Here is a 243,793-nt window from a genome sequence, read left to right as displayed (position 1 = left end):
TTGGTAGAAGACCCTGTTCCAACCACAGACGTGCTAATGATAGAACTCGAGGAAAACCCACTAACCACAGCAAAAGAGGTAGCTGCACACACGCAGCAAGACCAAATCCTGAAACAAGTAGTGAACTGTGTTCTAAAGGGATGGCAAAATGATATTGTTAAACCTGAATTGTGTGATTTTAAGAACAAAAGGCTTGAATTGTCATATGTAAAAGGTTGTTTGCTGTGGGGGGATAGAGTGATCATCCCCAAACGCCTAAGGGAAAAGGTACTCAGAATGTTACACGTGGGCCATCCTGGGATTGTCAGGATGAAGAGCCTAGCAAGGGGGCATTTATGGTGGCCAGGGCTTGATGCTGATATTGAAAGTTGGGTTTCAAAGTGTGACCCGTGCCAAGAGTCTAGGCCCAATCCCCCCAAAACAACTCCGGCTGAGTGGGAACAGCCTGCTGGCCCTTGGTCTAGGATCCACATTGATTTTGCTGGCCCAGTGGGGTCTCAGTATTTCCTAATAGTGGTTGATGCTTTCTCCAAATGGTTGGAAATAATAGCAATGAACAACATAACCACAAGTGCCACTATCAAGGTATTGAGCAGACTGTTTGCATCCCATGGTTGCCCTGATCTATTGGTGTCTGACAATGGACCGCAACTAACAGCCAGGCAATTCGAATTATTCCTAGATGGCCTGGGGGTCAGACATGCCCTCATCTCGCCTTACTCGCCCTGGGCTAACGGGTTGGCAGAACGTTACGTAAGGGTGGCAAAAGAGGCATTGCACAGGTCAGGCCCTGGAGATGTGCAACAGAACTTGGACCAATTCTTATTAACCCAGCACATTACCCCTAACTCGCACACACATGTAAGCCCTGCAGAGTTATTGATGGGGAGAAAGTTGAGGTCACCACTAGACAGGTTAAACCCAAGGTTCTGTTTGAATAATAACCAAATGTGCATAAAACCAGAAAGAGAAATGTATTTGGGTCAAAATGTATATGTAAAATGCTTTGATGGAAATGTAAACTGGATGAAGGGAATTATTGTTAAGCAAAATGCACCCAAGACTTATATTGTTAAACTGGAGGATGGTCGTTTGTGGAAACGACACATAGACCACATTCGGAAACGAACTGAAAACCAATTACAACAACCCGCTGACTCGGACTCTCCCCCCTCAACAGACTTTTATACATTGCCCGAACTAAGAAACACGCAGAGAGACTTATCGGGCCAGGGGGAACCATCCAGCGACGCCGAGCCATCCTCGTCCTCCGAGGCCTTCGTTGGGCCCGCCAGGCCTAGTCCACCGCACCGGGAGAACAGCGGCGAGCCATCCTCCACAGTCAGTGGCGAAGGAGAAAATGGACTGCGCAGGTCAGCGCGAGAGTCTCGAAGGCCTCACCGATTGGACGACTTCGTCACGTGGCTTTCTTGATGGATGGGTCCAACTATGAGGGGAGGGGTGTTGTATCCTGAAATGGCTACCTTGTAACGCTGTAAATAGTTTGTTCCTCTTTTCCAGCGCTGTCTGAGCCCAAGCAGGAAGTCGCTCCTGATTGGCTCAGACGCGGCCGGCTCTCGCTTTGGCGGGAACCGCAAAAGTATAAAAGAAGCGGCTTCTCCCTGCAGAGCCAGTCGGTACTCGCTGAATCGTCACTTTACCTTGCTGAGCTGTCACTTATTCTCTGAGCTGAATAAAAGTACCGATTGCTCAAACCCTGTCTCTGGGTCTACTTCAGTATGTACAGCTGGTGAATACTTTCCTACATTATGGTGAACCATGTGTATCATTTGGTTTGGGTTAGAATGTGATAGAAACCTATCTACTGTGATTTGTAAATCATGATTATGGCTTACAATGTAGCTAGCTATGATTTGTTTAACTATCCACTATTAGTAAAACAATGGTTTACTGTGATGTAAGAACTCACAACTGGGCGTTCCTGTCTATCTGTCAGGCGTAAAGAATCAGGGCTATCAATTAAGTTGCAGTTCAGAATATTTATTGCTCAAGCCTAGATCACCATCATCAATCTTTTAATGACCCCATAATCCTTGCGGAGATTAGTCTGGGCAACTGAATGGAGCTGAGTGTTTACTGGCCAGTTGCCTTTCCTGTCGCCAATGCGGAGTTACATTCAGCAGATACAATATCAAGGTGCTCAGAGAGGGAAACATTGCTCAAGAATCTATTCAACTAAACTTCAACACTAAATTGCTACCAGAACATAAGTACATAAGAAGAGCCATGCTGAATCAGGCCAAAGCCCATCGAGTCCAGCATTCTGTGTCCCACAGTGGCCCACCAATTGTCCATGGGGATCTTGAGCAGAAAGAGAAGGCAACCCCCCCTTTCCTCTGACCCCCAACAAATGGTACTCAGGGGAATCCTGCCTGCCTCAACCAACATGGACATCCGTTTCAATAGCCACCGATACACTTGGCATCCATGAATGTGTCTAATCCTGCCTTGAAGCTATCCAGGCTGACAGCTGTCACAACTTCTTCTGGAAGTGAATTCCATAAACCAAGGACCCTCTAGGGGAAGAAATATTTCCCTTGATTTGTCCACACTTTCTTACCTATGAGCTTTAGGGAGTGGCCCCTTGTCCTAATATTGTGGGATAGAGAAAAGAGTTTTTCTCTATCCACCTTTTCTATCCCATGAATGATTTTATACACTTTGATCAAGTCACCCCTTCAACGCCATCTTTCAAGGCTGAAGAGACCAAGGCGTTGTAACCCGGTTTAATGGGAGAGGGGCTCCATTTCTTTGATACCAGATAAGGGTCAACGGATTTCAAGAGGGATTGGATTAGACTGTTTATGGGAATGTAAGGATTCTAGGCTGATGGCTCATTTAACTCCACCCCTGCCAAGCCCAGTTTTGCCTGCTCTTCTACACCATCTCCATTAAACACATTGCTAATATTGACCCTGTGCAAGTGGGGGTTGCTACTTACAGTCGCTACAATTGCACTACATGCGCAGCTTTGGATCACCAGTGTGCAAACATGCGCATCTCAGCGAGATTTTACTTCTGTGCATGTGCAGAAATCATGAGAGAAGACGCATGCGTGCACAAGATTTTGGCAATAATCTCTGAAATCTCACCTGTGCGTCCTCTCACAAGATGTTGCTTCCTTGCACATGCACAGATGCAAAATCTTGCTGGGGTGTGCAAGCATACCAGCAAGCCAAAGCTGCGCGCGCACCTCCCATTTTACTACCGCAGTGTGGCCTGTACTGTCTACCGGTAGGAACCTGATACTGGCCCTGTGCCCAAAAGTCGCCTATCCTATTTTGGTGGAATGTAATTGTAGCCTCCTGCAAGATTAGGGCTTCCAACCCACCCATCCAAAAGCAGTAACTGTTGCATTTTCTTCCCTTTCCATTTGCTTTCCGACTAATTATCCATCAAAGTGCCTCTAATGCAGCTGGAATGGTTATTACCAGCTTGGGTCTAATCTGTTAGTGACGGGGGAGTGGAATTCAGTAGCCGTTCTGTGGAGCGAACTGTTTTGCTTGGCTATCGCCATCAAGGGAAGGGATCTGGTTTCAACGTTTGGTAATCTCTTCCCCCGGCTAGGAAGAAACGGTCCTGGCATGTCCTCTGCTTAAAGCTTTGGGGAAGCAGATATACCCCTAGCTGTTTTATTTTATGTATGGTTTGTCTGGATTGTATGACTGCTTATTATAATGGGTTTTTATAACTGTTTTTAATATTAGATTTATATTTGTATTATTTGTTGCGAGCCACTCCGAGTCCTCGGAAAGGGGCAGCATACAACTCTAATAAATTATTATTTTTGTTATAATTAACAGAGACAGAAAATTGATGACCAAAGAAAACAGCCCACAAATGTGTCGTTTTCAGTATGAATACGTAAACTATGCTGACTGAAAGAAATTTGGCTGTATCTGAAAACTCTCTTATATAGACCGTGCAAGCAGGCTAAAGCACCAAATGGTATTCAGTGTAAGTTTATACAAGAGGGGGGGGGGGAATCCTTAGTAGATTTTTCTATTCATAGAATGACAGGGTTGGAAGGGATCCTAGAGGTCTTCTAGTCCAGCTCACTCATCAAACCGGAGTCCCTACACCATGGATGTCAAGCTCGATTTCATGGAGGACCGCATCAGAATTGTGTTTGACCTTGGATGGTGTGGGTGGGCGTGGCCAGGGTGGGCGTGGCCCACTCAACCTCACTCGTGTTGGGAGCACATTGTGGTCTCTTTCCATCCTGCTTCCTTTGTCTTTCCTCTTTCTCCTTTCTTGTCCCTTCTTGGATGCTCAAATGTAAAAGGGGAAACATTCATGCTTTTGTTTTGTTTCGCTTTTAGTTTGTTTTGCTAGCCCTCCAAGCTCCATTTTTGCTGGCAGAGGGCTGCAGGAGGCTTTCATGTGCAAAAACAGAGCCTGGGAGGGCTGCGTAGAGCCCTCCTGAGCTCAGTTTTTACCAGCAGAGGCACCGCGGGCGGATCCTTTGTTGTTTCCAGGGCAGCTCTGCAGGGCAGATTTAAGCACCCCATGGGCCGAATCTAGCCTGAGTCCCTTCAGTTTGACACTCCTGCGCTATACCTGTGATGGCAAACCTGTGGCACGCATGGCCAAAGTGGCACACAAACCATGTCACCTGGCACATGTAGCCTGGCCTGTTTGTCTTTCAGGTTTCTGGCGCACATGCACGTGCGATGATCAGCTGTCCTTCGCACGCACAGCAATGCCGAAAACCGGTGTCTGCCAGCCAGCGGATTGTCGGGTATGCATGCACGCCAGAACCCAAAAGTTCAGCTTTTCCAGAACACAATCCCTTTGCACACATGGCAGTGCCAAAAACTGGTCTTGCATGCATACTGGCCAGCTGTTTGTTGGGCACACATGTGTGCTAGAATCTGTAAGTTTGGCTTTTCCAGCACGTCTCCATTGAGCTCATGTGCAACATTTACATGCGACTTTTTCGGCACTCGATGCTGAGAAGTTTCGCCTTCACTGTCCTATACCGTTCTGAATAAATGACTGTTGCGAATCTTCTTGAAACCCTCCAGTGATTTTCGCTGAAGGGTGTAACGACATTCCAGTGCAGCTAATTCCTAGAGTGTTTAGACCAGTGATGGCGAGCCTTTTTTTCCTCAGGTGCCGAAAGACCGTGGGCGTGCACTATCGTGCATGTGCGAGTGCCCACACCCATAATTCAGTGCCTGGCTTCTCCTGCCCCCCAAAGGCCCTCTGGAGGCCAGAAAAGGCCTCTTTCCCAACTTCTAGTGGGCTCAGTAGGCTCATGTTTCACCCACCCAAGGCTCCAAAGGCTTCCCTGGAGCCAGTGGAGGGTAAAAATGCCCTGCCGCATCTCCCGGGAGGCTCTCCGGAAGCCAAAAGCATCCTCCCAGAGCCTTTGTGTGAGCTAAAAATCAGCTGGCCAGCACAGACCTGCACATTGGAGCTGAGTTAGGGCAACAACTCAAGTGCCAGCAGATATGGCTCCACGTGGCACCTGTGCCCTAGGTTCATCAACGCTGGTTTAGGCAAACCACAGTTTAATACTGCCCTCTGATGCTGGCTTATCTGAGAATAAATCCCATGGGAGAAAATGAAATTTACAGTATTTTGGAAGAAAAATGCCCAGAATTGGTCCAAACCAAGCTTTATTGATTGAACGAGCTTAAAAGTAACCCCCTGGGCTTGGAAGGTGTATTTTGTCATTTAGAACATTCTCAATTAATATAAAGAGAAGAAAAACGTTCCTCCTTTAACCTGCCAATTTCCAACTGTTAGGATTTTACATGAATTAACCGTCAAGAAATGCATGCCTCCGCAGACCTGAGTTTGAAGGGGGTGGGGTGCAATCCTGAAAGGAACTTTGCATGCCAAGGAGGTAGCAATCCCGAAGAAAATGCCAACATGCAACCTGAGCAGGGAGAAGGAAAAGCAGGCTACAGGTAGTCCTCCATTTACAACGTTTCATTTAATGACCGTTCCAGGTTACTGTGACAATGAAAAATGTGACTTGTGACCCTTTTGTAACTGACCTTCACAGTATCCCCATAACCACATGATCAAAATTCAGAGGCTTGGCAACAGAGGCTTGTGCCCCTGTTGCGACCTTCGAACCGACAAAGTCAATGTGGAAACCGGATTTGCTTAACAACTGGGTTACTCGCTTATCCAATCAATGATTCACTTTAACCACTGTGGCAAGAAAGCTCATAAAATAATCTAAAAACCCACTTAACAAATATCTCACTTAACAGATCTCTGCACAGGGGTGCCCTCTCATCTGGGAATCTTTGCTGTAGAGAGGGAGGTTTGGAGGGAGGGATGGAAGGAAGGTAGGAAGGAAGAAAGGAGGGAGGGAGGGAAGGAAGGAAGGATGGGAGGGAGGGAGAGAGGGAAGAAAGGAGGGAAGAAAGGAAGGAAGGAAGGAAAGAAGGAATATGGAAGGAAGGAAAGAAAGAAAGAAGGAATATGGAAGGAAGGATGGGAGGGAGAGAGGGAGGGAGGGAAGGAAGGAAAGAAGGAATATGGAAGGAAGGAAAGAAGGAATGTGGAAGGAAGGATGGGGGGGGAGGGAGGAAGGGAGGAAGGAGGGAGCAAAGGAAGGAAGGAAGGAATCCTTCCACTGTTGACCTCTCCCAATTCCTAAGAGGTCAGTAAGGGGCATGCATAAGTGCACTAGCGTGCCTACCGTCCCCTGTCCTAATGCTTTTCTCTTACTAGTATCATATATATAAACATTGTTATATGTTTTTATACTACCATTAAATACTTGACAAATAAAATAAAATAATATAAAATAAATAAATAAGGAACGAAGGAAGGAAGGAAGGAAGGAAGGAAGGAAGGAAGGAAGGAAGGAAGGAGGTGTGAAAGGGGAGGAAGGACAACCACTGTAAACTACATTTGGGGAGCTTACAAATATTCAAAACCCAAAGTCCCAAAGGTGCTTTTTTTCCCCAAAAGGCAATGGGGCTTTGTTTTTTTTTTCTTGAAGACCTTTTGCTTCTCAGCCGAGAAGCTTCTTGGTTCTGACCGAAGGGTGGAGGACACCAGGACTGATCTTCCTGCACAGATCTCCCTGGGAAAGGAAGGAAGAGACCCCACCTCCCTCCCTCCAAGCCTGGGCAAGTCTCACCTGTCCACCAACCTGGGCGAACCAAGCATAATCTCCCATAATCCCTACCCGGCACAGGCACATGGGAACAGAAACCTCAGCTGTTTCAGGTTCCTTCTCCCCACTGCCCACCACCCTCAGGCGCTTGCGGCCGCACAAATCCCAGCGGCTGATTAGGTCCCACAGAGTTGGCCTTCTCCGGGTCCCATAAACTAAGCAATGTCTTCTGACAGGCTCCAGGGGAAGAGCCTTCTCTGTGGTGGCCCCGGCCCTCTGGAATCAACTCTCCTTGGAGATTAGAACTGTCCCCACCCTCCTTGCCTTTGGTAAGTTGTTGAAAACTCAGTTGTGCCATCAGGCATGGGGAAATTGACACCTCCCCTAATTACTTGGTTTATGTATGGTTTGATTGGGTTGTGTGATTATTTTATTACAAGGGATTTTAAATTATGTTTTAAACATTGGATTTGTACATTGTTTATGACAGTTGTGAGCCGCCCAGAGTTTTTGGAGAGGGGCTGCATACAAATCTAATAAATTATTATTATTATTATTAATTATTATTCTAGCCCGGGAGCAGGGGCGATGGGTTCAGACCCTGGCGCGCCATCGCCCACCTCCTCAAATCCCCGGTTATTTCATCTCCTACAGCCTCCAGCGAGACCAATTTCTCCCAGCCCGAGGAAAGAGGAGGGGGCGAGAGTCCAGGAGTCCCCCTTGCCCGGCTGCACGTGCGCGCGGAAGGCTTGGTGTTTCTGGGGTGGGGGGGTCCGCTTTTCTTTGCGCCTCCTTTCTCCCCTCTACCCCGGTGCCCAGGAGCGCGCGCGCCCTTCGGGCTGGTCCAGGAGCCCCTCGAGCGCGGCGGGGAGGGAGGGGAGAGAGGCGGGAGGGTCACTCGCCCCTCCGGCCGTTGCTCGCCTTTGTTCTTGGCCCCTTCGCGGGCCTCCCGAGGGAGGGGCTTGGGCCGGGTTGTGGGGGGAGAGAGAAACGAGAGGCCAGGCTGGGCGCAACAGCAACAGCATCAGCCCGGAGCGCACCGCGCCACGCGAGGGATGCTGCTGCTGCTTCTGCTGCTGGCCGGCAAGATGGCGCAAGGCGACCCCGGCCCCTGGCTGAGGAGGGGGCTTTAGCGGGAGCCCTCCCCTCCCTCGCCCGGCTCTGCCCCGGCCCCGCCAGCCCCGCGCTCGCAGCCCTCGGACGGGCGCTTTGTCCGCAGCCTCGCCGGAGACGCCCCACCCAGCCCCGACGCCTCGCCTTTCGGCCTCCGGAGGTGCTGGGCCGGGAGTTCGGGTGGGGGGGGCCGTGAACACCGCTCGCCGCCCGGAGCCAATGGCTTCTTTTTGGCGGGCGCCGGCTTGCTCGCTCGCCTTCCTGCTGCTGGCGCTGGGAGCAGGTAAGCGCGCGCGGCTGCCCGCTCCGGGGCGGAGGTTGGGGAGGGCGAGGCGCGAGGGGGAGGCAAGTGGGGGTCCGGACCCCTCTTTTCATTCATCAGCTCAGTGAGCCTTTCTTTGAAGTTGCCTTCCTTCCTTTCTTCCTTCCTTCTTTCCTTTCTTTCGTTCGTTCGTTCGTTCGTTCTCTGTTTTTCTTTCTCTTTCTTTCTCTTTCTCTCATTCTTTAATTCTTTTTCTTTCTTTCTCTTTCATTTTCTCTCATTTTCATTCTCTTTCTTGCTCTCTTTCTTGCTCTTTTTCTTTCTCTCTCCTTCCTTCCTTCCCTCCCTCCATATCTTCCTTTCTTTCTCCTTCGTCTCTTCTTTCCTCCCTCCCTTCCTTCAGTTTTTCCTCTCTTACTCTCCCCTTTCACACCTTTCCTTGCTTTCTTTGCATCCTTCCTCTGTTCCTGTCCCTTCACTCTTTCCTTCCTTCCTTCCTTCCCTCTTTCCTTCCTTCCTTCCTTCCTTCCTTCCTTGGTAGCTCGCCCTCGCCTTTCTTCCCTTTCTTCCAGATCGCAGCACCCACTCAAGACACCCGCCCGACTGCTGGTGCCCTGCTTTTTCTCTCCCCTTGTCCTTTCCCGCTCCTCGCCGGTGGCTGCCGGGTGTGGGATCCCCCTCCCCTCTCCCCTCGCTAGAAAGCACATGGTTCTGTCAACAAGGCCTCTTCCAAGAAGGGAGAAGTGCCAAGGAGCCGGAAAGAAGCCACGCTCTGCCTGGGCGCTGCCGGGAGGCTCTTTCTTTCCCTCGCTGCTCCGCTTCTTTCTTTCTCCCGGACGAATCCACACAATCGGCTTAACCCAGTTCCTGAAATAGCCTATGGCAGTGTTTCCCAGCCTTGGCAACTTGAAGATATTTGGACTTCACTCCCAGAATTCCCCAGCCAGCGGGGAATTCTGGGAGTTGAAGTCCAAATATCTTCAAGTTGCCAAGGCTGGGAAACACTGGCCTATGGGACCGCCTCACTTGGCATAAAGCGGAAAAGCGGGAAATGATCGGGGGGGATGTGTGTGTAGTGGCTCGGCGACTTAAGCTAAGCTGCAAAAAACCCGCCACGCTTAACGTGGAGGGAAGTTTTGCCTGTCCTATTGAATAGGGCTGCTTGGTTTGGAGTGAAAGGTGCCGAGTCCTGGAGAGCCTTCCTGGGCAAGTCAGGACTGGGCAGTGCCAATTCTAACCCAGATGTTTCCTCGGAGGCAGCTGGCAAGCAGATGCACCAGGAGCAGCTTGGCCCTAGCAATGTAGCCGGAGATAGCCTGCCTTGGGACAAAGAAGACAGGTTGAGCTACTCAGTGGCTCCATGCTGCTGTTTCTCCTGGGGTTGTAAACCGCCCTGTAGTAATGGGTTGCCTTTGTGGATCCCTCCCATCCTCTTGTCCCAAAGGTGCTTTTCCCCAAAGCCAGCTGGATTTTCCTTTTCTTTTTTCTTGGAAAATGTTTTTCTTGACACCCAAAGAACTTGTTCAGAACTGAAGAAGAAGAATAGAATAGGATTGGAATAGACTAGAATAGAATGGAACAGAATGGAATAGATGGAAATAGAATAGAACAGAATAGAATAGAATTAGAATAGAATAAAACAGAACGGAATTGGAATAGAATAGAACAGAACAGAATAGATGGAATTATAATATAATTGATGGAAATAGAATAGAACAGAATAGAATAGAATTGGAATAGAGTAGAACAGAACAGAATAGAATAAAATGGAATAGAATTGGAATAGAATAGAACAGAATATAATTGGAATAGGATAGGATGAGATAGGATAGAACAGAATAAAATAGATGGAAATAGAATAAATGGAAATAGAATAGAACAGAATAGAATTGGAATAGAATAGAACACAATAGAATAGAACAGAATATAATTGGAATAGGATAGGATGAGATAGGATAGAACAGAATAAAATAGATGGAAATAGAATAAATGGAAATAGAATAGAACAGAATAGAATTGGAATAGAATAGAACACAATAGAATAGAACAGAATAGAATTGGAATAGGATAGGATAGAATAGAACAGAGCAGAACAGAATAGAATTCTTATTGACCAAGTGTGATTGGATACACAAGGAATTTGTCTTTGGTGCATATGCTCTCAGTGTACATAAAATAAAAGATACATTTGTCAAGAATCATGAGGTACAACACTTAATGATTGTCATAGGGTACAAATAAGCAACCAGGAAACAATCAATATTAATATAACTTGTAAGGATACAAGCAAAAAGTTACAATCATACAGTCAAAAGTGGGAGGAGATGGGTGAGAAGACTAATAGTAACAGTAATGCAGCCAGTGAATAGTTTAACAGTGTTGAGGGAATTATTTGTTTAGCAGAGTGATGGCATTTGGGGAAAAACTGTTCTTGTGTCTAGTTGTCTTGGTGTGCAGTGCTCTGTAGTGACATTTTGAGGGAAGGAGTTGAAACAGTTTGTGTCCAGGATCCAGGTCCTCAATGGAAGGCAGGCTGGCAGCAACTGTTTTCTCTGCAGTTCTGATCATCCTTTGAAACTTCTTGGATGAGAAGCGAAATATTTTCAAAGAAAGGCGGAAATCAAGAAAATTCAGTTACCTTTTTTGGCAAGGGGGAGGGGAAACTTAGTTTGGGTCAAGGGTGACATGGATGATTGAAAATATTCATAGACATTCTCCCATCCTCTTCTCTTCTTGGGACCTTCAGTAGCCCTGAGTACAATAAGAGCTCCCCTCCCCTCTCCTCTCTCTCTCTCTCTCTCTCCATCCCTCTCCCTCCCTCTCTCCTTCCCTCCCCCTCTCCTTCCTTCCTTCCCTCTCTCCCTCTCTCTCCTTCCCTCCCTCCCTCTCTCTCCCTTCCCCCCCTCTCTCTCCTTTCCTCTCTCTCTCCATCCCCCCTCTCTCTCCTTCCCTCCCTTCCTCTCACTCTCTCCTTCCTTCCCTCTCTCTCTCCCTCCCTCTCCCTCCCTCCCTCCCTCCCTCCCTCTCTCTTTCTCTTTTTCTCATGCTTTGCTCACTTGATGTTTATCATGAAGTACCAAAAATTTATCTAAATATTCTTGTAAATCCAGGAGATCCAACTCAACACTCTTGCCTTTTAAAACAAAGCAAAGAAACAGATCCACTGTGGGAAATCTCCGTGGGTTGGCTATAGAACTGGTTTCTTTAGGAGATGGGTGGAATCGGCTCTTCTCCAAAGGCCGATGAATTAGATTTTTCCAATTCATGCTTTAGATAAAAAAAAGGGTGATTAATGGCAGCCCCTCCTTGCTGTCCTTTGGGTAATGGTGAATTAATTAATCCAGAATAAAAGGACACAAGGAGGCGGAGGGGGGGTATGCACGCATGCGTGTAAGGAAACGGCTATTGGTTGTGATGGCCAAAGGGGGGAGGGCCATTCTCCCCTCCCCTCCCCACGAGAGAAGGCATCTGGGTGGCTTCTGTTGAAAACAGGATGGTTGAGAGCACAGATTGCATCTTGGTTTTTTGCAAGAGATCTTTATGGTTTAATGGTACAGAATTTGGGAAATAAATTGATGAAGAGACTACATCATGTAGAGTTTGGCGGAGAGAATTCGAATCAGATCTATATATATTTTAAAGGATATTTTTGGATGCATGGATGTTTAGATCTCAAATGGATTTTTAAAATCATTTATGCCCGGGAGTTTGTGAGCTGCATACTTCAGTGTGCTCAGAGGCACTCCTCTTTTCCACGTTAGTTAGTTAGTTAGTTAGTTAGTTAGTTAGTTAGTTAGTTAGTTAGTTAGTTAGTTAGTTAGTTGTTTGTGTTGAAAGGGACCTTGCAGGTCATCAAGTCCAGCCCCCTGCTCAAGCAGGAAACCCTCCACCTCCCAAGCCAGATGGCAGTCCAATCTCCTCTTGAATATGTCCAGAGTTGGGGCGTTCCCAACCTCCGCTGGCAGGCCATTCCATTGGTTGATTGCTCTGACTGTCAGGAAGTTCTTCCTTATGTCCAGGTTGAATCTCTTCTTGATCAGCTTCCACCTGCTCTTCCTCGTCTGGCCCACTGGTGCCCTGAAAAATAGTGTGACCCCCTCCTCTCTGTGGCAACCCCTCAAGTACCTGTAGACTGCTATCATGTCTCCCTTGGACCTTCTTCTCACTATACTATCCAGTTCCTGCGACCTCTCTTTGTATGTCTTGGTTTCTAGTCCCTTTATCATTTTGGTTGCTCTTTTCTGCACCTTCTCCAGAGTTTCAATGTCTCTTTTGAAGTGTGGTGATCAGAACTGGATACAATACTCCAGGTGTGGTCTGACCAGGGCATTATAGAGTGGTATTAATACTTCCCTGGTCTTGGAGTGTATCACCCTGTTGATGCAGCTTAAGGTTGTGTCGCTTTTTAAGCCGCCACCGCACATTGCTGGCCCATATTCAGTTGGTTATCCACCAAGACTCCGAGACTACTTTGGGGGTGTTCCTTTATAGTCCAGGTAGTCCTTGACTTACGACCATAATTAGGCCCAAAATTTATGTGGCTAAGCGAGACGAGTGAGTTTTGCCCCAACATACGACCTTTCTTTGCCAGAGTAGTTAAGCGAATCATGGCTGTTGTTAAGTGAGGAATATGGTTGTTAAGTGAGTCGGGTTTCCCCCTTGACTTTGCTTGTCAGAAGGTCACAAAAAGGAGATCATGATGTGACCCCACGTGACCGCCATAAATGTGAATCATATGCCAAGTACAGGTAGTGTTAGGTGAATCACTGCCGTTGTTAAATGAGCCACATGGTTGTTAAGTGAATCTGGCTTCCCCATTGACTTTGCTTGTTAGGGACACTGCAAACGTCATAAATGTGAATCGGTCGTCAAGCATCTGAATGTAAATCACATGACCATGGGGATACTGCAACAGTCATACGTATGAAAAATGGTCGTAAGTCAATATTTTCAATGCCATTGTAACTGTGAACAGTCATTAAATGAACTTTTGTATGTCAAAGGTTATCACCTATAAAGCCCTGCATGGCTTAGGGCAGTGATGGCGAACCTATGGCCCAGGTGCTACAAGTGGCACGCAGAGCCATATCTGCTGGCACACAAGCCATTGGCCTAGCTCAGCTCCAGTGCGCATTTGTGTGCTGGCCAGCTGATTTTTGGCTCACACAGAGGCTCTGAGAGGTCGTTTCTGGCCTCCAGAGGGCCTCCGGGGGCAGGGGAAGCTGTTTTTGCCCTCCCAGGCATTAAATTCTAAGGATTTCAAGAAGGGTGACATAGAAATAAAATAAAATCAATTAATCAGTCAGTCAGTAAATAAATAAATAAATAATAAACAAACAAACATTTATATGTGATAGTGCATGCTCACATTATTTCAGCACCCGAGGGAAAATAGGTTTGCCATCACTGGCTTAGGGCCAGACTATCTTCAGGACCGCCTTCTGACACATAGCCCCCAGCGACCGATAAGGGTCCAGAAGGTTGGCCTTCTCCGGATCCCATCAGCTAAACAATGTCACCTGGCGGGACCATGGGGGAAAGGCCTTCGCTGTGGTGGCTCTGGCTCCCTGGAACCAGCTCCCTCCGGAGATCCGTACCCTTCCCACCCTATTGGCCTTCTGCAAAGCTGTTAAGACTTGGCTCTTCCGGCAGGCCTGAGGCCGTTGATCAAATGTGATACTGTCCAAATCCAACCATGAGTGATATTGAAAGATATGTATGGTTTTTATTAGTGTTTTAATTAAGTATTTTAACTTGTTTGTAATGTTGGTTTTTGTTGGAAGCTGCCCAGAGTTCTTAGGGAGTTGGGTGGCATATAAGTTAAGAAAGAGAGAGAGAGAGAGAGGGAGAGAGAGGGAGAAAGAGAGAAAGAAAGAAAGAAAGAAAGAAAGAAAGACTACCTGGTATCTAAAAAGGTGCTGTCTTTTGGGAAACAGCTTTGATCACAGCCAAGGTGGTTAGTCTATGGTTCAGTCCTACAGAATCCACATAGTGGGTTTTATCCCATAAGTTTAGATTTTTAACTAGGGATTTATAAAATAGCATCTTGGGTGAACATAAATTTGGCTAAGGCAAAAAAAAAGACAAAATGCTGCAAATTATGCCTTCCTCAGCCGAAAAGAAAAGACTTAAATTCAGTTTAGGTCTTTGCCTTTGTCAGCGGTTAAGCCGGTGAGACATGTGAAAGTGGTAGAATCCTAAGTAGTTCCCTTAACATAATTGGGTGAAATGATGGCTTAAAGTCGGGAAAGTAGACATTGAAAAGCTGAAAAGTAGGAGATTACGACGTTTCCCCCCCCCCTTGATCCTTGAAAGTAATATGCTTTATATTGCAGTGCTGTGAATTATGGTATTCGCAACAAATGTCAGAGCCCCTTTTCCAACCCCGCCCACCGGAGACCCGACTCCCAACACACACACACACACACACACACACACACACACACACACACACACACGGAACAGAAGAGCATTAAACAGCCTTTTCCTGGGAAACACTGTACGAAAAACTGGGATGCTTTACAGCTGTTTATTATTATTATTATTATTGTTGTTGTTGTTGTTGTTGTTGTTACTATTGTTGTTGTTACTATTGTTGTTGTTACTGTTGTTGTTGTTGTTGTTGTTATTATTATTATTATTATTATTATTATTATTATTATTATTATTTAATCTGCCAATTGTTGCTGCTATCCAGCTTCTAAATATGTAACCAATAAAGGCTTATGGCAACAATGGAGCCCCCAGTTTTTTGTCCCTTCTGTGAATAACTAGGTTAAATGTAACCTGTTGCAGCCTAGAGGGACACCAGCTTTTACAGCGCAGTTATAAAGATTAACAGAGTTGGAAGGGACCTTCTGGGTCATCTAGTCCAATGATTTTCAACCTTTTTTGAGCCACGGCACATTTTTTACATTGACAAAATCCTGGGGCACACCACCAACCAAAATGACACAAAATGACACTCTAACTATAGATAACATTGTGATGCATTGTATATCACTCTCTGCGGGGGCCTCTTATAAAAAAGAAAAAGGTCAAATATCTATATACACCACCAGGATAGACATAACCAGCTGAGGCTTGAGGCTTCATCTAGTGGTGGCAGCATTTGCCTCCAGTCCTGACCAGGATTAGAAATCGGGACCATGGGGAGGAGTAGCAGCTTCAACTACTCGCCTCGGCCACACAATGACAAGAGTCTTCGGAGAGGGGCGGCATATACAAATCTAATAGATAGATAGATAGATAGATAGATAGATAGATAGATAGATAGATAGATAGATAGATACAGAGAGAGAGAGAGAGAGACAGACAGACAGACAGACAGACAGACCAAGCAGGGACCTTTCTGGGTGTGGATGAGAGGCGGCCTGCTATTGGTTCATCGCTAGGGGTCGGGATGAATCCTAGAAGGTGATTGGTCAGTGAGCGTTCCCTGTGCCTCTACTCTTCCTGTCGCTGATAGCTGGAGGGATTGTGAGGGGAATGTTTATGTTCGAATGGAGGCAGCTGGAGGCGGGCCGGATAAATGGCCTCCGCGGGCCATATCCAGCACACGGGCCATAGTTTGGAGACCCATGTTTAATTTCCCCATGGCACATCTGACCATGTCTCATGGCACACTAGTGTGCCGTGGCACACTGGTTGAAAAAACACTGATCTAGTCCAGCCCCCTGCCCAAGACCCTACACCAGGAATGGGCTACACTGCAGTGATGGGCTCCTACGAGTATGGGCAGGTATGCAGAACCGGTAGAAAAAAATTGAATTTTTTTCTTTTTTTCCCTTCTGGGCTCTGGGGATGTTTTTCCTATCGCAGTAAATGAGGTATGTGTATAATTTTAGAAGAGCTGTGTGTGCGCGCTTATGTGTACAGTTTATATAGTAGATAATGTATATTTTTTGTGTGGCTTTGTGTAATATGTATGTATACGTTTGGCATATATACATAGAATTAAATAGTATATTTTGGATGTTCATTAATAGTAAATAGAGAGAGAAATTGTGTCTCTTTGAAGCGAGGAGAGGTCAGGCACCCTAACCCTAACCCTGGACGTGAGTGATGTCAAGTTGGCCACCTTTAAGCCAGTCACTTGACCTTTAAGCCACCCCCAGTCACTTGACCATCAAGCCACTCCCATGAGTCAAGTCACATGACCTGCAAGTCCTACCCATGAAACAAGCCACGCCCACAGTGTGGTTGTAAGAATTTTTGCAGCCCTTCACTGCATTCAAGTAACAATGAGACACCATTCTCCATCAAGTACAGGTAATCCTCAACTTACAACTATTCATTTAGTGACAGTTCAGAGTTACAACAACCCTGAAAAATAAAACTTATGAGCATTTTTCACACTTACGACCTTTGCAGTATTCCCCACCATCACATGATCAAAATCCAGATGCCTTGGCAACTGAATCACACTTATGACCATTGCAGTATCCCAGGGCCATGTGATCTCCTTTTGCGACCTGCTGACAAGCAAAGTCGATGGGAAGCAACTTATCAACTGTGGAAAGATAGAGCATAAAATGGAACACAACTCACTTAACAGATGTCTCGCTTAACAACAGAAAATTCTAGACTCAGTGGCATTTGAGGACTACCCCTAATACCTTCTCCCCCTGTTCGTCTTTGTTATCCAACCAAGGGCACCCGAGGAATGGCAATCATATATCCAATAGGCAGACCTTAATTTTATAGACGTGATCTGGGGCAGTGGTCCCCAACTGGTGGTCCCTAGACCACTGGTGCTACTTGAGAGAATGTTGGTGGTCCGCAGAAAAATTATTTGCATTTTTAATATTTGTTAAGGAGTATGCAGAGTGAGCCCTGAGTTATCAAAGATACACATACGCAAAGGAAACATGGAATTCTAGCAGATATCCTGCAGATAGCCAGGAGATATGAATAATGGTTCAGTCATACAAACCTCATACATTAAAGCGTATAAAATAGCATTTATTTTAGCAAATATCATAGTCGAGTTAAACAGTCCAGTCATACATAGTCAAATCAGTCTATAAGTCTCAATACATTAACAATACTACAAGTCTTACTTGTACAGCTTACAAATACATAAACTGTCATTGAACACGTAGTTCTTACTACAGCAGTCACAATGAATCAGCACAAAATGAGCAGAAAAACACACGCTTCTGGCTCCCTCTTGTGGCAATTCCCAACACTAACTCTTAAAGCTATAGTGCTTCAATACATACAAGCATTCATTGTTAGCTTGTTTATATTATATTGCCAAATCCAACTTTTATGTACATAACACTAACAATATTGCACTAAATCAGGGCTCCTGCTTCTCAGTCAGATCCAATTTGAACTGAGCCAGATGTTTTGCCAACTCTTTCTCCTGCTGGCTGCTTAGCTCCAACAACTGCTTCCTGTTGGGGCCCCAAGGAGCCCGAGAGGGCAGGCGAGGTGTGGCTGCCAGGGGAGGTGCGAGTAGAGGCCAGTGAGGCACCCATCAACGTGAGTGACGTCGAGTTGGCCTCACCCACCCAGTCACATGACCACCTAGCCACAGCCACCCAGCCAGTCATTAAGCAGATCCTATTAGTGGCCCGTAGAATTTAAAAGTACGAATTGAGTTGTTCCTGAGGTTTGAAAGGTTGGAGGCCCTTGATCTGGCGTTAATAATAATAATAATAATTTATTAGATTTGTATGCCCCCCCTCTCCAAAGACTCAGAGCGGCTTGGAGAAGCAAATGACCACTTTGTAGCTAGAACGGATGTGAGCAGGGATGGGTTCCACATACCTTTCCTACAGCATTGGAAGTGTGCGTTACGATGGGGAAATGACCCTCTGCATATGCCCAGAAGAATTTTTGCATGTGCAGAGGGTTCTTTACTAGCGGCGGCAACTGGAGAACCAGTTTGGGGGCATGGCCAGTAGGCTATTACTGCCAGTTTGGTGAGTGGGGAGCCAATTTCCGCCAACCGGTTGGGACGAACCGATCTGAACCGCCAGCAACCCACCACTGGCACATGAAGTGGGTTTAAGTTGTCCAATCTTCTGATACAAGAGTTGTGTTGGCGAGCTGTTTTTTGTTAAGTTTTCGGGAAAACCGAAAACACCAGGTTCACAAGTAGAATTTATCTGCAATCACAGCAAACAGCTAAGAGAAAAAAATCAGCCAGGAAGATAGAAAGAAGAGACCGATTCAGAGAAGGCAGGGGAAAAGAAAAAAAATGCTGTGACCTTATTAAGTGGGCATCAGAGGCCTCCTGGGAAATAAATAATTAAAGGGGCCGGGTAGCTCATCTCAGCAAAATTAAATTCCTGAGGCTTGTACCTTTAGCCAACAAAGGTAGAAGGAACATTTAGGCAGGGTCCTGGTGAGGCATAAAGCACTGGTAATAATTAGGCAACTCCGATTGTTAGCACAGGCCTGTTACAATGTCAGGGGAGATAATAACATGCAATTAAGATGATTGAAATAATGCTGATTTCCTCCGCCCTCCGCACTTTCTCTCTCCCCCACCTTCTCTCTCCCTGACAAACTCTCAAAAGCCAAACCCTTCATAAATGTGAAGCACCAGATAGCTAGAACTGGTATAAGAAGGAAAGAAAGAAAGAAAGAAAGAAAGAAAGAAAGAAAGACTTAGATACCGCCTTCTACCACATAGCTCCCAGTGACCGGTAAGGGCCCACAGGGTTGGTCTTCTCCAGGTCCCGTCAGCTAAACAGTATTGGCTGATGGGCCCCCATGGGGAAGGGTCTTCTCTGTGGCTGCTCTGACTCTAGAACCAGCTACCTCCGGAGATCCGGCCTACCCCCACCCTACTGGCCTTACAGAAAGTGGTAAAGACCTGGCTTTTCTGGCAGGCCTGAGGTCGTTGATCTGATGATGGTAATCATCGAGATCCAGCCATAAATAGTATGCACAAGTTTCACTGTTTTATTTTAATTGTTTTAAAACTGTTTTTAGTAATATTTGGATGTTATATTTTTGGTTGTAAGCTGCCCAGAGTCCCTTGGGAGTTGGGCAGCATTAAAATCAATCAGATAGGTAGGTAGGTAGGTAGGGAGGGAGGGAGGGAGACAGACAGACAGACAGACAGACAGACAGACAGATAGAATTGGAAGGGACCTTGGAAGTCTTCTAGTTCAACCCCCTACTCAAGCAGGAGACCCTACACTAGGGGTGTCAAACTCAAGGCCCCAGGGCCAGATCTGGCTCATGGGGTGCTTAGATCTGGTCTGTGAGGCCACCTTGGAAACAGCCAACAACCAGCCCGCAGTGCCCGTGCCAATGAAAATGGAGGTTGGGAGCACCGCAGGCTTGGGGCACCACAGTGCCCCCTACAGGAGTGACCTTGGGCTGGCCACACCCACCCCAGCCCCCTGAGGTCAAACACAACCCTAATGCAGCCCTCCATAAAATTTGAGTTTGACACCCCTGCCTTATACCATTGCAGACAAAATGGCTGTCCAGTCTCTTAAAAGGCTCCAAGTGATGGAGCACCCAGCAACTTCTGAAGGCAAGCTGTTCCACTGGTTAATTGTTCTCCCTGTCAAGAGATTACTTTTAGCTACTTCTCCCTTTGATCAGTTTCCATCCAATCAGATGGGAGGTTGGTTGTCCAAGTGCTGATGAAAAAGAATTCCTTGGCTGCGTTCATTCCTTTGAATGGATGATTACTGAGGATATCAAATCCAGAGAGCAAATGTCTATGAAGATTTGTTTGTTTGTTTATGTATTATTAATAATAATAATAATAACAATAACAACAACAATAGTAATAGTAATAATAATAATAATATTGTAATAATAATAATAATAATAATAATAATAATAATAATAATAATAATTTATTAGATTTGTATGCCGCCCCTTTCCAAGGACTTGGAATATATATTTATTATATCTATTATATTTATTATATTTATTATATTTATTATATTTATTATATTTATTATATTTATTATATTTATTATATTTATTATATTTATTATATTTATTATATTTATTATATTTATTATATTTATTATATTTATTATATTTATTATATTTATTATATTTATAGGCTGCTGCCTTTCTCTTTGTGGATTCAGGGCGGCTCACAAGAATAAAAATAGATACAATGACAATAATAACATTAAAACATTAAACATACTAAAAACCCACAATAAAAACAGACCATCATTCCTCCTTCTTGCAAGTGGCTGGAGTGAAGCTTTTGCTCAAGGTCCCTGGCCTGCCGGCACAGATGTGTTTTTAACGCCTTTCAAAAAGCAAGGAGAGTGGGGCAGTGCTGATCTCCGGGGGGAGTTGGTTCCAGAGGGCCGGGGCCAAAACAGAGAAGGCTCTTCCCTGTGGACCTGCCATTTGGCATTGTTTGGCCGACGGGACTCGGAAGAGGCTGATTCTGTGCGACCCAACTGGTCGCTGGGGTGTGTGAGGCAGAAGACACTCCTGTAAATAATCTGGTCCAATGCCATGTAGGGCTTTATAGGTGATAACCAACACCTTGAATTGCATTCGGAGACCAGTCGGCAGCCAGTGAAGCTCACGGACTGCTGGATTAATGTGGGAGTATCTGAGCCCAACCAACACGGCCCTTGTGGCTGCCTGCTGGACTATTGCAGTCCCCAAACATTCTTCATTGGTAGCTCCAAGTTTTAAATGAATGGTTTAAAAATGGTTACCATATTTTTTGGAATATAAGATGCTCCTTAGTTCTGGGGGAGAAAAATAGGGTGGGAGGGGGATCTACCTACTAAGTGCTGTGTGTACTCCCTCGCAGCATGAGGAGCTTTCAGATTCGTAGGATGACTGGGATTTAGAGATCATAAATCTCCCTGCTCTACCGACAGTTAGCAATGTTAGTGTAGACCACGCAGCTAATGACCTAGAGATGAATTCCGGTGACACAAATGGGGGAGACCACAGAGGGAGGGACGCTCGCTTTCAAAGATGGTGAAAACGCAGGGAAGAAAGAGGGTGGAGATAGTAGAGAGTAATTAACCAGAATATCTCCGAGACTACCTTCTGCCGCACGAATCCCAGCGATCGATTAGGTCCCACAGAGTCGGCCTTCTCCGGGTTCCTTCGACAAAACAATGTCGTTTGGCGGGACCCAGGGGAAGAGCCTTCTCTTTGGCCGCCCCAGCCCTCTGGAATCAGCTCCCCCCAGAGTTTAGGACTGCCCCCACCCTCCTTGCTTTCCGCAAACTCTTGAAAACCCACCTATGTTGCCAGAAATGTTGTTCCATGTTATGTATGGTTCGCTGAATTGTGTGATTGTTTTTAATAAGGGTTTATTAATATGTTCTGGTTTTTAATATTGGATTTGTAAATTGTACTGTTGTTGGAAGCCGCTCCGAGTCCTTGGAGAGGGGCGACATACAAATCTAATAAATAAATAATTATGTCACATCCGGGTGTGAGACGGAAGAGATGCTAAAAAGTATGGCTGCATCCTGAAACTTGCTCTGAATAAGCATGATGTGTGATTTATTATCTGTTTCTTTATGACTCCTGGCTAGCCTTAATTAGCCATAAATTTTAGAATGACTTGTGGAATATTTTTCATGCTACTTCCAGGCTTATCTATTGCTGAGATAATAATGATAAGGAAAGAAAACTGCGTGCAGAAGTGAAACATAAGGAGAAATAAAGAGGATATGTTTTATAATTAGATTCATTGAGAGTTCCTTTATTCCAAGTATTATTCCACGCGAATCAGCGTGAAATCAGAACATCAAGTATTAATCTGGCTGGCGTCTTTAGTCTGATCAGCTTCAGCACATTATTTTATCCCCTGGTTAGAGCTGGAAAAAATCTTCATCCAGGCAGTAGCAATGAAAACAAGCCTGCAAAGACTTAGGGCTGTGGGGGAAAAAAACCTTATTTGGGGGAAGTAGCAATGACAAAATCCTGCAAGCCAGGAAGATCATTAGCATCTCATTAGGGCTGAAAAAACCCTTTTTTGGAGGAAGGAGCCATGAAAACAAGCCTGCAAAGACTTAGGGCTGGAAAAAAACTTATTTGAAGTAGCAATGAAAATAAGCCTGCAAGCCCAGAAGAGCCAGGAAGATCGTTAGCACCTCATTAGGGCTGGGGGAAAAAAGCTTCAAAAAAAGAGCTACATTCGGAGTGTAAGACGCACCCAAATTTTCAGCCTCTTTTAGGGAGAAAAAAGAGTTTTGCCCTAAAATTTGTCAGAGTATAAGATGCACTCTTTTAGGGTGCATCTTATACTCTGACAAATACGGTATATATTGAGTGCCACTTTTTTTTAAGGACAAGACTTTATTTTTGTTTTGGATTTTATCTTCTGTTCCAGCATCTGGTTTCAGGCAAGAGCTTTCTCCACCCTGACATAGTTCCAGCTTCGGAATTAAATGGTGTCATTTATATTTAAGTAGGGCCTCGCTTTTTAAATTATTCAAAGGTTTTAGCTTTCATTAATTCCTCTGTCTATATAGGCTGAGTTTTGTTTTTTGATGTTGAATGGGATTGCTTTCCTTTAAACTGATGTAATAAGCCATTTTATCCTGCTCGGTTCTTCCTTTCCTTGCTTAAAATACAGGCTGGATATCGTTTCACCCATTAAAAAAAAATATGTTGACATGATGTATGAAATTCAACCTGGCCTTCTGCGCGGAGCTTAAAAGGGCCAAGATTGGATCTGCTCTCATTTCTAATCTAAACAGCCAAGCAAAGAAGGAGATTGGTTTACTAGGGTGCAAGCAGCTCTTGAGGAGAAGGTCTCCACAGTTCAGCCAGTTCCGATTATTTACACATTCAGACTCCGGCAGCCTTGGCAGATTCTCCCAGCCCACCCAGGACTCTGTCTCTGCAGTGTGTTTCTGCAACCTGGGGCCATTCAGATGGATAGATGATAGATGGATGGATGGATGGACAGACAGACAGACAGGCAAGATAAATTAGATAGACAGATAGATAGGCAGATAGATAGATAGATAGATAGATAGATAGATAGATAGATAGATAGATAGGCAGATAGAATGACACAGACAGACAAGATAGAATAGATAGCTACTAGATAGATAGACAGAAGACGCAGACAGACAGATAGACAGAAAGACAACAGACAGACAGAATAGATAGACGATAGATAGATAGATAGATAGATAGATAGATAGATAGATAGATAGATGATAGACAAATTAGAATAGATCAAAATTCAGTGATTTGACAGGTGACTCACATTTATGATGGTTGCAGTGTTTCGAGCTCATTTGATTCCCTTCTTGTGATTTCTCAACAAAGTTAATGGGGAAGCCATCCTGTCTTAAAACCATGTTACCAACTTAACCAACGACAGTGATTGTGGAATGAAAGACTATAAAATAGGACAAATTTCCCTTAGCAAATGACTCACTTAGCAACATAAATGTTGGGCTCAATTGTGTCATAATCTGAGGACCCCTGGTACACCCTTGTGTAGGTTCCTTCAATTTCCAGAGTAGTTTGGAAAAGAACTCTCCTTCCTTTCTACTGGTTCATGTGAACCGGTGATGGAAATTTGGCCAAGGAAACCAAAACGGTAGCAAAGGCCAGCTTGCCATGCCCACGAACCGGTTCCCTGGTCACTGCTGCTTGACGGCGGCTGGCAAATTACCTGCCATGCACGTACAAAAGCTTCTGGGCATGCGCAGAGTGTCAGCACCTGGATGTGACACGCACGTACGAACCAGTAGGGATGGTAAGACAAGTCCATACCTGCCGTTTTCCCTCGGTTAAATCAGATGTGGGTGCCTCCTGATTCAGACTGGTTCGACTGAACTGGTAGCGACCTGCTGGTGACGTCACAATGATGTCACGGAACCGGTTTAGTCAGTGCCAATGAAGGGCTGCAATTTTTTTACTACCACACTGTGGGCATGGCTTATTTTGTGGGTGTGGCTTGCCGGCCATGTGACCAGGAGGGAGTGGCTTGACAATCATGTGACTGGGGGGGTGGCTTAAAGGCAGGGGTGGGCTACTGCTTGGATGGGGGAGAGTGGGGAATGCAGTGGTGTAGCAAAAATGGAGCTCCACCCCAGAGTACCCAATTTGCACTGAAAGATGTTGAAAGAAAATGCATAAGCCACGTCCACAGTGTGGTAGTAAAAATTTTGGTAGCCCATCACTGCTTAAAGATCATGTGACTGGCTTAAAAGTGGGCAACTTGACGTCACTCACATCAAGGGTTTGGGTTAGGGTGCCTGGCCTCTCCTTGCCTCCAAGAGATACAATTTCCCTCTCTATTTACTATTATTGAACATCCAAAATATACTATTTAATTCTAAGTATACTTGCCATATGTATACATACATATTACACACAGGCACAAAAAAAATATACATTATCTACTATATAAACTATATGTGTATGTACACATGCACTCACAACTCTTCTAAAATTATACACATTCAACCTCATTTAATGCAATAGGAAAAACACATTAAAAATAAATTAAAAAAAACAGCCAGAGCCCAGAAGGGAAAAAAAGAAAAAAGTTCAAATTTTTTCTCCTGGTTCTGTATACCTGACCGTACCTGTAGGAGTCCATCACTGGTCAGTGCTGGTCTGTGGGTGCTGCCATCTTATTATTTTTGGATTTTTTTTAAAAAAAAAACACATTTTCTTCTTCTTCTGAGCAAGCGCAGAAACTGAGTTTCCAGCACTGTGCCTGCGGTTGTCTTCTTGTTTTCGGCTTTTTTGGGCCAGCTTTTTGGCATGGGCATGCGCCCACGTAGAGCAGTCATGCAGCAGAGGAGGAAGTGAACCCAACCCTGGGTTAAACCCTTGCAAGTCAGAAAGCAAGCTGATTTATCTCTGACCTGGACATCTGCCACCAGCCCTGGCGCAAAAGTGCAGGGTCTCCAAGTCCTGATGCTCACCCTGAGCAACCTGAGCTTGTCAGCTAATTCTCTTAAGAAGCATTCAAGTGGGGCTATTTGCGGTGACCTCAATTGGCAGGGAGGGGGAGCTGGGTTGGATCTCCTCCAGATGGTGCCAAGATAAGAAAGACTGAGCCAAAGCCTTAAAAAAAAATACAAATTCAGCTTTCTTAAGATCCCAAGTCATATGACAGATAGGTCAGATAAGGGGAATCCCAATGTCTTTACAGTAGTAGTAAATAGTTTTCTTATGATAAAATCTCCTTCTGCACCATTTCTGGACTCTTTCTTTCTTTCTTTCTTTCTTTCTCTCTCTCTTCCTTCCTTCCTTTCTTTCCTATCTATCGGTATCTATCTATCTATCTATCTATCTATCTATCTATCTATCTATCTATCTATCTATCTATCTCTTGTCTATCAGTATCTCTCTCTTATCTATCGATACCTACCTACCTACCTACCTACTACCTATCTACTACCTACCTACCTACCTACCTACCTACCTATCTATCTCTCATCTTTCGGTATCTATCAACCTTTCTAATGCTGCAACCCCTTAATACAGTTCCTCATGTGGTGGTGACCCCCAACCATAAGTCTAGTACCAATTCTCCCAACAGAGCTTTAAGCTGATTGGCAGGAAGGTCAGAGGGACACCCCCATTCTAAACGCCTGATTGGTCAGATGGTAAAAATATGTCCCAAGTCGCCAGAACAGAAGTTTTAATTCCTAACACCATGGGAAATTTGTCATTTCCCAGGGTCTTAGGCGACCCCTCTGAAGTGGTCACTTGACCCCCAAATGCATCCCGACCCCCAGGTTGAGAACCACTGTTGGTTCACAAGGAAGATAATATGTGACCAAAAAAAAAGATCATTTAACAGTTGTCTTGCTAGCAACAAGAATTTTGGGCTCAATTGTGGTTGCAATTGGAGGGTTACCTGTACAGCAATTATCTTAACGAAGACCAGTTAGTGATGAGAAAACTTGCACATAACTGATTGGTGAAGAAATGTCCAAATATTTATGAAATGCTAAAAAGCTTCAAGCCTGGCTGAATGTTGAACTTGTTTCTGAATAAATGTGTGTAGACACGACATATCATCCTGTCAGCCTTGCGATGTGTTTTGATTTGAAAGGGATCATTTTTGCCAATCCGAAGATGTTTTTCCCCAGCGTCTTGAGCAATAAACAGCCAATAAGCGACTTATTAGGAAATGAGTGGCAATTCTCAATTAATCATTTCATTGAATTGTTTCTATTTGCTAGAAGAGGAAGTGGAGCCCATTCAATTTTATTTATTAATGTATTTATTTTTGGTGGTTCTGGTAGTTTGATCTGGAGCTGTTTTTCGGTTTTTTCAGGAGAATTTCAGGTCTTTTTTTTTCTTTTAAAAAGTCAAATAGGGAAATAATCCGTGTTTCTCATTCCAGCTTGTCTCTTTGTGATGTTTCAGGCGTATTCCTCTGGGTCTGAGTTGGCCCCTAATGCAAACATTCTTCTGACTTTCAAAAGTGGTTTTCCCATCCCACCGGAGGTGAGGTGGAAGGCCAAAGGTCTCCAAGGTTGCCTGCCCAGGAATGTTGTCTCTGACATTCCTCTTCCGATAATTTGGAGTGTCAAACAACCTGAATTGTTGAGATCTGGAATCCGATAAGGCAGAATAATTGAACCCAGGACATTCTCCTGATGGGTTGGTAGACCCTCTTTTTTTTCAAGAGGCAACTGGAGTTTCTTGAGGGGTTGTTGGGTTTTTTTGGAAGACATTTCACTTCTTCTCCAAGAAGCTTCTTCGGCTTCTAGATACAGATAGAGGTACCACTAGAGGTGGGGAGAAAAATAATTAAGGGGGGAAAATTCCTTGTAATTAAAACCATTCACTTAGGGAAGGATTTAGAGGGTGTAAGAGGAAGTAGGTAAGAAAGAGAGAGTGGGGAGTGAGAGTAGAAGGGGTGGTAGAGAAGGAGGAAGGAAAGAGAAGGAAGGAAAGAGTTAGAAGAGGCGGATAAGGGGGAAAAGGAGGAGGAGGAGATGGGAGGAGGAATAGGGAGAGAAGGTGTAAGAAGGTACTGGAGGTGGAATAGCCACCTGAGATAGGAAGAGGGCAGTGGAGAGAGGGAAGATCGAGATGGATTAAATAATAAAATTAAAATTGGAGTGCAACTTAGGTCATTGTACTATTGCTTTTTAAGTGATATTTGTATATTGATTTTTATTGAAAGTATATGTGATGTATTCTTTTTTTAAAAACTTATGGAAGCAGAAAACTTATGGAGCAGAAAAAGAAAAAAAAACATTTTTCAAAAGAAAAAAAGGTGGTCCCTATTTTTCTACTTGCATTTTTTAAATGCTTTTGAACTGCTCGGTTGGCAGAAGTTGCCAGATTGGATTAGTAGCGGGTCAATTTGGAGTGTAACCTGAGATGAGGCAGATGGAGAAACCGAGCAGGATAGCAGAGATTCTGAGTTGTAGGTCAAAAGTGAAGGCAAAACTTTTCCAAATTCAGTTTACCTTTCGCAGTCGAACTGAGAATAAACAAACGCCTGCTGCTTTTATTAAACCATTCATTAATAAGCATTTTGAAACATCGCCCTCCCCAAGCTATGGCCTTTCTTTCTTTTTTTTAAGAGTGAAAGCACTACAGGTAATTTATGTCATTAAATGAGATAGTGAAGTGAATCTTGACCCGTTTTTGCAAGCTTTCTTGCCGTGGTTGTTAAGTGAATCACTGGGGCAGTTAAATTAGTAACAGGGTTGTTTTCCTCCCATTGAATCTGTCTGTCTGTCTGTCTGTCTGTTTGTCTGTCTGTCTGTCTTCCACGCTTCTCTTCCAGACTTTTACTTTCAACTTTTCCTTGCCAATCTTCCCTTCTTTTTGCCTTTGTATTATTATTATTGTTGTTGTTGTTGTTGTTAACAATACAACACAGCAAATGAGATCAGTATGCTGCATTTTGTATTTCATCACCAGCTGGGTGCTTCCCAAGCACTTAGAACTACGTGATATAGTGGTGAATTATGTGTGCCGATCTCAGTAAAGCGGCCTTTTGCAATTGACAGATAGAGATTTGTCAATTCTGATGGTTTCAAATGTCCACTGAGATCCTTTGGCACTGCACCCAGCGTGCCAAGGAACACTGGGACCACTTTCACTGGCTTATGCCCAGGGACGGGCTATCATTCCCAGCCCTACCGGAACGGGCTGGGAGCGTGCGCACCCCCCTACATGCCCCTGTGCCCAGCGTGGCACATGAGGACAAGATTTCCAGAAATAGACTTAAAAAAAGGTAAATGGCCACTCGCTGCTGCCCGCTGCTGTTTGCCACCCGCACCTGTCATGGCGGCTCCCTGCCGCCTTTCGCCCTGCCCACCCGCCACGCCTCTCGCGGCAGCAGCTCTCTGCCTGGATCACCTCTGCAGGGGCCATGGCATAGGGAGCAGGTTGGGTGGCCTCAATTCTGGCCGCGTGGCCTGTTCTGTGCTCTCCCCCGCCACAGGCATCTCTCCTGTTCCCCCGTTCCGGCTAGTAGCCCACCCCTGCTTTTGCAAGAGTGATTGCAGCTCGATTTTTACCCAGAAATTGTTGTTGTTGTTGTTGTTGTTGTTGTTATTATTATTATTATTATCATTATTATTATTATTATTATTATTATATCATAAATTAATGCAATTGTTATAGCATATAAAAGGACATCTTCTCTTCTCTTTTATTCCAGATTTCGGCTTCTCCACTGAGCTGGCTTTCACCGTAGAGCCGAGCGACCAGATTGCTGTGCAGGACCAGCCGCTGGTCTTGGATTGCCAAGTGGAAGGGATCCAGCCCATTAGCATCACGTGGCGGAAGAACGGGATGCTGGTGGCAGAGGGCGAGGAGCCCTTGACGCTGGCCAATGGCTCCCTCTACTTCTCCCACTTCCGGAAGCAGAAGGAGGACGGCACTTCCGACGAAGGGGAATACGGCTGCGTGGCTCGTAATCGCTTCGGTTTGTTGGTCAGCAGGAAAGCCCGGATTCAGGCAGCAAGTAAGTGGTCCTTTCTTCTCAACAGTGGTACCTCTATCTAAGAACGTCTCTACTTACAAACTTTTCTAGATAAGAATCGGATGTTCAATATTTTTTTGCCTCCGTGGGGCCACTCTAGGAATCTCCTGGAAGGAAACAGGGCCAGAAAAGGTGAGGAGAAGCCTCCGTGGGGCCTCTCTAGGAATCTCCTGGGAGGAAAAAGGGCCTCCACCCTCCCTGTAATTTCCCCAATCGCACACATTATTTGCTTTTACATTGTTTCCTATGGAGAAAATTGCTTTTTCTTACAAACTTTTCTGCTTAAGAACCTGATCATGGAACAAATTAAGTTCGTAAGTAGAGGTACCACTGTAACACTGGGGAACAATTTGTAACACAATTTCTGCTGAGTTTGGTTTTTGAGCTTTTTTAAATAGTTAATTAGACATGCTGGTTTCAAAACTGTAGTTAGTTTTCTTCTACCACCTCAGTTTTTTTCTCTACATCTTATATATACTGCTCAAAAAATAAAAGGAACACTCAAATAACACATCCTAGATCAGAATGAATGAACTATTCTCATTGAATACTTTGTTCTGTACAAAGTTGAATGTGTCCAACAGCATGTGAAATAGATTGTCAATCAGTGTTGCTTCCTAAGTGGACAGTTGGATTTCACAGAAGTTTGATTTACTTGGACTTATACTGTGTCGTTTATTGTGTTCCCTTTATTTTTTTGAGCAGTGTATATAATATAGTTAATTAGGCAACATGAGCATCAAATTGCATTTTTTACATAGCCATCTTTCTAACTTCCCGGAAAATCTTGGTAAGGTCAATGATGAGCAGGATGAGCAATTCCACCAAGATTGAAGGTCCTGGAGGCACGGGATCAAGGTAGATGGGATGTACATATTTATTTATTTATTCATTCATTCGTTCATTCATTCAGTTATTTATTTAATTTTTATGCCGCCCTTCTCCTTAGACTCAGGGCAGCTTACAACATGTTAGCAATAGCACTTTTTAACAGAGCTAGGCTATTGCCCCCACATATGATGGCTGACTATTGTTGGAGCATCAAACGAGAAGTTCCACAGATTAAACACTCCAGAAAAAGCTATAAGCATTTTTTTTACTTTAATATGTATAATTACCATTTGATAAAAAAAGAACCATTTCTATGAACACAATTTAACTTGCAGTAACTATTATAGCCTTTGTATTATTCTTTGTAAACAGTGTATCTGGTAACTTTTTACTTTATACACACAATTTGTATGCCTTTTGAGGGTATCATGTAGCTTGAAAAGTTGACATGATAGACAAAAACAGTGGTTATTTTTGGATCCAGAGGCCAAAAGTTTTTTTGAAAACAAGTCACAGATTAGTGGCAACAAAATTGCTGTTCTGTGGAGATTCTCAGTCATCCAGGTATTCATAGTTGTCCCAAAGAGGCTTTTTTTCAAGAGTCAACTGGACTTTCTGGGTTTTTTTTTTCCTTTGAAGATGTTTCACTTCTCATCCGAGAAGCTTCTTCATCTCTGACTGGATGATTGTGGGGAATGGAAGGATTTATATTCCTTGCAGACAGCTGGTTGTTTGCATCCTTTTAGAGAGTCGTTGAGGCTACTTGGAGGTTTATCTATGTCCTCAGGGTCTCCTGAATGGTGCTTCTGGTTCCTGTACTCAGCAATTTTTCTGGAAATACATTAATGTTCCCATATCATAAGAACCTAAGAACCCAAGAAGAGTCCTGCTGAATCAGGCCAAAGCCTATCGAGTCCAGCATTCTGTGTCACACAGTGGCCCACCAATTGTCCATGGGGATCTTGAGTAGAAAGAGAAGGCAAGACCCTCCCTTTCTCTCGACCCCCAACAAATGGTACTCAAGGGAATCCTGCCTGCCTCAACCAACATAGAGGCGGCAAATGGACATCCGTTTCAATAACCACCGATACACTTGGCATCCATGAATCTGTCCAATCCTACCTTGAAGATATCCAGGCTGACAGCTGTCATGACCTCTTCTGGAAGTGGATTCCATAAACGAGGGACCCGCTGGGTGAAGAAATATTTCCCTTGATTTGTCCTCGCTTTCTTTCCTATGAGCTTTAGGGAGGACCTCCTCGTCCTAGTATTGTGTGATAGAGAAAATATTTTTTCTCTATCCACCTTTTCTATCCCATGCATGATTTTATACACTTCAATCAAGTCACCCCTTCAACGCCATCTTTCAAGGCTGAAGAGACAAACCTGGTTTCATAAGGGAGGGGCTCCATTTCCTTGATCAAGGGTGTTCATCCCATGTTGTATAGCTAAATGTTTGTAGAGACCCCCAGTCATCCAGGTCATGAAGAGTTGGCATGGCGCAGTGGTTAGAGTCCAGCACTGCAGGCTATTTCAGCTATCTGCCAGCTGTAGTTCAGCAGTTCAAATCTCACCACCGGCTCAGAGTTGAAGTCAGAGTTGAAGAAGTTTCATGGATGAGAAGGGAAACTTCTTCAGAAAGTCCAGTTACCTCTTGAAAAAGCACTTTTGGGACAACCAGAGGATTTGTGGATATATTCTGATGTCCACTTCTGACTGACAAGGTTTCCAGACCATATACTATTCTAGACAAGTGGCTGTCCAATCCCTTCTTAAATTAAAAGCCTCCAGTGATGCAAAACGTTCTCCTGGTTAATTGTTCTCATTGTTAGGAAATTTATACTTAATTCCAGATTGCTTTTCTCCTTGATTAATTTCCATCCATTGCTTCTTGTCCTGCCTTCTGGTGCTTTGGAGAATAGATTTACTCCCTCTTCTTTGTGCAACCCCTGAGATATCGGAATACTGTTATCATGTCTCCCCTAGTCCTTCTTTTCATCAAACTAAACATCTGTTTCCTGCAACTGTTGCTTATAGCAGTGTTTCCCAACCTTTTTTGAGCCGCGGCACATTATTCATATTTTCAAAATCCTGGGGAACATTGAACGGGGGGTGGGGTGGGGCGGCTAAAGAAAAGTTTGGACAAAAAAAAATCTCTCCCTCCCTTTCGCTCTATTTCTCCCTCCCTCATTCTCTTCCTTCTCTCTCTCCATCCCTCTTTCTTTCTTCCTCTTTTTTGCTCTCTCTCCCTCCTTCCCTCCCTCTATGTCTTTCTCTCTCCCTTGCTCTCTCTCTGTCTCTCTTGCTATCTCTTTCTTGCTTTTTTCTCTCTTTCTTGCTCTCTCTCTCTCTTTCACTGCCTCTTGCTATATGTCTCTTTCTTTCTCTTTGCCTCTCTTGCTATCTCTCTTTCTTTCTCTCTCTGTCTCTCTTGCTATGTCTCTCGCCCCTGGCTGCTCGCCGCTGCCTTCGCCGAAAGCGCTTTTGTCCCGGGCTGTCAGCCAGAGGGCTGCAGGAGAGGCGGCGAAGGCGATCTCTCTCGTTCTCCGGAGGCTGGAGAAAGTGATTTTCAATGTCGGGGGCGCGGGCCGGCGTGCGCTCTCCCCATCCCCCTGCCGGCTTACTTTGAATGGGGCAGGGGGATGGGGAGAGCGCACGCTGGCCCGCGCCCCCGACATTGAAAATCACTTTCTCCAGCCTCCGGAGAATGAGAGAGATCGCCTTTGCCGCCTCTCCTGCAGCCCCCTCGCTGAGAGCCCGGGACAAAAGCGCTTTCGGCGAAGGCAGCGGCGAGCAGCCAGTGGCGCGAGGGGCCTAGTGGCGCGGGGGGGCGGCCGCGGCTTCACCCTTGGAAAAGGGTGTGCGGGGGGGGTGTTTTGGGGTGCGCTGGCGCAGGCGTGTGCGGCCCGGCACCCTCTTGCTCCCACCGCCCTCCCTCCGGGCCCCAAAGGACATTGGTTGCCGCCCCCGCCAGGGAAGCTCCAGCTGGGCAGGGCGCTGCTGGTGCCTCCGCCCTGGAGCTCTTGCCATCGCCATCCCCCAGCTACTACTTGGTGCCGTTGCTGATGGCGCCCTCGTCCTCTTGCTGCCGGTGCGAAGAATGAAGCTCTCCTTTTTCCCCGCCTTCCTTCTTTGGGGCAGGAGAGCGCCAGCAATAGCGGCATCGGAAAGTAGCCGCACCGGCAGTGCCCCGCCCAGCTGGAGCTGCCCTAGGAGTTTGGCGGCACACCTGACCATGTCTCGCGGCACACTAGTGTGCCGCGGCACACGGGTTGGGAAACGCTGGCTTATAGGCTTCATCCTCCAGTCCCCTAATCCTCTTCTCTTCTTCTCTTCTCTTCTCTTCTCTTCTCTCCCCTTCTCTCATCTTCTCCTCTCTCCTCTCCTCTATTCTATTCTATCCTCTCCCCCTCCCCTCTTCTTTTCCCTCCCATCCCCTCCCCTTCTTTTGAGTCCAGAGTCCCATGATCATTTTTATATCTGAGTCATGTCTTCTTGCAACCTGAAGGACATGCAGGAAAATGAACATTTGTGGGACTCGGTTTTCCTTTTAAATCCATCAACCGGCAAGAGCGTACCCTGATTCTGTACTGTAAAAACATCTCAGCTTCGATCAGGATAGCAAAGCTAGTGTCTGATCTTTGTGAGAGCAAAGGGATTTGGAGAGATGTGTGAACAAGGCCTCTGGCAATCCCAGAACTGGTGTTAGCGTTCAAAGAAGCTTAGCAGTTGAAGATAAATGCTGCAATTTCTCAGGTACCTTCTCATGCATGATAAAATAGGCACAAAGGAAGGGAAATTAGAAAAACCAGAAATGTAACTAGGTCATAGGCTCTGGAGAGCATATGTATAACTCTGAATTTATATATGTATAAATAGGCATGCTTCGCTAACATTTCTTTTAATCCATTACCACTCTTACTTCTTTGGAAAGCTTAGAACAACTGAATTAGCTATCAGTCAACTTCCAATCTCAACTAGCATTGTGAGTCCATTATAATGCCTGTTCTCTGTCTTTTCTGCATGAATTTTTTAACCTGCATCAAATGTGCCTCTTAATACACAATATTCTTTAAAATATCCATTTATAATGCTGACTGGGATTGAGGATGGGGTTGGAACATGGAGAGGAGTATAAAACCAGTGGCCAACATTATAGCGAGGTGGAAATTGGCTTGCAAGTTGGGGGTCAGACCCACAGTTATTCAATTTTGACAGCCACTGAATGGCTTCTCTCACCCACCCATCCCCTACTCCAGTAATGGTAAACCTATGGCACGGGTGCCACAGGTGGCCCGCAGAGCCATATCTGCTGGCACACAAGCTGTTGCCCTACCTCAGCTCCAACGTGCATGTGTGTGCCAGCCAGCTGATTTTTGGCTCACACAGAGGTTCTGGGAGGGCGTTTTTGGCTTCCAGGGAGCCTCCGGGAGGAGATGGGACACAGCATTTTTACCCTCCTCTGGCTCCAGGCAAGCCGTTGGAGTCTGGTGAGGGTAAAACACGAGCCTACTAGGCCCACCAGAAGTTGGAAAACAGGCCATTTCCAGCCTCCAGAAGGTCTCTGGAGGGTGGGGGAAACTATTTTCGCCCTCCACAGGTATTGAATTAAGGGTGTGGGCACTCGCACATGTACAATAGCACGCGCCCATGCTCTTTCTGCACCTGAGGAAAAAAAGGTTTGCCATCACTGCCCTACTCCATTGTTGGACACATGCACCAAGGAAGGCGAGGAGCTAATATTTCAGACCCAGTGAAATTGCAAAGAAACTTTCGTGCGGACAATCTGCTTTTGCACAAGGTAGTCAATCGGCTCCTTTGCAGGGTTGAAACATCCTGTGCTGAAGGCTGTTGCTAAGTGCGCCATGGCGCACTGCGCACCTTAGGAGGAACGTTGATGTGGTACTTCGTTTGTTTGCAATATTGGTAGGGGTGTCCTGCAGGGGTGGGTTTCACTTACCTTTTCTACTGGCTCGCATCACGTAACTGACCCTCTGTGCATGCGCAGAAGCCTATGCACATGCACAGAAGGTTGTTTGCTGGCTGCGGTGACTGGAGCATTGGTTCAGGGGCATGGACAGCTGGGCTTTGCTGCTGGTTTGGGGTGCGGGTGGGAGTTTCCGCCACCAGCAGACCCAAATGACAAAAATAGGAGGAAGGAGGCAGCATTAGAATAATAGCAGCTATACCTGGTACCTGGTAGCAGCATTGGGTTCCTACCTGGACGGTGGCGGACGGTGTTCTGGTAGTGAAAATGGAGCTGCATGGCCGGCTCCGGGTAACCAGCAGGTGTGCCCGAGCAAGATTTTGCTTCTGTGCAAGCAGAGAAAGCAAAACGTTGCAAGAGGACGCATGGGAGATTTCGGCCATTTTCGGCAATGTTTTGCTTCAATTTTTTTGCATGCGCGGAAGCAAAGAAAAAGCTGAAATCTCATGAGTGCATGCGTCCCCTTATGAGATTATGTTCCCTGCACATGAGCAGAAGCAAAATCTCACCTGGGCATGCGTGCACCTGCCAGAAATGTGGCGCAGAGCGCGTACCATACAGGTAACGGCAGGAGCCGGCAATCCTTCACTGCCTGGTAGAATATATTAAATAGATAAATATAGATAAAGGAAAGGATATAAGTTTAAGAGATAGCTCCGACATTGGAATGGAGTTAGGGTTCTTGGATTGCTAGTCTGCTAAACATGAAATGGATTGTTTATTTTATTTTATTTATTTATTTGTCAAACAAATATAGTATTATAGTACATATTAACATAACATAACATAAGTGGAACGTAGTAATAGAAAGTATAATAAGACAGTAGGACAGGGACATTAGGCAGAAAAGTACACTTATGCACGCCCCTTACAGACCTCTTAGAAAAGGGGAGAGGTCAATTGTAGATAAGGTAAGGTTGAAGATTTTGGAGTTGGGGAAGCAACAACAGAGTCAGGTAATGAGTTCCAGGTGGTGACCACTCTATTGCTGAAATCGTATTTTCTGCAGTCAAGTTTGGAGCGATTTACATTCAGTTTGTATCTATTACGTGCTCTTTGTTGCTGCTGTTAAAGGTGAAGTAGTCACAGGGAGTACATTATGATGTATGATTTTATGAACCGTAGTTGTAAATTTTCTAGATGCAGTATTTGAAGCCTGGAGGAGTAGGGTAATTTGTTACGTGAGGAGGAGTGAAGGACTCTTCTTGTGAAGTATTTCTGGACTCCTTCAATTTTATTAATGTCTGATATGCAGTGTGGATTCCATACAGGTGAACTATATTCTAGAATAGGTCTGACAAATGTTTTGTAAGCTCTGGTTAATAAATCAGTGTTTCTAGAGAAGAAGCTACGAAAATTAGGTTTACAATTCTTAATGCTTTTTTGGCAATGCTGTTACAGTGGGCTCTAGCACTTAGGTAATTGGAAATGAGTCCTACAAGGTCTTTGACTGAGTGAGGGTCCTCTGTGAGTTCAGTTTTACCAAGTATGTATTTAATATTCGGATTCTTTTTACCAATGTGTAGGACAGAGCATTTGTTGGTAGAGATTTGAAGTTGCCAGTTGTTAGACCATTTAACTACATTTATTTATTTATTTATATTTATTTATTAGATTTGTATGCCGCCCCTCTCCATAGACTCGGGACGGCTCACAACAGTAATAGAACAATTCATAACAAATCTAATAATTGAAAAACATTTAAAAACCCCATTATTAAGCAGATATACATACAAACATACCATACATAAATTGTATAGGCCCGGGGGAGATATCTCAGTTCCCCCATGCCTGGCGGCAAAGGTGGGGTTTAAGGAGTTTATGGAAGGCAAGGTGGGTGGGGGCAGTTCTAATCTCCAGGGGGAGCTGGTTCCAGAGAGTCGGTGCCGCCACAGAGAAGGCTCTTCCCCTGGGACCCGCCAAACGACATTGTTTAGTCGATGGGATTGTGTTGAGATGTACTCAGGGACGAATAAGAGGGAGAAAGAGGAAGTAGAAAGGAAGAGGAGAGGGAGAAGAAGAAAGTAGGAAAGTGGTAGAGAGCGGGGAAGAAGGGAGAGAGAGGAGAGGGAGTAGAGGGAAGGGAGTAGTATGAAATAGAGAAGGAAACCAGACTGCAGATGAAAGCATGAAAGGAGCAAACTGGGGATATATGTTTATGGTATCTTGGATAGAAATATGTCATTGTGGATGTTTTAATAATATGGTTTGTGTAATTAGTGAAAAAATAAAAAAATTGGGGGGGGGGTTGGATTTCTGCCATGGAAATGTGAGAACCAGGTTGAATCGGCAACAACCCACCACTGGGGTCCCAGCAGGAAAAATGAGTATTATATATATAAACACGGAACAAACACTATGACCAATTGTCTCATTATTATTATTTAGCATTTGGTGAGAATGTGTCAGAAGAAAAGTAAATATATATATACAGCCCGTGTAATTATAATACACTCTGCTGAACACTTTATTCCCACAACACTGTCTTAGGCCTAAGAAATTTACCCAAGTAGTAGGCTATTATCATCTTTCTCATCTCTCATTTTTTCTCACATTGTCATATTTCCTACTATCTTCTCCTATTGTTATCTTATGATTTATTATGTTGCTTATGATTAATGATTGTAACTATGATTTATGACCTAACACTTTGTTGCTATATGAGAGTAGACTGAGTGCTTATGCACCAAAGACATATTCTTTCTGTGTTCAGTCACACATGGCCAATAAAAAATTCTATTCTATTCTGTTCTATTCTATTCCTTAATCCACTCCACTCCTTGTTCTGTTTTGTTCTGTTCTGTTCTGTCCTATCGCGTCCCAAACAAAATCCAGCCCAACGCAATCCAACCCAACCCAACCCAAACTGAACTAAACTGTGAACAACCCCAGTGTCAAGTCCAAAGGATCAGGACCATAGGTTAAGTTGCAGTTAAGAAGATTTATTGCTCAAACCTACATACATGAGAATCTAGACAACAAAGGTTCAATACTAAATTGGCACCAGATAAGAGTCAATGGAATTCAAGCGGGGTTGGACATAGGATACTTGTGGGAATGTAATGATTCTAGGCTGATGGCTCACTTAACTCCGCCCTTCCAGCTCTGCTTGTTCTTCTCCTACTACAGGGATGGTAGCAATCTCACCATCCTAGCATTCTATCTCCCCCCCCCCCTCTCTCTCTCTCTCTCTGTCTCTCTCTCTGGAGAACTTCATCAAAATTGCTTCTTTTTGGAAATCAGTTCCCAAGGCAAGTTCTCTTTCGCCCGGGCCCAATGAAAGTTGCCAGATAATGTTTTCGCAGGGCGCTCGGATGCCCGTTAGCAGGCGGGGGACAGGTTCCCTTTCTCTCCGTGGCCTGTTTGTCAAAGAGAGGCAAGTGCTTGAAACTTAATTTTTTAACAGTTGGGTTGCTGTTGCCTGGGGAGGCGGAGGGGAGGGAGGGGGTCAGCATCTCTTGCTAAATAGCCCCGATTAAGCCTGAACCTGGGCTCTTCCCTTCAGTTCCTCCCCTCCCCCCCCGCCTCCTCTGTCTTGGCAGAAGCAGATGGCCTCTTGAATGCAGCTCGGAGACGGCTGAGTTTCCCCTGTTCCTTTGTTCCCCCCCATTCTTTGGGGCTGAATAGAGAGAGCCCTGCCAGAGGAGAGGCAGAATTCTGGTCGCTGAGCCCCAGCCTGGGAGACGGACAACGCAAAGGACACGGAGGCTCTCGAGAGGATTGAGAAAGAGGGGCCTTGTGGCTCCACAGGGCTTCCACATCCTTTAAGAGGAGAAGGGGGAAAATTCCCCAGAACACAACACACACACACACACACACACACTCCAGTAGTACATCCTTTCATTCAGTTGTCCCGCTCCACTCCCACTCTCCACCTCTCTGCCCTTCCTTTTCATTTTCTCCTGCTTAGAAAAGGTGTGAAGGCCGAGAGGGTCCCTCCACTTGCTCTTTCCCATGGCATTGATGGCTTCTGCAGCTCAGAGGAGGGGGTGGCAGCATGGGGTGGGGTGGGGAGGAAGGACACAGGAAGGGTGCAATGTAAACCAGATGTAGGTGTAGTTTTCTCTCCCGTCCTTCTGCTTCTCCCATCACGGGGATAGTTGTGGTCTAAAAGAGTGGTGGGTGGGTGTAATATAAAGTAGTAAGTCAAATGTAGAATTGTGGTAGTAAGTTTTAATATTTCTATAACGTTATGGATGTTTTAGTATTTCAAAGTAGTTTGGGAAATTATATTTGAAGAGTCTGTATTTACATTCAGGTTGTTTGTAATCGGTATTTGGTCATATTTTATTGTTATTGTTTGTTTTCAATTAGAGCGTGGGAAGGCGGGCAGAATTTCTTATTTTTTGACAAAATTGTTAATTTTTTTTTTTGTTAACCATTGGTACCATTTCTCCCATACCTTGTAGAAACCTGATTCCTTTTGTTTTGAATTTCCATTGTAATTTTGGACAGCTCAGCACATTCCATAATTTTTATGATGATATTTAATATAGTTGGAATTTTTTCTTGTTTCCACAACTGGGCGTATGTAATTCTGGCTACTGTTAGAATTTGAATAATAAGGTATCTATCTTTTTGTGGGATTTTTTGTCTAAAGATACCTAAGAGGAATAGTTCTGGGTATTTTACCCAGGTTCTTAGAAATAGGTCACATCAGGGCTGTCGTGATTGTTTAAAACATCTGGAGGAATCCATTTTGTGAGGCCCGACCATGTGCGAGCGGTCATGAGCATCCCTAGATATTCGCATGCTTCCCCAGCAATCCGCGGACTGCACTGGTTGCTGATTGGTTTCCAGACAAAATTCAAAGTGTTGATTATGACCTATAAAGCCCTATATGGCATCTGGCCAGATTACTTGCGGGACCACCTCCTGCTGCATGAGTCCCAGTGACGGTGAGGTCCCACAGAATTGGCCAGATCCCGTCAACTAGACAATATCACTTGGCGAGGGGCCTAGGGGAAGAGCCTTCTCTGTGGTGGCCCCTGCCCTCTGGAATCCGCTCCCCCCGGATATTCACATTGCCCCCACCCTCCTCGCCTTCTGCAAGAGTCTCAAGACTCATTTATGCCACCAGGCGTGCAGCCATTAGACCCTAGCCCCCCTGGCCAAACGAATGTAGTGTATGCTTGTTGTGTTAATGGCAATAACTGATTTAATACTGGGGGACGGGTTAGATTAACTGTTTTAAATTAATTGGATTATGATGTTGCATTGTTTTTCATATGTTGTAAGCCTCCCCAAATCCTCAGAGATGGGCAGCATCTAAATCCAATTAAATAAATAAATAAATAAATAAATAAATAAATAATAAATAAATGAAGACCACTGAGAAAACGTGTTTATGGCCCTGCAGAGCCTGAACTGGGAATTTCTGTTATCTTTTCCTCTGGACCCAGAAGCATCTTTGGAAGAGGGAGGAATATTTTATTCTGCTGTGCTTTGAGACGCTAAAAGGTACATGGCAAATTTGAGAGGGCAACCGTCAATCTTCCAACGGCACATCATTTCTCCCAAATCTGGCTTTCCGCCAGCGACAATAAATCCCTTGGTGTTGAAATAACAGACAAAGCACACTTTCTGATGCTCCCTGGCATAATTACCAGAGGCTCTTTTCTCTTGCAAATGCCACCCCACTTTCCAAAGTCAATCTCCCCCCTCGCCCCAACATAATAATTGTGGGGGGGGGGACAGATAAGTTGCCTGTCTTTCTTTACAGGAAACCCCCCCCTTATGAGTGACATTTTGACAAGCTGATGGGGATGGCAGGTACTTTCCTGAAAATGTAAAATCCTTCATTTGAATCCCATTTAGGCTTTTCAGTGGGCCCTAAATAGAGGGACCCCCCTTTTAAGGGTGACTTTTAAAACAGGACTTACACCCCTCCAAACTTCCCAGGCGAGGGGCTGTCGCAGAATAATTCTCATCCTCCCTCCCAATTCCCAGGACTCCTCCCTGCCTCTGGGAACCCTGGACGCTCCATTGAAAAGCTGCCGTTTTCTGACTGTTGTGTCTATAAAAGGCAGTTGACGAAATTCCTTCTTATCCTGAAAGCTTTTTTTTTCTTTTAAAGGAGGGGGGGAGGGAAAGTCACCTGAAGTGCATGCCTCCTTCTTTATATTTATTGAGTATTTACATATAAAAACAGAAATTGTAAGATAACAAAAAGAAAAAGAGGGAGAAAAAACACCATACAAAAACATAGAGAGATACAATATGCATGTTACTTTTGTATCAGAACTGAAGCATTTAACGATTGACATAAACGCCAGCTATCCTGCTGGTCCTTGTTCCTTGCAGCCTGTTTATATTGTTCTATTTCGTTTTCAATTTTTCTAATAATAATAATAATAATAATAATAATAATAATAATAATAATAATAATAATAAAACATTAGATTTGTATGCCGCCCCTCTCCGTAGACTCAGAGCGGCTCAGAACAAAATAATAATGTAAACAAATGTAAACAAATCTAATATTTAAAAAAAATTAAAAACCCAATATTAAAAGCATGCAGCACAATCATTCCATACATAAACTATATATACCTGGGGGTATCTTAGTTCCCCCATGTCTGGCGGCATAGGTGGGTCTTTATTAATTTACAAAAGGCAAGGAGGGTGGGGGCGGTTCTAATCTCTGGGGGGAGTTGATTCCAAAGGGCCGGGGCCACCACAGAGAAGGCTCTCACCCTGGGGCCCGCCAACCGACATTGTTTAGTCAACGGGACCCGGAGAAGGCCAACTCTGTGGGACCTAATTGGTCGCTGGGATTCATGTGGCAGAAGACAGTTCCGGAGGTATTCTTGTCCGATGCCATGTAGGGCTTTATAGGTCATAACCAACACTTTGAATTGTGACCAGAAACTGATCAGCAGCCAATGCAAGCCGTGGAGTGCTGGAGAGACGTGGGCAAATCTAGGTAGCCCTACGATGGCTCTCGCGGCTGCATTCTGCACATGATGACATACATTTCATAATTGACATGGTTTACATTTCTTTATGTTACTCTTTCTGGATTGTATTGTTTCTTATAACTGTGAATCGGTGTCTCAGTAAATCAGCAAATCAATAGATAGGTTTAGCGTGCCTCTTTCATTTGGGTCTGAAAGTTAACGCTGCCTTTCCAAAATAAAACTTAGGGTTGTGTAAAAGGGCTGCTGGAATGCAATCCCAGAAAAATGGAGAAAGTTATGGCGCAGGGGAAGAGGAAGAGGAGAGAGGAGTTAGCAGAAAGAAGAAATAGAGAGGAGGGAAAAAAGAGAAGAGGGGAGAAGAGAGTAGGTAGGCAGGTTATTTTTCTACAGTTCTGCAAGTATTGAAAGACTGCTATCATATTACCCCTAATTCTGAGAATTAAAATCCACAAATTCTAGGAAATGAAGTCTCCACACAACTTTAACTTTCTGGGGTTGAGGAATACTGCTGTGGATGCTTCCTACTACTTCCACGGGAATTGAGTAACAAAACATCTCATATTAACCAACCTGGGTCCAGTTGCCATGATTTAACCCAGTGTTTCTCAAATAGTGGGACGGGTCCAGTAATGGGCTCCTGGCCCCCACTGGGAGGGATGCAGTGGGAGTAGTAGGTTTATGCACTATTTTTGAATTCATAGTTTTTGTTTATTGTCCTTCCTTCTCTAGTACGTTAGTATGATCCTTAATTACAGTATTTTTAAAATAGGAAATAATTAAAGCTTTAATCATTTTAATCATTATCTAGAACTGAACTTTTATAGCTACTAAAGAAAATTGCGCTACTTGCCTAATCTGTTATCATACTGAACCTTGTGGGTTCAGTACAAAACCTTCAAATGTTCTTGTGCTCCTCAATAAATCATGCTGTCTATCATTTGTCCTTTTTGTGGCTATTCAAATAATGTGACTTAATCAACTGGAAAAGAGTCCAAGCACCTCTTTGAAAACTTATCTTGGTCGGTAAGCCACTCCCACCCAGTCACATGACCTTTGTCATCCTTGGTCACATGATTCCCAAGCCACTCCCACCTAGTCACATGGCTGACAAGCCACTCGTACCCGGTCACATGACCATCAAGCCACACCCACAAAATAAGCCATGCCCACAGTGTGGCAGTAAAAGTTTTGGCAGCCTATAACTGGGCATGTCCCCTGGTGGGGCACAGAGCGATGCCAGGGGTGTTTGCGCGTGACCCCAGGGAACATACGTGGTCCCTCTCGATCGATTCCCCCAGACGGGGAGTGTTTTCCCAGTTGCATGCTGCTCCGAGCCTGCAAGATAAGGCAGCCAGGCAGGGCGGGGCGGCTGCTTGGGTTCTTGTTGTTCTCAGCAGGCACCATGGTATCCATAAATGGCGTGGTGAATCTGCTGCTGGACAGGAAGCGGCATCCTCTGCAGCTGGGTGAAATAATAATAATAATAATAATAATTATTATTATTATTATTATTATTATTATTATTATTATTATTATTATTTTATTAGATTTGTATGCCACCCCTCTCCAAGGACTCAGGGCGGTTCACAACAATAATAAAATACAATAAACATTGGTACAAATCTAATATTAGTAAAACTGAAGTTAAAATCCCTTAATATTAAAAACCAATCAATACAGTGTTCCCTCGCTTTCCGCGGGAGATGCGTTCCAAGACCACCCGCGAAAGTCGAATTTCCGCGAAGTAGAGATGCGGAAGTAAATACACTATTTTGTGTCTATGATCAGTATCACAAACCTTCCCTTAACACTTTAAACCCCTAAATTGCAATTTTCCATTCCCTTAGCAGCCATTTAGATTATTACTCACCATGTTTATTTATTAAAGTTTATTTAAAAAAAATTATTAAAAGCAGACGGAAGTTTGGAAACATGACATCATCAGGTGGGAAAAACCGTGGTATAGGGGAAAAACCCGCAAAGTATTTTTTAATTAATATTTTTGAAAAACCGTGGTATAGACTTTTTGCGAAGTTTGAACCCGCAAAAATTGAGGGAACACTGTATTACACAATCGAAGGGCCCGCTAAAGCCTCCTTCCACACCATTCTCTGTGAGTGCCCGGCAGAGGCAGCGTTTATGGGCCAGGCTGGCCACCCCAAAACATCGTCTTGTTTAAGCTGTCCTGGCTCCATATCAAAAAATTAAAATTCCATTGGGGCCCAGATCGGAGGGTTGGGGTGCGGGCAAAATGTTTACTTCTTCCTAACAGAAAATAATTGAGAAGCACTAGGTTAATCCAACAACGGTATTCTCAAAGCTTCCAGCTTTGATTTTAGTTTCCTTCTTTAGGTGGCCAAGGTTGTGTGAACTCAGCTCTCCCGAGTTGGTTTATGATTGATAGTGAGTAGTAGGTGTCCTGGGGGAAATAGAGGGTGATTCACTCCCCGACAAGTGTGTTGTGTGAACCTAGGCACTGTGTCCGCCTACCCTTCTTGACAATTATCCTTATTTCACCCACCTTCACATATGGCTTCACACATCTCCTTTTGTGCTTTAAACTCCTCTCCTCCTCTTCTTGCAAAGATCTCCTCAACCATGATGAAAACCAGCCAACCATCTCTAAAAAGAGCATCTCCTCTTCACCCCCACCACAAATCCCCTTCTCCTCCCCCCCAAAAAACTGGTACCCCCAGAAACCTGCTGAAGAGGAGAACTCTTTCGGTTTTATAATGTAGATCAGCCTCATTCACACACACACCCTTTTAAAACCCAAGGCTGGGAAAAGGAAAGCAGCAGATTCACAAAGCTTTGGAGAGCTTTTTGGACAAGAGGGGGATTTGCAATTTTAAACCAGGAAAGGCTCAAGAGGAACATCCCCGTAATTTTAGGAATGAGGAAAGGAGGGGTGGGTGGGGAAGGGTCCTTTCCTCCCAAATGAGCCGCTTTTGGGGGTTGGGGGTTGGCCAAGGGGGGGTCCGGATGTTTCAGACCACCCTGCCCTGTGCAAATAAATGAGCTGGTTCATAAATGGTCCATAATTACAAGGCTGCCTTTTAAGGATTCCTCTCGAGAGTTTCTGAGTAATGGGGTCACGCAAGGTCAGCCGAGAGCACCAGAGAATAAATCTGAAAGCACTAAGTCTCCCCCTCCTCTTTTAGAGCTTGGGCATAAAAGGTTTATTTGTAAAAGGGCAGCTTGGGAACTGCACCTTGGCCACCACTCCACCCTCTGACACGCAACTCAAGAGAACAAATAGCCAGAGAGATCGGCCGTGCGGATTCTCGAAATGGTCATTCTGCAGATGAAAACACGGCACAGGGAATCCTCACCTTAATGACTACAAGGAGCCCAAAGTTTCAGTGGCAAAGTGAGGCATTTGAGAAGGGAATCTTCTGCCCCCGGTTTAAGGACTTGTGTTAGTGTGATTTAGCACTTGGACCAGTGGTTCCCAGTCTTTTTTTGCCCATGCCCCACCTAGGCATCTCTCAAATCCTTCCCCCCCCCCCCCCTGGTGACATATTATCAGAGCTTGCATTTGTGGAAACTAGCCTGTTTGTGCCCAAGCAGGAAACCAGTCCAGCCAGCCCACCAACCCAACCAGCCAGCCACCCACAGACCGGTAGAAATGGAGTTGAAGTCTTCAATGAAACACAGCAGCAGTAGGAAGTTGTGGAAAAATATATTTACTTCTTTATATTACTACTACTATTACTACTACTACTACTACTGTCTATACTATACATACAACAAACTAGTATCTTACTAGTACCTTGCTACAACTATCTTAGTTCAATAACTCACAGGAACCAACTTTTACAGCATTACAACTTCTTCAAAGCATACTTCCACGAACAGCAACAGCACACAACTAACAGCGAACAGACAGAGAGAAAGAGCAGGGAGCTCTTGCCTAGTTAAATACTTTTCACATAATTGCTAGGTTGCTGCATGCTCAACTGCCTCTGAATGACTTAGCATTCTTACCTGAGGCCTACTTTCTGCATTATGATATTACCTAGGGATTTTTAATTTCTGGCACATATAAGTCTTACTACTCAAAAGGTGAACTCCTATTCATGTGGAGGAAGCCTAAAAGGCCATTAACTTGATTTAAACAAGGTTCCAATTGCCCCTATTAAAAATCAAATTGCCCTTGTGTAGGGCATTAGCCCCATGTTGGAAACCAGGGATTTAGACTTATATAGTGCTCCCCAGTGCTTTACAGCCCTCTGTAAGCAGTTTACAGAGAGTAAGCATATTGCCCCCAATGATCTGGGTCCTCATTTTACTGACCTTAGAAGGATGGAAGGCTGAGTCAACCTTGAGCCTACTGAGATTCGATCTGCCAAACTGCTGGCAGATGGTGATCAGCAGAAGTAGCTTGCAGTACTCCGGTTCGGTGTTTGCGCCGAACACCACGAAAGCCACCGCCCGGCTGTCATCTGCTGAGAAGAGGAGGAGGAGCCGGGCACCGGTGGCGGCAGAGGAAGGCGAGCAATGGGGAGCTGTCAGCTGGTCAGGAGGCTGTGAGAGAGGCTCAAAAGGAGCTGGGGAATCCCATGAAGAGATTCTGGGGGTGGGGCTTTGACGTCATGTATACTGGCAGGTTGCTAAGGACGCCAAGGGATCACTTCCTGGATTCCATCCTCCCTCCATTATTCTAGTGCCGCCCCCGGAATCCAGGAAGTGATCACCTTGGCGTCCTTAGCAACCTGCCGATATATGTGACATCAAAGCTCCACCCCCGGAATCCCATCGTTTTTTATTTTAACGGATGTTTTATTTTTATTTATTTTTATTTTTACGAAAAAGGACACCACAGCAGCACCGCAAGCAAAGGGAAGTCCTTTCACATAAAAATATTTTTTTTTATTTTTACATGAAAGGACCTCCCTTTGCTTGCGGCGCCGCTGTGTCATCCTTTTTCATAAAAATAAAAATAAATAAAAATAAAACATCCGTAAAAATAAAAAACGATGGGATTCCAGGGGCGGAGCTTTGGCACCACGGACTGTTCGGGTTCGGGTTCAGGTTTGGCCGAACTTTGCGTAAAATTCATCCGAACTCGCCGAACCCGAACACCGTTGGGTTTGCCCATAAACACTATGGTGAATACCTCCTGAGTCTGGGGAGAGGGGCGGCATACAAATTTAATAAATTATTATTATTATTATTATTATTACTACTACTATTATTATTATTATTATTATTATTATTATTATTATTATTATTATTGGCTTGGCTTCTCAGAAGGGAATCGCATGACGCTGCAACAGTCATAAATACAAGTCTGTTCCCAAGCATGTGCATTTTGATCGGCGGGACTTTCGTGAAAAATAGGTCTCCCAGCACAGGGAGGGAATAGGGAAAGCCTTAGTGAGACCGTACCTAGAGTACTGCATCCAGTTTTCATCACCATACTATGATTAAGTTGTTGGAAACTTTTGCATCTCATTTGAAAACCAAAGACCCAGCGTATGGAGGAAGAATGGAGAGGCACACACTGGAAGATGCTTGAGGTTCAGTGTAAAGTTTCCACAGTCTGTGGTGATTTGGGGAACCATGTCATCTCCTGGTTCATTAAGTCCAGGGTCAACATAGCCATCTACCAGGAGATTTTGGAGCGCTCCATGCTTCCATCCGCATATGAGCTTTATGGGGATGGTGACTTCAATTTTCCAGCAGGACTTGCCACCTGCCCACACAGTCCAAAGCACCAAAACCTGCTTCAATGACTGGGATTACTGTCCTTGATTGGCTAGCAAACTCGCCTGACCTGAACCCCCTGGAGAATCTATGGGGCATTGCCAAGAGAAAGATGAGAGGTGTGACACGGAACAATGCAGAAGACTTGAAGGCCACTATTGAAGCATCCTGGTCTTCCATAACACCTCAGCAGCATCACAGGCTGATAGTGTCCATGCCACATCACAGTGAGGCAGTAATTGCTGCAAAAGGGCCCAAATGAAGTACTGCATACATATCCATGCTTATACTTTTCAGAAGTCCGATATTATTCTATGTACAATCCTATTTATATTGATTACATGTAATATTCTAATTTTCTGAGATGGGGTTTTCATAATCATCACAATTATGACAAATCATGGCTTGACCTGTCTTGCCTTGCATGTTGTGAGTATCTCCCAGATACTGTATTAAGTTTCACCTTTTAAGTTGCGTTACTAATATAAATGAATGTTGAAATGAACGTTAGAGTTGAAATGAACGTTAGAGTACAGTAAATGATTAATTTTTCGAGTTTCACCTGAATAGTGAAAAACAAAATGCTGTTGTTTGATGTAGCCAGATCTTGGAGATAAAGAAAACAAATAATGTAATTGACATATTGGGATTAAAACATAGTGGGGGGGGGATAAGCAGTGGCAATCTTGATTGCCATCAGAGGTCTTAGGACAAAGCCAAGAAGATTTACTGGACCTGACCCCCCACTCATTTTGCAAAAGCCAAGACTACAGGGAATTGCATAGCTATAACTGTGATTTCTCCATGGTTCTTAGATCCTTCAGCAAGACCTCAATCATAGCAGTCAACATCCAATTGATTAGACTATGATCTTTATTAGAACGAATAGATTAGTAATACATTAAACATCAGTCATTTTTCATCCTTCCACATTGCTGTGGGGAAGAGTAAAAAACTAGCTGTATTCCCCCCCCCCCGTTCCCAATAAAAAAACCCACCACTTCCCCAGATGATAATAATAATAATAATAATAATAATAATAATAATAATAATAACCACAACAACTACTACAATTACAACTACAATTACAACTACAGCTACTAAAACTAAAACTACAACAACAATAACAGATTGGAAGGGACCTTGGAGGTCTTCTAGTCCAACCCCCTGCTTAGGCAGGAAGCCTTACACCACTTCAGGCAAATGGTTATTCAACATCTTCTTAAAACCTCCAGTGTTGGAGCATTTACAACTTCTGGAGGCAAGCTGTCCCACTAATTAATTAATGGAGAGCTAGTTAGAAGTCCCCATGAATTTTAGAGTAGAGGGAGTCTTCAACTTACAACAGATTGATTAGTGACCCTTCAAAGCTATAGTACATTATGACCATTTTTCACTCTTGCGGCCGTTGTAACATCTCCTTGGTCATGTGATCAAAATTCAAACGCTTGGCAGTTGACTCGCAGTTATGACCGCTGCATAACTGATCCCCCTTTGCGACCTTCTGACAAGCAAAGTCAATGGGGAAGTCAGAGTTCCTTAAGAACCTTCTTACTAACTTAGCATCTGCCACAATTCCCTTAATAACTGCAGCAAGAAAGGTTGTAAAATGTGGCTAAGCTCATTTAACTGCTGTATTGCTTAGCAATGAAAATTTTGGGCTCCATTGCGGTCATAAGTTAAGGATCATCTGAGTGTTGATTTCATTTAACAAAGAGTTTGACGGCCATAATTCTTACTACCCTCTCCCTTTCCTCTCCACAAATCTTGCTAAAGAAAACTCTGCAAGAATCAACCTTGGAGAAGAGCTGTCTTTGGTATAGAGCAGGGCTATCAAACTCAAGACCCACAAGAGGCTTAGATCTGACCCACAGGGCTGTCCTGGAAACAGCAAAAGACTGGCTTGCAGTGTCTCTGCCAATGGAAATGGAGCTTGGGAGGGCTGCGTGCTCTCAAGCTTTATTTTCACTGGCAGAATCTTGCAGGAGGCTGTTACAGCCGAAACAGAGCTTGTGACCCATTTTCACTGGCAGAGGGTTGCAGGAGGCCTTTGTAGGAGGCCTTTGCAGCTAAAACGGAGCTTGTGAGCCCATTTTCGCTGGCAGAGGGTTGCAGGAGGCTGTTACAGCCGAAACAGAGCTTGTGAGCCTATTTTCGCTGGCAGAGCACTCAGGCTACCACGAGTGTCCCTGACATCGAGCTGGCCACACCTCCCTGGCCAAGCGCACCCCAGCCCCCCAGGTTCAAACACAATCCTGATGCGGCCCTCAATGAAATTGAGTCTAACACCCCCGGTTATCAGAGAGAGGCTGCAAAGCCTGATTAGAGATTGGGAAAGTTTCCTGTTTGGAGCCGAGAAGAAATCCCTGCTAAGCGAGGGAGGGGGCCAGAAGCAGGAATTTTCTATCTGATCTCTGAACCTCTGCAATGGATAAGTTTTGACTCTTGACCTCTGTCTGCTCCCTTCGGGCTGGAGAGAAAGAAAAGGCTGTCAGGATATAAAAAAGCGTCAGAGAAAGAGGAAAGGAGAGAGGGAAGGGTGGGAGAGAGGGAAGGTATTTCTGCATCCCTATACAGCTGCTTTAGCCCAGGGCTTCGTGTAACTCAGAGCAGATGTCCACTAAAGGAATGTAGCCCTCAATCAGAAAGGTACTTTATCCCACCCTGAACTAATCAGTCCCGAGTTAATTGACCATGGCCTCACTTGATATGGGTCCATTTCCTGGATCGGATAGATAGAAAATTCCCAATTCTATTCCAGGAACACCAACATGGGTGCATGGGGTAAATCGTAGCTGCAGCCATACTACATATATTAAAAGGGGCGGGGCTCCAATTGCAAAAAATGTAGTTAGCCATTGTTGATGTAAGCAAAACCTATGATTTGCCCAATTTTCATGCAGAGTTAAGAACATAAGGCCTGCCTTATAATAATAACAACAACAACAGAGTTGCAAGGGACCTTGGAGGTTTTCTAGTCCAACCCCCTACTTAGGCAGGAAACCATACACTACTTCAGACAAATAGTTATCCAACGTCTTCTTTAAAACTTCCCGTGTTGGAGCATTCACAACTTCTAGAGGGAAGCAGTTCCACTGGTTAATTATTCTAGCTGAGTGTTGGGATGGTACAGTGATTAGAGTGCAGCACTGCAGACTACTTCACCTAACTGCTAGCTGTAGTTCAGCAGTTCGAATCTCACCACCGGCTCAAGGTTGACGCAGCCTTCCATCCTTCCAAGGTGAAAAAAATGAGGGTCCAGATTGTTGGGGGGCAAGAGGCTGATTCTGTAAATCGCTTAGAGAGGGCTGTAAAAGCACTATGAAGCAATATATAAGTCTAAATGCTATTGCTATTGCTATATAGGGACTCTTGCTTGAGCAGGGGGGATTGGAATAAAAGACCTTCAAGGCCAATAAGAGCCCATGGGGTCGGCCTTCTCCGGATCCCGTCCACCAAACAATGTCAGCTGACGGGGCTGTGGGGAAGGGCCTTCTCTGTGATGGCTCTGACCCTTTGGAACCAACTGCCTCCAGAGATCTGTACTATCCCCACCTACCGGTCTTCGGGAAAGCCATTAAGACCTGGCTTTTCCGGCAGGCCTGGGATTAGAAATGATTGAATGCATGTAGGGCTTGCATTTACAGCATTTTTCAGAATATAAGACGCCTTGGAGTATAAGACGCACTTTAGTTTTTGGAGAAGAAAAGAATCTGCTTACCAGTTATTCATCTGGCTAGCTTCCATAGCCAGCACATTATTTTATCCCCTGGTTAGGGCTTTAAAAAAAACTTTACTCGGTGAGAGTAACAATGAAAGAATTTGCAAGCCAGTAAGAGCTGGGAACATCATTAGCACCTGGAAAGAAACATTCAGAACAAGTAGAGCAATGGAAAAAACCTTGCAAAGACTTAGGGCTTGGAAAACATTCTTCTTTGCAGAGAGTAACAATGAAGGAGCTTGCAAGTGGTAAGAGCTGGGAACATTGTTAGCACCTGATTATGGCTGGAAAGAAACTTATTCAGAGCAAGTTAGAGCAATGAAAAAACCTTGCAAAGACTTAGGGCTTTGAAAACATTCTTTGCAGAGAGAAACAATGAAAGAGCCTGCAAGATAACAGCTTGGAAGATCATTAGCAGCTAGTTAGGGCTAGAAAAAAGAGTATAAAACACACCCAAATTATCAGCCTCTTTTAGGGAGGAAAAAGGTGCATCTTCTACTCTGAAAAATATGATATACAGTAATCCCTCACTACTTCGCAGCTCATCTTTCGTGGATTCACTACTTCATGGTTTTTTTCAAAGGGGGCTTAAATTCATTAAATCCATTAAAAATTTTAAATCCACTAAAAATTCTAAAAATTCTTCTACAGTACTGTACTCTATTAAAGAAACTGGTAGGATATCACATGTAGTTCCAGCTGAGAAACATTATAGAATGACTGTTTAATGCGAAGAGTGGGTTTTAAAAGTCCAAATACTTGTTAAATACATTAAAATATATATTTCGTCTACTTCGTGGAAATTTGTTTTTCACGGGTGGTCTTGGAACACATCCCTCGCGAAAAACGAGGGATCCCTGTATGTATGTATTTATGTATGTATGTATGCATGTATGTATTCATTTATTTTGTCCAATACAAAATGAAGGTTGGAGAGAATGAACATGTAGCAATATATATCAAGGAAAGGATAGAAGAGAAGATATGAAAATAAAATACGTCAATGAAGAAAAGAGGAAAAGATATATGAATGGAAGAAAAGATATAAAATATATAGGAGAGACAATTGGACAGGGGATGGAAGGCACACTAGTATACTTATGTACGTCCCTTACTGACCTCTTAGGAATCTGGAGAGGTCAACCGTGGATAGTCTAAGGGAAAAATGTTGGGGGTTAGGGGTTGACACCACAGAGTCAAGTAATGAGTTCCACGCGACAACTCGATTGCTAAAATCATATTTTTTACAGTCAAGTATGGAGCGGTGAATATTAAGTTTGAATATGTTGTGTGCTCTTGTGTTGTTGTGGTTGAAGCTGAAGTAGTCATTGACGGGCAGGTCGTTGCAGCATATGAACTTGGTGAGCAATACTTAGGTCATGTTTAAGACGTCGTAGTTCTAAGCTTTCTAGACCCAGGATTGTAAGTCTAGCTTCATATGGTATTCAGTTTCAAGTGGAGGAGTGAAGGGCTCTTCTGGTGAAATATCTTTGGACATTTTCAAGGGTGTTGATGTCCGAGATGTGATATGGGTTCCAGAGAGATGAGCTGTATTCGAGGATGGGTCTGGCAAAAGTTTTGTAAGCTCTGGTGAGTAGTGTGAGATTGCCGGAGCAGAAGCTACGTAGGATCAGGTTAACAACTCTAGAAGCCTTTTTGGCGATATTGTTGCAGTGAGCTTTGGCACTTAGGTCATTTGATATTAGTATTCCAAGGTGTTTTACTGAGTGAGGGTTGTCTGTGAGATTTTGTTTATTCAGTTTGTATATGAGGTTCTGATTCTTTTTGCCAATGCTGATATAAGTCTAAATGACATTGCGATTGTGGTAGGAGAGAGTCGCGGACTTGAAAATAGGCACTTGAAGACAAGCTCGGCAAACCGGTAGCCGGAATGGAATTCTGTGAAACGAGAGCGCAAATCGCAGGCCAAAAAGAAGTCCCCTCCCTCCCTCTGCGTGCTTTCCAGGGCGCGCCACCCATGGCTGTTTTCACTTATCCTCTCTGGCTGGGCCTGTCTCTCCCCATCAGGGCTCGGCTTTCATCATGCAGCCACCCCCTCCCTCCCCCTCTCTTGCGTGCCCCCCCTCTCTTTAGAGGCCCTCGAAGCTAAAGGCTGATGGGCTGTGTGACAGGGGGCAGTGACCTCTGAGGAAAGTAGTCGAGCAGATGGCCACTCCCCCTCCCCCCAGGGCCCCCGGGGGGCACCAGACCCTGACCTCGGCCTTTGCAGAAAAGCAACTTTGCAGGAACCACCACCGCTCCAGTTTCATGAAAAGGCCACTGCCAGCCAGCGCAGGCTCCTTTCAAGCCGAGGGGGTGGGAATTTGTCACGGTGAATCTTCCAGGATGGGGGCTGGGGGGGGCACCAGGAACTTGGAAAAAAACAACCTTCTGGCTCTTGTACCCTGAGGAATTCAGGAGGCCCAGCCCAGGTCCATGGGCATGGCCAGTGTGCCAGATGTTAGTTTACTTGTTGTGGGGGGAAGCGGTCAGTGGATTTCCATAAATTTCCATAAATCAAGAACAGGCTTAAGAGCAACAGAATGACAGAGTTGGAAGGGGCTTGATTGATTGATTGATTGATTGTGTGATTGATTGATTGATTGATTGATTTATTGATTGAGTGGATTTGTATGCAACCCCTCTCTGAGGACTCGGGGCAGCTCACAACATATCAAAAAAGACAATATACAATGTATTGTACTATTGTTATGTTGTGAGCTGCCCCGAGTCTCCAGAGAGGGGCGGCATACAAATCTAATAAATAATAATAATAATAATTATTATTATTATTAGTAGTAGTAGTATTATTATTATTATTATCATCATCATTATCATTATCATTACCATTATCATTACCATTATCATTATTATTATATATCTAAATCCAATCAATGTAAATAACTATTCTAAAAACCCTGGAACATTAAAGTCATTCATTCACATTCGAACAGCAAGCATGCATCACACTCATGGGACAGAGGCTAGGGTCTAGTGACCCCAAGCCTGGCAGCATAGATGGGTTTTCAGGTTCTTAGAGAAAGCAAGAGGGGTGGGGGCAGGATGAATCTCTGGGGGGAGCTGATTCTAGAAGGTCGGTGCCCCCACAGAATAGGCTCTTCCCCTAGACCCCGCCAAGCGACATTGTCTAGTTCAGTGTTTCCCAACCTTGGCTACTTGAAGATATCTGAACTTCAACTCCCAGAATTCCTCAGCCAGCATTTGCCCTATAGCCATTCCTCAGACTACGTTTGCATATCACATTCTACTTAGCTGCTAACGTAAACATATTTTCTTGGTTCCCAGTCTACATTGAGCTAACTCCATGGGGTAATTCCCCTTGATCTGCAGACTTTAAAAAGCTCTGCATTTGTTATGGTTTGTGACATCTGCAGGCCTGGGTTTTTATCTGTTTGTTTGTTTTGCTAAGTTGCATAAAGAGTAATTAGAAAGGGGCAGATAGAATCCACACTTGCGGATTCTGTGATGGGGTTGGTGGGGAGATCAATTAAAATTTGAGACAATTTGAGTCATCAGGACTCTTAGTTATACAGTGGTACCTCTACTTAAGAACCTAATTCATTCTGTGACCAGGTTCTTAAGTAGAAAAGTTTGTCTCGGAGTCCTCGGAGAGGGGGGGCATACAAATCTATTATTATTATTATTATTATTATTATTATTATTATTATTATTATTATTATAAAGGTTTGTAAGTAGAAGCGTGCAAACCCATTAGGAAAGAAATAAAAGCTTGGAATTTGGGTGGGAGGAGGAGGAAGAAGAGGATGAGCACAGTCGTTGCCCAGAGCGAAGGGAGCATTTCTTTTCTCTGGGCACTGGCAGAGGTTTATTCCCTTTCCAAGCACCCAGAGAAAGGAAACTGCTTCGTTCGCTCTGGACTGCCAAAGCCTCCTTAAGCGCCACCGAAAAGCTCCTCTGGCAGCCCAGAAAAGCTTGAGATGACCAGGATTAAAGGGGGAATTGTAGGAAACTGGCTGGGCCTTCATGCCGCTCTCAAATTTCCTGGGAAAAATTTTCCAGGCTCCAGTTCCTAAGTAGGAAATGGTTCTTAAGAAGAGGCAAAAAAATCTTGAACACCCGGCTCCTATCTAGAAATGTTCGTATACAAACAATTTGTATGCCGCCCCTCTCCGAGGACTCGGGGCGGCTCACAGCATGTTCTTAAGTAGAGGTACCACTGTATATGGGGGGGGGGGTTGGAAGAAAGTGTATGCATATCTTTGTTATTAGCACAGGTTGCAACATAGCTTGTGCTTTGAAATACCCTCTTAGGAAGATCTTGCCTCAACGGATTGTGTATGAATAGGCATAGCCATCTGGTTTCTATTAAGGTGTAAAATGTACTCACTCAGCTTGTACTTCCTGAACCTAAAAGTGAGTGGAATGCAATTGTACTTCACGACCTGTAGTTTACAACTGTGGGAGAGAGCGAGAAAAAAAATGCATACTGTTGGTAGAGGCTTAGGCCCCAAATTTGTCTACTTTAGAAATGCATGCTAAAATGTATGCAAATTATATTGCAGACGGTTTCAACGAAGTGGCAAAGATGTGCCAAATGGATCAGTCAGACTTACGACAGGAAAAAATAACTGAAACTGAACTTGAAATAATTCACAGTTCCATATTTGTAACCGCTAAAATAAATTTAACAGAACATGGATCGGAGAACATATGCGAGAGTAGATAACACTTTGCAATTGATAGATATCGATATCAAACGATGTGGAGCATACAGCATCTGCTTTGCTTTCAATATTTTTGTTGAATACAGCGGTCCCTTGACTTTCACGGGTCCGACTTTCGCGGAAAGGCTATACCACGGGTTTTCAAAAAAATATTAATGGAAAAAATACTCCGCGGTTTTTTTGAACACCACGGGTTTTCCGGTGGCCGCCCGATGTACAGTACTGTGCGTTTTAACTCTCCTCCTCCCCCTGTACCCCAGCCATCCTGCTTCTTTAAATTAAAGCTCCACTTCCACCCCAGCCTCCTGATCCCTCCCCTTTAATTCTTGGAGTGTTTGTACACTCCACTTGAAGCTGAGCCTTACGGGTGGACAAGACCACCCTAACTCGCCCAAGGGGGGAGGAGCTGAGGGCATTGTTGGGTCAGGAGGGCCATGTGCTAATCACGGGGATGGCTTGTGGTGGGCCCGTCACAACCCTTTGGTAGCCTCAGTGTCACCTCAACCACCAAAGGGCGCGGCTGCCTCTTTTTCCGCCACCATCGCTTACTGCCGCCCACCGCCGCCAACTCTTCTTCCCCCACCTACCTAAGCCGTCACCCTTAGTGGTAGCGTCCGACCTCCCAGCTGACCAGCCTGGAATCCCGGCTTCAAGTCCTAGAGTGGATCCCTGTTGCCTTGAGCTTCCCCTGCCCTGACCCTGAGCACCGGTGCTGCCGCTGCCACCACCACCATGGGAGACGCAGGCAGTGAGTGCAGCAAAGCCCCCAGCTTGCCACCCTGTTGCCTCTGTGGGTTCTGGGGGTAAGTAAAACCAAAAATGGAGGAGAGAGTGGGAGGGAGGGAGGGAGGGAGGGAGGGAGGGAGGGAGGAAGGAAGGAAGGAAGGAAGGGAGCGTCTCTACTTTGCAGAAATTCGACTTTCGCGGGCAGTCTTGAAACATATCCCCCTCAAAAGTCAAGGGACCACTGTATACACAAAAAAGATGTAGAGATTTGCGGAAAAGTGCAGAGAAGAGCAAACTGAGATGATTGAAGGCTAAAATAGACGAAGAGCGGTTGCAGGAATTGGGTCTGGCTAGTCTAAAGAAAAGAAGGACATGGGGGATAACTTCCAAAGCACCAGAAGGCAGGACAAGAAACAATGGATGGAAACTAATCGAGGAGAGAACCCACCTGGATTTAAGGAGAAACTTCCTAGCAGTGAGAACAATTAAACAGTGGAACGGCTTGCCTTCAGAAATTGTAAGTGCTCCATCACTGGAGGTTTTTAAGAAAAGATTGGACATCCATTTGTCTGAAACAGTATAGAGTCTCCTGCTTAAACAGGGGGTTGGACAAGGTCTCTTCCAACTCTGTTATTCTGTATTTTTATTTATTTACTTATTTAATTGGATTTGTATGCCGCCCGTCTCCGAGGACTCGGGGCGGCTCACAGCATGTACAGAAAAACAAGAATAATAGCAATCCAATTAATGCGTTGAAAAAAATCTTTAAAATTCTAATTAAAAAGAAAAAAACATTAATATCATTCATTCAACAATCAAACTAAAGCATTCATTGGTCAGGGAGGGAGATCTAAGGAACCCCAGGCCTGGCGGCAAAGATGAGTTTTTAAACTCTTCCAGAAGGTGAGGAGAGTGGGGGCAGTGTGACTCTCCGGAGGGATCTGGTTCCAGAGGGCCGGGGCCCCCAGAGAGAAGGTTCTTCCCCTAGGTCCCGCCAGCCGACATTGTTTGGTCGATGGGGACCCTAAGGAGACCAACTCTGTGGGACCTCACAGGTCGCTGGGATTCGTGCAACAGAAGGCAGTCTCGAAGAGAGTCTGGTCCTATGCCATTTTGTTAACTTTACAGCCATCCTGGACCTTCCTTTGCCCTGAGTTTTTCCTTGCAAAATGGCCGAAGAGAGAGCCCCCACCCTGACATAAATACATCCTTTGATGCCCTTAATTATGCAACTCCCTGTTTCCTTCCTGGCCCATCAGTTGGTTAATAATGCCTCCTTATCAAGTCTGTTTATCGGTGTTAGTTATGCCCTATAAAATTCATGGTGAGCCTCTTGGGAAAAATCATTTAAATTGGAGATCAGAGGCGGGGGTGAAGATCCACGCGGTGTAGACATACCCCGGGTTTGTGACACTGCAGGATCTGTGTGTCAGCCAGCGGTTTAAAGAAAATTAAAGAAGAAAGGAAGGTTGCAATCAGATTTGTCTGATGGTAGTTTGACCGTTCTGAATTTGTTTTTTTCCTGGTACTACTGAGTCTTCTCCACTGATCAGTAGGCAAAGTAGAAAGTAGCCAAGAAAGGACAAAATGTGCTCATGATAAGCACGGTTGTTGTCTGCATATCATTAATGAACCTTTCTGCAATTTGGAGTACAGTAGAATGGAATAGAATAGAACAGAAAAGAACACATGAATAAAGAATAGAATAGATAAATAAAAATAGAGTAGAATAGATGAATAAAGATTAGAATAGAATAGAATAGATGAATAAAGAAAAGACTAGAGCAGAACACATGAATAAAAAATAGAATAGATAAATTAAAAAGAGTAGAATAGATGAATATAGAATAGAATAGATGAATAAAGAAAAGGCTAGAACAGAACACATGAATAAAGAATAGAATAGATAAATAAAAATAGAGTAGAATAGATGAATATAGAATAGAATAGAATAGATGAATAAAGAAAAGAATAGAACAGAACATACAAATAAAGAATAGAATAGATAAAGAAAATAGAATAGAATAGAATAGATATTTCCCCCTGATTTGGAAGGCTTTAGGAAGTCAGGCAGCCTGGTTTTCTCCAGCTATAGTGGCACTACAATTCCCAGTGTTCCCAGCTGAGAATGATAGCAATGGTGGACCCAACACAGCTGGAGCACAGCTGGTGGGGCTAATCCCTCCCCAACAGCTTTTCCTTTTGGCTGAAGAGCCTTGTAGATACGGCTCACTTTTCAAAGCAGCCACCACTTTTGCTACGAAAACTAAAATGCATTTTAAACGGCCGTGGGGGGTTGGAGAACCAGATCCTTGGCCACATGAGCTTAACAATCCCTCTGAGTATTGCTTCAAATACATATAATAAATCTGGGCTAATTCACAAGGAGTTTACAAGCCTCTTAGAGATTTTATGAGACAAAGGCATCTCTCCGGTGGGATTCTTTTTCCACTGAGGGTATTCAGAGGAGGCTTTTGAAGGAGCGGGCTTGGCAGAGCAAAGCGTCTCTTTCCCAGGGCTGAAAGTCACTGGTCCAAGGTCACCCAGCTGACTTGGTAGCTAAGGTGGGACGAGAACTCACAGTCACCCAGTTTCTCGCTCGAGGCCTTAATCACAGGATAGCAGAGTTAGAATGGGACCTTGGAGGTCTTCTAGTCCAACCCCCTGCTTAGGCAGGAAACCCTACACTACTTCAGACAGATGGTTATCCAACATCTTCTTAAAAACTTCCACGGTTGGAACATTCACAACTTCTGGAGGCAAGCTGTTCCACTGATCAACCGTTCTGACTGTCAGGAAATTTATCTTTAGTTCTAAGTTACTTCTCTCTTTGTTTAGTTTCCACCCATTGCTTCTTGTTCTACCCTCAGGTGCTTTGGAGAATAGGTTGACTCCCTCTTCTTTGTGGCAACCCCTAAGATATTGGAAGACTGCTATTATGTCTCCCCTGGTCCTTCTTTTCATTAAACTAGCTATGCCCAGTTCCTGCAACCATTCTTCATACATTTTAGCCTCTGTTCTGCCGGGCTCTTTGGTAGAAGCCTCCTGAAAATTCACGGGTACAAATTTCAGACACACACACATTTGAAAATTCAAAACAATGTCCTTTATCACAAAATTCAAAAGAAACAAAGCACCCTTTTTGTATTGCAAAGAGCACTCTTCTCCAAAAACAACCTTGTAGGCTGTACAAGTCCCTTAATCAGTCCTTAAGTACTTAGCTAGTAGCTGTGAAGAAACGTCACAGCCCTCCTTCTTCCCACAAAGTGAAACACACACACACTTTACTCTGCTTTGGTGTCAAAGGCGTGAAAAATTCACAAACAAAGTTCAGAAACAGCGAGGCATGATCCTGAAGAATTGCGATCAGATAATCTTCCACAATGGCCAAACAAGCACGCTGTTATTTATATCAGCAGCTCTAATTACTGGAGCCCCCCCCCCCCCAAACACAGGTGGCCTCTCTTATCTCCTGTAATATTTCCTCAATTGGTCTCTTCGATGCATAAGTCTGCGCCTGCGTGGGTCTAACACCTCCTCATCCGAATCGACCGAAGATAATGGTGATTGGCTTCCTTGGCTGTGTGCCAAGCCCCCCTCTTCCAAGTCACCCCCACCTTCTTCTTCGTCCGAGGAAACTGCACTCCCTGACTCTGCGGGCAACAAAACAAGCCTAGGACATGTTGACATTTCCCCTGCCTCCACCTCCACATTCCCTGGGGCAGGAGCTGGGCCAGAGCCAACCACAACAGCCTCCAGTCCCCTAATCACCTTTGCTGCTCTTCTCTGCACTTTTTCTAGAGTCTCAACATCCTTTTTGCATCGTGGTGACCAAAACTGAATGCAGTATGTGGCCTTATCAAGGTCTTATAAACTGGTATTCACACTACACGTGATCTTGATTCTCTCCCTCTGTTAATGCAGCCTAGAACTGGGTTGGCTTTTTTGGCAGCTGCTGCACACGGCTGGAACTCATGGTCCCCCAGTTTCCACCTTGAGGCGTTCATCACAGGGTTGGAATGGGACCTTGGAAGTCTTCTATATCAGGGGCCTCCAACCAGTCTAAATACCTGGCCGTGCACTGAACCAATAAATAAAAATAGTAAGGACTGCCACTTGTCAGAAATGATGTAGTGCTGTGACGGCAAAGCTATGGCACGTGTGCAGGGGTGGGCAGCAGGCAGGATGGGGTGGAACGCAGTTCCACCGGCAGACATGAAACTGTGTGCCCAGCTCCAGCTGATTATCCCCCCCCTCCCATCCTCTTCTTCAGAAACCGGCAGGGAGACCAGCACCGGCAGGGGTTGCAGGGGAGCTAGTTCCTCCTCCATCTTTCTCAACAGCTGATCTGCACCTGTTCGCCTAGGTACCCAGCCTGAGGCAGGGGGTGACCCAGGAAGGAGAGCGTGGGAAACGCTAAGCAAGTTGTCACCCCAGAGAGCGACACTGCTGAGGTTTTAAGTTGAGGACTTAACAGTTCACTTGAACGATGCTGATCGTTCAAGCCACCCCCATCTGGTCACATGGCCGGCAAGCCACTCCTACCCAGTCATATGACCATCAAGCCACACCCACAAAATTAAGCCACACCCACAGCATAGCAGTAAAATTTTTGGCTGCCCATTACTACACCTGCGCCACAAGTGGCACACGGAGCTGTATTGGTGAGCACATGTTGCCCATGTGCACGCTGGTCAGCTGATTTTTGAGCTTCCTGGAGCCACTGGGAATTGGGAAACAGCCTGTTTCCAGCCTGTGGAAGTATGGGGAAGGTTTTTGCTCTCCCCAAGCTCCAGAGTCTTTCTAGGAGCCTGGGAAGGGTGAAAATGGCCTTCCCTATCCCCACTCCAGAGGTCCTCTGGAAATGATGATGATGATGATGATGATGATGATGATGATGATGATGATAATAATAATAATAATAATAATAATAATAATAATAATAATAATAATAACAACAACAACAACTTATTAGATTTGTATGCCGCCCCTCTCCGGAGACTCGGGGCAGCTCACAACAATAATAATAACAATATGACAATGTAACAAATCTAATATTTTTTTAAAAAAGCATCTGAAAACCCATCATTTAAAAACCATACAACACAAGCATACCATACATAAAACTATATAAGCCTGGGGGAGATGTCTCAATTCCCTCATGCCTGGCGATACAGGTGGGTCTTAAGTAATTTGCAAAAGACAAGGAGGGTGGGGGCAGTTCTGATCTCTGTGCGGAGTTGATTCCAGAGGGCCGGGGCTGCCACAGAGAAGACTCTTCCCTGGGGCCCGCCAGACAACATTATTTAGTCGACGGGACCCAGAGAATGCCAACTCTGTGGGACCTTATTGGCCGCTGGGATTCACGCGGCAGAAGACGGTTCTGGAGGTATTCTGGTCTGATGCCATGTTGGGCTTTAAAGGTCATTACCAACACTTTGAATTGCGACCAGAAACTGATCGGCAGCCAATGCAAGCCATGGTGTTGGAGAGACATGGGTGAATCTAGGTAAGCCCACAATAGCTCTCGCGGCCACATTCTGCACGATCTGAAGTTTCTGAAGGTAGCCCCATGTAGAGAGCGTTGCAGTAGACCAGTGTTTCCCAACCGGTGTGCCGTGGTGCACTGGTGTGCCGCGAGACATGGTCAGGTGTGCCGTGAAGAAAGCAGCTCAGCTTCTGGTGTTGAAACTTTTTGCGAAGAACAAAAAGTTGTGAGAACGGAAGCTGAGCTTCCTTCTTTGCGCCTTCCAAGTTTTCCGGCAACTGCAGCGCTCCGCTCGGCTGGAGCTTCCCTGGCGGCAGCAGCAGGTGAGCTTTGGGGCCTGGTGGGAGGGTAGCGGCAGCGGAAGGGCGGCGCACAGCGGGAGGGTGATGGTGGCAGCAGCGGCAGCAGCAGTGGGTAGTAGCTGTGGGGCAGCGGCAGAGTGGTCAGCTGTGAGGCAGAGCTCCGGAACAGAGGCACCGACGGCGGCGGCTGGACATGCTAGAATTGCGTGGCTGGCACTTGCCTGCTGTCTGGGCCGGGCCAGAGGCTCCAGCCCCACGTCCATGCCCAGCGCAACGCCAGCATGTACGGCATCTAGCAACACGTCTAGCCGCCACCGTCGGTGCCTCCGTTCCAGAGCTCCGCCTCACAGCTGACGACCTTGCCGCTGCCCCATGGCTACTGCCCAATGCCGCTGCTGAGAGAAAGAGAGAGGGAGAGAGGGGGGAGAGAAAGAGATAGCAAGAGAGGGAGAGAGAGAAGGAGAGAGGGAGAGAGGGGGGAGAGAAAGAGAGAGAAAGAGGGAGAGAGAGAAAGAGAGAGGGAGAGAGGGGGGAGAGAAAGAGAGAGAAAGAGATAGCAGGAGAGGGAGAGAGAGAAAGAGAGAGAAAGAGATAGCAAGAGAGGGAGAGAGAGAAAAAGAGAGGGAGAGAGGGGGGAAGAGAAAGAGATAGCAAGAGAGGGAGAAAGAGAGAGGGGGGAGAGAAAGAGATAGCAAGAGATAACAAGAGAGGGAGAGAGGGGGAGAGAAAGAGATAGCAAAAGAGGGGGAGAGAGAAAGAGAGGGGGAGAGAAAGAGATAGCAAGAGAGGGAGAGAGAGAAAGAGAGAGGGAGAAAGAGGGGGAAGGAGGGTGAGGGAAAGACATAGAGGGAGGGAAGGAGGGAGAGAGAAGGAGGGCAAAAAAGAGAGGAAGGAAGTGAGAAACAAAGAGATGGAGAGGGAAGGGGAAAGAAAGAGAAAGAGAAAGTAAGGGAGAGAGAAAAAGAGGGAGAGAGAGAAATAGAGCGAAAGGGAGGAAGAGAGAGATTTTTTTTGTCCAAACTTTTTTTTAGCGCCCCCCCCCCCTCAATGTTCCCCAGGATTTTCTAAATGTGAATAATGTGCCGCGGCTCAAAAAAGGTTGGGAAACACTGCAGTAGACAGAGCCGGGGGGCGCAGCAGGTAGAGTGCTGTACTGCAGGCCATTGAAGCTGACTGTAGATCTGAAGGTCAGCAGTTCAAATCTCATCACCGGCTCAAGGTTGACTCAGCCTTCCATCCTTCCAAGGTGGGTAAAATGAGGACCCGGATTGTGGGGGAAATATGCTGGCTCTGTTAGAAAGTGCTATTGCTAACATGTTGTAAGCCACCCTGAGTGTAAGGAGAAGGGCGGCATAAAAATAGAATAAAATAAATAAATAAACCTCAAGGTGATGAGGGCATGAGCGACTGTGAGCAATGACTCCCTGTCCAAAAAGGGCCGCAACTGGTGCACCAGGTGAACCTGTGCAAACGCCCCCCTCGCCACAGCCGAAAGATGATGTTGCAGTGTTAGCTGTGGATCGAGAAGGATGTCCAAGTTGCGAACTCTCTCCGAGGGGAGCAATAATTCCCCCCCCCCGGGTAATGGATGGACAGATGGAATTGTCCTTGGGAGGCAAAACCCACAGCCACTCCGTCTTGTCCCATTTTTTTGCTCTCTCCAGGGCTCAGAGGTTTACTAGGATAGCCCTCCCCACCCCTCCCGGAGTCCCTGCAGAAGCCAGAAATGGCCTGTTTCCCTAAATCACGTGCTGGGAGCAGGGTGGGTGGGTCACATACGAATGCGTGTGGGGGTGCGCGCATAGAGTTGTGGCCATGGGTGCGCATGACTGCCCCCACTCCCCCTTTTGGCACGCAAACCAACAAAGGTTCACCATCATAGGTGTAGGGCTTCCTGCTTAGGCGGGAGTGATGGTGGTTGGACTAGATCAGAGGTCCCCAACCGCCGGTCCGCGGACCGGCACCGGGCCGTTGGGGGTTTTCAGCCGGTCCGCGGCACCAGGGCCCCCTCGGCCTTTCCGCACCACCAGCGGCGCTCCCCCCGCCAGCCAGCCAAGCCCCGCGCCCGCCGGAACCGGCTCCTCGCTCTCCCCCCGCCGCCCGCCGCGTTTGCAGGAGGTGGGGAGGGTCGGGCGGCCCGCCAAGGCCAGGAGGGACGCCGCGGCCCCCCCTTCCCTCTCTCCGCCCGCCGCTGCGCCTCCTTGACGCCGAGAGGAAATGCCGGCAAAGGCTTTTCTCAGCGGAGGTCTTCAATGTCGGGGGCGCACGGGCGGTTGCACGCGCTCCCTATCTCCCTGCTAGCCCACTCGGAGTATTCAAAATAAGAAAAACCTTTGCCAGCGAAGGCTTTTCTTATTTTGAATATTCCGAGTGGGCTAGCAGGGAGATAGGGAGCGCGTGCAACCGCCTGTGCGCCCCCGACATTGAATATCACCTTCGCCGGCCCCACCTCTCTTGCAAACCCCCTTGCTGAGAGCCCGGGGCGAAAGTGCTCTCGCAAAGGTGAGGCGGGCAGGGCGTGCGCACGTCACCGCTGAGAAGAACGGAGAACGAGAGTGAGTGATAGCAACAGACAGCAAGATAGAGAGAAAGTGAGAAAGAGAGAGTGAGAGAAAGGGGGGGAGAAAGAGATAGCAAGAGAGAGAACAAGAGAGAGAAAGAGCGTGAGAAAGAAAACAAGAAAGAGTGAGAGAGAGAGAAAGCAAAAGAGACAGAAAGAAAACAAGAGAGAGAAAGTGAGAAGAAGAGAGAGAAAGAGGGGGAGAGAGAGAGAAAGAGAGGGAGAGGGAGAAAGGGAGAGGGAGAGGGGGGAGAGATAGCAAGAGAGGGAGAGAGAGAAAGAGAGAGGGAAAGGGGGGAGAGATAGCAAGAGAGGGAGAGAGAGAAAGAGAGAGGGAAAGGGGAGAGAGGGGGGAGAGAAAGAGAGAGGGAGAGAGAGAGGAGATAAAGGAAGAGGAGAGAGAGAAAGGAAGAGAAAGAAAGAAAGAGGGATAGAAAGAGAGAGAGTGAGAAATGCTCAGTGAGCCTTTCTTTGAAGTTGCCTTTCTTTCTTTCTTTCTTTCTTTCTTTCTCTTTCTTGCTTTCTTTCTTGCTCTTTTTCTTTCTCTCTTTTACCTTCCCTTCCTCTATTTCTTCTTTTCTTTCTCCTTCCTACCTTCTTCCCTTACTCTCCCCTTTCATAAGTTTCCTTGCTTCCTTCCTCTGTTCCTGTCCCTTCCCCCCTTCTTTCTTTCTTTCCTTCCTTCCTTTCCTCCCTCCATTTCTTGCTTTCCTTTTCCTTCCTCCCTTCTTTCCTCCCTCATTCCCTTCTTTCACTCCTTCCTCTCTTACTCTCCCCTTTCACACCTTTCCTTGCTTCCTTTGCACCCTTCTTCTGTTCCTGTCCCTTCCCTCTTTCCTTCCTTCCTTCCCACCCTCCGTCCATTCATTCACCCATTCCTCTCTTGATCGCCCCTTTTACGGCGCCGCTGACAGCTAGCTCCCCCCCCCACCGGGCCATGGAAAACTGGTCTAGCTTAAAGCCGGTCCCTGGTGCAAAAAAGGTTGGGGACCTCTGGACTAGATGACCGACAAGCAGTGAGGGGCTACCAATTTTTTTGCTACCACTCTGTAGTAAATGATCTGCATTATCTTTCAACATCTTTCAGTGCAAATTGGGTGCTCTGGGTGGAGCTCCATTTTTGCTACCCCACTGCGTGCCCCCCCCGGTCCGGGCAGCAGCCCACCCCTGCCTACAAGGTCCCTTCCGGTTAAATTGTTAAACCTTAGAAACTTTAAGACTTGTGGACTTCAACTCCCAGAGTTTCTCAGCCAGCTTCACTATTTGAGGACCTCTGGGAGTTGAAGCCCACAAGTCTTAAGGTTGGAGACCCCTGTTCTAGATTCCACCTGGAAATAAGGAGAAATTTTCTGACGGTGGGAGCAATCAACTGATGGAACAGAAGTTGCCTTTGGAAGTTGTCGGAGCTTCATTGTGGAGACTTTCAGGAAGAGACTGGACTGTCGTCTGTCAGAAATGGTGTAGGGCAGGGGTCTCAAACTCAATTTACCCAGGGGCCGCTGGAGTGAGAGACTGGGTGAGGCTGGGCCCCATCAGGTTTTCCACAAAAAAAGCCCTTACAAAAACATTCCAATGTTATCAAATGACTTTATTTTTTCATCTTATTTTGTGTTAAAAAATAATTCATAAGAAAAATTCATAAGAAAAAAAAATCAATCAGTAATAAATAAATAAAATGATAATAATAATAATAATAATAATAATAATAATAATAATACTACAGCAGATATAGAAGACTGAAGGAACCACATGTAGTTGCTGACTAGAGAAATGTAATTATTATTATTCAGATTCTGTAATAATAATGACTGTATTAACATTTTCGGACATAGATTGCGAGCTGGGCAGTGTTGGTGATGTCTGGTCTCATCAAGAGCGGCTGACTATACACTGAAACATTTTGCTTTCTCACACAGTTGATCATAAATGTCACTTGACAGGTCAGAAATGCACTCTGCTATGGAGAGCAATACCCCCCACCTGTGCACACAACACTGAAAAGTGCCATTTATATCAAACTCAGGCCGCACTAACATTAAACTTTGATATTGAGGTGGGGGCTGCAAACTATTGTCCCAAGGGCCGCAGTTGGCCTGCGGGCCGCAAGTTTGAGACCCCTGGTGTAGGGTCTCCTGCTTGGGTGGAGGGGTTGGACTAGATAACCGACAAGGTCCCTTCCAATTCTGCTAATCTGTCAACCCCTTGCTCAAGCAGGAGACCTATAACATTTCAGACAAATAGCTGTTTGGTCTCTTCTAAAGCACCCACAACTTCTGGAGGTGGGCCTTCTACTGATCAATTGTTCTAACCGTCAAGAAATCAACTTTTTGCTAGTGGTTTCTTTGAAATATTTTTTAAAAAAAATTCTGTCCCTCCCTAAAGAGATATACAGAAGGCAGTAAAAATAAAACCTTGCATTCCTGGTAACAAAATATCCTAACAGAGCAATTTTCAGAATAAATAAATAAATTAAATTAAATTAAATAAACACTTGCCAAAGAGCCTTGAGAAAAAAACCAAGATAAATCCATTCTCAAGCATGCGACAATAAGAGAAATGGTTGTCCAATCTCTCCCTAAAAACCCCCAGTGATGGAGCACCCACAATTTCTGGAGGCAAGTTGTTCTAATTGTCAGGAAATTTCTCCTTCGTTCTAAGTTGCTTCTCTCCTTGGTTAGTTTCCACCCATTGCTTCTTCAGGTGCTTTGGAGAATAGCATGACTCCTTCTTCTTTGTGGAAACCCCTGAGATATTGGAAGACTGCTATCACGTCTCCCCTGGTCCTTCTTTTCATTAAACTAGACATACTCAATTCCTGCAATGGTCCCTCATATGTTTTAGCCTCTAGTCCTTTAATCATCTTTGTTGCTATTGCTGGCTGGGGAATTCTGGGAGTTGGAGTCCACAAGTCTTTAAAGTTGCCAAGTTTGGAGGTGCCTGCACTAGACCAAAATGGCTCCCATGGTTTTAAATTAAATTAGGATGCTACATGTCAGGGAACTGCAGCCCACTTAGCTTGGCAGTAAACTGTCTATCATCCATGGATTAGTCCTGGCTGAGATTTATTGGATTCTTGGTGTAGCTTGTTGTTCAGATCTCAGCTTCGGTTCTGTTTGCTGAAGATGTCAGCGATGGAGATGTGACAAGGCTCCATTTAGTCTTCTTTTAGCCATCATCAGCAAAGCGTGAAATTGCCCTGGAACCGCTAAATCGTTTCCCCAAACAACAGAACCTCTGTGTTGGCGAAACAGTAATTTGTGGGCTAATTAGGGAGTTAATTGTTCTAGATGTGAGTGAAATCAAGAATTACTTTGGACACAAGTGATATTTCTGGAGTGGGCAGTTGGAAGATTCAACAGACAGCACTGTCCTTTCCTTGAATTTGACGGGTATCTTGTTTTCTCTGTTCCAACGTCTGAACCAAAAGAAATTGGATTGACAGATGTGCCTAGAAAAGAACATGTGTTTGTAAATGCTGCATGCCAAAAGCAGGTTCGTCCTCTTTTTTTGTACTAAACAGCATATGCCAGGGAAAAAAAAGTTGTTTAAAATCTTGCATTAAAATACATACTTCACTAAAGGCTGCATTGAGAAAACGGGCATTAAAAATGTGTAATGAGGGATTTTATGTTGACAGCTGTATGCATTAGTGAAAATTGGATGCAGAATGAACACTCCCAAATATTAAAGTGTGGATTTTTAATCGTTTAAAACAATCTGTAAAAAAGTCCAACAGCCTGCTAAGTTTTCTGCTAAATTGCACCACATATTATATTCCACCCACTTTCTGAAAACCAAGTTCAAACATCTCTCTAATGGGTTTATGCAATATTTACAGATCTAGAAAGTGAAGCCACACAATATATACTGCTCAAAAAAAATAAAGGGAACACTCAAATAACACATCCTAGATTTGAATGAATGAAATATTCTCATTGAATATTTCATTTGCACAACTATTCAATTTGAACAACAGCATGTGAAATTGATTGTCAATCAGTGTTGCTCCCTAAGTGGACAGTTTGATTTACTTGAAGTTATATTCTGTTTTTTAAGTGTTCCCTTTATTTTTTTTGAGCAGTGTATCTTGATCTTTACTTTGGTTTTGCTCCTCTTCTTGAAGCAAAAGTTATTATTTTCCACACTTTAATATTTGGGAGTGTTCATTCTGCATATATATAACAATCTCACACAAAAAAAGTGAATTTTGCTGAGGATCAATAAACAGGATAAACAGATTTATTGGACTTATAGTCCCTCTCCGTGGACTCAGGGCGGCTCAGAACATTTCAATAAAAATATAATATATAAGATACTTCTAAATCCAATTAACAGAAATAATATATTTAAAATATTTTTTTAAAGCTAAACATTTAAAAGTCAAACATTCAAAAACGTACTACAACATCCTACACATTCACTGTATTTTCATACGAAAATGCACCCCACAGTCCTAGCACTTGGGAAGTGTTTGACTTGTGATATTGTAATACGTAACCCAGCATATCAATCTTGTTAGGTGTGTATTACTATTTTTTGTGAATAAAATAATAATAACAACAACAACAACAACAATAACAACAACATCAAATAAACCAACTGTTTTCAGTGTTGTGTGAATCTAGCTGCTTCGTTCACCCCATGAATCACTATATTGTCTGAATTCGGAACATAGGTCCACCTCGGATGATGCTTTGAATGTCTCCATTTTGTTTTCTCATTGACGAAGAGGGAAGAAATGTGTTTTATAATCCCAGCCCACAGCTAGAGAACTCCGTTGATTTAAGACAGATTTGCACTCCCATCATGTAAGGATTGACTCTCGGTGCCACTGAAAGCCTGGGAGAGGGGAGGTTGCAGCTTTGTTGACCTTCGCCTGGCTTCTCTGAAGAATGTTGCCAGGGGCCAACTGAAGGGTAGGTAGATGGGTGTCAAAAGGGCAATGGCTATGGTCAAGGCCAGGCTGGAGGCCAAGCAGAGGGGATCAGAACACCAGACACCAACAGAAGCATGAATTCCAGAGCGGCAAAAAAAGAGGAGTCATTTACGAGCAGAGGTGGAAATTCTGGGAGTTTCTGCCACATTTGATCAATTGGGTTGACTGCAAGAACTTAAGGAGAAAACTCTGGAGTGAGAAGAATTAACTGGTGTGACTTGCCTTCAGAAACTGTAGGTGCTCCATCACTGGAGGTTTTTAAGAAGAGATTGGGCATCCATTTGTCCAAAACAGTATAGACCAGTGGTGGTGAACCTATGGCACACGTGACCCATTGCCCTAACTCAGCTCCAACATGCATGTGAGTGCCGGCCAGCTGATTTTTGGCTCTCACAGGGGCACTGGGAAAGCGTTTTTGGCTTCCAGAGAGCCTCCAGAGGGATGGGGGAGGGCGTCTTTACCCTCCTGCAGCTCTAAAGAAGCCTTTGGAGCCTGGGGAGGGTGAAACAGGAGCCTACTGGGCCCACCGGAAGTTGGGAAACAGGCTATCTCCAGCCTCCAGAGGGCCTCCGGGGGGGGTGGGAAAGCTGTTTTCACCCTCCCCAGGCATTGAATTATGGGTGTGGGCACTCACACATACACCATAGTGCACACGTACGTTCTTTCAACACCCAAGGAAAAAAGGTTCGCCATCACTGGTATAGACTCTCCTGCTTAAACAGGGGGTTAATAATAATAATAACATCAGAGTTGGAAGGGACCTTGGAGGTCTTCTAGTCCAACCCCCTCTTTAGGCAAGAAGCCCTACCCTACTTCAGACAAATAGTTATCCAACGTTTTCTTAAAAACTTCCGGTGTTGGGGCATTCACAACTCCTAGAGGCAAGCTGTTCCAGTGATTAATTGTTCTTACTGTCAGGAAATTTCTCCTTAGTTCTAAGTTGCTTCTCTCCTTGTTTAGTTTCTACCCATTGCTTCTTGTTCTACCCTCAGGTGCTTTGCAGAATAGGTTGACTCTTTCTTCTTTGTGGCAACCCCTGAGATATTGGAACACTGCTATTATGTCCCCACCGGCCCTTCTTTTCATAAGAAGACATCCAAGGTCCCCTCCAACTGTGTTATTCTGTTATTCTTTTCACTTGAATGGTGGCCTGTCACCTTAGAACAGTGTTTTTCAACCAGTGTGCCGTGGCACACTAGTGTGCCGCGAGATATGGTCAGGTGTGCCGCGAAGAAGGAAGCTCAGGTTCCAGTCTCGCAACTTTTTGCTGAGAGAGAAAGAGAGAGTGAGAGAGAGAAAGAAAGCAAGAGAGAGAGAAAGAAAGAGAGAGAGAAAGCAAGAGAGAGAAAGAAAAGAGAAAGAGAAAGCAAGAGTGAGAGAGAAAGAAAGCAAGAAAGAGAGAGAAAGAAAGCAAGAGAGAGAGAGAAAAGGAGAGGAAGGGAGAGAGAGAAATGAGCAAAAAGGGGAGGAAAAAAGAGAAATGAGAAAATGATTGAGGCAGAGAATGAGAGGAAAGAGAGAGAAACAAAAGAGAGAGAGAGAAGTGACTCTTGATTTAAAGCATATGATAAAAAGCACCCAAAGAATAAGAGAGAGAAAACCCCCAGCCCTCACCTGTTTTTGGAAATGGTTCAAGAGTGTGTATATACATACATACACACACACACACACACACACACACACACACACACACAAGTGGGGGAGGAGGCAGGGATGGAAAAAGAGAGGAGAGTGTCTTAGAGTGTCATTTTGTGTCATTTTAGTTGGTGGTGTGCCCCAGGATTTTGTAAATGTAAAAAATGTGCCGCGGCTCAAAAAAGGTTGAAAATCACTGCCTTAGAACATCAACTGTAAGAGGAAAGGTCACCAGCCTGCAACTCTGTTGGCCAAGGATGGTTATCTGGCTATGCCAACATTTGCAGACGATAATATTTGTCAGTTGGTATGTATGTTTAAAGGGACTCAGTGGTGGCTCAGTGGTGAAAACGCTGAGCTTGTCGATCGGAAGGTTGGCAGTTCAGCGGTTCAAATCCCTAGTGCTGCCTAATGGAGTGAGCTCCCATTACTTGCCCCAGCTTCTGCCAACCTAGCAGTTCGAATGTCAGTAAAAAATGCAAGTAGAAAAATTAGGGACCACCTTTAGTGGGAAGGTAACAATGCTCCGTGCGCCTTCGGAGGTTAGCCATGCCGGCCACATGACCATGGAGAACGTCTTCGGACAACGCTTGCTCTTTGGCTTAGAAACGGAGATGAGCACCGCCCCCTAGAGTCAGGAAGGACTAGCACAGATATGCGAGGGGAATCTTTACCTTTTTATGTATATAGTGGAACCTCTACTTAAGAACTTAATTCGTTCCATGACCAGGTTCTTAAGTAGAAAAATTGTAAGAGGAAGGAATTTTTCCCAATAATGGGGAAACCACAGGGAGGGTGAGGGCCCTGTTTACTCCCAGGAGATTTCTAGAGAGGCCCCATGGAGGCTACTCCCCACCTTTTCTGGTCCTGTTTCCTCCCAAAAGATTCTTAGAGAGGCCCCACGGAGGCTTCTCCCCACTTTTTCCAGCCCTGTAGCCCTGTTTCCTCCCAGGAGATTCCTAGAGAGGCCCCACGGAGGCTTCTCCTGCCTTTTCCAGCTCTGTTTCCTCCCAGGAGATTCCTAGAGAGGCCTCAGTTACAGGTTCGGAGGCTCGGGTTTGTAAGTTGAATATGGTTCTTGAGAAGATGCAAAAATATCTTGAACACCCGGTTCTTATCTTGAAACGTTCGTAAGTAGAGGCGTTCTTAGGTAGAGGTACCACTGTATATTTAATTTTTCTCCATGTATGTTTTTTTCATTCATTTTATGATTAAACCCCCAGCTGCCCGCCCTCCGCCCCCAGTTATCAGCCAGTTCAGAAAGGAACACAAGCCCATCAATAATGAAAATGGATTCTCCCCGGCAGGGATTGGCTTTTTTATCCGAAGCTACTTCACCATGCTAGGATTAGGCTAAGCCTCAATATTGCCCAGAGCTTAGGTTATAGCTGGATTTGATTTCTCCTGTGGCATTGTGGTGCTGCAGGTGACTACAGGTAGTTCTTGACTTACAACTAGAGATGGGAAGGCCTGGGGAAAAAAGGTAAAATTGAATTTTTTTAAAAAATCACCAAAATCACCAAAATTTCACTCGAATGTGTGTCCTCATGCAAGATTTCACTTGCTGCGCATGCACAGAAGCCAAATTTTACGCCGACAGTCACGCGCCTGCCCACCAGACACGTGCATGCTCACAGCGGGCTCAGCACCGGTAGAGCCGAAGACAGCAGCCCTTCGCTGGTGTGGACACGAACTCGCACTATCGAGCATGTGAAACCTTTTGGCAGCCGAGCAAAAAAAGGTTCCCCATCCCTGCGTTGATGTTTAGCTTTCACCAAAGAGCTTTGCCGCCCTGGCTGAAGACCAGCCGGGGCTGAGTTCAAACGGCGGATTTTACAGGAGCCAGGAGAGTAGCAGAAACCTCCAAAGTGGAGGCTGAAACAGCCCAGCATGACTGAGCGATGAATTCCCGCGTCTTGGCGGCCCTGGGCTTGGCCTGCTGCCAACAGAAGCATAAGGCGGCGGGGAAGCTATTTTCAGTCAACAGGGCTTTCCCAGCACATAAATAGAATGGAGGGGGGGTGAGAGAGACCCCCCACGTGCGCAGTCATGTGACACCTTGCCATATATTCCGAGAGGGAGCTGACTCAACATGCTTTCCCCTCACTTCGCTCTGAAGCTTTGCCAGGAAATTGTAGAAACCGTTGTAGGTGCCGTAGGGGCAACTGAACGGTTAGGAAGCGTTTGGTGTACAAGGCAGCCCTTATTGAGCCCAAAACGATAAGTGTGAATGATTGGTTTTAAGAAATTGGGGGTTTAGAATGTATTTTAGACTTCTTACATGTTTTTCTATTTATTCTTGTTGTGAATCCTAAATCTAAGGAGAAGGGCAGCATAGGAATCTAATAAATAAAAGAAATAAAATTTCTTTTTTTGCTAAGCGAAATGATCCCCGAAATTGACACTTCCCCTAACTACTGTTCAATGTATGGTTTGATTGGGTTGTGTGATTATTTTATTAATAAGAGTTTTTAAATTGTGTTTTTAGATATTGGATTTGTACATTGTTTTATTGTTGTGAGCCGCCCCGAATTCTCGGAGACAGGCGGCATATAAATCTTATCTATCTATCTATCTTATCTATCTATCTATCTATCTATCTATCTATCTATCTATCTATCTATCTATCTATCTATTTATTTTGTCCAATACACAATGAGGGTTTTAGTGGGTATATATATATGTATACACATAGTAAAATACATGATGAAGGTTATAGAGGAGATACCCATAGTAAAATATATCTATGAAAGAATAGAAAAGAAGATATAATAATAGAACATATCAATGAAAGAATAGAAGAAGAGATATAGGAATAGAAGAAAGGTATAGGAGATATAGGAGAGCAATAGGACAGGGGACGGAAGGCACTCTAGTGCACTTGTACTCACCCCTTACTGACCTCTTAGGAATCTGGATAGGTCAACTGTGGATAATCTAAGGGTAAAGTGTTGGGGGTTTGGGGATGACTCTACGGAGTCCGGTAATGAGTTCCATGCTTCGACAACTCGGTTACTGAAGTCATATTTTTTACAATCAAGTTTGGAGCGGTTAATATTAAGTTTAAATCTGTTGTGAGCTCTTGTGTTGTTGTGGTTGAAGCTGAAGTAGTCGCCGACAGGCAGGACATTGCAGCATATGATCTTGTGGGCAATGCTTAGATCTTGTTTAAGGCGTCTTAGTTCTAGGCTTTCTAGGCCCAGGATTGAAAGTCTAGTCTCGTAGGGTATTCTATTTCAAGTGGAGGAGTGAAGGGCTCTTCTGGTGAAGTATCTTTGGACATTTTCAAGGGTGTTGATGTCTGAGATGCGATATGGGTTCCAAACGGATGAGCTTTATTCGAGGATTGGTCTGGCAAACATTTTGTAAGCTCTGGTAAGTAGTGTGAGATTGCCAGAGCAGAAGCTACGTAGGATTAGGTTTACAACTCTTGAAGCCTTCTTGGCTATGTTGTTGCAGTGGGCTTTGGCACTTAAATCTTTTGTTGTTAGTATACCGAGGTCTTTAACTGAGTGGGGATTATCTGTGATAATTGGATTATTCAGTTTGTATTATTATTATTATTATTATTATTGTTGTTGTTGTTGTTGTTGTGGTTGTTATTGTTATTGTTACTGTTATTGTTATGTCAATATAACACAGCAAATGAGATCACTATGCTGGATTTCGTATTTCATCACCAGTCGGACGCTTCCCAAGCACCTAGGACTCCGCGATGTAGCAGTGAATTATGTTTGCCGATCCCAGTAAAGCGGCCTTTTGCAATTGACAGATGGAGATTTAGTCAATTCCGATGGTTTTCAAATGTCGGCTGAGATCCTTTAGCACTGCGCCCAGCGTGCCAAGTGCCACTGGGACCACTTTCACTGGCTTATGCCAGAGTCGTTGCAGCTCGATTTTTAGATCTTCGTATTTCACTAATTTCTTTAGCTGCTTCTCCTCAATTCTGCTGTTTCCTGGGATTGCAATGTCGATGATCCATACTTTCTTTTTCTCCACAATCACAATGTCTGGTGTGTTATGCTTCAGAATTCGGTCAGTCTGAAGTCGAAACCCATACTTCATTGGGTTCCCCCAACACTAGTCACCACCTCTAATATAAACATAAACATGACAAGAAAAACAAATAAAAATTTTGCACATACCCACAAGATGTTTGCTTGTCAGAAGCCATAAAATGTGATCATAGGACATCAGGACACTGCCAAATATGAGTCAGTTGCAAAGCTTTGGGATGTAAATCACATAACCATGGGAATGCTACACTGGTCGTAAGTGTAAACAATGGTCAGAAATTGCTTTTTCAGTGCTGTTGCAAAGTTTGAAGGGTCACTATATAAAATGTTGTAAATCAGGGACCAAAGGGCCTGGATCATCCCTTAAGTTGCAGCACAGAATATTTATTGAAACCTACACACAAGAATCTAGTCACCTAAAGCTCAACGCTAAATCGGGGCCAGTTAAGAATTAGCACAAATCAGGAGGAGTCAAATTTGAACTTGCATTATTTGGGGAATTGACTTAATTGTGATAGGGTACAAATAAAAAATTAGGAAACAATCAATATTAATATGAATCATAAGACTACAAGCAACAAGTTACCGTCATAACTGGGAGGTGATGAGTGATAGGAACAATCACTCTCTTTCTTTCTTTCTTTCTTTCTTTCTTTCTTTCTTTCTTTCTTTCTTCCCTTCCCTTTCCTTCCCTCCCTCCCTCCCTCCCCCCCTTCTCTCTCTGAGCATCTGACCCTGGAGAGGGGTCGGTCATGTGGCCCATCCCATAATTGAGAGCATGCATCTCTTGGGATAGATAGCCAAACTAAGGCTTGGCCTTACCGGAGGCTGAACGGTCCAAAGATGGCATTTTTTGATTGTCAGGAAAGAAGGAGGTAATTATCTCTAGCAGAGCCGTTGGCTGCTCCTTTAATGAAAATGACACCTTGGCCGGGCATTCTATAAATCACAGCTTTCTCCTGGAAAGAGGCTTTCTGCAGTAATTAATGAAGCACTATAAAGACATTAAAAGCAGAGTGTGCATTGATAGACTGCCCTGCCATTCATCTACTGTGTCATCTTCGTCTTAGGTGGATACCTGCCCCAACAAAGGGGGAATTTCTTGTAGCTCAGAGCTGGCTATTCTCTCTTGAGAATGGTGTGCAGAGGTGGGCTGCTAAGGTGGAACGGTGATGTGTGCTCACCCCCGTGGCTCTGAGTGCTATCGGAGTCCAGCGTAATTCTGCTACCGGATCTGGGCAGGTAGTGAAATCGCACGCAGACACACAGGGGCGCCCATGGCCCAGTGCAGCAGTATTATTGCGCTGGACTCCACTAGCACTCAGAGCCACAGGGGTGAGGACACGTCACCATTCCACCTTAGCAGCACACCTCTGATGGTGTGTGTTTCTGGGTGTGAAGCAACACCAGAAAAATAACTGACAAGACATTCGACCATTTTAGTTGAGAGTATGCCGGCCAACCTACATTCCAAAGTTTTGGTTGCATCTATTGCATCCACACTATAAAAAAAGATGTTGAGACTCTAGAGCAGTGTTTCCCAACCTTGGCAACTTGAAGTTATTTGGACTTCAACTCCCAGAAGTCCACAGGCTGGGGAATTTTGGGAGTTGAAGTCCAAATATCTTCAAGTTGCCAAGGTTGGGAAACACTGCTCTAGAAAGAGTGCAGAGAAGAGCAAGCAGGATGGTTAAGAGGCTAAAACAGTGATGGCAAACCTTTTTTTCTTTTGGTGCCGAAAACGCTTGCACATTATTACCCTCTGAAGGCCTGAAACGGCCCTTTTCACAACTTCTGGTGAGTCAAGTAGACCTGGTTTTAAACCTCCATAGGCTTCCATGGAGCTCGGGGAGACAAAAACGCCCTCCCATGTCCTCCCAGAAGCCAAAAACGCCCTGCCAGAGCCTCCGTGTGAGCCGAAAATCAACTGGCTGGCATGCACATGCATGCTGGAGCTGAGCTAGGGCTCCGGGTGCCACCTATGGCATGCGTGCCATAGGTTCACCATCACTGTGCTAAAACATACGATGAACGGCTGCAGGAACTGGGCCTGGCTAGTCTAGTGAAGCAACCAATTAGGTCCCACAGAGTTGGCCTTCTCCGGGTCCCGTCGACTAAACCAGCGTTTCCCAACCAGTGTGCCGCGGCACACTAGTGTGCCGCGAGACATGGCCAGGTGTGCCGCCAAGCTCCAGCTGGGCGGGGCGCTCCCGCTCGTAGCTGTCCCCCGGCTCCTGCTCGATGCCGCGGTTTTCGGCTCTCTCCTGCTGGGCCCCAAAGAAGGAAGGCCTTCCTTCTTTGGGGCCCAGCAGGAGAGCGCCGAAAACCACGGCATCGAGCAGGAGCCGTTTGACAGCTGCGAGCGGGAGCCCCAGGACGGAAGTACCGGCAGCGCCCCGCCCAGCTGGAGCTTCTCTGGCGTCGACGGCAAGTGTCCTTTGTGGCCCGGCGGGAGGGCACTGGCGATGGGAGTGGGGGGGGCCGCAGCGGCCGCAGGCAGTCACGGGGAGATGGCGGCGGCGAGAGGGAGCGCTCTCTCTCTCTCTCTCTCTCTCAGCTGACTGCAAGCGGGAGCCCTGACGGTGGCGGTTGGACGTGCTGCTGGACGTCGTACATGCTGGCGCTGCGGGCCTGACATATATGGTGTCCAGCAGCACGTCCAGCTGCCGCCATCAGGGCTCCCGCTTGCAGTCAGCTGAGAGAGAGAGAGAAAGAAAGAGAGACATATAAGAGAGGCAGAGAGAGAGAGAAAGAGAGACATAGCAAGAGAGGCAGAGAAAGAGAGACAGAGCAAGAAAGAGAGGCAGAGAAAGAGAGAGAGAGAAAGAGAGAGAGAAAGAGAGACATAGCAAGAGAGGCAGAGAGAGAGAAAAAGAAAGAGAGACATAGCAAGAGAAAAAGAGAGACTTAGCAAGAGAGGCACAGAGAGAGAGAGAAAGAGAAAGAGAAAGAAAGAGAGACATAGCAAGAGAGACAGAGAGAGAGAAAGAGAGAGAAAGAAAGAGAGATAGCAAGAGAGGCAAAGAGAAAGAAAGAGACATATAGCAAGACAGTGAAAGAGAGAGAGAGAGCAAGAGAGAGAGAAAAAAGCAAGAAAGAGATAGCAAGAGAGACAGAGAGAGAGAGAGAGCAAGGGAGAGAGAAAGACATAGAGGAAGGGAAGGAGGGAGAGAGAAAGAGAGCAAAAAAGAGAGATAGAAAGAAAGAGGGATGGAGAGAGAGAAAGAAGGGAAGGAAGGAAAAGAGAGAAAGAGGGAGAAATAGAGCGAAAGGGAGGAAGAGAGAGGGGTTTTTTGTCCAAACTTTTCTTTAGCCCCCCCCCCGCCCCCCCCGCCCCCCCCCCTTTCAGTGTTCCCCAGGATTTTGAAAATATGAATAATGTGCCGCGGCTCAAAAAAGGTTGGGAAACACTGGACTAAACAATGCCATCTGGCAGGACCCAGGGGAAGAGCCTTCTCTGTGGCAGCCCTGGCCCTCTGGAATCAACTCCCCCTGGTGATTAGGGCTGCCCCCACCCTCCTTGCCTTTCAAAAGCTCCTGAAAGCCCACCTATGTCACCAGGCATGGGGAAACCGATATACCCTCTAGCTACTATGGCTTTTTATGTATGGTCTTTTAGGTTATGTGATTGTTTTTTTATAATAAGGGTTTTAAATTATTTTTTTAACATTAGATTTGTACATTGCGTATTGTTGTGAGCCACTCTGAGTCCTCGGAGAGGGGTGGAATACAAATCTAATAAATTATTATTATTATTATTATTATTATTAATTATTATTATTAAGAGAAGGATCAGGGGAGACATGATAACAGTCTTCCAATATTTGAAGGGCTGCCATGGGGGGGGGGGGTCAAGCTATTTTCCAAGGCCAGACAAGGAATGATGGATGGAAACTGATCAAGAGAGATTCAATCTAGGAATAAGAAGAATTTTTCTGGCAGTCAGAGCAATTAACCCATGGGACAGATGTTGCCTTCAGAGGCAGAGGTGGGCTGCCCACTTACCTCGCTACCTGGGCAGTCGTCAGTGGCCGGAGTGGGTGCATGTGCTAACAACACGTGCGCGCACACGCACCATGTGAGATTTCATCGATTTTTGGTGGTATTTTTGCTTCTGTCCAAGCAAAGAAGCAAAAAATGGCAAAAATTGATGAAATCTTGCAAGCACAAGTGAGATTTCAGCTATTTTGTTTCAGTGCATGCGCAGAAGCAAAAAAAAACCTGCGATTTTTGCTGGAAATCTGCCAGTTATGCCTGCGACCAACCAACGGTAGCCGGAACTGCACCCCCAGGTCCATTTCCACTATGCGGATGGTGTCGCCCCTCGTGGGGGGAGCTGCCCGTGACTGTTCAGAGGTTGTGGGAGATTCATCACTGGAGGCTTTCAAGAAGAGAGACTGGACCGCCCTCTGTCAGAAGTGGGGTAATTGTCTCGTGCTTGGGCAGGGTGGTTGGACTAGATGACCTGCAAGGTCCCTTCCAACTCCACTAATCTAATCTATTGGAAAATAAAGATTTAATTATTTATTTATTAGATTTGTATGCCGCCCCTCTCCGAAGACTCGGAGCAGCTCACAACTGGAATACAAAATGCAAATCCAATGATTAAAAAAGCAAAACAGTTAAAAACCCTTGATTAAAACATTCAACAAACCATACATAAAACAGAGCGGCCAAGGAGAATCAATTTCCCCATGCCTGGCGACAAAAGTGGGGTTTTAGAAGCTTTCAAAAGGCAAGGAGGGTGGGGGCAGTCCTAATCTCTGAGGGGAGTTGATTCCAGAGGGCCGGGGCCACCACAGAGAAGGCTCTTCCCCTGGGTCCTGCCAGACAGCATCGTTTAGTCAACAGGATCCGGAGAAGGCCAACTCCGTGGGACTTTATCGGCCACTGGGATTCGTGTGGCAGAAGGCGGTCCCGAAGGTATTCTCGTCCAATGCCATGTAGGGCTTTATAGGTCATAACCAACACTTTGAATTGTGACCGGAAGCTAATCGGCAACCAATGCAGACTGCGGATTGTTGGTGTGACATGGGCATATCTGGGGAAGCCCATGATTGCTCTCGCAGCTGCATTCTACACGATAGATTTATGAGATGGATAGATGCCTGTGAGATGTATAGATGCCATTTATGAGATGGATAGATGCCTGTGAATAGATCTTTTTTTAAAAAAAAAAATTAAATTAATTTTTAGTTTCAATACAAAACAAAGACACAAACAAAATTAAAATAGGAGCCAAAGCTGCTCTATTCTTCTCAAAAGTCTCAAAAAAGAAAGAAAAAGATAGTCTTACAGATCATGTTAAGAAAAAGAGAGAAAGGTTTAAAAAGAAAAAATATAAGCTGTATCTATAACTGCTCTTTACAAAATATTTACAATAATTTTATACCATCTGATATAGAATATACTGTTACATAATTATTCTTTTGTTCAGCCAATCATAGAACTTATACCAAGTTTTATAATATTCCAATTCTTCTTGTCCCTTTAACCGCCTTGTCAGCATATCCATTTCAGCGCAATCAGTAATCTTGTTAATTGTTTCTTCTTTTGGGGGGATTTTGGCATCCTGCCATCTTTGTGCGTAGGCTACCCTGGTTGCCATTAAGATATGTATTAATAAGTTTTGAATTTCTTTTTTATATTTTTGAGAAGGTATACCTAGTACGAAGAGTTCTGGAGTCTTTCCTACTTCCTCTTGTATTATTTCTTTTAGCTATTTCTCGATTAGGTTCCAATAATATTTAGCTTTGGGGCAGGTCCACCACTGATGATAATAAGTGCCTATCTCTTTTTTGCATTTCCAACAATTTGATTGAGAATTCCGATACATTTTAGAGAGTCTGTTAGGTCTATTAGACCTGTCTGAATAGATCTTTTTTAAAAACAGTTTTTATTTTAAAACAGTTTTTATTTTAAATGGATTTGAGAATCAAGGATGGGCTGATGGGGGTCATAATAAGACACCACTGGTGAAATCTTGCACTGCTTCTGAGGGTTTAAATTTTTTTACCATCTGTCTCATGTTTAAATCTTTGAAACCGAAGTCTGCCCAGGGGGACACGGTGGGCAGATTATCTTTCTATCCCCCATGTATATATAGTGAGGTTAAATGATTGCTGTCTTTTGTTAGGTAATTTTACATTTCATTTTTTTTTGTTGTTTCAATTTTCGACAATGTTCAAGGGCTGCAATACACAGTTTTCGTGCTGTGCGTTTGAGTGGATGGTAGCCCTTCCTGGGATCGTACACTCTGATTTTGTGGTTCTCTTTCATTAGTTGTGGTTTGTTACGTTGTAAATCTGAGTTATGCAAGGGCAATTGTAACCTAATCACAGTTGGTTGAAATTGGAGCAATCCTGTAAGGCTTACGAATATGCAAATCAATAAAGGATGCTAGATATATACCAGATTTTTTAGAGCATAAGACACACTTTAGTTTTTGGGGAGGAAAACAAGGGGGTGAAATCTGCCTACAGGGTTAGCGTCCTTAGTCTAGTCAGCTCCAGCACATTGTTTTATCTCCTTGTTTATGTTCTGCCGGTGTGTTTCAACTGCCCGTAATTACAGGGTAATTAGTCCAGGAAGACACACACCACACAATAAAAGGAAAACTCAAAAGTTTTTATAAACAGAAAAACAGAAACAGCTCCCTTTTTAAATGTCAAAGGGATTTTCTGGTACACACAAGGCACAGGTTAAATGCAATCCAATTGCTCACCCAATAACTGGGAAATTGAGTCCAATTATAAAGTCCAGAGAGTCCACACACAATCTTGAACAGCACAAAAACCACCATCTTGACGAAACAATGAATCAGATAAACTGCCATGAGGCTAAAACACCAAGCTGCACTTTTATCTGTAGCACTAATTACAGCAGCCCCACCCAACCACAGGTGGCCTCATTTTCTCTTGTAATAATCCTTCAGTTGTTGTCTCCTATGCATCACTCTACGCATGCGTGGATGTGTCATTAATTCTTGTTCAGAATCCAAGGATGATACAGATGATTGATCTCCTCCTGGGCTGTCTGCCAAATTCCCCTCTTCCTCGTCACTCACGCTTCCTTGGTCAGAGGAGGCTTCATCAGCAGATTCCATCGGGAGCAAAACAGGCCTGCGGCATGTGGATGTTTCCCCCACATCCACCTACACATTCCTTGGGGCAGGAGCTGGGCCAGAGCTAACCACAACAGTTTAGGGCTGGAAATTTTTTTTCTTCAGATGGAGTAGCAATAAAAATAAGCCTGCAAGCTGGGAAGATCCTTAGCACCTTGTTAGGGCTGGGAAAAAAATATTTCAAAAAAGCTACATTCAGATTATAAGACTGTCAAGGATTAGTTCAATCCTAGGTGATATTCCATTATGTTACCATATATGGCTCACTGCTCCTGAGATACCGGGTTGTGAGTCTCTGTGAAGCTGGACCTAGGAGTTCAGGTGAGCTTGTTGCTGATGTACCTGCCTCCCAGCTGCGTGTCAACAGCCCTGCCCGTGCTGCTCGAGGAGGTAGCCGGGCTGGCGGTGGAGTTCCCAAGATTCATTGTACTTGGGGACTTTCACACACCGCCGCTCGGTGGATCCTCTGAACTGGCACGGGAGTTCATGGCTTCCATGGCAACCATGGACCTGACTCAAGTAATTCAGGGTCCGACTCACAAAGGGAGGCACAAACCCGATATGGTATTCCTCTCGGAGCAGTTGAGCAATAACCTGAAATTAAGGGGGTTAGACATTTTATCCTTGTCATGGTCAGGCCATTTTCTGCTACAGCTTGAGTTCCAGGCTGCAATCCTTCCCTGCAGGGGGGGCAGGACAGATTAGGTGGTTCCGACCCAGACGTCTGATGGACCTGGAGGGCTTTCAGAGGGCGCTTGGGGGTTTACCAGATTCGTTTCTGCACAGTCCTTGGTATTGGCCTGAAATACGGCCGCAAAGGGGGCTCTAGACCAAATTGCACCTTTGTGACCTCTCTATGGCAGTAGACCTTGGAGAGCTGCTTGGTTTACCGAGGAACTTCAAGGGTTGAAACGCCAGAAGAGACGTCTAGAGATGCATTGGAGGAAAAGTAAATCTGAATCTGACTTAAAAATAGTATGAAACAATCTAAAGAGGGGCGGCATACAAATCTAAATAATAAATAAATAAAAATAAATAAAACCAAAATAAATAAAACCAACAATCAAGCAATTAAAAGAGATAAGAAAAGCCATGCATACCTCAGGCCTGCTGGAAAAGCCAAGTCTTTACGAGTTTTTGGAAGGCCAGGAGAGAGAGAGAGAGATAGAGAGAGAGAGAGAGAGAGAGAGGCCTTTTAGTCTCTCTCACATTTTCCTACACTTCTATTATTTTTGCTCTGTTATCTCCTCCTCCTACTGGGAAGATTCACGGGGCCCTGTGCCTTCTCTCCCTCCCCCCATCCTATTCCTGATGCTCCTGGAGAATCACAGGGAGAATCAGAGGGCCGGGCTGTGGTTCACACTCGGCTACTCACAAAGAAGCCTCCATTCAAAGCGAGGCCTGTCAGTGGCATCTTTGGACAATAGCAACATTAGACACAGAGGCCGAAGCTCCAGTTTATGGTGAGGTGGCCTGAATAGCCAGTGGCCGTCTTCTTCTGAGTGGTCTTGGCAGGGGGAGGGGAGAAAGGCCTTGTTCAAAGGAAGCCACAGTGTCTTTTTTCCTGAAAGCCTTATAAAACCTGTACAAGTAAAGGTTCCCCTTGCACATATGTGCTAGTCGTTCCCAACTCTAGGGGGCAGTGCTCATCTCCGCTTCTAAGCTAAAGAGCTAGCATTGTCCGAAGATGTCTCTGGGATCATGTGCATGGGATGACTAAAAGCTGAAGGTGTACGGAGCGCTGTTAGTTTCCCACCAAAGTAGTCCCTATTTTTCTACTTGCATTTTTTACGTGATTTCCTACTGCTACGCTGGCAGAAGTTGGGACAAGTAATGGGAGCTTAATCCGTTACGCAGCGGTAGGTATTCGAACCGCCGAACTGCCGACTGTTTGATCGACAAGCTCAGCGTCTTAGCCACTGTGTCACCCCCGTCCCATAAAACTCTTAGGATATTTAAAAGCCCCTTTCTGCCCTTTTCATTTAACCTCCTTTCGTACCCTCTGGCCCTGACTGAAAAAACCTTTTTTGGAGGGAGTAGCAATGAAAACAAGCCTGCAAAGACTTAGGGCTGGAAAAAAACTTCAGAGTAGCAATGCAAAAATCCTGCAAACCAGGAAGATTGTTAACACCTCATTAGGGTTGGGAAAAAAAGATATTTTTTTAAAAAAGGCTACATTCGGAGTATAAGACACACCCAAGTTTTCAGACACTTTTAGGGGATAAAAATGTGTGTCTTGTACTCCGAAAGATACGGTAGGTAGGTAGGTAGATAGGTAGGTAAATAAGATCATAAATTGGTAGAAAATGGATGAGTAGGTAGGTCGGTAGAATAGATAGACAGACAGACAGATACATTGGTACCTCTCCTTAAGAACTTTTCTAGATAAGAACCGGGTGTTCAAGATTTTTTTGCCTCTTCTTAAGATCCATTTTCCACTTAAGAACCTGAGCCCAGAAAAAATTCCCAGGGAATTTGAAAGCAGCACGAGGGCCCAGCCAGTTTCCTGCCATTCCCCCTTTAATCCCGGCCATCTCGGGCTTTTCTGGGCTACCAGAGGAGCCTTTCGGTGGCGCTTAAGGAGGCTTTGGCAGTCCAGAGCGAATAAAGCATTTTTGTTTCTCTGCACGCTTGGACAAGGAATAAACCACTGCCAGTGCCTAGATAAAAGAAACACTCCCTTTGCTCTGGGCAGCACTGGCTATAAAGCGAGCGAGCGGGCGGGAGGAGAGGGGAGCTGAGAAGGAAGAGGCAGCAGGTAGCAGCAGCAGCAGCCAGTGTATGGGAGGCAGTGTATTGGAGGCAGCCTCGCGCCAGGTGTATGGGAGGCGAATGCTCCTCCTCGCCACCTCAGAGTCTCTCTCTCTTTTTTTAAAGCCTTAAAGTTTTTGGATTTTTTTTTCTCCTCACCTCACCTTCTTCCTTCGGCAGCAACTGTCCTCCTCCTCCTCTTCTTCCTCCTCCTCCTCCCACCCAAATTCCGAGCTTTTCTTTCTTTCCTAATGGGTTTGCATGCATTATTTGCCTTTATATTGATTCCTATGGGAAAAATTGCTTCTACTTAAGAACGTTTCTACTTAAGAACCTGGTCACGGAACGAATTATGTTCTTAAGTAGAGGTACCACTGTATTCTGATACTCTAACATTCTAACCAAATTTTGATGGTGTGACTGTGGGAAAGATGAAACTGGTTGTAAGTCATTCTCTTTTCAGCAGTGTTGTGATTTGGTCACTAAACTGATGGTATGAAGTCAAGGACTATTTACATGAATCAAGCTGATTTCTTTCATTTTCCAGTTGACATTTGGCCCTGCAAATTCATCGCCTTGTTGTGCGGTTGCAGTTGTCAAACCACTGGATGACTTTTGCAGGCTCTTCCCCCCCAGATAAACATTTACAGCTGGACCACAGGGCTTGTTTGCACCCAAATCACTTGGAACTGCTGGCACTGCAACAGTAAATAAAATATATGTCTTTTTTTTCTTTTTTTAAAATATTGCAGTATTTTATAATGCAAGACATGAATGTTTAATGCAAGCTGCTTTGCCAATGGTGGTGTTTTTTCCCAGGCGCTGTTCATGAAAGACGCATCGGAAGGGTGCAGAGAGGCATATTTAACATCCTCGTCGCTGAATTATTTATGCTCTGCCTTGTTTTATTCATGATCAATATTAATACCGGTGTCTTTTAAGAGGTGTGAGTCTTGCAAGCGTTTTTACCTGGGAGAATGAGAATATTGAAATGAAGCGACGGGCACCTTGTGTTGTTTGTAACTCGGGGTGTTGCCGATCTTGGTCAAATAAAAGCTCCACTCCAGGAGTTCTCGGGAAACAGAGTGATATCCTCTCCACAATCTTTTTCTAGCAAACTTGCTAGGATCTGGCAGATTTAGGACAATTTACGAAGGCTTTTATTGGTTAGCTTCCTGTTCAGTGAATTCAGAAGCTTGCAAAAATAGCATCTGTTGGCAGTGGTCCTCAACCAACTCTGGTAATGATAGATTCTGAAGAGGATGAGCCAGGCCCATCTTGGTACACTCGGTATAGCTCATCCTCTTGGTACATCAGTGGTGTTGCCAGCTGATGCAGAGAATGAGGGCGAAATAGACATGGATGAACCTGAAAGACCACCAGAGGTGGAAGATATGCCAATAGGGTCTGACTTAGAGGAGGGGGAAGAAGAAGAACATGAGACTTCGTTAGATGTCCACTTTAGAAGACTAAGAAAAAGACAAGAATACTTGTATGGGAAAAGGAAGTAGTCTGTAGTTTGTTAACTCTAGGGAAATGTTGACCACTCCCCATAGGAGTGGCTGATGGGAAATTCGGGATGGAGTTTCAATGTTTTGCAATGGAGTAAGTTGATTTTGAGGTTTCAGCCAGGCTACACTAGCCAACTGTTATTTCCCTGCTAAAATCCTTGGAGTAGAATTGCCCTGTCTGCAGAGATGCTGGAAAGCTGTAACTGTAAGTCAGTGAAACAGGAGACTCCTTATCTCATAAAGGAATTGGCAAATAGCTTTGATCTTCAGAAGCAGCCTAGATGCTGGACTGGTATCTTTTAACTCCTTTCACTGAGAAGCTGCCAAGATGAACTCGCATGCATGAATTTGGCTTGTATAAATGATGCTTTCTATATAAAAAGATTGATTTGCAACATCAGCGCATGGACTCCTCCTTTGTTTTCAACCTGCGTAGGTCAGGATAGAACAGCATCCGGGAGTTTGAGAGCACTTTCATTCTCAACCAGCATTGTAAACTTCAGCTAAACTGAATCTAAAATTGCTGGATCTAGTGTGGGTCATTCATCAGGACCAGAGGTTTAGGAAGAAGAGGAGGACAATCACTTCCCAGAGCGAAAGGAGCATTTCTTTTCTCTGGGCACTGGCAGAGGTTTATTCCCTGTCCAAATGCCCAGAGAAAGGAAAATGCTTTGTTCACTCTGGACTGCCAAAGCCTCCTTAAGTGCCACTGAAAGGCTCCTCTGGCAGCCCAGAAAAGCCCGAGATGGCCGGGATTAAAGGGGGAATGGCAGAAAATTGGCCGGGCCTTCGTGCCGCTTCCAAATTTCCTGGGAAATTTTCCGGGCTCAGGTTCTTATGTAGAAAATGGTTCTTAAGAAGAGACAAAAAAATCTTGAACATCCAGTTCTTATCTAGAAAAGTTCTTAAGTAGAGGTGTTCTTAGGCTGCTCCGAGTCTCCGGAGAGGGGTAGCATACAAATTTAATAAATAATAAATAATAAATAATGATAATTAAGTAGAGGTACCATTGTGTTTTGGATGTTCAGTAATAGTGAATAGATAATAGAACTGTATCTCTTTGAGGCAGAGGAGAGGCCAGGCAACCTAACCCTAACCCAAACCCTTGATGTGAAGGACGTCAAGTTGGCCACCTTTAAACCAGTCACATGACCTTTAAGCCACCCCCTGGTCACATGACCATTTAGCCACTCTTACCTGGTCACATGGCCAGCAAGCCACACCCCACCCCAAATAAGCCATGCCCACAGTGTGGTAGTAAAAATTTTTGCAGCCCTTCACTACGCTAACAGTTACAGTCAGCAATCCTTAAAAATTTTAGCATGTCGATGTTGAACCGCACAAGAGCAGAGCAAGAGATACCCCGTGAGAATAATTGTATTGTGTTTCCACCTCTGTTGGGTTGATGCTCGGAGCTCTTTTCTTAACGCAATAAAATGCCATTAGTGTTGAAGGAGGCTTCTCTTAATTGAATAAACAGTTCCAAAATTGCATTAAAACCGGGTTTGGGTTCGGTTTCCCTTCGGGATGCGAAGGAGGCGAGAAAAGAGCTCAGGCCGAATCAGCATGCAAGAAGGGCTCCTCCTGAAAACGCACCGCTCTGACACTCGTGGTTTGCGGGGTGGGGGGCCGGCAGCCCATGTTTAATGTATGAACCTGACACGAGAAGCCTCCCATCTGTTGGAGCCCAATGGGACTCTGAAGACGAGTGATGAATCTTGTCTGACATCTTGGCCCTCTCCCTTTCAAGAGGGAGGCACTAGTGTTCGCTTTGATGTACGTTGTTGTGGGAGGTGGGAGGGAGAGATGGAAGCGCCCATGTGCATGCGTGTTAATGCTGCTGCCTGAAGGCATCTTGCAGGGGACAACGGGGAGGCTAAAGCAAGACGTCCTTTTGGGGGGGGGCAGCCAGCCGGCAGCCAGGAGTAAGGGTTGCTCCTCACCCCCCCCCCCCGCCCCCCATGGTTGGGTTGAAACTTGGGGAAGAGTTGGATGAGAAGAAGCCCTGCTCCCTTAAGTTTGCAAAGGAATTTAGAGGTGACCTTGAGAAAGGTGTGAAAAGGGGAAGGGGGGAAGGAGGAAAAGGAAGGAAGCAAAGGAAGGAGGGAGGGAGGTTTAGAAGACAAGAGCAAGAGAGAGGGAAGGAGAAAAGGAAAGTAGGGAAAAGATTTGGAAGGGGACAGGAAGGAAGGAATGAAGTATAGAAGGGAAGAGCAAGCAAGGGAAGGAAGGAAAGAGGTGTAGAAAGGAAGAGCAAGAGAGAGGAAGGAAGGAAGTGTAGAAGGGAAGAGCAAGAAAGAGGGAAGAAGAAAAGGAAATAAGGGAAAAGGTGTGGAAGGGGACAGGAAGAAAGGATGTATAGAAGAGAAGAGCAAGCAAGGGAAGGAAGGAAAGAGGTGTAGAAGGGAAGAGCAAGAGAGAGGAAGGAAGGAAGGAAGGAAGGAAGGAAGGAAGGAAGGAAGGAAGGAGCTGTTAAGAGAGGACTTGGGCAAGAGATTCCATAGCCCTAGATTAATGTCAACCTTTTGAGGTAAGTTCCATCAAGGAACAGAAAGGACACAACTCCCATAAATGTTCCTTATTGTCATAAGTAGAATAACAGAATCTTGATAGCTTCCCAGGTTCCTCTCTGATCTATTACATCATAAACATAATCTCTCCTCTCCCCTCTCACTTCTCAGCCCAGTCTCATGGAAGTAAAAATATATAGCTGGTTTTAAAAATGTATTCTAATTTTTCTATGCTTTTTATGCCTTTAATTCCAGCATCCTATAAGTATTTTCTCCCAAGAAAACAGTCATCTGTTTCACTGCTTCCTAAGACAAGCAGAGTTCGTTTATTGATTATTTATATATTTATACAATTAATGCAGCTGTCCACATGCAATACATGACTTGTCTTTGGGACACTAATGATGAACCAAAGCAATGGTTCCGCCATATCAGGTGATCCCTTTTCAAACAGATCCTTAATTCCAAACAGGTTGAGACTCTAGAAAGAGTGCAGAGAAGAGCAACAAAAATGATTAGGGGACTGAAGGCTAAAACAGATGAAGAACGTTTGCAGGAACTGGGAATGTCTAGTTTAATGAAAGGAAGGACTAGGGGAGACATGATAGCAGTCTTCCAGTATCTCAGGAGTTGAATGGGTGGAAACTAAAAGGTGAGAAGCAACTTAGAAACATAGAAGGTTGACGGCAGAAAAACACCTCATGGTCCATCTAGTCTGCCCTTGTACTATTTCCTGTATTTTATCTTAAGATGGATATATGTTTATCCCAGGCATGTTTAAATTCAGTTACTGTGGATTTACCAACCACGTCTGCTGGAAGTTTGTTCCAAGCATCTACTCCTATTTCAGTAAAATAATATTTTCTCACGTTGCTTCTGATCTTTCCCCAACTAACCTCAGATTGTGCCCCCTTGCTCTTGTGTCCACTTTCCTATTAAAAACACTTCCCTCCTGAACCTTATGTAACCCTTTAACCTATTTAAATGTTTCGATCCTGTCCCCGCTTTCCCTTCTGTCCTCCAGACCAGTGTTTCCCAACCTTGGCAACTGGAAGAGATCTGGACTTCAACTCCCAGAATTCCCCAGCCAGTGAATGCTGGCTTGGAAATTCTGGGAGTTGAAGTCCAAATATCTTCCAGTTGCCAAGGTTGGGAAACACTGCTCCAGACGATACAGATTGAGTTCATGAAGTCTTTCCTGATACGTTTTATGCTTAAGACCTTCCACCATTTTTGTAGCCCGTCTTTGGACCCGTTCAATTTTATCAATATCTTTTTGTAAGTGAGGTCTCCAGAACTGAACACAGTATTCCAAATGGGGCGCTCTATACAGCGGGATCACAATCTCCCTCTACTAAGGAGAAATTTCCTGACAGTTAGAACAACTAATCTGTGGAACAGCTTGCCTCCAGGAGTTGTGAATGCTCCAACACTGGAATTTTTTAAGATATTGGATAAACATTTGTCTAAAGTGGTATAGGATTTCCTGCGTAAACAGGATGTTGGACTAGAAGACCTCCAAGGTCCCTTCCTACTCTGTTGTTGTTGTTATCTAGAGAAGCGGTGGGTTCTTTATTGGGAAGGGGGGGAATACAGAGATTTGGAAGGATGAAAAATGATTGATGTTTAATGTATTCTTAATATATTCAATCTAATAAAGATCATAATCAACTGGATGTTGACTGCTATGGTTGAGGTCTTGTTGAAGGTTCTAAGAAGACCTCCAAGGTCCCTTCCAACTCTTGTTATTCTATTCTGACATGACTTGTGTCTCTTCTCTTTTAGCCATGTCTGACTTCCATGTACACCCTGAGAGTGCAGTGGTGGAAGAAGGAGGCGTTGCCCGCTTTCAGTGCCAGATCCATGGCTTGCCAGAGCCCATGATCATGTGGCAGAAGAATCGTCTCCCCATCAACACAGATAATGACAGGTAACTATGCCCGAATAACCAAAACGAGGTAGGGAGAGTAAGGTATGTTTCCTTCTCAGAAATCTGCTGAGTGAGGTTTGTACGGTGGACGAAATGCCTGCCAATGATTTTATCTCTTAAAATCTCAAAATGTCACCCTGGCATCAGAGAGGGGGGATGACAGCAAGTTGTCCAAGTGATCTGTGTTTGTCAGAGGTGGGCTGCTAAGGTGGAACATTGACGTGTGCTCGCCCCCATGGATCTGAGTGCTAGCGGAGTCCCAACGCAATAACAACAACAACAAAATAATAACAATAACAATAATAATAATATTTATTAGATTTGTATGCCACCCCTCTCCGAGGAATTATGCCACTGCACCTGGGCAGGTAGCGAAATTGCACACGGACACGCAGGTGCTAGCAGAGTCCAGCGCAATTATGCTACTGCACCTGGGCAGGAAGCAAAATCATGCGCGGACATGCAAGGGCATCTGTGTCTCTGAATGCTGGCGGAATCCAGCGTAATTTTGCCACTGCACCTGGGCAGGTAGAGAAATTGTGCATAGACACGCAGGGGTACCTGTGCTGCAGTGGCATAATTGGCTGGACTCCGCTAGCACTCACAGCCACGGGGGCAAGCACTCATCAACATTCCACCTTAGCAGCCCACCTCTTTGCAGGAAGAGAAAGAGCAGGAAGGATGTTGGCTACCAGTAGTTGCTTGCTACCAGTAATGGGAGAGGACAGTGCATTGGTAACGAATGGTGTGCTGCATGCGCAGCTTCGGTCCTCTTATCTGCCTTTACCTAATTGCCGTAGTTCCAAGCCTTTATCCAAAATAAGTATGTTTTCTGAATCCCTCAGGTATACACTGCTTCCCAAGGGGGTTTTGCAAATTACCGGACTCCGAGCTGAAGACGCTGGGATCTTCCACTGTGTCGCCAGCAACATTGCTCATGTGAAATTTAGCAGAGGCGCCAGGCTCACTGTATCAGGTGGGTTGGAGAGGGAGGGGTGGGATTGGGGGAGGGGGGGTAAGGATTAAAGGTAATCCTCAGATTATGACCAAAATTGAGCCCCACATTTCTGTTGCTAAGCGAGACATTGTTTTGAGGGAGCTTTGCCCCATTTTCATTACCTGCCCAGGTGCAGTGGCATCATTATGCTGGACTCCACTAGCACTTGCTACCTTTCTAAGTGAATTACTGCAGTTGTTAAGTGAATCTGGTCCCCCATCGGCTTTCCTTGTCAGAAAGTCTCAAAAGCAGATCACATGACCCTGGGACACTGTAACCCAATGGTTCTCAACCTGGGCGTCAGGAGCCCTTTGGGGGTGGAACGACCGTTTCACAGGGGTCACCTAAGACCACGGGAAAAGACAAATTTTCCATGGTGTTAGGAACGAAAGCTTCTATTCTGACGCCTTGGAATCTATTTTTACAATCCGACCAATCAGGTGTTTACAGTGGGGGTGTCACTCTGACCTTCCTGCCAATCAGCTTAAAGTTCTGTTGGGAGAATTGGCGCTAGACTTATGGTTGCGGGTCACCACAACAGGAGGAACTGTATTAAGGGGTCGTGGCATTAGAAAGCTTGAGTACCACTGCTGTAACTGTTAAGAGTCAGTTGCCAAGCACCTCAATTTTGATCATGGGGATGCTAGAAGGGTTGTAAGTGTGAAAAATGGTCATAAGTCCCCCTTTTTTGGTGCTGTTGTAATTTTGAATGGTTATTCATTGCAACATTGAACTGTTACTAAACGGACTGTTATAAGTCAAGGATTATCACTAAGGTGTTTCAGCTGTCTAGTGCTACTGTTTTGCTTTGGTGTCTGCTTAGCATTAATTTCTGAACCGCCCATCCCCCTCCAAGAGGGAACTTTGGTTGATGTACAATAAAGCATCAAAATAAAAAAGCAATATACAAAATTTTAGAATTACATTTTTTAAAAAAATATAAAAAATGTTTAAGGAGAATAATTAAATCCTGTTTTTTTAAAAAAAAAAACAGTTGATAAAGGTGAAAGGAGAGCTCTCCTCGCACCAACTAGCCCCTTTTGGGGTCTCTAGGCTGTTGTGGTTGGCTCTGGCCCAGCTCCTGCCCCAAGGAATGTGGAGGTGGATGCAGGGGAAACATCAACATGTCATAGGCCTGTTTTGTTGCCAACAGAGTCAGGTAGTGCAGTTTCCTTGGACGAAGAAGAAGGTGGGGGTGATTTGGAAGAGGGGGGCTTGGCACACAGCCCAGGAAGCCAATCTCCATTATCTTTAGTCGATTCGGATGAGGAAGTGTTAGACCCACGCAGGCGCAGAATTATGCATAGAAGAGACCAATTGAGGAAATATTACAGGAGATAAGAGAGGCCACCTATGTTTGGGTGGGGCTCCAGTAATTAGAGCTGCTGATATAAATAGCAGCGTGCTGGTTTGGGCGTTGTGGAAGATTATCTGATTGTTGTTTCTTCAGGACCATGCCTTGCTGTTTCCAGACTTTGTTTGTTGATTTTTCACGACTTTGAAATTAAAGCAGAGCAAACTGTGGGGGTCTCACTTCGTGGAAGAAGGGGGGCTGTGATGTTCCTTCACAGCTGCTAGCTAAGTACTTAAGGACTGATTAAGGGGATTGTACAGCCTACAAGGTTGTTTTGGGACGAGTGCTCTTTGCAATACAAAAAGGGTGCTTTGTTTCTTTTGAATTTTGTGACAAAGAACTTTGTTTTTGAATTTTCAAGTGTGTGTCTGTGTCTGAAATTTTTACCCTTGAATTTTCGGGAGACTCATACCATAGAGCCCGGCAGAACACAGGCAAGGCTAGAAAACCATACGAAACCCTTGTTTTGGAATGACAGTTGATAGTTGTTGATTGGTGTCATCATTTAGGATGACAACAACTATCATTGAGGACCTGTATACTGCACAAGTCAAAAAGAGGACTGTGAAAATATTTACTGACCCCTTCCATACTGGACATAAATTGTTTCCACTCCTACCCTCAAAATGACACTATAGAGCACTGCACACCAAGACAATTAGACACAAGAACAGTTTTTTTCCCAAACACCATCACTCTGCTAAACAAATAATTACTATTAGCTACATTAGTATTACTATTACAATTATTTTTTCTCACTGTTCCTATCATCACCCATTTCCTCCCACTTATGACTGTATGACTATACATTTTTTGGTTGTATCCTTACGGTTTATATTAATGTTGATTGTTTCCTGATTGCTTATTTATACCATATGACAATTGTTAAATATTGTACCTTATGATTCTTCACAAACGTATCTTTTTGTTTATGTATGCTGAGAACTTATGCAGCAAAGACAAATTCCTTGTGTGTCCAATCACACTTGATAAATAAAAAATTCTATTCTATTCTATTCTGTTTCACGCTCAAAGTGGCCAAGGTCGGAGACCCCTGTTCTAGTGAGGTCAGAAATGCTCATAAATATTCTGCTTTAAGATAGTTAGAGAAAAAACATGCTGAAAGTATAGAAATATGTAACAGTGTTGTCTTAGGATGTCTTATTCTTTTGTTTGAGGACTGTTAGAAAGAGCCCCTTGCTAAGGGGACATTCCTTAATGCCAAGGAGATAGAGATAAGAAAAAGCCTGCTGGCAAAATATTTTATGGGTAGTTATGGGGAGGTGTTGATGAACATGTAATTAAAGAAAGAGATGGTGTTGTCTCTGAAGGCGCCGTGGATTAGCTGTACAGGTAGTCCCTGACTTACGACGGTGATCCGTTCCCACGGCCCGTCGTAAGCCGAATTTGGTGTAAGTTGGAATATTCCGATTTACATGAATATTCCAACTTACATGGTGGTGGTGGCGGCAGCTTCTTCAAGGAACCAACAGCCGGTCTTTCTTGGCACTGCGTTGCTGCAGCCTCTGAGGCTGCCGCCGCCGCCGCCACCTCCATTCGGGCGAGTGAATCTCTGTGGTGGGCAGCCTCGGAGGCTACAGCAATGCAGCACCGAGAAGGACTGTCTGTTGGTTCCTTGGAGAAGCCGGTCCTTCTCGGCGCTGCGTTGCTGTAGCCTCCGAGGCCACCCACCGCGGAGATCCCCTCGCATGAATGGAGGCGGTGGTGGCAGCCTTGGAGGCTGCAGCAACACAGCACCGAGAAGGCCCGGTTGTTGGTCCCTTGGAGCTGCCGCCGGCTCCGTTCAGGCGAGGAAATCTGCCACCGCCCACCACAGAGATCCCTTCGCCCAAATGGAGGCGGCGGCGGCAGTTGTGGCTTCGAAGCTGTCCCCGGGTCATCGTAACGATGAAATGTTGTACGTCGGGGATGACGTAACCCGGGGACTACCTGTAATCTAATCTATGAAACCAGGTTGCAACACCTTGGTCTCTTCAGCCTTGAAAGACGGCGTTTAAGGTGTGGCTTGATCGAAGTGTATAAAATCATGCATGGGATAGAAAAGGTGGATAGAGAAAAATACTTTTCTCTATCGCATGATACTAAGACAAGGGGGCACTCCCTAAAGCTCATAGGTAAGAAAGTGAGGACAAATAAAAGGAAATATTTCTTCACCCAGAGGGTTGCTGGTTTATGGAATTCACTTCCAGAAGAGGTAGTTGACAGCTGTCAGCCATGACAGCTTCAAGGCAGAATTAGACATATTCATAGATACCAAGTGTATTGGTGGTTATTGAAACGGATGTCCATGTGCCACCTCTATGTTGCTTGAGGCAGGCAGGATTCCCTTGGGTCTCATTTGTTGGGGGTCAAGAGAAAGGGAGGGTTTTGCCTTCTCTTTCTGCTCAAGATCCCCATGGACAATTGGTGGGCCAGTATGTGACACAGAATGCTGAACTCAATGGGCTTTGGCCTGATTCAGCATGGCTCTTTTTAATTGGTCATTGGTTCTGATGTACGAGATGCAGGGGGCGCGTTGAGATAGCAAACTATAAAAGGGAATGCTTTTGAAATTTCAAAGTGTGGCTTTTGGCTCAAACTTCAGTTTGAGGTAAGGCTGAAAGACCCACCGCACTTATTGCTGCAATTATTATTTCTTTTTAATACAATATCTTTTGTTTTCAACGAGCCAAGTTTTGTTGGCTGAATTCATTTCCAACAAGAGCTACTGGACTTTGCTTCAGCATTAGCTGAAGGCTCGACTACTGCAATACTCTCTACATGGGGCTACCTTTGAAGAACGTTCAAGAGTGCAGGTAGTGCAAAATGCAGCTGTGTAATCTGTCATAGGCCTCCCAAGATCTTCCCACGTCTCACCATCACTCCGTAAGCTGCATTGGCTGCCAATTGGTCTCCAAACACAATTCAAAATGTTGGTTATGATCTATAGAGCCCTACATGGTTTAGGATCAGCTTACTTACGGGACCGTCTTCTGTCTCATATATCCCAGTGACCAGTCAGGTCCCACAGAGTCGGCCTTCTCCAGGTCCTGTCAGTCAGGCAATGCCATCTCACGGGGCCTAGGGGAAGAGCCTTCTCTGTGGTGGCTCCAGCCTCTGGAACCAACTCCCTCCAAAGATTCATACTACCCTCACCCTCCTGGCCTTCCTCATCTTTGCCAGCAGGCTTGGGGCTATTGAGTCCTAATATCTAGCTCCGGACAATGTCTTGAATGGGTAATTCGATAGGATGAATGTGGATGCTTGTTTTTATGAACTGGGATTTTTAGACTATTTTCACATTAGATTTCTTACATGCTTTAGTTTTGTATTTTGTGTTTATCTCTGTTGTGAGCTGCCCTGAGATTGCGTAGAAGGGTGGCATAGAAACCAGATAGATAGATAGATGGATGGATAGATGGATGGATAGCTAGATAGCGAGAGGGAGGGAGGGAGGGAGGGAGGGAGAGAGAGAGAGAGAGAGAGAGAGAGAGAGAGAGAGTGAGTGGTGGGATTTTGGTAGGCCAGTGTTTCCCAATGTTGGCCACTTGAAGATATCTGGACTTCAACTCCCAGAATTCTGGGAGTTGAAGTCCAAATATTTTCAGGTGGCCAAGGTTGGGAAACACTGTGGTAGGCCATCACTGGATAGAGAGAGAGAGAGAGAGACAGACAGACAGACAGACAGACAGACAGACAGACAGACAGACAGACAGACAGACAGACAGACAGACAAACAATCCTCTATGTGAGGAGTTCTGCTAGTCTGCTATTTTTCCTCCTGGAAATCCCCTTGGCATCTTGAAATTCCTTTCCTTTAAAACCTCAAATCCTGTACATTTCTAATGTAAAATTCTCGTAAAAAGAATCCGAAAGGTTTTGGTGTCTGCTCTTTTGCTTCACAGGTTCTCCTTCTGCCGTTTACAAAGACCCCATGATCCTTGTCGGGCCTGAGAACATGACTCTGACGGTGCACCAGACTGCCATCTTGGAATGCATTGCAACAGGGAATCCCAGGCCTATTGTCTCCTGGAGTCGGCTGGGTAGGTATCCAAACTTTTGGGCCTGTTCTCTGGGCTGGAGAGCTTGGTTATTACTTGGGTACGAGTACAGGATCTCCTGGCATCTTATTCTTTGATCGGGCAAAGTCCATTTCCTTCTGAAATTCATCTAGGACAGGATATTTCAACTTTGGTAACCAGAGATGATATTTAGCATTTTGAGGCCATGGTATAGGCCCTTTCACAAAATGGCTGCCGTATGAGGTGGAATACTTGCAAGATACTTGAATTCCAAGAGGCAAAACAAGCTCCTCTTCCGTTTCATTTTCTAAAGGTACTTTTTTGAGGTCTATCTTGGCCTTGAAGGTTTTGCACATTGCTGGGCTCTTTGTGTTTTGTATTAAATCTAGCCTAGTGTTTGCCATTCTTGATATTATCCAGGTAGGTGCATAGAATTCAAAGTCTCAGAATTCTCATCTATACCATGGAATTTGGGATCTGAAATAGTAATAGGAACTTGTTAAGTTGCTAAGTTTTAGGAAACCAAGTTAATTTTTTGGGGTAAAAATATAGAAAGATTAAATTAATCTTTTCCAAGTAACAAACCTTGCTAAAAGAGCTGAGCTGCTCTTGAAAGTTTACGCCTTTTAATTTTTGTAAAAAATGGTTAGTTAGAAAAGGTGCTCTCAGAAAATATAGAGGATCTATCATAAAAATATAGAAAGATTAAACTAATCTTTTTCAAGTAACAAACCTTGCTAAAAGAGCTGAGCTGCTCTTGAAAGTTTATGCCTTTTATTTTTTTAAAAAAAATGGTTAGTTGGAAATGGTGCTGAGTCTTTTGATTTAATACTTTTGAACTGAGCAAAGTCTCTATTAACAATTTACTTTGGGAAAGAAAAAAAATCTGTACTTAGTTAAGTATACTAATTTAAGCACTTTTAGAAACTTAGAAACCTTTTGTGATTTTTTTTCTTTTCTTTTTCCTATTAATTTGCAGTAATAAGCACAATAGTATTATATATTATATATATATTGCCACTAGGCCTAACCCAGGGCTTTACAGTTTGGAAAAAAAAATTCTACAAAAGTGTGATATTAATCAATTGATCTATATAAGTTAATAATTACACATATATTTAGATTGTATTTATTTATATTTATATTTAATGGTAGACTAAAAGACAATTTAATCATAAAATATTATAAAAGAATAGAGCATAAGATATTAGTGCCTATTAATACTCAGTAGTTAATATATAAATTAGTTACATACCAATTGAATTGAATTGAGAAAAGTCTCAATTAACAATTTACTCAAGGGGTGGGTGGGAAGCAAATTTACAATTATAAAGGGAAGGTTTTTTGCTGTTGTTCTAAAGAGGAATGGTGAGTTCAGTTCCCCCACCACCACAGAAAAAAGGAGAGAAATTGCTTTCCTACTCATGTTTGAATTGCATATTCATCTTTCTAACACCTTCCCTTCAACAGATGTACATGCACCCAGGTGCCTCTCTCCGAATACTCTGTCAGCAATTATTTGTGTTTTTTTTCTTTGAAAAGCTTGCAAATAAACGTTTCCCCTTACAGGTTTCTTGGAGGTTTGACATCCATAAAAGGATCACAGATTTAACAAGTCTGTGGGTTTTTTTAAAAAAAGAATTGGAAATGTGAGCAAAAAGAAAAAAGACTCAGTTTATTGTCAGATGGGGGGAGGAAGGTATAGTGAGAAGTAAATAACTAAGCATTACTCTCCATATGACAGCAGTAGAGCCCAATTAATTGGCTAATGTATTGGCACAGGACCCTGCCATTTTCCCCTCCTTCTGGCTGACAACTCTCTCAGTCCCCCTGAATATTTTAGAAACAACAGCATTTATTTCAGCTTTGCTTTCATCCAGCTTTTCAACCCCTTTCATTCACCTCTTTTTCTCCATGGGCAGAGTGAGAGAGGAGAGTTGGGTGTTGAGAGTAAATAATTTGTCCAGAGTTTCCTGTTGAAAGGTGCGATTGAGCCGAATCTGAATTTTATGGCAGACCTGGGTTTTTTGGTCAGATGCTCTGGCAAACCAATTTCGCTTCTTAAACTTTAGGTGGATCTTGCTTTTTAAGTTTTCTTTTTACTACCAGGTGCAGCCAGCCAGCAGTTCAATGACAAAAAGTCTTGGACCAGGCTTGGCCCGCCTTTCCCAGAACTTAGAAAACTTAAAGAGCCTTAAAATGAACCCACTCAACCACCCACTGCCAAAATAACTTTGAAATGGAAATAGCTTGAGATGGGAGATGGGTTGGGGGTGTGCCACACCATTAAACCAAGCTGATAAATGCTTAATTCCTGAATTATTATTTTTTTCTGAAATGACCAAAAACATTGAAATTTGAATTAATTCAACAATTTTAAGTTTGTGAACTGTTTTTTTGGAATATAAGACGCACAGAATATAAGACACACCTTAGTTTTTGGGGGAGGAAAATAGGGGGGGAAATCTACTACCAGGAATTCATCTGGCTAGTGTCCTTAGTCGGGTCAGCTTCAGCACATTATATCCTCTTTCAGCCTTTAGGGCTGAAAAATTTTTTTTTTGGAGGGAGTAGCAATGAAAACAAGCCTGAACACCAGGAAGATTGTTAGCACCTCATTAGGGCTGGGGAAAAAGTTATGTTCAGTGTATAAGATGCACCAAAATTTTCAGCCTCTTTTAAGGGGGGAGGAAATGTGTGTCTTATACTACGAAAAATACGGGTAATCTTTGGAGGTGGGTGGGTGGGTGGGGCATTTCAGCTGATTTCTACTTTCCATTTATGGGTAGTTCTTGACTTATGACCATAATGAAGCCTGCTCATCCTGGTTATAAGTTGTGAGGTTCATAAATCAAGTCACCCATATGACCAACTTGATTTTACAATTGTTTTTTGTAGGGGATCATCGTGTAAATCCATGGTTTTGCCAAAAGCTGGACGTAAAGGCACATTTTTTGGCAAAACCATTGTAAAATTTAATCACATGAGCACAGAGTGTCACAATGGGCTGTTAATGGGACCCAGTTGCTGAGCCCTTGGAGTGCAGTCATGTGACTAGTGCGGCAATGATTGGAACTTCAAATTAGGATCATAAATACCCCCTGGTCATAACTTCAAATGGTCATTAAGCAACTGGTCATAAGCCAAGGACTACCTGTATAATGCTCATTAGGTAAAGGTAAAGGTTCCCCATGCAGGAATGGGTCAGGAGTACCCCCTTTCTCTGGTTGAATTAAATTAAACACAGTTGCTAACACGGTGCAATCAAAACTTGAATTGTATTTTTGCAGCCGCTATCTTGGTCAGTTTGATAGGGTTGCATGGGAAACACGTTTCACAATTCTACTTTAAAGGAAGATAAATCCCAGCTGGCTTGGTCAGTCTATAAGCAGGACAGGGGAAAATAATCTTACTTCATCCTTTCCCATTCCAGATGGACGCCCAATTGGTGTAGAAGGGATTCAGGTCCTTGGAACTGGCAACCTGATGATTTCGGACCTTACCGTCCAGCACTCTGGAATATACGTATGTGCGGCCAATAAGCCTGGCACAAGGGTGAGGAGGACAGCCCAAGGAAGACTGGTGGTGCAAGGTAAGAACTTGCTCACCACATCATTTATCCTTTTTGGTACTCATAGTGTCTCCAGGAACCAATTAACAATGAGTACCAAGGTAAAAGGTCGACACATTCAAATGCCAATTCTTTCCTTCCTTTTTAAATAGTTTACATTTTTCTTCAATAGACTCAAGTTTCATTCTATGAAATAAGACTCTGTAAGAGAAGAGCTAAGTTCTTCTATGGTAGTAAAAAAATTTAAAAATAAATGTGCTAATATATTTTTCAACTGCCAAAAAAGCCAACACAGTTCTAGTCTGCATTAACAGACAGATAGAATCAAGATCACGTGAAGTGTTAATACTATTTTATAAGGCCTTGGTAAAGCCACACTTGGAATACTGCATCCAGTTTTGGTCACCATGGTGTAAAAAAGATGTTGAGACTCTAGAAAGAGTGCAGAGAAGAGTGACAAGGATGATTAGGGGACTGGAGGCTAAAACATATGAAGAACAGTTGCAGGAACTAGGCATGTCTAGTTTAATGAAAAGAAAGACTAGGGGTGGCATGATAGTATTCCAATATCTCAGGGGTTTCTACAAAGCAGAGGAAGTCAAGCTATTCTCCAAAGCACCTGAGGATAGAACAAGAAGCAATGGGTGGAAACTAATCAAGGAGAGAAGCAACCTAGAACTGAGGAGAAATTTCCTGACAGAACAATTAATCAATGGAACAACTTGCCTCCAGAAGTTGTGAATGTTCCAACCCTGGAAGTTTTTAAGAAGATATTGGATAACCATTTGTCTGAATTGCTGTAGGGTTTCCTGCCTAAGCAGGGGTTTGGACTGGAAGACCTCCAAGGTCCCTTCCAACTCTGTTATTCTAATTCTAATAATGTTTGATTTAAAGCTTTCCAAGGCATGTGATGTAGAGCCACCCCCTCAATGCATCCGATGAAGTGTACTTCACTCACCAAAGCTAAATACTCTTTCCATAAAATCCATCCACAGGATTTTTTGATTTGCGCTGAGAGCAACCAGGTGAAATACTGCCTATTGTGGCTGTATATCTTAAACTGCTGGTTAAAAGAACTAGGTTGGTTTGTTTATTCTTCTGGTTCTGTTCCGAGGAGGAGGAGGGGGAGAAGATGAGGAGAAGAAGAAGAAGAAGAGAGGAGGAGGAAGAGGATGAAACTTAAGAAGTGAGGTGATTCCTGAGCTGCCCCTCCTGCTTTTTTCACTTGAGAGTTGATGGAAATCCTTTGAAATCATGTGTGTGTGTTGTGCACAAGAAAAATCCCCCTCCCCCCGCATTGCCAGCTCCGAAAGACAATACCGAAAAGCCACTTTTAATGACCATGGCCAGAAAAGGGGGGTTCGTGAATGTTTGCTGAGTCTTCAGTCTCCATGGTGAAGTTTTTTGCAGAGAACGCCTTTTTTTAAAAAAAAAGGGGGGGGAGCGGAGAAGGAATAGAGGGGGTAGATAAAACAACCCAGCTGGCAACCTAGCATTTCAATGGTGCCTTAATCCTTTCCTGATTACAAGCTCTCATTTTGTCTTTGAAGTCAGCCGCTTCCCCTTTCTCATCAGCTTTTCTTGGAACCTTTTGGGCTTGACGAGCTTCAGATTGTAAAAAAAAAAAATTCTCTCTCTCTCTATATTTTTCCCATCCGAGCTCCCTAATTGGACATTTTCACAGGAGTGGAAAAATGCAAAGATTCAACATTACTGTAGGCCTGGAAGTTGTCTTCTTTATGTCAAGTGGGATAATAATAATAATAATAATAATAATAATAATAATAATAATAATAATAATAATAAATATTTGTATGCCGCCCCTCTCTGAAGACTCAGAGCGGCTCACAACAGTAATAAACGATGTACAAATCCAATACTTAAAAACATCTAAAACCCATATCATTAAAAACCATACAGCTCAGTCATACCATTCATAAACCATAATAGCCTGGGGATCTCTCAATTACTCCATGCCTGACAACATAGATGGGTCTTCAATACATTACGAAAGGCAAGGAGGGTGGGGGCAGTTCTAATCTCCAGGGGGAATTGATTCCAGAGGGCCGGGGCCGCCACAGAGAAGGTTCTTATCCTGGGGCCTGCCAGACGACATTGTTTAGTCGACGGGACCCGGAGAAGGCCAACTCTGTGGGACCTTATCGGCCGCTGGGATTCGTGCGGCAGAAGACGGTCCCGAAGGTATTCTGGTCCGATGCCATGTAGGGCTTTATAAGTCATTACTAACACTTTGAATTGTGACCGGAAACTAATTGGCAGCCAATGATTCCCCTTCTGGGAAACAGCAAGATTTTTGCAGGATCTAATCTGAGTTGATCACCGGGATCAGAGCTTTAGTCTTTCAAGCTTTTGGATTCGTGCTGGAGCCAATCCGCGCAGAAACCTATCTCTAGTGCAGGGGTGTCAAACCCAAGGCCTGCGGGGTGCTTAAGATCTGGCCTGCGGGACTGATCTTGAAATAGCAAAGGATCGGCCCGTGGTGCCTCTGCCAGTGAAAACAGAGTTCGCAAGGGCCGTGTGTAGCCCTCCCGAGGTCCATTTTCATAGGCAGAGTGTTACAGGAGGCCAGCTCGGGAGCCCATTTTTGCTGCAGAGCACTCAGGCCACCACAAGTGACCTCATGGTGGCCATACCTATTTCAGCCATGCCCACCCTGGCCCTCTGAGGTCAAACACAATTCTGGCTATTGAAATGGATGTCCAAATGGATGTTGGTTGAGGCAGGCAGGATTCCCTTGAGTACCATTTGTTGGGGATCAAGGGAAAGGGAGGGTTTTGCCTTCTCTTTCTGCTCATGACCCCATGGACAATGGGTGGGCCACTGTGGTCACACAGAATGCTGGACTCGGTTTTGGCCTGATTCCGCATGGCTCTTATGTTCTTATGTTCTTATACATCTCTCACTTAAATCAAGTTTGACACCCCTGCTGTTGTGGGTCCAATGTTCAGTTGTCCTACTCCAATGATGGTGAACCTATGGCATGGGAACCACAGGTGGCACATGGAGCCATATCTGCTGGCCCTAGCTCAGCTCCAACATGGTGTGTGCCGGCCAACTGATTTTTGGTTCATACAGTGGCTCTGGGAGGGTGTTTTTGGCTTCCAGAGAGCCTCCAGAGGGATGGGGGAGGGCATTTTTATCTTCCCCTGGGAAGCCTTTGGAACCTGGGTAGGACAAAACAGGAGCCTACTGGGCCCACCAGAAGTTGGGAAACAGGCAGTTTCTGGCCTCTGTAGCATCTCCAGGGGATGGGGAAATCTGTTTTCGGGGGGTGGGGGGGTGGGGATAGTTTAGCAGAATGATGGTGTTCAGGAAAAAACTTCTTGTATCTAGTTGTTCTGGTGTGCAGTGCTGTATACCCTTGTTTTGAGGGTAGGAGTTGAAACAGTTTATGTCTAGGATGCGATGGGTCAGTAAATATTTTCACAGCCCCCTTTTTGACTCGTGCAGTATACAGGTCCTCAGTGGAAGGCAGGTTGGCGGCAATTGTTCTTTCTGCAGTTCTAATTCTCCTCTGGAGTTTGTGTCGGTCTTGTTGGGTTGCAGAACTAAACCAGACAGTTATGGAGGTGCAGATGAGTCTGTCATCTGCGCCTCTATAACTGTCTGGCTTGGTTCTACAACCAAACTACTGATATTCTCTGATGGTAAAACTTGGGACCTCTCAGATTCCTGGAGTCTCTGGTGGGAAGATTAGTCTGTGTGAAGGGCCTGATGATGGACTTATTCCTGAGCAAACATACAAGTTGTCATTAGCCTGTACCAAATAAGTGTCCTTTGGGAGGGGTTAAGAATACAATTCCACAAATTCCTTACCAGCATAGTTGCCAGCAAATCATGGGGCAGGAAGGGGGGAACCAACTTGTAGCAAACCTGTATGAATTCCTTTCTGCAATTTAAGAGCCTTGTACATGTTAGGTCTACTAAATATCAGAACAACAGAGTTGAAAGTGACCTCAGAGGTCTTCTAGTCTAACCCAGAACGCTCCGTACACTCCAAGACAAGGGAGGTGCTAATACCATTCTATAAGCCGCCCCAAGTCCACGGAGAAGGGCGGCATACAAATCCAATAATTAAATAATACTCTAGTTAGACCACATCTGGAGTACTGCATTCAGTTTTTGTCACCACACTACAGAAGAGACATTGATACTCTAGAAAAATTGCAGAAGGGAGCAACCAGAATGATAAAGGAACTAGAAACTAAAACATACGAGGAAAGGTTTTTATTTATTTATTTATTAGAGTTGAAAGGGACCTTGCAGGTCATCAAGTCCAACCCCCTGCCTAGGCAGGAAATCCGACAGCACCCCAGCCCAATGACAGTCCAATCTCCTCTTGAAAACATCCAGAGTTGGGGTGTTCCCAACCTCTGCTGGCAGGCCGTTCCACTGGTTGATCACTCTGACCATCAGGAAGTTCTTCCTTATTTCCAGGTTGAATCTCTCCTTGGTCAGCTTCCAACTGTTGTTCCTCATCTGGCCCTCTGGTGCCCTGGAAAATAGTGTGACTCCCTCCTCTCTGTGGCAACCCCTCAAATACTGCTATCATGTCTCCTCTGGCCCTCCTTTTCTCTAGGCTATCCATGCCCAGTTCCCGCAATCTCTCTTCATAAGTCTTGGTTTCTAGTCCCCTAATAATTTTGGTTGCTCTTTTTTGTACCTTCTTCAGAGTTTCAATGTCTCTTTTGAAGTGTGGTGACCAGAACTGAGTGCAGTACTCCAGATGTGGTTTGACCAGGGCATTATACAGTGGTATTAATACCTCTCTGCTCTTGGAGTGTATCCCCCTGTTGATGCAGCTTAAGATTATGTTGGCCTTTTTAGCCGCTGCTGCACATTGCTGGCTCATGTTTAGTTGATTATCCACCAAGACCTCTCTTTCACAGTCACAGTCACTACTCTTTCACAGTCACAGTCACTACTGCTAAGTGGGGTTTCTCCCAGACTGTGTGCGTGTCTAGTTTTTTTTTTTACCTAGATGTAGGACCTTACTCTTCTCAATGTTGAGCATCATTTTGTTGGTTTGGGCCCAACAAAATGCAGGAACTGGGCATGGATAGTCTAGCAAAGAGGAGGTTCGGGGGGGGGGGGCATAATAGCAGTCTTCAAATACTTGAGAGGCTGCCACAAGGAGGAGGGGAACACATTATTTTCCAAAGTGCCAGAGAGCCAGACAAGGAGCAATGGTTGGAAGCTGTCCAAGGAGAGGTTCAACCTGGAAATAAGGAGGAACTTTCTGACAGTGAGAGTGATCAACCAGTGGAATGGCTTGCCTGCAGAGGTGGTGAACGCTCCAACACAAGATACTTTCAAAAAAAGACTGGACTACTATTGGACTATTCTGATGTAGGGTCTCCTGCACCAGCAGGAGGTTGGACTAGATGACCTGGAAGGTCCCTTCCTACTCTGATAATAAAATAAAATAAAAATAAACCCACCCACCCCTGCTGAAGCAAGAGACCTTTGCATTATTCCGCACAAAGGGCTGTCCAGAAAGCCTCCAGTAATGGATCACCCAGAGCTTTTGAAGGCAAGACTGATTGATTATTCTCGCTGTCAGGAAATTTCTAGAATTCTTAGTTCTCTTTTTGGTCCCTCCTGTGGCTAATACTGTTGAAGTAGAACCCGAGTCTTCGGAAAGGGGCGGCATACAAGTCTAATAAATTATTTTTATTATTATTATTATGAATAATAATAATAATAATAATAATAATAATAATAATAATAATAATTTATTAGATTTGTATGCCGCCCCTCTCCGAAGACTCGGAGCAGCTATTATTGTTGTTGTTGTTATTATTATTATTAATTAGATTTGTATGCCGCCCCTCTCCAGAGACTCGGAGCGGCTCACAACAATCACAACAATATAAAAATCCAATATTTAAAAAGAAACAAAACATTTAAAAACCCCATCATTAAGAATCATTCAATGCAATCCTGCCATTCATAAAACTATATGAATAGTTTACATAAATGCAAGTGTTGAGACCCAAAGGGGAAAGGAGGCCACCAGAACTCCACATCTGTTATTTTGGGGGTGAGGATGTCTTTGATAGCCATTTGCAAGTTGAGGGTTTCTATGCAGAAAGCAGCCAAGAAGACCAGATCCTATGGGTCAATGCAAGGCATCTATTTGCCTCCTTCTCTCTTCCCACTGGCTGTCAGTCTGCTTTTTGGTGCCTTGGAACCATGATGGATGAACTGATTTCAAAGGCCTCTGAAGAAACCCTCATGTCCTTCAGTGGTGAATAGGCTGCTCTTTGCACTCATTCCCTCCACTGTCTCCTTCAGAATAAAAGACCTCTGCTGCCCCAGCGAGTATCAGCAGCTCCTCCAAGGTCCCAGAGTTGTTTGGGAGCTGCTGGACTCTGAAAGCCCTTCTGTTTACTTTCCTTCCATTGTTCGCCCATCTTTGCTTTCCCATATGGAGCTATGTGCCACGGTTACAGGACACCATGGCGGGGAGATGTCCGTGGAATGCATTCACAGTGGCCTCATTCGCACAAGAAAGAAAGTTAACTGGACTGGTGGGGAAACCCAAGCCACCCAAAAGTGCACAATTTGCTGACCTTGGTAATGGTTAACAATGGCGGCTTTCTTGTGGGTTTGACCGTAAGACAAACAGAGCCTCTTTGGTTAGTTTACGTTCAGTTTATTATGCAAATCCTCAATCTAAGATTTAAGTTTTTATATTTATATTTATTTATATTTATACAAATAATAATAATAATACTATATTTAAGTAACAAAGAAGCATTTTAAAGGGTTTCTAGTAGTCACCTGAAATATATATTTACCATGTTTTCATTGATCTTGGTAACACCTGGTGGTAGGGAATAAACAGGTATTAAGGCTTTGAATGATTTTCCTTTGACTGATAATGGTTGACCATTCCAAATGTACAAGTAGGTTTTCATCACTTAACCAAAATCCTTTTATACAGTATATTTTGCTCTCCATCAGTATTTATTGCTAAGACTAGTTTAAATATTCGGTTTTATAAAAAAGATTTTATCAACTCTTTTTCGCCCGAGCACAAAGCCGAAGATACCAGCCTGAAAGTGACGAGTGGGAGCTCGTCGAAATGTCGCCAGGATTCTATCAACCTTACACAGGAAAAGACCCGAATATGCCCAGGCCTGCATACCTATACGCCTGTCCTAAAAATGCGAGTTCCAGGTCTATATATAAATGAAGAGGCAACAGCCACCATGATCTCCGGAATGTTTAAAATTTATTAAAAACTATTAAAATTACTAAGCTTTCGTTAGTCCTCTACGAACGTCATCAGAGTATTAAAACCCCCATTGAAGACATAGTTGGCTTAAATAATGCTGCTCAGTTTGCTCATTGCCTGGGGAGAGAAAGAGGCAATATGCAAAAGTTAAAAAAGCAACAGCAATTCCACCTGTTGACATGACTAAGCTAGCAACAACCAGGCTAATTACAGGAGGGAAGGAAGGGTTTAGGCCTGTGATGTGGGCAATGAGCAAATTGAGCAGCATTATGAGCAACTTCAAATCTCCACCACTAAATGCTCTGTCTTACACATTGGTAAAAAGAATCAGAATACTAAATATAAGCTTGGAGGAATTGAACTTATTGATAACTCTCAATCTATCAAAGACCTTGGAGTACTCATATCCAATGACCTAAGTCCTAGAGCCCACTGCAACAACATTGCCAAAAAGGCTTTAAGATTTGTTAACCTAATCCTTCGCAGCTTCTTCTCTGGTAATTTTGAACTGCTAACAAGAGCTTACAAAACATTTGTCAGACCAATCCTAGAATACAGCTCACCTGTATGGAACCCACATTGCATATCTGACATCAACACAATTGAGAGAGTCCAGAAATATTTCACAAGAAGACTCCTTCATTCCTCTTCTCACAACAAAATACCTTACTCCGCCAGACTTGAAATTCTTGGTTTAGACAACTTACAACTCCGTTGTCTCCGTTCTGACTTAATTATAGTTCATAAAATCATATACCAAAATGTCCTACCTGTTAATGACTACTTCACCTTCAACCGCAATAACACACGAGCACAAAATCGATTTAAACTAAATGTCAACCGCTCCAAACTTGACTGCAAAAAATACAACTTCAGCAACAGAGTAATCAATGCCTGGAATGCACTACCTGATTCTGTGGTTTCTACTCCAAACGCCAAAACCTTTAGCCTTAGACTATCTACAATTGACCTCTCCCCCTTTCTAAGAGGTCTGTAAGGGGCGTGCATAAGTGCACCACTGTGCCTACCGTCCCTGTCCTATTGTCTTCTTTTGTTACTTTTTTATCATTACTTATCTAATGTTTTATTTGTACAAATTATCACCCTATAATTGTTTGACTAAATAAATAAAAATAAATTATATAAGCCAGCTATGTCTTTCAATGGGGACTTTAATACTCTGACGATCTTCATGTATATATTTATATATATATCGATATATATATCTCAGGCTGATTAAACAGCATTAGCATCTTGTGATGATTAACTGAGTCAAAGTAGTCCAAAGCAGTTTGAGGACAGGACAAGAAGCAATGGATAAAAACTAATCAAGGAGAGAAGCAAGTGGGAGTTTAGGAGAAATTTCCTGATGGTTACAACAATTAATCAGTGGAAGAAATTGCTTCCAGAAATTGTAAATGCTGCATATTTTAAAGAACAGATTGGATAACCATTTCACCCCAAAAATGGCCGAAAAATGGGAGTAGCCCCAACCAGCTGAATCCTACCTCTGCCTTTGAAACAAGTGACTGGGAGGTGGGGCTGGGCATGATGAGTGATGTCACCCACCCAGTCACATGACCAGCTGGCCACACCCACCTAACTAGAAGACCAGTTGTTAAGTTATTCAAGTCCCACAACTGACTAGCCATACCCAATTGTATTATACTGTGTTTTTATATTGTTGTAAACTGCCCTGAGTCCCATGGGATTGGGCGGCATAGAAGTCAAATTAATAATAACAATAATAATTTCTGCAACTCTTATTATTTGATGTATGGTGGAGAAAAATTTAAAACATTTTTTAAAAAATCTGCAACCGTTCTTCCTATGTTTTAGCCTCTGGTGTCCTAACCATGTTTGTTGCTCTTATCTGCACTCTTCCAGCATCTCAATATCCTTTTTATAGCAGTTAGCAAAGTATCTCCAAAGAGCTTACCAATGGTATGAAGTTCCACAGTTTAAATAAACCTTGGAGAAGGCTCTTGCCTTGTCCCTGTCCCTTGTCTTGTTTCTCTACCTGATTGTGACCAGAAGAAAACATCCATTTGATTATTTATTTTGGTGAGCCCAGGCTAGAAGCTTTTACTGTATTCATTTCCCTGTGTAGGAAAATCTGGATTGTATTTCTTTCAATTCCCGAAATCAAGTGAGGCCTTTTCTTTTCCAGCACCGGCAGAATTTGTCCAGCATCCTCAATCCATTGCCAGACCTGTAGGGACCACGGCCATTTTTACCTGCTTAGCCCAAGGAGAGCCTTCCCCGCAGATCACATGGTTGAAGAATGGGCAGATTTTGGAGCCAAGTGAGCACATTAAACTGAAGAACAACAACAGGTAAGATTCTCTGCAGGCAGCTGAGAGTTCAGCAGAGCTTGGGTAGCTCAACCTCGATCTACCAGATGTCAAGGTACAGACAGGGTCAAGTCCTACAAATGTCTTGGCACCTCTAGCCACTCCTATGGAAGTGGCTTGCTATTGTCTTCTTCCAGAATGGACCAGTCTGGTCTCCAGGTAATGGAAATAGCTCTTTCCAAGTCATACCTTTTGTGTTTCTAAACTTGTCCTTACGTTCATCTTTCTGAATGTAGCCTATGGCTCAAATGTTGGACTAAAGGGCGGTCAATAATGAATGGTGGAATAATTGGGGGGGGGGGGAGAAAGCAAGCATATAATAATATTTATTTGTTAGAGGAGTGCTTCTCAAATAGTGAATAGCGATGCATAGCGATGCCTGGGGGGCACGTGATCCTAGGGAAACATGCTTTTTTTTGCCATGGGGAGTAGGGTTTTTTTGCACCGAACAATAGCACAGCGCACAGAGCAGGAGAAATAAAGTGCAGATAATAAACCCTTAAGAGACACCATAGAAAAATATTTAATAGGGATGAAAAGAAAGGAGGAGAGAGACTGAGCTAATGAAACAAACTTAAGTCTCCCAAAAGCTAAGATGATGGAATATGACAAAATGTATGCAGCGATCGGCTTCACTGTGACTATGGTGGGAGATGAGGAAAGACCAGTATGTTGACTGTGTCTAAAAATGTTGGCAGCGGACAGCATGAAACCAAATAAATTAAGGCATCACTTAAACACATTACGCCCCAATCATGCTGATAAGCAGTTGAGGTTTTTCAATGAAAATGTGCCGAATATTGCAAACAATCATCCTGGCGGAGAATTGGGTGGGACGTGAGAAATATGTACTTCTTCCTGGGGAGGGGGGACATAACAGAAAATAATTGAGAAACACTGTTAGAGTTGAAACCGACCTCTTTGTTCAGGGGCTGAAGTCTTGTGTCTATGTTCCCTCTTTCCATTTTTCCCCTGGGAACAACCTTGGGAGACAGACAGAGCCAAGCATGGCTGATCCATAGGGAATCCTGGTGCTTCTGGATTTGATGGAGGACTGCTTCCCCATATCTACCCCACACCTGCATCACTGGACTACTCTAGGTCTCATGCTAGTTAAGGATGAAATGAACCTTGGTTTAACTTGCGTTTGAGGTACTATTGATAAGTAAATTGGGGTCTCCTTCTTGACAAAGTTAGGTTCTGCTTGTCTCAAGAAGCTAAAGACTTCTTCCTCTTCCATCAGCCTCCATCTTTATCTAGAACAGTGGTGGCTCACAGTGTCATATCTGAGGGCCCGTGAGGCCTTGCCCTACATCAGCTCCAGCTGATTTTTGGGCTTCTTTTCAGCTGTTTTCACTCTTCCCAGGCTTCCCAGGTTTCAGGAAAACCTCTTGAACCCTGGGGATGGTGAAAAACGGCCAAAGGGACAACTGGAACTTCAGAAATGAACTTCCGATTGGGCCATTTTTTGTTGTCCCACGGGTTCGGGAAAGCCTCCTGAAGCCTAGGGATGGCGAAAAACAGCCCAACGGCCCAACTGAAAGTTTGGAGGCTTTCCTAAACCCTGAGGAGAACAAAAAAACAGCACAATGGGCCTAACAGAAGTATGGAAGCTTCAGTGAGGTCTGCGTGGATGTGGGGCGCAGTGGCGGTAGTAAGTTTATGCACTATTTATTGAATACTTAATAGTTTTTTATTGTCCTTCCTTCTCTAGTACCTTAGTATGATCCTTAATTACTTTTAAAATAGGAAATAATTCAATAGTATGTTTTTACCCAGAAATGCTTTAATCATTTTAATCATTATCTAGAACTGAACTTTTATAGCAATGAAAGAAAATTGAGCTACTTGCCTAATCTGTTAACCTACTGAACCTTGTGGGTTCAGTACAAAACCTTCAAATGTTCCTGTACTCCTCAACCAATAACGTTGTCTGTTCTTTGTCCTTTTTGTGGTTATTCAAATAATGTGACTTCATCAACTGAAAAAGAGTCCAAGCACCTGTTTGAAGACCTATCTTGGTCGGCAAGCCATTCCCACCCAGTCACATGACCTTTAAGCCATCACCAGTCACATGATTGTCAAGCCACTCCCACCTAGTCACATGACCATCAAGACACACCATAATATATTACTGCCCACAGTGTGGCAGTAAAAATTTGGCAGCCCAAATTGAGCGTGAGGGATTGTGTGCATATGGGTGGGGGCAGCGAGGGGTTTGTGTGCATTGGGGAAGGGCATTGCGTTATGGGTGTGGACACATATGCGCATGCTATCGTGCGTGCATGCACCCTTTTGGCACGCGAACCAAAAAACAATTGCCATCACTGATCTAGGAGGTAGGGAGAGATAAAGGTCTGCACTCCTGCCATACATGATACCAAGATGACTAATCTCATAGAACATAGAATAATAGGTTTGGAAAGCACCTTGGAGGTCTTCTAGACCAATCTCCTGCTCAATCAGGAGATCCTCCATTGTTTCCCAAGTTCTGTGTCTTCTGGTCCAACTCAGTAATAAATATATCATACAGGCCCTAAGATGATTCCCTAGTGATATTCAGGTATTCTGTAGATTACATTGAAGGAATGTCACCTATTTATCATCTAAACCATATCTTGAGTCTCAAAGTGACATCTAAAGCTGAGTTCATTGAATTCCTCATCACAAAAGTGCACAATTTGCTGACCTTGGTAAAGGTTAACCATGGCTGGCTTTTTTGTGGATTTGGCCGTAACACAAACAGAGCCTCTTTGGTTAGTTTACGTTCAGTTTGCAAATCCTCAATCTAAGATTTAAGTATTTATATTTATATTAACACTAACACTATATTTAAGTAACAAAGAAGCATTTTTAAAGGGATTCTAGTAGTCACCTGAAATATATACTGTATTTGCAATGTTTTCATTGATCTTGGTAACACCTGGTGGTAGGGAGTAAACAGGTATTAAGGGTTTGAATGCACAGTATGATTTTCCTTTGACTGATAATGGTTGACCATTCCAAATGTACAAGTAGGTTTTCATCACTTAACCAAAATCATTTTATACAGTATATTTTGCTCTCTATTTTTCAGTATTTATTGCTAAACCATATCTTGAGTCTCAAAGTGACATCCAAAACTGAATTTATTGAATTCCTCATCACAAAAGTTGAAAATAAAGATTTCCCAAAGTTAGAAAATTTGAACAGCAGGTGCCCTGGTATCTAAGAACTGCTGCCAGGCCAAAGTTTCAGCCAGACTTCTCCAAACTGACCCTTCCTGGCAATATGACAATACAACTCCAGAATTCCCTGTGCCTCAGTTTTCAAGAACCTTCTATTAAGCCACAGTCACACAGCTTAATATTAATACTGCAGGCTCCTTCTGCTGCCTGCCGGCTGCCTGAAATTTCACAGTTCAAATCTCATCAGGCTCAAGGTTGACTCAACCTTCCATCCTTATGAGGTCAGTAAAATGAGGTCCCAGATTATTGGGGCAAAGAGGCTGACTCTGTAAACCACTTTGAGAGAGCTATAAATCACTGTAAAGTGATATATAAGTCTAAGTGCTGTTGCTGTTAAATGATCCAGAAATAGAATTGATTTTGATGCCTTTGATTTCAGATGGATCTCCAAAATAGATTAATTATATATTTTGCACCTGTCTTTGACCAACTCTCCTTGTTCTTGAAGATCATTGTCGTCTTGTGGGCAAAATCTCCCTGAACTTTGTTCCTCAGCAAAGTTTATGCAACCCTAGTTTTTCTGTGCTAGAAGAATGCAATGTTTGTATCGTGGAAATAGCGGGGTAGATTGTGCCTAGTGTGAAAATTGCCACTCAGGGGGCTCGGTTTCTATGGAAATAATACAGAACAATGCAGAGGAAATAAGAGAGGCCAAGCTATAAATCTCTAGGTTATAGAATCCCCTAATGAAAGATAACAGGGTTAAGTATATGACTTGGAGTCTCTGGGCGCCAGCAGAAAGTTAGAAAAACAAGTGGGAAAGATGCAGAATTCCTTGGCCAGAGAAATTTCTCAGAGGCAGATTGAAGTGTCCACAAGGGATAGTCCCCCCTCAAAAAAAATCAAGATGTATCCAGAAGGGTGTTACTGAAACACACAGTTGTTTTTGTTATTTTTGTGTTGTTGAAGTTGTAAAGCTTCAGTTGCAACCACAATTTTGCCACCATATTGGTGGTTAGTCAGGTGCTATGGTGGAAGGAGATGTTAGGAACTTTAGTCCTGTCTGGAAAACATCTGGTTGGATAAGGTCTCGTGTTCCATCTTATCTTGACTCCCAACATAGTATAAGATCTGCTGATTGAGCAGGAGGTTGGTCTAGAAGACCTCCAAGGTGCCTTCCAAACTTATTATTCTATGTTCTATGAGATTTGTCATGTTGGTATCATTTATGACAGGAATGCAGACCTTTATTAAGTGCAAGAGATGTAATAGGATCAAACCCATTAAGAGACAGTGACAGGGTGGTGCAGTGGTTAGAGTGAAGCACTGCAGGCTACTTCAGCTAACTGCTAGCTGTAGTTCAGCAGTTCAAATCTCACCTCACCAAGGTTGACTCAGCCTTCCATGCTTCTGAGGTGGGTCAAATGAGGATCCAGGTTGTTGGGGGCAAGTGGCTGACTCTATAAAACACTTAGAAACGGCTGTAAAAGCACAATCAAGAGGTATATAAATCTAAATGCTATTGCTATTAAAAGTGAGCAGGATTCGCAGCAAGAATTATGTATGCACAATTCTGGAAAACTATCGAAAGATGAAGACATAATTAGAAAGATGATGGATTGTGCAGAAATGAATAGGCTAACCAGGGAATTAAAAAAGAAAAGAAGAGGAAACCGAGTATTATTATTCCGAGTATGGAATAAATTGGTTGAGAGAGAGAAGGAACAAATAAAAGATGGCAAGTAACTGCTAAACCTCGAGTGAATCAAATAAGGACATTATAGCCCAAACTATTTAAATATAGAAAATATTTTAAAATATTTGAGCATATCTGATAAAAGCTTATTGTAATAATAGCCCCAATTGTTTGTTTTATGTCTTTAATGTTTAATGTTGTATTTTTGTTTGCTCAGTAAAACGTTTTGGGGTAATAGCAATACGTAGTATTTAGAGTTACATACTGCTTCACAGTGTTTTTACAGCCCTCTCTAAGCGGTTTACAGAGTCAGCATGTATTGTCCCCAACAATCTGGGTCCTCATTTGACCCACCTCGGAAGGATGGAAGGCTGAGTCAACCTTGACTCAATGGGCGGGGCTGAAGTCAGAGTGGGAGTGGCCATGACAAAAAAGTAGATGATGCTGGTTGGTTTTTTTTGGAAGGTTGGAGAGGAAAAACACCTTTTTATAAGCTGTCTTTGGGGGGGGCACCTTTGTTTTGGAAACATAAATTTAAAAATCCCACTTTAGCTTCCTTTAAAGTGACATCAATCTGGCATTGGCTTTTGGAGGGGCTCTGGGACCCAAACTTGCGCGATCCCTTCCTCTCACGGAGAGGTCCCCAAACCACAACGACAAACAAGCACACAACAGATACAAACTTAAAGTAAACCGCTGTAAACTCAACTGCAGGAAATGCGACTTTAGTAACCGAGTAGTTGATGCATGGAACTCACTACCTGACTCTGCAGTGTCATCCCTTAACTCCCAAAACTTTACCCTTAGACTATCCACTGTTGACCTCTCCTGATTCCTAAGAGGTCAGTAATGGGCGTGCATAAGTGCCCCAGTGTGCCTTCCATCCCCTGTCCTAATGTTTCTCTCTTACTAGTATCATGTACAGAATATAAACATTGTTATAGCTTTGTATACTACCAATACGTACTTGATAAAACAAATAAACTAAAATAAATAAATAAATAAAATTGCATCGTCTCAGCTTCCCAAGCCTGCAAAAAGCTGGCAGATTAACACCTGCCTCCTTTTCATCCTCTCTGCTTTTTGCCTCTCCTGCCAGCCTGTTCTCGGGTTTTTTATTTGCTTTTGACTGGCCTGTCAGGAGCATCGTGCCAACAAATGGAGGCTGGGGAGGGAGGGAAAGAGAACAAAAAAAAGGAGACTAAGCCAGGAGGGGAAGGAAAGCTAATTTTGATTTAAATTACATTTACAATTAATTGCATCATAAGAATGGAAGCCGTTTAATGAAAGAGAAGTTGGTGCGGTTGGCACCTAAATATTTGAACTCCTTTCTCTCCCATCACCACCCCTCTTCGGTCACATTTTTTTAAAAAAATCACAGTCCAACAGCACATTTTTGTTTTGGTGGGAAAGAGATGGGGAGGGTGCTGGTGATCTTTCAGTGTCCTGCCCAGAGGTGTGAGCTGCTAGTGTAACACACACAGAGCAGGAGTGAAAAGAATAAGAAGAAAAAAAATTAAAGCCAACCCCAAGGAAGGTTCCTTGTTTCTCTGCTGCTGAGCTGTCTGTGTGTGTGTGTGTGTGTGTGTGTGTGTGTACATGTGCATATGCCGGAGGACGTGATGTGCAAACTCGGAATATAAATTGCATTAAAGGGTCTGCATTACTGGAATGCATTTATCGCAACGGCAGGTAGCAAAAAGCCAAGCATACACGCGCAAAGGCGAGCTCCTAATATCGATTTTTCATTCCTTGCTGGGAGATTGTATTTACAAAATGGTAATTAAGTGGGTTTCATTCATTAATCCTGCCAAAAAGCAATTCAGCGCCTTGGCCGAGGGCTCAGGTGTCATTCGCTCTGCTCCATAAATTTGCATCTTACGAGCCCCTCCCCCTTTGCTCCCCGGAGAACCACAAATCCTAAATCCTCTTTTCTAAGTTGGCGGTGGGGTTGTGTGTGATTTCTCCCTGAATGGGTTGGATTAAGAGTGTGTTGCACCAGAAGCAATATGCCAGTTTCTGATGGATTTCTGAGATTACTTTGCCTCCTTAAACCACCAATAGCTCACCTGTGCCTTTCAGCATGGGCATAATGGACTTCTGATGCCATGCACTTAAGTAATAAAACCGCAATCCCGTTTTGCACCAGTTAAAACTTCCAGAAACCCTTCAGGAACAACTTTGAAAAATAGTCTAGCAGTAATATTTATTTAAGAAATTTTGTATGGCCGTACACTCACTCTCAATGACTCTGGGTGTCTTACAAAAATAAAAAACCCGAGATACAGACAACAAGAGCCAGGGTGGCGCAGCAGGTAGAGTGCTATACTGCAGGCCACTGAAGCTGACTGTAGATCTGTAGGTCAAATCTCATCACTGGCTCAAGGTTGACTCAGCCTTCCATCCTTCCGAGATGGGTAAAATGAGGACCAGGATTGTGGGGGCAATATGCTGGCTGTGTTAGAAAGTGCTCTTGATAACATGTTGTAAGCAGCCCTGAGTCTAAGGAGAAGGGCGGCATAAAAATGAAATAAATAAAATAAATAAATAAAACCAATAATAACAAAGTGATATTGCCATTTTCAGCTCTCTCAGGAACACGTGTAGCTAGCACACTACAATAGAGTAGAGTAGGTTGGGATGGGATGGGATGGGATAGGATAGGATAGGTTAGAATAGAAGAACAGAATAGAATGGAATTCTTTATTGGCCAAGTGTAATTGGACATACAAAAATTTGTTGTTAGTGCATATGCTCTCAATGTACGTAAAAGAAAAGATACATTTGTCAAGAATCATCTTTTTATCTGTTGGAAGATGACCAGAGTCCTTCGGGAGTTGGATGGAATATAAGTATATTTAATAAATAATAAAGTAAATAAATATAACACAGTAGATATAGTCATGCAAATTGTATGATGGTTCTGTGTTCTCCTTTGTAGAGTAAAAGGGGAAAAATTCATTTGACTTCTGATTCTTTTCAGCGCAGTACAGCCTCAACGTTATACTTTTACATATTAGCATCTACTAGCCATTTCTATAACGACAAAGTTATCGAAGCAGTACAATCCAAAGTCAAATTTCTATTTCCCCCCCATCTCAAGCATGTCTCGGTGCTTTTCAAAAGACAACTGGTCTGTATTTTTTCTTGAGAAGGAAGAAGAAAATGTTTCATTTCTTATCCAGGAAGCTTTATCAGTTCTGATGGTGGGTCATGGAAGGGTAGGTTCTGATAGGATGGTGGGTTTGGGGGTGGGGAATGGAAGGATCATGTTCTGTCCCAGCACCAATCCCCCAGAAATCAGATGCACCCCCCTGGATTAACTAATAAAAGATTTTACTATGTACAAGAAGTATTTACAGTTAAAGTCTTTTCGAAAATAAATTATAGTCTTATCAGCTGGCTAGCATCCCAGAAAGAGATAATCACAACAATAATTACAAAGTTGAAGATTACCAAGATTCAGAAGCGGAGTCATTCAGAAGTTGGCTTGAAGCCCGAAGCTCCTCAGAAAGCCAAGAATATGTTTCTTTAAATCCCAAGCCGAAAAACAGGAGCTAGAAAACTAGATGCTAGAATGAGCTATGTTATTCTCTACACTGACGCATGGCATAATTTACTGTCAAATACCCTGAGAAGATGACCTACTAGTCAGCAGTGCTACTCATATGTAAACCTCCTCCTGAGTAACCACTCATGCTTCCTAGAGGCCCTGCAAATCTTAGCATCCAGAAGAGGCTCCTCCTCTGCTCCTGAATCACTCATTTCAAGAGGTGCAGAAGGCCCTGGTTGCTCTTCAGCCTCTGACTCCCTGTCTTCTTTGCTGTCAGTCTTGGGTGTCAGGAACACAAGACACCTGTACTGCGCCTTGACTGTCTCCATCACTAATTGTGCAGGATGCGAACAGGCCACAACAGATCACATTTCTTTGCAGTCATCTGGACGTTAGTACTCTCTCTGACAGCTCTTGAGGCCACTTGGGGCTTTATCTGTGCCCTCAGGGTCACCTTAATCCGGATGCAATTGGTTGTAGAATCAACCAATCAAGAGGAACCAGTTGCCTTTTTTTGCTGTGGGAGGAACACCTTTGAGATAACTATGGATGACTGAGAATCGCCATAGACATTTCAAGCGTGAAATCCAGAAGTCTTCTTCATTTTCTTTTTGCCAGAATTTCTCACTCTTCCAAGTGTGAACAAAGAAGAATTTTTGAACCATGCTCATTCAGCTTGAGAATCCAAAAAAACCTCCAGGTTCATTCCGCTTCCGAAAATCTTATTGTTTATTGATGGTAATGTCGAAGCAAAACTAAGTTTTTCCTTATTTCCAGATTGCATTTCCTCTTGGTGAGGTTCCGCCCATTGCTTCTTGTACTACCTTCAGGTGGCATGGAGAATAAATAGATGCCATCTGCTCTGTGGCAGCCCTTTAAGGATTGGGAAACTACTATTATATTCCCCCTCAGTTTTCTATTTGTTGAGCTAAACATACTCATTCTCTTAGCCCTTGTTCATAGGATTTAGCCTCTAGGCCAGGGGTGTCAAACTCAATTTCATTGAGGGCCACATCAGGGCTGTGTTTGACCTCAGAGGGCCGGGGGAGTGCTTGCCCAGGGTGTGTGGCCATGGTGGGCATGGCACAGGATTTGGGGGCAGTAGTTTTAAAATGGCGGGGGGGCCCAGACACTTAGGCTGTATGGGGCCCCAAAATTCCTGATGGCGGCCCTGACTACATATACTGTACCTGTGCATTTTGTTTTTCTTGCCTAAATGTAGAATCTGACTTTTTTCACCATTGAATTTCATTTTGTTAGATAGCTCCCATTGTTCAAGTTGGTCAAGACCCTTCTGTAGTTTGTGCATATCTTCTGGAGTGTTGGCTATTCCTGCCAGTTTGGTGTCATCTGCAAATTGGATAAGTTCCCCATCTATTTGATAAGTTCCCCATCTAAGAGTCTGGGCCTAAAACAGAGCCTTGGAGTACTCCACTGCATATGGGTTAGCCATTGCTTTCTCACACTCTTTCGTGGTATCTCCTGTTGCCCTGGGTTGCCCCAATAGCGTCCCATCCCTAAGTACTCCAGCATTGCTTGGCTTTTCAAAATCTGCCTAAGCGATGACTAAACTAGTTTGGGTAAAAAAAATAACAAAGACACCCACTCCAAAAACTAAGCCCTATCCATACTTGGGATGGTTTTTGGTGTCTTCCAAAGGTTGCAGAAAGCTGTGGCGAGGAGGGCGTTTGCCCAGGTTCGCCTGGTGCACCAGTTGCGGCCCTATTTGGACAGGGAGTCATTGCTCACAGTCACTCATGCCCTCATCACCTCAAGGTTTGATTACTGCAACGCTCTCTACATGGGGCTGCCTTTGAAAAGTGTTTGGAAACTTCAGATCGTGTAGAACGCAGCCGCGAGAGCCATCGTGAGGCTTCCCAGATTCGCCCACGTGTCTACAACACTCAGTGGCTTGCATTGGCTGCCAATCAATTTCCGGTCACAATTAAAAGTGTTGGTTATGACCTTTAAAGCCCTACATGGCATTGGACCAGAGTACCTCCGGAACCGCCTGCTACCGCACGAATCACAGCGACCGATAAGATCCACAGAGTTGGCCTTCTCCGGGTCCCGTCGACTAAACAATGTCGTCTGGCGGGCCCCAGGGGAAGAGCCTTCTCTGTGGCGGCCCCGGCCCTCTGGAATCAACTCCCCCCAGAGATTAGAACTGCTCCCAGTAAACTACTCAAGACCCACCTATACCGCCAGGCATGGGGGATTTGAGACATCTTTCCCCCAGGCTCCTTATAATTTATGTTTGGTATGTATGTGTTATTGGGTTTTAATATGATAGGGTTTTAGTTATTTCTTTTAATATTAGATTTGTGCCACTATAATATTGTTTTTATCATTGTTGTGAGCCGCCCCGAGTCTTCGGAGAGGGGTGGCATAAAAATCTAATAAATTATCTATTATTATTATTATTATTATTATTATTATTATTATTATTATTAACTCATCAAAATCTTGCCATCTCTTGGCTGAAGCACCCATGTGTGAATAGGCTTCCTTTCAGCTAGGGAGGCTATCTTCTGTCTCTTTCTTTCTCTGCCCTGCTTCCCCCCACCCTGGCTTACACGCTTTGCACAGCTGGATGTAACTCACCAAAAGGACGACCTTCTGTGTTTGCCAGCATTATTGCACACCAGGTAAGTGCAAGATTTCCCCAGCTTGCTGGTCAAACTGGAGTATTAGAAATTAAGCAGTCCACCCTGTGTTGGCTTTGCTGGCTGCAAGTGCCTTAACCAGTTTGGCCTTGATAGTGAAGTTCCGAGAGAGGGAGGGAGGGAGAGAGAGAGAGAGAGGGAGAGAGAGGGAGGGAGAGAGAGAGAAAGAGAGAGAGAGAGAGGGAAAGAAAGAGAGAGAGAGAGCAGATGTCCTAGTCTTTCATTCATCTCAGACAGCTGTTGCAGAAAGAGCATTGATCTTCTGCTTGTAAAGCATCTTGTCTTGTACATGCGGTAACATCTGGCTCTCCTTCGCTCTCCTTGTTTTCTTTTCCTTTTTTCCTTTTCCATCTTTTTTGTAGAAGTAGGAAGTTTCTGCAAGCCATTTAGGAAATAGAAGGGAAGGAATACTTCCTAATTTTGAGAATCTTCCAGATGGATAGTTGCTAGCCTTCTCATCAAAACCCAACATTTAGCTCCTCTGGTTATTTTCTTTCTTTAGCCTACAGCCATTCTTTTAATTATCGTTCAAAGTTTGCCATGCCAACTCTCTGCAGGACATTTTAATAATCCTATTTAATTGTTTAAATTTTTTTAAAAAAATATTTTTTGTAGTTTACATTTCATTCTATCCCTCCTTTTCCATCCTTTCTTCAAAGATTCTATTCCATGAAGTCTTTGATACTGGTGTATTTCTTGTCGCACAGCAAGTTGGCCGTCACAAGTTGTGCCACAGTGAATTGGCCAACGACAAGTGGGCCGTGGCCAGGGTGGAGAATTCTGGGAGTTGAAGTCCACAAGTCTTTAAAGTTGCCAAGTTTGAAGACCTCTGTCATAGACCTTCCCCTTTTGTGACCTTCTGGTTTCCAGTGCACATGTGCACATGACAATCAGTTAGCCCATGTGCATACAACAGTGCCGAAAACCAGAAGAGTTGGTCTTCCATCTTCTGGAGTGAGCATGGGTGCTGGTCAGCTGATCAACACATGCGCATGTGTGGCAGTAACCAGCAGATTTGCTAGCCAGCATGGATAGGTGTGCTGGACACTGGAAGTATATTTTCTGATGCACACATGCCCCCTGGGCAACCCCTCCTCCTGGTCGCGGCCCAATGAGTCCATGTGCAAAGTGCTCCCTTTTTGGCATTCGGTGCCAAAAAGGTTTGCCATCAATGCTTCAGGGTTTCCACTGGGATGCGCTGTGGAAATGCTTAGTCTCCAGGTTTGCGTACCCATCAGATCTTTTGGGTTTGGGGAACGGGAAGGGCAGGAAACAGCTGACATGCCCCCCCACTTTCGTTCACAGCCACATGCGTCGGCTTCATGGATCTGTCGCGTTTTATCACCCCTGTCCTCCTCCTTTCACTCCCCCCCCCCGCCCTGCTCTACAAGGCTGAGCCTCTTTACATAGAAACTGTTTCACACATGTGCCAGATGGAGCCTGCACATAAATTAGATCCTGGCTGATTGCAAAAAGCTTGACATGAGGACTGCAATTCTCTGCCTTCCCTGGGGTGTTTTGCTGCCACCGACCGACCCACGAGAGGGAATTAATGTTTGCTGTTGCGAAGGGGGAGGGCACACTGTTGACACTCCCCCTCCCCCTTTTCAGCATGTGTGTGTGTGTGTGTTTCTATGCTAAAGGCTACCTTTGCTCTTTGAAAAAGACAGGGGAGAGGCCACAATGCAAAGCACATCTGATTTTATGTCATTTACCATACACGAAAGCGATTAACGTTCACTACCGATAGGATGAGTCTACTTGACAGTTTTCCTTTTATTTTTACAGGTCTCATGAAAAGAGGTTGGGAACAAGTTCTTTGGAAATCTGAATAACAAGAATTAGAAGGGACTTTAGAGCCCTTCTAGTCCGACCCTCTGCTTATGCAGGAAATCCTATGCCATTTTGGACAGATGTTCATCCAAATCTCTTCTTAAAAACTCCCAGGGTTGGAGCATTCGCTACTTCTATTTGTAAATCATATTGCCTGCTTAGGGAAGAGGCCTATGACTTTCAAGCCTCAATACTGTGCTTCATTTCAGTGATGACCCTGGCTTGGCCTCCCCCTGGCATGGTGGCGGATTCTCCCCTATTTTGCAAAAGTTTGTATAAAGTCAGGGATGAGAACAGTGGTGAAAACTAAACAAAAAAAATCCTACCGGTTCTGTGGGCGTGGCTTAGTAGATGTGGCTTGGTTGGGTCATGTGACTGGGTGGGTGTAGCTATGTAGTCATGTGACTAAGGGATCAAAAGACAGAAACTCAATTTAACAGTGTCCTGCTGGAGCAGTGTTGGACTAGATGACCTCCGGCTCCCTTCCAGCCCTCAATTATCTTCTGAAGCTGGGTCTAATGCAGTGCTTCTCAATTACAGTGGTACCTCTACTTAAGAACTTTTCTAGATAAGAACCGGGTGTTAAGATTTTTTTGCCTCTTCTTAAGAACCATTTTCTACTTAAGAACCCGAGCCCAGAAAAATTTCTCAGGAAATTTGAGAGCGGCACGAAGGCCCCGCCAGTTTCCTGCCAGTCCCCCTTTAAGCCATCTCAGGCTTTTCTGGGCTTGTCTGATATGACAGTGACTTGGGCTTTGCCTGCTCCAGTGGATGTTCTACTTCCAAAGGTACTACCGTCATCTTAAGAGAATAACGGACTTGGAAGACACCTTAGAGGTCTTCTAGTCCAGCCCTGTGCCCAAACAGGAGACCTTATACCATATCAGACAAATCGCCGTCCAATCCCTTCTTAGAAATCTCCAATGATGAAACACCTACAACTTCTGGAGGCAAGTTGTTCCACTGATTAATTGTCCTCACTGTCAGGAAATCTCTCTTTAACTCAAGGTTGCTTCTCTCATTGGTTGGTTTCCATCCATTGCATCTTGTTCTGCTTTCAGGTTTTTTGGAGAATAGGTTGATTCCGCTCTCTTCTTTGTGGCAGCCCCTGAGATATTGGAACACTGCTATTATATCACCTTTAGTCCTTCTTTTCATTTAACTAGACATACTCAATTCCTGCCAAAGTTCTTTGTATGTTTTAATTCCAGTCTCCTCAAAGGTCACATAGAACCAAAAAACCAGCTTCTGAAAAATAGTGTCAGTCACCTTTGCACCCTCTGTATTGGGGCTCCCTTGTATTGCACTCACCTGGATTAAGAAATTGTCCCCATCTCTAACATCACCCAGCTTCTGATTTTTGGAAGAATGGAATGGTATGGAATGGAATGGAATAGGCTAGGATAGGATAGGATAGAGTATTTTTCACACAAGGAATTTGTCTTTGGTGCATATGTTCTCGGAGAGAGAGTTTAATCAGATGCATCAATTCTAAGCCCATCACAGACACTTTGGCCACTTTGCTAAAATCATCTCAGCATCCAAATTTAATCCAGATGCATCCCATACCCTATGCAGTTCTGGACATTTGCAGAGGAGAAAAGGATGATGTTGAACAAGTCAAACATGATTATATGGAACTGGGATCCTGGAAAGAATTTGTGCTGATCTGGTAGTTTGTTTATAGCCTGTATTACTCAGTTATTTATATTCTCCTTACACGAGCAATGGGAATTCCTCATTATATTTACTTTATTGATTACCCTTTCAACCGAATCATCAAACAATAAATATTAACTTGACTGCTTTTGTTCCCGCAATTGCTGGCAGGGTTCAGATAACTTGTTTAACCCTGCACAAACCAAACAGTGATGTTTTGCTGACTTAGCATGCTCGGTCCAACAAATAAACCAGATAATGGTTTATAATTTTAGTTGGTTAACCCTGGTTCACACCATACACTGAAATACAAACTGTTCAAAGCCATTTAGCCAAGTCTTGCTTCTTATGTGAATCCAGCCAAACTGTCTGCCAGTCCAGTTCAAGGTAAAGTGGACTAGGAATCCAAAGTCATGCAGACAAAACTATGTTTTTATAGAACTATTATAGCAGACTCTAGCAAATCTGGATACTTCTCCATCTTTCCCTCTCCCCCTCTCTCTTCCTCCATCCCTCCCTCCCATTCATAATATTATTATTAATAATAATAATAATAATAATAATAATAATTATTATTATTATTATTATTATTATTATTACTAACAATTTATTAGATTTGTATGCCACCCCTCTCCGAGAACTCGGGGCAGCTGACAACAATAATAACAATGTACAAGTCCAATATTTAAAAACACAATTTAAAAACACTTATTAATAAAATAATCACACAACCCAATCAAACCATACATAAAGCAGTAGTTAGGGGAGGTGTCAATTTTCCCATGCCTGGGGGCAGAGGTGAGTTTTCAACAACTTATGAAAGGCAAGGAGGGTGGGGGCAGTTCTGATCTCCGGGGGGTGTTGTTTCCAGAGGGCCGAGGCCACCACAGAGAAGGCTCTTTCCCTGGGCCCCGCCAGACGACATTGCTTAGTCGACGGGACCCAGAGAAGGCCAACTCCGTGGGATCTAATCAGCCGCTGGGATTTGTGCGGCAGAAGACGGTCCCGGAGGTATTCTGGTCCGATGCCATGTAGGGCTTTATAGATATGGCCTTGTCCAGGGACGGGCCACAATTCCAGAAGCCGAATCTCAAGCAAGAACATGTGCGTGTGAGATTTCCGGGGGGTTTTTTGCTCCTACGCATGTGCAGAAGCAAAAAGTCTTGGAAATAGGCCAAAATAAGGTAGGTAACTGCCGCCGCTTGCCCCGCCACTGCTCGCCCACCACCCACTCTGCCACACCAATGCCCGCCATGCCGTGTGCGGCCTTCACAGCACTTACCTTGCTCTGGCATGTGACCTTCAGGTGCGCCATCGGGCCATGGCATGTTGAGCAGGCCAGGGGGTCCCGAGCCCCAGCCTCACAGCCTGCTCTGTACTTTCCCACGCCACAGACATCTCTCTTCTGTGGCGCGATAGAGCAGAGAGCAGGCCACGTGATCAGAGCTCAGGGAGGCCGCTTTTGTTGCTGGCTCCAGCTGCTGCTCTAGGCACTGCAGCGAGATTCTGGCTCATGTGCATGTGCAGCAGCCTAAAAATTGTACGTGGATATTTTGCCGGCAGCAAAGATTGCTGGTTTCTTTGCTTCCATGCATGCGCAGCAGCAAAAAAACTGGTAATTTTTTACTGGAACCGTGCCGGTTGCGCATGCCCAGCGGCAATGGAGCAAAGCTACATTGCTGCCACCGGAACAGCATTGCCACTGTTCCGGCTTGTAGCCCACCCCTGGTCTTGTGTAAAAGAGCAATAGCAATAAGCATTTAGGCTTCAGAGCACTCTGCAGGCTCTCTCTTCTACAATGTACCAGCATTATTTGCATGTTGCCCCCTTACAATCTGGGTTCTCATTTTAACTACAGGGTAGAAGGTTGAGTCAACCTTGATCTGGTCAGGGTTGAACTCCAGGCTGTGAGCAGAGCTTGACTGCAATATTACACTAAATACTGCATCACCAGGGCTCATACATATTTTCTTAGGTTACAGTTCAGGTCCTGTCTCAGTCTTCTTTTTTTAAAAAACAAAAACCAGACTCTTTCCTTGGGAGCTGAGATTGTATTCAGCCATCGTTAAGCATTTAACCTTACGTTACTGTAAATGCATAGCTACTTTAATAAATTGACTATTAAAACAGCCGTGTCTATTTTCCAGGTTCTCATTTTTTTTCAGGAGCCCAGAAAAAAAAGAGATGCTATTGTGGAATACCGCTTTTGAACCATTCTAGATAGCCTGGTTTATTTTATTTCTTTATATATTTAGATTAATGCAACTCCCCACCACCTCCCAGCGCTCAGCACCAATTATGCTATAACAGGGCGTAAGGCTTGCAAATTACATTATGCATTTTTCACTGAGCAGCTGCGAAAGAGCTGGAGTGAGCCCAACCCATTTTAATTCTAACTTCGAAAATCGCCCAACTCTTGCAGTTTGGAAGCTGGGGGGAAACAGGGTTGGGGTAATGGGTCGTACAACGGCTGGCAGTCTCTGGCAAAATGTTTCCTCATGGCTGCTGAGATCATTTCATGATACACTGAACCTACGAGCCGCTTGTGGAGCTGGGCGGCTATAGAAATCTAATTAATAAACCTACAAAGCTTTGGGGAGGGGGTGGTCTCCAGAATCTGGCCAAAAATGTCAGGAGGGCCACAATGGAACAGTCTGTCCATTTTTGTGTGCGACACACACAAAAAGTCGAAGCAGGGCTTCCACTGCATTGTCTCAACTTTTTTTAGTACTTGTGTGGCAAAAGTTGTCCTAACGGAGAGCTTTTCTCTGCTTCTGCTTTTCCTGTGCTTTAAAGTTGGAAGTGGCTTTTAAAAAAAGAAAAGAAAATAGTTTTGGGGTATTGATGACTGCTATGAAGAATATTGGAGGGCATTGCTTTACATCATTTTTTTATTCCTTTTTTCTTTTTCTTCAGCTTGTTTTATTTTCTTGAACTGTTTGCTTTCTTTCTTTTTAAATTATTCTTCCTTACTTTATATTGGCTTGCATTAGTTTTTATCTTTTCATTTAAAAGTTTTAATGATTTTAATTATACATCATGATGATGATGATGGTGATGATGATGGTGGTGATGATGATGATGATAAATGGATGGATGGATGGATGGGTGGGTGGGTGGGTGGGTGGATAGAGAGAGAGACAGACAGACAGAGACAGAGAATTGAAAGGTGATGGCTAAAAGAAAAATGTTTGATAGATAGGTAATAAATAGATACTGTAGATAGATGATAGGTAGGTAGATAGATAGATGGATATATAGATAGATGATAAATACATAGAAGGTAGGTAGGCAGGTAGGCAGGAAGGGATAGATGGATGGATGTTGGCTGGCAAAAGATAACTTCACTTCATCATAACTATCAATTATCATGAGTGTCAGTTTCAGCAAAACCTGAGACTGATAATTTTCTCAGGAATCATTGGTGTGCTCTAAGATAGGTTGTTTTCTTCACATTTCATTAGCCAGACTAGGTAACATCAGCAGTGCCAGTCATTGCTAGCACAATGCTAGTTAGCAGCCTTGATGATGTTACCAGTAATGAAACATCTGCCAAAAAAAAAAAACCCCAATCAGGGAGCACCAAGAATCTGTCATTTCTATCCCGAGCTACAAATATTCTTCTTTATTAGCAATTTTCTGTCCCACTGCAAATGGAGAGAGACTTTTTCTGTGTTTGTTTGCAAAGGGGATTTATTTTATTTTTATTTATTTATTTATTTTAATTGATTTGATTTATTTAATTTATGTAATATTAATTAATTCATTCATTCATTTGGCCGTCTGCTGAGGGGTGAGGCAATTGCAAGACCCAATTAATTCCATCACCTCCTCCTTCTCCTACTGCTCATTTCTTCTCTTTCCTTCAACACAATCCACTTGCTTTTGAGGGTCCAAGTGTTTGCCCTCAGCAAAGGTTCAAAGAGCTTTATCCCACCCTACTCAAGGCAAAGCATGAAAGGAAGTCTCATCTAGTCAATCTAGACTTCCGTTACATCTCTTTCCAACAGTAAAGTATTAACCTGGTTTGCCTGGGGTTGGGTGAGCAGGGTCAGGCAAAGGCTGAATCCTTAGGGGGCTTGCTAGAAAATCCTAACCATGCCTGGCTTGATTGCTTTCCACCCAGCACGCTCACCATCTCCAACATCGGCCAGATGGATGAGGCCATCTACCAGTGCATTGCTGAGAACAGTGCAGGCTCCACCCAAGCCAGCGCCCGCTTGACGGTGCTGTGGGCCGACCGACTTCCAGGCCCCCCGCAAGAAGTCAAAGCAGCTTCCGTCTCGGCTACCACCGTCCAACTGCTGTGGAGCGAGCCATTGCAAAACACCAAGGAGATCATCGGCTACGTCCTGCACATCCGAAAAGCAGCAGGTAGGAGTGGCTGAGAAGGACCCAAAGCTGGAAATATTCGCGCAATGCAGAGAATCCCTTTCCTTGCGCTTCTTACTAGCCGTTCTCAAGTAGAGGGTTGGCAGTTATACTGTTTTTCCATATACTGTGCAACATTAACTCCGTGTTAGTTTTACCAGAAGTCCTTGGCTTGCAACCACATTTGAGCGCAACATTTCTCTGGCTGAGCAAGGCAGTTGTCAAGTTGGACGTTTTTGTTCCATTTTACAACATAGTCTTGCCACTGTCATTGACTGAATCGCTGCAGTTATAAAGTGAGTAACACATGACTGTTAAGCGAACTGGCTTCCCCTTGACCTCAGGACCGTCATGCTGATCCCTTGACCATGGGGATGCTGCCACCCTCATGTGTGAAAAGCAGTCATAAGTCACTTTTCCCAATGCCGTTGTAATGTTGAGTGGTCACTGAATGAACTGTTGTAAGTCAAGGACTTCTTGTATAATTATAGAATGGGGGTATGGGAATCTTGGTAATAGATTAATAGACAGGCTTTGGAAAAAGTAGCTAGAGAACTAATCGGTCTGTTTGCGGTGTTTCCTTCTATTTTTTTTCCTTTAAGGGCATGTTTTCTCCCTGATTTTATCCTTTCTTAGGGAAGATAAATGAAGGCAAATTGTCTCAAAGGCATCCCGTTTTGCTTAGGAACAGGATTAGGAATTTGAATTTATCTTTCCCCAGTCTTAAATTTAGCACTCTCTCTGCTATGTAAGCTGCTTTTGAGAATCTAAATGGATTAGGAGTCTGTGTGTGTGTGAAAGAGAGAGGGAGACAGAGACAGAAGGAAGGGAGGAGAAATAAGAGAAAGTGACAAAAACAAGAGAAATGGGGAGAGAAAAGGAGAGAGAGAGAGGAGGAAATTATAGAAATTTTGGCATGCCTGACATCTGGTGGCAAAAAATAGCATGCCATGGTTGGTTGGTTTTTGACATCGAGGCTCCCTTAACAAGAAAGCAGGCAGGCAGGCTGGAGATCCAATGGATTCCATCTCCAATAAATAGAAAATTACAACTGGCACTCAATTCTAAGCAGTGCTCTGGCCTAAATTCTCAAAATGCCTTTCCAAGTGGCAGAGGATGTAAGGCATCTGAGGCAGATCTATAGGGCTCCTCAGTGCAAACTGGGGGTCTGCAGCATATTTCTTCCAATTGGTGGCTCTTTGGACCCCTCCCTCTCCCCCTCTTTCCTTCCTTCCTCCCCTTCCCCTCTTGTCCTCCCTCCCTTCCTCTCCCTTCCTCTCTTTTCCTCCCCCCTTCCTTCCTCCCTTCCTTCCTCCCCTTCCTCCCCTTCCTCTCTTGTCCCTCCTTCCTCACTTCCTTCCTTCCTCTCTTATCCTTCCTTCTTCCCTCCGTCCTTCCCTCCCTTCTTCTCTTTTCCTTCCCTCCCTCCATCCCTCCCTCTCTTTTCCTTCCTGATTCCTTCCTCTTGTATTTCAGACCCCGTGGAAATGGAATATCAAGAGGCTGTCAGTAAAAGCACCTTCCAGCAGCTTGTGACCGACCTGGAGCCTTCCACAAGTTACAGTTTCTACATCAAAGCCTACACCTCTCGTGGGGCCAGCAAGGCCTCTGACATTGTGGTGGTGAACACCTTGGGAGAAGGTAAGAAGCATCAGCTTCAGGTTTAGAGGTTTTGCAGAGGGAATATTGCACCGTGCTGGAGATCCAATCACCCAGGCTTTGTGAAGGTCCCAATTTCAGTTCTAGGTGGGTGGCGGGAACAGTTTGACCAAACTCCAAGTAATCCTTGACTTATGATTACAGTTGAACCCATGATTTCCATTGTGAGGTGAGTTTGGTCCTATTTACAACCCTTTTTTGCCACAGTCATTAAATGAATCACTGCAGTTGTTGAGTTGGTAACACAGCTGTTCTGTTCGGGTCTGTGAGACCCAAAATCAAAGTTTGAGACCCTGTAAAAAATTTTCCCTGCACATCTGAAACTTGAAATTTCATGGCTTTTCATCATTTCAGGGGTTCTCTCTATGAGAATTTGTTTTGGGGGGTGGGGGTTTTCTTTCTTGCTGAAAAAAAAAAGTCACACTTGTTCTGTTCCTGGGTCACCCTGACCCGGACCGAAAACTCTTCATTTGAAGTGCTTGGAAAGTAGTCTGAACATTTCTGCACACAATGATATGAAAATTGAACTGAAAAAAATTATGCATATTGCTTTATTTTGATTATAAAACGCAGACACACACACACACACCGTTTTTGTGAATCTTTTTTCAATTTATAGATAATTTAGCTTGCAAAATGTGTTCAATTTTACTAAAGTTGGTGTGGGATTGGTAGTTTGAACATTTCTGAATATAAGAAAAATATAAATGAACTGAAAGAAATGATTCTTATTGGTTTTTTAAAATCAGAAATAAGCAGCCCCCCCCCCCTCGGCTGCTTGCAAACATTTTCACTTTATATTTTTTTAGGCTCCAAATCCGAAATATTTTTAATATCTTATGCATTCATTTACTCAATTTAACATTGCTGATCATCAAAACAATATTTTTGGGGTGGAGGCTAATTTCTTTCTGGGCAAAAAAAAAAAATCACGTCGAGTTTGTTTCTGGTCGTACACAACCGGACCAAAAAGAATTTTTTTAGGTATTTGAATTTGGTCTTTTTGAAAACGTTTTCCACTGGGAAACTAGTTTGAACATTTATGAACATAATGATATGAAAATTGAACTGAAAAAATTGAGGCTTATATTTTTATTTTGATCAAAAATCCCCTCCCCCCATTTTTTCTGAATTTCGTGTCAATTTATATTTTTTTAGGCTACAAATCTCTAAGGAATTTCCCCCCAAAAGTTTTGATATACTAAATTGAACAATCCTGAACATAAGAAGAAAAACAGAAATGAACTGAAAAAAATGATTCTTATTTGTTTATTTTTGCCACAAAAGGGCCACCCCCCCCCCCCCCCGGCTCGGCCTTGCTGTGTGCCATTATTTTCACTTTTTATATATATTTGGCTAGAAATAGTTGGAATATCCTTTTGAAAAGCAAGCATATTATAGCCAGACAACTAATTTTATGAAAGAAATCCATTTTACTAAAAACAAGTATGTAAATTTGAAATTAACAGCATAATTTTTATATAAATTGAAATAATTGAACACGGGGGGGGGGGAGAGAGACTTTTATGTGCAAAATAAACAAATATGCATCAATTTTTCCAGTTCAATTTTCATATCATTATGTTCAGAAATGTTCAACCTACCAATCCCACACCAACTTTAGTAAAATAGAATGCATTTTGCAAGCAAACCTAGCCATAAATTGAAAAATATTTCACAAAAACGGGGGGGGGGGGGCATTTCATCAGCAAAGTAAACCAATAAGCATTAATTTTTTTCATTTCAATTTTCATTTCAATGTGTGCAGAAATGTTCAAACTTGTTTCCAAGTGAAAAAAGCTTTCGAAAAGACAAAATATAAGCACTTCAAATGAAGAGTTTTCGGTCCAGGTCAGGGTGACTCGGGAACATAACATCAGGGAGTTTTCTTGAACAGAACAGCAGGGTTTTAAGTAAAGCTGGCTTTGTCTTTCCTGGTCAGAAGGCTGCCACAGTGACCCCAAGATTCAGAGAAAGGTAAATAAGGAGAAAGAGGAAGTAGAGAGGTGAAGGGAGCAGAGGAGGGAAGTAGGAAGGGGGAGAGAAGGAGTAAGAAGGGAGAGGGAAGAGATGGAGTTAGAGGGGAGTGTAAAGAAATGAAGAATAACAGACTGATGAACAGTAACATATATAGGCGCAAAGTAGGATATTGGTTTAAGAATGATGGAGAAAAATATATAATTCTGCATATAAATACACTGCATGTATTTGTTTTCATAGATTTTCACGGGTATATGTATGCAGATTGTTGTGAGTTCGGCTTTCTTCCAATGTAATATTTTGAGTGTCACTCAAAATATTACACGGGAAAAAACCCGAACTCACAACAATTGATAGATAGATAGATAGATAGATAGATAGATAGATAGATAGATAGATAGATAGATAGATAGATAGATAGATAGATATTGTCCTAAAAATTTCCAGGTATAGTTCCAGGTATAGTTATAAATAAAGAGTCAGTAGCCATCATGATCTCTGGAATGTTTAAAATTTATTTTAAAACTATTAAAAAGTTACTAAACTTTCATCAATCCCTATTGACTTCGTCAGAGTATAAAATCTCCATTGGAGAAATACTTGCTTTTATATGATGCCATTCAATTTAGTCATTGCACATGTAATTGGGCCACACGCTATTATCCTATATATATATATTGAAATTGTGGAGGAAAAAAAATATTTTAAAAAAATTGATCCCATGATCCAGGGATACTGCAACCATCATTCACGTGTGAAAAAATGGTCACAAATCACCCTTTTCCAGTGCCATCGTAACTTTGAACAGTTCACTAAGTGAACTGTTGTAAGTCGAGGACTGCCTGTGTTTTAGAACTTAGATGACCAAACTGTCCTTCTGCCAAAGTTTCTGGTTCTTCAGAAAGAACGCAGCAGGATTTGACAAGACTTTTAAAATCCTTCAAACCATTGACCCAAAGCCTTGGAGTTCAGGACATTAGCTTACAGCCTCATAAAGTTCCAGAGTTTCTCCTTTTGTCATTTTTTTAAATACACATTTTTTTCCAACTCATTCAATGCTACTGTTATGGATCCGGTAACAGGGTCATAAATTACAGAGGCCTCTGATGCTCCAAGCCAACCCTTCCTCTCCTCCCTGCCATAAACTCTAGTCTTTTTTTAAAATAAATAAAAAAACCAGCTTTGCACTGGTGAAATAGAGTTAGGCATTAGTTTCTGTAATGGATGAGCAAACACAGTTAATAATTAGCTCAGCACCCCCCATCCTACCTTGATTTATTCTTTGTGGTTCCACCTCTGGTCTTCCTTCAGATCAAGGGTGTATCCAAAGTAGCATCTGGAGGCTGTTCCTGATGTTTGAGGTGTCAGGGTTCCAAGTCATAATCACATAGCAAGAAAAACTCCAAGGCTGGTGAATTTCACAAAGAATAACTTTAATGGAAATATCATATTGGCACATATTTGGTGAAAACTGACTCAAAGACTCCCACAGGTTTTCATCTAATTTAAAGTAAAAGTTTTTTATGTCGACCTACCTGAAGATATTAAAATGTAAATCTTAATAGTCGCAAAATACAGAAGGATCTTGGCAGACTTGAACATTAGGTGCTAGCTAACAAAATGAAATTTTAAGAAGAAAAAAACAAGGTTCTACATTTAGGGAAGAAAAACAAAATGCACAGGTACAGTATATGTAGTACATTGCTCAACAGTAGCAACTGTGAGGGGGACCTTGGAGTCCTAGTGGACAACCATTTGAATATGAGCCAGCCATGTACAACAGCTGCCAAAAAGAGCGAACAGAGTTCTAGGCTACATTAACAGAAGGATAGAATCAAGATCACAGAAACTGTTAATACCACTTTATAAGGCCTTGGTAAGGCCACACTTGGAATACTGCATTCAGTTTTGGTTGCCACAATGCAAAAAGGATATTGAGACTCTAGAAAAAGTACAGAGCAGAGCGACAAAGAAGATTAGGGGACTGGAGGCTAAAACGTATGAAGAACGGTTGCAGGAACTGGGCACAGCTAGTTTAATGAAAAGAAGGACCAGGGGGGACATAATAGCAGTCTTCCAATATCTCAGGGGTTGCCACAAAAAAGAATGAGTCAACCTATTCTCCAAAGCACCTGGGGGTAGAACAAGAAGCAATGAGTGGAAACTAAATAAGGAGAGAAGCAACTTAGAACTAAGGAGAAATTTCCTGACAGTCAGAACAGTTAATCAGCGAAACAGCTTCCTTCCAGAAGTTGTGAATGCTCCAACACTGGAAGCTTTTAAGCAGATGTTGGATAACCATCTCTCAGAGGTAGTGTAGGGTTTCCTGCCTAAGCAGGGGATTGGACTAGAAGACCTCCAAGGTCCATTCCAATTCTGTTGTTGTTGTTGTTGTTGTTGTTGTTCTTATTATTATTATTATTATTATTATTATAAATAATAATATTAAAAGACTTCTTCGTCTTTTGTAAAGCTTTAAAAACCTACCTTTTCCAGCGGGCATTGGGGCCGTGAGTGATGAGACTGTCTCTGGCCGATACAAGATATGATTGGATTGGATGAATATGTGTGAGTGTGCATGGGGTCTTTTAAAATGTTTTAGTAAATTTTCATATTTTATAGTTATTAGATTTTGTATATATTGTTATATTTAATGTTGTACGCCGCCCTGAGTCGCCTTGAGAAGGGTGGCATAGAAATCTAATAAATAAATTAATTAATTAAAAAACCAATAAAAATTATTTTTAAAAAATAAAGTAAAAGTTTTTTTCTCTTTCTCAAAACAATCAGTCACGTGGTCAGTCAGTCACAATCAACATAGTGCAGTCTGACAGTTGGGTACCATCATTCTACCTTCCTCTGACCAGGTGTGAGAATGACCTTGGTTCCCAAGAGAAAGGTATTTTGTTTTGCCTACAAAATCCCCTCTATCTCATGTCCCACCTCCCTAGTGTAGCAACACTGAAGCGGTAAAAAATGGCCTCAGTCAGGTCAGCTTTAGGGTTGATATGAGGGTTGACAGTGCCGCATAAGTAATCACTGGCTTAAGGTGAGGGCTCATGGCAAAATAAATTTGATAAAATCTGGTGGATCATCTCTTGCTGGTCACATCTACCCAATGCAAGTGTGCTGTTGATCCCATCCCCTAAGGCAGTGTTTTTCAACCAGTGTGCCGCGGCACCCTAGTGTACCGCAAGACATGGTCAGGTGTGCTGCGAAGAAGGAAGCGCAGCTGAGGGCGCAAAGAGCAAAAAGTTGCAAGACAAGAAGCTGAGCTTCCTTCTTCGCGCCTTCCTTCTTCGTGGCAGATGAGCTTTGGGCCCGGTGGGAGGGCGCCAGCAGCAGCGGCACTGGGCTACTGCCCAGTGCCGCCGCTGCTGGTGCCCTCCCTGGAACGGGAGCTCCAGGGCGGAGGCACCAACGGCGGCGGCTGTACGTGTTACTGGATGCTATACATGCTGTTGCTGCACTGGGCATGGGCGCGGGGCCGGCACTGGCCTGCTGGGTGGGCCGGGAGGGAGGTGCAAGCCCTGCGCCCATGCCCAGCGCAGCACCAGCATGTACGCCGTCCAGCAACATGTCCAGCCGCCGCCATCGGTGCCTCCACCCTAGAGCTCCTGCTCGCAGCCGGCTGCCCTGCCGCCGAGAGAGAGCAAGAGAGAAAAAGAGAGAGGGAGAGAGAAAGAGAGAAAGAAAGCAAGAGAGAGAAAGTGAGAGAGAGAGAGAGAGAAAGCAAGAGAGAGAGGGGGGGGAGAGAGAGAGAGAAACAAAGCAAGAGAGAGAGAGAAACAAAGCAAGAGAGAAAGAGAGAGAAAAACAAAGCAAGAGAGAGAGAAAAGGAAAAGAAGGGAGAGAGAGAGAGAGAAATGAGAGAAAAAAGGGAGAAAAAAAGAGAAATGAGAAAATGATAGGAAAGAGAGAGAAACAAAAGAGAGAGAAAAGTGACTCTTGATTTAAAGCATATGATGAAAAGCACCCAAAGAATAAGAGAGAGAGAAAACCCCAGACCTCACCTGTTTTGGGAAAGAATAAGAGAGTAAAAAAACCCAGCCCTCACCTGTTTTGGGAAATGGTTCACACACACACACAAGGGCGGAGGGGACAGGGATGGAAAAAGAGAGGAGAGTGTCTTAGAGTGTCATTTTGTGTCATTTTTTACATTTACAAAATCCCCAGGGGGGGGGGGGATTGTTTTGTATATTTTTAAGTTTTATTTATTTTTTCCTATTTTGTGTTTTTATTCTTTGTAAGCCACCTAGAGTTGCTGTGAGCGAATAGGTGGCTATATAAATAGCACTAGCACTTAGACTTATATGCCGCTTCACAGCCCTCTCTAAGCGGTTTACAGAGTCAGCCTCTTTTCCCCAACCCACCTCAGAAGGATGGAAGGCTGAGTCAACCTTGAGCCTGCTGAGATTCAAACTGCCAGATTGCAATCAGCAGAAGCAGCCTCCAGCACTCGATTCTGACCACTGCCACCACAATGGCTCTCATCTATACTGTATATGCATTTGTATAAATACCGTATTTTTCCGAGTATAAGATGCACCTTTTTCTCCCTAAAAGAGGCCAAAAATTTGGCTGCGTCTTATACTCTGGATTATAGCTATGTCTAAGCTTTTTTTTCTCAGCCCTACTGAGGCACTTAACGATCTTCCTGGCTTGCAGTCTTTTTAATGGCTACTCCCTTTGAAGAATGTTTTTTCCAGCCCTAACGCTTTGCAGGCTTTTTTTCATTGCTGCTTGCTCCAAAGAATGTTTTTTTCCAGTCCTTAATGAGGTGCTGATGATCTTTCCAGTTCTTAAGGCTTGCAAGTGTTTTGTCATTGCTACTCACTCCAAGTAAGACTTTTTTAAGCCCTTAACCAAGGGATAAAATAATGTGCTGAAGCTGACCAGACTAAGGGTGCTAGCCAGATAAATACCTGGTAGGCAGATTCCTCCCCCAAAACTAAGGTGAATCATATACTCCAAATAATATGGCAAATACTTTTATTATTACATAGTATTTGGTCCAAAGTACCTTTGAGGTGCATTGGCATGGGCTTTAAACTTGGAAGAAGAAAGAAGACCTCACTCAACCCTTGTGTGTGTGTGTGTGTATGTATGTATGTATGTATGTATGTATGTATGTATGTATGTATGTATGTATATATATGCATTCATTCATTCATTCATTCATTCATTCATTCATTCATTCATTCATTCATTCATTCATTCATTTATTTGACTTCTATGCTGCCCGATCCTGAAGGACTAAGGACGGCTTACAACAAAAGTATAGGTACAAAATAAAGAGATACAAAAATAATAAAGAAGTTGAACAATTAAGGCTAAAACATTAACAACTAAAACCCCATAGAAAAGTATTATAAAAAATGGCGGTCACACTCATGCATACGAACCTTTCATACGTTTCCCTGCCTTCTGCTTCCTTTCAGTACCTGCAGTACCTTCCCTCTTCATTAAAGTCCTCAACAGCACCGCCGTTCAAGCCATGTGGGAACCTTCCATCAAACTGGGCCAACATGAAGGGTTCAAACTCTTCTACCGCAAAGTCCACCTTCCCCACTTCACAGGGCCTGTGCTTCTGCCCAGCAATGTCACCTCTTGCAACCTTACTCATCTTGGTGAGTAGAGATGAGGAGTGTGGTTGAGAAAGAGGGAGGGGCTAAGGGCTACCGCCAAGAATCATGCTCTTGGGTAGATGGATTAATGATTGATGATGTACCATCAGATAACAGCTAACAATCATTGTAAAGTTGTTTTGCATTTTATAATTCTCTGACCCAATCAGGTTGCAATTTACATCCTATGACTCAGCATTCATTACTGTTTAACATGCAACTTTTACCTTATGTGGTAACACAATGGAACATCACCTACGATTGAACTAATCCTTTACAATTAACTGAATCCATCAATCTTGTAATTGGTGCTCCTCTTCTTTTTCCTTCCACCCTTTCCCAGCATTAGAGCCTTCTCCAGAGAGCTGGGTTTTTGCATTATGTAGGATAATTTGAGCCTGGTCACTTGTGGCTCACCTATGGGTTAATTTGTTCAGATGCCTCAAGCCAAATATAATCCTTTTGCAATGGAGAAGAATGTATGAATGTCTCTACTTGGAGTTGAAACTTTGGGTTGGAGGTGTCCTTGGCTTAACTTTGGCAGAGGTTTCCTGTGGGGCTGACATCTGCAGAGCTACAAGTGGATAGTCAAACATCTGCAAAAGCCAGATGTGGAGAATTCCTTTAAGGCAACAGTCATCCACAAGTGAAAGTAGCTACTGGGCTATTTCCTATTTTGTGGGATTTGAATGTTGTGGCCAAACGTCTTTGAAGATTCTCAGTCATTTGGGTCATGGTTGTGCCAAGGTTAATTTTTCAAAAGGCAGCTGGACATTATTGTTTTTTCTTGAAGATGTCCAAGTCCACATTCTTGATACTCAAGGCTGATAGCTTTCCACTTCTGATACAGAGATCAGAGTTATAAAGCTGCAGTGGGTTTACCTTGCTCAGTGAACACATCCTTGTTGTTGATTGACCTAACTCTGTGGTCTGCAGCCTTAAACACTCAAAGAGCCATTTGGATTCATTTCCCACAGAAAAGAAAACACCGGGAACCACAAAACCTGGGTGGGTGTGGTAAAATCCATATCACTCACTTCCACCAGTCACACCCCAGCCAAGCCTACCAGCCAGTCATTAGGGCAGAGAACTGGTTGTTAAAAAACACTGGGAACCACAAAAGCCTTTTGACTGCTCTCCCTCCCTCCCTCCTCCCTCTCTCCCTCTCTCTTTATGTCTCTCCCTCTGTATCACTCTGTTTCTGCCCTGGCCGCTTCTGCATCCCACACCGTCACCCTTACCTTCTTTGGCCAGGTGAGGAACGACTGGGAGGGGAAAGTAAGGGGCAGGCCAGCTACTGGTGGGATCACTGACAGGAACCACAGCAAGGGGCCCCAAGAGCCACATGCGGCTCCAGAGCCACAGGTTGCTGACCCCCAACTTAACCTATTTCCCCCATCTCCATCTTCTTTCAGATCCATCAGTAGTGTACGAAGTCAAACTGCTTGCTTATAACCAGCATGGTGATGGGAACTCCACTGTCCGTTTTGTGTCCCTTCGAGAAACGGTTGAAAAAACAGGTGAGAGATTCAACTCACCCTGAGGAACCTTGTCTTGTTTGAGTTGATGAATGAAAGGTGGGAAGAGCTGGGTGGGAAAGGGAGAAAGGACCCAAACGCAACTTGAGAAAATTATGTATATTTATTTATTATTTTGATGTATAGGCTGCCCTTCTCCTTACGGACTACTGAATCTTAAAGGGAAAAAATCTACTGAAACTTAAAGGGAAAAAATACTACACGTTAAATAAAAAAGAATGTATGCATGGGTTTTTTAAATGATATCATTGTTTTTATTATATTGTTGATTTTACTGTTGTATTTTTATTGCTTTTTAAATTATTGTTGTATTTATGACTTCTGTTAGCCACTCCGCTTTGGAATGAGCGGTTAATACGATAGATAGATAGATAGATAGATAGATAGATAGATAGATAGATAGATAGATAAAACAATCTTTAAAAAATGGCTTACATTCTTCTTTGTAGCACTTACAGACATTCCTACTTCCCAAATATCATATCACAATTTCCTTCTTATTATAAGCAAGTATTTTTAATCAACAAATCCCAAGAACATGTTAGCAATAGCACTTTTTAACAAAGCCAGCCTATGGCCCCCACAATCCGGGTCCTCATTTGACCCACCTCGAAAGGATGGAAGGCTGGGTCAACCATGAGCCGGTGATGAGACTTGAACCACTGACCTACAGATCTACAGTCTGCTTCAGCGGCCTGCAGTACAGCACTCTACCTGCTGCACCACCCTGGCTTTTTAGGGGTTTAGAGCCAGGGTGGCACAGTGGTTAGAGTGCAGCACTGCAGGCTAATTCATCTAACTGCTAGCTGTAGTTCAGCAGTTCAAATCTCACTACCGGCTCAAGGTTGACTCAGCTTTTCATCCTTCCGAGATGGGTAAAATGAGGACCTGGATTATTGGGGGCAATATATGCTGACTCTGTATATAAATCTAAATGTTATTGCTATTGCTATTATCAATAGGTAACAAGCCCACACTTACTCAGACTGATGACATTACTTAGTTGGGTAATTAAACATGAATTAATATTACCTACATAGGTAACATCTGCAGACAACCAAGCTCAGAAGCATTTCACAATTTAAAGCATCACCTGAAAGGCCTTCCGCCTTTTCTGATATTGCACTCCCCTTAATTGCTTTAAATTGTAAGAACGCCATTTTCTACTCAAAAGACTTACGTGTTCATTTCCCCCACGCCCTCCCCAAAATGCATGGGCCCTAGGCATCTGCAGCACGGGTGGAATGCTCTCGGTTCGCTCATGCCTATCAGTCGTCAGGGAGCGGGTTGCAAAGGGAGTGCAAGGCTCTGCCCATCCATCCGGATGATGCAATTTGGGTTCTCTTACTCTCTGGGCATGCACAAAGCATTCTGGGCATGTGCGGAGGATAAAAGAACCCAAATGGTGCCATCCGGGTGGGTGGGCGGGGCCTTGCGCTCCCTTCATGATCGGCTCTCCGACGACTGACAAGCACAAGTGAACCGGGAGCATTTCACCCCTGTGGTTGTCTCAAGGGTGCTTATTTATTCATTTATTCATTCATTCATTCATCCTGTGAGGCCGAAGCCATCATGTAGAGTTAGAGACTTTGTCCTGCCACAGTATTATAGTATTACAGGAACTGGGAGGGATGGTTGTATGCAGTAATGGGCAGCCAAAATTTTTACTGCCACACTGTAAGTGTGGTTTATATTTGTAGGTGTGGCTTAATAGTCATGTGACTGGGTAGGAGTGGCTTGCCGGCTATGTGACCAGGTGGGAGTGGCTTGGACGATCATCATTGTTCAAGCAAACTGTTAAGTCCTCGACTTACAACCTTACCAGTGTCACTCGCTGGGGTGACAATTTGCTTTGTGTTTTCCGCGCTCTCCTTCCTGCGTTGCCCCTCCGGCTTCAGGCTGGGTAGCTAGGCGAATGGGTGCTGCGAGAAGCATAAATGATGCCAGCGCCGCTTCCACCCACGCCTTCTGCTTGCGCCTCAGGCAGGAGGTGGTCACATTAGGCTGGAGGGGAGCCGGGCAGGAGAGAGGAAAGCTCATCCGAGGCCAGGAAGAAGGAAAGAGGAAAAAAGCAAGATGTGCAGACGCAGCAGCAGCGGGGGGGAAAAGGATAGCTGAGTCGAAACCAGTAATCCAGAAAGTGACAACCGCCGATCAGCTGGAGCTGTGCACATGTCTTCATTTCCACCGGTGGAACTGCGTTCCATCCCTTCCTGCCTGCTGCCCACCACGGGTTGCATGAGAGGGAAAAATACTAGCCACAACCAATTCCATTATTAGAGTCCAAGATCATCTTTTGTTCTGCACCCACAGATGTAAGGAGGTGGTCAGTGAAATCCCTGCACTCGGACTGGTCCTCGTGATGAACTTCTGGGTGTGGGGATTTGGGATGAACCTTAACTTGGGTGGGCTACTGGAAAGAAGTTAGTATTGAGATGGCAACAGCATGACCAACATGGCTCTGTTAATAAATCGAACCTTGGATGAGAGAATTGGACTTGAATCTGATTTATTTCTCAGATGCTATTGGGGGCCCTGACACATTCATTCACTCATTCATTCATTCATTCATTCATTTGGTTTTTTATTTGTTTATTTCTTTGTTCTATTTGTATGCCGCCCAACTCCCCGAGAACTCTGGGCGACTCACAACAAGAAAGAACAAATCATACAATATTAATATTACAATAGCCAAAAAGAAGAACAGTTAAAAAACAATTTAAAACCCTCAATAAAACCATTTGTATCCTCTATGGCCAGATCTCAATGATTCATCATCTCATCGATGGCCCCAGGCCTGTCAGAAAAACCAGGTCTTTCCAAAGGCCAATAGAATGGGGGCAGTACGGATCTCGGGAGGAAGCTGGTTCCAGAGAGCCGGGGCAGCCACAAAGAAGGCCCTCCCCCACAGACCCGCCAGCCGACACTGTTTAGCTGATGGGACTTGGAGAAGGCCAAACCTGTGGGCCCTTATTGGTTGCTGGGCAACAACAACAGAGTTGGAAGAGGCCTTGGAGGTCTTCTAGTCCAACCCCCTGCTTAGGCAGGAAACCCTACACTACATCAGACAAATGGTTGTCTAACATCTTCTTAAAAACTTCCAGTGATGGAGCATTCACAACCTCTGGGGGCAAGCTATTCCAGTGATTAATTGACAGTTAGAACAGGGGTTCTGTTCTGTTCTGTTCTGTTTTGTTTTGTTTCTGTGTAGGGTTTCCTGCCTAAGCAGGGGGTTGGATTAGAAGACCTCCAAGATCCCTTCCAACTCTGTTGTTGATATTATTATTATTATTATTATTATTATTATTATTATTATTATTATTATTATTACTACTACTACTACTACTACTTCTACTACTATCTTTGAGACTGCCTTCTACTACATCGCTCTCAGTGACCGATAAGGGCCCACAGGGTTGGCCTTCTCCGGGTCCCATCAGCTAAACAATGTCGGTTGGTGGGGCCGCGGGGGAGGGCCTTCTCTGTCTGGTCCCTTTTTCAAGAGGCAACTTGATTTTTTTTTTGTCCTTTGAAAATGTTTTGCTTCTCATCCAAGAAGCTTCTTCAGCTCTCAGAAGAAGCGTTCTTGCATGAGAAGTAAAAGGTCTTCAGAGAAACACCAGAAAGCCCAGTCACCTCTTGAAAAAAAAGCACTTTTGGGATAAGTTAGTAAGCAAGGTTGTTAAGCGGAATCTGGCTTCCCCATGGACTCTGCTTGTCAGGAAGTTGAGCCGGGTTGGCGCAGCAGGTAGAGTGCTGTACTGCAGGCCACTGAAGCTGACTGTAGATCTGTAGGTCAGCAGTTCAAATCTCATCACTGGTTCAAGGTTGACTCAGCCTTCCATCCTTTCGAGGTGGGTTAAATGAGGACCCGGATTGTGTCATTATAACCTTGAATGGTGACTAAAGGAATTGTCATAAGTCGAGGACTACCTGTACTCCTCTTACCTGTACGACTGAGGCGAGTGTGTGTTTTCCTCTGTCCTACGATTCATGTTAGAAATGTTCAGGGGTTTTCCCTTTGTCTTTCTCACCCGCCTTAGACCTGCACCTGCCCTGCAACTGCATGAAGGATGAGTCAACCAACAAGACTTCCGCTACTGGGATCATCATTGGGATCCACATTGGGGTCACCTGCATCATCTTCTGTGTCCTTTTCCTCATGTTCGGCTACAGAGGACGGTAGGGTTGCCTTTCTGCCCAGCATTTCTTCTCCAGCTACGTCACCCGAGATGGGCTGCTAAGGTGGAACGGTGACGTGTGCTCGCCCCCATGGCTCTGAGTGCTAGTGGAGTCCAGTGCAATTCTGCTACTGCACCTGGGCCATGGGCGCCCCTATGTGTCCGCGTGTGATTTTGCTACCTGCCCAAGTGCAGTAGCAGGATTGCGCTGGACTCCGCTAGCACTCAGAGCCACGGGGGCGAGCACACGTCACCGTTCCATCTTAGCAACCCACCTCTGTACGTCACTGGGCAGTTTAGACAGACGAGCGCTCCATCAACCACATGCATGTAGTCGGTCTCTAGGGCAGGTGTCGGCAAACTGCGGCTCCAGAGCTGCATGTGGCTCTTTGACTCCTCTTCTGCAGCTCCCTGCCAGCCTGGTCACACTGCTTTCTTCCCTGAGAAGGTATGTGTCTTTCCACAGTGCCGCATGGCTGAAGCACCCCTAACTGCCCAGGACTGGCTGCTTTTTACGATTCCGTGTCCTTTGTGGGCAGCTCAGTGCCAGGTGTGGTCCCTTTTGTGTCAGCTCAGGAAGGGGAATGGGGGAATGAGGGGAATGGGGAGGAGCAATAGCAGCCACTGGATGCAGGGATGGAATGGAAGAGCTCCGGCTCTCCTTCATAGCGCAGCCAGCTACTCAACTGAGTACACAGTTGCGGCGGCAGGAGGAAGAGTTGCCACCACCGCCATGATCCTGGCCCATTAGGGAATCCCGCTTGTGCACCCAAGTGTGTGTAAGAGAGAGATGAGATAGAGAAAAGGGGAGAAAAAGAAAGAGAGAGAGAAATGGGAAAATGATAGAGGGAGAGACTGGGAGAGAGGAAAGAGAGAAAAAGGAGAGAGAGAAGAGAGAGAGAAAGAAAGAAAGAAAGAAAGAAAGAAAGAAAGGTAGAAAGGAAGGGAGGAAGAAGAAAAAGAGGGAGGGAGAGGAGAAAGAGAAAAATAAGTGAGAAAGAGAAAGAGAAAGAAGTAGGTAGGAAGGATGGGAGAGAGGAAAGAGAGAGAAAAATAAGTGAGAGAGAGAAAGAGAAAGAAAGAAGTAGGTAGGAAGGATGGGAGGGAGGGATAGGAAGGAAGAAAAAAAGAGGAGGGAGGGGAGAAAGAAGAAAGAAAGAGAGGAAGAAGGAGGGAGAGGAGAAAGAGAAAAATAAATGAGAGAGAAAGGAAAAGAAAGAAAGAAAAAGAAGAGAGGGAGAGGGGAGAAAAAGAGAAAAACAATTACATGTTTGGGAAAGGGACCCACCATGTTTGTCTCCTTCTCGTTTTTAGCAGACTGCTGATGTGCAAAAATGTGCAAGAACAGCTGTCCACCCCGCAGATCTCAAGAGGGCCGAGAAACATCCCTGGCCAGGCTCTAAACGGGTCCACTAAAAGGGAAGATCCAGATGTCAATGGGAAACCACCGGATATGAATGAACTGGAGAGGCTGTTCCCAGCTTTGCCTTCCCAACCCAGTCCCCACACAAAGGGAATCGCAGTAAGGAAAAGCATTGTGGAACTGGAATGTTGTTCGGCCACCTTTTGTTGTACAGTTATAAATCGGGGTGTCAAACTCGATGGTCAGCGAAGACTCAGGAAAGATGGGGCGGTGAAGCTCTGTGTTGATTTTCATGGAATCAGCTGTGTGTGCGCTTTGAGAGCCTGTCATCAATTTCATTAAGGGCCACATCAGGGCTGTGTTTTTGACATGGGGGGGGGGGCAGGGAGGGCTTTGCCAGCTCGACCCCACTCATGTCAGGAGTGCCTGTGCAGGCCTGAGCGCCCTGTCAGTGAAAACAGGCTCCCAAGCTCTGTTTTCAGCTGCGACAGCTTCCTGCAATCCTCTGCCAGTGAAAACAGAGCTTGGGATGACCGGCCATGATCCTCTCAAGCTCTGTTTTCGGCTGCAACGGCTTCCTGCGATCCTCTGCCGATAAAAATGGAACTCAGGCCAGCCGGCCGTGACCCTCTCAAGCTCTGTTTTTGGCTGCAAAATCTTCCTGCAATCCTCTGCTGGCTGTGACTCTCTCAGGCCAAAGAATGGATGATCTAAGTCAGTGGTTCTCAACTTTAGGGTCCACGAAGGCTTGATAAGAGATTGGAGTGGAACACAAGCAGAGGAAATGTGAAGACTATTATTATTATTATTATTATTATTATTATTATTATTATTATTATTAATTAGATTTGTATGCTGCCTTTCTCCAAAAACTCAGGGCGGCTCACAGAATATAGAAACAAAGCGTACAAAACAAATTTAATACATTAAAAAACTACAGCTAAAAACCCTATATATTACTCAATCAGACAATCCATCATTCAGATATATTTCATCATTTTGAAATTTCAATTTGGGTCCAAGTCTTCGTGGGAGAGAAGGAAATAGAGGGAACCCTGGGATTTAGTTGGAGCGAGGGGTTTATTATCAAGGGGCTACCTCTGAAGGGTGTTCGAAGACTATAGTTGGTCCAGAATGCAGCTGCATGAGCTGTGGTGAGTGTGCCCAGATACACCCACACTTCATCAATTCTTTGCAAGCTGCACTGGCTTCCTATCGGTCTCCGGTCACAATTCAAGATGTTAAAGCCTTTAAACGTTTAAAGCCTTACATGGCTCAGGACCAATGTTCCCTCTAATTTTTTTTTGGTGTGGACAGAAAAAGTATAGTGTGAGCAGCACATTCTCCATTGCATCTGGAAGGAGAGTCCAATATGGGTTATTCTCAATCCTATTGGTCGAGACTGAGTTTAAAATTAACATAATATTAGGCACCGCCCCTTGCCTGCCCCCAGTGAGCTCAGTTTTAAAAACTCAGTCCATGTAACGAGACGTATGAGTTTAGTTGTAATAAAGAAATAGTTTATTTTAATTGTTTTATCTTGTTTTAACTTGTTTAACCTGTTTTCTCTTCTTTTTATTACTGTTTTTGCAGATGCTGCAGAAGACCAGGAGGGGTTTCTGCCCCCGTGGGCAGCATCCCCCATCGAGATTCCCCCAGGAGACCTCTTCCCTCATAGAGGGTACCGTCCCACAAAGGGGTGTCAGCCTGGGGTCACTGGCCTCCGTGGCCAAACTCGGCTGGGAGCCGAAGGTGGGGGGGTCCGCCCCCCCCACTGGGAGGCTTGGGGACACAGAGTCCCCCGAAAATAACATCAATTGCCTCAGCGCAGAACAGTGAGGCTGGGGCTCCTCCTAAGCCGCACGCAACCGCCACAGCCGCCGCTCGGAAAAGAAAGCGGTAGGCTTCAAAGACATCCGCCTACCATATGTTCGGCGGCCAAGCCGCAGGCTTCATTGCGGCCGGCGTAGTCAGCGGAGAATCGCCGAGCCGATCTGACAGGAGGATGCGGATTGAACGGAGACGGGCGATCTCCCATATGTTCGGCGGCCGCCTGAAACGCTGGGGAATGCAGAAGCATGATCCCCCTTTCTTTGATCAAGGTTGGCAGAGGGGACAGTAAGGGCTCAGCACTCCTCCTCAGTCCCCTTATTGGAAGCGGCTATGCACCGCGCCCGCCATTTTGGTGGTTGGCGGGAACTCCCCCCCCTCCTGTATTCTTCCTCAGTAGCCGTTTTAAAAAGGCGCGAGGAATGGCTCGGAGGGCTTGGAGGCGCAGGCGCACTACACAGTAGGAACAGGGAGCCATTTTGTGGATCGGTTGTCAGCAAACAAAATGTCAGCAGAGCTCTGTGTTTGCTCCGTTCCTATTTCGCTGTGGTTGCTGATTACTTGTGAGTAATATGGAAGCGAAGGGCAGCGGAGAGCCAAGTCTCCCTACTACCCCACTGCCCAAGCCCAAAGATAAGGGGAAGATGAAGGCAAAATCTTCACAGTCTTCCTCCTCAGCCATCAAGGAGGCCGAGAGGCGGATCCAAGCCCTTGAACAAAAGTTAGAAGCAGCCCTTAATGCAGCTCCTTTAGCCAAGGCTGGACCATTGTTGGGGCTTGGGCAGGCTGCTGGTCCAACGACTCCAAGAGCTCATGGGGACACCAGAGCTGAGATAGATTGGTCTCCAGACCACCAGGTGTTGCCCCTGCTACATAATCCTAGGAGTAGACCAGGCTCAGCGAGCCAGGAGAGATCAGTGTGGGGTTGCTCCCCCCAACCTAAAACGGTTCCAGCGGCTACCTTCACACCTACAGCCACGGGACTCAGGGCTCAGCCAGACACGTGGCAAGATATGCCACCAGCCCTTCAGGAGCTAATTACTAATGCCTACTCACAGGGCATAGCAGTTGGAGCACAACAGGGGCCTCAACAGCCAAGACAGGTCACAAGCCGGGATCTCTGGTCTGCACCGCCCCTTTCAGGTTTGGGATCTGTGACTGAAGAGCCAGTGTTAATGGAAGATAGTGACAAGGACTATGATATGTCAGAGGATGAAACACCTCCAGAACAGCCGCTGGTGGCGGCTCTGTTTAAACAATCCTCGTTCAGGACACTTTTATATAAGGCAAAGCAGACAATGGAGTTAAAGGATCCGGCTCAGCCTTCACAAGCCATACCATCCAGATCCTCTACTCTGTTGAAGGAGCCTAAGCCTGAAACAGACCATGTCCCGGCATCAGAGATCTTTGTACAAAGCATTAAAAGACCATGGCAGTATCCGGCGGCGGCCCAGGGACCATCAGTGGTAGAAAGGAAATTCTACACTTTTGACGATGAAGTAGAGGCCTTGCTTCAGTTCCCTCCTATTGACCAGCCGGTGGTAACACTGGTTTCCAACACTCTGGTTCCTGCTGAGATGGGAGACAATTTGAAGCCAGAGGACAAGAAGGCCGAGGTACTTCTGAGGAAGACACATATGATGGCCGGTTGGGGGTTCTGCGCAGCAGCAGCTGCATCCTTTTTTAATAGAGCCTCCATAGTATGGATTGAGGATATGCTGTCTCGCCTGGGGCCAGAGGAGGGGAGAATGCACTAGGATCTTAGTAAGTTGTTGGCAGCGGCGGAATTTTCAGCCGACGCCACCTTACATGCTGCCAAGTTCGCGGGGAGAGGGATGTCCGCCACCCTTGCATCGCGTCGACTGCTGTGGCTGCGCAGCTGGCAAGCAGACACTAAATCAAAATGGCGCCTGGCCTCATCGCCTTTGCAGGGGTCTCAACTTTTTGGAGACATATTGGAAAAAGTCCTCATAGAGGACAAGGACAAACGGAAGATACTTCCAAGGTCCAGGAGGGGACAAGATCGCCGCCATAATCCCTACAACCGGCGCCAGTCCTTTCGCTGGGACACTTCACGGTCAAGCCAAGCATTTAGGCCCTTCTCTCAGGGCAATTTCAACCAAAATACCAACAGAAATGACCGAGCGCCATTTCAAGACAGGACAAGGGGATATCAACCAACTAGACGCCCATTTCGTGGTTCCAGCCAGAGGGGTTTTAAACGCCCCAAATGACTTTACCATGACACAGCCAGTAGGAGGGAAGCTCAACCTTTACAGTACCTCCTGGCGTGCCACGTCCTCAGACAAATGGGCACTATCTACAGTAACACAGGGACTGCGGTTGGAGTTCATTCAGCCCCCACCCAACCGATTCGTACACTGTCCAAGGCCACGGAACCCTATCAAGAGGAAGGAACTACACCAAGAAATCAGCCACCTCCTGGAGATCCAGGCCATAGAGCCTGTGCCCAAACACGCAGAGGGCACAGGATTTTATTCTATGGTGTTCATAGTCCCCAAGGCATTGGGGGGGGTGTCGCTTAATTCTGAATCTGAAACAGCTGAATCTATACATTCTTTACCGAAGATTCAGGATGCACACTCTGCATACTATCCTAGCGGCAGTGCGTCCTCGGGACTTCCTTACCTCCTTAGACCTGAAGGAGGCTTATCTGCACGTGCCGATCTTTCCACCACATCGCAAGTATCTACGATTCTGTGTAGAGGGGACACATTATCAGTACAGGGCCATGCCATTCGCCCTATCATCAGCCCCTCGCACCTTCACAAAGTTGCTGGATGTGCTTACAGCGCATCTGCGCATGCAGTCCATCCGCCTGATGGCCTACTTGGACGATATAATCATTTTGTCCAAGTCCCAGGCAGGGGCGCACCAAGACCTCCACCTTACAATGAAGGTTCTGGAGGGACACGGCTTTACAATCAATATTCCCAAGAGCCAACTGGAACCATCTACAAGGCTCCTACATCTGGGGTCGGTAATAGACACAATTACGAGCGTAGTGTCACTTTCACCGGACAGGCAGGACAACATCATAGCCTTGATAATCTCCGTCCAGAGACAACAGAAAGTCTCCCTAGCCTTATTGTCCAGGCTGCTGGGGACCATGGTCTCGTGTATAGGGATCGTGCCGTGGGCCAGGCATCACATCCGCCCATTGCAAGGGCTTCTGCTTCCGGCCCAGAGGGAAAAACTGGGTCAGTCATGCAAGCAAATCAGGCTTCCGCAGAGGGTCAGGACGTCTTTGACCTGGTGGACTTCGCCAGCCCTGTTTCAGGGGTGTTCCTTCCAGACTCACGATCAGGTCATCATGACTACAGACGCCAGTTTGTCGGGTTGGGGCGCGCACATAGACCTCCAAGTGGCACAAGGACTTTGGACCAAGGAGGACCTCAGCCCTGTAAACATCAACCTTCTGGAGCTCAGGGCTGTGTTCTTAGCGCTCCAACACTTTGTGGCTTTGGTTCAAGGGAAACACGTGTTAGTCTTAACGGACAATGTGGCAAAAAAGGCCTACCTCAACCACCAGGGAGGCACGAGATCACCACGCCTCATGAGGGAGGCCATGGCTCTCTTCAATTGGGCCGAACACAACTTGGCAGTCAACAATGTCCAGGCCGACTGGCTAAGCCGAACCACCTTGGACCCCACGGAGTGGAGACTGGATCCGCAGTTGTTCCACAAGATCACTCTTCGATTTGGGACACCGCTGGTGGACTTGTTCGCCTCTCACACCAATGCACAGCTCCCCAGGTTCTATTCTCGGTTCCATTCACCCACGGCGGAGAAAATCAACGCCCTGAGGTTGAGTTGGCCACGCGGCCTCTTATACGCCTTTCGTCCAACAAATTTGATTCAAAGAGTGATAGACAAAATTCTACTGGAGGAGGCGGAAGTATTGCTTGTCGCACCACATTGGCCACGCCGCCCGTGGTTCTCGGACTTAGTAGCTCTGTCGATCTCCCCACCCTGGAGGATTCCGGACAAGATAATCACACTCAGCCAAGGGTCAGTCTATCACCCAGACCTGCAATGGTTTCAATTAGCCGTTTGGCATTTGAAAGGAACAAGCTGAGAGAGCAATGTTTACCGGACAGTATCATTGCCACAATGCAGGCTGCCCGCCGGCCATCCACGGCCAGGATTTACCAGGCAACGTGGTCGGCCTTTTGTAAGTTCTGCAACGGGAAGGATATGGAACCGGAAAGGGCTCAAATAATTACTGTATTAGAATTTTTGCAATTGGGCCTCGAAAAAGGACTAACTCCAAACACCCTCAGGAGGTAGGTGGCGGCGTTGGCAACCGTTATTCGGTTACCAGAATACCGCTCTTTGGCTATTCACCCTTGGATACGGGACTTTCTCAGGGTTGCTATGAACAAGCACCCTCCACCACTGCATACATTCCCAACGTGGGACTTATCCCTAGTGTTGAAGGCTCTGACTGGTCCACCCTTTGAGCCTTTGAGATCCATCGAGCTCAAATTTCTTTCCATGAAGACGGCCTTTCTAGTGGAAACAAGAGCTGATCTTGCCGGGCTTTTGCTCGCACGGAAGCCACCCTACAGAACTTCGGTGGCACAAACTAGATGTTAGACGAGCGGTTAAGATCTACATTAGAAGAACTGAGTCCTTTAGGACAGGGGTCCCCAACCACCGGGCCACGGACCAGTACCGGGCCGCGGGGCATGTTGCACCGGTCCGTGGAGTCAGCAGCTGCCGGCCCTCATGCCGCCACCCCCTCCCTCCAGCGCTTCGCCTCCCACCGGGCAAGAGGCCTCGGGAGGCAGGTTCTGCCGGCCACAGGACGATGGATGGGACAGAGGGGCGGGAAGGACCGAGAGGCTCAAGCCTCTTTTGGCTTCTGCCGCGGGGCGCTTTTGCGTTTTTGGCTGGGGGGAGGCAGGAGGGCCAGCCTGACCCCCTCTCTCCAGCACTTAGCTCCCGCTGGGCAAGAGGGCTTGGGAGGCAGGTTCTGCCGGCCACAGGACGATGGCGGGAAAGAGGGGCGGGGAGGACCAGCACCCCCATGCTTAATCCCGACCCCAACCACGCCCCTTTCCGCCCCCACTGGGCCATAGAAAAATTGTCTTGCTGAAACTGGTCCCTGGTGGAAAAAACGTTGGGGACCACTGCTTTAGGAAGTCTGAGTCGTTGTTTATCTCTTTTGCAGAGCCAAAAATGGGCCTGGGTGTTTCTCCCAGTTCAATTAGTCGATGGATCCGGGACTGCATAGGGGAGGCGTATAAGGCTAGAGCTCAGAAACCCCCTCAAGGGGTCACAGCGCACTCTACTCGCAGTGCAGCCACCTCAGCAGCTTGGAGAACTCAAGCCTCGATCGAGGACATATGCCGGGCTGCAACTTGGACGACACCTTCTACGTTCACTAGACATTATAGACTGGATGCCTATGCTTCTGCTGAGGCATCTTTTGGGAGGAAGATATTACAGAGGTTGTGTTCCTCTCCAGCTGCCCTGACTTAACAATCTCCCTCCCATTTAAATTGAAACTTGGGTATATCCCATATTGGACTCTCCTTCCAGATGCAATGGAGAAGAACCGTTGTACCTACCTGAACGGTCTTCTCAGTGCACTGGAAGGAGAGTCCAAACCCACCCAGCATTGGATTGTTTCAGGGAAGCTGGGTTCGGTTGGTTTTGGTTAATGTTATATAGATTTATATATTTGGTTCAATAAAATTGTGTTGGATTATATTACCTTTCGTTTTTAAAACTGAGCTCACTGGGGGCAGGCAAGGGGCGGTGCCTAATATTATGTTAATTTTAAACTCAGTCTCGACCAATAGGATTGAGAATAACCCATATTGGACTCTCCTTCCAGTCCACTGAGAAGACCGTTCAGGTAGGTACAACGGTTCTTTTCATGCCTCAGCACTTGATTTTTTTTTCACAGATGTCACCCAAGACAACTTGTTGCGCAATTATTTGGGGCTCGGTGCTGGGGCAGAATAAGGTCCCTTCCCACTATGTTATTCTGTTATTGTGGTTTCCTAATTATTGACATCACTAGCATAAAAAGATTCAAACAGAAATTAGCATGATCAATAATTTAAAGAACAGAAGACTAACAATAGGGACACTTAGATCAGCCGATTTGCAAGGGAAGAAACCATGTTAAGCTTGTTTATATCTTATTTGTTAACCAAACTAATTTATGAGTGGAAATAATAACATTTTTGAAACACTGCGGGACGCGGGACAATTTATTAAAAAGTGGGACTGTCCTGCCAAAGTTTATGCGTGACACCTGCCTTTGGAAATTTGGCCTTATATGGCAAAGTATATTATACACTCATTCCTTCAGTTGAAATCTGTAAAATCCGTAGAGTAATAGCTCCCCCTAGGGGCCTTGCTCAAGTTTCTCAACTTCCTAGTAACGTCCCAATTTTTTCCTATTATTTTATTTATTTTATTTTAAGTACATATGGGTAGTATACAAAGTTATAACAATGTTTATATATATAATACTAGTAAGAGAGAAACATTTGGACAGGGGATGGTAGACACGCTGGCGCACTTATGCACGCCCCTTATTGACTTCTTAGGAATCAGATGAGGTCAACAGTGGATAGTCTAAGGGCAGCGGTGGGCTATGAGCCGGAACGCTTAATTGCGCTCACCGCCATGGCTCGTAAGTTCTTGCGGGGCCAGAGCGATTTTGCTGCTGCACCTGTGGAGGTTGCAAAATCATGCACAGACCCACAGGTAAAACCTTGCTGAAACACGGGTGCACCTGCAGCTCCATGCGCAACTTTGCTACCTCCATGGGTGCAGCAGCAAAATCGCGCTGGCCCTGCAAGAACATACGAACCATGTCGGCGAGCGCAATTTAGCGTTCCGGCTCATAGCCTACCACTGTCTAAGGGAAAAGTTTTGAGGGTTTGGTGACAAAACTACAGAGTCTGTCAACGAGTTCCAGGCATTAACTACTCAGTTGCTGGAGTCGTATTTTCTACAATTAAGTTTGGAGCAGTTTCTTTGAGTTTGTATCTATTATGTGCGCATGTATTGTTGTTGTTTAAGCTGAAGTAGTCGTTGACAGGAAGGACGCTGTAGCAGATGATTTTATGAACTATACTTAGGTCGTGTCGAAGATGACATAGTTCTAAACTTTCTAAGCCCAGGATTTCAAGTCTGGTTGCGTAGGGTATTCTGTTGCGAGTGGAGGAGTGGAAAACTCTTCTCGTAAAGTATCTCTGGATGCTTTCTAATGTATCCATGTCCGAAATGTACTGTGAGTTTCTGAGTTTACGCGTGACACCTGCCTTTTGTAAAATTGGGCTTATATGTAGAGATGAGTGACATGGCAAAGCATATTATACATTCATTTCTTCAGTTGAAATCCGTAAAATCCATAGAGTTCCTCCTAGGGGCCTTGCGCAGTCTCTCCTAGTCATGTCCCAATTTTTCCCAACACCTCCCCTGCCTTTGTTTTAATAGGGAAGTGGTTTTATTCAGACAGACAGACAGACAATAGATGATAAAGAAAGGAAAGTAAAAAAGATGGTTAGATAGATAGATAGATAGATAGATAGATAGACAGACAGACAGACAGACAGACAGACAAATGATAGATACTTACTTACTTATTTACTTACTTACTGGAGGTCTCGGGGCGGCTTACAATACAGTGAACCCTCGAGTTTCGCGTGTTCAAGTATCGCGAAAGGGCTATTTCGCGAGTTTTCAACCAGGAAGTAAACTCCACCATCTGCGCATGCGTGCCCTTCCACACATGCATAGATGGTGGAGTTTCCCCGCCGGGCAGAGGCTTCCCTGGGTCTTCCCCCTCTTGCCCCCGTAAGACCCCAGCGGCGGCGCGAGCAACGGCGTGGGCGGGCGGGCGGCACGAGCTTGGGGACATCCCAGCTCCGCTCCCCAGCTGGGGAAAGCGCGCGCGTTGCTGGGGAAAGCGCGCGCGTTTGGGGACTCCCTAGATCCGCTCCCCAGCTGGGGAAAGCGCGCGCGTTGCTGGGGAAAGCGCGCGCGTTTGGGGACTCCCTAGATCCGCTCCCCAGCTGGGGAAAGCGCGCGCGTTGCTGGGGAAAGCGCGCGCGTTTGGGGACTCCCTATATCCGCTCCCCAGCTGGGGAGCTGATCTAGGGAGTCCCCAAACGCGCGCGCTTTCCCCAGCAACGCGCGCGCTTTCCCCAGCAACGCGCGCGCTTTCCCCAGCTGGGGAGCGGATCTAGGGAGCCCCCACCACGCGCGCGTTGCTGGGGAAAGCGCGCGCGTTGCTGGGGAAAGCGCGCGCGTTTGGGGACTCCCTAGATCCGCTCCCCAGCTGGGGAAAGCGCGCGCGTTGCTGGGGAAAGCGCGCGCGTTTGGGGACTCCCTATATCCGCTCCCCAGCAACGCGCGCGCTTTCCCCAGCTGGGGAGCGGATATAGGGAGTCCCCAAACGCGCGCGCTTTCCCCAGCAACGCGCGCGCTTTCCCCAGCTGGGGAGCGGATATAGGGAGTCCCCAAACGCGCGCGCTTTCCCCAGCAACGCGCGCGCGGTGGGGACTCCCTAGATCCGCTCCCCAGCTGGGGAAAGCGCGCGCGTTGCTGGGGAAAGCGCGCGCGTTGCTGGGGAAAGCGCGCGCGTTTGGGGACTCCCTAGATCCGCTCCCCAGCTGGGGAGCGGATATAGGGAGTCCCCAAACGCGCGCGCTTTCCCCAGCAACGCGCGCGCTTTCCCCAGCTGGGGAGCGGATCTAGGGAGTCCCCAAACGTGCGCGCACCCCAGGCGCGAGCAACGGGGTGGGCGGGCGAAGGGCGGGCGGCAGTGGAAGCAAAAACACCATCTGCGCAAGCGCAGATGGTGTTTTTACTTCCGCACCGCTACTTCGCTAAAAATCGATCATCCCGTGGGGTCCTGGAACGGAACCCTCGCGATGATCGAGGGTTCACTGTATAACAAAAGACGATATACAATATAAATAACTAAAAATCCAATTAATTTAACTAATTGCTTTAAAAACCCTATTCAATACAATTTCAAACTAAAAAAACATCAGTTACCTCAGCGACAACTACTAGATGGAGTGGGGTGGAAAGAGACACAGAAATTCCAATTATTGAAAAAACTCAATTTTTAATTAACAACAATCCAAAATAAAGGAGCTTTAAAATTTAATACAGACTTTAACAACATATTTACATTCCTAATTCCTTTGTCACAAATATTATAACTGGTATTTCCTAGTTCTTAATGGTTGGATGTCCCTTGCCCATGCTAACCTAAGGGAACTCTATAATTGGACAGCCTCCAATAATCTTGGTAATTTTGGGGCTCAAATTCATCCAGTCTTGGTCTTTTTGATTCTGGAGGAGAAAGAAAAAGAACTCAAAACATTCAGTTCAACAGAACAGACAAAAATGACCCTATTTAGATCTTGGGATGCTTCACTTCCTCTGGTCCAAAGGCATGGAAGAGAAGAACCGTTGAAACTTACCTGAACGGTCTTCTCGATGCACTGCAAGGAGAGTCCAACGTGGGTAATTCTCCAGTCTCATTGGAGGGACTGAGTTTTAATTTAAATATTATGCAGGCACCGCCCCCTAGCCCACCAGTCATAAAGAAACGAAGGAACAGTAAACTATAATTCTTTATTAAAACAACTGGAAGGCAACAGGCCCCGCCAAATAACTTAAACAATGCCAGGAACAAGCCCTTGGTCCACCAAAAAACGGGTGGGTTTTGGACTCTCCTTGCAGTGCATCGAGAAGACCGTTCAGGTAAGTTTCAACGGTTCTTCTCCAATGCACTTGCAAGGAGAGTCCAACGTGGGATGTACCCAAGACATAAGAAAAGGGAGGGAAACCAGGCCCAAGGGCGTTCAAGTGGAACACACCCTCTGTAACACCCTCCTCCCAAATGCTGCCTCCGCAGAAGCAAAGGTGTCAATCCGGTAATGCTTGATGAAGGTAGATGGAGCTGCCCACGTGGCGGCTCTACAAATCTCTTCGATCGAAGCTTGTGTAGACCATGCTGCCGAAGCAGCCGCACTACGTGTTGAATGTCCAGTAATTCCCTGAGGAACAGTCTGCCCTGATGCTTTATAGGCCTCAGTGATGCAGACTCTTATCCAACGACTAATAGTTCGTGAAGACACTCTAGTACCCTGTCCTTGTGATGAAAAGGAGATAAACAAAGCTTCCGATGCTCTGGAAGTTTGTGTTCTACGAATATAAATTTTTATCGCACGTCTCACATCCAATTTATGCCATCTGAGTTCAGATGGATGCGTGCCATGTGCACAGAAATCAGGCAATATTATTTCTTGAGTTCTATGAAAGCCAGAGTTCACCTTGGGGATGAAAGACGGGTCCAATCGAAGAACTACTCTGTCCGGATGGAATAGACAAAGGTCAGGTCTTACTGACAGGGCCGACAGCTCCGACACCCTCCTGGCTGAAGTAATGGCGACTAGAAAGCCCGTTTTGATGGATAAAAAGCGCATCGATACCGTCCTCAACGGTTCAAAGGGTGGAGCTGTCAAGGCCTTAAGGACAAGCGATAGGTCCCAAGAGGGGAACCTATGGACCGTAGCCGGTCTAATATTCGCCGCTCCTTTTAAGAAATCCCGAATCCAAGGGTGTCTTGACAAAGGCTGGTATTGGTCGTGGTTTAATATTGTAGACAGCGCCGCCACGTGGCGTCGCAAGGTGTTCGGAGCCAGTCCCTTGTCTAATCCTGCCTGAAGGAAGGTTAAAACAGTCCCAGGCAAGGCTGTTACAGGATCGAGCTGCCGGACCTCACAGAAGGTGCAGAAGGCTGACCACGTGGACTGGTAAATCCGCCTTGTAGACGGTCTGCGCGCCGCTTGCATGGTAGCGATGACCGTGTCCGGGAGACGTAGTTGCCTTAGACGGTCCCCCTCAAGTGCCACACGGTCAGGTTCCACCATTGAGGCTCCGGATGCGCAATGCACCCCTGACTGAGGGCTACCAGATGGTCTGGGATTCTCCAAGGAGGTGAGATGGACAGCTCCCTCAAGTCCGAGAACCAAGCCCGTCGAGGCTAGAAAGGTGCTATTAGCCGTACTTCGGCTCGTTCCTGTATGATTTTGTGCAGAACTCTCTGAAGTATGCGAGTAGGTGGGAACGCATACAGGAGCCCCTCTGGCCAGGGGAGGCGCAGTGCATCCACCCCCTCTGTCCCTGGAGATGGAAACCCGGAAAAGAAGCGGGGCAGCTGCGTGTTGTGGCACGTTGCAAACAGGTCCAAGATCGGTGTGTTGAATCGAGAGGTTAGTGTCCGGAACACTCCTGGATCCAATTTCCACTCCCCCGGGTCGAAGGTCTTGCGGCTCAGCCAGTCCGCCCATACATTCTCCTGGCCTGAGATGTGCTCCGCTGAGAGAGAGGCCAAGTGGACCTCTGCCCATCTGAACAGAGTGTTGGCCTCCTGCATTAGGCGTCTGGACCTTGTCCCGCCCTGGTGGTTGATGTAAGAGCGAGCGGAAACATTGTCCGTTAGGACCAGGACATGGCTGCCCTGCACCAGATGAGAAAAGCTTATCAGGGCGAGGGACACTGCCCTCAATTCCAAAAAATTGATGTTGATGTTTTCTAAATCCCGAGGAGTCCACAGACCCTGGGCCACATTGGATGAAAGGTGAGCACCCCATCCGAACAGGCTGGCGTCTGTTGTGAGAGTGATGAAGTCCTGTCCCTGAAAAGGTGACCCCCTCTGAATGGCGGTTGAAGTCCACCATCGCATGGATCTCCTGACCCCTGCAGGGAGAATCACCTGTGTCCTGGTATGGCTGGTTTTTCTCCTTTGATAGGGTAGGAGGAACCATTGGAGGGAGCGAATGTGTAACCTGGCCCAGGGAACCACATCTATGCAAGAGACTAGCGTGCCCAGGATTTTGGAGAGGAAGGCCAGGGAAGGTCTTGGTTGAGACGACAGAGTCTGTAGTAGAGTACGGATATTGGCCTGTCTGTCCTCCGATAGGAATACCTGGCACAAGTCCGTGTCTATGATGGTGCCCAGGTGAGCCAATCTGGTTGTTGGTGTTAACTGACTCTTTTCCCGGTTTATGGTAAACCCGTAAGTTCGTAAGGTAGTCAAGGTTAGTTGGAGATCCTGTTGTGCCCGGTCCCGGGACTTCGACAGAATCAGGATGTCGTCGAGATATGCCATGAGGCGCACTGACCGGTGTCTCAAGGTGGCCGTGAGGACGTCCAAAAGTTTGGTGAACGTCCTCGGCGCTGATGACAGACCAAATGGCATTGCTCAATATTGGTAATGAGATCCGTTCACGAAAAACCGGAGGAATTGTCTGTGCTCCTGTAATACCGGTACATGGAGGTAGGCCTCCTTGAGATCGATAGAGGTGAGGAGGTCTCCTGGCCGTATGGACTGCAGAATAGACCTGAGGGAGTGCATTTTGAATTTTTGATAACGCACATACAGATTCAACCGTTTGAGATTTAAAATCAAACGGACCCCGCCCGAAGACTTGGGGACTAGGAAAACGATTGAATAGAATCCTTTCCCCCTCAGGTGGAAGGGAACCTCCTCTATCGCTTCTATCTCCAGGAGGTGCTCTATTTCCCGGTGTAACAGTGCCCTCTTCTGGGGATCTATCACCTGAGGACAAGGAAGGAATCGGTTTGGGGGTACACGGAGAAAATTTATCCGCAACCCCTGTGTTGCTGTGGCAACTGCCCAGGAGTCGAGGGATGCAGCCCTCCAGGCGTTGGCGAAGTAGAGGAGCTTGCCCCCCAGAGGGTAGGAGCCTGCAGAGTCATTTTCCACGTTTTGATCCCTTAAAGTTGGAACCTCTGTATGGACGGCGTCCCTGCTGGTAGGGTCTGCCTCGGTCCGCGAAATACGGTCTGTCCTGACGAAAACCTCCCTGGTTGAAAGAGCCCTGAGAGAAGGTCCTCGAACCCTGAGAGACGGTTGAGGAGGGCTCTGCACGAAAGTTCTGCCTTCTATAGAAGGGAGTGAACCGTCTTTCTGCTCTCCTGTTGGATCTTGGGAGCACTTTCTTCTTATCCTTGTCCTTAATAAGGACCTTCTCAAGGGAATCGCCGAACAACTGTTCCCCTTGGAACTTGGCTGAGGCTAGGCGCCATTTTGATTTTACGTCCGCCTGCCAGCTTCTGAGCCAAATTAATCTCCGGGAGGACAAAGAGGATGCTAGCGCGCGGGATGCAAATTTGGCCGCATCCATTGTAGCATCCGCGGAGAACTCCGTTGCCGCCAGCAGTTTATTTAAATCCTGGCGGAACTTGCCATCCTCCTGGCTCGCACGTGATTGCATGTCCTGTATCCACAGGATAGTTGCCCTATTAAAAAATGAGGCAGCCGAAGCGGCTCGCAAGGCCCAGGCTGCCATTTGGTGAGTCTTCATAACTACAGTCTCGGCTCTCTTGTCCTCCGCCTTCAGGCCCTCAGAAACCTCAGATGGGACCAAGGCGTTAGACACCAAGCTTGCCACAGGAGTGTCTATGGTTGGAGGTGTTAAAAGAGATTCCATCTCCTGATCGAAGGTGTAGTATTTTCGATCAATCATAGAGGGCCCCTGTGCTGCTGCTGGTGCCTCCCAAGGTCTTTTAATATTGTCAAGGAAAATATCAGATGAGGGGATGGTTTCTGGTTCTTTCTTTGGTACAGAAAGTAAGACCCCTTTAGAGGCCTGCGCAGGGGTTTCCGTAGGTAACTTCCCCTCTCCTGCTCCCTCAAAGACCAGCTTAGCCTTATTTAACATGATACAAAAAAGAGAGGGCTTGAAGAGGCCTACAAGGCTTGGCGGTTCGGGTGGTTGTTCATCCCCAGACAACCCCTCGCCTTCTTCACTGTCCTCCTCTCTAGGATACAGATCTTCCTCCATGGATCCTTGGAAGGAAGCTGGAGCTGGAGGTGCCCACACATTCCTATGCCTCTGCGGAATTGGAATCCCAGGGGCCTGTTGTTGTGCCCCTACTGTGATCCCCTGGGCATAAACATTGCTTATTAGATCCTGGAGATTCTGAGGCATGCTCTGCCAGGTGTCAAACGAGCTCCTCAGACCCACAGCAGAAGGTGTAAAAGTGGCTGTGGGCTGGCTATACTGTGCTCCCGTGCTGCTGGCCATGGGCAGGGTATACTGGGGTCCTGTGGATAATAGGGGGCGTTTAGGCGACCAATCACGTTCCGTTGCCGAGCCTACAACCCCAGCTATGCCAAGTAAGGGGGAGGCCGGGGGGGGCGTGGGCCCCCGAAGAAAATTAGGCTGGGCCAGTGGCGCTGGTGGCTGTTTCTGAGCCAGTTCTAACTGCCTCTCCAGTGCACGTATTCTTTTCTCAGCGTCCTTAAGAGAGGCGGCCTGAGAGGCTTTAGTTTTGGCCTTCTCACAGGGAGGCTTGTCCTTGGGGGTAGTGGGCCTGATGGAAGTGGCCACCTCCTCCCCCAAATGGGCCGAATTATCCGTCATAGCGAAGGTCACTCACGTCTGTCTGGCAGGAACGAGGCCGATCGCAAACGCAGCCGACAACGCAGTGAGATTGCGTCCTCAGTGCGGCTGCGTGTTACTAAGCAAACGGCTGGAGGTTGCCTCGGAGCTTTCCTCGCTCCTCTCACCCCCAGCAACTTGACTGTCTGTCGGCCAAATAAAAATGGCCACCGCGCCATTGCCCTGGCAACCGGCGGGAAGATCAACAGCCGCTCCCGCCGTTTTTATCTGAGGGCTGGCTCATGACGCCGTTTCGGCGTTTATGCAAGGATCCGCTTTTAGACACCAGCCCTCCATGCCTGGTCACCGCATCTTCGGCTGTGGTATGTTCGCCGGGCGGGGCAGGCCCCTTCCGACGGCAACCGTCTCCCAGCACCAGGTGCGACCTCGGAGGTCGGGGACCTGGTCGCCCTGTTACGATTAATACCCCCCCCCCCACGGCTGCTCTCAGGTTTTCGTGAGCGCCGATTGCAAGCGAAAAGAGGGGGGGCAGGGCGCAACAGTCTAGCGGACAGAACCCACGGAGGGCCTGATCCGCCGTTGTGAAGGAGAAAGCCAGTCCAAGGAAAACCTGCAAAACAAAGAAAAGGAAGAAAGAGAAGCATTAGTGACAAGAAAACAATTACAAAGGTATTTAATCATACATTAATACTAATACTTCTGAGGAGAAACTCAAAAAATGTCCCTTTACTGCGACTGAGTTTTCATGACTGGTGGGCTAGGGGGCGGTGCCTGCATAATATTTAAATTAAAACTCAGTCCCTCCAATGAGACTGGAGAATTACCCACGTTGGACTCTCCTTGCAAGTGCATTGGAGAACAGAACTATCAGCCCAGTTCAGTAGGATCTAGACACCAGAGGAAAGAAAGTAGATGGGCAACAGCAGAGTTGGAGCCCAAGCTAATACTGTTTCTGTTGTGGATCATGATATCACATATGCTTAGAAAGAAGGGGCAGCACTCACAATGCAAATCTAGAATGTGGTTGAAGGGTGCAGAGATCCCTCCGCTGAAGGAATGCAAGATTGTTAAAGAAAAAATGAACAGCAGCTCTGTCCTGGAGAAAGAAAGGTTGTGAGAAATCATAGGGTTAGAAAGGACCTTAGAGGTCTTCTAGTTCAACCCCTGGTCAAGTAAGAAGCTTTATACCATCTCAATCAAATGGTTGCCCAGCTTATTTTTCAAAGCCGTTATTGATGGAACACCCATAATAACCCCAGCAAGCATATTATTTGACTGCTTAATTGCTTTTGCTGTCAGGAAATTTCTACTTATTTCTAAGTTGGATTTCTTTTTTAACGAGCCCTATCCATAGGCTAGACCAGAGGTAGGCAAAGTTAGCTCTTCTATGACTTGTGGACTTCAGCTCCCAGAATTCCTGAGCCAATCATGCATGCTGTCCGCTGCCAACATTTTAGACACAGTAAACGTACTGATCTTTCTTCATCTCTCACCGTAGTCACAGTGAAGCCAAGTGCTACATACACTTCATCCTAATTCCTCGTCATAGCTTTCAGGAGACTTACGTTTGTTTCATTATCTACGCCTCCTCCTTTCTTTTCATCCCTGTTTAATGTTATTCCATGGTGTCTCTTAAAAGCTTGTTATCTGCACTTCATATCTCATGCTCTGTGCTGGGTGCTGTTGTTTGGTGCAAAAAACCCTTACTTGCTGCGGCAAAAAAAAGCACGTTCCCTGGGGTCATGCCCCCCCCCCCCCGCAGTGCTTCATGACCTCCCAGCTGCCCCATTATTTGAGAAGCACTGGCCCAACCCAACCCTACAGTTACCATTCCCTGTTTTTGGCATGACCCATGGACTAGCCGAATGGCCTGCTTAGCACCTCACCTATAGTCTGCATATCCGTGGTAACTGCATGCACTGCTGTAGTCATCATAGCGGCGTTTTTGAGACACTGGTGCTGAGCTGGTAATGTCCAGAGTGTCCCGAGCTCCTCTGCTGTTTTCGTTTTGCCACATATTGCTGACCGTCCTGCCAGTGAGGCTCATATGGACGGTATCGGTTCGTGCCCTGATTTGAATAGGCTTTCCAGGTAAAATTTAATTTGGGATTCCACTGCCTTTCACTCCGTCCTGCAAGACAAGGAAGCAGAATAAGCTAGCAGTCTTTCCCAAGAAACCCACGTGGACTTTGTAATCTGTACTTCTGCCTTTGTCTACTATTCATCTGATTTCCGTTGTCTCTTTTTGAAGAAAATAAGAAAAAGGAGGAGGGGGAACAATAACACAGTCATCAACGTCTCCATAGCAGGAACAACCCATCCAGAGTTGGTCAGGATCGGGGCCCTGTCTGATGTAATATTCCAAATTGCAGAGAGAACTGTAATCATTGTAATGTCTTTCATAATTTAAAACTGCTTAGTCACGGTGAATCTGCAGGTTGTAATGTAATATGATTGGTTATCTTACCATAATGCACCTTTGGTTACCATAGAGCACCTTTGCATTGGTGTGGCTTTTGAAGATAGAGTGGCTTATTGAACATTATGGTTTATATCTTATGTCTGAAGTCATCTAAGTAGCTTTGTGTCTTTTGCCCTCTCCTAGTATCATTTTATTCTGAATCCAGCGATACCATTTATCCCATGGTTTATCTTCTTCATCTGTTTGTATACCTTTGATGTCTCTTGACATCTCATCCATCTCCGCACAGCTAAAAAAAATTTCTATTATTTGTTTTTCACTCCGTCCTGCAAGACAAGGAAGCGGAAGAAGCTACCAGTCTTTCCCAAGAAACCCACGTGTAATCTGTACTTCTGCCTTTGTCTACTATTCATCTGATTTTCGTTGTCTCTTTTTGAAGAAAATAAGAAAAAGGAGGAGGGGGAACAATAACACAGTCATCAAAGTCACCCTGGCCCAATGTTCAATTATTCATATAAACACACACAGCTATGTTACTAATACACATATGTGAACCTTGGTTAAAATCAGCTACCATGCCTACATCAGTAGTTACCTGTTCCACTTCATCCTGTCTTTCTTCCTGTTCTTGATTTTTGGCTGACTGCTCAGCTTTGATTTCTTCACTTTAGATTAACTGCTGAGCTTTGAGTTCTTTGATTTTGGCTAAGTGTTGAGCGTTGACTGCCAGCTTACTTCTACATTTCTTTTCTTGACTGGGTTATGCACAGACCTTTGCTTTGTTAGATTTTGGCTAAGCGCTGAGCTTGGATTTGAATTCAAATCAAATTCAATTCTGGGTTTTTGATATACTGCAGAGCTTTGCTTTTTTGGATTTTGACTGCTACTTAGCTTTGCTTTCTAGGATTTTGTGTGGCTGATCAACTTTGCTTTCTTGGAATTTGGCTGAACGCTGTGCTAAGATTGCTAGGATTTTGACTAAGTGCACAACTTTCACATCTGGGCTTTGGTTAACATCACAGCTTTCTTGGATTTTGTCTGGCTCCTTAGATTTGCATTCTTGGATTGTTGCTAAGCATGAACTTCAATTTCTGGGCTTTTGGTTACCCTCTTCGCTTATCTTTCCTGCATTTTGTATGGTTGCTTCAGTTTGTATTCTTGCATTTTGGCTAAGTTTCAGGTTGGACTTCTGGGCTTTCAGTTAACTTCTCAGCATTATTTTCTTGGATTTTGTCTGACTGTTTGCTTTGCTTTCCTGGATTTTGAACTTTCTAAGATTTGGTTATCTTCTCAGCTTTACTTTCGATGAACTTCCTAATCTTACTTACTTATCCACTTACCTATATTATTTAATTGCTTACTATTTAAAAAAAACCAATAACTTTCTTAGCAAGCCTATTCAAAACTGCAGTCCCTTTAGATCATCTATCTAAAACCTGACTCTCCACCCCCAACACCCAACACCAATTTCCCTCTACCTATATTATTTCAAAGAACAATGAAACAGATAAAAAGAATTTTCTTTGCCAGCCAATACTGCCAATAGAGAAAGGTAGAATTGACTTGAAACCTTTAAGTCAAGCAAATGAGGGAGAGCCACACATAAAGTTGGCTAAATTCAAACTTCTCCGTTCCATTAGTAATAACTGAAACTTGATAAGTGGGGGCTACTCAAGTGCACCAACAAGAAGCCCCCTCCTCTAACAGCCTTCACCCCTGGGTTCCAAGTCCAATTTCTGAGTGAGGTTAGAGTCAACTGACATGGTAGACAATCAATCTAGCCTAAGCTTGAAATGTTGGCTTCGAAACCAGCAGACTGGATTTCTAGTCCCCCTTTAAGCATGAGAACTGGCTGGATCACTTGGGGCCAGTCAAATCAAGTCAAATTTATTATTAGTCATAAACCAAAACAAATAAAAACACTTAGTAAATACACAGTCAAAAGTTGTATGATAAAATAATAAATAACAGATAAAATCCATGATAAAATCCAGTTAATTATGCATGGTCAATACTACTAAAATTACAATCCATAAGATGTGAGGTCTATAGTCAGTTTGATACTAATAGGGAAAGGAATAAACAAGGTTGCCACATTTGTTGTATAAATTAGCTAAGGTGGATTAGGCACTTAAAGGCTGCCCCCCCCCCCCACACACACACATATCTCAGTTTCACCATGGGCAATACCAATTCAGGAAAGAGACACAATTGTGTAGGAAAAATGTCTAGGAAACGTATAAGGCGATAAGATCTGGAATTAATTCTCTGTGATCTGGGTTTCTGCTTCCCCCTCCTTTCCGAATGGCTATCATATTCTCTGGAATGGAGGTCTTCATAGCTGGCTGGAGAATTCTGGGAGTTGAAATTCACAAGTCTTAAAGTTGCCAAGTTTGGGGACCCCTGCTCTAGAAAAATAAAATTAATAATGCTTGAAACCTAATGTTTTGCAAGAAACCTTGATTTTGTTTGGTAGTCTGCAGGAAGGAGAGTTAAGACTGCTATGTGGAATGGAGCCTTTTGGGATGTTCACTTAGGCTGTGAAAGTAGCAAAGAACACTTTAGATTGTTGACTTTGAGTAAGTGATTATTTTGTGAGTGCCCATTTTAATAATGAAGGCACCTTTATCACAATGGGATTTCAAAATTCTAAATGAGATGTTTCTGTCATTTCACTGTCCTATAGCTGCTCACTTCTAGGATGTGGGTGAATGGGATGACCTTCTTGTTTTGAGTCCATTGATATGGGTATTGTTTTGAGGTTCTTGGAAAATCCTTGGTCAAGTCACATGATTGTCAAGCCAGTTCCACCTGGCCACATGACCATCAAGCCACACCCACAAAATAAGCCACGCCCACTTTGCGGTGGTAAAACTTTTGTTAGCCTTTCACTGGCTGCTTCCTTCCTAAAACATTTAAAGAAATTACTTATCTGCATGATTGGTTCATCAGTGGACATGAGTGTCTTCTCCATTGCTTTATGTCAATTTGAGAGAACCGAATTGGGGTCACTTAGAGAGGGTCGTAAGGGAGACAGGGTGCTCTCTTCCCACATTTTCAATGCCTAGGACAGTGATGGCAAACCTTTTTCTCTCAGGGGCCAAAAGAGCATGCGTGCATGCTATTGATCATGCGTGAGTGCCCACACACATAATTCAATGCCTGGGATGGGCGAAAACAGCTTTCCCTGCCCCAGAGGCCCTCTGGAGGCTGGAAATGGCCTCTTTCCCAACTTCTGGTGGGCTCAGTAGGCTTGTGTTTTGCCCTCCCGGGGCTCCAAAGACTTCCCTGGAGCCAGGGGAGGATAAAAGCATTCTCCCCCATCCTCCCTGGAGGCTCTCTGGAAGCCAAAAACATCCTCCCAGAGCCTCTGTGTGAGCCAAAAAATCAGCTGGCCAGCACACATATGCACACTGGAGCTGTGATAGGGCAATGGCTTGCGTGCCAGCAGTTATGGCTCTGTGTGCTGTCTGTGGCACCTGTGCCATAGGTTCGCCATCACTGGCCTAGGAAGTCAAAATGGATGGCACTGTTTATTCACATTTAGCTCAAAAGTACCATGAACAAACAGGGCTTTGATTTTGCTAAAATGGTAGGTCAGAATGTCTAACCAGTGATGTTAATAGTTCACCCCACAGTTCAGGTGGTCTTCGACTTACGACCACAATGGAACCCAAAATTTCTGTTGCTAAGGGTTTGTTAAGTGAGTTTTGCCCCATTTTATAACCTTTCTTGCCACAATTGTTAAGTAAATCACTCTAGTTGATACGTTAGTAACCTGATTATTAAGTAAACCTGGCTTCTCCATTGACTTTGCTGGTGAGAAGGTCCCGAAAGATGATACAATGATCTTGGGACACAGCAACAGTCCTAAATATGAACCAGTTGCCAAGCGTCTGAATTTTGATCACATGATCATGATGATGCTTCAAAGGTCGTAACTGTGGAACATGGCCATAAATGACCTTTTTCAGTGCCCGTATAACTTTGAATAGTCACTAAATGAACTGTTGTAAGTTGAGGACTTCCTGTATTGTCTCCACCAAGATGATTACAACCCTCCGTCTTCTAAAGTGATAACTGTAATTGCTCTGAGAGTTATTGCAAACTTGTAGTCTAGAAGGACCTTCTCCAGCTTGCTGAAGGTGTTCAAAAGAAGCTAGAATGGCACCACATATATCATTCTAGAATTGCATCTGTAATGAAATCCCAACACAGGTGACATTCTGTGCAAACGGGTGATTTCTACCATGGCCTTTTTGATTGTATGTGGACATCCCAATACATTTGGAGAAGAAAGAGGGTTCAATAGATGTCCTAGGTGGGCTGCCATACTTTTCATTTCATTACAGAGCCTGGTGGTACTGGGGGCATGCTCTCCGCACAGTGCCTGGTTGCTGGGTTGCGTCACCATTGACCCTATGTAGATGGCATTTCAGGCAAGTTGGCTTGGAGTAAAAATCCTAGAGGGTAGTTAAGTCCCAGGAATGAATGACTGTGAAGAGGGAAGGTAAGGTTGCCTTCATAATTTATTAAAGTTTGTTGCAAAATCAAAACCAGAAGCACACACAGATGACTGATTCAGCTCCATTCATAAACTTCTTTATAAACAATTATATATATATTTACAGTACTACAAGTAGAATTCTTCAATCAGTTACAGGGAGCAGAGAACATTTAGTTTCATTTCAGCAGAGTTCAGAGTGGAAGAGTAAGAGGGTGGACAGTGCAAAGTGAAGAATGAGCCATGCCCAGCCTTAAGCTTTAGTTTTGATTCTCTGCACAGACTCAGAAGCATTTAACTCCAATTGGCTGACTTAGTTGCTATGTCTATTCATTGACTGACCTTGTTACCCTTGGCTCTTCCAGTCATGACTATTCTAACATAATTCATGCCTGCTTGGATAAGTCTTGCGAGTTTTCGGAGAGTGGTGGCATATAATTTATTATTATTAAAATAATATTATTATTATTATTATTATTATTATTATTATTATTATTATTATTATATTAAACTTATGACATCCATTTCCATTCAATCCATTAACACAATAGCCACCCAGCTTTTCCGAGACATTTTTTCCAAATTTCCATCAATTATCTCTAGCAGCTTCTTCCAACTTGTGACAGAAAAATTGCAGTACAGTGTTCCCTCGATTTCCGCGGGGGATGCGTTCCGAGACCGCCCGCGAAAGTCGAATTTCCGCGAAGTAGAGATGCGGAAGTAAATACACTATTTTTGGCCTATGAACGGTATCACAAGCCATCCCTTAACACTTTAAACCCCTAAATTACCATTTCCCATTCCCTTAACAATCATTTACTCACCATTATTACTGGTCCTCACCGTTGAATAAGATACTTAGTGATCCTGATATTTATAAACATAATTATTTATTAACAATAATTATTTTTTGGTTATTTATTTGCAAAAATTATTAGTTTGGCGATGACGTATGATGTCATTGGGTGGGAAAAACTGTGGTATAGGGGAAAAAAACGTGAAGTATTTTTTAATTAATATTTTTTGAAAAACCGTGGTATAGGCGATTCACGAAGTTCGAACCCGCGAAAATCGAGGGAACACTGTACATTTTTTAAAAATGTTTTTGCCTAGGTAGTGTTTAGGGAACTCAATAAAACGTATATGGAATTCTTTGGCTGAATTTACAGCAATGGAAACCTGAATTATCACCATGTTTGCAAAGAAAGTGAGAACTCACTCCAACATGGAATTTTCCTCAAAAATGGTTTACCTCTCAACCCATGCTAACTACAACTCCCATATCCCCCAAACCATGATGTCACTAACAGAGGAGGGAGACTTTAATATGAGTTAACTGGCCACTATCAAAATGGATTTTCATCTTAGCATTTCCTAAATCAAAATTCTGAAAAACATTAACATTTAACAATTTGGGAGTTGTTTCTTAACCAATTGTCATCTTTCATTGCCTTCAACTTACTTCTCTGATTATGTTGATCTCTAAAACTATTTGCCTTTACCCAGAATTGGAATTTGATCAATTCTATTTTTAATCCGCATGACCACACCAAATAGTGGGAAAGGGGTGGGTGGTGTTTTGCCATTTGGGAGAAACATGTCAGTTAAATGCATCTTTGAGCACCCATTTGGGCTGTTCATTTCCTTTTGGGCAGGAAGTTCTCCATCAAGGGGATTTTTGTTTTTAAGTTTTCCACTTATTCATAGTTGTTAGGAAGGACACACCTAGACTGAACCTTCTTCATATATGCAAGTCATTCTTCTCTTCACAGCTTCACAAAAGTAAATTGAGGGCTGTCCTTGACTCCTTTTACCACTAATTTTACCTATAATTGCTGCCCCACGCACACACACACACACTGTTTCACCTTCCTTCTATATTCATAAAGAAAGAAGCAGAATGCAAACATTTATGGCCAGTTTGATGCAATGGTGAAAAGCACTAGATTAGAAACTAGGCTACCAGGAGTTCTAGGCCTCACTTTAGGTACAAATCTAGCTGGGTGGCTTTGAGCCAATCCTTCTTTCTCGTCCCTAGGAAAGAGGAGGCAGGGCAAACAACCTCCAAAACGTTAGGAAGAAAATGGCAGGGACTTGTCCAAGCGATCATTAGAAGTTTCATAGAAGCTTCAACCACAACAACACACAAGCACACAACAGATACAAACTTAAACCGCTCCAAACTCGACTGCAGGAAATACGACTTTAATAACCAAGTAGTTGATGCATGGAACTCACTACCAGACTCTTTAGTATCATCACATAACCCCCAAAACTTTACCCGACTATCCACTGTTGACCTCTCCCGATTCTCAAGAGGTCAGTAAGGGGCGTGCATAAGTGCCCCAGCATGCCTTCCCTCCCCTGTCCTAATGTTTCTCTCTTACCAGTATTATGTACAGGTATATAAACCTTGTTATATCTTTGTATACCACCAATACCTACTTGACTGAATAAATAAATAAATAAAATAAAGTTGAACAGAAAAAGAAGGTTGCTATTAAAAAAACAAGGTGATGTACCAATGGACAATGTAATTATTTTAAAAAATCCTAGAATGCCCAGAATCAGACAAATTGACAATGGAATTAAATTAAAAAGAGGACTCGGAAAACCATGAAGTCTGGAATTTGTTTTATAAATAGTTGGAAAGGAAAAATTAAAAAAAGAGAGAAATGACGTATAAATGATGATGTACAGTATATATTGATGTTTAACTAAAGAATGAATATAGGAGTTTATACTTTTGACTATAAGGGATAGATATATTTACACTGATAAAAACTGTAATGGAAACACAGTTTATATCAATGACATATAAATGAAAATGTTCCGTTCCCAACCGGCTCTCCAATGACTGACAGGCACGAGCGAACCGGGAGCATTTCACCCCTGGAAGGTGTCCTATTTAAAGCATCCTCCCATTTTAGGTGTTTTTGTACGTGTGCCAGTATTGGGTTCCTACACGGACAAGGAGAGGGACAGCGCACCAGTTGCGGAAATCGATCTGCAGCTCCAGGTGGCCAGTGTGTGGGTGTGTACATCAGAGGGAGATTTGGCTTCTGCGCGTGCACAGGAAGCAAAATCTCTTGAGAGGACACTGCACGTGCAAGATTTCGGCAATTTTTTGCCGAAATCTCACGCGCCTGGGGGTCTTCTTGAGAGATTTTATTTGTTTGTTTGTTTGTTTGTTTGTTAGTTTGTTAGTTTGTTTGTTTATTGATTGATTGGTTGATTGATTGATTGGTTGGTTGGTTGGTTGATTGATTGATTGATTGATTGATGTTTATGCCACCCAATCCCGAAGGACTCAGGGCGACTTACAATAAACAGTATAAATATAAAAGCAATAAAGAAGTCGAACGCAAGAACATACAAAGAGCCCTGCTGAATCAGGCCCAAGCCTATCGAGTCCAGCATTCTGTGTCACACAGTGGCCCATCAATTATCCATGGGGATCTTGAGTAGAAAGAGAAGGCACGACCCTCCCTTTCCCTTGACCCCCAACAAATGGGACCCAAGGATATAAAATTTAAAACAATAAAACTTCATTAAAAACCCATTATAGAACAAGCACAACAATTCCAGATGCACAGAAGCCAAATCTTGCTGCGATGTGCATGCACACATGCCAGACACATGCGCCCACCAGTCACCTGGAGCTTCATGTACATCCACACCGCAATGTTCCCTCTAAGTTTTTTTTGGTGTGGGGGCGGAAAGGTATAATGTCTGAGCAGCACATTAATATATATTAATATCATAACTATGAAATGGCAGCCAAGTTTTAATCACGTGATTGTGGGGCTGCTGCAAAGCTCATAAGTGTGAAAAAGGGGCATAAGGCACTTTTTTCAAGGCCTTTGCGACTTTGAATGGTCAGTAAATGAACCGTTGTAAGTCAAGGACAACCTGCCTTTCCCCTTAGATGTTTTCTGTGGAGCTTCAAAATGCACTCCTGATCTGCTTCTAAAAGAGTGCACTGGTCAATCAGATAGAGCCGGGGTGGCGTAGCAGGTAGAGTGCTGTACTGCAGGCCACTGAAACTGGCTGTAGATCTGTAGGTCAGCTGTTCAAATCTCATCATCAGCTCAAGGTTGACTCAGTCTTCCATCCTTCCGAGGTGGGTAAAATGAGGACCCAGATTGTGGGGGCAATAGGCTGGCTCTGTTAAAAAAAGGAGAAGGGCGGCATAAAAATCGAATAAATAAATAAATAATCCTCGACTTCTGATCCCAATGGAGGCCAACGTTTCTATCTCCTGAGTAAGACAGTTATTAAGTGAGTTCTGCCTCACTTTACCACCTTTCTTGCCACAGTTGTTAAGTGAATCCTTGCAGTTGCTTGTCAGAAGATCCCAAAAGATGTTCACATAACCCTGTGACATTGCCACCATCATAACTATGGACCAGTTGTCAAGTGTCCAAAGTTTGATCCAATAACCCCTTTATTTTTCTAACAAAGTTCTTCCTTCCTCCGGCCCTTCATTCATTTCATTCTTCCTCCTTCCTTGTTCCCTCCAATCCTCCCTCCCTTCCTCCATTTCTCCTTCCTTCCTTGTTCCCTCTGTTTCTCCTTCCTTCTTTCTTTCCTTCGTTCCTTCCCTCCCTCCTTCTTTCCTTCCGCTCCACTTCTCTCTTTCCCTTTTCTTTCTTTCTCTCCACTTCTCTCTCTCTCTTTTCCCTCTCTCTCATTCTCTCCCTCCAGGTCTCTCTCATTTCTATGTATCTCTCCCTCTCTCTCCCTTTTCATTCTCTCATTTGTTTCTCTCTCCTCCCTTATGTGTCCAATCACATCTGGTCAATAAAGAAAGAAAAGAGGGATCATCCCGGAGCAGATACTCAGGTCAGCATTGACTATATACCATGCACTGCAAGAGGTGGAGGAGGGGATTATATAAGGCTCGGCTCCGGTCAGACGATCCAGGCATTGTTAATAGGCGAGCAAATCCCACGCGGGACTTGCATGTCTGCCAGAACGGAAAACACCGTGTGGCAGTTCATTTTTGGGTGCACAACCACGCGGCCATGCACCTTAGAGAGAACAATGCTCAGGACCAGAGTATCTTCGAGACCGTCTTCTACCACATACCTCCCAGCGACCGGTTAGATCCCACAGGGTTGGTCTTCAGGTCCCATCAGCTAAACTACCGGCGGGCAGGTCTACAGGGGAGAGCCTTCTCTGTAGTTGCCCCGACTCTGGAATCAGCTACCTCCTGAGATCTGCACTACCCCCACATTACTGGCCTTCCAGGAAGCCATAAAAACCTGGCTTTTCCAACAGGTCTTGAGCCACTGACCTTATGGGGAGAGAGGGGTACTAGTGAGGTCAACCCAGGAATGCAGGGATAGCTGCAATTATTTTAAATTGGTTTTTAAATTAGTTTTTATGTTGATCTATGTTTATTTTGTTGTGAGCCACCGGGAGTCGCTAGGGAGTTGGGTGACATAGAAATACAAATAAGTAAGTAAGTAATAAGCAAGTATCTGTCTGTCTGTCTGTCTGTCTGTCTCTCTACCTACCTATCTGCCTAACCATCTTTTTTGCTTTCCTTTCTTTATCATCTATTGTCTGTCTGTCTGTCCATCCATATCTATCTATCTGTCTATCTATCTATCTATCTATCTATCTATCTATCTATCTATCTATCTATCTATCTATCTATCGTCTAAGCTGTCCGACTTGGGCATACCAAGGCAAGTCCACCATTATCTGCACCACTGATTTCTAGACCAGTTGAAGCTTCTACTTAGGTGGTTGTTCAAGAGCAGCCCCACGTAGAATGCATTGCAGCACTCAAACCATTAAGCAGACCAGGGAGTGAATGACTGGAGTCCCCCTCCCAAATCTAGGAAAGATGAAGCCAGATGAAGGCCTTCTTGGCCACGGCAGCCACCAGTGTGGTACTGGAATTAAGGGTCACCTGCTTAAAGGATAGACAGCCTTTGATGTGATAAAATGCTAAATGTGCCCACATAGGTGAAAAGTAGCATCAACCCAGTGCGCAACAGCAGTAAAAAACGCAAATTCCATGCTTGGCATGATTAGGAAGAGAATCGAAAATAAGTCGGTAAGTGTTGTACTGCCTCTGTACAAATCGAAGGTGAGACCACACTTGGAGTACTGTGTACAGTTCTGGTCACCGCACCTCACAAAGGATATAATGGAACTGGAAAAGGTGCAAAAAAGGGCAACAAGAATGATAAAGGAAATGGAGCACCTCCCTTATGATACCAGGTTGCAACACCTTGGTCTCTTCAGCCTTGAAAGACGGCATTTAAGGAGTGACTTGATCGAAGTGTATAAAATCATGCATGGGCTAGAAAAGGTGGATAGAGAAAAATTATTTTCTCTGTCACACAATACTAGGACAAGGGGGCACTCCCTAAAGCTCATAGGTAAGAAAGTGAGGACAAATAAAAGGAAATATTTCTTCACCCAGAAGGTTGTTGATTTATGGAATTCACTTCCAGAAGAGGTAGTTGACAGCTGTCGGCCTTAACAGCTTCAAGGCAGGATTAGACATATTCATGGATGTCAAGTGTATTGGTGGTTATTAAAACAGATGTCCATGTGCCGCCTCTATGTTGGTTGAGGCAGGCAGGGTTCCCTTGAGTACCATTTGTTGGGGGTCCAGGGAAAGGGAGGGCCTTGCCTTCTCTTTCTGCGCAAGATCCCCATGGACAATTGGTGGGCCACTGTGTGACACAGAATGCTGGACTCGATGGGCTTTGGCCTGATTCAGCAGGATTCTTCTTAGGTTCTTATGTAAGAGTGGTATGGTGCAATCAATGGGAAATAACACAATTTGTGTCATTTGAAGGAATTCTTCATGCTATAAGACAGTGATGGCGAACCTATGCCACGGGTGCCAGAGGTGGCACCCGGAGCCATATCTGCCGGCATGCGAGCCGTTACCCTAGCTCAGCTCCAATGTGCATGTGCATGCCGGCCAGCTGATTTTCGGCTGGGATTCTGGGAAGGTATTTTTGAGAGTCTCCGGGGGGGGGGGGGGGACACTTTTGCATCTGGAAACTGAGGAGGGTGAAAAACAGGTCTACTGGGCCCACCAGAGTTTGGGAAATGGGCTGTTTCAGGCCTCTAGGGGGTGGGGGAGACCATTTTCGGCATCCCCAGGCATTGAATTATGGGTGTGGGCATTCGCACATGTGCAATAGCGCATGCACACATACTTTCAGCACCCAAGGGGAAAAAAACTTCACCATCACTGTTCTAGGATCCTATGTGGAACCAGAGTTATTGTCTTCCGAGCTTTTGGACTCATCCTGGAGTCCATCTTCAGAAAAATTCTCTCTAGCAGAGTGTGTACTCTTTTGTGTATGGTCTGTGTGGCCACACACAGAACACCAGACACTCTGCTAGAGAGTTCCCTGAAGATGGGCCCCAGCATGTGCCATGGTGGTACAGTGGGTAGAGTGCTGTACTGCAGGCCACTAAAGCTGACTGCTAGATATGTAGGTCAGCGGTTCAAATCACATCTCCGGCTCAAGGTTGACTTAGCCTTCCATTCTTCTGAGGTGGGTCAAATGAGGACCCGGATTGTGGGGGCAATAGGATGGCTCTGTTAAACAGTGCTATTGCTAACATGTTGTAAGCCGCCCTGAGTCTAAGGAGAAGGGCGGCATAAGAAAATTGGATGGGTGGATGGATGGATGGATGGATGGACGGACGGACGGACGGACGGATGCATGGATGCATGAGTCCAAAAGCTTAGAAGACAATAACTCAGATCCAGGGGACTGACCCAAAACCTAAATAACCTAGAACAGTGATGGCGAACCTTTTTTCCCTCGGGTGTCAATAGTGCACACGCACTATCATACATGAACGAGTGCCCACACCCATAATACAATGCCTTCGGAGGGCGAAAACAGCTTCTCTTACCTCCTGGAGTCCCTCTGGAGGCCAGAAGTGGCCTGTTTCCCAACGTCTGGTGTTTCACCCTCCCCAGGCTCCAAAGTCTTCCCTGGAGCCGGGAGAGGGTAAAAACACCCTTCCCCATCCCCCCGGAGGCTCTCTGTAAACCAAAAACGCCCTCCTAGAGCCTCTGTGTCAGCCAAAAATCAGCTGACCTGCACACGCATGTTGGAGCTGAGCTGGGGCTCACCCGTGCCATAGGATCCCCATCACTGACCTAGAACGTTATCTTGGGACATGTAGATTTTGTCTTCATTCGTCTTCGTGTTCTTCTTATATTTTGTATATCAAATATTATTGAGCAGGCTTTGTGGGTTCCAATCGCTGTTTTTTCCCTTGTTTTCTCAGCTGGATCACATTCCAAATACTTCACCTATTGAAATCCAGATATCTACTCTTCCTCCGGAGGAATTTAACGTCCTTGAAGAAGAGAACAACAGCTTGTTTCCAAACGTACTTTCCGGTCCACACGGCCAACCTCTGCTCACCATCATCCAAGAAGAACCAGCTTTGAAACAAATTCCGACCAATGAAGGATAAATTGCCAAGATAGTTCAGACTTCTTACAGTACGTCCCAGCCACGATTATGATTTTTTTGTGTGTGTGCCTGGTTGATGTCTCTAAGATGACACATAAATCTCAGGTCGATGTAAAAGTTCTGATTTCTGCATAATCCATATGCAGCCTTTGTTGGAATCTGTTACGAAGTTGATCTTTCTGACCGGCCTCAGGCTTGTAGCCCGTATCTACCCACCTGGATCTCCATCGTCATTCTACAGCTGCCAAGCTAGTGATGTCTCTCAAGGGAAGCTCTCGCACACCCCTTCGTGACCCTCCCACACCTCGTGGGATCTGTACCCTGACCGATCTTGGGGTTCACCAATGTGTCTCTTCCACTGGCAGCTTTAAAACAATAATTTCTGGATCCACCTTGGCGATCTCGTTGAACAACCCCACGACGAAGGACCTCCCATCTTGGATCCACAACACAGAATGTTCAATGGAGACACAGATACTATTTTTTTTTGGTTGTGTCCATTCATAATTCTCAGGATATGTGTTGTTTCTTTTTTCATGGATGAACTGTTTCAAAGACAAAGTGAGCGTGGCAAAAAAAATTTTTTAAATGATGAAAAAAAAGGGGGGGAAGGGGGAAAAAAATCCACCCAGCCCTGGAAAGGGGCCCTTGAAAGAAAGGAAAAAGACTTGGATGAACCCCCAGGAGTAAATTCAGAACCTACCTCAACCGGAATTGAATGTCTTTTGGGAAGAGGCAAGCGTATCTTGTGTCTTCCTTGTTGTCTTCAACGCAAGTAGTGTAGCACTTGGTCAGTACATGTTTTGGTACTACCTCAGAAGTCACACACTCCATGTCCGCCATGTTAGTCATTGGCTAATATTTTCTTCTTCCAACCCACCTACCCTTTGTTGTCATCCTTGTTCCAATGTTAAAGCACTTCCAAAATCTTGAAAGCAATGTTCTACCTCAAAGACATTTTGTTTTTTAAAAAATAGAAGTATCGTCCCAACCAATCTCCTCATCTCTCCCACCCCTCTTCCTCCTCCTCACTTCCAATATCCCAAGAAGACAGAAGAGCATTGTGAACTCATGTCAGGTGTGATCACTGAGGACAAAGTCCCCCTTAGTGTGATAAGCTTTACTTTTAGGCAAGTTGCTAGTTGACTTGCGTAGAGTTTTATTGTTGTCAAGAATTGTTTTATATCATGTCTTTTTCCCCCCCCTTTTTGGTCCAAACAAAGAAAACTCTAATGATTGTTAGGATTGTAGCAAAAGGCAGGCTGCCAATCACCTAAAAATAACTTCTACTATAAACGGGTTACTATGGAATAACGGTTCGATGTTCAAGATACATCATTCAAAGCTGGTTTGTCACATGCATGTTCAAGGGGTGCTTGCTGAATCAAGGAAAGGTGTTTTTTTTAAAATAATGGAGACGCTGAACTTGCATTTTTGCTTTGCACATAGAAACCCTTGGATTTTCTGTAAAAACCCTGAGCTAGGATCATCTTAAAGAGTTAGGCTGGGCTGAAACAAAATGGTCAGCTTGGCTTTGGATTAGTGTCCAGCTACTATTGAAGGGCGGTCTAGTGGTTAAGATGCTGGGCTTGTCAACTGGAAGGTTGGCAGTCCAAGACCGGAGTACCCCATGATGAGTTGAGCTCCTGTTCTTGACGCAGCTCCTGTTCACCTAGCAGGTCAAAAGCATGCAAATAGCATGCAAATGTGAGTAGATAAACAGGTACCACTTTGGGAAGTAGCAGCATTCCATGTGCCTCGGTGTATATAATCAACCTAGCCAAAGGACCGTGGAAGTGTCTTTGGACAATGCTGGCTCCCGTGTCTACAAATGGAGATGAGCACCACCCCCTCGAATTGGACACGACTGGTCAGGAGAAACCTTTAATGTTACCTTTTACTACTATTATGGTTAGCCAACCATAATATATGGTTGTGGCATGTTGCAGGATCATCTCCAATAGCAGTTAATGGAAGCCAGGGCTTCAGAGAAACTGAAGTGCATCGATCAAACCATGGTTTGACATGTGTTATGTGGCAGGCAACCTCCTTCTCAATCTCCAGTCTGAAATCTTTTCATTGGAGATGAACGAGATGGCTCTCGCTTATGTTCCATGCAGCCATTCACGTCCCCACACACAAAATGCGGTAATAGAAAGCTGTGAAATGTGCAAATCCTATTCGGGTGCAAAAGTCTCACTAACCCAAGGGTGCGATGTTCCCGGTTTTACTTATGGCAGTCAGAGAGCCGGTCGCGAAGGGAGCGTGAGGCTCCGCCCACCTGCCCAGATGCCGCCATTGGGTTCTTTTACCCTTTGCACAAACCCAAAGCATCCTGTGCATGTGCAGAGGGTAAAAGAACCCAGATGGCAGCATCCAGGCAGGTGGGTGGAGCCTTGCACTCCCTTTGCGACCAGCTGTCCGACGGCAGCCAGCCACAAGTGAACTGGGAGCATTTCACCCCTGTACTAACCCAGTGTTTCCCAACCTTGCAACTTGAAGATATTTGGACTTCAACTCCCAGAATTCCCCAGCCAGCATTCGCTGGCTGGGGAATTCTGGGAGTTGAAGTCCAAATATCTTCAAGTTGCGAAGGTTGGGAAACACTGTACTAACCGAACCTCTGCAAGGTGCATGTGTGCAAACCAGACAGAAGACCGGCTTGTTTAATTAGATGCCTCTGGCTGAACCTCACAGAACTTGAAGCCGCTGATTCGGCGTCCGCTATTTATTTCTACCCGTTGCTAGGTTGCTGGGGGCAGCACAGCTGGTAATAGACCACATGTTTAAAGCCTTAGCATGACCTTTCCTAACCTGGTTGACCTCCAGGTGTGTCAGGACTTCAATTCCCAGAATCCCTAGCTAGGCTGACTGGGAATGCTGGGAGCCGAAGTCCCAACCCATTTAGAGGAGGCCAGCTTGGGATAGGCTACCTTAGAATGTAGCATATTTTTTTAATAGAGTTCACCTACCTCAGTTGAAGCAGTCAAAGTAGGCAATGCTATTCATAAGAAGAACCTCCCCAAAAGGATTATTGGCGGGAGACTTTTCAACATCTACCTATCCACAGAGATGGGCTGCTAAGGTGGAATGGTGACGTGTGCTCGCCCCCGTGGCTCTGAGCACTAGTGGAGTCCAATGCAATTCTGCTACTGCACCTGGGCAGGTAGCGAAATCACGCACGGACACGCAGGTGCACCCATAGCCCAGGTGCAGTAGCATAATTGGGCTGGACTCCAGTAGCACTCAGAGCCACAGAGGCAAGCACACATCACCGTTCCACCTTAGCAGTCCACCTCTATCTATCCACCTACCTATCTATCTACCCCAACCCATTGACATAGGAAAAAAGCACTTAGCAGCATTTCAGTCAAAAATTTGAAATGAGACTCTTTAATTAAACTCCCTTTTTCCTCTGTTAATGAATCCTGACACTGTACAGAGGACGTTCTTCGCCTGTAGAATAGCCACTTCACGGTCATGTCCTTTTTTTGTTTAACGTTGAATTCTTATAGCTATTTTTATATGTGGTAATTAAAAGGAAAATGTTTTAAAACTCTGGGTGGAAAGAGAAACGAAAAGAAGTGATGGAAGGATGGAGGAAGGAAACAGTGTCTCAAGAAATAGCCAGCTACAGTATTAAGCCTTCCTTTTAAAAAAAGTGAATTTTAAAAAAGAAAGACTCAATTTTTCAGCCTGAACATAATCTGTTGGCATTCCTGTCACTGTTCCTCTCATTATTGGATATTTTGTTTATTTTATGGTGCTCCTGTCCATTAAAATGGGAGGAAGAAATAAAATGTTTCTGGAATTATATCCCTTGTTTCAAAAGGGCCATTCAAACATTTCTGGCATCACGAGAAGACAGGTGACAAGGTGACCACCCAAATGATCCTGAATGAATGATGACTGAAGAAAACTGGATTTATTTCAAATGTCTGGGGAGATTCTCAACTGTCCAGGTTGTTCCAAAGGTGCTTCCCCCCTCCCCCCTTTGAAAACATTTTGCCTCTCATCCAAAAAGCTTCTGAAGTTAGAACTGAAGAATCTTTTTGGAAGAGAAGTGAAACTTTTTGAAAAGAAAAAACAAGGCAAGAAATTCCAGCTGCTTTTGGGAAAAGCAACTTATTTCGAACGTGGTAAAAATGTGAAGGCCCAGATTTTGGGCGTCTTTGGCATTTTAAAAAGCCTTCACTGACTTGACTCTCAGTCACAAAAGGCCTCACTTATGAGAAGAATCTGGGGACGTTACAAAGGTTTGGTTTTAAGAGGGAGAACCAGATGCCTGCAAGTCTTAAGGCGTACCTCCAAAATGGTATGAAATTGGCCTGATTTTTTTCCTATGGGGATGTCAAAGAGAGGAAATGGATGCCTAACAGCTTCTCCTTAAATGTCCCCAAAAAAGAAATAGCCAAAAAGTTGAATCTTCAGCCCTTTCAGTAATTTCATAACCTGGTAGGTCGTTCAATCTTAAGACGCAAAAACTGAAGAGATGCCGCCGCTTAATTTTAGCTCTATCTGTGTCTCCATCTATTGGAGACACACATTTGATGAATCTCTGTTCAGCAGGACTTTTGAGTGCAAGAGTTCCAGTCTTACCTTGAACTTTACCCTCAACTCCATCCTCAGAAAATGAACAATCTCTGTGGTTTCCAATAAGCAGTCACAAAAAGGATGTAGACTCCATCCTTTGAATAAATTTTTGCAAATGATGGAAACGCCTTTCTCCAATCGATCCATAAAATTGAGGTTTTTACTATACCACCTATGGAGGCATTTCCTTCCTTTGCCCTTTTCTAGGAATCCCAGATTTGTACAGTAACAAGAACGCAGAAAATAATGGTCCCATCAGGGAGATGGGGATTAGATCCTCACTATAAAGGTCAGTTGGCAAGGATGCGTTGCACCCTCTCTTACTCTTTGTCTTCATCTAATTCCTTGAAACTGTGTGCGACGACATTAAAAGGAAATAAATTATACAGCCATGGATTCCCCTCCTCAAAAACCATGATACAAGATTAAAATCATATTATTACTACTAATAATAAAAAAATAGCAACCTTGATCATTGTTCTGCAGAACTGCAATTCCCAGTTTGAAAAGTTTCTGGCAATAGGATATTTTATTTCTCTCGTTAGCGTCCAAACTATGAAATCCAAAGAAATTTCTGGGGTAGTTTCCTTGAACTTTTGTGAAATCCCAGAATCTGTCTCCTAAAATAGGAAGGGGTCATTTGATCTCTGTGCAGGATTCCCAGCTGAAACATCCCCCAAATATAATAGCTACACAATTATCCCCCAAAGGTATTTGTGTAGCTTCTTACGCACAACCAAGGAAGGAAACCCATAAGTCACTAGGTTCTCTTTTGAACCACTGTGATTGGAACATTTACATATATTTTTTTTTGTAAACATCCAATGCCTTCCTGTAAATTTAATCAATAATTTTGTCTCCTGTCATTTGGAAGAAGAGAGATTGGGTTTTATGTAGCATCCCTTCAGGTACTTCACAAGCGATATTTTTATGCCTCCTTGGTTTTTTTCCTAAGATTAATAGCAATAGCATTGGCACTTAGACTTACAGTATATATCACCCACAATGCTTTGCTAGCATTCTGGGTGGTTTACAATGTCAGCCTATTGCCCCCAACAATCTGGGTTCTCATTTTACCGACTTCAGACCTTGAGCTGTCAAGATCGAACTGGCAGTGGGCCGAGTTTGCCTGCAATACTGCATTCTAACCACTGCACCACCACACCTCATTAGTGTTATATCAGTGTTTTGCAGCATCGGCAAGTTGAAGATGCTGAGGAATTCTGGGAGTCAGTCCACATATCTCCAATTTGCTGTGGTTGAAAAACACTGGATTAACACTGGATTAACATCTTCAAAAGATTGAGTTTCTAGCCTATCGGTCGCACTTGTTGCTCCAGTTTCGGATTCAAAAGCATAGATTCCAATGGAACAATGAGTTATTTGAGAAGCACATTTCTATACATGCAATCTACGAACGCATTCATCTTTGTGGCTTCAACATACACAGCCTGCTGATTCACATTCTGCTTGGGGTCAACTATGATTCCAGTATCACCATTCCCACTCCTGTGTGACAGCCCACGTTGGTAATTAAGTGGCATTTCTAGAAGTTTTCAAAAGAAAATTTAGCTCTCCCTCTTAAAATCAGAAAACTCACCTTTGAGACTGAACTCCCGTGGTCAATAATGAAAAATGGCTTAGCTAACATTGGGTAGCTGAGAAATGGGCATTTAGCCCTATGGTACTTCTGTTCTGGGATATTAAGGGGCTTCTTTGGAATGGCAAGCTCATTCTGCCATGGCACGTTTGAGCATAATAATTAAAACAATGTGAAAACCTGGATATCAATAAAGAACTGGCCCAATCAAAACCACATCTTCTTTAGATTAGTTTCCACTCTTAAGTCCCCAGGGCTGTATGAACCTGCTTTTAATTTAATATCATGTCCTGTTACTGTAAACAAATATTTGTCACTGTTTCCTTTAATTAAAAGGGGAAAAAACATTGTGCCATTTGATTGATGAGATTATAAAAGCCCATCATGGAGAAATTGTATCCTTCCTCCCTTCATTTCCTTCCTCCTTTGTTTCCTTCCTCCTTCCTTCCCTCGTTTCCTTCCCTCTTTCCCTCCCTCCCCTCCCCTCCTCTTCCTTCCTTCTTCTCCCTTCCCTTCCTTAGAGATTTCTGTTGATCTGAGACAACTGAGATGAACCTCTAAGATTATTATAAGTATTATTACAAGTGTTATATTTTTATTCAATGTTTTTAGATGATTAGTTTCTCCTTGGTTGATTGTGGGGGAAGAGGTCTCTCTAACGTTTTGAAAAATTCTATAGCCATAGAGATTCCTAGCAGACCAATTCTCAAAATGCGCTTCTTTTTTTCTGAATGTATCCTTGATCTTGACCCAAGGAAGTATGTATTTCTTTTCAGCCTTTCTGGGGATGTAAATTCTGCTGTCAACTCCACTTATAGACATCCGAGGTCAGGGAAGTGAGAACAGAATGAGAAAATTGAACAATTAATGTTCTTAATGCAACATGCCTGCCTGGGTGTTAGAAAGAAAGGGAACAATATTCTGCAAAGGAAACAGCAAGACTTTATTAGAGACCAGGCAAGATTGTGGTGTGGCATCAGATTCAATCACACAGTGCTTTATTAGAAGAAAGAACACTCTAAGGCAGGGGTCCTGAAACTTGGCAACTTTAAGACTTGTGGACTTCAACTTCCAGAATTCTCCAGCCAGCTATGAATTCTGGGAGTTAAAGTCCACAAGTCTTAAAGTTGCCAAGTTTGAAGACCTCTGCTCTAAGGCTTATTGTCATTGTCTTAGTTAGAGGAGGCTTATTCTGATGCTGATAGTCACCTTTCAAAGCTTTAACTTGGCTGTCACTAGGTAGGTTAGGCCCACTTTTCTCATATTTTTGTGGGATGTTATGAGAAATATATTATATGCTTTAGAAGGGGTTGTTTCATTGGGGTAACATGAAAGCAGTGTCCCTATATGTGAAGGCCTTCCAGAAAAAAAGAGGAAGTCAACCTATCTTCCAAAGCAAGACAAGAAATAATGGGTGGAAACTTCAACAAGCAGAGATCCAACCTAGAACTAAAGAGAAATTTCCTGACAGAACAATTAACCAATGGAACGACTTGCCTCCAGAAGTTATGGATGCTCCAGGGTTTCCTGGTTGAGCAGAGGGTTGGTCTAGAAAACCTCCAAGGTCCTTTCCAACTCTGTCATTCTGTTAATTGAAGCTAGTCCTTGACTCGCAACCATTTGTTTAATGACTCTTTGAAGTTACAAAGGACTTGGAAGAAAAGTGTTCATAACTTCAAACAGTCACTAAATAAACTGTTGTAAGTTGAGGACTACCTGCATTTTAAGTGTAAAGCACAAAATCTTGAAGGAAAAAAATCCTAAGAGGGTGATTTTGTGGAGCCAAAATATTTAGAACCAGCCCTTACATTTGGTTCATGACTGGGCCTGCTGTAGCAAGCTTAAGATGTATGGACTTAAATTCCCAGAATTCACCAGCCATCCACACCTCTTAAAATTGCCAAGGTTGTGAAACACTAAGATGGCGTTACAGAGGATGAATGTGGAAGGAGGCTAATTGAGGAAAGAAGGTGGGACAAATGTGCTGGGTGTAAAGCTTATTGAATCTACTTGGTGGCAGCACCTAGGACAGTGGTTGTCAACTAGGGGGTTGAGACCCCTTTGGGGGGGTCAAATGACCATTTCACAGGGGTCGCCGAAGACAAATTGAGAAAAGACAAATTTCCTATGGTGTTAGGAACAAAAGCTTCTATCCTGGCACCTTAGAACATATTTTTACAATCCAACCAATCAGGCGTTGACAGTGGGAGTGTCCCTCTGACCTCCCTGCCAATCAGCTTAAAGCTCTGTTGGGAGAATTGGCGCTAGACTTATGGTCGGGGGTCACCACAACATGAGGAACTATGTTAAGGGGTTGCGGATCATTAGAAAGGTTGAGAACCACTGCCTAGGAAATGTTGGCTGATTTTAAAAATAGTGACCTGGTTAGTACTCAGATGGCAGACCACCAGGAAATTCTGGGGTTGCATCTATGGTGGGTTGTTGCGGTTCGGCCCAGTTCCGCAAACCAGTAGCGGCAGTGGTGGGAGCTCCACCCACCCACCCGGGAGTACAGTCGAAACCCCTTTATCTAAGTAGTAGTAGTAGTTGCATCAACTAAACCAAGCTAGTTGATTAATCTTCCATTCCTAAAATGTCGACTGTTAACCTTTCCATGCACGTTAACATGAAAGATAATTATTTGGGTCTTCCTTTGGAATAATGCCGATCTCTGGGTGCTTCCCTCCCCCGCCACCAACCAGGTTTATTTTCTATTTTCCCTTTCTTACCCTTTGAAATCTCACTGACCTTATGATTGTTAGTTCTGTGCTTACCAACGAACAAAAGAGGAGATTCTAGATTTCTTTTTTATCTTTTTTACCTTTGATAGGATGTTCTGTTTAGTGTTTATGGTTATTCATACCAAGAACCAAAAAATAAACAAAAGGTAGAAAAAACTAGATCTGCTTCTTTGTGTTTTTCTTTCTTTGGTGCGAGTTCAGCATGTCAGTTTGGTATTCAACTTTATAAATACTTTTTTGTCATTGTGAATACATTGAAATTGTCATTGACAACAAGTCACGTCGCACTCAGAGACCAGTCCCAACACACATAACAATTTAAAAAAAAACATTTTTAAAAATTATTATTAATGACCCCACTGGAAAATTGATGCCATTTCTAAATAGCTATCCCATATATCTGTCTGCCTGCCTGCCTGCCTGCCTGCCTGCCTGCCTGCCTGCCTGCCTGCCTGCCTGCCTGCCTGCCTGCCTGCCTGCCTGCCTGCCTGCCTGCCTATCTATCTATCTATCTATCTATCTATCTATCTATCTATCTATCTATCTATCTATCTCCCATATATTTTCGGGAAAGACTTCATGAACTCAATCTATAGTCAGGAGGACAGAAGGATGCTTGGAACAAACTTCCAGCAGACATGGTTGGTAAATACACAGTAACTGAATTTAAATATGCCTGGGATAAACATATATACATCCTAAGATAAAATACAGGAAATAGTATAAGGGCAGACTAGATGGACCATGAGGTCTTTTTCTGCCGTCAATCTTCTATGTTTCTATGTTTCTATCCTAAAATAGACAGATTTAGTACGCTGAATCAATGCATTTTCTAGGTTTTAGCCTGATTGAGTTACATGAACACAGTGTAAAGCTAGAACAGCTATCAAATTTTTATCCCTTTGCTCTTCCTCATTTAATTTCCTAGTTCTTCTGAAAACTTCAGGCACGCTTGATATTGAGATATTGAGACTCTGGAAAGTGCAGAAAAGAGCGACAAAGATGATTAGGGGGCTGGGCATGGCTAGTCTAGAGAATGGAGGATTAGGGCCAACATGATAGAAATCTTCCAATATTTGAGGTGATCCTACAAAGATGAAGGGGGTCAGGCTATTCCCCAAAGCACCTGAGGGTAGAACAAGTAACAATGGGTGGAAACTAAACAAGGAGAGAAGCAACTTAGAACTAAGGAGAAATTTCCTGACTGAGATCAATTAATCAATGAAATGACTTGCCTTCAAAAGTTGTGGGTGCTCATCATTGGAGCTTTTAAGAAGAGATTGGACAGCCAAATGTCTGAAATGGTATAAGGTCTTTTGCTAGAGCTGGGGGTTGGACTAGATGACCTCCAAGGTCCCTTCCAACTCTTGTTAATTCCATGTCTATGACATACACTGCAGCTAAGTGTTCTGCTCTCAGCGGATTACAAGGGATTGGCATAAGGCAGCTGGTAGCAACCTCATTCCAATTATTTAGTCTGGACTTCGGGTGTTCCATGAATCCAGCCACTGAACTTACAAGCCATAATTGATACGTTAGTGCCAGGTTTGAACCTAGCCAACATGGTTTGTTTAACAAGCCACAATTGAAACAAAACTAATCCCACCACCCAGGCCTTGGTTAAGCAAAGCTTTAAAATTGGGTAGAATTTAAGGCTATGGGGAACAATAGTGAAAGGTTAGGAACATGATTTCTTCATCTCTGTGTTCAGTTCCCCTTTGGGTCCAGCGGTGTCTGCTGGCCTTTTTCTGGAAAAGCAGCCAAAAATTAGCAAGTAAACAAGAGCTCCAAGGGAGCCTCCAACGTGGTCTTCAGCCTGCATTCCCTCTGAAGTTATGGGTGCTCCATCCTTGGAGGTTTTTAAGAAGAGACTGGACAGCCATTTATCTGGAATCGTATAAGGTCTCCTGCTCGAGCAGGGAGGGTTGGACTAGAAGACCTCCAAGGTCCCTTCCAGCTCTGTTATTCTATAACTCCAAAGTTGCAGAGCACGAGGTTCCAGGATACAGTTCATCTCAGCGGCCGGTCAGGTCCCAGAGTCAGCCTTCTCCAGGTCCCATCAGCCAGATAATGTCATCTGGCGGGGCCCAGGGGAAGAGTCTTCTCTGTGGTGGCCCCGGCCCTATGGAATCAGCTCCCTTCGGAGATCTTTACTGCTCCCACCCAATTCTCCCTGCCTTCTGTAAACGTGTAAAGATTTACCCCTGCCGGGAGGCCTGGGCCCATTTAAATTTTAATACCTTGCCCCACCCAATGAATGAATGTGTGATGGATATGGACTAGCTGAAATTGAAGCCTTGTTTGAAAAGAAACCATCACAAAAACAACATATATGTTAGAAAAAAATGTGCTCTTTTTAATGAAATAAAAATGAAGATGATTGAAGGTGAGAAAACAGAGGAACTGAAAAGAACTTGCTCTTTCTAATGTAGATGATTGAAGGTGAGGAAAGAGAGCTCTGTTTTCTCACCTTCAATCATCTTCACTTTTATTTCATTAGAAAGAGCACTTTTTTCCTATCATATATGTTGTTTTTGTGATGGTTTCTTTCCAAATAAGGCTGCAAAAATCAGTCAAGTGTACACCTGGTCCACTTAGCAAAGAATGACCCATTTGAATCTGTTGTTAACTTTTAATTATGGGGATTTTAACCTGTAAATTTAGTTTGATTTCTACATGCTGTAAGATGCCCTGAGTCTCAGGAGAAAGGCAGCATAGAAATCAATCAATCAATCAATCAATCAGGAGAAAACTCGTTATTTGCAAAACTGGGGAGAACTAACAATTACCCCAAAGTCAATGCCAGAGAGAATCTTCTATTGATCTACAGAGACAGATTCTTATTCTTCCCCATGAACCGCTGTGAAGCAATCTCAATTCACGGGTAGAAAAACCTTCCAGGAATGCTTGACTGAGCAGCCAAATAACAACAGTGCCCTGTTTATTGGGCTATAAATATAAAGATAACAGTCAATTAATTAATCAGTTCCTAAATGTAGCCACCGGGAGTGACAGTTTCCAATATCCAGTTGAAAATAGCATCTATTTTTCGCAGGCTTTGCTTTCCCTCTGGCTTCCTTTAGCTTTGCAGAGAGTTTCTTTTCTCTTCCTTTCCTTTAAACCTTGGGATTATTTGGAGGGAGGGAAGAGGGGAGGCTGTTCTAATTTCTACCTTTAAAAAAATGTAATTCAACCTGGAGGTTTATTTCTATTGGTGGCCCACCTGACCCCCCCCCCCCCCCATAAATCATGATAGGACAAGCCATCATCAAATAAATGCTTTTCAGAATCTCCATTTAATATCACAATGCCCAGACCCCCCCAAAAAGGCTATTGGGGAACTACAGATTTTTTTTTATGCTGGGGGTTTCTCTAATACAGTGATCCCTCGATTTTCGCGATCTCAATTTTCGCGAAACGCTATATCGCGATTTTTCAAAAAATAATAATAAAAAATACTCCCCGTTTTTTTTGCTATACTGTACCACAGTTTTTCTCACCCGATGACGTCATACGTCATCACCAAGAGTCACTTCTCTGTCTCTTTTTTTCTATCATTTCTCTCTCTCTTCCTTCCACTCTTCTCTCTCTCTTTGTTCCTCTCTCACACTCTCTTCCTCCCTCTCTCATCTCTTTCGGGGGGGCGGCGGGCGGGTGCCTACGGGGGACGGTGGCCGCCAGCGCTGCTGCAGGAGGACTCGGCGGTGAGAGGGGCGGTAGCGGCGAGCGGCGAGGAGGCTGGAGGCGCTGCCATTGGCCAGGAACATGGCGCTGAACAGGAACCACTTGCCCGGTGGCGGGGTTGTCCCGCCCCACAGGGAAAGTAACCGGAGCCGAAGAGGCGCTCGGCTGGCAAGGGGCGGCAGGAGGGAGAGTTTGGCCGGGCGGGGTGTGTGTTTGTGTGGTGGGGGAGAGCTTGCGTATCTTCGGGGATGGCGATACGCAGGCGGAGCGTTTCCATCTGCTCCACTGGGACGGGCGCCTCTAAGCCCAGTGTCTGCTTTCTCTCCCCGGGAACCGCCTGCTTTCCTCCACTTCGAGCGGGGTGCCTGGGCTCCCGAGTACCCGCGTCTTTTCCATCACCCGGAGGAGGAGTGCGACTTCTGCCCAAGTGTTAAAGAGGCCATGGAGGGCTTAACCCGCGTCGCTCCCTCCCTCCTTGCCATCCCCGGGACTTCGACTCTGGGTGGGGAAGGCGGTGATAGCGGCAAACGGCGGACAGGCGAGCGACAAACGGCGGGCAGGCGGGTAAACGGGCGAGCGAGCGGCGAACGGCGGGTGCTGGGGGGGCGGGGGCAACCGGCATTCAAAGCAATCTGTCGGCTTCCGCACTCTCGTCGCTCCCCGCCTCCACCATCTGCGCATGCGCGGCCATGGGGAAAAGGCGCGCATGCGCAGATGGTGTTTTTTACTTCCACACCGCTATATCGCGAAAAATCGATTATTGCGAGGGGTCTTGGAACGGAACCCTCGCGATAATCGAGGGATCACTGTATAGCAAGGAAGAAGGTGTAGAAATGTGGCTGTTTCAAATGTGGTTTGATAATGCTTTAATTTATATCCCCTTTTTTGTCAGCATCCCAACTAACATCCAAGAAATAAATCAAGAGTCTAAACCTTCCAAGTTCCAATTGATTAACAGCGCCATGTTGGATACGAACTGTAGTCAGACCAATGATAACTTTTCCTACAGTTCTCCACCCAGGTTAAGGTTCATCCCTCATCCCTACACCCACAGGTTCGTCACATGGAACACTCCGGTTCTCTCAATGTCCACAATCCTCCCCTGTACTTCCGGCTGGTGCTGAACAAAAGATGACCTTGAATCTCTGGAAGATATTTGTTGTGGCTAGTATTTTCCCCTCTCATGCAACCACCCCTCCCCAATTCCCACAATATTATTCTGCTTGTGGCAGGCCATAGTCTCCAACTCAAAATGATGGCTTCAGACTGACACCTTTTTTCTTAGTTCAGCAAAGGAAAAACGTTTGGCCCAACAAAATAACAGAGTTGGAAGCAACCTTGGAGGTATTCTAGTCCAACCTTCTGCTTAAGCACAAAACATTATACCCGTGATGGTTAACCTTTTTGTTGTTGCATGCCGGAAGCATCTATAATGCAATATACGCGCAACACCATCACCCCCGCAGATAATTGATTTCATAAATGCAACACACTATACTTTTTTATATATAGCATAAAGGTAAAAAAATGACATATAGTGTTATCTTCATTTTAGATGTCAAAAAGCTTTTGTGGCTCCCGTTGTTTTCTTTTCTGTGGGAAATGGGTCCAAATGGCTCTTTGAGTGTTTAAGGTTGCTAACCCCAGGTATAGGGTCTTCTGCCATGAGCAAAGGGTTGGACTGGAAGACTTCCAAGGTCCCTCCCAACTCTGTTGTGTTCTGTATTCGGGGACCCCTTGTGCTGTTTCTCGTTTAAGCTGAATATAATTTCCTCCTGTGCAAACGGTTATTGGCTTCAGGTTTAACTGCCCTCTGGAGAGACCTGCGGGTGGAAATCACTTCCTGGTTTCCTAGATGCTTCTTTTGATGCATTCCAATAAGGCATAAGGATTAGTTTCCACCCATTGCTTCTTGTCCTGCCCTCAGGTGCTTTGGAGAATAGATTGTCTCCTTCTTCTTTGTGGCAACCCCTGAGATATTGAAAGACTGCTATCATGTCTCCTCTGGTCCTTCTTTTCATTAAACTAGCCATGCCCAGTTCCGATCTTTTTGTTTTAGCCTCCTGTAGCCTAATCATCTTTGTTGCTCTTCTCTGCACACTTTCTAGAGTCTCAACATCTTTCTTACATTGTGGATGCAATATTCCAAGTGTGCTTTAACCAAGGCATTATAAACTGGTACACTTTTGCACTTAACTAGACTTAGAATAACTTTATGGTCACTTTGAATGTACATTAAAATAACATTTCTCAAAGAGTCTCCACCTCCGATGTAGAATAGAATATTCAATTCAATTCAATTTATTAGATTTGTATGCCGCCCCTCTCCAAAGACTCGGAATAGAATAGAATAATAGAAAAGCGTAGAATAGAATAATAGAACAGAATAATAGAATAGAATAGAATGGAATAGAATAGTAGAATAGAATAATGGAATGGAATAGAGTAATAGAATAGAATAGTAGAATCGAATAATAGAACTGAATAGAATAATAGACTAGAGTAGAATATAACGATAGGATAGAATGGAATGGAATAGAATAATAGAACACAATAGAGGGGAATAGAAGAATAGAATAGAATGGGATAATAGAATAAAATAATAGAACCAAAAATAATAGAACAATAATAATAGAGTAATAGAATGGAATGGAATAATAGAATAAAATAATTAGAAGAATAGAAGAATAGAATAGAATTCTTTATTGGCCAAGTGTGATTGAACACACAAGGAATTTGTCTTTGGTGCAGATACTCTCAGTGTATATAAAAGAAAAAGATACACTTGTCAAGAATCATGTGGTACAACACTTGTCATATGAGTCAAATGGAATAGAAGAATGGAATGGAATAGCAGAGTTGGACGGGATCTTGGAGGTCTTGTAGTCCAGTTTAGACAAGAAATCCTAAAGGGAAACTACATAAATATGACTAAATGTATACAATAGTAAGACTAAGCCCCACATCATGGGGCTGCCTTTGCATTGTGTATGAACCTGGAAGCTGGAGGGCACTCAACAAACCATGAGTAAAAAAAGGAACCATGATTGAATGCACCGTCTCGGCTCAAAACTGGAACCGCGTTGCTTCTTTTTCACCGCCACGTGGAATGGAAAACCGGGCAAAAGCAGAGCGTCACTTGCTGCTACTGAGCATGCTCGCAGTCCACGAGCTTTCCCCCACCTCCCCCCTCCCGTTGCGTTTCAGATGCTGCGACTGCGCATGTCCGAGAACAGCCGGCTGAAGGGATAATCCTATCGCGAGCAGGTTCGTCACGCGAAGGGAAGACCGTCAAAAAGCCGGCACCAGAGCCTTCCATTGGCACTAGTGCGCATGCTTCCAAAGAGGGGAGGTGCTTATCTTCAATCGCTGCTGGTGATCGTGGCTGAGATTGACCGCGCATGCCCAGTAAAGACCTGGGAGATGATCCTGAGGGAAGCGTTTGTCTGCCGTTTACAACTCGGAGCAAGTGGTTTCGCTTGGGCGGTGGCTGTGAGGAAGACCAGAGTGTGGGGTGGGAGAGAGAGAGACCGGCCCTCAGCAAGGGGACGAGGACCCCGGCAGGCAGCCCGTGAGTTCAGCCACCGACTGGCAGAAGTTCGCCGTGGGGAGATTTACCTCGGACCCTTTGGATTTCTTCCTGCTCTCGAGGTCTTGCAGAGCTGAGAGGGGAGGGGAGGGGGGAACCCTTCAGATACTGATAGCCCCTCCCAGTCAGTGGTTGGCGGTTCGAGGGGGCAGGTTGGGCACCTCCTCACCTTTTAACATTAAATTAACATTAATTAATTAATTAATTAAAATTAGATTACCAGAGTCGGATGGGACCTTGGAGGTCTTCTAGTCCAACCCCCTGCCCAAGCAGCTGACCCTATCTCTGCCTCTACCTAGGATCGAATTCCCAGCCTCCTGATTGTGAAGGCAAGAGCTCCATCTCTAGGCCACAAGCAGTTGGGATATCTGTTGAATATCAACCTGCCAGTTGGCATTTTCGCAGAAAGAGAAGGATCCTCTGTTGGGGGGGGACCAGAAATAAAGGCTCAGTTGTCTGATGACCAGGAGAGATGTTTTTGTGGGTCCAGGAAGTGTTGAGAAAGGGCTGTGCTGCCCACCCACCCATCGCTGGGGGGGGGAGGGGGCCTCAATGCAGCCTGCCTTCTGTGCTGACCGCCTTCTCCTTTTCCTCCTCCTCAGCAGGGCCTCCTGGGGATGCCAGCCCCAAGCCACGACGATGCTGGCCCTACCGCAGAAGGGGTGCGAGAGATTATCCAGAAGGACCTCTTGGCCGCTGACCTGAAATGCAGCTTTTTTGCTTCCGCCCTGCAAAGCTACAAGAGGGACTCTGTCCTCCGGCCGTTCCCAGGACACTACTCCTTGGGGGATAATAAAGATTTTGAGGCTCTGGTGAGTTGCCTCCACCTGGCCAGGAAGAGACTGTGGGTGGGAGGCATAGAGAGGGAGGGGTCCTGCAGAGTAGGAAGGTGTGGCTCAAACCTTTTTGGTCTTTTGAGCAAGAGACGGGGCGGGGGGCAGGTTGGGGTCTCAATGGCCCAGTCTAGACTGGCAAGGAGGCAGCATTGAATTTACAAGATTGAGCTGATTCCAAAATGGCCATTTTTATTGATCGTGGCAGGAAAGGTGGTTTCCTGCACGCTTGCTGAGCCCGAAATTTATTTATTCATTTATTTAGAGAGATTGATATGTCTGCCCACTCACTCTCAGTGACTCTGGGCAGCTTATGAAGAGGAAAAACATAATATAAATAACAATAAAAAGCAAGAACTCTTCACCTCCATCTCCTTGGCGACAACCATCAATCAATCAAAAAGGCATTTGATTCTGAGTTCCCGAAGTCTGTTGACAAAAGCAGCTCTTCCGGGCATTGCAAAATGATGGGTCCAGTCCCATTTGGTGTCAAAGTGGGGTTCAGTCTAATCTCTGCAGGGAAGTTGTTCCAGAGGGAAGGGATTTGCATTTCTCATGGGCTTTATAGCGTAGTTCACCTGCAGCTCAATTATTTTGAAATTCTCCACCAGATTTGCAGGTAGACAAACTGGGTGGGCACCTTTTCTGAATTTTTTCAAGAAACAGGAGGTCCTTTCCCAATTTTTCCTAACATTTTGTCATTTTTACTGGCAGCACAACTGAAAAACCCCGTGGAAGGCCACTCCTTTCTTTTTAACATTTTATTTTTTTCTTTCCCAAGCCAAAACAGGATGCTTCAACCATCATAAATACATGCTGCTTGCCAAGTTCTTGAATTCTGATCACACAACCGTGGGGATGCTGCAATGGTCATAAGTTTGAGGACATTTTATTTATTTATTTATTTGGACTCTGGGTGGCATAGAGCAATCTAGACAATATAAAAATAATTTATATTGTTCTTTAATATTACGGTTGTGTCTCCCATCAGCTGATGGTCCAGAGGCTGCTGCTGGCTCCCTGGGGGGTCTGCGATCCCCCCCCCCCAGGTTTATCATTCGGTGCCTCCTTTCTTCGCCACTCCTCCAGAGAGCTGTTCTGATCTGTTTTCAGATCCTGTTAGTTCAGAGTTTTCCTTGGAGGTTCTGAGGGAAACCTCTGTCACGCTGCGATGTTGGTTCCGCCCTGAAGTGGCTGTGTACAGATTCGGACATGTAATTGCGACTTTGCTTGAACTGCTTTATTCCAACATTAACATAACGTTAATACAACAGTCAGTATTCAACTGTCAAACCTCCTCGGGTTTCCCCTATTTAACTGCCAGCTGGCTGAGGAACGAACCAATGGTAATCCCTTATTTTCCCCGGTCGCTAGGTTACCGCCCCTCTCCCGGTGCCCTTTCCTGTTCTCATAACACTTCCTGTATGGAGCCTCTCTAGGCATCTCCTGTCGTTGGTACTTCCATACATAACACGCCCCCCTCAGTGCTGTAACTTTGAATGATTGCTAAACAAGTGGTTGTAAGTTGACTAGCTGTCCTCGACTTACAACAGTTCATTTAGTGACAGTTCAAAGCTACAAAATAATGAAAAGAAAGTTACAGCCGTTTTTCACACAACTCTTGCAGCATCCTCATGGTCACGTGATCAAAATTTGGCCACTTGGCAACTAGTTCATATTTTTGATGATTTCAGTGTCCTGGGATCATGTGTTCATCTTTTGCGACTTTCTGACAGGCAAAATCAGTGGGGAAGCCAGATTCACTTAACCATGTCACTAATTTAACAGCTGTGGAGATTCACTTAATGGTGACAAGACAGGTTGTAAAATGGGCAAAGCTCAACAGGTGTCTCACTTAACATAAATGTTGGGCTCAATTGTGGTCACAAGTTGAGGATTACTTGTAGTTATGGGGAAGGTTGTTGAGAAGGTGGTGGTGCTCCAGCTCCAACGGTCCTTGGAAGAAGCCGATTATCTAGGCCCTCAACGGCCCGGCTACAGCACGGAAACTGTTTTGGTCGCGTTGATGGATGATCTCTGGCAGGCCCGGGACAGGGGTTTATCCTCTGTCCTGGTGCTTCTCGACCTCTCAGCAGCTTTCGATACCATCGACCATGGTATCCTTCTGCGCCGGCTGGAGGGTTTGGGAATGGGAGGCACTGTTCTTCAGTGGTTCTCCTACCTCTCCGGTCGGTCGGTGTTAGTGGGAGGTCAGAGGTCGACCTCTAGGCTTCTCCCTTGTGGTCCTCTCCCCCCTGCTATTTAATATCTACATGAAACCGCTGGGCATGATCATCCAGGGGCATGGGATGAGGTATCATCAGTACGCTGATGATACCCAGCTGTACATCTCCACCCCATGTCCAGTCAACGAACCAGTGGAAGTGATGTGCCGGTGCCTGGAGGCTGTTAGGGTCTGGATGGGTGTCAACAGACTCAAACTCAACCCTTATAAGACACTGTGGCTGTGGGTTTTGCCTCCCAAGGACAATTTCATCTGTCCGTCCATCACCCTGGTGGGGGAACTATTGATCCCCTCAGAGAGGGTCCGCAACTTGGGCGTCCTCCTCGATCCACAGCTTACATTAGAGAACCATCTTTCAGCTGTGGCGATGGAGGCGTTTGCCCAGGTTCGCCTGGTACACCAGTTGCAGCCCTACCTGGACCGGGAGTCATTGCTCACAGTCACTTATCACCTTGAGGTTCGACTACTGTAATGCTCTCTATATGGGGCTACCTTTGAAAAGTGTTCGGAAACTTCAGATCGTGCAAAATGCAGCTGCGAGAGCAATCATGGGCTTTCCTAGGTATGCCCATGTCACACCAACACTCCGCATTCTGCATTGGTTGCCGATCAGTTTCCGGTCACAATTCAAAGTGTTGGTTATGACTTATAAAGCTCTTTATGGCATATCTCCGGGACCGCCTTCTGCCGCACGAATCCCAGCAACCAGTTAGATCCCACAGAGTTCTCCGGGTCCTGTCGACTAAACAATGCCGTCTGGTAGGACCCAGGGGAAGAGCCTTCTCTGTGGCGGCCCTGACCCTCTGGAACCAGCTGCCCCCGGAAATTAGGATTGCCCCCACCCTCCTTGCCTTTCGCAAACTCCTTAAAATCCACCTCTGCCGTCAGGCATGGGGGAATTGAGACATCTCCCCCAGGCTTATATAGTTTTATGTATGGTATGCTTGTGTTGTATGTTTTTAAAATAATGGGTTTTTAGATATTTTTAAAATATTAGATTTGTTTACTGTACACTGTTTTACTATTGTTGTGAGCCACCCCGAGTCTGCAGAGAGGGGCGGCATACTAATATAATAATAATAATAATAATAATAATAATAATAATAATAATAATAATAATAATGAATTTGCCACAAATAAGCAGGCTACTACTTAGTTAGGGGGTCTAGTGATCAGAGATATGAGTGTTGAAATTTGGGTCATCTGATGTCAGAAACCTGAGGGCAAATGTGCAGTGTAATAACAATGCAAGATGTCAGCAGTTCCTCCCACTCAAAAAGGGCTGGCTGGGAAGCCTTTGTGATGGGCAGAAGTGGGGGGAAGGGGGAAATGCAGAATTTGAACCTGGGGACTAATGTGAGGCTCTAAGCAGCTTGAAGCTTCCAGATGCTTCTCTCCATTCTCATTACCACCTTTCCAAGAACAAGTAGCCAAACTAGTTTACCAAAGAGCCGTATCCTTGAACCTCTGCCAGCCAACCTTCATCTTTTAAATAATGGTTTGAATGGCCTTCCAAGGAAATTGTTGGGCCAAGGGCTTCTTTGTTCCCTGTTTGTCAGAAGAGACCAACTCAGATGATTTGACCGATACATAAATTTTAGAAGCCCCTTTCAGTTGCAGGTGTTAATTTAATTGGCACTGTGCATCATTTCAACTATGGAGTCATCATGTTCCCTATTTGACAGACGGAAAGAGAAATCTTGCATTTCAACAATGCTTGGAACACAAAAGCTGGGTTAACAAAACACAATCTGCTTCCCTAAATAAATTATACAGTATATAGGTCATTCTTGATTAAGATTACAATTCAGCTGAACATTTCCACTGCTAAGCATTTTTATGATTTTTCTTAACTCTTTTTGAGTTAGTAACAGAGTTGTTGAGTGAATCTGGCTTCTTCATTCAATTTGACTTTTTTTGCATTGACTTTTTTTCATTAACACAGTTTCAAATCTGCACTTTTTACAATTTCAACTCTTATTAACTTTTTGATGAATCTTTCATGTTTCTCCTTGTAACTCCTTTTACCATGTTTATTTAAATATTTCATCTACTACAACATCTCTTGCTTGTTGAATCTGTAGATCAGTAATGGCAAAACTATAGCACACATGGTACAAGTGGCACATGGAGCCGTATCAGTGAGCACGCAAGCTCATGTCCGGCACGCGTGTACGTCCTGGTCAGCTGATTTTCAGGCCTTCTGGGCCCACTGGGAGTTGGGAAACAGGATGTTTCCAGCCGTTGGAAGGGGTGGGGAAGGCCCATTTTTTTGTTCTCCCCAAGCTCTAGTCTGGGGAGGCTGAAAATGGCCCTTCCTGGAGGCCCTCCCGAGGCTAGAACTGGCCCATTTCAAGTGCCCCCCCCTCCCCATGCTTCCACCCTTTTGGCACGCCAACGGAAAAAGGTTTGCCATCACTGCTCTTCCCCCATAACTGTTAGGAGATCTTTGTCTTTATTCTCTTTTCTGTTTTGAATTCTTTAAAGATATTTTATTGGTTCCGTGTTAGGAAATTACTGCCATCTCTTTGTCTGCAAGGGTTGGTTTTCTTCATTTTTCTTCATTTTTATCTAGGAACAGCATGTGGAATAAGCCCATTGAGTGTTTTATGCAGAAAAGCAAATTTACTAATGATATTTGCTAAACTTATCCAGAAAGGCAAAGATGCCTGTGGAAATTCTTTCCCAGAATAACTGGCCATAATTAAGGAGATATTTGTTAATGATAAAAACAGAACTCTTTGTCATTCTGCTTTTGTGAAACCTAGAGATTTGCATAGATTTTGAATGCAAAATTCTCTGGTTTTTCATCATTAGCCTGTCACTGTGCTGACCAAACCATAACAGCTACAAGTAATCCTGCAAAAGCCAAACTCTGGTTACTTTTTTATTTGATTTCATTTCTCTCATCTCCTTTTTTTGTCATTTTTCAACTTTTTTCTTTTTTGATTCCCTCTCCCAAAATTTTTCATTATCATTATCTTGAATTATATATCATGTTTCCCCAAAAATAAGACCCTGTCCTTTATTTCATTTTTTTTGAGCCCTGATCTTGGCCTTATTGCTATGTATTCAGAAGCCTGATTAGGCTTATCAGGGGATGTCTTATTTTGGGGAAAACAGAATATATACATACATATACACACACATTGTTCTTCTGAAACAGCAAGAAATAGTAATAATCACCGCCTGTCTTACTTATTGCAACACGCTCTACATGGGGCTATCCTTGTGGAGACTCCAAATGGTCCAGAATGTAGCTGCGCAAGTTGTCATGGGGGTACACCCATATAACACCTACGCTCCACGAGCTGCACTGGCTTCCTATCAGTCTTTGGGCACAATTCAAGGTGCTGATTATTGCCTAGAAAGCCCTACATGGCTCAGGACCAGACTATTTAGGGGTCCGTCTCTTGCCGCATACTTCCAGAGACCAATAAGAGCACACAGAGTTGGCCTCCTCCAGGTCCCATCTACTTAGCAATGCAGGTTGGCGGAGCCGTGGGGGAGTGCCTTTTCCATTGCCCCCCACTCCCAGCTGTATGGAATCAATTCCCACCCCCCATGTCTGTACTGCTCCCACCCTTCTGGTCTTCCACGAGGCCACAAAGACCTGGGTTTGGCGGCAGGCCTGGGGAGCCATTAATTAACAACTATTATGGCCAAATCGTATGAATGTTTAGTAAGCATGTAGTTCTGATTGGTTAATTTATTGGTTTTTAATTAGGGCTTTATAGTCTTAGATTTTAAATTTGACTTCTTTTTTATTGTTTTGTATTTACATAGTTGTTGTGAGCCGCCTTGAGTCCTTCTGGATTGGGCAGCATAGAAGTTAAGTTGAAATAAATAAACAAACAAATTTCTTACTCCTAAATTGAAACATAGAGCATCATGAGCTTTGGCAAAAATATGGAAGGGGAGAAACATTGCCAGCGTCTGAAATTTTTAATTCAAATTCCCAATTTACACAAAAAAAACCCCAACCCTCGATTTGCTTGTGAAGTTGAGCCCAGCAGATGAGCTTGGCTCATTTTGTGTTTCAAAGCTGTAAGCCTGTTAACTTCAAGAAATATTTTTTATTATGTTTTCTTGTTTGAACCACTGGAGGGCTCTTGTGAAGTGAGATCATGTGGAAAAGCTCTACCCATCCTTTTCCTGTGTTCCTCTCTCAGCTTGCAGATACAAGTGCATTAGGGAGCTTGCAAGAACTCTTGGATTCTCCCGAGGATCCTGACCAAAGAACTTTGGAGCTGCTCCATTGGATCCTGTCCTCGAAGGCCTGGTGTATCCACTCCACCAACAAAAACAAGGTAACAATTTTCCTGAATGAAAGAAAGATTCGACCCAGAGAAGTCAAATCAAAGGCTGTTTTCAGAGCTCAAATTCATCTGGGAAGAATTGAGTTGGTTGTTATTTTTCATTGTTTTATTTTGCAAAGAAATACCCCCCCCCAAAAAAAAAAGTATGTTTAGTTTATGATTTAGTTAAAAATTAAGCTTTGGGAGTGGGCTGTAGCCATCAGCACTAGTTGCAAAGACAATAGCAAAAAGATTTGCATAGCGTTGATTTTAAGAAGAGAGATTGGGTGTCCTGTCAAGATTTGGGGCAATGAAGAAAAATGCAATAGAAAGGAAGGAAGGGCCAAAGGTGCTCCTCTGTGATGGTCCAGAAAGCGAGACTGTCAGTCTTTTCCCTTGCAATATAATATTTGGAGACGGGTGATGGCTCAGCGGTTAAAGATGCTGAGTTTGTCAGCTGGGGAGCTGACAGCCAGGAGCAATGCATAATGGAGAAAGTCTTGGATTTCCTGCCAAAAAACCTGAGCTAGGATCGGCTAGGATGGGTTGAAACAAAATGCTTAACTTTGCCTTAGATTCATGTCCAGCTACCATAGAAAGGCGATCTAGTGGTTAAGGTGCTGGGCTTGTCAAATGGAAGGTTGGCAGTTTGAGACCTGAGTACTGCATGATGGGTTGAGCTCCCATTCTTGCCTCAGCTCCTAGCAGCTCAAAAGCATGCAAATGCAAATAGTTAAATAGATACCATTTTGCTGGAAAGTAAGAGCGCTCCAGGCGCCTCGGCTTATAAGTCATGCTTGGCCCATGGCTATAAAAGTATCAATGCTGACTCCCTTGATTAAGAAACAGAGATAAACACCATGCCTAGAATTGAGCATAAGTTGAGGACTACCTATACTATAGGTCACAGTAGGTGACCTACAGTATATTGTGGGTATGATGTAGGCCACATGATGGGAAGGCTTTACCTTTATCTATAATATAGATAGTCTTCAACTTATGACCACAATTGAGCCAAAATTTATGCTATTATGTGAGGAATTGCTTAATGGAGTTTTGCCCCTTTTTATGACTTTTCTTGTTAGAGTTGTTAAGTGAATCCTGTAGTGGTTAAATTGGTCACACGCTTGTTAAATGAGTCTGGCTTCCTCATTTTACTTGTCAGAAGTTCACGAAAGTGATCACATGACTCCTGAACACTGCAACTGTCATAAATATGAGTCATTTGTTAAGCATCCAAATATAAATCAGATAACCATGAGGATGCTAAAATGGTGTGAAAAAAATCATAAGTCACTATTTTCAGTGTCATTATAACTTTGAATGGTCACTAAATGAACTGTTATAAGTCAAAGTCTACCTGTTTTTGGAGCTGGGGAAAACCCAGTTGAAGAAAACCCACTCAGTGGATCCATCTCTACAGTGTTTCCTTTTTTTCTGGTTATTTAAAAAACCCATTTTAATTCTTTAGGGCAGCTTTTCTCCATTTGGCTATGACCAAATGGCAGGGTAGTCCTTATTAATGATGATAACTGGGAGCATATTTTCCATCACTGAGCGATGCAGTTGAAAAGTGTGATGCCAGAATCACACTTTAGTTAGTGGTAGCAAACCACTTTGTTGCTGTCATTCAGGGAAGATTGTGGGTTATTAAGTGAGGACTTCCTTGCAACTTCCTGCTGGCTTCCGATGAGCAACGTCAATGGAGAAGCCAGCTGGAAGTTGAAAGTCCCAGGTGGCTTGCAAGAAAGGTGTCAAAGAAACCAAAACAGATGTCACTGCCCTATTGTGATCATCAGTCCTTGTCATGCTCTCCTTGAGGGAACCAATAAACATTGACACCCTTCTGCAAGTTTTTGGGAGTGGGTACAGATCTATGTCTCCTTCATGTGAAATCTGAAGATCCTGAAGCTCAAAGGACTTAAAAGCAAGAGAGAGAAAAAGAGAGATCTTCCATGTAAATAATATTCCTATATTTTGATGTTCTTGAAGTATGAGAAAATCCAGGAATTGACGGGAGATCCCAACATTCCTGTCCCGGTGCCAGACTTCCTGTTTGAAATCACCTACTGCAAAGAAATGAATGCCAAGTTTGAGGATACTCAGGCAGGGAGAGACCTCATCTATGCCTTCCACGGGAGCCGCTTGGAGAATTTTCATTCCATCATGCACAACGGCTTGCAGTGCCATTTGAACAGGGTAAGGAATGAGCTTGGTCTGCATTAATGGAGGAGGGTAAGGAGGTGAACCTTGCTCAGTCCAAAAGCTGTAGCACTTGAGCAACAGCACTTAAGCTTACATACCGCTTCATAGTGCTTTTACAGCCCTCTCTGAGTGGTTTACAGAGTCAGCCTCATGCTCCCAACAATCTGGGTCCTCATTTTACCCACCTTGGAAGGGTGGAAAGCTGAGTCAACCTTGAGCTGATCAGAATCTAATTCCTGGCAATGAGCAGAGTTAGCCTGCAATACTGCATCCTAACCCCTGCACCATCACCGGTTCTGGGGCAGCATCCTCTCTGCTATGTTAGCAAACCAGAGGACTCTTTGGGAAGTTATAATGGTATGTTGACTTGACTTTGGGAAATGCGGATGATCCATAGACGAATGGTCAGATAAAAGGTAGCTTAGCTCACAGATTGAATGGGAGGGTGGGCAAATATCTGAGAAGAAACCTTCTCTAGTTTCTTGGACTGTAGGGGCGGGGAGGGATGTACTTTCAGACTTGCAAGATTGTGTGAATGTAACCTTACAATAAAGTAGACGTAGTTCACCTTGGCAGGGGGAGTTACACCTCGTGGGAACTAATCATGCTTAAGCCATTACCCTCATCCTTGCATTCCATACACACACACACACACACACACACCACACAATTCTTTATCAAGCCTCAAAGGAAGTGGAATATAGCTGAAGGTTCGAGTCAGTCTTGAGAGGTGTGCTTCCTTCTTGAACTACCTTGCAAGGTTGATAAAACCTCATCCAGCCTAAGACCCAAAAGCTGCTCTTAATCTCTGCTGTAGAGACCTCTGGGAACTCCAGATGTGTGGAATGTTAAATTCTTATCCTTACTTTAAATAAGGTGACCAATAGGCCAGCAATTTGGAATTTCCTGGATTCCTACGCTTCCTGAAAAAGGGGCAAATCTTACTTTAAGAAAGGTGGGCAATAGGCCTTTGTGTGAAGGTCTTATTTTTCCTTATATTGCCCCCCTCCAGCTCTCTGCAATCTCCTGGATTCCCCCACTTGCTAAAAAGGGGGCAAATCTGAAAGCAAATTAAAAAAAAATAGTTTAGGTTTATTCCTTTGTTCTACAAAGGAAAATTTCAAGAGCAAAACCAAGAAAAAATAAATAAATGGAAAAAACTCTCTGAAATAAGAATTGTCTTATATAATAAAGGACATATGGTCACTGGAATATAAAAAATGACAATCCAGGAATAAAATATGGAAGAAACCCTAGAATTCCTCTTTGGGCAAGATATAGTGATTGATCTGGTATTTTTCAGACTTCCTTGTTTGGGGAAGGCACCTATCTGACCAGCGACTTAAGCTTGGCCCTCCTCTACAGCCCACACAGTCTAGGCTGGCAGCGAAGTGTGATGGGCCCGATTCTTAGCTGTGTCGCAGTTTGCGAGGTCATTGATCATCCAGATGTCAAGTGCCAAGTGAAGAAAAAAGGTGAGTCTCAGAACGAAGTCCCCCCCACCCAAACTTGGAGCCCTTGATTGTACATCTTATCTTTTTTCAGTAACTAGTTCTTCAAATAATATTCAAAGGTAAAGTGGTGCTGAACAAAGGGGCTTATTGGCTGGTCCTTCTGCTTAAAATGGTTGCAACATCCCTTCCATTCTGGCTTCTTACAAGGAAGGTTGAGTGGATTCCTGCTGCCTTCATAGTTATATTTATTTTTTTATTTTTTTATTTATTTATTTATTGGATTTGTATGCCGCCCCTCTCCGCAGACTCGGGGCGGCTAACAACAGCAATAAAACAGTATATAACAAAATCCAATACTAAAACCAGTTAAAAACCCATTATATAAAAACCAATCATACATACAGACATACCATGCATAAAATTGTAAAGGCCTAGGGGGAAAGTGTATCTCAGTTCCCCCATGCCTGGCGGCAGAGGTGGGTTTTAAGCAGCTTTCAAAAGGCAAGGAGGGTGGGGGCAATTCTAATCTCTGGGGGGAGTTGGTTCCAGAGGGCCTGAGCCGCCACAGAGAAGGCTCTTCCTCTGGGTCCTGCCAAGCGACATTGTTTGGTTGACGGGACCCAGAGAAGACCCACTCTGTGGGACCTAACTGGTCGCTGGGATTTGTACAGCAGAAGGCGGTCCCTGAGGTAATCTGGTCCGGTGCCATAAAGGGCTTTATAGGTCATAACCAACACTTTGAATTGTGACTGGAAACTGATTGGCAGCCAATACAGACTGCGGAGTGTTGGTGTAACATGGTCATACCTAGGGAAGCCCATGATTGCTCTCGCAGCTGCATTCTGCACGATCTGAAGTTTCTGAACACTTTTCGAAGGTAGCCCCATGTAGAGAGCGTTACAGTAGTCGAGCCTCAAGGTGATGAGGGCATGAGTGACTGTGAGCAGTGACTCCCGGTCCAAATAGGGTCGCAACTGGTGCACCAGTCGAACCTGGGCGAAGGCCCCCCTTGCCACAGCTGAAAGGTGTTTCTCTAATGTGAGCTGTGGATCGAGGAGGAGGCCCAAGTTGCAGACCCTCTCTGAGGGGGTCAATGATTCTCCCCCCAGGGTAATGGACGGACAGATGGAATTGTCCTTGGGAGGCAAGACCCACAGCTACTCCGTCTTGTCTGGGTTGAGTTTGAGTTTGTTGACACCCATCCAGGCCCCAACAGCCTCCAGGCACGGGCACATCACTTCCACTGCTTCGTTGACTGGACGTGGGGTGGAGATGTATAACTGGGTATCATCGGCATATTGATGATATCTCACCCCATGTCCTTGGATGATCTCACCCAGCAGTTTCATGTAGATATTAAATAGCAGGGGGGAGAGGACCGACCCCTGAGGTACCCCACAAGGGAGAGACCTAGAGGTCGACCTCTGACCCCCCCACTAACACCAACTGCGACCGACCGGAGAGGTAGGAGGAGAACCACTGAAGAACAGTGCCTCCCACTCCCAACCCCTGCAGCCGGCGCAGAAAGATACCATGGTTGATGGTATCGAAAGCCACTGAGAGGTCAAGAAGCACCAGGACAGAGGACAAGCCCCTGTCCCGAGCCCGCCAGAGATCATCCATCAACGCTACCAAAGCAGTTTCCGTGCTGTAACCGGGCCTGAATCCAGACTGTTGAGGACCTAGATAATCGGCTTCTTCCAAGGACCGCTGGAGTTGAAGTGCCACCACCTTCTCAACAACCTTCCCCATAAAGGGAAGGTTGGAGACTTATTGAGCACGGCTGGGTCTAGGGAAGGCTTCTTGAGGAGGGGGCGCACAAGTGCCTCCTTATAAGGAGCCGGAAAGGACCCCCTCCCCAAGGAGGCGTTGACAATCTCTTGGATCCAGCTCCGTGTCACCTCCCGACTGGCCGAAACCAACCAAGAGGGACACGGATCCAGTAGACAGGTGGCGGAGCTTACAGCTCCAATGGCCTTGTCCACTTCATCCCTCCTCTTTTCCTTTCTCCCTCCCTCCCACAAAATTTGGGGTTTTAACATGTTGGCCAAACTGAATGCAGTGGCACCTCTACTTACGAACTTATTTTGTTCCATGACCAGGTTCTTAAGTAGAAAAATTTGTAAGAAGATGGAATTTGTCCCATAGGAATCAATGTAAAAGCAAATAATGCATGTGATTGGGAAAACCACAGGGAGCGTGGAGGCCTTGTTTTCTCCCAGGAGATTCCTAGAGAGGCCCCACGGAGGCTTCTCTCTGCCTTTTCTGGTCAGTTTTGGAGGCTTGGGTTTGTAAGTGAAAAATGATTCTTGAGAATATGCAAAAAAATCTTGAACACCCTGTTCTTATCTTAAAAGGTTCGTAAGTAGAGATGTTTGTAGTTAGAGGTACCATTGTATAGCCATGGCCACTGGCTGATCTAAATTTAGGGGTTTGTGTGCCAAGGGTACATGTGGCAGGGGCCTATCCTCCCTTTTGCAATGCCCTATTGAGCTCTTTGGGGCTCTTCAAATGTTTTAGACCTTCTACCTAACTTGCAAGGCAGCCCTCAATCAAACCGTTCTTTGCATACAGAATATTGGTTTCTTTTCTTGATTTCAAACAGAATGTTATCCTTCCGCCCTTTTTTTTGACAGACTCTAAAGAAATTGACAAGAAGAGAGCCAGGGTGAAGAACAGTGAAGGGGGAGATGTCCCTCAGAAATATTTTGTTGTTACAAATAATCAGCTGATACGAGTGAAATATTTGCTAATATATTCACAGAGACAGCACCGAAGGTAAGTGTTCCTCCCTTCCCCCTTGTGGGCTTCACTATCTTAGAAGTGAAGAAGCTCCAGGGCATATCATAGCTCAAAAATTCAAAAAAGCAGGAAAGAGCCATCATAACAGCCACGGCAAAAGAAGCAGATAACAATAGCACTTAAACTTATATACTGCTTCACATTGCTTTACAGCTCTCTCTAAGAGGTTTACAGAATCAGCCTATGGCCCCCAACAATCTGGGTTCTCATTTTATCAATCTCAAAAAGATGGAAGGCTTAATCAATCTTGAGCCCGTCAGAATTGAACCCCTGTCAGTTGGCAGAATTAGCCTCAGTACTGCATGGTTAAAGCAGGGACATCACCCTGCCACCAAAAGTGTGTACAGTCAGAGCTGTGGTTTTTCCAGTTGAAATGTATGGCTATGAAAGTTGGACCATAAGAAATGCTGAGCGCCAAAGATTTGAGGCCCTTGAACTCTGGTACTGGAGAAGACTCCTGCAAGTCCCTTGGACTGCGAGGTGATCCAACCAGTCAGTCCTAGAGGAGATCAACCCTGATTGCTCTCTAGAAGGCCAGATCCTGAAGATGAAACTCAAATACTTTGGCCAGCAAATGAGAAGGAAGGACTCACTGGAGAAGAGCCTGATGCTGGAAATGACTGAGAGCAAAAGAGGTAGGGGACGACAGAGAACAATGTGGCTGAATAGAGTCACTGAAGCAGTAGCTGTGACCTTAAATGGATTTCGGGGATGGTAGAGAACAGGAAGGCCTGGAGGAACATTGTCCAAGGGGTCGTGATGGTCAGACACAATTTCACAACTAACAACAATTGCATTTAACCACTAGGTCACTATGGCTCCAACCAGCACATAAAGGCAGATGAAACCACAATGGCACTAGAGTTGTTATACAGCTGAAGAAAACTGGCTGCAGAACTAAGCTTTCAAGGAATTGGGTTTCCTGTCCCCATTTTAAGTCAGGCTGCTAGTTCTTATGACTGTAGAGATGAAAGTATGCCCCCAGGACAGCTGTAGCCTTCTGCATGAAGCTAAAGAGGGACACAATGAGGAAACATACAGGATACAGATAGTCCTTGACTTAGAACAGTTTGCTTAGTGACCAAAGTTTCAATGGCACTGAAAAAAGTGACTTGTGACCGTTTTTCAGTTACAACCATTGCAGCATCCCCTTGGTCATGTGATCAAAATGCAGAGCCTTGGTAACTGCCTCATATTTGTGACGGTTGCAGCCTCCCAGAGTTGTGTGATCCCCTTTTGTGACCTTCTGATAAGCAAAGTCCATGGGGAATCCAGATTCACTTAGAAACCATATTACTTAGCTGTGGTGGTGCAGTGGTTAGAATGCAGTAATGCAGGCTAATTCAACTCTGCATTCCCACTATCAGGAGTTTGATCCTGACTGCCTCAAGACTGACTCAGCCTTCCTAGGGCTATAAAACGGGGACCCAGTTTGTTGGAGGCAATTTGCTCACTCTGTCAACCATTTAGAGAGGGCTGTAAAGCACTGTCAAGCAGGATATAGAAGTGCTATTGCTTCATCCCCTCCCTCCTTCCCTCCCTAATAGTTAGAATGCAGTCTTGCTAGCTCCGACCCTTAGGAATCAACTCCCTCTGGAGATTCGGACTGGCGCCCTTCTTGGCCTTTCGTAAGGCCCTGAAGGCCCATCTTTGCCGTGAGTGCTAAGAATTAACTCCGGCCCATGAATGGCTAATTCAACTGGTTACGTTTTTAAGATTTGGGTTTTAAGGTTTTTAGAATTTTAATATTAGATTTCTACACGCTGTATTTGCATTTTTGTATTCATCTCTGTTGTAAGCTGCCCTGAGTCTATTGGGAAGGGCGGCATAGAAACCTAATAAATAAATAAATAACTGCTCACTGCCAGGGGTGTGAGTCTGACCAGCTCAAGGTTGACTCAGTCTTCCATCCTTCTGGGGTTGGTAAAATGAGGACCCAGATTGTTGGGGCAATTTGCTCACTCTGTAAATGCTTAGAGAGGGCTGTAAAACACTGTGAAGTTATGAGTGCTATTGCTATTACTCACTTAACAACTTCAGTGATTCACTGTTGCAAGAAAGGTCATAAAATGGGGCAAAATTCATTTAACTATTTTCTTTCTTGGGGCTCAATTACAGTCGTAAATCAAGGACTACCTGTACCCACTCTGCCCTTTCTGTCCATTATCCCTTACAGCAGTTATAAATACAGTTATAATTGCTTCTTACTCTTAAGGTAACCTCCTATCTTTTTACAGTCTATTCTAGTGATGGTGAACCTTTTATACACCCAGAGCACCCAAACTGCTGGTACGTGCATGCCCAAACTGAAAGGTGTGTGCATGCGTGCAAATATGTGCAGACGTGCTTGCATGTGCAGCAGAGACCAGAAGATTAGCTGGCCGGCGGGGTATCCCAACTCCGACACCGCAGCAAAAGAGATAACATTTTTTTTCTTCCATGAGCTTCTGTTTCATCGTTTGCAGGGAAACAGAAGCCCATGAAAGAAACGCCACAGAGATCTGACCGTGTCATAGGTTCACCATCACGGTAACTATTCTATCTATCTTCAAACCATAAAACCTACATTTTTCTGTAGGTTTTATGCCAATAAGAGGTTTTCAAGTAGCTGTAAAAGTAACTATCCAATTTTCTCTGATCGCAGAAGCGAATTTAGCCATTTCAGCAAGTTCTGTAAACTTGGCCAACCATTCCTTCGGCCTGGATTATGCTGAATCTTTCCATCTTTGTACATATACTAATCTCACTGCAGTTATTATAATAAAAAGCAAAGTTCTAGAACTCTTTTCCAGCAGTTTGTTCAAAGAAAAACCTCAACTCCATATTCATTTTTAAACTCTTCCGAATGAGAGTCTGTATTTGGATCCAGAACTTTTCTAGCTTTTCAATAGACTGAGCTGCGAGGGAGAGAGCTGAATTGTTCCCTAAATTTGAGTTTTTACTTTATGGACTTTAACACCAATCAATTGCATCAAACACCCCCCCCCAACCCTTTTTTTCTTATTTGGAAAAAATCTGTCTCTGTATTGTTTGTATAAGAATTGGGAATAGAACTTGAGGCCTCACACAATTGGTGCAGGGATAGTCCCTTCTTTCTCCCTGACATGAACATTCAGCGCTATGTAACAAAATGAAATTCAATGTTGAAAAAAGGAAGGTTTTCAATTTAGGCAAAGAAAATAAAATGCACACATTTTTGTGCATAGGTGGTACCTCATTCAATAATAGTGACTGAGAGGGATCCTGGACTCCTAGTGGACAAATATTTAAATATGAGCCGGCCGTATGCTGCAGCTGCCAAAAAAGCCAACACAGTTCTAGACTGCATAAACAGAGATAGAATCAGCATCATGTGAAGTGTTAATACCAATTTATAATGCCTTGATAAAGCCATACTTGGAATACCGCATCTAGTTTTGGTTGCCACAGTGTAAAAAAGATGTTGAGACTCTAGAAAGAGTGCTAAAACATATAAAGAATGGTTGCTGGAATTGGGTGTGTCTAGTTTGATGAAAAGAAGGAATAGGGGTGACATGATAGCAGCTTTCCAATATTTGAGGTGCTACCACAAAGAAGAGGGAGTCAACCTATTATCCAAAGCACCTGAGTGCAGGACAAGAAGCAATGTATGGAAACTAAGTAAGGAAAGAAGCAACTTAGAACTAAGGAGGAATTTCTAACAGAACAATTATTCACTGGAATAACTTACCCCCAGATGTTGTGAATGCTCCAGCACTGAAAGCTTTTAAGAAGAAACCAGATAGTCACTTGTCTGAAAGATATAGGGTCTCCTGCTTCAGCAGGGGGTTGGACTAGAAGATCTTCAAAGTCCTTTCCAGTTCTGTTATTCTATTCTATCTATCTTTTAGACTTTCCAGTCAATCGTGGCTCTCCAAACATCGTTTTGCAGTGATGATGAGTCTCTACTTGCTGCTGCTGGTTATTATAGGGACTAGCAACTCACCAGCTTTCCTCTACTACTGGAACCGGATTTTTGACTTCAAGCAATGACATTTGGTGCATCTCGGTCTATTGGGGGGGGGGAATGGGGGAGGTGAGGGCTGGTTATCTTCACCAGGTGCCTTAACAGGAAGAAATGTGTAGCTTTTTGTGAATCCCAGATTTTACAGTATTCTTCACACCATGCCCACGGAACCCGTGGTAAAAAAAGAACTTTGAATCCCACCACTGGACTTCTATTGTAGTGGGAACAATCCATCTCTTTCTCCAACACCTGCAGTGGTGACCTTGATGATTTTCAGGCATTCACGATCTGTGCACAAATTCTCAGCATTCCATTCAACCCTTCACTCTCACCCCCAGTTCATTGGTAAGTTGAATGGCAATACAATTTGAAAGAAACCAAGCAGTTCAATCTTGACAGTTCCCTGTTGAATTTTGGAATATCTCCTGGATGATGTTTTTGGGTGTAAAGATGTTGGCTTTGGTACAGGTTTTGGGAGACTGTAACTTTCCCTGGCTTCCCATTTTTTTCAATTAACTATAAACAAAGCCAAACAAGGGAATTTTCTTGCAGGGCTCCCTGGAATCCACCTGTAGAATTTATTTCATAATGTAATTTATTTGACCAGTTTGGTGGAGAACAAGACTTGAAACAAGCTGAATCAAATAAATCCACAACAGATTAGCAATTCTAATAACCAAAGGGCATTTGGAGAAATTGTTTTGGGGAGGTAATTTTAACACAGTTGTGTGTGATTGATGTCAGCTGAACATCAATGTTTCTACTTGAAAAATGAGATCCTGAATCAAGTAAGATTGTTTTGATCCAGCAAGATCATATTTTCTTAACTATTAATTACAGAAATTATACCTAGACCCAGGTAGAGTGTAACCAGTCATGGTACAGCCTAGGAAGATGAAATTCACTATTTGAATTGTAGTGATGTTTGATGTTTCAAATCAAAATTACAAGAGGGGTTGTCTTTGTTGAATTTGTTGAAACTGAGATCGGGGAGCCCTTTAATCTGGATTCTTGGGATGGTGGGGTATAGTAGTGATGATGGAATTGATAGTCTCAGAGAACTTCCAGTTCTACAATTCTCTGATTACAAAAGCCAGTCAGACATTAATCAATGGTTTAATTGGTTAATTAATGAGTGGAACAGCTTACTTCAAGAAGTTGTGGGTAGAGGGTTATAAGACTGGATACCCATTTATCCAAAATGGCATAGGGTCTCTTGCTTGGACTATAAGATCGCCAAGGTTCTTTCCAACTTTATTATTCAGTAAAATTTGTTTTAATGCCTGGGTAAGAATTATATATTATGAAAACAGTTATTTGAGAGTTATTTGTTTGCCTCCTTCCATAATCTTGGACTAGCTGTCCCACAAAGCCATAATGATTAAAGTTTTTCAAAGGAGCGAACCAAAACAAGAATTTAGCAGCGGATGAATCAATTCATGGCTGAAGGCACTGTGGAGGAAAAATTTGAAGCATTCTCATGGGGAATTCAAAGAGTCTTGTCCTGGTGTTATGTTTTACACGCTTAAAACAACTTTCCAAAAACAAGCCTAGGACAATATTTGTTGACAGCATTTTTTTTCAAGGCAGATTACTTCATGATAGAAGGTGATTGAGCAAGTAGAACATCTGCTTATAATGAAGAATCTCAGGGGATTGGCAAGAAGTTTTGGAACAGCCGAATCTGAGAGAGAGAGAGGGAGAGAGAGAGATGCTAGATCATGGCTTAAGAAGCTGGAAAGAAGAATGTTGTATGTATTCATTATAATTGTTCCTAGCATTTGTGTCTGGCTCAATTTAAGGAGTGGGAAGTGAAAATAATATCCTGGAAGAGGGCAGTAACCATACTGCTGCCAAAATTACTTGGTGGACAGTCCAGGATATCACTCAGGGTAAAAATTAACTCAGAGGAGACTTTTCAGTTTTTCATAGATTTGAACTTTTATGGACGCTAAAATGGAAACACAAATGAGCATAAACAAAAATTCTAAAGACCAGTAAAAGTAGGAGCCACTTCTTAAAGGAAACCCAAGAACAATGATAGTTTAGATATGCTTATATATATATGCTTCTCTTCATCTCCCTTGGCACAACAAAACCTAGAGATTCGGTAACTCCAAAGTGTTGTGTAGAACTTGGTTTGATCCAGAAAAAGATAATTGCATAATAGCAATACAATACAAGTAGTCTTCAGCTTGTGACAGTTTGTTTAGTGACTGTTCAAAGTCACAACGTCACTGAAAAAGGTGACAGCATTTTGCACGGCTACGACGTTTGCAGCATCCCCATGGTCATGTGATTTACATTCAGATGCTTCTCAACTGACTCGTAGTTATGACGGTTGCAGCATCCCGGGGTCATGTGATCCCCTTTTGTGATCTGACAAGCAAAGCAAAGTCAGCAGGTCACTTAACAACCATGTTACTAATTTAACAACTGCAGGGATACAGTTGTGGGATTACTCATTTAACAAAAATTTTCACTTAACAGCATAAATTTTGGGCTCAATTGTGGTCGTAACGTAATGTGAAGATTACCTATAGATTGTCCTCAATAGCTGACAAGTGTAGCTATGGGGACTAACAGTCCAGCACATTTTTCATGATGAAATTAAATAGATTTCTTCTAATGGCCATTTCCACAGAGGTCTGCAGATATAGTTCAGTTACAATGCTGAAATCCTAAAATTAGTCCAATTCATGGTTTCCTAGCAAACAACAACAATCATGGTTTGCTAGGAGTACTGACATCTATAAGGTGACTATCAGGCACTGCTTTTACCAAGGCAGGATTATCCCTGCTGATATTTTGGTTTTGCCATGGCTCTCACCTTTATTTTATTTTATTTTATTTATTTATTTTTTGGATTCATATGCCGCCCCTCTCCGTAGACTCGGGGCGGCTAACAACAGTAACAAAAAAACAGCATGTAAATCCAATACTAAAACAACTAAAAAAAACCTTATTGTAAAACTAAACATACATACATACATACAAACATACCATACATGAATTGTAAAGGTCTAGGGGGATGTTATATTTGAGTTCAAAGTACAGACCCTAATGAATGTGTTCATCTGGGTATCTCCCAGTTAAGATCCGTGATTTATATTTAATAAGCCACACAGACCTTTTGGTGGAAGTCATCAATCCACAAATCTGTTTACGTGTGCTAACTTTTGATGGCATGAGAATCCCACCAGTCTCAGGACAGATAGAACTGTTATGCAAATCCAAGCCAAATACAGTACTTTTCAATGAAGTAAGGAAAACAAAAATTAGAAAGAAAGGAGAGAGGCAGGAAATGGGGGTGAGGAAGTAAGTAAGTAAGTATTTTGGCAACTTTTAAAAGATAATGAAAACAATCTACTTCCTTTGGCATGAAAAAATTATCTCAAGAGATTGATAAAGATCTATGACACTTTACATGCACCCCCTTTCTTTCTTTTCCTGATTTGCTGCTGATTTCTTACTTCAAATTGAATGGATTTTATTGTTTGTTTCTGGGTGGAAACCCTTTTCCTTCTTTAGGCTTGCCAAGCCAAGCCCTGCAAACAAAGACTCTTGTGTTATTCTCATCTGAACTTCATTCTTGCCTGAGGGGTCCTTTTATTTAGAATGGAGAGGCATCCAATTCTCTTTTGATAGAATAGATAGCACAAAGGTCATTTTAATTTGAAAAAAAATTCCTCCTCTAATTTGCTAGAAAGTAATAGCGATTAAATAAACACTCAACAGTCACTGGCACTTTCCAAATTTTATTTGAAAAGATGGATGAATTGTGAAATCAGTAGTTCGTTTATTCCTCAAAAGGCCCTCTCTGAACCCCACTGTTTGATTTCAGTTCCCATGCCTTCCAGCAGTGCAGAAGTCCCAGGCAAGGACAATGCAAAAGGCAGGCTAGATCATTTCCCCCTGCCTGTTAACTTTTCAAATAATGGTTCTCTTTCCCACCTTCTTGGAACCAAGAGAAATGAATGTAACAAAATAGGGAAGTCTCTTTTGAGGCTCAAATAAATCTCATTCTACATGACGAGCCGAGGTGGCACAGTGGGTAGAGTGCAGTACTGCAGGCCACTAAAGCTGACTGCTAGATCTGCAGGTCAGCGGTTGAAATCACATCACTGGCTCAAGGTTGACTCAGCCTTCCATCCTTCTGAGGTGGGTAAAATGAGGACCCGAATTGTGGGGGCAACGTGCTGGCTCTGTTAAAAAGTGCTATTGCTAGCATATAAGCCGCCTTGAGTCTAAGGAGAAGGGCGGCATAGAAAATTGAATAAATAAATAAATTAAATTAATAAATGTGGAGAGATGGTGGTGATATGTGAACTAATCACTGATTGATTGATGGATGGGTGGATTGGATTGGATTGATTTCTATGCTGCCCCTCTCCGAAGATTCAGGCTTAGTTAACTGGACTTCATTTTCTCACTGCAGACTAATTCTCTCCATCAAATGAATCCACCAGCATTCTTCAGCCTTGATGCATTTTTGTTCCCATTTACATAATGTATTATTTTATTTTAATATTTGTTGATTGGACTTTTAGGCTGCCCTCCGAAGACTCAGGGCGGCTTACAACTCGTGTTGGACGAACCCAACGAAGGTAAGTTCACCGAACCCGAACACTTCTGGCCTTGCCCTCCTGTCTTCCGGAAATAAAGCCAAGGGCCAGGAAGGCGTCTCCATGACATCAAAGCCCCGCCCCTGGAATCCCATCGTGGGATTCCACACCTTTTGCTTGCAGCGCCATTCCCGCGCCTTCCCGTAAAAATAAAAGGAGAGAGGTGGTTGCGGGCTGCCCTGGGCAATGGGCACAACAGGATGGAGAGCTGCGCCACCTCTGAGTCCAAAATTTCCGACGCTGCAAGCAAACGGAGGTGGGGAATCCCACGATGGGATTTTGGTGGGGAACTTCAACGTCACGGACACTTCTTCCTGGCTGGCTGAAACGGGGAGTTGAGGTGATGGGCCAGCTGTAGACGCTGCCGTCTGAGCGGCTGGAAGCCAGTGCGGGGCCCGTGGTGGCCCGCCTTCCCGAGCCTTCGACGTGCCTGATCAGGGAGAAGCCGCTGCCCAAACCTCGGCCGCTGACCAACCTCACTTTAAGACTTTGTGGACTACAACTCCCAGAGTTCCTCAGCCAGCTTCGCTGAATCAGAGCCCTCCTCACCTCCCGCCCACCGCGGTGTTCAAGCGAACGCCGAACCTGAACACGGACTTTTTAAAAAGTCCAGGTTCAGATTTGGCATGCCTAACACCACAAAGTTCGGTATGAACCCGAACTATGCAAGTTCGGTTCGCCCAACACTACTGACAACATATAAAAACAGTACAAAAAACCCCCACTATAAGGTCCAATTATAAAACTAATTTAAAAACCCCATTATTACACTTGTTTGGCTGTTTTGTTCCGTAGTACCTTGTGGAACTTGGGGTGCTGCTCTCTTTGCATAAGGACATCCAGTTTATATGGCGAGATCTCTAGATTGCAGTTTTTAATTTGTACTCTGCAGTCAGAAGTGGAAAAATTGTCCCAGCCATGTGCTGTAATGCAGCCATGTGTGCAGCCTCCACTTCCTCAGCGCCCCCCAAGTAGGAGGGCTGTGTGGACAACTGTCGGTTCTGGAAGATTACATGCGGTGGAGCACAAACATAGCAATTTTGGTCTCTATCTAATTCCTATAATGTTCTTGTGGTTTTTTTTAAAATAAAATAATCTTTATTAAGTTTTAGAATAACAAGAGAAAAGAACACAAAGTAAATCAACTACATAGCACAAAAATTAGCACAATCAAATCATATAACATAATATAAGATAATCAAATAGACCTTTGTGGCACACCGCTTGTAACCAGTCTCTGCTCAGAATACTCGCCATTAACAACAACCCTCTGATGTCTACACTTCAGCCAGCTGCAAATCCACTGAACTATCCAGGGATTAAGTCCAATCTTCACTAACTTTTCTATGAGCTCTTTATGTGGAACCGTATCAAAGACTTTGCTGAAGTCCAAATAGGCAATATCCATGGCACCACCTTCATCCAACACCTTTGTGACATAGTCAAAGAAATCAATGAGATTAGTCTGACATGATTTCCCTTTAGTAAAGCCATGGTGGTTTGGGTCCAATAAGTTATTGGTTTTTAGGTGCTGATTTATCCTTTTTTTGAGTAGAGTCTCCATCGTTTTAACTATAACTGATGTCAAGCTAATTGGCCTGTAGTTACCAGCTTCTTCTCTATTGCCCTTGTGGCCATTCTCCAATCATCAGGAACATCTCCTGTTAAAAGGGATTGGTTAAACAAGTCAGTCGGGGGAGCAATCACATATCTCAGTTCTTTAAGAACTCGGGCTGAATCCCTACAGCTGGAAGCAATGCTATATCCATCCATAGTATTATATTGTAAGCTGCCTTCTGACAAAACTGAACAGAAGCTATTCAAATGGTCAGCGACCTCCTTATTCCCATCAAAGTATGCATTATCCCCAGTACTAAGCTTTGTGATGCTGCAGTTTTTCTTCCTAATATATCACTAGTATATCTGAAGAAGGTTTTATCTCCCTTCTTACAGATTTGACAAGATATGCTTATCATGTCACCTGATTGCATCTGCAGAATCCTGCCCAGCCGCCCTGCTTAGGGTGACTCGCTCTCTCCTTAACAAGAGGGGGGTTGATGAACTCTTGCAGGGTAGTGCTAGGGACTATAATTAATAAGTTTTTCAAAGGTAAAATCGCTCAGATCTGGACAGAACATTACTCCAATTGGAACGCAGTGTTGGCTGACAATGACTAAGTCAAGATGATATGGGCTTGTCTTAGTCCTGTTGTGTGGGAGGAGTTTGACCTGGTAACACCTAATAAAGTAGACAACGCCATGGGAGCTGTGAGCTCCACTACCTGTTTGTTACACCTATGTCCCTCCTGACTGGTCTCGGCCAGCAGGGAGGTGACACAGAGCTGGGTCCAGGAGATTGTCAACGCTTCCTTGAGGGAGGGGTCCTTTCTGTCTCCCTACAAGGAGGTACTCATGCACCCCCTCCTCAAGAAGCCTTCCCTGGACCCAGTTGTATTCAATAACTATCATCCGGTCTCCAATCTTCCCTTGAAAACCAATCATATCCTTTTTTGAGGGGAGAATATATTACATTAAATCCTAGCTTCAGTAATGTGTTCTCCAAATTTGGGTATTCAAGGAAATGCTTCACCAAAGCAATATATTGAGACTTTGGAGAAGTTCATCTTTTCCTTATTTGTTGGACTTCTATGTTATTTATGATTAGAAGTGATGTTCTTCACTTCATACAGCAGAGACTCTTCATAACAGAACCGTGATACAGATACAATGACTCCAATATAAATCTTATGCTTTTATTTCTTCTTTTCTCATTGAACTGGTTTCATATTTACGCAAATAAGCAACTTGACGGTATAACTATATTTCTCAATTCATCTGCTCTCTATGATGCAGATTCTCTCTAACTGCCAAAATGGACCACATGCCAGTATGCAATTTAGCTCTCGCTCTCTCAACATTCCATCCCCTTTTTCCATGCTATATGCTAACATTGGACTTTAAAATACTGTATAGTGGGTAAGTAAATTAATGTAAGCGTCTCTAGAAAAATATTTTAGTTTACTTTAAACTTACGGAGAATTATAAAGCTTCCTATCACTTCCAAAGGCTGCTCCCAAAGATTGAACTTCCCTTGCACTTGATTCTTGAACTCTGTGATATCTTCTGGATTATCCAGTTGTTTCAGCTTTAAGTTTACGAAGAATTATAAAGCTTCCTATCATTTCTATCACTTCCAAAGGCCACTCCCAAAGATTGAACTTCTCTTGCACTTGATTCTAGAACTTTGATATCTTGTCGACTATACAGTTGTTTTGGCAACTATTTTACTGCCCCATCAGCTTTCTGCATTGGGAGACAGAAAAAGCAAAGCTCGGAGGGGAGCATGGTCAGCCCTATGGTGAGATGGTACCTCCTTTGCGCTCACGGGGGGATGCTGTATCCACGCTGTTTGGGGTGCCGATTCCGGATGGATCATCCTGGAACCTCCCTGGAAGGGGGATGAAAAAGAGGTCTTTGTCTCCTGCTGTTTTGGGGGCTGGCACCGAGGGAAGTCACTGATGTTGAGGAGACAAATTCTTGGTTCCTTCAACCAGTCCTCGTCTGTAATATCTTCTAGATTATCCAGTTTTTTCAGCGACTATTTTACTGGCCCCGTCAGCTTTTTGCATTGGGAGACAGAAAAAGCAAAGCTCCACATTAGTATCACATCAGAAGGAACACGGAAGAAAGGGAGGTCTATATCATTCAATCAATCTCTAAGAAGGTTTATCTTTCTTGATACCTGAGATTCCATTACCTTCGTATAAATCTTGTAGCCGAATTTTTCACTTTCTTCATTTATGCCATTGTCACTGAAGTGTTTTTCTGAGACAGAAAATTAATTGATACAGATCATTTCTGTCACCAACAATCTAAAATCAATAGGGTTAACAGTGCACACAACAAAGCTAAGGATACGTTTATCAGTCCTGCTATCGAGCAAAGCCAAGCATTTAATAGAGAGTGCCATACCACGTGCACTAATCAAACAGGTGGCAAGAAAGATGCGCCAATCAGGCACAAGACAGGTTATGTGGACAGTAAACACAGGGTCAACAGTATAATGACCTGTTAGATATAGATGGAAATTTGAAATCAAGAACCAAAATAGGAGAAGGGAAAGAAATGAATTGGTTAACATATCAAATACACAGTAGATACAAAGTAAATATTGTAAATTATGGAATAACCAAAAATTACAGCCAATTAGATAAGATATTGACTGGCCTGGACACCAAATTTATAACTAAAATGTACAACTATCTTCTATAATTTGACAACATAGAGGAAGTAGTTAAACAAAATATGGTAACCCGGATGAAAACGTTTGGTTATATAATCCAACTAGAGGAATGGGAAAGATTTTGGAGGGATCAATACAAATTGACACTATCGGTGGCTTATAAAGGAAACCTTTACAAATTATTTTACAGATGGCATAATGCCCTAGCAAGACTTGCTAAAATTTACCCAAACTTAGACCCCAATTGTTGAAAATGCAAAAAAATTACGGAACGTACTATCATCTTTGGTGGACATGCCCTGAAAGTAAGAAATTTTGGACTATGATTCAATCCTGGATAAATGGAAATACGTATTAGAATACAAATTGGAATTAAAATCAGAAACATACGTAATGGGAATACTAAGTCCAGCCGTCTGTGGTAATCCCTATGCTCGAATGTGTGGTACCTGGACCCTAAAAGAGATGACCAGAGAGAAGGAAGGGAAAATTGCCAGGTTTATGCAGGAATCCTCAGATCTAGCTTTGCTTATGCTCTAACCACATTCCTTTCATTAAAAGCAACTCAACTCCAAATGGAGATGGGAGTCTCTCATTCCCAAATGCCCAAGCTGGGACAGGGCTGAAAATCTCTCACCTGTGTGGCTGAAATGCCTTCTAGTTGGTTGGTTGTACTTCTCTTGTGGATGTCCAGGCATTTGGTAAGGGTGGGGGGGGGGTACAAGTACAAACCCAATATAAGAAAGATGCGTCACAATTTGGCTTTCAAAATGAACAAGGATTAGACCAAAAAAAATTGCCCCAAAAGAAAAAAATGATTTTGAAATTATACAACTTTGAGCTACAATTTAAATTGGAGAAAGAAGTGGTCAAGGGGACACAAAATGGGCACAAAATTTTGGATATGCAATTAATTTGGCAGAATGGGATAACATTTGGGAGATAAACCATAATTTGACCCTAGCAGCATCCTATAAGGAAAACATTTATAAAATGTTTTATCGTTTGCACCTACCCCCAGCATGATGGGCAAAGATGTTTCCAACAATGTCTTCAAAATGCTGGAAATGTAATATCTCTGGTGGATGTGCCCTAAAATTAAAACATTCTGGAACAAAATAAAGAACTGGTTGGACTAAATTACACAACAGACAATTGATTTACAGCTAGAATTGTTCTTGCTATGAATTTTCAGAGGAAAATTTAAAAAGGAGGGATGTTGTTTTTAATATTGCATATAACTATGGTGGCCAGGATTATATATGCACAAAATTTGAAAACTGATACCATTCCTACGTCCTCTAGGGTGGTTAATAAAATACTAGAATATTCTGAGATGTGTATATTAACTGTGGAGAACCATGAAAAAGGAGATACTGAATTTTATGAAGCATGGAACAAATGGTATATGTGGTTAAAATAAAATAAAAACCTTTACAAATGTGTTTATAAAAATGAGGACTATCCATGATGAAATTGTAAGTGCCTACTCTCTTCCTATAATAAGCAAATGATTTATATTTAAATAAAGTGGAAGAAATAGAAGTGGAAAATATAAGACTCAATTCTTTAAAGATAGACTTTGATAAATAATTGATGTCAAAATAATAATAAGAAATAGTGTAAATTGGAAATGGAGATACTTTGAAAAAGCTTTAAAAGTGACTTGTTTTCTGTGTTTTTGTTTTTATGTATTTTTGTATGTCTTATGTGTTTTTAATGAAAAAAACCTAATAAATATTTTTTTAAAAAAAAAACATACAGTATGTTTTTTACAATCACAGTTAACAAATGAGATGTAATAGAAAAAGAGTGTATGACACATTCATGGACACAAACAAACATGGAAAAATGCTCCTCTAGAAACTTGGTCTGGTTCTTTCCTTCTTATTTCACCGATAATGTTTTAACACTTAATAAATTGACGTGGCAGTGGAATATCAACAATTATGGCTCAGGATTGTTCCCTGGGGGATAAACGCAGGGGTGCTACTTTTCAGCATGTTTCTGGCCATTTCATTTTTAAATGCAGGAACTTAACCCAAAGCAATAGATTTGAGGCTAAGTGCACACATACATACTATACATTTAGGGGGGATAATATATGTGCAGTACTGTATACAGTGTGGATTTGAGGCAGATGAGCTGTATTCGAGAATAGGTCTGGCCAAGGTTTTGTATGCCCTGGTTAGCAGTGCAATGTTACCAGAGAAGAAGCTTTGCAAAATTAGGCTAACGACTGTTGATGCCTTTTTGACAATGTTCTTACAGTAAACTTTGGGTCTCAAATCATTTGAGATGAGTACTCCTTAACAAGTGAGGGTCATCTACGAAATCGTATCCACCCAGCTTGTATTTGGTGTTATGATTTTTGTTGCCAATGTGTAGGACAGAGGCATTTGTTAAGGGAGTTAACCCCATTTTTATGACCTTTCTTGCCACAGTTGTTAAGTGAATTATTCCAGTTGATGTTAGTAACCTGATTATTAAACAAACCTAGTTTCCCCATTGACTTTGCTGGTCAGAAGGTTCTAAGAGATGACTTTGGGACAAAGCAAAGGTCCTAAGTATGATCCAGTTGCCAAGTTTCTGAATTTTGATCACATGATCATGAGGATGGTTGAAAGGTTATAACTGTGAAACATGGCTATAAATGACCTTTTTCAGTTCCCTTGTAACTTTAAATGAACTGTTGTAAGTTAAGGATTTCCTGCATTGTCCTCAATTTTTGTATTTGTATTCTGTATTGTCCTGATAGTTTCTCCAAGTCAGCTTGGAGTAAAAATCTGAGATGGTAGTTAAATCCGAGGAATGAATGACTGTGAAGTGTTGTGAAGAATTGCCTTCATAATTCATTAAAGTTTGTTGCAAAATCAAAACCAGAAGCACACACAGATGACTGATTCAGCTGGATTCATAAACTTCTTTATAAACATAATAATATATATATTTACAATACCACAAGTAGAATTCTTCTTCAATCAGTTACAGACAGCAGAGAACAGTTAGTTTCATTTCAGCAGTGTTCAGAGTGGAAGGGTAAGAGTGGGGACAGAGTGCAAAGTAAAGAATGAGCTACGCCCATCCTTAAGCTTTAGTTTTGATTCTCTACACATACTCAGAAGTGTTTAACTCCCATTGGCTGACTTAGTTGCGATGCCTATTCATTGGCTGACCTTATTACCACTGGCTCTCCCAGTCATGAATATTCTAACACAATTCATGCCTGCTGGGATTCTGGGATTCCATTCAATTCTGAAACACAATCCATTAACACGATAGCCACCCAGATTTTCTGAAACCTTTTTTCCAAATTTCCATCAATTATCTCTTGCAGTTTCTTCCAAGCTAAGACGGAAGAAATGCAGTGTGATTTTTTAAAAAAAATATTGTTGCCTAAGTAATATTTAGGGAACTGGATAAACCATATAGGGAAATCTTTACCTGAATTTATACAGTTCAGCAATGGGAACCTGAATTATCACCATGTTTGCAATGTAGGTGAGAACCTGTTCCTCACAAGAAATTTTCCTCAAAAATGGTTTTCCTCAAAACCCATTTTAACTCCTATAACCTCCCACCAATTATTTCACTACAAGAGGAGGCAAACTTTAATGCGAATTAACAGTCACTATCAAAATGGCATTTCAGTTTAGCATTTCATAAATCGAAATTCTTGAAAACAGTAAAATTTAACAAATTGGGAATTATTTCTTACCAATTGTCATCTTTCATTGCCCTCAACTTCTTTGATTATGGTGAACTCTAAAGCCATTTCCCAGCTGTTGGGATGTTGTTTCTTAACTCGGTAATTATTAACAAAGCACTTTCTTTTCTATTATTTTCAGTCAAATTTTGGCTTCTGAGTGAATTCAGCCTCTGAAGATCCAGGAGGCTCTTAATAAAAATCTGATTAAAGATTAGGAAAGTGTAGAGCAAACACGCTGCCTCCCTAACCAACTTATTGCATGCATGTGGAAATTGTATGGTGTATTGTGATGTAAATATTGTAAATTATTTATTGATTTAAAAAAACACAAATTCATTTATTCTCCTCCCACCCCCCGACATAATGTAGTCCCAATGGTATTTGTTGTGTTTATTGAATAGGCTAGTTCGTTGTAAAACATAAATCAAAATTCTTGAAAACAGTAAAATTTAACAAGTTGGAAGGTTTCTTCTTAACCAATTGTCATCTTTCATTGCCCTCAACTTATTTCTCTGTTTGTTTGTTTGTTTGTTGTTTTGGACCTGGGCTGGGACCAGGCTGGCTGTTCCAATAATAAGAGTTTTACAGGTTGGTAATATTCAAAATAATATTTCTTTTATTCTTTCATCCACATTGGATTTCGTCATACAGCTCCAGCATGGAAAAATGCATTCAACTCTTACAGACTAAATTACAAGGTTATAATTCTTTCTAAATAACAAGCTGTCTACTTCAAAACATCTTCTTATTTCTGAGTCAAGTTCATGCTGTTAAAAAGCAATTTGTCATGCAATATAAACACTTATTCGGAGAGACGACATAAACTACCATCTTTATTTTCTAGCACTTTGAAGAAAGCTGATCTCTTCCATTGAATTCCGGAAGTGATGTAATTAATTAATTAATTTATACACTCTAAATAGCATATTAAAACCTCTTCCCCCTAATTTCCTCATTTCTTTTCTGCAGCCTTCTGAACTTTGGATTTAACCACGGGCTCTTTTCTATACTCTTGAAGAAACACAACTCTGCATGCTTTCATTGGATGGCTGTTCTATTTCACTTTCATCCTCACAAGCTTGTTCCACAGTTCTTAAATCAGGGTAATTAACAGCTTGTACATCATATTCGTCATCTGAATCTGCCAATTCTAAAGGCTGACAGGGAACATTCACAACACTTACTTACTTACTTACTTACTTACTTACTTACTTACTTACTTACTTACTTACTTACTTACTTACTTACTTTATTAGTTTAACTTCTATGCCGTCCCTCTCCTGAGACTCAGGGTGGCTCACAACAGGGAAATACAAAATATCAGGAAATCCAACATTTAAAATCTACTCTAAAACCCTAATTCATACACATTCATCCTATCAAATCCATGCATTCAGGGATCAGCCAGGATGGTTGTTAAAAGTTCAGTGGCCCTAAGCCTTTTGGCAGAGGGGGGTCTTTAAAATGTTGCAAAATGCAAAGAGGGTGACGGCGGTACAAATCTCTGGAGGGAGTTGATTCCAAAGGGCCACCACAGAGAAGGCTCTTTCCCTAGGCTCCACCAGATGACATTGCCTGGCTGACGGGACCTGGAGAAGGCCGACTCTGTGGGATCAGACTGGCCGTCGGGATACATGAGGCGGAAGATGGTCCCATAACTAATCTGGTCCAATGCCATGAAGGGTTTATAGATCATAACCAACACTTTGAATTGTGTTTAAAGACCAATTGGTAGCCAATATCTTCTTTTCTCTTTGTATTTTTTCTTTCTTCCATTTGTAAAACATATTCCAATCCTTGAAGTATTCTGAGTCTTCTTTTTGATTTAACTCCATTGTTAATTTATCTAGCTCTGTATTTTCCTAATGGTATCCTTGTCGTCTGGTAGTCACCTTGCTTCCACTCTTGTGCTAACAATATTCTTGCTGCTGTTAGTATGTGGAGGATGATGTACCGATTTTTTCGAGTTTTTCATCAAAGATTCCTAATGGAAATGTTTTGTGTTTTATTTGTCAGCTATGCTCCCCTTCAGAATCCAGGAAAGTAAGACTCCAACTCCATGTGAGTTCGAAAAAATACTTTTATTAGACAAGAAGTGGTTGCAACAGAAGCAAAGCAAGATCTGAAGGAAAAGGCATGCAGAATGCATATATAAATATCCCAAAACCCTCCCAGGTGACCCCCCCTTTGCCCTCCCATCCAATCCCCATGTGTATTTGGGGTTGGTATGTGTGGCTGTTAACCTTGAGCAGGCAACAAACGTGTCCATGGGGCATAGCTGTGCCAGGAAGGGAATGGTGGAACTAGCCCTCCCTTACATTCAAAACTTCTTAACATTCAAAACTTTTCACAGGGTTACCTTTAGCTAACTTCCCCTCCCAAATGCCCCTATTCAATTTCCCTCCCACCGTTACTATGGAAGCCGAGGCAGAGAAGAGATGGCAGAGGCTGACGCTAATATTGCTTCCAGGCATTTATGCATCTTATTCCAAAACTTTATAATTACTGTGCAGGTCCACCACATATGATAATATGTTCTGTTGATTTGGTGACATTTCCAACATTTTGAATTCATATTTTCATACATTTTAGCTAACCTTGCCTGTGACAGTTGCCATCTATTGTACATTTTACATTGATTTTCTTTATAGGCAACTGCTTTAGTTAATTTATAATTTATAGTCCAATTTTTTTCCCATTGATCCAAATTGATATTATGACCAATTTTTTTGCCCAACTATGTAATGATTCCCTGATTTTATGATTGTAAAAGTAGGAGAGTGTTTTGTGTTTTTTGTACCATAGAAAACCATGCCATCCAAACTAGCTCATGTCCCATGAGTGCCAAATTAGATTTTTTTTACTGAAGGTGACCTCTTTTTTTTTTTTGCATAAATACCTAGATTGAAGATTTCTTTTTTTTTTAATGAGTGAATATTATAAACAATAATTAAAGGGAAAATTCTAGGCCCCGGAGTTTCTGGATGAAGCCGCTTGCCATTTGATTATTCTTCTTCTCCTTCTCCTTTTCCTCCTCCTCCACCCCTCCTCCTCCTCCACTTCCTCCTCCTCCTCCTCTTCCTCCTCCTCTTCCATCTTCCTCTTCTCCTCCTCCTCCTCCTTTTCTTTCTCCTCCTCTTTCTCCTCCTCCTTCTCCTCCTTCACCTCCTCCTTCTCTTCTCCTTCTCCTTTCTCCTTCTGTTTCTGCCGAGCAGAAAGACAACATTGTCAGAAAACTCAAAAGGCCAACAGTAACAATGATTTGGGTCCCTAGAGAATATTGGGGAGCCCCTTCTAGAGAAAAGGATTAAACAAGCCAACAGGGAGAAAAGGGGAAGCCTTAAGGCTTTCCAACCCCAGACTCTCCATTTGTGATTAAAGATGTCTTCATCATTAAGGTTTGCTAGGCCAGCCCCTTTTGGCACCCCAGGACCCCCACAGTTGCAATCGGCAGGCCACTTGAAGAAAAAGCAATGCAAGTCCATCAATGGAGAGTGGACAGTCACTTGGCTGAGAAGGTATATAGCTGTGATGGCCAACCTATGGCACACGTGCTGCGGGTGGCACACGGAACCATATCGGAGGGCACATGAGGCACTGCCCTATGTCAGCTCCAGCGTGCATGCTATTGTGCTGTTTTTTTTCAATTCCGGAAGGTTCAGGGAAGCTTCCCTGAAGCCCTGGAGGCAAAAAAAAATGCCCAACAGATGGCTGGAGTTATCTCCATTTCTCCCCAACCACCCTTAGCAGCCTAGGAACCGAAGACAGCTTCTGCCCTTGGTTCCTTCCCCCCTCAGCAGCAAGAGAAGCTCCGAAAGTGAAGCGAGGGTCTCAGGGATGCTCATAAGTTTCAGGGCTTCTCCCGCTCACGAGGAAGACAGGGCAGAAGCTGTCTCCCTTCCCTGTCTTCCTCACGAGCGAGAGAAGCCCCGAAACGGATGAGGATCCCTGAGACCCTTGCTGCACTTTCGGAGCTTCTCTTGCTGCTAAGGGAGGAGGTGTTCTGTACTGATGTAAATAAGTTATGTCAATCATTATTTGAAGTTGTTCATTTGCATAGAACGGCAGCGATTGAGCTGTGGACGAGAAAATACAACCTGCTGTCAAAGCCGCGCCTACGGCCACCTAACCCTTTAAAAAGAGAAACCCGAGCCGCGTGCGCCAGTTGCAAAGCCGAATTGTTACATCTGTTGCCGATTCCCAATAAATGAGTCAAGCGAAAAAGAGTCGCGTACTTTCTCCCGACTTAACGGTGGCGACGAGATAATAAAGAACAAAAGGAAGAAGCTGTCTTTGTTCCCTAGGCTGCTAAGGGTGGCTGGGGAGAAACGGAGATAGCTCCGGCCATCCGTTGCCTCCTGGGCTTCAGGGAAGCTTCTCTGAACAGCTCCTGAGGGAGGAGCGTTTCCTCTCCACTCAGCACTTGAGAGGGAGAAGTGGGCGGGCGAGAGAGGTGTGGAATCCCTGGGAACTCACACAGCCACTCACTCCCCACACGCACATGCACACACACACCTTTCTTGCTCTCCCCCTCCCCCTTCCCCATAGTGGCTGCCCTGCTTTAGGATGCATCTCCCAACCACAACGGCAAAACGGAAGTGCATTTTCCTGAACTTCCGGTTTGTCTGTTGGGTGATTTTTTTTCACCCACCAGGCTTCAGAAATGCGCATACACAGGGGGATTGGAGCGGGGTGGGCACATCACGTATGCTAGCATCCCCACCCCTTTGGGCACGCCAACCAAAAAAGGTTCGCCATCAATAGTATATAGGGTCCACTGCTTGAGCAGAGGGTTGGACTAGAAGACCTCTGAGGTCTCTTTCAGCTCTACTGTGACGGATTAATCAAGTCTCACATCAGAAGGAAGGCGGAGGAAAGGAACACCTCGATTGAGACAACCTTTTGAGGCTCGGGGCCCATTTGAATTTGGGGGAGGGGATCTGTTATGGACACCCTCTCACCTGCAGGAAGGAAGAGTCCCAGTGTCCATGGCAATTCCATTGATACTGGTGGTATGTGGACCCTAAAAGAAATGACCAGAGAGAAGAAAGGGAAAATTACCAGGTTTATGCAGGAATCCTCAGCTCTAGCTTCGCTTATGCTAGAACCACTTGGCTTTCCTTTCATTAAAAGCAACTCCACTGCAAATGGAGATGGGAGGCTTTCATTCCCAAATGCCCAACTGGAACAGGGTTGAAAATCTCTCACCTGTGTGGCTGAAAGGCCTTCCAGTCGGTTGGTTGCACTTCTTTGGTGGATGCCCAGGCATTTGGCAAGGGTGAGGATAGGGCAGCTGCAGCTTTGGACTAAGAAGGTTCAGGTGGACAGGAGACATTGGGCTAGCTTGACCGGACCCAGGAGTTTCTTGCCCGTTGCTACTTGTTTGCTCCTCTTGCTCTTCCCTTATCTTCTTTTTCTGTGCCTGCCAAGCAATAAAGACGACATTGTCAGAACACTAAAAAGGACAACAGTAACAATGATGTGGGTCTTATAAACCATGATCTGGGGAGGAGGGAGGTGGCTGGGGAATATTGGAGAGCCCCTTCTAGAGAAAAGGATTAAATAAACCAACAGGAAAAAAAGGGGAAGCCTTAAGGCTTTCCAACCCCAGACTCTTCATTTGTGACCAAAGATGTCTTCATCATCAAGGTTTGCTAGGCCAGCCCCTTTGGCCACCCCAGGATCCCCACACTTGCAATTGGCAGGCCACTTGAAGAAAAAGCAGTGCAAGTCCATCAACGGAGAGTGGACAGCCACTTGGCTGAGAAGGTATATGGGGTCTCCTGCTTGGGCTGCTCTACTCTGATCAATCAAGGGCCAAGTCCAGCAAAAGGAGCTGGAGACTCACAGAAAATCAAGGAGTGTGCCAGAAGACTCAATGGCCTTGGTTCCCCACCCATGTCCCCTGAGCATTGAAAGGCTCCCTATCCTAAAGATTGGATTTCTCCTCCTCTCTTCTACAACCAAACACCTGGCCTTTAGGACAGCATTGACAGAGCCAGAAGCAGGGAGGGAGGAAGGGGGGAGGGAGGATGGGCTCAGATCCAACTAAACCTCTCAAGCAGAATTCGTCTAGTTCCTGAGATTTTCTTTTGCACAAGATGTTCCCCTTCCTTCTCTTTTTATTTTTGTATCCCTTCTGTTCTACTGCACAACACAAATATACACACCTCTTTTTTAACCTTCTGTTCCAGGTCTTGCTGTTTTCTAAGCTTCATATACAGTAATACCTCATGATACGAACCCCTCGTCTTACGAACAACCCGAGATACGAACCCGGGGTTGAGGAAATTTTTGCCTCTTCTTACGAACTTTTTTCGTCTTACGAACGCCAAACCCGAACTTCCGGGTTCGGCATTCCGGAGGCTACTGGGAAGCCCCGCAGCCCGGCTGTCACCTTTTAAAACAGCTGGGGGGCTTCCCAGCAGCCTCCCGAAGCCGAACCCGGAAGTTCGGGTTTGGCGTTCGACTTCGGGAGGCTGTTTAAAAGGTAACAGCCGGGCGGCGGCGGCGGCAGGTTGGGAGGCCGCTTTGGGTTTTTGGCTGGAGGTCCGGCGCTGGGGGAGGGAGTCAGGAAGGTCCTCCTGCGCCCACCCTCAGCGAAAAACACAAAGAGGGTCTGCCGCCGCATGACAGGCAGGGCGGAGCAGCGTGGAGCAGCGGGAGTCTGAAACCACCAGCGGCTTCAGCTTCTCATTGCTCCGCAGGCGACCGCATTTGTATTTTTGGCTGGGGGGGGAGCAGGAGGCGCAGGATTGGGCCGGCGGTGGGCGCGGGGAGAGGCAGTAGGTCTGCATCCTGGGCGGGCGGCGGGCGAGGAGGCGCGACCGAGCGGACCCGGCTCAGGCTCCGGCTAGGACAGGGCGGGCAGCGGCTGGGCGCTGCGGGGAGGGTGCGTCTGACTCGGGGCTGGCGGCGCCCGACGCAGCGGGGAATATCAGCATGGGAGGCAGGAGAGGACCAGGCAACCGGAGCAGCGTTGCCGCCGCTCCCGGCTTGGCTTCCCTCGCCGCTGCAGGCAACGCGCGCTGTGATCTTCCCGGCCGGCGAGGCTCAGAGACGGAAGGCAGCTGCCGGGCCGGGCTTGATCCGCTGAGGCTGGCTGAGCCGGAAGATCGCTCCCGGCTTGGCTTCCCTCGCCAGCGCAGGCAACGTGCGCTGCGATCTTCCGGCTCAGCCAGCCTCTGCAGACGGGAAGATCTTTGGGGTGGGGGTGGGGCTGTCGGGACACCTCCCACCCCAGCACTTTGAATCCCGCCGGCCAAGAGCACTCGGGCAGAAGCTTCTGCCAGACACGGGCGATGAGGGGGAAGCTTCTGCCCGAGTGCTCTTGGCCGGCGGGATTCAAAGTGCTGGGGTGGGGCTGTCCCGACAGCCCCCCACCCCACCCCAGTGCTTCGCCTCCCGATGGGCAAGAGCGCTCGGGTAGCAGCCCCCGCTCCCCCGGCACAAAGCTAACCCCACCCCCTGGGCAGCCAGAAGGCTCCTTTGGGAAGGCGGCCGCAGGGGGAGGAGGTGCCACGGCCACCGGCTTCCGCGCCGCTCGTCCGGCTCATTGCCCGTGTCTGGCAGAAGCTGCCACCCGAGCGCTCTTGCCCAGCGGGAGGCGAAGCACTGGGGTGGGGTGGGGGGCTGTCGGGACACCCCCACCCCAGCACTTTGAATCCCGCCGGCCAAGAGCACTCAGGCAGAAGCTTCCCCCTCATCGCCCGTGTCTGGCAGAAGCTTCTGCCCGAGTGCTCTTGGCCGGCGGGATTCAAAGTGCTGGGGTGGGAGGTGTCCCGACAGCCCCACCCCCACCCCAGTGCTTCACCTCCCAATGGGCAAGAGCGCTCGGGTAGCAGCCCCCGCTCCCCCGGCACAAAGCTAACCCCACCCCCTGGGCAGCCAGAAGGCTCCTTTGGGAAGGCGGCCGCAGGGGGAGGAGGTGGAGAGACAGGATAACTTTGCGCCGCTTCGGAGCCCATTTCTTTCCTGCTGCCACTATCTCCTTGAAGGTTTTCCCAACGAAGCGCTGCACTGGGCTCCGAAGTGGCGCAAAGTTCTTCCTGCCTCCTCTGCTGCCACCTTCCCCAAGGAGCCTCCCAACCGCAGAGGAGGCAGGGAGAACTTTGCGCCACTTCGGAGCCCAGCGCAGCGCTTCGTTGGGAAAACCTTCAAGAAGATAGTGGCAGCAGGAAAGAAACGGGCTCCGAAGCGGCGCAAAGTTATCCTGTCTCTCCACCTCCTCCCCCTGCGGCCGCCTTCCCAAAGGAGCCTTCTGGCTGCCCAGGGGGCGAGGTTAGTTTTGTGCCGGGGGAGCGGGGACTGCCACCCGAGCGCTCTTGCCCATCGGGAGGCGAAGCACTGGGGTGGGGGTGGGGCTGTCGGGACACCTCCCACCCCAGCACTTTGAATCCCGCCGGCCAAGAGCATTCGGGCAGAAGCTTCTGCCAGACACGGGCGATGAGGGGGAAGCTTCTGCCCGAGTGCTCTTGGCCGGCGGGATTCAAAGTGCTGGGGTGGGGGTGTCCCGACAGCCCCCCACCCCACCCCAGTGCTTCGCCTCCCGCTGGGCAAGAGCGCTCGGGTGGCAGCTTCTGCCAGACACGGGCAATGAGCCAGACGAGCGGCGCAGAAGCCGGTGGCCATGGCAGCTGCTGCAAGCGGCTTCCGCGCCGCTCGTCCCGCTCATTGCCCGTGTCTGGCAGAAGCTTCTGCCCGAGTGCTCTTGGCCGGCGGGATTCAAAGTGCTGGGGTGGGGGGGGAGCTGTCGGGACACCTCCCACCCCAGCACTTTGAATCCCGCCGGCCAAGAGCACTCGGGCAGAAGCTTCTGCCAGACACGGGCGATGAGCGGGACGTCACTTCATTCCTCCACGTCACTTCGCCGCTTCGCCGCTCCTTGTGGCTGGGGGGGGGGAGTTAGGAAGGTCCTACTTCTCCCCCCCCAGTCAAAAACTCAAAGCCTATCTCCTGCCGCACGGCTGTTTTAAATGGTGACAGCCGGGCGGCAGCGTTTTTTTGCGGGTTTTTTTTGTTGTTGCACGGATTAATTGACTTTACATTGTTTCCTATGGGAAACAATGTTTCGTCTTACGAACCTTTCGTCTTACGAACCTCCCCCCGGCACCAATTAAGTTCGTATCTTAAGGTACCACTGTATCTGGAAGTTTAGTTTTCCCTGAACTCTGCTGTCTGGAAATTGCTGGACACGCCCTCTGTGGTGTCTGGATCACAGGTTGAACTAATTCCAACCTCCCACTGTTATACTGTGGCAGTCTAAACAATGCATCAGCCATGAAATTATTCCCCGCCCCCTAGTATATAGCGCAGCGAGAAATTAAAGCGGCTAAAATGCTGTGCCCACATGGCTTGCTTTGGGGATAATTTCTGGGTTTTTTTAAAGGCCTCCAAGTTTTTATGATCAGTCCACACCTCAAAAGGTTGTTTAGCACCTTCTAGAAAGTGCCTCCAAGAAAGTAGGGCCCAGCGCACTGCGAACGCTTCCTTTTCCCACACAGCCCACCTCCGTTTAGGAGCAGAGGCCTGGCTCTTCATCCCCTTGTAGGAGTACTGCTCCTACGGCCACATCACTTGCGTCTACCTGGACCACAAAAGGCCTCTCCAAATCAGGGTGTTTGAGAATAGGCTCACTCGCAAACAGTCTTTTCAGCTTCTCAAATGCTGCTTGGCACTCCATGGTCCACTGCAGTGGGCCATTAGGTTTAGGCTTACCTTCTCCCTTTGTTTTCAATAGATTGGTGATTGACAGCACTATCTGGGAAAACGCTGGAATAAATTGTCGGTAAAAATTGGCAAAGCCTAGAAAACTCTGCAACTGTTTCCTAGTCCGCGGAGCCTCCCACTCAATGACTGCCTTCACCTTTTCTGGATCCATCTCCACCCCTTGATGTGATATACGGTACCCCAAATAGTCTATTTTGCTCTGGTGAAAATCACACTTGGTCAGATTCGCATAGAGTTCTGCAGCTTTGAGTTTTTTAAAGACTTCCCTGATCAGGAACACATGTTCCTCTAGTGTCTCTGAATATATTAATACGTCATCCAAATAGATCAAGCATCCATTGAACAAATGCTTGTGCAGCACCTCATTTATCAGCTGCATGAAGACTCCTGGCGTCCCCTGTAGACCAAACGGGAGCACCCTAAACTGGAAGCATCCTAAGGGAGTGTTGAAGGCCGTTTTCCACTCAGCTCCTTCCTTGATACGTACCCTATAGTACGCCTCACATAAGTCCAACTTCGTGAAAAATTTCCCCTTAGCCAGATAGGTCATCATATCGTTCCTAAGTGGCAGGGGATACACATTATGCATGCAAATTGCATTCAGAAACCGAAAGTCTGCGACCATGCGGAGAGAACCATCTTTTTTCTCTCGGAACCTTATAGGGGCATCCATCTGAAGCCTTGCTGGCTGTATGAAACCCCTTGCCAAATTCTTGTCAATGAACCTACGCAGCTCATCCAGTTCTCCATGTCGCGCTGGAAATTGCCAGCCCCCAACGACATTGAGAAACATCCAGTAGTTAGAGAGTTAATTCTGTCTAGTAAGATAGCTCCTCCTGTGTGATGTAACCTGTTTGCTCACATCCCCTCTTTCTGATGAAGAAGGGCGGTCTCTATTCCAGAGTCCATTGTACTTTCAAACTTTCCGGTCCATCTTTTGTTAGCTACAAGATGTGCCATCTTTGTCTCTCAAGACATTATTATTTTATGCTTTTTAAATAAAGTAACTTGTTCATTCGAACATGCTTTGTCTGTACTTCTATACCCATCGCCTTTGGAAGCTCCTGGCTCACTCCTCACGGGCTGAGCGCCTTGTCTAAGGTAAGGGGGTCTCTCCATCCCGACATGGTAGCAGTAACGGTTATTATTGAAGTAATAGACCCCGCTTACACCCCGTAAGCTTCCTAGGAATCTTCCCTAATGCCAGCGAAAAAGAAACGCAATCCTCTCACGCAATCCTACGTGGATTCCCTCACGAGTGAGCAGTTAGCCCAACTCAAGGAGACAATTCGTGTAACCGATTGTAAAAGGAATCCTACAATGTCTTTGCACGGTGAGAAGGAATGCCTTCCAGCTGACGACTGCATTCAACAAACTGTAAGTCTATCTTACTTGATTGATGATGTAGAAACCAGGGAACAGGATTGTAAATCTACCCAGGGTCCTCCCTCCGGCAGTCTTTCCATTAATCCTAGCGACGATGAAGAGGAGGAGACGTTAACTCTCTTCCCCTCGCAATCATCTGCCGCGCAAGTTAAGGCACAAGCCAAAACGAAGCACCTAGATGATTTCAGCTCTCTCGCTTCTGCTAACATAAAGGGAACGTCCCTAAACTTGCAGACAATTGAGCAGCTCATTGAGAAGGATGAGAAGGAGATTCACTCATTAGAATCAGTCTGTCTCCACTTTGATAACCTTCCTACTATGAAAAATATAGAGCAGCAAGAAATCTATTTCAGTTATTTAAAAAAGGCTGATAATGCCAGGACTGAATTACGATCTCTGAAGAAACTTCAGCTTAAACTCCTTACAGAAAAGATGGAGGTTATGTCCCTGAGAGGTAGTTCACATGCTCATTCTCCAAAGGGAGAGACAGAAGGAATCCATTCCTCCCACTCACCCCAAGATACGCATGTGCACATCGTAAATCCTCCCGTGGTCACACACTTCTTCCCGCCAGGCTCTAACATAGAACACATTCCTTTCCAAGAAGGGAGGGCTAACCAGCCCGAAGGAAAAAAATGGTCCCTTTGCATTTTGAATCTGTTGACTACAGAGGGGGGAGGCTTTCCCCCACTGCTACAAGTTACGCAACAGCGGCCACTAGTGGATGGAACGTCCGAAAGGAAAAACCATTGCCAGAAGCCAGACAGGGACTTTCCCAGGCAGATATGGCTGCTGAAATGCAGAGACAACAAGTTCCATTTGTTTCAGGTCCTTCTGTTTCATCGCAGAGGCCTCCAGTCTTTATTCCACAGATGCCTGTACAACTTCCCCAGGTGGGACAGCAACAAGGTTTGCCAGGAGGGGTTGGGGCTCAACCCCAACAACTCCAAGCGGTCCAGCTGACTGCATCAACAAGGCAGACCATCACCTCTTCTGCTCTGAAAGGTGAGTTTGTGCTGTTACCTGATGGACACAATTATCGGAAGTGGCTTCACAGAATAAATTTGCACCTACTGGCTCATGACATAGATGGGATCGCTCATAATCCCCCAGTAAGGCGCTGGACTGCAGAAGAAAGGGAAGCTGACATAAAAGCCAAGCTACTCATTCTTATGAGCATGGACTCACAATTGTCACAAAGATATGACACACATGACATTACTTCTGCTCAGATATTACAGTCAATAGATGGCATGTTTAGGCCAATATCAGATGAAGGCAATTTCATACTGATAGCCAAGTTTAATAACACTAAACTTCCAACAGGGGGCGAACTTGCACCTCACCTTTCTAAAATCCTTACAATGCACAAAGATTTAGAAGAAAGAGGATATCGCTATGATGATAATCAAGTAAATGCGGCTATTATAACTTCCCTTGGTCCTGAATGGAAGGAAGTTATTTACAAGTTCAGTATACTCCCACTGGCCCAGAAATCTACTCAGAGACTCTGTAACATGCTAACTGAAGAAGCAGAGTTGCTGAACACTGGCCTTAGACCTATGTCAGCAGCATTTAAATCTAACTTGGCCAAGGGCGGTCAGCAGAAAACAAGTACTCCAAAGTACTCACGCCAGAAACCTTTTAAGAAGGATGACACTCGCAAATCTCCTGATGTGCAAAGTGTGAAGTCTGGCGAGACTGATCATCCACCTTATCCAACCCAGCCAAAAGGCGCACACAAGAAAGGATCCAGAGGAAAGAGTTCTGGAGCTGCAAAGTCAACTCCCAAAGACTCAAAAGATGACAAACCTACTTATGTTGGTACCATCCACCTCAGCATTGTTCCTGACAAGAGTCCACTCTACGACATTCGTGAGTTATGGACCCTAGACAGCGGAGCAGTGGCACACATCGCGTACCGGAAGGAATCCTTCAGTGAGCTACACCCGACAGATGTCAAGGAAGTGTTTGGAGTTGGTGATCTACGTTCCAAGGTGGAAGGAAAAGGAAAAGTCTTCGTCAAAGAACTGGACTCCCTTATCTCAAATGTTTTCTACGTTCCAACTGCCAAGAACAACATCCTTAGTGGATATTGCCTGAGAGAAGAATTGAAGGTTGTAATAAACTATGAACTTGTTGACACCAACATTATCAAGGATGGCAAACTTCTTGCTACTGCCATCCCCATCAAAGGTGTCTTTTATTTGCAACCCAAACCTGCCAGCAAAGGTAGTGTAAGTATAAGCATTCCAAAGGGCGTAAGCACAGGTCCAGAGAGAAACCCTGGTGCCACCGCTAGTTCAAAGGTTCCTAAAACCAATGAAACCCCTGAGGTTCCTAATGCTGTTAAAAATGTTAAACATATGTTAACAAATAAATCTTTTCATTCCAGGTGCATTCACAGATGGCATCGTCGCTTGGGGCATGCTTCTTACCCCGTCTTAGCAAAGATGTCTGAATATGTTGATGGTTTCACAATTGATGGGGCTTGCAAGGTTTACCTAGATTGTAAAATTTGTAATTCTGCAAAATCCCGGCACTCCCCGGTCCCCAAGATTGCTGTCCGGCTGTGTACACGCATCTTTGAATTGGTCCATACCGACGTTGTCGGTCCATTTCGGCCTACTGTTGGTAAACATAAGTATTTCTTAACTGTAGTTGACAGTTACTCACGATTTGGCTATGTTTTTCTTTTAAAACAAAAATCAGAGGCGTTTGAGGCTTTTAAAGGCTTTGCTGCAGAGATACTCACCCAACACGACGTCTGGATCAAGCGGATTCAAAGTGATCGTGGAGGCGAATTTATGTCGCAACAGTTCCAAGGATGGATGGCCAGGAATGGAATCCGCCAGTAGACCTCATCACCCGGGATGCCACAGCAGAATGGTGTGTGCGAACGCAGGAACGGGGTTCCGCAGACAATGTTTCGTTGTCTCATTGAGGATGCAAACGTGGACTTTTCATACTGGGGCGAAGCATTAAGGTATGCTAATTACATTGTTAACAGAACATGGAGTAGCGTCATTCAAGACACTCCTTATTACTTGCTCCATGGCAAGAAACCTGACATTCAAAATGTTTACATTTTTGGTCGTTATGCCACTGTTAACATTCCAGTTGAACAGAGAAGAAAAGGAGGTCCTGTGTCAGAAAGAATGAGATTCATCGGCTTTGATGAAGTCTCCAAGTACCACAAATTTGCTGACTCTCATCACAGAGTTTACATTTCTAATTCAGCCAAATTTGAGGAAGACACAAATTGGTCCAGTATACATAGTAATGATACTTCAGTTTATTTTCCTAAGGAAAGTGTGCAGAGTCCTGATGCCCAGGGATCTGTGCCAGATGTTCCTGATGTTCCAGATAATGAACAGCTTTCGACAGTTGCCGAGGAAACCTCTGGTGATGAACTTGAAGGCGGAGATGATGATGAAGGATGGGCCAGCGTTCCAAGACGTTCCAAGAGAACTACCAAAGGAACTCCTCCAAAGAGATTTGCACAGCAAATATCTGATTCTCCTTATCTTTTCATGTGTAACAATCTTACACTTCCACCTGATCATTTTCACCAGATCAAACTTTTGCCAGACTCTGAACAAGAAAAATGGCATGAGGCTATGGAACACGAACTGGACTGTTTAAAGAAACTTAATGTGTTCCAGAAGGTGGAGCCTCCTAACAAGAAGAAAGTCATTGGCACACACTGGGTGTATAAAGTCAAACAAAAACCTAATGAGGAAAAGCTGTATAAAGCTAGACTCGTAGCTCAAGGATTCTCTCAAGTTTATCCGGATGACTACACAGACACATACTCACCCACAGTCAGAAATGAAAGTGTCAAGATTGCCCTAATCACTGCTGTTGCTTTGGGTTTAGAGGTTTTTCAGTTCGATGTAGAGACTGCCTATTTGAACGCTGATCTAAATGAAGAGATCTACGTCAAGGGTGCTCCTGGATTCCAGAACCGAGAAGGAGAGGTTTGGTCTCTCAGCAAGTCTTTATATGGCCTCAAGCAGAGCGCCCTCTGCTGGTACAAATTATTATCCCAAAAGCTAAATTCAATGGGCTTTATTAAGTCCGAATCTGATGGATGCGTGTTCACAAAAGGGCAAGGTAAGACTTATGAAATTGTTCTTGTTTATGTTGATGATATTGTTTATGTAGGTCTCAATGAAAGCACTAGTCAAACTTTTGCTAAGGGCCTTGAGAAACATTTCACCTTGAAAAGCCTAGGGCATATCAATGATTATCTAGGTGTTCAGTTTGAGAAAACTGAGAAGGGGTTCTCTCTTTCACAAGAAAGTAAGGTTGACCAGCTTTTGCAAAATTGTAACATGTCTGATGCGCATACTTGTCGTTCTCCTATGCAAACTGACTTTTACAGGTTAACCCGAGAAGAGTATCCTGATTTTGAGAACAAAACATTGTACCGGTCAGTGATTGGATCGCTATTGTACATCAGCAGCTGGACGAGACCTGACATTTCACTGAGTGTGAATCTACTGTCCACATACGTTGGAAAAGCTACCACGTTTCATTGGTCTTGCATAAAGAAGCTGCTCAAATACATGAAGCTCACGAAAGGCAAGAAGCTGTACCTTGAGCCAGATCATGTTGGGTACCCTGAAGTGATTTGTTATGCTGATGCTGACTGGGCAAGTGACACAGAAACACGAAAAAGTACTTCTGGTTATATCATGTTTTTAAATGATTGTCCTTTCTTTTGGAAAGTTAGGCAGCAGAAGTTTATTTCTTGCTCTTCAACTGAATCTGAATATGCATGTGTTTCTGATTGCTGTAATGCATTAATGTCTCTTTTTCCTCTCATGACACCAATTGTTATTATGGAGGATAATATTTCAGTTGCACTCATTGCTGAAGCTGAATTTGTTGGAGCTCGTTCACGGCACATTCACATCCGGTATCAAAATATCAGAGAGAAGGTGAAAGATGGTTTCGTGAAATTTCAGTATGTGGCTACTACTGAGCAGATCGCTGACTTGCTGAATAAGCCATTGCCAGCTGATCAACATGAATACCTCATCAACAAAATGTGCCTTAAGTGAATTGATGTCTTGATGTCCTGATGTCCCTCTTGTCTCTGATGACTGACAAAGAAGGGGTGTCGCGCTGGAAATTGCCAGCCCCCAACGACATTGAGAAACATCCAGTAGTTAGAGAGTTAATTCTGTCTAGTAAGATAGCTCCTCCTGTGTGATGTAACCTGTTTGCTCACATCCCCTCTTTCTGATGAAGAAGGGCGGTCTCTATTCCAGAGTCCATTGTACTTTCAAACTTTCCGGTCCATCTTTTGTTAGCTACAAGATGTGCCATCTTTGTCTCTCAAGACATTATTATTTTATGCTTTTTAAATAAAGTAACTTGTTCATTCGAACATGCTTTGTCTGTACTTCAATACCCATCGCCTTTGGAAGCTCCTGGCTCACTCCTCACGGGCTGAGCGCCTTGTCTAAGGTAAGGGGGTCTCTCCATCCCGACACTCCAGGGGTCAAGGAGTACATCTTTGGTTTTGGTAGCTTAGCCACAGGCACTATATCAATGCTACAGTTGCCCTGTGGGGTGGCAACCTATCAGCTTCCCTTTCACTGAAAACTGCTTTAAGGTCACAGTACTCTTTAGGGATTTTTTCCTCCCCTGCAATGCTCTCCATGTCGGGAGGGTTCCTCTGGCCCAACTCTGCCAAAACGAACCCCAGTTCATCCTTCCCTTGGTAGGGGGGGGACGACTCACCAACACAGCTTCTTCCAACTCGCTGTCCACAATGATCGGACGTACCAGAGATCCCAACTCCTCCCCTTTGGGGGGGGGGCGACCTCTACGGCTTCTTTCCCCTTTCGTCCGCATCGGCTTCTTTCCCCTTTCGTCCGGCATCTGGGGTTTTCTTAGTGCATTGCTCCAGCTTCTTCCTGCCAGTAGGGGTCACTCTCAGCCCAGGTTTGGCTGAACACTCTGCTGCTCGGTACCCCTCCTTCCTGCCATGGAAGCAAGCTGTAGGTTTGGGCTTCTTGGGGTCGGCCCTGACCACCTTCCTTGGGCTCCGTTCCCCCCCAGGAGTAATTTTTCTCCCACTGGCCTCTCAGGAGGTCCATCTCCACCTCCCCCGCCAGCTGGAACCACCTGCTGAGGTTTCTAGGGGTTGCTCTGCCTCGGCAGTGTTGGTAAACCTCATCATTCAAGCCATCCATGTAATACTCCATTAGGATATTCTTTGGGTACGAGCTGACATCAGCTCCTGAAACTCTTGGGTATATTCCACTACTGATCTCCCCCCCCCCCCCCGGTTGAGGGTTTTCAGCTTGGTCCTGGCTTTTCTTTCAGCCAAGAGATCCTCGACACTTGCTCTAAGGGTCTCCCTTTTCTCCTTGCATCTGGGGTTTCGAGGTCTGTCTTCTCTACCACTGACAAGGCTTCCTTAATGCTGGCTACCAATTCAGCTAGCAGGCGCCCCTCCTGGCTGACCCCTCCCTTCTCCTTCTTTTGTTTCTTGCAATGAGTCATATTAGCATCAGAAAACCAATTCATCATCAGATAAACAACCCCTGCGGATGCCCCCCCCCCCCGCTGGTCTGCAGGTGTCGGAGTGACACCTGCAGACCAGCGGGGGAGGGGAGGCATCCACAAGGGCTCATCCTGAGGTTGCTCATCTCCACTGTGTCCCAAAGTTCCCTGTTTTCAAACTGTGAGAGGGGAGAGGCTCATTGCGGTAGTGCCCTCTTCAGTCGCTTTCACTTGGAGAAATAATTGCCAGTCCCTGGTAGATTTGACTCTCCAGGAATGATTGTAAATGCAGACTTTGCTTAATGTCAAGCTGCCGGTCATAATGTAAGATAAATAAAACTCAGAGTCCTTATTTTAAAGTTCAAGAGTGAATTTATCAAAATCAGAACTAGATGCATTGAAAGAAAAGCAAAGTCTGAGAAAATGGCGCGATACAAGCATATATCAAAAACCCCTCCCCCCCTTTTGGGATTATACCCAATCCTTATTGTCCATATTCATCAGGTGGGACATGTTAGCCCTCACGTCACTCTTCAGGAATTTTCCCTCTAACGGTCTCCTCCTGGTACCTAGGAAAATGAAACCTAACTCTCCTCCTGTGCTGTTCCCAACCCCCCTTCTTCTCTAACCCACCCTGTACTCTATGACAACCAAGCGAAAGATTGCAGCAGCACAGCAAAGGTTGACATAGCAATTCATATGCTTTAGGGATGTTGTACAAAGGCAGGATAGTCAGCTCCATCAGGTAGACCAGACCAGAACATCAACTTTTATTTAAAGGATAAAACAATTTACACTGAGATTTGCTCTAATAACAGGATCTTAATAGCCTGACTATGTTAGACTTCCTTGCTCTTCTTATACCCCAAAGGATATGGGATTTGCCTGTCGGAGCCATTTCCAATGGAGATGATGCTTTGGCTTTAAAAAATTATGGGCTGCCCAGTTTGATGCTTGAATGGTTTTTAAATTGTAGTGAGTGGGAAATATATTATGAATGATCTCCAGGGTTATTGAAATTCAAGCTTTGGATTGATCATGATATGTGGTCAAGAATGCCTAATTGAAATGAATCATTCCGATAGGCCGCAGAGTGATAACCTCGTGCACCAGTTCTGGCCAACGGAGAATTTTTAAGATGAGTTTTGTGAATGCTTAGCTCCAGAACTGTCAAAAATGTCCAACTTTCAAATCTAGAGTCCAATGTTTATTTCTGGCCCCATTGAGATGTACTCAGTTGTGAACATTAAGATGGAACTG

At 44.6% G+C, this 243,793-nt stretch overlaps 2 protein-coding genes across 7 annotated transcripts; both read left to right on the top strand.

Annotated features, from left to right (window-relative positions):
- The first annotated feature begins 8,468 nt into the window (after positions 1-8,468).
- On the top strand, positions 8,469-178,383 carry IGDCC3 (immunoglobulin superfamily DCC subclass member 3). The gene is given in 15 exon segments (XM_070762042.1): positions 8,469-8,504; positions 29,077-29,382; positions 91,618-91,762; positions 92,608-92,738; positions 98,019-98,156; positions 101,569-101,727; positions 111,141-111,306; positions 130,025-130,272; positions 131,746-131,910; positions 139,350-139,538; positions 140,951-141,055; positions 145,117-145,255; positions 146,572-146,776; positions 178,101-178,226; positions 178,228-178,383. Coding segments are annotated over 14 exon segments (2,127 nt in total). The 5' UTR covers positions 8,469-8,504; positions 29,077-29,210; the 3' UTR covers positions 178,267-178,383.
- Positions 178,384-194,255: 15,872 nt separating this feature from the next.
- On the top strand, positions 194,256-222,944 carry PARP16 (poly(ADP-ribose) polymerase family member 16). Of its 6 annotated transcripts, none has more exons than XM_070763452.1 (7): positions 194,256-194,480; positions 195,101-195,310; positions 201,749-201,886; positions 203,867-204,073; positions 205,383-205,554; positions 208,170-208,311; positions 212,205-213,647. In XM_070763452.1, exons 2-7 carry the CDS (start codon positions 195,116-195,118, stop codon positions 212,344-212,346), a joined length of 996 nt encoding a protein of 331 aa, XP_070619553.1. In that variant the 5' UTR covers positions 194,256-194,480; positions 195,101-195,115; the 3' UTR covers positions 212,347-213,647. The 6 variants fall into 6 exon arrangements, with proteins under 6 accessions (XP_070619553.1, XP_070619555.1, XP_070619556.1 ...); XM_070763454.1 differs by lacking the exon at positions 212,205-213,647 and adding an exon at positions 213,911-222,944 and having other exon boundaries at positions 194,287-194,480; positions 195,104-195,310; XM_070763455.1 differs by lacking the exon at positions 212,205-213,647 and adding an exon at positions 213,907-222,944 and having other exon boundaries at positions 194,287-194,480; positions 195,104-195,310.
- Positions 222,945-243,793: the final 20,849 nt, after the last annotated feature.

Source organism: Erythrolamprus reginae, chromosome 10 (genome assembly GCF_031021105.1).
Source record: "Erythrolamprus reginae isolate rEryReg1 chromosome 10, rEryReg1.hap1, whole genome shotgun sequence".
Classification (NCBI taxonomy): Eukaryota; Metazoa; Chordata; class Lepidosauria; order Squamata; family Dipsadidae; genus Erythrolamprus; species Erythrolamprus reginae.
Note: the sequence above shows the minus strand (reverse complement) of the source record. Positions and strands in the feature narration are given on the sequence as shown.

Bases quoted from the DNA above. Each gene is read 5' to 3' on its own strand.
- PARP16 (XM_070763452.1), top strand. From the start codon at position 195,116: ATGCCAGCCCCAAGCCACGACGATGCTGGCCCTACCGCAGAAGGGGTG. The intron at 201,887-203,866 runs GTAACAATTTTC...ATGTTCTTGAAG, and splicing joins ACTCCACCAACAAAAACAAG to TATGAGAAAATCCAGGAATT. The intron at 208,312-212,204 runs GTAAGTGTTCCT...TCTATCTTTTAG, and splicing joins TCACAGAGACAGCACCGAAG to ACTTTCCAGTCAATCGTGGC.